Source organism: Tenrec ecaudatus, chromosome 5, assembly GCF_050624435.1.
Source record: "Tenrec ecaudatus isolate mTenEca1 chromosome 5, mTenEca1.hap1, whole genome shotgun sequence".
In the NCBI taxonomy this organism is placed as follows: domain Eukaryota; kingdom Metazoa; phylum Chordata; class Mammalia; order Afrosoricida; family Tenrecidae; genus Tenrec; species Tenrec ecaudatus.
The window spans coordinates 15,179,001-15,463,128 of NC_134534.1; the positions used below are offsets into that span (position 1 = coordinate 15,179,001).

Genomic DNA, 284,128 nt, shown 5'->3' on the forward strand with positions numbered 1-284,128 from the left:
CTTCTGGTTTGCAGCCACCGCTGTTTCTGCCCCTGAAGACGCCCCTTCTTTCTTGCTCGCTCTCACTCACTCAACTCACTGCTGACTCATAGCGGCCTTAGAGGTCAGGGTCGAATTGCTCTATGAGTTTCTGAGATGGGAACTCTTTTCAGGAGTAGAAACTCCCATCATCTCCCATGGAGCAGCTGGTGGTTTTGAACTACTGACTTTCGGTTAGCAGCCCAACTTATAACCACACCACCCGAGCGCTACACACGTTTAAAGAGGCTTCTGATCACATTCTCTCCACTGTGTCTGCGTCACTATCCAGCTCAGCCCTGACTTACAACGGATTCCATCGGGTGGCTCCACCGTCAGTCAGTTCAATGATAAATTGCCCACCTCCTTTTATTTTCTCGGTTTTCACGATGGCCTTTTACTGTCAGCATTTTATTGTCAGTCTCTTGACAATCCTCCTCTTTATTTGTCTTGGGGCTTGGAAACATTACCTCTAAACTTCAAGATACGAGGGTAAGTCAAAAAGTATTGCCAATCGGGTCCCAGTTTACACTGCAGGGCCTCAGCCAAATGAGAGCTGCTTAAGCGTGTTTCGGTGGTTCGCGGATGGAGGCAGCCAAGCGCTCTCAGCCTCGTCTTGGTCTCAGTCGGGCGACTTCAAAGGCAAAAAGGTTCAATACAAACAGTGGCTTCTGAAGGGATCTGCTGGACCAGTTAATTTCAAGACAGAGAGGTCAGCTCAGAGGTCATGGTGATGGTGTGTGTGTGTGTGTGTGTGTGTGTGTGTGTGTGTTGGGGGTGTGGGGGGGTGGGTGGGAATTCCAAAGGGGTCATCCTGATAGATTTTTTTCAAAGTATACAGGTTGATCATGGAGGCATATAAGGATGAAGTTTTTTAAAAACTGGAAAACTCCTAAAGACTGAGAAGGCTGTACCAAGGATTGCCGCGCCCCTCCCCCGCCCATCATAACAATGCACTTGCTCATTCTTCAAGCGTAGCAAGGGCTATCCTAGGAGAATATCAGTGGGAGACCTTCCTCCATCCTCCTACAGCTCTTGTCTTACCCCTTCAGACTTCTTCTGTCCCTTAAAACCAAAGAACGTTGAAAAGGAACACCATCAGAGTGACGTGTTGATGCCAAACTGCTGTTCTGGAGTGGCGTGCATGGAAGAGCAGCGAATTCTTCAGGGATGGTGTGTTCGACTGGGTTGACCAGGGACACTTATATGTATAGGTAAGAAAGTGCTTTCCATCAAAGAGTAATGGTGTATCCAGAAAACTTCCCAGCCCAGTCCAAACCTAGTCCATAAGTCTGATATTAGCATATAAGTCCTACACTAGTCCGTAAGTCTCTCTTCAGACTCATGCAGCCACATGCAACGAGGCAGTATGCAGGAAGATCCCAGGTCAGGGGGAGCCAAGTCTTGTGGGTCCAAAGGCGCTGGAAGCATCACAGGGCTGACACAGGTCTCGGTCTCATGGCTCGCTCAGGTCTGAGCATGGCTCCCCATGGCTTGTCAACAGGAACATGAAGCAAAGAGAGTGTGGCCGCCTCCAGAGGGAAAGAGGAACTTCCCAGACTCCTCATGAGAAGGCCACACCCACAAGGAGGCATCATCAGGCTGTGACCTGATTGACAGGCTAGACTCCACCCCTACACTTATTTATCAAGTTGACATTAAATTATGTAACTACCACATATGGGTTAGAGAGATGGAAACACTGCTTTCAGATGTGTAGAAACCTAGATGATTTGTCAAGAAACAATCATTTCATATTTTGATCACAAAATTCACTGCCATCCAGTTGATTCTGACTCATAATGACCTTACAGAACAAAGAAGACCTGTCTCTGTGGGTTTCTGAGAACTTTATATCGAAGAGCAATTGTATATTGAGAAAACATCCCTGCACAGTCCAGATCAATTCCATAAATCTGATATTAACCCATATGTCTGATATACCAATCTATAAATTCCTCTTCAGACTCACACAACACGTAAAATGACACCGAACGCAGGAAGATCACAGGCCAATGGATAGAAGTCTTGTGGATCCAGTGGCGGTGGAAGCATCTCAGTGCTGGTGTGGGTCTTCACGTGGTTCCTCCAGCTCCAGCACTCTGGCCCCATCAGCATAGCTTCATGTGGCTTGTCAACAGGAATGTCTCGCAGGGAGACAAGCAGAGTATGTTTGCCCTCCAGTGAGCTTTTTATCTCCTTAGCGCCTCCAAACGAGGTAATCAAGCTTTGACCTGATTTACAGGCTAAACTCCACCCCTTCCTCAAGTTAACAGGAGATGATGTCACTGCCACATGCCCCCACAGAACTGAAAGAGCAAAGCTCCAGAAAGGTCATGTGTGAGGTGGTTTTGAACTGCCGACCTGACAGATCACAGCCCAACATGCACCCACTACACTACCAGGGCTTCTCATACGAGGATGGAATTAAATATATATGTCACATTAGACACTGCTGGAGCCCAAACCCCAGATATTTCAATTATTCTGGGGGATAGGGTTTGGGCATGGGTAGTTTTTTGTTTTGTTTTGAAATTTGCTAAGTCTGGTCCAGAACACTTTTATATCTATCTGTCGGTGAATCTAATCTAATCTAATCTAATCTAATCTAATCTATCCTATTAGATGAAGCTAAGGGCTCTGGTGGTGTAGTGGTACACACTGGGCTGTGATCTGCATGGTTGGCAGTTCAAAACCATTAGCAGCTCAGAGGGAGAAAGACTGGGCTTTCGACTTCCATAAACCGTTACATTTCAGAAACCCACAGGGAGTCGCTATGAGTCAGTAATGACTCCATGGCAGTGAGTTTGGTTGGTTTATTGAATGAAGAGTCCTGGTGGAGTAGTGGTTATGAGTTGGGCTCATAACTAATTGCAAGGTCAGCAGTTCAAAACCACCAGCCTACTCCATGGAGACAGATGAAGCTTTCTCCTCTTATAAAAAGTAGAACCTTACAGGGGCAGTTCTACTCTGTCCTTTGGGTTCTCTATGAGTCAGCATCAACTTGATGGCAGCGAGTTCGGTTTTTGGAGAGGTCCCACCCAACTGCCATCAAGTCAATTCTGACTCATAGTGACCCTGTAGATCAGAGTGGAACTGCTCTATAGGTTGGAAACCTATAGAGTAGTCTGTCTCCCAAGGAGTGGGTGGTGGGTTTGAACCACAAACCTCGGCCGTTAGCAGTCCAATGCCTAACCCAATGTGCTGCTGGGAATCCTTTTTGCATTTCTTCTCTTTCTTCCCACACTCACCCCTTTGCTCTCTCTCCCTTATTCCCTCCCTCACTTCCTCTCCCTTTTTGCAGTTTCAGCCCACAGCATCCCTTGGGAAATTTTAAACTCCCGCAGGTGATTATAATTAGCAGCAAAGTGTGAGGCCAGACAGGGTCCTCAGGGCAGCAGAGTTAAGAAGCACCAGGTCCATGACGAGAACTCAGGTGTGTGTGATACTGCCAGGTGACAGGCCCTTTATAGGCACTTCATGCTCAGAACAGTCCTGTCAAATACACCAGCTGCTGCTGAGTTGCTTCTGACTCATGGCAACCCCATGAGGTTGAGTAGAACTGTGCTACATGGCTGCTTTTCGCCAGGCCTCTTCTCAGGTCCCTGGTGGACCTGAACTGCCAACTTTTCTGCTAGCAGCGGAGCGCATTAACTGTACCAGCTAGGGATTCCCAAGAGGAAATCTAGGCTGCCTCCAGAGATGACGTAATCTACTAGAGGTCACAGAGCTGGGAGATGGTGATGTGGAGTTTGACCCCGTGTTCAGAGGCCGGTCTCGAGAAGGAGAGTAATGTGAGTGGACCGAGGAGGAATTCTTTATTCCCGGAACTGCAGTGGTTGCAATTCCTCTCCCAGAGACTCATTCCTTTGGGTTCCTCCTCCCCTAGAGCTATTAAAAAACTCAAACGCAAGCAAGCAAATCCCGCCTCCACCATCACCACCAAGTAAAGACCCCTGGGAGGCATTGCAGGTTAATCAGATCTTGATGCTTAGCCACTGAATGCCTGGTGTTTTGAAGGGAGGGAGGTCTGAAAGGATGCCCAAACACTGGGAAAGGATGGACGGGCAGTCCCTGAGCTACAAACAGACTTGTTTTCCTAAGTGCGTCTTTGAGCTGAATTTGTAGGTAAGTTGGCACAGATGCATATGATGCTTACTTAGCTTTGAAGCCTTTTAAATTATTTACATGCTGCAGGTGCAGCAGGGGAAGGTGATGGAGATGGAGATGTTAGGGTGGGTTGCAAGTAGGCGTTAGCTTAATCTTTTCCATCCACTGCCATCAAGTTGACTCAGACACACAGCGACCTTGTAGTACACAGAATTCCTGGTCCCTCGGGGATCTGAGGCTGTGAATCTTTTGGGGAGCAGAAGAGCTCATCTTTATTTTGAAAAGCCGCTGGAGGGGTTAGAACCACTGGCCGTGGAGCAGCAGCCTAACTCCACCCCACCGCACCGATCTTTTCAAAGAGAAGGCAAATTTATATAACCTCAAGGGCAAGTCAGTTGTCTAAGTCAGACGTTTGTAACCCAGGGACTTACTATGATTTCAGGGTGCAGATCTAATCTAATATTGTCATCCTCCTGCTGAACGCCCTCCCAGTAACCAGGCTCACCCAAGTTTTCTTTAAACCAAGCACCTCCCCCTCTCTGGGCACTTCTGGTTTTGTGGAACTCTCTGGAAGTCAAGAGTACAAATCTGTTCAGTAGGCTTTTCGTTCTTTTAAAATGGTGGTAAAATATACATAACAAAACATTTACTAATTCAACAAGTTGGGGTAATACCCCGAACAGCCCTATGAGGTGGATGCTATCATATCTGAAATTTACAGATGAGGAAACTGAGGCCCAGCTGCTTAAGTAACTTATCCAAATAGGTTCCACTCACTGCTGTGGAGTCAGTGCCGACTCCTGGCAATCCTATAGGACATCATTGTAGCATTGCCCTGTGGGTTTCCAAGGCTGGAAAGGACCTGTGGGGTAGTGAAGGATGCATGGAGCAGTGTAGATTCAACACCAGCAGTTCAAAACCACCAGGAACAAGGTGCTTTTCTTTGCTCATGTAAAGATTTACAGTCTCAGAAACTCTGAATAAATCAGAATTGACTCAACACTAGTGAAGTTTAGTTTTCGTTTGGAAATCTGGAGCAAAAAGTCTCTGCTTTCTCCTGTGAAGTGGCTGGTGGGCTACAACTATGCAGCTCACTACACTGTCAGGGAGGTAGACTCACTCCAAAAGGCAGATACCCCTACCAGAAATGTGCGAGAGGAGTGGAGGGGGTGGACAGAGGGGCCCAAGAGATCTGCCACTGTGATGGCAGCTTCATAAAACCCACCCACTGCCACCGCCTGACCCTACACACCCAAACCAGCTCACTGCCATGAGTCCATTCAACACAGAGCCGCCCTGTAAGGAAGAACTGCCAGTAGACAGACTCATCTTTCTCCCACTGAACAGCTGGTAGCTTCAAATTGTTGACCTTGTGTCTAGCAGTCCAATGTGTGTAACCTGATATGCCACCAGGTCTGCTTTTCTGGGAGAATAATAATAAAAAAAACCCCAACAAAAAACAAAATCAAGCTCACTGCCATTGAGTCAATTCAGACTCACAGGTACCCTATCAGCAGGGTAGAATTACCCCTGCGAATTTCTGAGACAGGGATCTTAAATTTGGCTTTAGAGACTGTCTATCTGTCTTAAGTGGGTTGCCTCATCCCACTGTTTCCCTGGGGCTGCTGGTGGCTCTGAACTGCCTATCTTGCAGTTAGCTGCTCATCGCCGTAGCCACACGCCAAGGAAGCCTTTCCATTTACGCAATTTTCCCAGCCAGGCCTTTTCCTATGCTGTGTGCCTCAGACACGAGTCTATAGCAGATCGTGTCTGGCTTACTCATCCTCCCCACCATCGTCCTGCCGAGTTCATGCTTAAAACGGCCAGCTCACGGGTCAAGGAGACAAGCCAGCCTGAAGGGCCTAGGTTTCAAGGTCTTTTAAAAGTTGCTCATTTGATTCGGCCCCCTCCTTTGCCCATTTGGCATTTGTTCATCTGAGTGACCCTGGCTGTGCAGCTGGGAGGTGGGTCCAGAGCAACCTGGCACCTTTGAGTTCTTTCCAGGTTAAACCTTCCAACAGGGCTCTTTGCCCGAGTCCTCGGTGGGCCTCAAGATCGGCAGCAAACCCCACAACCCAAGGACAACGCACAGAAGCTCTAGGCCGGTTCCGTTGATTTGGAAACTGCAGCTCAATCCACTTTGCCAGCCTGCTGCCACTTCGGATCGCGCTCTCAGCGCACCGCGGGAGACGCGCTCGCCCCCGCCCCCGGACTTGCGAATGACCCAGTTGGCTATTTGCAACCGTGACTTGCAGTCCTGACTTCGCCAAGCCAGTCTCTTCTCCCAAGGCTGCAGTAGCAGCTGCTTTCCCGCGCTCGCTCCTGGGCGCTCCTCACACGCCTGGCACCACGCTAGGCGTGTCTCGGGGCAAGCGTGCCGGCCCGGAGATCGGCGGGGACCCCCCCCCCCAACGTCCCGGGGACTCGGAGCCATCGCAGGGTGGGCCCTCGCGGCGGGGCTCCGGGGAGCGTAGGAAGGAGGCGCGGGGCGTCCTCGGTGGGGGCGGAACCCTGTCCGCGCCACCGGCCGGCTCCTCTCGGCGTAGGGCGCCCCGCGCCTCCCCGGCGCGCGCCCTCCGCCCCGCCCGCAGCCCGGAGCTCGCGCACGTCCGTCGGCGCGCGCGCGCGGCCCCGCGAACGTCCCGGGAGTGCGGCCAGCGCGCGCGTCCCCGCGAACGTCCCCGGGAGTGCGGCCAGCGCGCGCGTCCCCGCGAACGTCCCCGGGAGTGCGGCCGTCGCGTGCGCGCGCGGGGCCGGCGCGCAGGAGTGAAAAGGAGGCGGCGGCCGCGCGGGAGCAACAGATCCGGGCGCCGCGAGCACAGCCGCTCTGCTGCTATGCGATTTTTTTAACCCCCAGCGCAGCCCACCGCCTTTGAAACGCTTGCGTTTTTCGATGGCGCTGCCCGCGGGCCGGCGGGCGGGTTTCTCTTGCTCGAGATGGGCTCTGCCATTCCTGTCGGGGGCACGCGTGGTGGCCTGATTGGCAGTCTGCCTCCGGCCTTGGCGAAGCCAGGAGCCGAGCGCTGCAAGTAGCCCGGGCAGCGTCGAGAGCGGCGTCGTTCGGGGCCCCGGACAGACCGTCCGGTGAACTCGGCGCTCTCCGCCCGACCCCCTGCGAGCCCGAGGTGGGTCGCTCGGGGCGAAATCCCGCCCGGGTGAGCGAGCCCGGCTCCGCGCGCAGTCCAGGCGGCCCGAGCGAGCGTGCTCCCTGCCCGCGCCGGGAAAATGGAGGCTGTGATTGAGAAGGAATGCGGCGCGCTCGGAGGCCTCTTCCAGACCATCATCAGCGACATGAAGGTAGGACGCCGGGGGCGCGGCTGCGGCGGTGGCCGGCGCGCTGACCTCCCCGCGCTGCGTCGCCCCCACCGGGGCGCCCGCCCGCCCGCCTGCCCGCCACCTGCGGGAGCCAGTGTCACCTGCTCACTCTGGGCGCTGCTCCCGTCTCTGCTGGGTCCCCGGACGGGCGGCTTCCCCGGGGGGCGTCCGAAGCCCCCCTGCCAGCTTTCTGCTCATTGTCCCAGGGGACAGCCCCAATTTCAGACCCCAGGGGTCCAGGGCCCAGCCTCAAGTTTTCCATTGTCTGCCCCGGACTGCGTGTCTGCGACCCACGGAGGCTTGATGCCCGGAGCGGACACCTGATTCCCCCAGGGATCGGGTGGCGGCGCTTGGGGCGGCAGTGGTGCAGGGGGAGGCTCTGCCCGCCTAGGACTCCCCCATCCCCAGGCTTGGGAGACTAGGCAGTAGGTCTCCCCCCACTCTCTCTCCGTGGCTTCCAGGTCTACCTGAGGGGGATCGGAACAAATTAGCGTGTTCCAAAGCTGGTGAGGGTGTGCACGGCCTTCCCGAGGGCGCGGAGCAGAAGTTCCCCGGGTAGTCTTGCAGGGACACGGCCTTTCCTGAGCTGAGCCTCCCAGGACTGGAGGTTGAGGACCCCCTGGTGAACTGTAAGCCCCCCTCCCCCACATGCTACATACACAGACACACCTCCAGGTTTTCTCTAGAAAAGAGTGTGTGTGTATGTGTGTGTGTGTGTGTGTTAAGGGCGGGGGAACAACACCCTGGCTTTTTCCTGCAAAGGGTGGGACTGACCCACTATGTGGATTTTCTGGTGCATAGAGGCAGATCAGGGCCCTGTTAACTCATCCAAAGGAAATCCAACCAGCAGTAAGCTGGCTGGAGGTGGGAATGGGGGCTGGTGGGGGTAGTGTTTTTTTTGTTGTTTATTCTTTCTGTGTGTATTTAAGGAGCTTCTCTTTGGCTCTGGCTCAGCCCCAGTTTGCCTCCACAGATCCGGGGAGGTGGTGGTGGATTAAAAGCCCGACTTCCAGAAGGAGTGGGCAGCGTTGGCGAGCTGGAGGAGATAGGGTGTGGACAGGCCCTCTTCAGCCCCGGCTTTTGTCTGCCGAAGTCCAAGGTCTGCTTCAGAGATGGATTTAGGGCAGGAATGCACAGCTGTCAGGGCTGCTTCCCCTTTTTCCCACCCAACTGCCACCTCACCCAGGGTGAACTTTTCCAAGGTGCCTCCACCCCAGGCTCATCCGTGCTGAGAACCTCCTGCAAGCCTCCTGCCTGCCTTTTGTCAGGAATTGACATTCAGGCAGCCTAGCCTGCAGCTGAGACCTGCTTGCCCAGGAATGCCTCTAATCCAGCCCCCATGGAATTAGATGGATTATTCCCGCCTCACAGGCAGCCCCCTTCGTGCCTTGGTCCCCCAGCACATATGGAATTATTGAAGTGCTCTTTTAAAGACAGAGATGGATGGCCCCACCACGGACTCTAGGGCATTATTTATTGTTCACTTAAATTCTACACGCTGTGTAATCAGACAAGATTTGGTTTGAGGCGCACATGGTTGAGTCTAATTACCAGGGGAGGAATTGGAGACTTGTTGGTAAAGTGTGTGTGTGTGTGTGTGTGTGTGTGTGTGTGTGTGTGTGTGTTGAGGAGGGAAATGGCCGATTCTAGACCTTCCCTTGCAGCAAGGAACCCAGGGCCTCCAGAGGCCCTGCACCCACCCCCAGTCTGAGAGCGTTCACATCTGGAGTTTTCTCTCTCTTTGTTCTTGCTACCCAGAATCTAGGCTCCGTTGTTCCCATTCAACCACTTTGAATCCAAAACCCTTTTGAAGGGACCTTGCCCAAGGTGAGGGGCTGGAGGGTGGGTGTCTGCTTGCCACCTGCCAGCCCTTGGCCGCCCTGGTAGGAAATGCTGGCTGGGGGATTGGTGGCTCTGAGGTGTTCTTTACCCTCTGTGAGGTTCTAGTTACAGGTAAAGACTTTTTTTTCTTTCAATCACAGCTTTATTGAGATCTATTTCATATATATCATGTAATTCACCCATTTAAAGTAACAAGAGGTTTTTCATATATTAATAGAGTCCTGCAGTTCACAGCGATCTAATTTCATTTTGGAACACTTTTATCACTCCAGAAAGATAGCCCAGATCCATTCAGTTTCACTTCTCATTCCTCCCCAAAGACTTCTTCTTTTTAAATCATTTGATTGGGGGTCCCCAAAGACTTCTTCTAATCTAATACCCTTTTAGTGTGTGTCTGGCTTGTGTGGCCCCTGAGGTCTTTCCTTTGAGTTCTGGAGTTGATTCTCCATCCTGTGGGGAGGTGTCCCTTGTTGTAGATTGGTTGGTTTGGGCAGGAAAAAAATTTAAGAGCAACACAGCAGAGGATGGAGCTGTTCCCTGGGCTGATGTTCAGATTTTGGGGGGAGCTAGGTAAGATGAAGTCTGGTTCCCAAGAGTGGTGATTCTAAAGGTAGTGGCTGAATCTTTCCCTGGTGTTTTCACCTTCAACAGTTCCTGGCGTAGATGGCAGTGGTGTTCAAAGGGCACTTCCTGGATCTTCGGTGTATAGGCTAGGCAGCGGATACTATGCATATGGATGAAGCAGTGCAAGTGGCTCTTAATATCTGACGTCAGCAAGCTTGCGAATGGCCTGCTTAGCCTTGTTTTCTGTCCTGTGAATGCCCCTGATGGGATTTAAATGCCTTGGGTCCCTTATCTGTGTGTGTGTGTGTGTGTGTGTGTGTGTGTGTACAAGCCTAATTTGGGAAACCCATTTGGAAATGCCATCCTGACAGGAATTTTTGGTGTGCTTGTTAGTAGATGGGGTGGTGTGGCCTGGGGTGAAAAAATAGAAAAACATGGTTTCATTCTTAGCCTTTGCCTCCTTACAATGTATGGCGGTGTAATTAGCAGCACAGGAAGGGAGTCGACGTTTCCTCTTTGGAGGCAAAAAAAGAGAAGGAAAAAACAAAAACAAAAACCCAAAGGGATTTCAAGGCCCAACCTTGTCCGCTTTTCCAAAGCACCGAATCTCAAGACACGTCACAACCTGGGAGAATTCGCTCTGCTTTCTCCAAATGATACTTCTAGCTAAGGCCTCTGTGTCAGGGTGTGTGTTTTGTGCTCTTTTCTGTGGTTGGGGTGTGTGTGCAGGGTGCAGGAGAAACCCTCATTTGTCTTTCTGGAGGCAAGGGACAGCTGCGAAAGAACTTAGTGATCCCGTGAGGAGGAGGCAGCCTGGTGTTTTTTTCCTGTCTTGACCCTGCTTGGTGGTGGTCACTAATGAGCGGCTGTGTGTAAAATCACTTAGCAGTGTCCTGCCAGGAAACCAACCGCTCCCCTTGTCCAGGCTCATTGGTCCTGGAGAAAGGAGAACTGAGATGCTCATGTGGCTGATGAGAAGGGCCCAGGGCTGGTTTGCCCAGGGAACCAGCCAACAACCACACACAGCAACCTCCTCACTGTTAATGAGTCAATTCTGAGTCATAGTTAGCAGCAAAGTGGTTAACTACTCTGCCACTAGGGCTCCTGAGGGCCCCCCAAAGCAAAAAAAGCCGAGAAAACAAAACCTCACTGCCTTGGAGGCATTGCTGACTCAAAGTGGCCCCGGAGGACAGAGTAGAATTGCCCCTCTGGGTTTCTGAGACTGCAACTCTTGACGGGAGTAGAAAGCCTCCTCTTTCTCCCAGGCAATTCCGGCTGGTGGTTTCGAACTGCTAGTCTTGAGATTAACAGCCCAATGTGCAACCCACCATGGTTCCAGGGCTCTTTCACCCAGGGAGGTTTCACCCAGAAATGACCGTTTTGAAGGCCAGCGGACTGACTTCGGATGTGTGGACAATGCTGACTGCCCTTGAGGAGGTTCTGGACCCTTCAGAAATGGGCTTCTCCGAACTCAACTCACAACGCTCAGTCGGTTCCGACTCGTGGTGACCCTGTAGATCCGGGCAGACCTTCCCTGTGAGCTTCCGAGACTAACTCTTGATGGGGTTGGAAAGCCTTACCTTTCTCCCAAGAGGTGGCCGTGGATGCTGCGAACAGCGCATTGTGCCCTGGCCTTGGCTTTATTTTAGGAAGTAATTTCTTGTTGGTGTTGACAACATGCATAAGAAAACCTATCCCAGTTCAGCAATCCCGACATGTGCAGTTGGGGGAGGTGGATCGCGTTCGTTGGCCTGGGCCATCTGTCTCCCCCTCCTTTTCTGAGTTGCTCCCCCCATGGACGCAGACCTGCTGGCTCAGCCTGTCCACACTTCCGAGTTGCTCTTGTTCTCACAGATTGGTCTCCAGAAGAGCATGGTGCTCCGGTGCACCAGTGCTTGTACGTCACAGGGCTGGCATAGAGTAATTGGCATGGTGGCTGATGGACTTTTAAGACCAGGGCGGGTTCTCCGCTGCCCTGCTTGGGGGTGGTTCACCCTGTAATCATTAACTTGGCTTCAAAGAAAAGTGGTGGTGGCGGGGAGTTTGGAGCGCGATGCTAAAATCAAATATTGTCCTCACCGGTGTTGCTCAAGAATCAGCATGACAGGAGCTGATCGGGGCGGATGCAGGGGACCTTTGCACCAGGTACAGAGAGAGTGTGCACGGGTTATATAATGTGACGGGCTGAAAAAACACCAGGCCACACCTTGAATTCTCCACCCCGCCTGCCTCTCGCTTGAGAGAGGGGTGTCTTGTTACCAGCACCTGCGCCCAGCAGAATAGGGGCCTTATTCAGCTCCTCCCCACCGCCCGCCACTTCTCCAGGCCACCAGTCTCCTCTCTCCCCAGCTGGGCCTAAAATTAGAATGGTAAAGGGGACTTCTTGAATTCCATGGAAATCTTTTGTGGTTCCAAGGCACGTCATGATATTTTCCCTCACTTATCATAAGGTCAAGAATGTGGGTAGCGGGTCCAAAGGCAGGGTAGTGATTTCAGGCTTGTGTTTTTTTCCCCCTCCACTGCTTTGGCCTGGGTTTCCCCATCAGCTGAGAGGCCCCCTGACCTGTGTTTGTTGAGGGCCTACTACGTGGAGCCTACTGTGTGGCCTGTCAGCTTGTCCTCCTGTGTGGCAAACAGGTGGCTGTGGGGTGGCACCTGTGTCAGCAGTCATGTCAAAGGCGAGCAGCGTTGTCCATGGTAGACAGGCCTCCACGGCGCTTCCAGACTCAGACGGACTAGGAAGAAAAGTTTGGTGAGCCCTCTGGGTCACAACAGAATATTCTCAGAGCGAGTGCCGGAAGCTGAGACCCCGGTGGACCTGAGCAGACCACTGATTATGAAGACGCCCCAGGACTAGACAGTGTTCTGTTTCATTGTTCAGAGGGTGGCCATGAGTCAGACCGACTTGAAGGGCGTCCAGCAGCAAGCTGTGTAGAGGGTCTTGGGCTAGGCCGTGAGCCCCCATTGGTGCATCACCCCAGCCCTAGGGAGAGCGCTTTGTCCAGTGGGCGGTACAGAGACCCTCAATGCAGTCCTGGCCTGCAGTCCAGCTCGGGGAAGGGTGACAGTCTCGGCAAGGCTTGCCCTTTGGCTTCTAAAAAAATGCTTCCTCTTAAAGATAGCGGATGCCCAGCAAGGCCGCTCCCGTCAGTTGCCGTCCAGGAAATGGTCTGCTCTCTGTAAGTGGTGACAGGGACGTAAAGGCACAGATCTTGCAAAGTCCAGCTGGGCCTCCCGTTGGCTTTTCTCGCAGCAAATGGCCGTGTTTGGCCAGTCTTTTATGACTTCCTCTGTTGAGGCCCGTGGGAGAAGAAGGTAAAGAAAAGATGTCATGGAATTGGCAGCAGGGAACGATCCACAGTGGGCCCTTGCTTCCCAGGGTTTGGGAAGTCTTAAGCGCAGACCGGACTTTTTCGTGTTTTGTTCTTCTTGTTGCTGCAAATCTGGTTTTCCTGGTTTGAAACGAAGTCCTTTGGGGCTGGGCATGTGTTCTGTAGGGAAACCCTTCCCACGTGATCTTTAGCAAAATGGGTGGGAACTTGGCGGCGAGCCTCCCACTGGGAGGAAGACCCCGATGTGCAGCGTTTAGGTTGCATGGTTTGGTGTGGCTCAGCACTCCCTCCTAGATTAACGCGAGGTTGAACCCTGCACCGGTTGGGCGGCAGACACCAAGGTCTGAGTGGCAACTTCAGCAAGTTAAAATACAGGCCGCCCGGTGCCACTTGGATGCGAGCTAAACAGCGAGGATTTCTGGGTGCACGCAGGCGTCCGCCCGTCCCACAGAGACCGAGTCTTGCTGCCCGCTGGCCTCGTGGCTCACCTTTTGCATCTCGCCTGTGCGTTTAGCTGGCTCATCAGAGATTGTTAAAATTCTCGGAAGGTGAAGACGTTGAAACTATTGATCGGAGATGCTTTCTCTATGACTTTCTTGGAGGCTTCTCCCATCCAGCCACCCAGGGATGGGCGAGCGCTGGCAGGATCCCTTCAGGAGGGAGACCACGGAGATGTTCAGATTGGGCGTGGAAAAGTGAGCTCATTTCAGGTTCCCCATTACTTCTCGGAACTGCCTGCAGGACACTTTCCCCTAAAACCTGCACCTCTGGAGAAAACAAAGAAAGAACCTCTCCCCAAGCCAGACAAAAACCAAAGGACGCATTTCGTGGTTTAGGACGGAGGACAAGTATTTGGGGCCCCTTAGAGAGTCCCGGCTGATGCCGTGAGCAGTTTAACGCTGATGTGCAGATGGCATGGATGATGTGGCCTTATTAAGTAGCAAACCAGAGAGACAAATGGGGCCAAATTAATTGGCTGAGCATTAAGGGAGCCCATTGTGTTTCATTGCCCAGCCCGCCTTTGGATTAGCTGGAAATCGCAGAAGATTTCATCTGAGTGTGTGCTATGCACATACAAAACCAAACAAAATACCTCACCGCCGTCAAGTCAATGCTGACTCATAGCAACTCGATCAACAGGGTAGAACGCCTTGTGAGTTTCTGAGACTAACTTTTCACGGGAACAGAAAGCCCCGTCTTTCTCCTGAGGAGCGGCTGGTGGTTTTGAATCGATAACCTTGTCCTTGTCACTCCAACTGGTTTCCACTGTGCCCCCGGGCTCCTGTGCACACCATACATCCAAATAATAAAACCCACGCGGCCTAGCGATCCCTTCCAGAACAGCCCCCTCTCACCCCCCTCCTTCCCGTTAGTTGTCAGTGTTTCCCACCTCTCAGAGGTTGCCGTGGGGGCCTACTGTGTGCTAGGCATTGTGCCTATTGTGCACGACTTCATGTTGTCCTCACATCTGCGCCCGCTTTACAGATGAGAAAACTGAGACTAGGGAGAGGTTCAGGAATTAGTGTAAGGCCACGGCCGGGTGGAGGTGCTATTCAGATCTTAAGCCAGACAGGAAAAGACACTTAGAAACGATGACCTTGGCTGACTTGACCCTAAAGCCATCTTGGTCAACCCAAGCCAAGGCCACTGCTGTTAAGTCCATCCTGGCTCAGAGACCCCACTGGACAGAGTCGCACTGCCCCCGTGGGTTTCTAAGACTGCTTGTCTCCCGATGAATGGCTGGCAGGTTAGAAGTATCGACTTTGGGTGGGGCTAGAGGCTGAACACTTAACCACATGCTTAAAATGGGGTGGGGGATTTTTTTCTAGTGGCTCCCATTTCACCTGCCTGTGCCCTACAGGAAACTAAAGGGAGGGCTTGGGATGTCTCTGGGCCTGCCGCTGAGCTGGCATGAGGGGGAGCTTGAACTGAGATGCTCTGGGGATTGCTATGGGGAGCCACCTCCTATCTGGCGACCACTTTGGTGGGAACCATTTAGTTCACCTTGTATCAACCTGTCAGGTATTCCTGGTCTCAGGCGTCTCCAGCAGACAACGTGTGCTCCCTGAGTTAAAGGTTATTGTGCCAACCTGGCTGGTTAATTGAAGCGGGGAGAGATAAATGACTCGGTGAGCCACCCCCCCTTTCTAGTTCTCGGGTCTCTTGCTTTGTGATGGTTGGACCAGGATGCAGCTGCCTTAGCCAATTGTTTGCTTCAGCTGGCAAGGCTCATTATCTGTAAGACATCCCCAAGGTCCATGCAGATGGACCTACCCCGATGCAGCCCTGGGTGCTGGAGCAGCCGTGTGGAGACCCCTGCCAGCACGAGATGCTTACACACTCACTGACTTGGCTTTCCTCCTGCAGTCGGCATCATTGGGTGTGTTTTGTGAGATGGAGGAGGTCTTTGTGGATTGGTGTTGGACATATGGGTTAGTGGGTTCATGTTGGACTTGTGGGCTTGGGCAGCACTGGGTTGGGATATTTCCTTGATGTGCACTTACCCTTTATATAAAACTCTCTCTTATACATGCGTTTCTGTGGATTTGTTTCTCTAAAGTACCCAGACTCACACACACACTCCCTCTTCCACCAGCCCCCTGGAGTTAGTTGCAGGGGGAGCAACCTCTTCAGGTCAGATGCCTGACCCTGTCACCCTTGGCATCTGCCCAAGGATCCATAGGCAGCACATGCCGCCTGCCCTGTGAAGGCCCCAGGGCTGCCCTTAGAGGTCCACAGCGTCCACTGGACCCCCAGGCTGCGCTACCCAAGAACCTCCCCCTGACCGCCCAGTTAAATGACTTAAACCAGTTCATCCAAAGTTCAAATGACTCCTCAAAGAGAGCCGCCTTACCTTGAACTTGTTTTGTGTCCAGGTCTGGGGCCCTTGTAAACGAGCTTTCTGGAGTTAATTATGTCCCCGTGGTAGCCCTCCATGTTGGGTTGAGTCGGTCGAGAGCCATTGCGAGTCAGTGTTTGGAGAAGTCGATGGGGTCGCCCCCTACCCCACTCAAGAAAGAAAAAAAAGCCTTCCTTCCTGCCCTGCCAATTCTTGGCCTATCTGGCCAGGGTCATGGTTTCTAAGTGTCTTTTCTTTTCCTGTCTAGCTTAAGTGGGTGAAGGGGAAAAAACAGAAGAGAAATCAATTGAGTGCCTTTTGAGCCCCGTGTCTTTTTGTTTGCTCTCTCCCTCAGAGACTTTGGACTGCAATAAAAGCATTAGCTCGCTCAGCACCAGCGCCTCTCTGGAGTGAGCCGTGGTGGTGGGCTAGCGGCAGGCTTGGCCTGGGCCGCTGGTGGTCTGCAGGGCCAAGAAAGGAGTGGCCAGAGGAGTTTGGGTTTGGGGGACTCACTGTGCATGAGGGTTCTTTAAAGCACCCTAGATGATTTTAGTGTGCAGCCAGGGTTGGGAACCACTGAGCTCTCTGGCTCTCTGCTCCTCGGTCCCCAGTTTGAGCCCCATCAAAGTGTTTCCTCCCCAAAAGCCCTTGAGGAAGTTGCGGTTTTTATAGGAATGTCGGAGAATGCTGTCCAGTATGGGTTTCTGCAATGATGGGCATTGGCTAATATGTTAGCCCCAGTCACATGTGACCACTGAACACTTGAAATGTGTCTTGTGCCACCGAGGAACTGCATATTTAATTTTATTCGCTTGTAATTAATTTAAGGAGAGCAGAGAGGTTAAGCTCTTGGCTGCTACCCGGAAGGACGGCATGTTGAACCCACCGGCTGTCCTGAGGGAGACAGACATGGCCGTCTGTAAAGATTCACGGCCTGGAATCCCTGTGGGCCAGATAGACTCTGCCTTACAGGGTCCAGATGAGTCAGAATTCAACTCAACAGCAATGGGATGATTAATTTACACTTCAGTTGCCCCTTGTGGCCAGTGGCTACCTCACTGCAGGGCGCGGATCTGGATACAAATGCTTTCTAAGTACGAAGAATACAAAGGGAACAGACAGAGTTGCTGTGCCAGAAGGAGCTGGCTAGACGTTTGATCAAGAACTGATGCTCTTGAAGGAAGAAGTCTAAGCTGCACTAAAGATGATGGCCACCCCCAAAGAAGAAGACCCAAACACAAAGCCCCCGAGGCTCCATGGACTGATGGGACACCAATCGAGATGTGCCAACAAACCAAGGCCGTGCTGGGAATGCTCCCGTGTCTATGCCAGGACAATGGACGGATAGCTTGGCCAGCCAGCTGGAAGCTATCCATCTCTGTAGCCATTCCAAAGAAAGGTGATTCAAGGGAATGTGGAAATGACTGAATAGCATCATTAATGTCCCATGCAGGTAAAATTCTGCTGAAGATCACTGAAAAGTGGTTGCAGCAGTACTTGCCAGGGAACTGCCAGGAATTCAAGTTGGCTTCACAAGAGGACGTGGAACAAAGGGCATCATTGCTGACGGCAGGTGGATCTTGGCTGGAAGTAGAGAACATGAGAATGACGAGGTCACTTGGAGAGTAAGGCAGGCGCACCCGACCCAAGCCAAAGTCCATGCGTGTGAAATCTGGACTATGTTTGCTTTTGGTTGGGGCTTTTGTTTTGAATAAGTAAGGCTGAATAAAGACCGATGCCTTTGAATTATTCCATTGACAAAGAACAGTGAGTATACCAATGAGTCCAGAAGAACAAACTTAGCCGTGTTGGAGGAAGTACACGCAGAATTCTCCTTCCAAGAAGGATGGTGAGACTTTGTCGCACGTACCTTGGACATGGAAACGGGAGGGACTAGTTTTTAGAGAAGGCCATCCTGCTAGGTCGAGGGACAGCAGTGAAGGAGGAGGCCTTCAAGAAAGTGACTTGGCCCAGTGGCTGCAACAGTGGGCGCACACAGCAACAACGATGGTGGGGGTGACGCAGTTTCCTTCTATTGTAAAGAGGGCACAGGCAGACTCTAGCGTCTAACAACAGCAAGTAAAAGGAGTGCTTGCTTTGTAGCACAGCTTCCTGACCAGCTCACAAACCCTTCCTGTAAGAACTGTCTTGGTACAGAGGTTAAGTGTGCTCAACCACCAATGGAAAGTTTGGCAGTTAGAACCCACAGAAGAAAGAGCTGCTCTTGTTAAAGATGATAACTTAGAAATCTTTATGGGACAGTTCCACCCTGTCACTCCTGAGCTCACCATGGTTAGAAAATCGATGGCCCACCCAGTGACAGCATCCCCCCTGTTGAAATTCAGAGTCAGTCCCTACTGACTTTGTTGTGAAATGGATCTGATTTGAGTCCCTGGGAGATTTCGGAGCCGCAGTGTCCTTTTCTGTGAATTGGGTTGTAGTCCAGGGCCTACCTCAGAGGGCTTCTCTTGTGACCCTGACCTTGTGATTCTGATTTGGACCCTGTTTACAAAGAGCTATGAGCAGGGCATGGTGCCCGGGTCATCTGGTGGGAGCCATCGTTGTCATCCTGCCTTGTAGATTTGGGAGTGAAGTGTTTCTCAAGGTGGAAAATTCGCATAGCAATGTCTCCACCTCTTAGAGCAGAGGCTCCCCCACCCTTTAAGGAGCCAGACTTGGAGCTTGTGGGGAAGAAGCAGGAAGTAAAGACATTGAGCAGTCTCCTTGCTGAGCAAATTACCCCTGAGGTCATTGTAACCTCAGCTGGCTGGCAAGAGCTGTCTGCATTGGGTTCTCTCTTTGCAAACCCACTGTCTGGACAGAATGGTCCTTGGTTAGGGTCCCCAGGACTGTTGCTTTCATGCTGGGGAATGGATGGGCAGGGAAGCCTTTGAGAGATGTTAAGGGATGGGGTGCGGGGGACAGGGTGAGAGGTTGTTGTGTAAGACTGTCTTTCCCAGTCTGTCTCTATTGAGTCTCTCTTCTTCTTTCTTCTTCTTTTCCACTTACCCCCACCCCCCACAGGGAAGGGTGAGGAGACCAGGAAAGATACCCTGATTAGCCTGTAGCAGCAGTAACTGACCCTCTGCTTGATTCAGCCAGTTTGGGGTTTTGCCTCCTTGCTGAGCCTGGCATGCCAGTCCCCTGAGACTTGGCCCTACTAGGTCATCAGTTCAAACCCACCAGCCGCCCCCTGTGGGAGGAAGGCAGATCTTTCAACTCCTGTAAAGAGTTACAATCTCAGAAACTCACAGGGGCAGTTCTGTGCTGTCCTGTAGGGTTGCAGTGAGTCAGCATGGACTCGATGGCAGTGAGCTTTGGGTGGCCCATAGGAACCCTGGTGGTGCAGTGGTTAAGCACTTGGCTGCTAAGTGGTTGTTTGACCTGGCCCGCCACTCTAGGGGTAGAAGATGGGGCAGTCTGCGTCTGTACAGATGACAGTCGGGGGAGCCCTATGGGATAGTTAGTTCTGCTCTGCCCTGTAAGGTCACTGTGAGTCAGAATGGACTCAGTGACAGTGAGTTTGGTGTTTGGTTTGGGGTGACCCACTATGTGTCCCCAACTCTCAAATGCCGCCCTCCCCTTGGCCTCCTGGAGCATATCCCATGCCCCTCAGTCATTGTGTATCTGGCTGGGAGGACTCTCCGCCACTGCTGCTGACCCTGACCCCAGAGAGTGAGTCATTCTCGAACCTTCCTTCACCTGTCAGACCCTGGGGTGGGGGCATGTTCACTCTCTGGCCTGTCTCTGCTGCTGACGGGGCCTTCATCCAGTCGATTCGCGTTCCTGGGAACCCCACATGTGCGCAATGGCGCTTTCCCGGCCGAGACCTTCCGAAAGCAGGTCACCAGCTGTCTCTCGAGGCACCCCTGGGTGGGTTAGAACTGCCAACCTCATGGCTAGTCATCAGGCGCTAAACTCCACCCCCTCACCCCTAAGTCTCAAATTGACAACAGATTTTGTAACGGCCACAGACGGCCAGCCTCGCGAAGGAGCAGACTGGCTGGGATTCCGTGTGCTCGCTGCCAGGGTTGAGGTGAGCACGAGATGGTGTGGGCGGGCCCGATTCCCACTTGGGGTGAAAAGACGGAGTTAGGGAAAGCTTAGAAGAGAACGTTCCTTTACTTCTTCAGCGAGCATTTCTACGGCATTACCCATGGGCCAAGGTCGGAGCTCTGGCAGCGGGACTGTTACGTGTTCAGCTGTTGGCAGGTCAGATGCACCCAGTAGCTCTGTGGAAGAAAGACCTGTCTCTCTGCTGCCATCATGGCGACCCAGAAACCCCTGTGGGGCAGTCTGTTGCCTGAAGTTGCTATGAGTCCAAATGGACCCAGTGGCATCCAACCACCACCACCTTTGTACGGGGCACCGGTCTAAACCTGCTACAGTTTAGTCGCTCCTTCCCCTGAGAACCCAGTAAGGTAGTAACGGTTATCACCCCAGTTTTACAGCTGGAGAAACAAGCAGGGAGGGGTGAGCCATTGCAGGGATGTGAGCCCAGGTGGTCTGGCAACAGGGTGCATGTTCTTATCCACCAGGGTGGGTGGGGCTGTGCCTCACACCATACAGTTCAGGAGTCCCTTCTCAGATTCTTCAGTGGGTGTGTTTTCTTGATATCTTTACATGGAAAGTTCTGCCTAGACCTTTAGAACTCAGGGTGAGCCAGAGAAAATACATTAAACTCAAAGCTTCCCTCCACGCCTCTTCAAGAAACTCAAGGAGTCTCACGTTGGGTTCTTTTCCCTAATGTTCTCTATTTTAGCTCCCCACTGCAATGGCTACACGGAACTCACACAATTCCCGGCCACAGGGCTCATAAGGAAGGAAGTTAGCAGGTTGTAATACCGGTGAGAAGTGCTCAGGACAGGGTTGTTTATCAGGACATGTTACAGAGTTCTTTCAGGTCTGCTAGTAAATGTCCAAAGGGGCATGCCACTCTGCTAGAAGCAGTCAGCTCAAGCTCCCCAGGTCAGCAAGCTCAACTTCCTAAATTAAGTGCCGAGACACCCCACTCCACAAGCCAGCCTCCAGCCCAACAGCATCTGCTTTACATGCTCTGTGGGCAGGTCAGTCCATCACTGTGTTCCACGCTCCGGCTCCCAGTTCTGCTGCTGCTCCTCTGATGTCACAGCTGCCTTCTGGATCCAGGGGGCTCTGGGTGCGGGGGCCAGAGGACAGGTTGCTCCTGACCCTTGCTGGTCATGCTTCTCAAGAGGGCTCATTTTTACATAGCAGGATTACATTCCAGGGAATTCTGTTCACAATGACTCACAGGTGAATCCTATCTGTGTCCTCCCTGCACCTTCTTAGTTAGACCCAGGCAGGAAAACATGATTTGGTGGGAGTTAGGGACTTTGTCCCTGCATGTGTCATTTAAAGAAGTCTGGGAGGACCCTCCATGAGCTGGACGGACACCCGGGCTGCACCCGTGGGCTCCAACACCGCGCCAGCTGTGTGGGTGGGATGGGCCCTGGCAGTACTTCATTCTCTTGTACACGGTGTCTCTCGGAGTCGGGACCAGCTCAATGGTACCTAACAACAACATGACCCAGTTAAGGTGCTCTGGTGGCACCGCGCTTAAGCACTCAGCTTCGAACCAGAAGGTTGGGGGTTCAGACCCACCCCGCAGCTCTGTGGGAGAAAGAGCCTGACGGTCAGCCTGGAACGCCAATGGGGCCGGTCCTACTCTGTCACCCGGGGTCCCTGAGCGTGGGGACTGACTTGACGGGCTTGCGGCTCTCCCAGTGGGTGCCTCCACCTTGCCATCCGAGGGACAGGGACGTGTGGGTTGTGAGACGGAGGGTCTGGCACCGTCGGCTAAGGTGGCAGCTGTAGAGCACACCCTTGTTTTGTGCCAGAACCCCACTCCCCCAGGGCCGCCTCTCTCCACAGGAAGCTGGGGGCAGAGTTGTAGGAGGGGGCTGGAAATGCTTGCTTTGGGATTAGTTCCCAGGGAGGCCTCAGCTTCACTTCAGAGGCCAGGCTGGCCAGCACCCGGACTCCTGCAGCCATTAAGGAAGTCTTGGCTTTAATGGGCCCCCGCTTTGTTTTGAAGTGACTGTTTACCGAAGCTTCAAAGCCATGGCATCTTAGGCAGGATGCGATCATGGGCCAGAATAATTGGATGAGCTGCACCCCTCCACACCCCCAAAAGGAAGCAGGGAGCAGGGCCAGGAGTAGCTGGTGGCCTAGCTCTCCGCATCTGAGCTCATGCATCGGCTTCTTGAGCGGCCAGTGGAGGCCCCAAGGTCCTCTTGAAATCAGAAGTAGACCAGGAGCCATGGTCCCTGGGAACCTGGCCTCTTTGATGTTGTGCCTGCTCTAATTAGGAGCACCCTAATTAAGTCACTAAGGAGGCAACTTTTCCCTTAAAAAAAAAAAAAACACTGTTTTGAGAACATTTCATGAGGGATTACGTCTCAGAGATTATGTAAGGAATATAAAGTTCATGGAAGCAAAATCAGAAACTTGAACTAGGGGAGAAGGAAGTTGCCTCTAACCGGTTGATTCCAGAAGGGGGGCCAAGGGGTCGCGTCCATTTGCTCTCAGGAGCACATGGATCATGAAGCCGAGCCACACGGCTCAGGGTGTGTCTGAAATGGGCCCCCTTACCCTGCGTGTGATTGGTTGTAAGCCATGGCAGCTTCCATGGCTGGGCAGCTAGGGGCGGGGTGCACCCATAACTGATCTGATGATTGACAGCAACTGGAGGTCTAGGTTCTGGGGAAGCCTTGGGGCCCCAGCAGTGAGCTGACACAAAGCCCTGCCCTCCTTGGTAGGGAGAGGGCCAGGCAGACTGAGGAAGTCAGCTCCCGGAGTAGGCTAGTGGGGATGCATGCCTGGGGATCACCAACCTGGGCAGGGCTGCTGGATTTACATAGGGCGGGGAGGGCAGGCCCACGGAGAAGGTGACCTCTGAGCAACAATGGAGGAAGCGTGTGGCTATCGGGAGAAGAACAATCCAGAACAGGCACGGGCCAGAGAGCCAGGATGGAGCCCGTTCCTTACTGATTGGTGTCCCGGCTGCTTCTAGTTTTTCATGAATTGCAAGCCAACCAACAAACCTCTGGCTGTCAAGTCAGTTCTGACCCATGACTCCCCAGAACTGTGCTCCCTGGGGTTTTTCAGTGGCTGGATTTCTTTTTCTGAGAAGTAGATTGCCAGGTCTTTCTTGCGAGGTGTCACTGGGTGGACTTGAACCACCAACCTATGGTTTAGCTGAGCATGTTCAGTGTGCGCCACCTGGGGAATCAAAGTAGGAAGCAACATTGCCATAAACAAGTCTTTGTAGGGAGATCAGGAGCCTCATTGGCATAGTGGGTTACATGTTGGGCTGCCAGCCCCAAGGCCAGCAGTTGGAAACTGCCTCATGCTCTGTAGGAGAGCCCATAAAAGTGGCAGCCTTGGAAACCCAGGGGCAGCTCCACCCGGTCCTGTAGGGTTGCTAAGAATATGCATCGTCTTGGTGGCAGTGCGTTTAGGTTTTGGCTAGTAGGTAGATAGTGATCTACTTGGATGGTCATCCTTCCCACCCACCCCCAAAGTATTTCTCATAAAACTTTGGAGGCCCACTGCCAAATGCCTTCCGGGACACCTGTGTCCATTCACATTCTCACATGTGAGCGCCTGTCACCAGACTGGCCTTCTGAAGGAGCTGGATGTGGCCATTCAGGGCCTCGATGACCGCTGAGGCCACAGCTTCCACGGGCTCAGAGGGACCCGTGATGTCCCATCTGGAACCACGGTTCTCAAATCCTGCTGCATGTGTTTCTAGCAAGCACATGTGCCTTCTAGGGAGTATGCTGACATGCGACGCCTGGGGCCTATTCTCAGACACGTGGCTGGTGTAGGACTGGGCTGGGGCTCAGGATCGGCAGTTTTAGCAAACATTTCCATGATGGTAGCAGTGAGATTGCACCATGAACAGGTGGAAGAGGAGGTGGCTCTCGGCGTCCCAGGGCCCCCCAAGAGCTTCCTCTGCAGCTCGTGAAACCAGTAGGAAGCATCTGCCTGCTTATGCCAGACAGAGAACAGGATCGCTCCCGGGCCTAGCATGCACTGCCTGTTGGCCCACACCGCCTTCCCTTTGCTAGTTCTGCCTTCCCTTTGCTAGTTCTGCCTTCCCTTTGCTAGTTCTGCGTTCGCAGGGCTTTCCTCTCCCTTCCCTTCTTGGCCAGGAACATTTCCATTTATCTCGTAAGACCCGAGGTTTAGCCTCCTCTTGGAAGCTGGCAGCAGCTCCACCTCCCAGTGCTTTGCAGGTAATTTTGGAATCGAGGGTGCACACATCCGCTTTCCTGCTGGACTGCCAGCCTGGACCCTCCGGCGTCGTACCTATCTTTCTGTGACCTCTGTCTAGCTCAGTGCCTGTCCGTAGTAGGTGCTTATTAAGTTTCTGAGTCGGCGCTATTGACATTGTGTGCTGACTCATTAATGCTGTGCTGTAGTGGAGTGCTGATGAGTCAAGTTCAACTCATACTGGGATCACATGACAGAGCAGGAATGCCCCGAGCGTTTCCTTAGCAGACTGATCACCGGGTCTTTTCCCACCCCCGAAGAATTCCTGGGTCAGTTTGACCACCAAGCTTTAAGTTAGCACCTTCGGTTACCAGCCCAACCAGTAACCAGGGTTCCTTCGTTAAAGCACTCGTCACCAGCAATGACTGAGTTCTCTGTGTTATTCAGTGACATGTGTAAGCACTTGTATTATTTCATTTACTCTCATAACCACCCTCCGAGGGAGGGACGACGATTAGCATTCTTTAGTCTCTCAGGACAGGACGGGAGGGACCGGATAGTTAAGTAACTCGCCCAAGCTCTCACCCAGCAAGTAGGTGGGGAGTTGGGCAGCCTGACTCCAGAGCCATGCCCACAACCCCCTGGCCATGCTGCCATTCATAGCCCCCTCACCAGGCAAGGAAGATGGCATACTTAAAAAAAACCACACACAACAAATGACCTGCATAGCTGTTCCCCTCTGGGTGACACTGGAGGGCTTTCTCCTGTCACTGGCCATCAGGGCATCCTTGTAGCATCTGTGCTAGATGTGTGGTCACAACAGAGGTGCCGTCGTTCCTTCCAAGGGGGAAGTGGCAGCTGTGAAGCTTGCACAGTATGGTCAGGCCAGTGGGTGCCCCCGGGGTGAGTGGACAAGCTCCATGCTCTCAGGAGTTTGCAACATAAAGGGGAGTGCGTGGTGCGTACAATTTGTGCTCTGCTTGTAAGTGAAAGATTGGCATCAGGAAGAAGAGCCCGGTGACCCGGACCCATCGCCCCAAACTTGATTCTGCCTCACCATGACCATGTGAGCCAAGACCGTGACCTTGCCACATCTTTCCCCCACAGAACAGAGCGGTGAGTTCCAACCATGGCCCTTTAGGTTAGCAGCTGAGAGCTTCGCCACCGTGCCACGCAGACTCCTTTCAGAAGGTCACAGCCGTCACAGAGCCCTGTGGAGCCACAGCCAACACGATTTCCTCCGTAGAAAAGCCTGGAGGTTCCACACCAAAGTCACTGGAACCAATAGAAGGAAGGATTCGGCAAAGTGCCTGGATACAAGATTAACACACAGACATCAGCCGGGCTCTTGGACACCACTAAGGAGGAAAATATGTAGCTATAAACCTAACCAGGAACATAAAGCTATAAAGCAGAACTGCAAGAAACGGACAGCAGTCCACAGAAATGGAAAAACATTCCTTATTTGTGGATTGGAAGACTGAATGTTGTCAAAATGTCAACACTACCAAAAGCAGTACATAAGATATAAAGCAATCCCAGTGCCAATCCCAACAGTGTTCTTTAATGAAATGGAAATCCTGATTTCCAGTGGCATGTGAAACGACTCTCTTGTCACCAAGTCCAGTTCAACTCATACGGACCCTCTAGGACAGTAGAACTGCCCTTTGTGTTTCTAAGACTAACTCTTGATGAGAGAAGAGGAGCGGTTGGTGGTTTTGAACTGCTAGCCTCGTGGTTAGCAGCTCATCTTGAAGCTCTAAATAACTAAAGCAATATGGAATGAAAACTAAGTAGAGGCCTCAAACTACCTGGTCTCAAAACTTAGTAGACAGTAGACAGTCACAGTAATTAAAACAGCCTGATATTGATAGACTCGTGTACCAATGGACTAGAATTCTGAACCCAGTCATAAATCCATCCACCTGTGAGCCACTGATTGCAGACAAAGGGTCAGAATACATTTCATAGGAAAGAAATAATCTCCTAACAAATATTGCTGGCAAAACTAGATATCCATATGCAGAAAAACTAATCAGGATCCATACCTCACACCTTACACACAAACTAACTCAGAACGGATCAAAGACCTAAATGTCAAAGCTAAAACTATAAGAAGTTTCCTGGAAGATAATACAGGTTCACACGATGGGACCTGCTGTCCAGCATGAATGGACTATCGAACAAAACAAACTATACGAATGGCAGAATGTAGGTGGGGTAACTGGGACCGCCTAAAAATTAGATGCTGTGCTTATTGAAAGACTTTTCCAAAATAGTGAAACAGAGAACCTGTAGACTGAAACAAACAAAAGCAGCAAACTGTAGACAAAGACATAGATAAGGGTCTAATCTATAAAGTATATAGAACATGTCAACATTTCAACACCAAAAGAGGTTTATAGGATGAATCTCAACCAAACACCAAACCTATTACCCTCAATTTTAAAAAAATGGGCAGAGGTTATGACCAGACAGATTCAGATAGCCAGCGAATGCATGTTAAGATGTTCATCATCACTAGCCGTTAGAGACCTGCAACTCGGGACTGCAATCCGATACTAATCTGCCCCTGCAAAAATGGCAGTGATCAATGAAAACAACAGCAAATGCTGGCAATGTTGTGTGAGGGAGAGGGGTGCCCGGAATTCTTTTACATCGCCTGTGTGATTATAAAATGGTACAACCACTGCAGAAAATAGTATGGTCCTTATTTAAAAAGATAGCAGTACAAATACTGGATGATCCAGCAAGAAGAGCAGGCGTGTGCATATGTCTGGCCATTGCAGTATTATTCACAATAGCAAAATGATGGAAGCAGCCTAAGTATCCCCTCATGGGGTGACTGTCGTGCATATATACACCGGAATACTAGGCAACTCCAAAGACTAATGAGGAGTCTGGGAGCATCTGATAACCTGGATGAGTTTGGAGGACATTGTGCTGAGTGAAGTAAGTCAATCGTAAAGAAACATTTTGTATGGGCCCACTGTTGTATACAAGTTTTCTGATGGTTAGCAAGACTGGGAGGAAGAAGAGAAGCCCTTTCTAGATGAGTAGACACGCATTATTTTTGGCAATGGGAAAGGCAAGAACAAATATGGGTGAGGTCAGTACAACCAAGTAAGGACCACGGTAAACTAAGACACTAAGAAGTACAGGAGGAAAAAGGAACGATTTTGGTTATATAACATATATATAATATCCACAGTCTCGCAACAACAGTGAAAACACAACCGAAAGCCCTGTGCATTACAGTACCACTGCGTGAACACGGGGCTGCCATGAACTGACATCGGCTCGATGGCAGTGGGCTTGGTATATTTGGTTTTATGGGATGAACGAACCACTTCGAAAGAAAATCTTTGGGGATCGACTTTGAGGAGTCGGCCATTGGCAACTCCATGGAGTCCAAGAGTTTCCATGAGTTACTCAACTCAACAGCAACTGGTTGACAGGGTGCATCCCAACCTGACACCAGACGTATTCTCTATCCTCGTTGATTCTGACTCATAAAGACCTGATGGTACCGTAGAGGTGCCCTGTATCGGTCTCTACGCTGTGATCTTCGTGGCAGCTGACTCGCCTTTTTTCCATGGGTTCAAACTGCGGACCTTCCACTTAGCAGTGAAGTGCTTCACCACTCTGCCACCAGGGCTCCTTAGGACGAAGGAGGTGCTCATCCAGGGCATGAAAACCGCGTGAGTGTGGGTGTGGTGTGGTGTGTGCAGGGTGCTGGAGGAATTGGCCCAAAGAGGAACTAATCCCTAAAATACAGAAGCAGCTTGGAGATAAGTGGAGGAGAAGTGGGTGGGGAAAGGCACCGCGATGTGGAATGATGTTGATTCTAAACATTTCTGTAGGCCAGCTCACCCAGTGCCTGCTGAGGCTCATTTAGCTCATCTGGGCATTATCAACAGGCATCAACCGGTGACGCAATTGCAGTAGACCCTGTTGTGATGAGAGATAGGTTATCTGGGGTGATGGTTCTAATTCTGGGTTTTCGTTGTTCGGTGTCCATGAGTTGGTTCTGACTCTTAGTGACTTTAGATGTATACCCTGTCAAAGAGCTAATTGCTGCTTGAACCACTGTCAGTCCATCTCCTGGAAGGTCTTCCTCTTTTTCTCGGACTTTCTTCCGCTTTACCAAGGGTGGTGTCCTAGCCAGGGACTGGTCTCTTCTGACAACCTGTCCAAAGTATGAGACCAAGTCTCACTATCCTTGACTCTCAGGAGTGGACTAGCCGCAGTTCTCCTCCAGGGCAGGCCGGCTGTTCTCTGACTGTCCGTGATACTTAGAATATCCTTCACCAACCCCTAATCCAAGTGCATCTGTTCTTTGGTCTTCCTGTCCGTTGTCCAGCTTTTCCATGTTGGGACAGGGAATTAAGGACACATAAACATTGCTAATGATTGTCTAGGGAGAGCGGTTGAATGCCAGCTTCCCGTGTTTGGTGGTGATACAGTGAGCCCCAGATTTCCAGGGGAGCTCTTGTGCATCTGTTAAGTGCCTGGTTACAAACCCCAAGTTTGATGGTTCGAGCCTGTTCACCCACCCACCGACTGCACGGGATAGACTTGGTGATCTAGGGGCCCTTCTAAGGCAGTTCTGCTCTGCCCCTCGGAGTTGCTCCTTCCCACCGCCACCAGGTCTGAAGACATGAAGTATCAACCACCGTTGTGTAGAACTGCCTCAGGTGCCTCCACCTGGAAACCCACGTCCGCTTGAGCCGGCATCTGGCCAAGACCATGGGTCCTTGCATCACCTGTGCTAAAGGGAGAAAGGGCTCATGACCCGATCGCACGCTGGCCTCAGGTTACTAGGCTCTGCCTTTGCTGAACTGACGACTAATCAGAGCCCTTCGGAACTATTCTCTGCCAACGAAACCCCGTGAAGGCTCCACAGGAAGCGATGGCTGTTCCTCAGGATGAAGACCTTTGCATCTCATGTCCCCTCTCCTGCAGCAACTTTGTTTACTCCCAAATCAAATCTTGGTGAAAATCTTTGTAATTCAACTCCGGAAGCTATCAGTTAACAGGGCCTCAGCAAGTCATAGGTGAGACCAGGGGACAGTTTCTTTTGAACAAGGACCAGGAGAGCTTTGAGCAGTTGATGGAAGAAACCGGGGTGGGGACAGGCCCATCAGTGACCTGGGCGGGTGATTTGGTCTCCCTTTGTGTGTTGTCAAGCCCTATGGAATGTGAGGTGGTTGTTAATGATGCCATGAAGTGCAAGGGACTTCCAGACGGGAGGCTTTCAATTCTGGAAGCTTGCTTCTCCTGAGGCAGGATGTGAGGGAATGAGGTAGTCATTTCCCGCCACTTGTTTGGTGGGAGGGACCACTGGAATTAATAAAACCAAACCAAACTCACTGCCACCTAGTTGGTTCCGACTCATAGCAACCCTATAAGATGGGGCAGAACTGCCCACGGTGGGTTTCCAAGACTGTAACTCTTTGTGGGAGGAGAAAGCCTCATCTTTCTCCCATGGAGTGGCTGGTGGTTTTGAACTGCTGACTTTCTGGTTAGCAGCCCAACCTGTAACCACACCACCAGGGCTCTTTGGGACTGTAAAGGGAAATTTGAAAGATGATAAAAATATCAAAGGGCCGGGAGAATTAGTGGAGGGGCAAAGGGAGTTCCGAGAAGGAAGAGATGGAGGAAAGTTCCAATTTCACAGAAATGTAGAGCACACACAATCTATTTTTGTAAAAAAAAAAAAAAAAAGAAAAGCAGAAACCTAGTTGCAGCTGCAGAACCCCCAGGGCTGCCCAGGGTGACCTTGTCATCAGGTGGCCAATGCTGACTCCCAGAACCGTTAGTGCCAGGAGTGTCGTATCACACTGCCCGGCACCGGGACCCCGCGAGACGCCCAAGGGCTTGCAGGCCAGTGGGACTGAGGAGGTGCATTTTCAACTGCAGTGCCTTGTAATTAGCCTGGATGCTAACTAGCCATGGGTGACTAATGGTAGCCGTGACTTGGGTGCTGCTGGGGCCCTGGTGGCACAAGGGTCAGGTGCTTGGTTAGAACATAACGAGGGGCATTCTGGGAGGAGAGACTTGGCCGAGTGCTGACGCAAAGATGACTACCCTAGGACCCCCCAGGAGAAGTCCTGCCCTGTCCTTCCTGTAGGGTCGCTGACTGGGAATCAGCTGGACGCCACAGACAACCAGGAAGGCTCAGCCCCCAGTGCCCTGCTGTGCAGTCCGTGAGATGCCATGGTAACCTTGGAGGATAGACTGGAGTCCTGCTCCCAGGGTTTCCAAAGCACATGGCCTCATCTGTCTCCAGCTGAGGGTCAAGGTCGGGTTGATGAAACCACCCATCCTCAGCCCCAGCCCAACTCTTCACCCACCCCACCACCATCAGGCTCTTTAACAAGTGTCACACACTCTAAAATAAAGCCAAAACGGAGCACAGTTTTGGATGGTATGGTTAATGTACCGGCTCCCATCTCTTTTATTTCCGGCTGGGACCTACTCGTATGTCAGAAAGCAGACAGTTTGGAACAGTCAGCTAGTGATGCAGGGCGGGGCGGGCAGAGCGCGAAGCCAGCCCTTGGCTTAATTAGTGCGTTACCTTACAAACGAGCCGCTTGAGGGGAGGATGGGTGGTGGAGCATCCTTTGTGGCCCAGCCGTCCTCTGAGCGGGCATCTTGATTGCTGTCGAGGATGGGCAAGTGGGTGAGGGTGGGCGTGCAAGGCAGCAACCATTGATTATCCCCAAGGCTGTCATCCACTTGATGGGCAGGGATAATTAGTGGATTAGGCAAGCCCCACCAGAGAATAAAAGCCCCAGAATGGTCTTGACGAGGGCGGGGCTTACCCAGTGCCTTTCATCTCGCAGGATAGGGTGGGGAAGGGTGGCTTTGGGGACATAGCGGGGACAGGCATTCATGTGCCTCAGAGGAGCAATGTGCCCAGAGGAGCGGAGGTCAGAGGTGCCAGGCTCCTCTGGAAGCTTCCATGCTTGTCATTTCCCCGGGGAGGGGTGTTGAAGGGAAAGGAGAGTCCCTTTAATCATTGTGCATCCGCAGGCGTGGGGAGGGGATGTGGTGACAGGGCCGCAGCGGCAGCCACTAGAGATGTTTCTGGGCAGTGCTCTACTCTCTTGGCTAGAGGCAGAAACCTTCCAGAATCCCCAGAGGGTGACTTCAAATCACCAGCAGTTGAACCTCGGAAGGACAGCCCCTGAAACTCTGTCCGGCATCATTCTACACAGATGGTTTCCCTCTGTCTTGTCCGTTGTTTTCCCAGGGTTGAGAGCTGACCACTTCTAGGGAGACACTGGAGTGAGTGTTCCTCGGGCCTTGGTCATTGTGACCAGTAGGTCCGGTGTGGCTGGGGAGGTCCGGCTCCCGTCCAGTCCCCCAAGGCTTCCAGATCATTGGTAGGTGTTGGTCAGCCTCACGGAGGTGTGCTGTCCTTAACCTGAGCTTCCATGTCGGCAGACATCCTGCCTCTCCGTCAGTTGGTCTTTCCCGATCTGAGACGAAGGCTTCCTTCCAAGGCCTACCAGGCCAAGGCCCGGATCTCTTCACTCGCGTCTGCTGCCTGTGAAAACTGGGCGTGGCAGAGGACGCCTGGAGGAGAATTGATCGTCCTGGTGGTGGTGGTGGTGGTGGTGGTGGTGGTGGTGGTGCAGTCCCAAGAACAAATGCATCTGCTCCCACAGGACCCTTATGGCCAGTAGGTTTCCGTCAGCTGGGTGAGCCCCGTGCTGCAGCTCATTGCTGGGCTGGGTGGCTGGGTCTGGCCCTCTTGCTGTTGTCACTCCCCCAGATCGGGATAGCGTTTAAGCTGCAAAACCAGACCGAGCTGGGCTCAGTTTTCAGCCTGGACCACTTGAGTAGAACCCTCTGGGCCTCTGCTTCCACAGCCATAAAGCCATAACAGCACCTGCCTCATTGGATCGTTGTGAGCATAAGCTCAGACCGTGTACAGCTGTGTCCCTCAGTGTGGTCTGTGCACCAGCAGCCGCAGCCGCCAGACCGCCCTTCCCAGACTAGACCTGCAGCACCCCAGGCCCCACCTCTGCCCAACTGTGAACCAGACCCTGCATTTTGACCTGGCCCCCAGGGGACGGACAGGTGAATTAACGTTTGAGAAGCACTGGTGGAGGTAGGTGTCTGGCCCATAGCAACTGTTTAGAAAACAGTGATACTTCCTGATGAAGATGATGGCCATGAAGAAGGGTTGAGTTCTGGTCGACCCTAACCACTGGTGAGCCAGCCTATGGGTAGGACAAAAGCTGGGCCCCCAACTCTCTAGCCTACCTCCCCCACTCTGACTTTGTTCTTGACTATGCGCTTCCTCCTCCGTGAGCACCCTGCCCAGCCACAGCCACAGCCAGGGCCTCCTCCTCCTCTGAGCAGCAGCTTGGTGTCCAGTTCCCCCAGCTGTCCCTTGAGGTTCTGCTGCCCAGCGGGCCGGGCTGGGAGAAGCGGTTGTTGCATTATTGATGGTGAACCGTTCGCCAGCCGTGCCCGATGGCTTACACACAGCCTGTTCTTCTGCGTCCTGTCCGTTCTGCAGGGCCTTTATTTAATGGAAAAACCAAACCAGAACCCCAAGCCAGCATGGCTGAAGCCTGGCGTCTGTGTCCTGCCTGGGCCTCTCTGGTCCTGGGGAAACAGGAAGGAGAAGAGTTCTCGGGAGACTTGGCGCTACTTCCTGAGGCCTAGGTGGGAGGGCGGGGGTGGGAAAGCCAGCTTGCATAGTTTTGGTGGCCACCAGATTCTTGAGGTGTGGAGGAAGAGGATTTAGGAGGCTTTCCTCCTGAGAAATTAGAAAGGACAGCTCCTCCCGGCTCCCAGAGGGATCAGGCTGCTGCCGGCCATGTAACTCATTAACCAGGCTCTCCTCCTGTCACATGGCTGGGTTGAGATTTGTGTCACCTGCCTGTGGAATGAAGGCCGCCCGGTGATCCTCTGCTGGCCTAATTGGGTTAAACTTGGGACCTCTCCTTTGAAGGCCACCCACGGACACTTTGTCCAAGCTGCCCGCTTCCTGCCTCCCCCCCCCCCCCCCCCCCGCTGTCTTCACACCTGTTGTGTCTCAATGGAAATGCTTTCTTTTCTAACACCCACCCCCCATCGCCCACAGTTTGGGGTGGGGATGCTCAGGCGGTAGATGAGGACTTGACTTGAGAAGCAAAGAGCTCAGCCCCAGCTGGGAGGGTCGATGAGGAGGACGTCAACACTCTACAAGAAGTGTCATGCCCCCTGGGTCTTGAGGGCTATGTAGGAGTTTTCCAGCTTGTGGCACACGCCCGCCCCCCTGAGAGGATTTGAAGAGATGGTCCCTGTAGTGTGGGGAGCCCCGTGAGGGCCCTTCTTGGCGGCTGCTGAGGTTTGGATTAGAGCGAGTCTTCCTGGAAGCCCGTCTCTCTCGCTGTAGGAAATGGGACTGGCCATACATCGCAGGTCAGGGAGGCCTCTTTAGATGCTTGCCAAACAGAATGACTTTCTCTTCCTGGTTCTGCGGTAGGAGAGCTTTCCCTTTCTCCCAGAACCTGGTGTGTCTTGAGTTCTCTCTCCCACAATCTGCCAAACCCATTATGGCTTCTACTCAGAGCGGCCCCAGGGGGTTGTCAGTGCTGTAATCTTTATAGGACCAGAAAGCCTCATCTTCCTCCCACAGATGCCTGCTGGCTTTGAACCTCTGATCTTGAGGTTGGCAGCCGGATGCTTAACCCACAGCCCCATTAGGGCACCCTTAAGGGACTCCTCAGAGCCTGCGATTGCTCTGGGGAAGGTCTTCCTCTGACTGCTGCTCCCTTAGGATTTGGCAGGACCAGGGTTCTGGAAGGAGTTCTTTTATGTTTTATGGGTTGGGTCTGGGGGGGGGAAAGGGGTGGAATCTCCGTGTTCTCTGGTGGGCTTTGGAATGGGGCCTAATGGGACGTTGTCTCTCTCTCTGGGAATACCTTTTCACTCAGGGTTTCCTCCGCGCCACCAGGACTTTGGTGGAGGTGGGCAGACACAGACAAGGAAACCCAGGGGCTGGATGGGAATTGCTTTCCAAAATGGCTCTACACTCATAAAATGTCTTGGTTTGCAGGTTTCCTTTGGAATCTGAGTATGGTACCCTCTATAGATCTTTCGGTCTAGGAAAACATAGGGCCTTTAACCCTCTCAGTTACTATTTAATCTTTCTACCGCTACCTTCTCCTTCTTCTTGCGCCTCCTCAAAGCACCTGAAGGTTTGTAGTAAAACTACTTTCAGGTGGGCCAAGACTTTTCTTTTTTTTTTCTTGAAAGAAACTTAAAAATAGATCTGGAACAAGCCAGCGTTGCCTTGCCCTTAAATATTAATAACATTTACACACGCCTTTTTATTTCTCAACAAGGAGGTTTTTTGTCTTCTGTTCTTAGAAGTCAATTCTATTTTTTTTTAATCAATCAAATTATATATTGCCTCAAACAGGTGGGCCTGACACTCTTTGATAGGCTGTCAAATATCTTTAACTCAGAAGATTGCTGCTGCTGGCTGAGTGGGTGTCTGTGGGCTGAGAGCTGGGTGGCGTGCCCCTAGATTAGCAAGGGGACCCTCTCTTGGTTGCTAATTTGGTGAAAGACTGAACTGAGGCACCAGGTGGGAGCAGGTCTGTAGGTTTAAAGAAGTTTGGGCAGGTGCTGTTTCCAGGCACGTGTATCTCGGGCTGCGCCACCAGCATCCTCAGGCGGCAGAGAAACCGCCTGTTTGGTCCTCTATGCCCAGCTGCCCCCGCCTGTTTTGGGAATACCTTATCCAGAAAAACCAAGTCATGTGGAGTCAGTTCTGACTCATACAGAGCCTGTGTGTGTTGGAGTGGAACTCTGCTCCCTAGGAGTTTTCAATGGCTGGCTTTTTTTTTTTTTTGGTCATTGGTGCTGCTGTTCTAGTTTTTTTTTTTTTAGGCAGATTAGATTGCTAGGCGTGTCTGGGTGCATTTGAACTGCCAGCCTCTCTAGTAGCAGAAACTTAACCTTTTATGCCACCCAGGCACTGAAGGCAACTAATAAACCAAATTCCAAACCTGTTGCCGTCAAGTTGATTCTTGTGATACTACTGGGTGGAGTAGTAGAACTGCCCCGTGGGTTTCCTGAGCCTACAGGATGGAGTAGAACTGCCTGTTGGGTTTTCAGGGCTGCTGTCTTTCTGAAAGCAATCTGCCACATCTTTTTCATGCAGAGAAGCTAGTGAGTTTGAACCACCAACCTTTCGGTAGCAGCCAAACACTTAACCACCATGCCACCACTGCTCTTTGGTCAATTAATAAAACCAAACTCACTGCCACCGAGTCACTGCCGACTCAGACCAAGAACAGGGGAGAACTGTCCCTGTGGGTTTCCGAGATTGTACCTCTTTCCAAGAGTAGAAAACGCCATCGTTCTCTCAAGGAGTGGCTGGCGGTTTCAAACTGCTGACTTTGGGGTTATCAGCCCAACATGTAACCATTATGCTACTATGGTCTCCTTTAGTCAACTAATGGTGAGGCATAAAAAGCTCCCCATGTCAGCTGGCTCTGCACCTATGATGAACTGCCCCTGAGTTGACTGTGGGCTCACGGTGACCTGTACAATGGAGCTGGGAATGAAGGGCTGCCTGCCCTGCATCTTTCCGGGGTCAGTTCAGGATGGGACTCTTGTGATCCATGGGGTTTTCCTTGGTTAATTTCAGAAGCTCCCCAGGCCTTTTCCCCTGGTCTGCCTTACCCTGCTGTTCCCCATCATAGCATCGCACAAAGCATGACCTGCATGGGAGTGTTAGCTACCCACGGGCTAGAATTGCATTGGCCAGGCATTGAACCGGGCCTCCTGCGTGGAAAGCAAGAATCCTGCTGAATCACTCAGCACCTGCAGCACTTTGGATCAGCCATGCCGGCTGTTTATTGAGTACTCACAGTGGACAGGCAGTGTGAGCCTCGTGTCTGTCTGGTCCTTGCAGAGCACGAGTGACTTGTTGAATGTCATAGAGCCAACGGTAGAGCGAGGATACAAGCCAAGCCCTTGGACGCAGCGATTTTTTTTTTTTTGCTAACTGCTATCCTTCATTCGTTCACGGCTTAGTAATTGGTATTGTTGATTATAGCAATGGCATTTTCATCATTCTATGATTTATATATTTATTGTACTTCCCCTGTTACCATTGCCGTCTCTAGTCCGGTGGCGTCTGGGCTAGAATTGGGTGGGCAGTGCCTCCGAGTTGTCTCAAGCTTTTCAAAGAGTTCCTTACAGTAGCGTGAACCAGGGCGGGAAAGATGGCGAGGGCAGGAGGCGCGTGGTTGAAATGTCGAGTTCATAAGCATGCTAACTACCATCCAGCTGGACAGACTTCTCGAATGGCCAGCCAGGGACCCAGTTTCAGCTCTTATCTCTTTAATTACTTGGCTGTAGATGTAGAAGGGCCGTTCATATCAGGGCTTGACAAGAACGTAGTTAATAGGCTGGGTGTGATCCCTGGAATTGCTGCTATGTCATGGGGCTATCATGGTAGCCCGAGGTGTTGCGGACCCCAGATCCAGCCGGTTGCTGCTGTGGAGTTTATGCGAAACCATGGTGACCCACATGGGCCAGACGAGAGCTACCTGCACTGGAAGGACTGACTGTCTGGGAAGGGAGTCACTGAGCTTTTCTTCCACTGTGCCACCGCGTGGGTTCGAGCCGCTGCTCTTTTTCTCCTTCTTAAGAAATCGCGCGGCTAACTGTTTGTGCCACCCAGGGACCGTGAGGGCTGGCAAGACTCATTTCATAGATGAGTTTTGCTCGAGGGTTGAAGGAAACCCCCAGGTCACCCACACAGGATGGTGACCACGTGACTCAGCAGTATAGTGACAAGACCTGCGTATAGGTCGGGTGGTTGATTAGCGGGTCAGCTGGCACGTAGCGTCCATGGGGAGTGGACAGCCACTTGGCGGAGTCAACTCGGAGGCCTGTGCGTGGGCCGGCTGGCTGGCATCGACGGCACACATGCAGAATGGACAGCCGCCTTGGAGTGGCATGTGGGAAGCAGATGGCAAGGCTCAGGCGTATTGTAAACTCAGGGCCCTGTTGTTGCCAGAACCTCTAATTCGATCTTAAATTTTTTTAATGTAATGACTTTATTGTTTTCATAAAAATGAGACACGATCCTTATGAAAGAGGGAGGGAACACACAATGCCAGGCAAGCACAAAGAAGGCAGAGCTGTGCTCCGTCCAAAGCTTCGCTTCCAGAAGGAACCCATTTTAATATGCGGTAGGCGCCGCTCACCCGGCGCCTCCGTGCATCTTTTCAGATTGAATAGATAGCAAGAGAAAACGTAAACGGACGATTTGGTAACAGTGTGTTCCGACCGTGCATAGGATTTTCAAATTGAAAACGTAATTCATTTTATTTTAGCAGAGGAAAATGCTACTGAAGTACTCATACCTCCCAAGAAAGCGGGTGGCGGTGGGGGTAGGGAGGGCAGCTCTCTTCTGTCACATGGGGTCCCTGTGAGGTACATTCCTCTGGCAGTGGCGCTGAACTGCTGTGCACTCCGTGGAGGCAGGCCAGGGTGCGGTCACACACCATCTGAAGCCGTGGCAGGCGGGCCCATGACAAAGCACTCCCGGCCCAGAAGGTCAGCCGTGCTGAGGCTGCGGAGCTCCGGGAGGTTAGAGGGAAGGGGCGGTGGAAGCCCTGCTCGGCAGTTTCGATTGCCCTTGGGATGGTTTCTAAGAGGGAGCATGTAGTCTTTTTACTTTGTCAAGGTTTGCAATGCGACAACCCCCAAGTGTTGGGCCTCAGCTTTGTGTTTCAATGGCTCAGTGCCTCACCCATTGCCATCTACTTGTCCCTGACTGGCAGTGGGGCAGGTTAGAGTACCTCCTAGGATGTTCTAGGTTGGGAGCCTTGAGGAGCGAGTGCAGCGGTTCTCAACTTGTGGGTCTCGACCCCTTTGGGGGTTGAATGACCCTTTCACAGGGCTCACCCGATTCATCACAGTAGCAAAATGACAGTGATGGAGTAGCAACAAAAATAATTTTACGGTTGGAGGGGGGTCACCACCACATGAACTGTATTAAAGTGTTGCGGCATTAGTAAAGTTGAGAACCACTGCTCTTAACAGGTTTCTCACTGCATTGCTAACCATGAGGTCAGCAGTTTGAAACTACCAGCCACTCCAAGGGAGAGAGATGAGGCTTTCTACTCTCCTAAAGAGCTAGAGTCTCGGAAATGCTACTTACAGTCTCAGAAACACACAAGCTCAATTCTACTTGGTCCTATATTCAACAGCAGCCAGTGTATTGATTTATTTTGTTTTATTTTTGTGAATATCTATAGACGCAGATTGCCACATCTTTCTCCCTCTGAGCGGCTGGTGGGTTCGAACTACTGACCTTCTAGCTAGTAGCTGAGCGCTTCACCATTGCCAAGCTCCACTTCTCCGATCATGATTTCCCCTTCTCTGGATTTGTTTCGAGTCAACTCTTGGTTGGTTGGCTGCTGGATCTGAATGGCGGTTCAGTGTTGGTGGGAAGGCGTGTTGTCAGATGGACCCCTGGTTTGACCAGGTCAGATTTGTACCTGCACTTTGGCGTTTGGATCTGAGCATGCTGCTTACACGGAGAGCAGAGGCACAGCGGAGAGCCTCTAGGGCCCAGTGGGGATGGAAAGCAGTGCCCGTGTAGAGATGGATCTGCTGGTAGGTAGGCGCAGGGGATAAGCATGTTCACTACCCTTCTTGCCATTGCTGGCTGTCATCGAGGGAGCCCCAACTCAGGATGCCCACGCACAACAGGATGAGATGCATACCAGCCTCAGGAGGGGGTGCAGAGAAGACCCTTGTGGTCCACAGGGGCTTTTGGGGTGGCAGATTTTCAGAAGTCAGTCGCTAGGTCTTCTAGTCCATCTTACTCTGGAAGCTTAGCTGAACCGTGTTCAATATCATAGCAGCCTGCAAGCAAGCCTCCAGGAACACCTGGCGGTGACCGTTTATGACGGGCATTGGCTGAGAATCCAACCCAGGTCCCGGGATGGAAGGCAAGAACGCTGCTGCTAAACTACCAATGCCCTGGCTATCCTTTGTTCTTTGAAGAGACGTCCCCTGCAAGGCAGGACTGGTTGTACCCCAGGGGTCTTCGGAAGGTTGGGACTAGGATCACATGGACATAAAGGTCTGGGTGACTGTTAGAGACTGCCAGGCAGGGTGACAGGCACCTTATTAGCTAAAGAATGCTGGCAGGCTGGGCACCCACCTGCTGCCATGTTGTATGTAGATGTTGATTCACGGCATCAACTGAGTGGCTATATTTAGACAATGTTCCAACCTTGAGCTTCTAATAAGCATTGTTCCTAGAAGGAAGCCTGGTCCCTCTGCTTGCGGCCTCCCTGCTCCTGGGGACAAGGGTGAGAACATGTGGGACCCTGTGGCATCAGAGCCTTGGATGTTCTGTACCCCGTGCGTTTGGACCCAACGTCTCTCGAGCGAGAAGGTGGCCGAGCAGTGTGTGTGCTTTGGCCACACTAGCTCCTGTCGGTGCCCGCAGTGTTGGTAGGATTTCACGGGTGGAACACATTCTCTACACAGTCACTGAGCCAATCAACTTACATCTAATCTGGGCAGCGTGTCACTGACACTGCAAACGAAGACGTACACAGGCTGTGTCCTGTGCGGTTGGAATTGGGTGTTCGGTGGATGCCTTCATCATATGTCGGTCACAGCGGGACTTAACGGCTGCCTTTGTTCTGTTGCAGGGGAGCTACCCAGTTTGGGAAGACTTCATAAACAAAGCGGGAAAACTGCAGTCCCAGCTCCGGTAAGTACAGGCTGGTCCCCGACAGGGGAGGGGAAAAAAGAAGCCTCATCCTTAGACAATGGATGAAGTGGGGCAGGCCCAGGATGCGAGACTGGATTCTTCTGGAAGTGCTACCTGGAAAGAAGGATGTAGTGGTGGATGGTTTTAAACTGGGCATCGACACTTACTAACCGCTGGTCCTGGCCCCTGTTGCTGTCTGCACTATTGGGTGGCTATTTGAGCCTCAAATGAGGTAATGAAGAGCCACGTTTAGGTATCACTCTGTACCAGACAGACACATGTTCATTTATTGAAATCTCACAACCCTGAGAGGTGAGTATGGTTAGTATCCCATTTTACTGAAGGGGACAGTGAGCCACAAAGAAGCTAAATAACGTACCCAAACTCTCAACAGCTAGTACATGGCACGGGGGGATTTGAACTCGGGCAGTTTGGCTCTGGATTCCATGTTCTTCCCCGTTCTGTTTACTGCCTCTCCATGTAAAGAGCGCTGGTTATGGTATAGTTTCGTTTATATGACATGTCTAGAGGAGGCAAACTATGCAGACCGCTGTGGATTCGAGGTCGGCTGCGGATAGGAATAGGATGGGGGATAGCTACCAGGGGGTAGGAAACATTCTGAAATTGGAATGTGGTCATGATCGTACGACCCTGTGCATTTCCTAAAAGTCACTGGCTTGTGCACCCAAACGGGTGAGTATTATGGTCTGCAAATTGTACCTCCACGAAGCTGCTAAAGGACACTGATGGGTAAAGCCTGCGATGCTCTGCTCTCCAGGCCTTTGTTACTGCGTCTTATTCTTGTTCGTGTGTCCTTCGCTGTGGAGTACGGAATGTTCCAGCAGCTTCCTGGGGAAGCCATTCTCTCAACCCGCAAACTCACTGTCATCGCGTCGAGGCCGACGCATAGTGACCCTGTGGGGCAGGGTAGAATTGCCCCTGTGGGTTTCCAAAACTAGCTCTTTATGGAGTTAGAAAGTCCCATCTTTCCTCCCGAGGAGCAGCTGGTGGCTTCAAACTGCTGACCCTGCCCTCGCAACCCACTTTAACAAGCTCTTATTTTGATGGTCTTAGTTCAGGACATCTTCGGTGGGGTGGAGGGTCGTGCCGGTGTGTGGGTGGAAGGATGGAGGAGTTTGTCCAAGGTCGGAGCCAGGAGGGTTTTCTAGACTGAAAAGTCATGTGGATGGCAGAGAGGGACAAGGGACAGATGGCCTGACCTTGAGCCTCTATCTTTGGATACCCGGGCTTACGTTAGCCAGAGGACCAGCGGGTCCTTGCTCCCTTAGAGATTGCCAACGAAGCCCACTGCCACCGAGTGAAATCTAGCTCTAGTCGTCGTTGTTGTTAGTGCCATCAGGTGCGTTCCGACTCATAGTGGCCCTCGTACGACAGAGCAGAACACTGCCTGACTGTGCCAGGCTCATAGCCACACTGCCTGACTGTGTGCCAGGCTCACAGCCACACTGCCTGACTGTGCCAGGCTCACAGCCGCTCTTTTGCTTGAGCCCATTGTTTAGACACCGCGTCAGTCCATCTTGTTGAGGGTCTCCCTCTGTCACCACCCCTCGACTTTATCAGGCATGATATAAAACCTGAGCCCTTCCGACGCATGGCAGTCCTGTATACACTTTCCAAAACTAAATCTTTACGGGAGCAAACTGCCTTCTCTTTCTCCTGAAGTGCACTGGTGAGTTTGAACTGCTGATCTTGTCGTTTGTAGCCCGTGCCTAACCTTTAGCCTCACTAAGCCTCCCCTTATCGATTAGAGGAGTTTTCCTGGGAGAGTGGACCTTACCTTTCCCATACCTGTAATTTCATTGGGAGGGGGGGGGTCTGTTACAGGTAGAATTACGTCTTCCCAAAAGATAATGCTACATTCCTAACCCCCTGTCCCACTTGGACAGCACAGTTTGAACACAAGTTCTTTCGCGTATAATCAGGCTAGGTTGAGGCTGCCAGGGTGGACTCCAATTTACGACAGGTAGTGTTTTTATAAGAAGAGCAGAGACCCACAAGGAGACTGCCTTGCGACAGGCAGGTCGACATTGGAGTGATGCAGCCACACATGAAAGAATGGCCACGGATCACTGGCAAAGCCACAAGCTAAGACAACGGCATGCCAGCGTCCTTGCCAGGGCCTTCAAAGAGAGGATGGCTCTGCCTGTCCGTCTAGCTTTCAGACTTCTTGCCTCTGGAAACTGAGAAACCAAAGTTGCCCTGCGGCTTAAAGCCACCCTTGCTGTGTGTGGTGATTTGTCCCTGCCATCCCGGGAGACAGATTCCGGGCCCAAGGCTGCTCAAAAACTGAACTTGCTCAGGGATTTCTCCAGTAGCAAGTAGGGACTCCAGGCGGCCGGTGGTTTCTAGAATGCAGCTGCCTTGTCCATTTGTCCAGTCCCTTACCTTTGCCATGCTTGACAGAGTGCCCTTGCTTGTTGCTGGACCACACCCAACCTCCTCTGAGCAGAATGCAAGGCCCTTGCTTATCTGAGGCAGCCATGAAAGCCATGCGTGCCACGGCTGGGTTCTGACCCAGTGGCAATCCCTGGAGGGTCAGCGGACAGCTGTGCTGGCTGGTTTGTCAAAGTAGCTCACTAGACCGCATTTCCCAGGCCAGGTGGCCCTGAACCTTCCTCTTGGTGTAGCAAAGAGCATTCATTATTTGTACCACACAGGCTTCTCAAGGCTTTTACCAAGCTCCCTGATTTAACCACGTCAAAGGAGCCCTGGTCACAATGGTTAGGTACTCAACTGCCAGCCCAAAGATTGATAGTGCTAAGCCACCCATTGGCTCCCTGGCAGAAAGGCCTGGTGATCTGTTTCCATAGAGACCACAGCCAAGAAAAACCCATGGGGAAGCTTTGGGGTCACAGTGAGTCGGAATTGACTCCGTGGCACCCACCACTACCAACTCCCTCCCCCACTCCCCCTCTGCCATGGCCGTTTACTTCACACAGCTTCTCCATACTGTCTCCTGGAGGACGGGCAAACCTGCCGGTCCATTTCCCTCCCACCTTTTCCTCTTTGGCCTCATGGAATGGCAGGCTTTCAGGATGGGCTAAGAACTCCGTTCTCCTTCTTGCACAAATGAGATGTGGAACCTCAATAAAATGGACTGGCTAGCTGTCTTCATACACAGACGAAGTACAACTTGAAGGAATCTTTGCTCATTGGTACAAAGTATACTTGTATTTCTAACAACATCTAGGTCTGCGGACGCAGGGAGCTTTTGGACTCGTATTTTGTCAAGTGATAAAACGATAATGCGCCAGCTTCATCAGGCCCTCACGCACAGCCCCACGATCTGTAGTAAAGGAGGGACAAAGGAAAATTGTGGAAAAGGCTAAGAAGTCTTAGAGTATCTCAGCCAAGGAATAGTACTAGTTCCAGCTCTGTCTGAAAGGTTGATCTCGAAGGTCAAGTTGATATTGAAGGTCAGGTAGCATTTTGTAGTCTCGATTCTTCCCTCTCAAAAGATGCTTGACCTAGATGAATTCTCTCCAAGACCCCGTCCCCCACCCATGTATCTTCCCAAGGGGCCGTCAAAAAGGTTGGTGGAAAACTGAAGTCAGGAAGGTTGCCAGATCTTCCATGGACTTTCGAAGCCCCCTCATATGTTGTTTTCCTACTCTGGAAGGAATGTCCACTCTCGCATTTCAGTTTCTTCTGAGCGATGCTTCTCCTTTGGGTAGCAACACCTGTCTCCTTTCCCATGGTCAAAATGGTGCTACGTGGAAACAACCCAGTGAACTGGCGTGGGGTGAGCAAGTGGTGTTTGCTGAATTAGCAGAGCCAGCCGGACAGACCCTCTGGGGTGGAGCCCTCCTCTCAGGAGGACAACTTGCTTCCTAAGGAAAAATGGGGCCAGGAAGCTGTCCAAACTCAGTTGAGTTATTTCTCCAGAAGTTTGCATTCTGTCCCTTAGCAGAGGCCCTCAGCCCTCTTGCCTCCGCTGCTGCAGTGAATTTGCTAGTGTGAGACATTCCTCATGCTTTTGTTATCTGTTTGCATTTTTAGGACAACAGTAGTAGCAGCAGCTGCCTTCCTGGACGCCTTTCAGAAAGTGGCTGACATGGCTACCAACACACGTGGTAAGCAGATGGAGGGAGGGCGAATCCAGCATGTGGGCTCCTACCCTGGTGTAGGTTTGCAAGAAGCTACGGCGTCGTTGCCAGAGCTGAGCTGACTCATACTTTAATTTTATTTTAACTCTGTGGGATTCCACACACGAGACCTGGCCCACAGTTCTCGAGGTAAGGCGGCACGGGCAACTGAGAGTGGGAGCCAAAGGAGAGGGCGCGCTGATTCTGCCCGAGCCGGCTGGCTGCCTTTTCCCATCACTTTCCGGGCAACACCGCCCCCATTCCATCGCTGAGATAACAGAGGTTTCGGGCTCTTTATGAGTACATCTCCATAAAAAGATAGTGTAAGAATTGCAAGTCTCTTCTTAGTAGCTCTGTGACACCTTGTTTTTTTTTTTGGTGGGTTTTGGGCGCTTCTAATGACCCTCCTCACAGGAGAGTCCTGGCGTTTTCCTTACTTCTCTGTGGATTGGGGAACCGGCTTCCCATCATACGGGAACCCTTTTGCAGGAAGAATGGCCTTCCATTGTGTTGTTTCCCTCACTTGACACCAGCCAAGCAACCCCTTGGGGCAGAGCCTTTGACGTCTTCCTGCCTAAATCTTGCCGCCACGCCCCCAGCTCACCCCGCCAGTAACATCTCCAGCACAGTGGAACCCTACAGCGTGTCCAATGCAGAAACGAACAAAGGGATATGGTCTGAAAACTGTCGCATGGATCGCACAAAAGAATATTCCTGTGACAGATAGGGAGAATGCAGTGAATCCCCTGGCGCCGCCCCCCGCCCCCTCACCCCCCCCTCCCCCCCCCCGTCCCCCCTCTAGTACAACATTTGCCATTGACTTAGAGGCCTTTCCTGTTCAAAAGGGGTGTCTTCCTTTTCACTCCCAAACAGAGGCTCCCCTGCCTCCGACTTGGTCTTATTTTTCCAGATCTCCTTACTATTACTGCCAGCCCCTGGTATCCCCTGATTGCTGCCAGCCACGTGCCTGTTGTCTGCGTTGTCATGGGGACTTTGGGAGATGGGGCTGGGTGGTGGCGGCAGGGAGTGGGCAGGGCGAGCATCCTCCTAGTCACACGAGAATTTAGTTCCTTTGAGTCACTTGAAGGACATCGGGGTGAGTTTCAGTAGGCACCCAGTTATCACCGGTGCTCAGTGACGTACTGAGGGAGGAGTCTACAGAGAGGACGTCCCTCCAAACTGGTGCACTTCTTCCATCACCACCTGAAGGGCACTTCCAACTGCTTTCCCCACACATAACAGCTGGTTTTCCTCCTTCAATCCACGGGAGCTTCCAGGCCTTCAAGGAAGATGGTGCCTTCTTTATTCTGATGCAATTAAGGACGTGTAAGAATTAAGATCCACCGCTGCTCCTCCCAGGGATTGGTTCGAGAAACTCAGAAACTGCTATTATTTCAGACACTGTGTTGGGACCACAAAAATGAACACCTTATTCTTGTGGCCGTGGAGAAGTTTGCCATTGAGTGGGCGAGAAGAGGCCTCAATGAAGAGTTTCCATATGGAAATGAAATGTGTGGGATGGTGGTGTTGGTAGAGCCAAGTGCTGGGGGAATATGGGAGAATGAGCAATTAACATGGCTCGGGGAATCTGGGAAGCTGTCCCAGGGGAGGGATTATTTTGCATTTCCAAGATGCCAATGGTGTTCTGAAAGTTTCGGAGGAGAATGTGATGGTGATAGAAGAGCTGTTTTCTCATCATCTACTTTATCAGCTTCATGTGGGTCTTAACCAGTAACTTTTCTGTTAGATCATTTTTCTAATCGGTGACATAGCTTATACAGTGAAACCTCAGAGTCAGAATGCCACAAGATTAGCTTGCTTTTCCAGTTCTTCGAAGTTTTCTGTCTTTGACAAGGTGTGTGCTCTTACTGTTTTTAAGAACTTTTTTTTTTTACTGTGCTTTAGGCAAAAGTTTACAGAACAAATTAGTTTTCCATTCAACAGTTTATGTCCATTTTGTGTCATGGCCCCAAATCCTGGATTCAACAGTGCTCTTCCTGCTTCCTCCCTGGGTCCCCTGTCTCCATCATTTTTGTTTTTTTTCTGGCTCCTTTCTAGCCTTCTGAGGTTTGTTTTGGGTCAGCCTCTGCCCATTGGCTCTCCTGTGGATGCTAGCTCCTCCCTGGTGTTAGTGCTTGGTTTATAAGCCTGTCAGCTGTTTTACTGAGAATTGGTCCCCTGGGATGGAGTCAGTTCAGGCTTGAAGGGTGTCCAAGGGTCACAGTCTTGGGGATTCCACTAGTCTCTAATAAGTCTGGTATTTTTTATGTGTTTGGATTTTGTTCTACTCTTTTTTTACCTTCCATTCTCCTACTGAAACTCCAGTCGGAGTGGTTTGGCAGTGGTAGCTGGGCCCCATCTAGTTCTTCCGGTCTGAGGGTTAGTGGAGACTGTGGCTTGTGGGCCTTGCTTTCTTTATTGACCATTCCAGGGTGAAATCGCCAAGTTTTCTTTCTTGACAGGTTTCTACTTTACCAGGTCCTGACTTTTCCTTGTTTTTTTTAACTGAAATATATGTTCATTTGAGAAACTTTGCAAAATATAAGCAGAAAGCCAAGCACTGGCTAATACTTATGTTTTATGGTGTTTTCTTCTACTTCCACCGTATCTGGAATTGGACTTGCTAACCATATCAGTGTGTCTCTAGGATAAGAAATCTGCTATCAGAGGAGCTGATACCAAGAGGCTCAAGCAGAAAGAAAATGTTTTGGAAATGGTGATGGCAACATATGTACAAGTACACTTCATACAATTGATGTATGGAATGTTATGGGAGCTGTAAGAGTCCCCAATGAAATAATTTTTTTTTAATCTGCTGTGGAGCCAATACTGACTCATGACCCTGTAGAACAGGGTAGAGCTGTCCCATATGGTTTCAAGGCTTAGAGAAGATTTCAGCCGTGGAAACCCCGTGGGACCTTAGGATCGCTGTCAGTCCCACATTTGGTTGATTTTGCACCTCAGGATGCATATAAACTTTGTCTTTAGTATGAACCTGCACTTGCTGTTGCCATATTGTTGGTCATGGAGAATCGCCCTTTCTCCTGCCCAGCAGCTGGTACATTCCAACAGCTGCCCTTTGGGTTCGCAGCTGAACCTTGTAGCCGTTCTGCCACCAGAGCGCATTGTCTCTCAAACACCGATCAGAATGTTGGTGGAAAATTTGCTCTGCTATAGTAAAGAGTTTAGATGTCTAGGACTGCATTTGTGATTCGCAGCATGCTTCTACACTGTAGCTGTCATGATTGGCTGACCCTGAGCGTCAGGAGAAAGGTACCCCCTGATTGCCCACCACACCTGCGGCAGGAACCTGGGTGTTTGGAGAAGGTGACCCCCCCCAGAGGGGGTTCTGGTGGGAAACTTGAGGGCCTGGAAGTTCTCATGGATTGAAGGAAGGAAAAACAAAGCAATGATTTGTGGGAAAAGAAACTGGAATTGCAGTCTGTGGTGGCGATGGAGGAAGAGGAGGGGTTCCCAGGTGATGTATTTGACAGAAGACAAATAATGTCACAGTGAACGGGCCCCTGTTTGATGCATTTAAAACTGTTTGCTTTCAGGTCAGCTTCAATGGTGCCTGGACACTTTCTGTTTAGAATCCTTATGCACTTGTGGGAAATAGTTGTTGTTGTTTTTTTGAGCTGTGGGTGTGTGAGAGATAGAAAGGAGGTTTGTTTTATAGAAGTATAAGATAAAGGCGAAGGGGGAGGGAAAAAAGGAAAACGAGCTGATTCCAGGAACCCAAGTGGAAGGCAAATTTTGAGAATGACGAGGGCAACGAATGTATAAGGGTGCTTTACTCGATGGATGTATGTATGGATTGTGATAAGAGTTGTATGAGCCCTAATAAAATATTTATTAAATTAAAAAAAAGATAAAGGTGACCCCGTTTCCCCCACCATGTTGTTAATTCCTATTTTCAAAGAGATAAAAGGTAGCATTTTTGAAAGGCAAACAGTGAAGGGTGCAAAGACCAGCCTTGTCCCGTCCCAGGATACCTTCAGGGACTGGGTTTAGTGTTTGGGGGGCTTTTTATTTTTAACACAGAGAGAAAACACGTTGGGAAGTATTTCAAAAAGCCAATTGCATAATAATATGCCGAGTCGATAGGGAGGCAAATACACAAGTCTGATCTTTTCCGAAAGGTAGCCTATAGCAGCGTTGTTCCTGTGTTTGTGCTCCGTGCAGAGAGCTCAGCCTGGTCGCCACTTTTGGATAAGCCTTGCTTGGCTGACCACAAAGGCTGGGTTTGAACTCCCCACGAGCTCAGAGAGAGAAAGAGGAGGCTCTCTGCACCCGTGAAAACGTACAGCTGTGAGGCGGAATTGACTCTACAGCAGTGGGGTTGGGTTTGGGATTTGGTTTTCCGTGTCCGTACCTATGGATCCCACTTTATTCTATCAAATGGCCAAGCGAGACGTCACTGTCTGGCTATGCACACTGCAGCCAGTGGTCTATTGATAAATGTTCAGATGCTCGGTCAGTGCCCCTTGATACATCCTTTGGTGATTTACAACTCATCTATTTTTAGTGGTGTGTGAGTCACCGAGGAGCTGAGGAATCTCACTGAAAATACTTCAAGATGTGTTGATCAGCGAGTATCAGGGGGCTTAGGTAGGTGTGGTGGTTATAAGTTCAGCTGCTGGTCTTGAGGTCAGCAGTTTGAAACCACCAGCTATTCCACAGTAGAAAGACTGGACCCTCCTGTGAAGAGTTATGGTCTCGGCCACTCACGGGCAGTTCAACCTGTCCTAGAGGGTCACTGTGGCGGCATCAACGCAGTGGCAGAGAGCTTGATTTGTTGGAAGGTTCTCACAACCTGTCCTCTAACACAGTGTGAGACGACATCTCCCGGTACAGGAAAAGTAGCCTTTGTTCGGGATCTTCTTTTTGCAAGAAATACCTCCCCCCCACCCCCCACCCCTAGAAATGATCAAAGGAAATTACAGTTATTTTTATCGTGTCCCTTTTGGGGAAGCATCCAGAACTTTAAGCTCACGGGTCTCTGGCTTCCAGAATATTAGCATTTTTTAGTGTTTCCGAAAGGAAACAGTTCCAAAAGGTCTTTGTCCTTTCCAGCAAATAGTTTGCACCAACTATTCATAACATTTAATGATGTGCAGGAAAATAATTTCACCTGAACCTTATAAACTGTCACTACAGAAGCCAAATTAACCCAGCCATTTAATGCAAATTGTTAAATAGAATATAGAAATATGTTGGACCTTTACTTCATTTTCAGATACAATTCTTCATTGTGGTAATGTGCACAGACCACAGTTTGCCATTCTGACCAGTTTCAGGTGCACAGTGTGGTGACATTCATGACACCACATGCTGCTTCTTGCGAAGTCATACACGGCTATTAGGAGGCTACTTGGGTGAATCATGCAACTGTGGTGGACTTGGCAAGCTCGTGAGCACTTGGCACGGTTCCATGTTTGCACTTTGGGATGAATATGAACTTTGGCTTTAATGTGAAAGTGCCCGCTTCGATGCTATTGTTGTGTTGGCCATGAAGACCCAGCCTGCCGTCATCGAATCCAAGAACCTGTGAGCTGGGAAGAGCTTGAGGGTTTTTTTTTCCCCCCTAGTTGGGTCCAGTTGATTCTGACTCATGGTGACGTCATGTGTTGCAGAATAGATCTACTTTTCAAGCCTGTGGCCTTTCAGCAGCAGGTCTCTCTCCCGAGGCACCTCTGAGTGGATTGGAACCGCCAGCCTGTTGGATAGTGGTCAACCCTGTCATCGAGTTCAGGGTGTGCAGCGTCTTCTAGGTAATTGTCCCTCTCGCCGGAGGGCAGGCAGCAGTATTGGGCTGAGGAAGCACTGTGTCAGAGGCCTGGAGCAGTGTGACTTTCACTTCCGCCCGCCTCTGTGTGCCTCGCGGCTTACTTTCACAGCCTCGAGAAACTGTCTCAGGGATGTTTGGGCGATGCTACGCTAAGCGCAAGGTAAGGAATTTGAAATTAGGAGGAAGGAAGGAAATGGAGCCCAGGTGGACTAGATCCTCTTTAGTGTCCCCAAACCTCAATGGGCCACTTTTCAAAGTGTGTACGGTTTTAATGTTGGAAACAATGTTGTGATGTGCCCTTCGGCCAATGTGAGCTCGCCGCACAACTCCAGTTGCATCTCCGGGCTAGCTAGCACTGCCCTGTAGAGTTTCTAGGCTGTCCATCTCTTTTCTTCCTGGGCTGTCAGTCCTCACGGGAGCAGATTGCTAGGTCCTGAGGAGCCACTGCCGGCTTTTCAGGGAGTGAGGACACTACCAGGGCTCCTGGAAAAGACTGATCCCAAATCCCAAACCAAACCCCCAGCCACCGAGTTGATTCCAACTCATAGTGACCCTCTAGGAAGGGATAGAACTGCTCCCTAGGGATTCCGAGGCCGCACATCTTTTCTGGGGGCAGAGAACCTCATCGTTCTCCTTGTGACAGCTGGTGGATTTGAACTGCTGACCTTGTGGTTAACAGCCCAACATGTAACCCCCTATGCCACCGAGGCTTCTACATTTTCTCTTAAATTTCCTTAATATGGAATTCATTATATTTTAGGGGTTTTGTTTGTTTCAGGTCCCCACCTCCTGCCTATAGGATCAGAGCATATTGGGGTGAGGAGCCTTGGGGTGTCACAGGCTTTCTAGGGAATTCTGTGTTCCAGCCAGTTGTGTGCTGTCACCTTAGACTTCTGTCTTCTCGTCATTGCACCTGCCTGTCCAGTGACCTCTCCCACATGCCGGCAGCACTGCCCACCAGGATCATGCTGCTCCCCACAGCCCTGGGAGCCTCTGATCCCTTCCTGAGTGCACGTGTGCATTCCAGCTCTGGAATGTCCTCCCAAGCCCACCGCCCCCAGATCGCTGCTGCTCGTCTTCCAAGTTGTTGTGTGTGTGTGTCGGGGGGGGGAGGTGTCAAGTTGGCTCTGACGTTTGGGAGCCCCCAGGGACAGAAAAGAGCTGTCTGCTAGGGTTTTCTTGGCTTCAGTCTGTACGAAAACAGGTCTTTCTCCTGCGGAGGCACGGGGTGGGTTTGAACTGCCAACCTTTTGGTTGGTCGCTGTGCATCTAGCTGTTAGGCCACCAGGTGTGTCTTCAGTCTAGATTGCCAAAACCAAACGGAACCCGTTCCCACTAATCATGTCGGCTCCTAGTGTTAGAACAGAGACGTTTTTTCACTTTTTGGGGGACAGGAGAAGTCTCTCTGGAAAGTGGGATTGAGACTGTTGATATGTGAGGCAGCCTAGCACTCTACTGTCACCCCACAGTATAAAAGCCACCCCACTTAGTAGCCCTCCGGGACACTAGGGATGGAAGGTTGCCATTTCTAGGGACAGGATGTGGTGGGTTGGGGTCTTGGCCAGATCCAAGTTGGGGGTTCTGAATTCCAGTCTGGGTGACTTCGTATTGCTTTGTGGTTGAGAGAGGCAGCCCCTCCACACCACACCCCATCTCACCCCACCTCCTGCGCTGCCCTCAGCGACGGGGAGCAGGCCTCATCTCTTTGAGGGAGGATCTGCCTGGAAGTGTTTCTGGGCTACAGCCAGACTGGCTCTGCTTGCCCCACGTTTTATTCTAGTCCGGTGGTTTAGCTGGGGCTCCAGCAGCCCTTTGCTCTGAGCTTGGTGTTATTTTCAGTCCTGAACTGCCCTTAATTAGTAGTTACAGCCTGATGGGTTCTACCTGGGAAGCTTATTTGGTTTCAAATTGGAAAATAAAAATAGAGAGTTATTAAAGAGGTCCTTCTCTTATGCCTGAAATTGAATTTTTTTAAATACCCCCTTAAAGGAATGTGGCCAAATTCATGTATTTGGTTAGAGATTTAAGAAAACAAACCAAGCACAATTCTGCCTTCTCCCACGGTGGCTGCTGAGCATACTCAGACCGTGTATTCTAAGGCCACGTCTGGCTTCCGATGGGTTTGGGGTTGTTGTCCTTTGGTTCCTCGCAGGCAGAGACCTGGGGAGGGTTTGAGAAACACTTAGCCAATTTGTTCTTAAGAATCCAGCTGATTGGCTTTAAAGAGTTTAGGGTAAGGGATAGCAGGCGCATTTTCAGTGTTATTCCCACTGGGAACTGGATGAGAAAACATCCCCTGGACACCCTGCAGAGGCTGTCTGGAAAGCTAGGTGGGATCATTGCGTCTGGAGTCTGTACATAGCTGTCACTGCGGGACTTCGGTTCTGGTTTCTTTGTGCCCCGATTGTGCAGTGGGTTAAGCATTGGCTTGCCTACCTACTGGGAAAGACACGCGGCCTCCCAGCAGCAAGCCGTCCTTGCTTTGTGCTGTGTCTGTGAACATTAGACGTTTGTGTGATTTGTGGTTTTAGCGTTGTTGGTATGATATGGTAGGTTAATTTGGGGGTCTGGCAACTTGCAAAAGTGTTTCCCATATAAAGTAGAAATTGCTTTGAAGACTAATGTACACCTGAGCCAAGCCGTGGGATTTTTTCAGTCCCCTCATATGCTTGTGAACGTTGGACAATGAATAAAGCAGGCTGAAGAGGAATCGAAGCATTTGAATTCCGGTGCTGGTGACTGCCCAAAGAACAAGCAGTCTGTCTTAGAAGGTGTGCAGCCGGAATGCCCCATGCAGGCAAGGATGGCAAGACCTCCTCTCTCATTCTTCGTTCTTCGGACCTGTTGTCAGGAGAGGTCAGTCCCAGAGAAGGTCGTCATGCTTCATAAAGTAGAGGGGCAGCAGAAAAGGGGAAGGCCCCGAGGAGCTGGATTGACACGGTGGCTGCAACCATGGGCTCAAGTATGGGAACTTGAGGCGAGGTGCAGAGGTCACGACTGACTGGCTGGTACCGAACAGCACCCCAGATGCGAGTGGTGAGAAGTGTGTGTATACCGTGTGCTGTGTGGGCCTCTGAAAGGTTTCATAGTCATGTCTTTCTTCCAGAGAGCAGGGGGGTCCTGTGTGTCCTTTTCATACCAGAGGGCCCCCGGGCTCTCAGTCCCCTGGGGGGTGCCTGCTGTTACTGTGCTTGGCTGCAAACCAAACGACTAGAGCTTGGGGGCTGCCCTGAGATGCTTCGGCAGAAAGCCACTGAAAACACTGGGGCCACCTCTACTCAGACCGGGGACCACCAGGAGTGGGAGCAACTTGGAGGCAGTTGCTAGGCCCCCAAGGTGCTGTCAGTGGGAAGATCTGTAAGTGGGAGTCTTGCTCCGGAGGCACTGAGCCAGTGGAGAGTGGGAGGGTGTGGGCAGGTAGGTGGGGTGCTAGGAGGAGACACATGGGAAAAGAATGATCGCTCCCAGCAGTGCATGCTCCCCCCCACCCCCCAAGCACGTTGGCTCACCCCTTTTGTGACCCTGCATTCCATTCAGGGAGGGCCTGCTCTGAAGAGGCGAATCGTGGTTCTGGGAGGGGACCCTGACTCTCCAAGTGTGAGATACAGATTTACAGCAGTAAGAGGGGCTTCCACAAATGTGTGGGAGAATCCCATTAAGTTTGAATTTCCTTTTCCAAGTGCATTGTAGAGCCCCCCCCCGCCCCCTATTAAAATCCCTGGGGAGGAAGATTATGGAAAGTGTCTGAGAAGGGTCCTTCTGGTGGGGGTGGCAGAACTTGGGAAACTGCTTTGTGAGGAAGGCAGCCTTTTGCATAGATTCTCATCAACCTAGGGGGAGAGGGCAGGAAGATACTGTCTGAAATGATAAGGGTCTTGGCAGAACCCGCTCCCTATCACGGGCCAGAGAAGTCAGCTGGCATTTAACCGTCACTGCTCACGGGCAGCCAGGGCCTGCTTGACCCTCTGCGCAGCTTGTTCACCCTGGAAGACCGTGTTTTAAGCTGCCTGTGAATATGAGACACAACTGCTGGGCCGGGTCGTGTCACACAGCCCCTTACGATGGGACTTTCCAGCGGTAATCCTCCCATGCGCGTTTGTTAGGACCGGAACTCAAACGGGCCGGGGCAGGTTCTTCCTAAAATAACAGCGGGACTCATTCTGTCTCTAGGCTGATGCCTGCACAGAGCTGATCTTTGCCACGGTAACTGGCCCTTCCACAAGTCGTGGGGAAATTCCATGATCTCCTGATACCAGTTTTCCGTGAAATTTTTTAAGCCTCCTTGGTGAAAACTGAGCCTGATGGCTTACCTGAAGTTTGGCGGTTTGGGCCAACCCAGAGGTGCCTGGTGATCTATCAAACACAATCAGCCTTGGATAACCCCGGAGCCCACTTCTGCTCTGACATCACGTGCAGCCATCGGTTGGAATTGGCGTGATGGCCACTGTATGTAATACATACATACGTGTGTATTCCTGTATTAAATAACAGCGAAGGCCGCAATCTTATATGAAGTATGAACAAAAGTCCTGTAGAAGTTACGGCTGTTTATAATAACGCGAAATCTAGCTAGCACTGGTGTGCTTAGTACGTAAACGCTAAAGATCAGTTGTGAGGCAGGGGCAGGACCAGGCAGTGTTTTGCTGTGCTGTGTGTGGGGTCTCTGTGACCCCATGGCTGGCGCCCACAGCCACAGTGAGTCCCAGTGGATGCAGTAGCAGTGGGGCTGGTTTGGGGTTATCCTTATGCAGGTGGCTCCTGGTGCAGTTCCCCTCAGCCCTAAGCCTGTTCCCACAGTTCAGGGGACCACGTGCTTGTCCCAGTTCAGTAGCATTTCCCCTTGGGGGGCTGGGGCTTGAGGCGTTTTCCCAGCTGATGCTCAGATTCTCTGTCAGGTGTGCAGTTTCCCACTTAACCTGGGTGAATTATGAGGTGGCAGGGGCGGCCGGGGCAGAGGCGGAGAAGGTCCAAGCGTGGCGAGGATGCGTGTTTTCACGGGTGACTGAAGCGAGCTGTGTATGCCCCGCTGTTTGTGTTGTTAGGCCGTTTGCATAATGGGCTGATGAACTCAGCGCTTCCATCCCTCCCGCCTAAAGGCTTGGCTTCGCTTTGTACACAAGCCGGCGAGACTCCTCCTCCCCGCCCCCTCCCCTTTCTCCCCCTCATTCTTTCTCCTCTCCCACACTTTTGCTTCCGTTATATCAACTTTTGTGCTTTTTGCCTTAGTGACCAATTCTCCCCCAAACAGGCCTTGAAACCTCTTAGGGTAAGGCGGCGATTGATATCCCCAAGAGAATGTGTTGTTTTCCTGCGGACGTTGCTGTCTCTTGGCAGCTCTTTGTCACAGAGCTGTGCCCTTGGTTGGGCCTGCCGGGTCCCAGATAAAAATAACCCTGTGGAATGTAACTGTGAACTTGGAGGCACTTGAAGTTGTCCAACTAGCATTTTCTTAGGATGGGTAGGTTCTGGCGGCTGGCACGGCTGTCTCTTTTCTGCTCCCCAGATGAAGTCCCAACCAGGCTCAGAACGAGAAGATGGCTTTGAACTAAAACATTTTCGGGTCCAGGGTTCACGTGAATTCTATAGGGAACACGTGATCTTGGGAAGTCACCCACAGAACAGACAGACTGAAGATGAGCCAGCCACATGCCAGTTTTCCCATCACGAGAACCTACCAGGGAATCCTCTTGGGGATGTAGATCATAAAGACATTGGAGTTTCACACCTCCCTCTTAGAAATCTACAAGGAGAATTTTCTAGGGAGCTTTTGCTTTTAAACCCAGCTCTCTAGCCTTCCACAGCCAAGCTACTAGCACAGAGTTCACCTTACAGGACCCCACAGCCTTTTCAGTGTTAGCGAGGAAACAGTCTCCTAGTGAGGGGAAGCCACTTCCAGGACCTCCTGAAGAGGGGACTGAGTCCGGGGTGCTCTGGCATCACGGTTTTATGTAAAGTCACACCATTAACCAGTTCCCTCTGCCTTCCAGTCTCATGGTGAGAATGTTCAAGTCGCAAATGACAAGTGGGGAAAGGCCCTGTCCGGCTCCGTTGGATCTTGCTTGGTAGAGAGCCATGTTCGCTCTTTTGTTTACTAGGACTCCTTGGCTATCAGGTTTTCCACAGCAGTCGTCTGCCCGCCACCATTACGGCCCCACCTTCTTCTGCAGAAGATGTTTGCATGCTCTTGTTGCCCCGTGGGGAGCAAGGGTTGATTTGCTTACATCTGAATCATTTGTTTCATCTGACGTCCGCATCTGTGTCTGTCTAAGTAGGCACCCAGTCATTTGCATCATCGTGGTTTTTGCATCTGGATTTACGTTGTTGTTAGGCGACGTGAAGTGGGCTCTGACTCATGGGGACTCTGAACGCAGAAGGACACGCCGGCTGGTCCTGCGCCGTCCTTACAGTCGCTCCTGTGCCAGAGAGCTGCATATAGGATATCTCTCTCTCTGTATCTTTATAGATATATCTATCTATCTATAGTCATTGTTAGGTGCCATCAAGTCTGTTCTGACTCATGGCCATCCCATGCTCAACAGAACGAAACACTGTCCGGTCCTGCACCGTCATCTCAATTGTTGTTAGGTTCACGTCCATCGTTGCAGCCACTGTGTCAATCCGTTTTGTCCAGGGTCATCTAGGAGGGGCTTCAAAAGTTCTTGGAAAACAGGATTATTGTTTAATTCCATTTAATTACCTATTGATTGCATTTTTCCACACACCGTTTGAAGCCACCTCCCATATGTGTGTATGTACACGTACACTATGCACACACGTGTTATTGTTTTTAATTCGCAAATGTTTAGACCACCACGCATCTCTGTATTTCTGGTAACAGATCCTGCTGTGGAAATCTGCAGCATTTCCTGCTGCGTGTGCCAGGGCCCAGGGACCCTGGTTTCCATGGAAACAAATATGCAGGCACTGGGTGGTACTTTCTTTTAGAGCTTCATTGGTGCGCGTTTCACAGTGCAAGACGAGGCTGCTGCTTCCGCCTTTAAAATGGGGGACACGGGGGAGGAAAAGCTGATTGATTGCCAATGCAATAATAAGGGGGGAAAATCGCTGTTTCCACTAAAGCAGGAAGTGGCTTTCATACATACCCCTTTGATGTGTTTCTCAGAAGGAGGGCCAGGCACAGTTCCCCAAAGATGGCCAAAGGGATCTGATCGCGCACAAAAGAACTGCAGAGGAGGCGGTGAGCTCAGCTCATGCTCCTGCGCTGGCAGCCCACGGGCTTCTCTTCGGAGTGATGAGAATTCAGGGCTGACCCCAGTGGTGGTAGTAACCCGTGGACTTGCCAGAACCCATGTGCTTGGCTAGAAGGCAGACAAAAGATCTCTGACTCAACACGCGCCTGCCTGCCTCTCCAGAGCCTTCTTCCTCAAGCCCCTTGCTCTGAGCATCCGGGATGGACGGCACGCCCCAATCCCAGCCTTTGGCATCACACGATTGCCATCTGCACTGGTTTAAAGGCTGATGCTAATGCTGAGCGAGACTTCATTTGGATGATGGGATTTCAATCCAAGTGCAAGATGTCTTGCTTGCTCTGTAATGAAAGGAGCCGGAGCTGTGTAAACGCACCACCTGACCTCCCTGTTGGGGTGCTGATGGTCTCCTGGGTCACCAGCCGCAGCTGGGCCTGTCGTATGCTGGCCTGGAGCAATGGTGGGATCCAAATACTTTAACAACCGGTTCGCTGCCCTTATGACTGCTTTAAGTAGCAAAAAGACGGTATCCCGAAAGGTAGCTTATTATTTCATACAGTAAAAAGTTACATAAGAACAATAAAAGAGGTGCAAAAACTAGATTGTGTTATAAGAATTTTAAAATACTAATGAAAAAATACTAAGTAATACCTGATCAAAAGCCAATAAAACTGTTATTTAATATTTACATATTCCTTCTTGATTGGCATCCTCACTTGGAATAGTCCTCACTTTTACCTGAGAACCATTGGCTGTGTGATTTGTCCTGAATCACCCTTTCACTGCCTCCTTTAGAGGCCAATTAGACAATAGTCATTGTGTTGCATGTATTAGAAACAGGCGACTTCTCTTAACATACGAGGTTCATTTTTGAAAAACCCTCTTCTGCTTCTGCTGAACATACAGCACGTGTTGTGACTACATTTTTAGCTCTTTGAGTACTTTCAGGAATGACATAATCCACTCCTAATGTCTCGTGGGAATGTGGGGCGGAAGACAAAGCTGAAATGAATGACAGCGTGTGACCCTCTGGTTCGGCACTTTTTCTCTTTACCGTTCGTTTATTGAAGTAACAGACGCAAATGGATATAAATTTAGTATTTCATCAAAAGTGTGACGAGTTTTATCTTTTTTGTACCCGTGGATGAGTTGAACATTACCTCGACTTTTCAGAATACACTGTTGAGCCGATGAGCGTGAGAGAGCCAGGAATGTCGATGTTTGGTTTCCACAGTGGGTTAGCGAGCACCCTGGTTACAGGTGCCATTGTAACAACCGGTTTGCCAAACTCAGAAAATTAGGTATGTTTCTGCTGAGCCGGTTTGAACCGGCTGAATCCCACCACTGCCTGGGAGGTGCCAAGCCCTGGGTTCCCACGGCCATTATCTAGACTCGTGGCGAGTTGGATTTGAACCAACAACAACAAAACAAGCAAACTAGCTGCCATCAAGTCGCTTCCGATCCATGACGATCGCATGATTTTTCAAAGGTAGATCACCGTGTTTTTTCCCGAGGCACCGCTGAGCGGACTCAGACCCTCCAACCTTTGGTTAGTAGCCAAGCCACCGAGCCCCACGGTGGATGCCTTAATGGACTGAAGTGCTTTGTTGGATGGGCCGCTGTCTGGTGTTTGTTTCCCATATGTGTTTGCATAAAGCAGTGCAGAGGTTGTTTGCAAGCTGTGACACCTGGAGCCTTTGCCTGTAACAACAGGTGCATCTTAGTCCCTCCTGGGCTGCACGCATAGCTCGCCAGCCCTCCGAGCCACTCAGCTAGCTCTCCAGTTGAGGAGGGTGACAGGAAACTCTTTTGCAAATAGGGAAACCGCCTTTGAAGTGGGCTGGTTAAAATGCTACCGCCCTTTGAAGTGCAGAGCTTGGGGTGTGCACCGGTCCATGTGGCCTTCTTTCCGCCCCGGGGATCAGTCCTATGAAGCCACCTAGGATTTTAGACCAGGGTTTCTTAACCCTGGGGCTGCTGAGGCCAGATAACTCTCTGCTGGGGGGCTGTTCTGTGTGTTGGGGTGCGGTGTTTATCAGCATCCCTGGCCTCTACCTCCTAATTGCCAGTCCTCTTTACCAGCTGTGCCAACCAAAGTACGTATGTGCATGTCTCCAGATGCTGCTAATTTCCGGTCGGGGGCAAATCACCTGAGTTGGAGCATGATGGAATAAGCCCGCTAGGGTTTGTGTTTGGCAGTTTAGTGGGACAATGCATATGAGGCCACTGCGAACAGTTTGAAGTTTGATTTGAAATGGCTTGTAGGCAGTCATGAGTTCAGAGATTGGGCAGTGTCGTCTCATCCGAGGCCTGACCACTGGGTCAACTGTCCAAGACTCTGAAGAGTCCATGGCTTAGCCCGAGGCTGTTTTCCTGGTGCATATAGCCACACTATCCCCCCAAAGGACAAGCCTAGAAAGTGGCTGCAGGTGAGCAGCGTGCTTGGGGCCTGTCATGTCACTCAAGCTGGGCTGCTGCATGGCTGAGGTTGAGTGACCAGGCTGGGTAGCCACTGGACCCGCCAGGAGATGGCTCTACACCCAGATCTGGCATTCCCGGTGGAGGTGCTCTGGGTGGGTTACACAAGCCGACATCCTCCGTGTAGCATCTGTGAAGTGACAGGTTGGCCGCACCTGTTTGTCAGGGCACCCGAGACTCCAGTGTCTGAGGTTGTGAAAGCGGGTTCTCGATGGTGAAGCCTCAGATAGCCGTGTGGTTAGGGATGACTCGTGTGTCACTGGACTGCTGGGGTCCCTGTCACCATCAGACCCTGTGGCTCCACAGGTCCCAGAGAGATGCCACACGACCCTTGAGTCAATCTTGGCCCCAGCTAGACCTCTTCTCCACCCCGCTCCCGCCACTGCTTCCCCCTGCGCCTCATCCCATTAGGTGCCTCCCACATTGTCACCTCAGGACTACTGATACGCTCAATTCCCTTTGATTCTGTGGGCTTCAGGATTTTGACTTCTATTAGAATTCAGTAATTTGTTCATATTGTTATAAATAAATGTTGACCTATTATAAAGGTGAATGTGCCCTGGTAGCACTGTTGAGGGAGCGTGGGCCTGCTAGACACAGGTTAGCGGTTCAAACCTGCAGACTGCTCCTCAAGAGTACCCTGAGGCTATGTGGCCCCGTTGTGATTCAAAGCCTTGGAAACCCTACTGAAGGTCGCTATGGGATGGGCTCCACTCGATGGCTGTGGGCTTGGTGTGGTTTATTGTAAATATTATATATGCCATGCCCAGAATGGTTAGCCTGTTATTTTGTTTCTTCTTAGATTAGGGGTACCCTACTGGCACCCTAATGGCATTTTCACTGTTTGGGTTGTCTCGCCCGGCTTAGGCAATATTGAGTATATACCAGGGACCTGCAAAAGGTTCCTGGGGGAAATTCCATTATCTTTAGATTCCATTTTCCCAGGAGCTTTTTGAAGTTCCCTCTTATCCCTTTCCCTTGCCTTTGCGAGCATGTGGCTTCTCCTCTCTCACAAACCTTGTCTTATCCTTCGAGACTTTTCTCCGGCCACCCCTCCTCCAGGACCCTTCTCTCCGCCCTGAAGGGTGTTTGGACCGGGATCTGGACTCTCCAGACCTGCATGGTCTCTTTATAGCCCGTGAGCTTGTTTAAGGCAAGGACTCTCTACCAGCCACTGATAAAGTCCGCCACCACCTCTATCAAGCTGCGGGATCTTTCCGTCACCCCAGACGGAAACCCAGACACACGTCCCTTTCAGCAGTTACCTAGAGACCTGCTTCCTGTAGTCCCTGGCAACCACCCTGGTTGTATTTACGATTTAGTCATCACTCTCCCCTGAACCTCTTTCTTTTTTAATTAACCGTTTTATGGGGGACTTTTACAGCTCTTATCACAATCCGCACATCAAATGTATTAAGCACATTTGTACATATGCTGCCATCATCGTTTTCTACACATTTTCTTTCTGCTTGAGCCCTTGGTATCAGCTCCTCTTTTTTCCCCTCCCTCCCCCACCCTTGTGAACCTTGATAAAAGATAGAGTATTATTATTTTCATATCTCACCCCATCCACTGTCTCCCTTCACCACATTTCTGTTGTGTGTCACCCTGGGGGTGGAGGTGGGTAATACGTCGATAGTTGCATTCGGCTCCCTGTTTCTCCCCTGGCCCCCCACACCTTCCCCCTACCCTCATGGTACTCCCTTTATTGTTCCTGAGGGGTCCTGGATTCTGTGTGTTGAGAGCTCATATCTGTACATGCCCTGGTCTAGCCGGGTTTGTAAGGTAGAACTGGGGTCGTGATAGTGGAGGGGGAAGAAGCGTTAAAGAAGTAGAGGAACGTGTGTTCTGTCTGTGCTGTGCTGCACCCTGGCTGATCGGTCTTTCCTGTGACCCTTCTGTGAGGGAATGTCCAGTTGTCTGCAGATGGGCTTTGGGTCTCCACTCTGATCCTCTTCATTTGCATTGGTATATTTGTTTGTTTGGGGTCCCCTTAACCACTCAACCAGAGCACAGCATACATCTGAATCAGAAACACAACCCCATACAAAGCCAAACCAAACCAGCGGCCATTGACCCAGCTCCGACTCTAGGGGTAAAATAGTGTTGAATGAATGAAATGAGCTCTACTTTTGCTATCTGAGCGAAATATCGGGTGAAAAGTTCTCGTTAGAAGACTTTTCTCTGAAATGCTTTTGTGTACAGGGTTTGATTTCTCAACTGGTGTCTCCCATAGTCTTAAACCACAGCAGCGGTTCCTGGGGCCACCTTCCCGTGACACTTCAGCCTCCATAATGGTGGCCTTGGTTCTGTACTTGACCGTATCTGGTGTTCTTGAAGAGTTATCGAGTCAATCTGATGACCATTTTGGAGGCGGTTGGAGAAGAATGGAAATCCACCGCCTCTTGTAGCTGCTGACATCTCTAACCCAAGCTCTTCCTTGAAATATGGCAGCCTTGTTCTTCCTTTCCGCGGATCCTTGAGACTTACAAAACCCTGTTCTCTGTTGGTCTATCATTTATAAAATTGTGTTGCATTTGGCGTGGGGAGAATTTACTTAAGCGTCGTTAAGCCTTCAGATTTTCCTTTTGGCGTAGACAAAAGCGTCATTAATTATGAATATGAATTCCCTTTTCAAAATGACAAGATTGAACATTTCCTCACGCCAGTAGCCCAGCTGTCTCATTCGGATGCTCCACAAAGACTCTGTCGAGCTGTTCTTGTTGTTTAATGGGGGGAGTAGCCGATCCTGAAAGGGAAAGAAGCGGAAAAAGATGCGGAGTCATTGAGGGCTCATTTGTCTCGGAAAAGAGAGAGATTTTTTATTTTCCTCTGGCCATTTTCACTCATGTTCATGCCTTTGTGGTTTCAAAGTTTGGGCCAGGGCACCAAACTCCTCACCCCTCCATCCTCTGGCTCACAAGGAGCCCTGGTGCCTTAGTGGTTTGGCGTTGGGCTGCCAACTGCAAGGTCAGCAGTTTCAAACGTCCAGCCTCTCCGTGGGGGGAAGACAGGGCTTCCTGCTCCCCTAAAGAGTTACCATCTCAGACACTCTCAGGGATAGTTCTACCTTGCCCAATTTGGGGGTGGGGGGTCGATATGAGTCGGCATGGGCTCGTCGGCAGTGAGTTTGAGATCTAGAACCTTTCAGCTGGATGACAGCAAGTGTCCCTGTTGCTAAAGGGGATGATGGGGAGCGGGGGAGATTCAGTGGCCCCTGGGTGCTGAGCCTTCTCCGTGGTCACTAACCTCACTGTGGTCTCAAGAGGTAGCAACCCGAGTCTGATGCCAGAGCCTGGAGGCGGCTAGCTGCCACATCACAGGCCTCCGGCCTGGGCTGTCTGCTCGGCATCCATTGGTGGTTTCCGGGAGTTCATTTATGGGGCTTGCACTGACCTCGTATCTTTGGTATTTGCTGGCAGTGGGGGTGGTCTAGCTACAGCAGCTGGCTGCTTCCTCTTGGAAAGGCTGTGGTGTTCTTCTCTGCACGGTCCTTCTAAGACTCTTGCCTCTTCTTTCCATCTGGGGCTTTTGGATTCTTTCTCTCAGGGTATGAAAGAAGCCAGTGTGGCCGGCATACCCTAGCAAATAGAGAGCCCAGTGCCTGCCATATAGATGCTTGTTGGGGGCCACCAGGTTGATTTCTAACCCAGCAACTCTATAGGACAGAGTAGAACTGCCCCTTTGGGTTTCCAAGGCTGTGACACAGTGATTACGCAGTGGACTGCTAACTGCAAGGTCAGCGGTTCAAAACCACCAGCTGCTCCTCGGGAGGAAGATGGAGCTTTCTACTCCTGTAAAGAGTGGTGGTCTTGGAAACCACAGGACAGTTCTTCTCTGGGGGTCAGCATGGACTCGATGGCGAGAGTGTTTACACAAGCCGGTGGTCAGATCCCTTCTCCCATAGGGCCACTGGTGGTGCTGCTTCACCGTCCTGTCCCAGGCTCCTGGTGTGTATGGAATCTTTTCTCCTCCTCCTTTTTCTTGGCTCTCTTTAAATGGGAGCATGTGCTATGACACATCAACAGGTCAGGCTTAAATCCCATGGTGTAAGATGGACCGGACAGTTCACCTCTTAGGGAAAATGGCAGATCAAGGTGCTCTGAAGAAGTCCTAGGTCAGGGGTAGAGTGGCCGGGGTGACCATCTGTAAGTTTCAAAAGCAAGACTCAGAGCTCTGCTGTCATGGTGGACGTAGTGGATGTGAGTTGGGCTGTTCAACACCAGGTTGGCAGTTCAAACCCACCAGCCGCTCCTTGGGAGAAAGATGAGACTTTTTGTTCCTGTAAAGATTTACAGCTTCAGAAACCCACAGACAAAGTTCTGTCCCATCCTATGAAGTTGCTAAGAGTGAAATGGACTCAGTGGCAGTGTGGATTTTTTGTGTTTTCTTTCTTTTCTTTTTTTGGTTTTAAGTATCAGTATTTCAGATCTCCACAGTGGGCTTCAGAAACCCCTTGTTCTTTTCTTCGATTGTGGTTAGTCCACCCCATTCAGCTCGCAATTCGGTCCGACAGCGCTGTTTTCCGTTATGTGCTCTTTTTGCACCACAAGGAGGATATCTGTTCTTCAAGTTCCCATTCCATGTTGTCCCCAAGCCTTGCGGTCAGGGCTGCCATGAACTGGCCTTGCAGTTAGTCACCGGCTCGGGTGGCTGACCTCTGTCCTTTGCACCCCACCCCGTGGCCTGGCCCCTCCCTTCCTGACTCCAGACTTCCTTCTTCCCCTCCGCGAGCCCCCTGAACCTTACCCTGAAGAACAGGAGCCTGCAGCCAGCATCTTCCCCTTCCGGGTGCTCCCAAGATTGTGCCTCTCTCTGGGCGCTGCCTGTGGCTGTTAGATGCTGTTGAGCTGACTTCTGGGCCCACCGGTGTCTTTGGCTGAGGTGACCCCCTGCACAAGGGGAGCATGACCCTTAGAGTTTCCATTGACTAATCCGCGTAATCTGTCTTAGTCTGGAAGCTCTGCTGACACCTGCCCAGCGTCGCCACAGCACACACGCCTCCACTGTCTGACGGTGGTGATGGAGCTTGAGCTGCCCAGACTGGGTATCGAACTCAGGTCTCCTGGAGGGAAGGCAAGAACTCCACCACGGAACTACCGCAGCCTCCCCTACTCAGGGGCTCCTTGCTCCGAGGGAGAGGATGCTTTGAAGGGCAGCTGTATTCAGTCTGGAGTCCAACCCTTCTGCGAACCGCTGGCTCCCCCAGAGAGGCTTTCTTTAGCAGCTAGAGCTGAAGGCAGCCTTAGGGAGACTTCTGGAGCTTTGGTGAGGGGTGTTGAAGGAGGGGGCATGTTTATGAACCGTCCCAACCCTGATCGAGCCACATAAAAATGACCATAAACATTACTCTGGTGGGAATGGAGCCCTTTTCTGAGACTTCAGTTACTTGCTGGTGAAGAACCTTTCAGTGGGCTGTGCCTGTTTTAAACGCAGGCGGACTTGGACAAGGTGCTGTAAACCCTTTGTACCTTGGTTCTCACCTGTAAATTGGATGTGATCCGGACACCCATGTAGGATTGAGGGGGAAAGAAATGACAATGTGGGGCAGGGAATGTATGGATGAGCTTTATACAATTGATGTATGTATATGTATGGATTGTGGTATGAGTTGTATGAGTCCCTAATAAAATGTAAAAGAAGAAAAGAGAAAAAAATGATTAGGGCAAAGACTGTACAGATGTGCTTTATACAATTGATGTATGTATATATATGAACTGTGAAAAGAATTGTATCAGCCCCAATAAATTGTTAAAATTTAAAAAAAAAAAAAAAAGAAATGACAATGTGTAGAAAGAGCATCACCCTCACTGCCGTCGAGCCGATGCCGCCTCGGAGTGATCTACAGGATAGGGTAGAACTGCCCCTGTAAGACTAGAGCTCTTCACTGGAGTAGAAAGCCCTGTCTTTCTCCCTCGGAGAGGCTGGTGGTTTTGAACTGCTGACCCTGTGGAATCCCGTCCAATGCGTAACCCTTAAACTCTACCAGGGCCCCTCTGTAAAGAGCACAGTAGCCTTCAAACATTAGCTGTGATCACGAATAAGGAAAACAACTGTTCACGGTGCCTAGTTACCGTGCTGCGCACTATGTCAGTGCTTCGCATAGATCGCACGAGGTCATCTTTAAACGGTCCCTGGGCGGCACGCGCCACAACCAGTACCTTGACCAACAGCAGGAAAACTGGTGGTGGGAAGCCTCTCAGAGGCATCTGGAAGACAGGACCGGCCACCCGCTTCTCAAAGGCCATGTCCTTGAGAGCCCCTTGAGCAGTTCTACTCTGCATGGGTGGGGTCACCCTGAGTCCCAGCTGATGGCAACTGGCAGCAGTATTGACACGCCGTCATCACCCGTTCCTGTCGTTGGAGCCATTGTGGTGGTGGCTCTGACTCAGAGCGACGCGTGTCCGACAGAAGGAAATAACGCCTGGCCCCTCACCATCCTCACCATTGTTATGTTTCAGTCTATTCTGCAGCCACTGTGTCAATCCTTTACATTGGGGAGAGGAGGAGGGGCTGCCCCTCCACTTTACCAAGCAAGCTGCCCTTCTCCAGGGACTGGTCTCTCCTGACAACATGTCCAAAGTAGGTGAGATGAAGTCTCCCCACCCTCGCTTCTAAGGAGCTCTCTGACCGGACTCCTTTCAGGACAGATTTGTTTGTCTGGCCGTGGGTGGCTCGTCCACTCTCCTGCGCCAGCAGTCCAGCCCAGATGCATCTGATCCTCTTCAGGAGGCTTGGCAACCTTGTTCCCCCAACCAGCCCACGAGCAGCCTATGGATCCTGACAGTTGAAGCCACACTGAATAGGGAGATGTTGCTAAGCGGCCTTAGTACACTGACCGGGTCACCATCAAGTCAGGGGACAGCTAACCCTGGCAACTGAGTTTCCCACTTTGTTTCCATGGAATCAAGCTTAATAACTGCCACCTGTGGGTAACAGCGACTGGGTTGGGCAGCGTGGTTTTAGAAGAGGCTGGAAACCGGGGAGTGCTAGAAATGGGGTTGTTAAGGGTTGCAGGATGAATTTGACTTGCAGATGGCTACTCCGCAGCCTGTGCTTTGGCAAAAGTTCTAAGGAGCCTCCAGAACCCTCGCGCCTCTGGGCCTCGCTCCCAGACAGTGTACTCTTATCAGTCTGCAGCGGGGCCTGGCCAGCAGTGTCTGTCAATCTCCCAGGGTGATTCCAAGGGCAGCCAAGGCCGGGAGCCCCTGGCGAAGACTGAGGGGTGGAGGGTCACAGCACAAGAGCCTGGTGAACTCCCAAGTGCTAAGAAACCACTTTCCACTTGCCATTCAGTTAACGCCCCAGGACCCCATGTGTATCAGATCAGAACTGCGCTCTTCGAAGTCATTTTTTGCCGCCCCCCCCCACTTTGATGGTACTTCTGGGTGGATTTGAACCTCCACTCTTTTGGTTTGCAGCTGACTGTATTAACCGCAGGGATTTGAACCCATTCTAAGGGGTCCAGTCACGGCCGCCATCTTTGAGTGAGGCACCGCTGCCCACTTCTTGTTGCTGTGTTGTTAGCTGCCACCAAGCCGATTCTAACTCATAGCAACCCTGGTGTAGCAGAACGAAACTCCTCCCGGTCCTGTGACAGCCTCACAATTGCTGTCACACCTGGTTCCTGCTGGTAAAGATTTGAGTGCCATGTAACACACACGCATGCTCCATCACCCATGGTTGGACCGTTTCAGATGGGTCAAACGTGCTGGTAAACCCTGTGTACCACCTGGACTCCACTCAGTGCACCCTTGCTTTCAGATCCTCTGCGCATGAAACGAAAGTAGTTGCAGGGACAAGGAGCTCTGGTGGTGAAGTGGATTATGCCTTGGGCTGCTAGCTGCAAAGTCAGCAGTTCAAAACCACCAACTGTCCCATGGGAGAACGATGAGGCTTTCTACCCCCGTAAAGATTTACTGTCTCAGAAAACTCACAGAGGCAGTTCTACTCTGTTCTGTAGAATCAACTTGACCATAGCCCATTGGGAGGTGGTGGTGTTGTTGAGTGGCAGAGATGAAGTAAGGCCTGTTGTTAAATGAGGACAGACCTGTGTCGAGATGCAGGCACTGGGCTCCGCCTACTCACAAATTAAAGGACTTGCCTTCCCAACCATCCTTGCCTCGTCCGAGATTTGAACCTGGCCTTGGCGGATCCACAAATTAACACGTGCCATCGGTGATGGACTTTTGGATGGATAGTCTCGATTGGGAGGGTTTATACCTTTGATCCTGAAGCTACGCTCTAGAGAGAAGTGGTGAATTCCTGGCCGGCTTTGCAGGTTGAGCTCCATCTGTATGGCTCCAGAGCCCAGACTACCCTCGGATTTCCAGGTCGAAGCGGAACTGCAGGTAGAGAAGACAGGGGAGGGAGGGCCGTGCGGTTTCCAGCGACGTCCAGCGCGCACATGCATTTGTAATGAAGAAAGCGTATGGGTTCCTGGGGCCCGGTCTGTGGTGGAGGGCTGCTAGGCAGTTCGAATGAGAGGCTGCATTAGCGCTGCGAGGCCTGTGCTCAAGTGTCGGGTTATTTGGAGAAAGCGCTTTTAGGTTCTTACGCACTGGAGGATTTGAGAGGTTGGGCAGTTTTCCAGGGTCACAGAGCTTTGGGGCAGCAGCACCAGGCTAGTACAGTCGAAGATTCTTTCTACGCGACCACACTCACGCAGTGCCATCAATACGTGTCCTCGACCCTCGCTGAAATCGTCTCCTAAATACATGCCCTGGATCAAAGGGAGGAGGGCTCAGTGAGATGTTTGGGGGAGGATGTATCCCCAAATCTATCCTCTCCCTGTGGTGGTGGTGGGGTGGTTAGTTGCCTTCCACTGGGCTCCTTGGACCTTTGATTAACAGGAAGGAATGTTTCCCAGGCCCATGCCTCCTCACCATAGCATCCACCATGTCGACCATCTCAGTGAGGCTTTGCCTTTTAAGCCTCCGCTTGACGAAGCATGATGTTCTCCAGGGACTGGTCCCTCCTGAGAATGGGTCCGAAGCATGTGAGACGAAGCCTCAGGGGCCTTCAGGCTGTTTGTTCTCGGGCAGTGATGACATGCTCCGCTTTCCCTCCAGTGCCGGGATTCTGAGGTGCCAGGTCTTCCTTGTGCGGTGTCCAGTGTCCCTACATATAAGGCCATTGAGAACACATGGCTTGGGTCGGATGCACGTCCACACCGAAAGCTCATGGTTATCTCAGCGTTTTAGGAGGGGAGCTGGATTGCGATGCCCCTTCTGTCCAGTAGCCCGAGCGTAACAGGAGACATCCAGTGAGCACGTACCCATCTAATCCAAGAAACGGAAATAGCCCCTAGTCTTGTTCATGGAAACCCCGGAACCGCTTCCCACACCCCAAAAAGGCTGGATGAAGGGAGTGCAGGCCAAACATCTCAGAAAGACACGAGAGTCGCAACCAGAGACCCTGATTTTATACAAACACCGCGCCCCGCCGTGCTTGTTTGCCCTTGAGGTGCTGATGTGAAATGGCCACGCAAGTTTTAAAAGCATGTTGCTGCCCAAAACACGAGCATCATGTGCTCTCAGAATTGCCCCGCCCAGGGGCGTGGCCGGCAGGGAACCAGTAAAAGCGGCCCATCATTTGCATTCGGACCGCTCGTGTGCCGGGTCCAGCAGTTCCCACAATCACAAATTGGTTTTCAAATGGACGGTACAAACAGTTAAATAGTAAGTCAAGAGCCGTGTTTCGTGACGTGCAAGCACAGCGTGAAGTTCAAACTTAAGTTTTGACTGTGTCTGCCTTTGTGCTGTCATGACAGAGGTGAGGCCAAAACGCCCCCAAAAGAGCCCTGTACAGAAAGGGGGTGCCAATCCCTGTCCTTGGAGGACAGGGTCGTGATGGTAAACATGTTCTCCCTCACCTACCCCCTGCCTTTCCTGCACACCCCACTCGCAGAAGGAATTTTAAGGTGTTTTTTCTTCTTCTCCTGATTTGCATATCCCTGGATTGAAAGTCTTGATAGAGAAAGTGAAAAAAGAAGCCAACAGACCAGTGGTAGTGGCGTGGGCTAGCAGGAGGACGTGGTGTCGATTCAGCAAGAGAATTCTTCCGCTTGTCCTTCCCTTCCCGAAATGTTGTGTCCCCTTCCCCTTTGCACCCGCTCGGGAACACAGCCTGGACGACGTGCCCCTTGCACCGACTCCATGATCTGTTCCGGGAAGAGGACTTGAGGTGACTCAGTGAGCCGTGGCCAAGCTCTGTGGATTCCTGTGTTTTGCGTCTGTGTGGTGTTTGGCCACACTGTTCCCAGGCTTGTGGGGCGGGGTTGTTTTCTAAGGTGAGGTCGTGGTGTGCCCGATCAGTGACCCTATTGTGATTGGCCTCACTTTCTATTGAATCTGAAAACAATCTCAGGGAACTGGACCTTTCCCCCCTCAGTAGTTCCAGAGTCCGGGTGCCCTGCAGTGAAGGAAGGTCTCTATGTTGGGTCGGCTCGGGCACTCTTGGAACCCCCATGTATTTCAGAATAGAACTGCACTCCACAGGTCGTGACCTTTAGGATCCGATTTCCAGACCTTTCTTCCCAGGCACCTCTGGGTGGGTTTGAACCGCCAACCTTTGGTGTGTAGCTAACTTAACTGATTGTGCTCCCCAGGGATACCCGGGTCTCTGTTTCATGGAGGCGATGGGTTAAACGACTGTACTAGCCTTTCTGCTGATGTCTCCAAATAGCTGGTCTTAGTCTAGACGCTGTGCTGAAACCTGCCTACTCCGAGTGACCCCGCTGGTCTTTGACACGCCAGTGACATAGCTTCTTGTAGCGTCATAGCAACACAACAAGCTCACACGGCTCGGCAAGCTCGGAGTCGGGTGAAGGTGTGTTTTATAGCGCTGGGGAAATAGTAGGGATGAAAGCAGAAAAGCCACCTACAATTAAATCCTCGGCCCACGCCCAAGGAGACCACACACATTTTCAGGGTGAACGCCCGTCTTGAAGAAAGCAGCCCCCCAGAGGGAGGGCTGCGCCCAGGGAAAGCTGGTCACAAGCACAGGCCTGACCCAGATGTGGACCCGCCAAGGGCCGGACGAGCAGGCCCGGGTTCTGGAATCCTGTGCGCAAGTCCCCCGGGAGGCTGGAGGGAGGAGAGGGCTGATCAGCGCTTCCACACGGAGCTATTTCGAGCGCCATGACTTCATTCTTGTTGTTCTGAAGCAGCACAGATGGGCCGCATCAATTGGTGTTACTACCAGCAGATAAGGAGACCCAGATTCGAAGCAGCGTGCGCCTGGTGTCTCTGGGAGGACTCCGTGTTGAGCGGGGGAATGCTCAAGATTCACTTAAATATACAAAGACGCCTAAGAGTGAGCGCAGTAATTCCACATTTCATAAAACCCAACGCCAGATTCAGGTCCAAAGGTGGTTAGGTAGTGAAGCCTTTTGTTTTGTCAGTGCAAACGATTCCAGTTGCTTCTGGACCCAGCAAGGTCCATTCCAAAGAGGGGAAACGTTGGGCTGGGTGGTGGGGAAGGGTCACCTGGGACCCCATACCATTTCTCATTAGGCAATGTCCCTCCGTCCCTCGAGGGCAGAAGGCTGCTCCCTTCCAAACTGCATAATGAGCCAGATTGTAGAAGGCCCAGCCCTGCAATAGGTTATGTTATTTAAGCACTCTCAGACTTCTTATCTCTGTTTACAAGAGAGGCAGCCCGCCCAGAAGAGGTGGAGAATAACCAGGTCAGAACATCATGGCTGATGAGACTCGGCAGTGTTGGTGGCACAGTGGTGAGGTGCTTGGCTGCTAACCGGGAGGTTGATGGTTTATTACCTGCCCAGCAAAACTCAGGGAGAAAAAACCTGGTCCCAAAAAGATGGTGGTCATGTCAACAACGACCCAACCACAGAGTCAACTGGAGCCAGGGTTGACCTGTTAGCTCAGTGGTGGGCGCTATCGAGAAATGTTCTTTTATTTTTTAAAATCATTTTATTGGGGCTCGTACAACTCTTATCACAATCCATACATACAGCCATTGTGTCAAGCACATTTGTACATTTGTTGCTATCATCATTCTCAAACATTTGCTTTCTACTCGAGCCCTTGATATCAGCTTCTAATTTTTCCCCTCTCTCCCTGCCACCCCTTCCCTCATGAACCCTTGATAATTTATAAATTATTATTGTTTTGTTATATCTTACACTGTCCTACGTCTCCCTTCACCCACTTTTCTGCTGTCCATCCCCCAGGGAGGAGGTTATTTGTAGATTCCTGTAATCGGTTCCCCCTTTCCACCCTACCTTCCCTCCACCCTCCCAGTATCGCCACTCTCACCACTGGTCCTGAAGGGATCATCCATCCTGGATCCCCTGTGTTTCCAGGTCCTATCTGTACCAGTGTACATCCTCTGGTCTAGCCAGATTTGTGAAGTAGAACTGAGATCATGATAGTGGGTGGTGTGGAAGCATTTAAGAACCAGAGGAAAGTTGTATGTTTCATCGTTGCTATACTGCACCCTGACTGGCTCATCTCCTCCCCACACCCCTTTTGTAAGGGGATGTCCAATTACCTACAGATGGGCTTTGGATCCTTAATCTGCACTCCCCTCATTCACAATGATATGATTTTTTGTTCTTTGATGCCTGATACCTGATCCTTTCAACACCTCATGATCACACAGTCTGGTGCGCTTCTTCCCTGTGGGCTTTGTTGCTTCTAAGCGTTGTTCTTAACATAAAGAGACAGACTTGAAGATTCATGCAGAGTCCTGAGCCTTCAATAGTAACACCAGTTTTTCAGTCTCCCCTGTCTCTCACCCTGTCAGTAAACAGCACCCGGAAATCATGAATACAGAGCTATGAAAAGCCCCAGGAGCCAACCTCACCCAGCCTTGACCTTGAGCAAGTCCCATCACCTCTGTAAAATCTGCTCCTCATTCTTCCCCCACTGCAGGGTTGAGGTAAGGGTTGAAGATCAAGTACATTAAGGACCAACAACTCCTGGCAGTGTGGGCAGTATATCATACACGATGGCATTTGTACAGGTTACATCTGTTTAAAGTTACCTGTGGTGCACGCACATCCACACGCACGTAAAATAAATATATCAGAAAGTTTCCTGTTTCAGTCATTTGTAAGTGTACCACTCAGTAGCATGGTTACACTTGCAATGCTCTGTGGTTATCACTCTATGTGTCTCCAAAGTTTGTTTTGTAAAATCTCCCCCAGAGAACCTCCCACCCGTTAACATTGACTCCCATTCCCGACTTCCACTGTCACGGCGTGCCTTCAAGTCAGTGCTAGCTCATGACCCTGCAGGTCCAGGGAGAACTATCCATGGGTTTCCGAGACGGAACCTGTATGGAAGCCGACTGCCAGGCCTTTTTCTCGCAAGGAATTCCTGGTGGGTGCCAGCCACCCACTGATCTTACCATGGGCACGTAACCATTTGTACTACCAGGGCCAGTCCTTAGTAACCATTCACAACTCTGTCTCTCTGCAGTTTTCTGTCCTAGAACTTTCATCTAAGGAGGATCGTACAGTGTTCGTCCTTAAGTCACTCAGCATGGTGTTTCCAAAGTTCACCAACTCGTAGCTTTTTTCAGAATGTCCTTTCTCTCTGCATTGGAAGGTAGTGTCACCATAGTACTTGAACACCACGTTTGGGCTCTTCGTCCGTTGATGGACACTTTTTGTGAATAGTGCTGTGGGGAGCCCCGAGTTCCCAGGAGATGACTTGGAGTCTTCAGAGGGAGGCCCATGAAGTCCCCCCTTCCCCTACCTTTCATCTGTACTCGTGTTTTACCCCTGTAGAGACCGGGTGAATTGGTTTTAGTCTATAATTATGATATTATGAGCTAGGATTTCTTTTTATTGCTGTTGTTGCCTCCAGTGCTCACTTCCCCCAGTACAGGCATCCAGATGGTGATGATGGTGGTGTGGAAACTCGTTGTAAGCCCCACCCTCCTGTCCAATAATATGTTCATCATAAGCCCATTTCCCAGCTTTTATTCTCTCAAATGCATTGCATTTACAGAGTGTATGCACACGCTTGCATTTAAATTGACAGCTTCTTGTTGGTTTCGGAAACTCCTTTCCAAGTATCTGACTGTATTCGTTACCAGGCCCCATGTGGTGGCATGGTGCCCCAGTCCAATGCCCTCATCCCCTCCACCACTCTCACCCCTTGTCGGCTGTGTTCAGCCCTCCTGGCTACATCGCGTTGCATCCTGAGATTCCTGTGCCTGCTGTCTCCTCTGGCTAGAGTGCTCTTCTCCAGACCTTTAGGTGGGTCTCCTTCACATGGCCACCCAGCAGGGTCCCCTGGGCCTACACCGGCTAACACATCGCCATTCTCATCCCTTCACATTGGAAAAGGCCCGTCTTGCCTGGAATGTTCCAAGTCCCCCACATCTATCCCTGTTCACTTTCTCTTCCACTCTTGTCTTTTCTTCACGGCATGTAGATCACCTGACACTTTCGTTAGCATGACATCTTTTGTCTCTTCCCTTCCCTTCCCATTAGAATGTAAGCTCCAGAAGGCCAGGCCTTGGTGTGCTGGTCTCTCTGCCCACCGTGGGAACCCTGGCAAGGCTGTGATTCAAACGCACCAGCTGCTCGTGGGAAGGACGATGGGACTGTCTGCTCCGGAGAATTGATACGGCCTGTGTTGCCGTAATTCCTATGTCACGATCAGTCCATGTTGAGGGAGTTCCCTGCTATGCGAGTGGATGCAGGTGGGATTACGTCCTGACTTTAGCAGTAGGTGTCTGAGCCAAGTCAAGACCTTTGTTTCCTTGGGGGGTATGATCTGCCGAAAGAGGAAAAAACCCTCATCTCTGTCAAAGTCATTCCTTTATGAATAAGGACCACCTTGTATACAGAGAAATCCAGGACCACGGGAGGTGAGCACGTTTGAGATATCTGCCTGAAGTGGTGGAGGCTGAGACCAGAGACACTAAGGACTGAGGCACAGAGACTGTGCGACAGAGCCTGAGACCAGAGGCCAAGACAAGGGAATCATGAGCAGAGCAGGGGAGCAGCGCCGAGGCTGTGAGGCAGTGACAGGCGGGCTTCCCGGCCCACAGAGGCAAGGGGCCAAGGGACCACTGAACTGAAAGCCTGAGTGCCACAGAGGGACCGGCTGTGGTTGAGACCAGTGACTGTCTTTACTGCTTACTGAGCCTGACCTTTGGAAACCTGTTAACTCCCCTAGGAAGGCCCCATCTACTGTCTGTGAGTTCTGAGTGGCCATGGCAATGAATGATCGAACCCAGCATAGATAGAGTGGCGTGGGAGGGCCGGGATAAGGGAAGAAGGATGGAGCATGTGGGTGTGTCTGACCCCTGCCTCAGGGCAACAGGGGGAAGCCTGAAGAGATAAGACATGGTCCCCGTGCATGCCATGCCGTTGACACAGCTGCTGAAATTGATTCCGTGCCAGTGGGCCTGGGTCTTGCCTTATCGGAGGAGAAAGGAAACCTAGAGGCACAGTGGGTTAAAATGGGCTGCCAATCACAAAGTCAGCAGTTTAAGCCCACCCACTGCTCCGAGGGAGAACGATGAGACTGTCTGCTCCCATAAAGATGTACCGTCTCGGAAACCCTAAGGAGCAGTTCTTCTCTGTCATGCAGGGCTGCTGTGAGTTGGAATTGACTCGACAGCAGCGGGTTTCATTTGGTTTTGGTATCTCCAGTGAGAATCTTGGATGACAAACCTGGCTAACATGCTGACCAAGGTCAGAGGTTCAAGTCCACCCAGAGGAAAGACCTGCTATTCTCCTTCAGAAAAACCAGCTATCGGAGACCCTCTCGTGCCCAGTGGTACTGTGACAAGTAATGGGGTCACCACGAATCAGCAGCAACTCCAAGGCAACTGAGTTGGGCATCCACAGTGTGTGGTGTTCTGTAAATATTTATTGAATGGATGAATGAATAGGTTTAAAAATAGTCTGCGCTTACAGACACATCCTTCTGCAGAGGTGATAATTGAATGCTATCAGTAGAGCAGGAGCAAGGCGTTCCCTCCATCTGCCTGTATGTGCTGGTGTATGTATGACTAGTGTTCCAGCTATTTACGTACTTTCTTTCTAAGTCCTGAGCAAAAAGGGAAAGACTGAACTTCCCTAGTGACATGGGGCCAGCGGGTTTTAGCTCGTGAGCCGAAGAAAGGCCATTGCTTGCCTTGTGTCCCTGAGTCTCGGAATGTCAGTAAAAATCAGCAGAAACCACGTAGCTTATTGTCACCGAGTTGCTTCTGCCAGGGGCCATTTGCAGAACTGTAGCATGCCAGCAAACAAAGGGACAAGCAAGAAGCAGAACTGCCTGGAATGTATTTGCTTAACCAGCTTCCCCCTCCCCTTCTCTGAGCAAGCTGAATTTCAGAAGAAGGAATAGGTCTCCTTTTAGATGGCTATCCATTTGGTGCTCGTGAACTGGGTTCCACATTGGGCTGCTAAACACCGGGTCAGCAGTTTGAACCCCACAACTGTTTCACAGGACAAAGATGAGGCTTTGTGCTCTCTAAAGAGTTACAGTCTCAGAAACCCAGAGGGGCAGTTCTCCTCTGTCCTATAGGGCAGCTATGAATCCAAACTGGCTCGGTGGCAGTGACCTTTGAGCTTGACCATTTAAAAAGCTGGGCTGTGTGACCATCTAGCTCAGGGCATGCAAACCTCAGGAGCAAGAAGCATTGTGTGCACCCCACCATTGGCATCATTTGTCCCCGTCTCTCAGCATGGAGCGATGGTGACACCTACGCAGTTTCTCAGGCAGTGTTGTCGACTAATTGTTTGTTTAATTAGAAAATGAATAAGTATTTAGAGGGAAAACAGAAGCCAAGACTGTTGGGTTGAAACCTCCTCTAATTGTACCATGTTGTCATGATCTCCCAAGCATCGTACACTGGGTGTTCAGGGAGGGTCTGGCTTGGTGGCTTGATTCACTGAAGGACTCGCTGCTTCTAGAATTTCCAGTGAAGCAAAATGAAATCCAGGGGCAGGACACCCACCTGGACCCCAGGGTTTTTAAAGCCTGATCCAATCAAGACGTCTGTCTACACCATGAGCTTTGTGCTCAGTTGAACGGCTCTGACTTGGAACATGCTCCATGGGGACACCATTGAAAGCACACCATTGTAGGGAACGGGCCCCACGGGCCCCAGAAGCGTGACTTTCTCCTCCCGGGAACGAAGCATCTCAGCCCTCAATACTGACTTGTGGCCTTCTCAGCATAAAAGTGTGTGTCAGGTGAGATTCTGCAAAAAACAGAGTGTGGGAGTTGGGTCCATGAATCATTTCCAGAATGGTCCTCAGAGCTGAATGACTGGCCACACCAGCTGAGAACCGAATCTCCAGTGCGGCTTTAGGCAGCCTATCTCTTGGCATGCTGGTCTTCTGGTCACATTCAGAGTTATATTATTGCCCCGTCCCTCCTCCCCCCAATAGAATCTGCCATGTGGTTGAAAGAGCAGCAGCACGTGTGTTAAGTTGATCCTGTTGGCTTGTTTGCCACCCTGAAATGAAATGGCTGCTGGGAACTTTTTAGCTGGCCGAAACCCCCGGAGCAAGACATCCATTTACAGACTCACTTGGGGGATGGCAGAGAGAGGGTCTTTAAGCACAGAGAGGATGCGGAATGAGCCCTGGTGTAATCCGACCTGTGGGAATCCGGCTCCCTGTCTCTTGGATCCAGCCCTGGTGGTGATACCTTCTGTTCGTGTGTTATTATGGTCCGTGAAGACTTGTAGGTTTAGGGCCAGAAGAAAACACACCTGACAAGATGCTGCACGTGGAGTGTTCGTGTGTTTAAGAAAACCAAAGGGAAGCGCAGAAACACAGTATTGGCAGACTGTCCTGTGGCTGCCCTCTGGCAGGCGTCTTGTTTTTACAGTTTGTCCAAATCATAGACCCTCCTCCTGCCTCAGTTTCCTCACTTGCTGAAATGATTGTAGTTCCTGTCTTGCAGGATTGTTCTGAGGAGTGGGAGGAAGCCTCTCATTCCTGAAAAGTCTGGCAACCAGTCAAGTCCGCGGGCTTCCTCTCGTTTCAGAAGGATCCTCAGCCCAAGAAGAAGAAACGGATGCGGAATATGTGTGTCTCCCTTAGAGAACTTGTCAGTTGCTGTGTGGCGGGAACGCTTCACACTGGCAGGCTCAGCTGGATTGTGTTTTATTTAAGATAATTTATGGGATTACCTGATACACAAACAGTGGCAAACATCTGTTAACTGGCCCTTTCATGGGTTTGTAAATCATGGTAGCTTTTGCATTTGGATAGGGGGCAAAAAAGCAGGTCTTTCCAGACAGCCCAGCAAACTGGGAGAATTAATTGAGAAAACAGCTTGGTTCTTACCTTGCCTCCCGCCCAGCTTCCCTCTGGTTTACTGAGCCTGGTTGGCTTCCCACACATAAGGAGAGCAGACACTGGCATGGAATATGCCTCTAACATGCTTTAAAGTCTTTAACTACAAAGGAAGGAGGAAATTACATTCACTCTGCTATGGGAAAATTTGTTTTCTCCCTTATTTTAGATTTCTTGGCAGCAAAGGTTGAACAAAGCAATACCAGTTTTTCAGATGGGCCTAAAAAAAAAAGACGGGCCGAAGACTTCAGCTAGCCATAACTTCTACCTTTTAAAGTACCTGGTCCACGGAGATGTTTCCCTTTCCGTCTTTTTGTTGGTGATGAAGCCATCTTCACATTATGGCCGAGGCTCAGGAATCTGAAGTGTGTGAGTGTGAATTGCCACAGTAAGCCTTCATTTTCCTTGTTGGTGATTGACATTAGTCTTGTTTGTGCGCGTCTTAAGCGTGCTGTAAGACCACAGACGGGCTGTCGTGATGGGAAGGTCATTCAGGCAGTGGCTTGTGAATTGTGGAATATTTGATTATGTAAGATTTCATCTCTTCAAAACAAAAATAACTTGGAACTGGGTTAAGTGTAGCCTAATTGAAGTACTTGGGGAATTTGCTTTAATGAGTAGATAAGGCATATTTATAGTTAGCATGCCAAGTGCTTTTACATTAATGGATAATTCTGGAATTATAAATAGACCATGGCCTTGATTTAGGGCCTGTTTGTATACCAAGCACAGTGCTCTCAACCAAATAAAACTCATTGCCCTCGAGTTGACGCTGGCTCACACTGACCCTGCAGGACAGAGTACAACTGCCCCATGAGACTCACTCTTCACGGGAGTAGAAAGCCTAATTTTTCTCCTCCTGAGTGGCTTGTGACTTTGAACTGCTGACCTTGAAGTTAGCAGTCCAATGCATAACCACTTCACCGCCTGAGCTCCACAAGCTAGGAGCTCACATATGTCACATTTGACTTCCGCGCTCCAGCCCTGTGAGCGTGTCTTTCTCCCCTGTGTTAGGCAGAGAAGTTCAAGGATTTGCATAAGATTACACACCCAGGAAATGGCAGGACTGACCTTCGAGCCCAGAGTTTGGGGCTCTGGTGTCCCTGTTACTCCAGGACAACTCAACGTGAGTTTGCTCTCTTAAACGTTGAAGACATCTTCTGAGACTCTGCTACGTTCAGTAGTGTTGCTTACAAAAATGGAGTCTCTGAATACATGCAGACCCTGGTCCCAGCCGATGGCTCAGCGTGAACCGAGAGCCTGAACTGATGAGGTTTGGGGGTTTGTCTTGCTGACAGTCTTACCCCACAAAACTCCCTCCTCGGTTGTTGCGCATCCTGCTATGGCTGCGCTCTCGGCCGGTGACCTTCGAGTTCACCCCACCTTCTTGGGGGCTCTCTCCACCTCTGGCTCCAGGGAAACCGCCCTTACTGGTCTTCGTGAGTCTTCTTTTCTGAGTGTTCTGTTCTGCCCCCAGATACATGTAACACTGCAACCGTTGCCTCAAGACACCAGAAGCCAGGTCCACCCCAGGCCTCATTCCTCTCTAAGCCCAGGCCCCCTGCAGGGAGCACCCTGTGGCTGCTTGCATGCACAGTTGAAACCAGAGGTGGAAATATGGCCACCCCGAATTCCAGCCTGCTCCTGAATGCTCTCTTGTTTTTATTGAGCTGTCAGGTGAGAATTCTGCCCTGGGAGTGGTCCTTGCCCCTGAAGTGGTCTTTTCCATCTCCTAAGGTGGCCGTAACAAAGTGCCCCGAAGGGAATGGCTTTCAAGAGCAGACATCTATTTCCTCCCGGCCCGGGTGTTGGCAGAGCCAGGTGAGCTCTGTGTCCACCCTGGGGAAAGTTCGGCCTGCTCTCCTGCAGCCTCCTTTGACTTGAATGTGTGTCTTCACCTGGACTCTTCCCACCCTCTGGAGGGGGCTCCCGAAGTTCTTAGGAAAGCCCCATGATCTTGTCATTCCATTTGCCCAGAACAATTCTGAATCCCCTTTGCATATCTTCTCCCCGTTTAGAAGACAGAGTTCTGGAGGGAAGGGGCCTGGTGGCCCCAGGAAACACTAGGCTGCTACCCGACAGTCCGTGCCAGGAACCCACCGCCCTCTCTGTGAGACAGAGACAGGCCGCCGACTTCAGAAGATGCCCAGCCTCGGACACCCTGTTAGGCAATTCTGCTCTGTCCTGTAGGGTCACTGTCAGTCGGAATTGACTTATTGGCAATGGGCTTGGTGTGGTGTTTGGCATTTCAGAAGGGACTAGGACAAGGGCCCACTTGTTCCAGTATGATTTATAAAATCATCATGGATTAGTGTAAACTCATTTCCCCAGACAAGTTTATACTCTGAGGTCTGGTTTAGAACTCTTTCATATCTTTTGGGGAGGACACAATTTAGCCCCTAAAACTATGACTCTTGGTTCTTATTCCCTCTCTTGTTTCTCGCTCCTTTCTCTGCTCCAGCAGCAGCAGCAGCAGCAGCATGCTGTCGTTTTCCCCTCCTGCTTCCGTGGCTGACTCGCATGCAGGGATGGCTGCTTTCCCTGCGTTTCAGCTCTGACCACCTCACTTCAGTGACTCCCGCGGCCACATCCGGAGCCCAGACCCTGCCCGCTGTCTTCTCTGTAGCCCACCGGGCTCAGCCCCCCTCCCCCTTCCACTCTGCCCCCTGACCGGACACTGGCAGGTTCCCTTTTAGGGCCCCAGTGAGGAAATTAGCTACACAGCCCTCGTGGTGGTGTCGGCTATGCGTTAGGCTGCTAGCCAACGGCAAGGCCAGCAGTTTGAAACCACCAACCGCTCTTTGGGAAAAAGATGAGACTGGCCGTCCTAGGAAACCCTTGGGGCAGTCTGCTCGGTCCTGAGGGTCACTGTGAATGGACTGGATGTCTGTGGGTGGGGTGGCCACCTAGTGTGCCCTTGCCCGATTTTCCATTCCGTTGCAGGGGGGCTGTGGGTCCAGTTATGACTCCTTCTGAAGACCCTGCTAGGCCTTTCTCAGGACCACCATGCGCCCCAGGCCTCCTTGCCTGTGCTTCGGCCATTTCCTTACACCCACATATCTTGGTTTTCTGTGCCCCGTTGATCCGTTTCTCTGTTGCACCGTCCTGCCAGCATCCCCTTGCCCTCGGTCATGCACACAGGCCATTGCTGGGGCATCTGCTTAGCGTTTGTGTTAGGGCAGTCGAGTGCGGGGCACATCACAGCGCCTTGCAGGTGTCACAGTCGGGCACGTGCTCAGTTCGTTCATCCCACAGATGGCTCTCCAGCTCTCCTGAGCAAGCCACGGTGCTCTGCGTGCGGGATATGCTCCGCGACACCCCCGTTTGGTGGAGAAAGTGTATAGCTAGGCAGGTCGTGGTAACTCTGGACTCTGAGAATAGGGAGGGGTAATTGAGCGGTTTTTGGGTGGTTGTTGCCATGAGGGAGTTAGTGGTTAAGTAGCTCAGCTGCTACAGAACGGTTGGCTGTTCAGACTCAGGCTCCACGGAAGAAACACCTGGGGTTATGCACTCTCATACAGATGGTGGCATGGAAACCCGTGCAGGACTGTTCTGCCAGAAGGGACACTGAGTCAGAGTCTGCTCAAGGGTACCTAACTACAGCAGGGCCCAAAGACCACCTTCTCTGTATGGGGCATCTCTGAACCCTGCAACAGATCCGAGAGCTGGGTCCCAGGGTGCCTCCGTGTGACAGACGGAGACACGGGGAGGTTTAGCAGTCTGCTAATGTCCTGACGTTCTCCTCAGTGGTTGAGTGGGACTTGAACTTCCACTCTGTCTCCAGAAGTCAGGCTTCCCTTGCTAGGCATCTAAGACCAGCTGGCTGAGCCGGGGCCCTGGAGGACGGGAGAGGGGAGAGAGAAGAAGGGGTAACAGGGAGAGCAGGCAGGACTCGGCGATGCGCCTACAGGGCAGCAAGTGCGCAGGGAGGAGCTGTCACCTTCTGTGAGACTGAGCGGAAGTGTGTGCACCCAGGCCCGTGGGGCTAAGGCAAGAAAAGAACTCACTGTGTGTTGCACAGAGATAACCCCCCAGAAATATTCACTGAGCAGATCGTTGAATTGAGCAGAGACATGGTTAAAGAAATCCAGAGAGAGAAAGGCCATAAGCATTGTGGCACTATTTTTCTTAGTGTTTTGCTTGTTTGTTTTGTTTTAATTTTGGGAGGTGGTGCTGCCCCTTGGATACATACCAGGGATGCTCCAAAGAGTGGGTGGAGATGATTCCATTCCATTTTCCCATGCCCTGTTTTTGATAGCCCCCTTGTACATGTTCAACGGGGTCAAGTGCTGAAAGAAGCCCAAGAGGTCACCTGGTGAGGGGGAGTTCCTTACCTTCTCCAGGCTCAGTTTCCTCAAGAACGAAGACTTCTCAGTGAAGCCGTGTCACAAAGGAAAAGATCTTGCCTTGCCCCTTCAGGGGTAAGGGGGAAAGAGGATTGACCCACCACAGAGACAGCCCAGAGCCCATGAGATAGGGTAGTCTGCCCTCATCTGGGGTCATGGAAAGATTACATGAGATGATATGTTTTTGGTGCTTGGAATCGTACCTGACACCTGAAAGGGCTCAATGTCATGATGGTGGCTGATGACGGTGATGGTGAAAATGGTCAAAATGGGGGTGGTGATGAGGATGGTGATGGTGGTCGTGATGATGGTGATGATATTAAGAAGGCGACAAGTGTGAAGGGATGCAGCGGTTGGGGTAAGAGATGAAAAATAATACTATATAATTGATTAAGGTTTCATAGGGGTGGTAGGGTTGGGGAGGGAGGGATAAGAGAGGAGCCGATGTCAAAGGGCTCAAGTAGAAATAATGTCTTGAAGATGATGATGGCGACACATGTACAAGTTCGCTTGCTAGAATTGATTTATGGATTGGTGTAGTATCTGTAAGAGCCCCCAATAAGTGCTGTAATATATATATGCAAAAAGGCAACAAGCATGGTGTTTGAGGCGCAAGTAACTAGTGACTCGATATAAGCAAAAGCTACCAATAAAGTCTTCGAGTTACAGCTTCTGCAGATGTCAGACTAGACGAGACAACTGACCTCTCAGTCCCTTCTCTTTGACCAGGGAGAATCCTCGTTGCCTATAATTCCATCTGACCACAGATTGCAGGCGTGCATTGCTTTTAGGCATCACACGGTCCAGTGGGACAGGCCCCCTTCAAACCCGAGGGGAAGCACAGGGCTCAATTTCAGAGCCTGCCCTCTAATCTCCTGGCCGGTAAATGCTGATCTCCACACTCCTCAGAATAGAGACGTGCTGCAACTTTAAATGGCTGGGTTCAGACCTGGGTGCCTGGCTGCTACCACATTAAAGGGCAGCGAGTGGGAGGCCGAGTGGGAGGCAGGTCTTGCTGAAGCGGGCCGCTGCCCCCAGAGGCCCCTCTGGGAAGAGAGGGCCAGGCTGTCACTTTAATGAGGGCCATCGAGTTGGCAACTCCAGGACGACTGGTGGGTTCAGGCCAAGGTTCTTAGCCCTGCAACCACTCCTGGGAAAATCCCCGCAGAACTGTGGGTGGCACCCCGTGGATTCCATCAGGGCACCTCCACGGGCCGTCTGCTCCTTTCTTCCCCACCTACACTTTACCTGTTGGCCACACAACATTCCATGTCCTTTTGGAAAATGATAAAATCAACTTAAAATAAAAACAGAAATGTGTTAGGCTTTCTGATATAAACCCTTTCCTCAAGGCCTGGAGGTTCTCAGTGGTGAACTTCTTAAGACTAAACTCATTCCATCGCCTTCTTTGGAGATGGTGTGTGGCTGGGCTGGTGTCCACGGCTCACTGGTGGGGACCTCTTGTGTGTCTATTGGGCCCTGGAGAATGATAAGACCCTGTGGGCTGAGAATTGGGGAGTGGGATCCAGGTTAATGGTATATGTGTGGCTGTGTGTGCTTCTGTGTGTTGTGTATGTTTGTGTATGTGTGTGTGGTGTGGCTGCATGATTGGATGCTTATATGACAATACATTTTGATGTTATTTGCATGACAGTGAAAAGATAGTGTGTTATACATATGTGTGGTATGGCGGTATGATAGGATGTTTGTGTGTGATTGTGTTGTGGTTTTGTGTGTACTATGTACGTGTGCACGTGTGGCATGACTATATGATTGGATCTTTATGGTTATATGGTTGTGTATGTGCATGGTGTGTGGGGGGTATGGCTGTATGATGGGGTGTTTGTGTATGGCTGTGTTTGTGTGTTTCCATGGTTGTAGTATGATTGTGTGTGTGTGTTGTGAAGTGGCTGTATGATGGGATATGTGTGTCTAACTGTGTGTTATGTTTGTGTGTTGAACTGTGTTCTCTATGCCTCGGAGGCACCAGTTCTTCACCCACCTTTTGCTCCTGTGGGGGGGATCTTGAAGCTCATCCTTTCAAGGAGGTGCAGTATCCCAGAGAGGACCCGGAGGGAGAGGATGGGAGAGCGAGGACCCAGAGCAGCCCCGCATCCAGAGTTAAGGATGGTCCTCAGCAGATGCCCTGAGACTGCTTGGTACAGACTGCTTGGTGTGACTTCTTGATCCTCTTGCTAAGCTGGAGCCGAAGGCTCAGTGTGGATGCCCATGAGAGGCGCTGACACCAGGCAGGTTGAGGGAGACTGAAGACTGGCCAGGGACCTCCTTTTGTGCGGAGGGAGTGGGTCCGTGGTGTGTGCTCTTGTGTGGGAGACCCTGCTGAGGTAGTGGGTTCATGCTGCCTTCTTCCAGGATGAGAGAAAGAGAGAGAGAGACAGAGAACTTCCTGAATATCAAGATATGCTTTCTAGATGGTAGAAATGGCAAACGTTTTATGCTAATCCATTTACCACATTAACAACAATAAATTAGAAAACACGGGCATTCCGTCTCATTATTAACTTACAAGCCCTGGTTTCGTGCCCCACCTAGCAGCTCGGCAGGGAAAGACTTGGTGAACTGCTCCCATACGGGGTCAGCCAAGAATTCCTGTGGGGCAGCTAGCTGCCCGCTGTCCTATCAGGTCGCTGGTCGAACCCACTGGTAGGCACCCAACGACCGCAATTATACGCTTGTGTCATGGCCCGGTCCCGCTGTTACCGCGACCTCCTTCCTGTGCTAGTGCGCCTGCGGTACAGCCCGGTTCTAATTGCTCAAATTACTGTTTGTGCTTTTTTGAAACCTAACTCCGGGCGGCCGGCTGCTTTTTCATCTCCCACAATTGAGCCCCGCGTGGAGACGGGCATTGAGAGTTATTTTCTGAAATGCACACGTGTGCTGTCTTGAGGTCCGAGCTTGTCTTTGGAGCGGCTGTGCGGCATTTGATCTACCTGCTTGGAGTGGCCGTCCCCAGCCGCACGTAAAGAGGTACCTGCTAGTCTTCTGTGGAGAGAGATGAGGCTCTCCCCCTGGAAGAGTCCGTGTGGGAAACCCACAGGGGCGGTTCTACCCGCCCTTCAGGGTCACGACGAGTCAGCAGCGGTGGATGGCAGGAGTTTGGTGTTTGGAGTCTTCTGTGGCCTCTGTTTTCTGGTCCCATGGGGAATCCGAGTCACAGCCCAGAAGACAGTCAGGAGGAGAACCGATGAGCCCTGGCTCTGGTGGATTCGAACCCTCAACCCTTTTGTTAGCAACTGATCACCTTGCCATGAGGGAACCTTGTTGTAACGTGTTCTCGTGAGCGGGTCCACTCCTTTCTTTGAAGTCTCCGTGTCCCGTTGGTGCATGAACTCAGCTCACTTTGTCACCCTCCCCCCCCCCCTTTCCGTGCACCCAGCAGGCCTCTGAGTGCAGGCACTGAGCTGGATGCCGCTGATGGACGGGAAGATGTGTGAGCAAGCCCTGTCTTTAGGAACTCTGGGCTTCTCCTTGACAGGGAAACCAGCCCCCAGAAAAGGTGAGCCCGGGGGTAGCAAGGGAGTCTGTAGGCAAGCGCGGAGGATGCCCAGGTGAGCATGTGGTGGGTGACCCAGGTGTTGCCCCTCAACGTACACAGGGAGACAGTGAGCAGGCATTTCCCATGATGCCTGGACACTCAGTGCTTGTCTGTTTCCTCCCAAGAATTTCTGTGGACTTATTTTTAACCCGTGGGGCCCCCGTGGTTTTGTTATATTGACAGTTCGTTTCCTGAGCCAGATCATCATTCCCAGCCTTTAATCTCCTGAGCAGTGACTGTCAGGTGCCTGTGCTGGAAGCAGCCGAGTGTGAACGCCGAGGCTCAGGATCCAGATGCCTCGCTCTTTAGAAAGGGCAGCTTCCTCACTAGGGACAGGAAATGGGGTGTCACGGCCATGACCATCCTTGGGACGGAGGCGCGGGGATCGGGTAGGAGTCAGGGAGGTAGCTCAGTAAGCAGGAGTTCTCAGGCACACGGCACTGGGACCGTGGGAGTAAAGTGGTCATCGACGTGGCTGTGGTCAGCTACGGTTAGGTAGCCCCAAACTCACGGCCACCCCAGGCACCCCGACACCATCCCCATGACTGGCATGGCCACTGTGTGTTTTCAGTGCCTTCTAATCTAGGGTGCCCCTCTGCCACACTCTACCCAGTAGCACTCTCTGTGACCCACAGCGTGTCCGTTGGCAAGTCGGCTGGCAGGACTTTCTTCTTACACCTTCGTGGTCTGGACATGCCGCTGAAACCTGCCCAGGTCGTCCAGAGCGGTACACAAGCCTCTCCTCGCAGATGGGCGATGACCGTGCACGGGAACCTAACCCAGGCCTCCCCTTGGGGAAAGAACTCTACCGCTGAGCTGCCGCTTCCTTCTCGCTAATGGAGAGAGATTACACAGCAGTTTAAAGTGCCCCGAATGCCATAGTGACCTTCTGAATAAGCATGATGGCAGTTTTCACTGTCAGTTGACCAGTTCATGTCCGAGCATTCATGTAGAACTTCATGCGTATTACTGATTCTGGCTACACCCTAGCTTCTGCACGAGTGTGACATGTGATGTGAAGGAATTGTTTATCAGTTCAGTTAGTAATCTGTGAGCGTTTACTGAGTTACAAGTGGCTGGGGTTTGCTCAGGTCCATGTGAAAGAACGCCAAGATAAAGCTTGCTGTAACTTGGAAGAAGGCCTGGTGGCGTAGTGGATGAGACATTGGGCTAGTAACCACAAGGCCAGTAGTTCAAAACTACCAGCAATCTCTTGGAAGAAAGACGAGGCTTTCTACTCCCGTAAAGATTTTCGGTATTGGAAACCCACAGAGGCAGTTTTACCCTGTCCTGTAGGGTTCTTTTACTTGGAATCGACTTGATGACAGTGAGGGAGTGAGTGAGTGAGTGAGTGAGTGAGTGAGTGAGTGAGTGAGTGAGTGATAACTTGAACCTGGGTCATCCATGCAGTGGCTATGTCACGTGCGTGTGTGTGTTTCTGAGCTGAGAGTGTCCTGTTTTATGCAGTGAGGTTGGTTCCATTTGGACCAGGGGTAGGAGCTGTGTCCACCTGCTCTTCTGTGGCTGACTTGCAGCGGTGGTGGTCTGGGGATGGCCACCATAGCCCGCAGACCATTGCCCTCTGCTTTTGCTCCGTGCAGAGGGAACTCGCTGCCACCTGTGACTAACGAGTGACCTCCTTTTTTTAAAGCTGTCTGCCTGTAAGGGCACAGGTGCAGAGCAGAAGAAATGCGTATTTCTGTTCTCATTTTCATGGCTTCGCCTTTAAAAGACCTTTCATGGAGGGCGATTTTAAGCACACAGGAAAGGAGACCGACTGGCATGATGGGGGCCCACGTACCTCCGACCCGGCTTCAGCAGCATCAGCTTTCCACTCCTCATCTCGTTTTCAGACGCGCCGGCCCGGTGTTTGTGTGCGGCTGTGTTGTGGAGCAAAACGCAGGCTTGGCATTCTTTCCCTCGGGCACATTTCAGCACGCACCTCTAGCAGGTTAGAAGTTAAAAGGAAAGCAACGGACTGGCCCGCAACACTTCTGGGACCTTAACAAGATTAATGTTCATTCCTTATTTGTGTTCCATTTTCTCCAGTGGACTCATGGCCGTGAACTCAGATGATGAGCATTTGAATCAGAATCCAGCCCTCGCCTGCGCTCTGCTGACAGTGTTCCTTCAGGTTCTGTTAATGAACAATAATAGCCTGTTCACGCCTTTTCCCCCCCTCCAATCTATTCATTTCACAGTCTGGGTTTTGTGTTCCTTTGTCCGGTAGCCTGCTGGGCTGGCTGGCTGGGTCTTCCCAGGAGGCCCCTGGCTAGGACCAGCAGGTCACACGTGACTTTGGACTTGGAGGTGGGGGATTAGCTGGACTTGGATTTAAATCTTCACGCTGAGTGGTCAGTTCTTTGGAAGTTGGAAGCTTTCATCTCCACCTTTGACTTCAAATATAATAACGAAAGCATATTTTTTTCACTGCATTTTTGGTGCACGCTCACACAGCCAGTTAGGTCCCCACGTAGGTTCCTATGCATATTCTCCAGCGACATTGGTTACCCTTTGACACTGGGTCACTATTCTCATTATTTCCCTTCTGGTGGTTCTGTTTGGATTCATCTACTGTCCCTAGCTGTCCCTTATTAGGTGTCTAATGGATTTCAAGCATCGTTATGCTTAAAGCTTTTGGCACTGGAAGACCAGACTGTCCTGAAACTGTCTAACATTTTGCCTTTGAGCAAGTATTTAGAAGCCCCACAGGGATGCTGAGAAAGTAAGCTACCTAAAGGGCTGTTCCTGGTAGCTCTCACGTTTGCCAGTAGGTGCTTCGTGTTATGCTTATCAAAGCTGAATCATACATGGATTAGCTAATGGTGGCGGGCACTGCCCTCCCTTTGGTAGTCAGTAACCCAGCTCTCAGGAGCTTACCCAGCTGGCTTGGGGCCTCTTGCTGAGGGTGACTGAGCTGCGTGCATTTCACGATGTCTCGACTCCCGGTGTTTTGGGCATAGAAGGTGCTTCACCTGGCTTCATGTGAACCTTCAAGCCTCGGTACTTTATGACACGTTTGTTTTTCCGAAAGGTTCCCTGGAACCCTGCTTTGTTGTTTCTCGTGACCTGTGGGGACTTCTGCGTGTGCCTGACGTTTGTGGGCTGTGGCCTCACCGTGAAGGGTGGCAGACTCCGTGAGGGGAGGAAGGGGCACATCGCCCTCTGCTAGCTTTCTCAGAACAGCGCCGTGTTTTCGTTGCGCATGGTGTGCTTCTGTGAAAGGAAGACTGGGTTAGAGAAGAGGGCCAAGCAGTTAAAAATAGGTGCCTGATTCACGTGGCCACGATCCTCATCCTCGGGGTCTGGTTGGCAACTGTGTCCGGGAACACTTCAGGCCTGGGGAACTTGACCTTACAGCACCTGCAGGTTCCTCTAGGTGGTACCTGTGCTTCATGACCCTCATGTGGGGCAGCGCAGGAAGCTACTCCAGAAGCACCCGCCAGGACTGGCGCTGGACTGTGGATAACCTGAGGCACTGCCGCCCTGTCCACGGGTCTGTGACAGGGAAGCGGCCGTTCCCTACAACCGGGGCAGCCAGCGGCTTCCTGTGGCCTTTGAGGGGATTGGTGCCCCACGGTCCCTAAAGTCTTGAGCATTCTTCGAGGGCAAGTTGCTTGGGGGGGTTGTGTTGCCTGTAGCCCTCCCCCAGCGTAATCACTGAAGGTCACGTGTGCTGTAGACCCTCCCTAGGCGGAAGTGGACACAGTTCCAGGCATACCCATTCTGCCGCTCGGCGGCCCCACCTGTGTCAGGCTGTAACTGTCGCACGGACTCTGAGTGTCTCTGGGGGACTGAGACGGAGGTCGCCTTGCATGGACCGTTTGCACTGTTGTTTTTCGCTCAAGGGAAATGCGAGGAAAGCCCATTTTTGCTTTCTTTGAAGTTCACACGTAGGCTCTTTCCCTGATAAGCATTCATGGATGCGAGAGCACATGAATTTAGAGGAGACAGCACGTATACGGCTCCCATGTGTGTCAAAAAGGTATCAGCCAACCGCTTCTGTTTCGAGATGGCAGACCGGGTCGTCCAGAGCACTTGGGCATCACTCCAAACTGACGTCTTTCTGAGCGCATCCTAACCTGTCGTCCTCCCACGGAGGGCGGCAGGAACTGGCTCAGGCTTTCCCAGGATGTCGGTCATTTTGAACTCCATCCGATGCCTCTCCCATCTGCCTGATCCCCAAGTGACATTCAGGCATGGCCAGTATAAGAGGCCCCAGGCATCCGCAGTATAAGATTCTCAGGCATTCCCAATAGATGCTCGCCCACAAGTTTGTTCTGGGAATAAAATTGGGCTCCGTGCAGTTAATTCCCCTTGAAAGTGACCTTGAAGTGGACAGCTCACCTGAGATGCAGGTGGCCAAGGTGAAGAGCGGAGGCTTCGCTGTGGTCAGGCCACAGAGTGACGGAGATGCGGAGTGAGGGTCTTGGGATAGTCCTGCAAGTTTGAGTGCAGATAAGTCTTGGACTTTGGGAGCTCCAGAAGCTCACTGTCGGCAGATGGGCCCGCTGGGGGTGGGAGGTTGGGAGTAGCTGTGTCTATAATAGAGTCGAGAAGATACTTCAGATCTTGGGCTTTGCTCATACTTGCCAGGCATGCTTAGCTGTGTCTGTGCCTTCCGAGATCTCGGAAAGCTGGGACTGACTGTGGAGAAAGCACAGACACGGTCTGAAAGCAGGCACTGTCCACGGGCAGCAGCGACCCATAAATCACAAGTGCCCAGACTCCCTTGGCCCACCACCTTCTTTTACTCCACGTCCCCACCCCTACCCCCAGCAGTGAAAACCTTTTGTAGTCTAGCCCACCATCCAGGATCAAGTGTAGGTACCTGCTTTTACAGTCCTGGTGGAGTCGTGGTTATGCATTGGCCTGTGATCCACGTGTTGAAGTCAGGTCGAATCCACCAGCAGCTCCTCGGGAGAAAGCCTGGGCTTTCTACTCCTGTCAGCAGTCACAGGCTGGGAAACCACATGGGGTCCCTGTGAGTCAGCACTGACTTGATGGCAGTGAGGGTTTTTAAAAATCTGATTTTGCAGTCTTCCTGGGTCATTCCAGCTTCTTCCAGGGGCAAGATCACCCACTTTGGGTAACACTAGTGTAGCTCTCTGGGTAGGGTGTGTGTGTATTTAGCTAGAGAGAGAGAGAAGCAACGTGTTAGAGTGCAGGGTTGCCTCTGCCGTCAGTGAAGTCACATGAGTTTTCTGGGAACCTGTTTCCTCATCTGTAAAGATGGTCCATGAACTCCATCTCTGAAGCCCCTTTGTGCCTGTTACCACGGAAATTGTGAGGTTCTCAGGCATGGCAGTCTTTTACTGATAAAGGAAAGCACTATCTTCATAGGAAGGAACTGCTTTTCCTGAGTATTGTGGCAGCAACACACTCCCTGGGGTGTCCAGATTGTAGCAGATAACGGTATAGAACTGCCCTGCCCCCTACTGTATGGGGCACGTGTGGCTGTGAGCGCTTACATGTGACCGGCCTGGACTGACACGCGACGGCACCATGAAATGCACACCCCATTTCTGAGACTAGTGTGATAAGAAGAAGGGAAGGTATTTTGTTTTTAACTCTGATGTTGGCTTGGTGTTGAACTGGCAACATTCTGGCTCTCTTAGGTGCCGTGTAATTGGTTCTGAATGAAACACTGCCCGGCCCTGCACCATCCTCCCAATGATGCCCGAGCCCATTGGTGCAGCCACTGTGTCGATAGACCTTGCTGAAGGTCTTCCTCTATTTTTTCTGTAATGTCCTTTCCCGGGGACTGGTGCAGTGGGTACGCATTGGACTGCTGACCACAGGCTGGCAGTTCGAAACCACCAGCTGCTCTGTGGGAGAGAGACAAGGCTTTCTACTCGTGTACAGAGTTACAGTCTCAGAAACCCACAGGCAGGGCCACTCTGCCTTGGCATCAGCTCGATGGCAGTGAGTGGTCTCCTTGCGATAACATGCCCAGAGGACGGGACCAAGTCTTGCCACGCTCACTCCTTAAGTGCACGCTGGTTGTTCTTCTTCTAAGACGGATTTGTTCCTCCTATATTGATTTAAATGAAACATTATTAAGACTGATGAAACAGTGTCTCTTTATGTTAATGGGGCCCCTGGAGCTTACTCTCTAATCACACGAGTGGCTTGTATGGGTGGCTTTTGGATTGTTGCTCATCGCTGACGTAGAGGAGACCCTTCTGCGTGAGGAGAGAGTTAGAGTAAGCACTCCACGGCCCACGCTGTCACTAATGACTTTGGGATTCAGAGGGGACTGAAGACGTGCCAGGGGAAGGGACTCCCCAGGTGCTTGAAATGGAAGGGTCCCTGGGAGGGGGGCCCTGACTTTCTGACCCAACTGAGTTTTGAAGTGGAGGAGTAGAAATCGTTTGAGGAAAAGAAAATGAACAGTCCTGACTTCGAGTCAGGCACTCCTCTGGTTGCCCCACTAGGAATGTCCCACTCTTGTCCCTGGACAGCCTTGGGGGGCGGGTTCTGGGAAAGAGCCACACGGGAGTTTCCGGTGAGAAGGAAGTGTGCGGCAGCCCCGAGGTAGAGACGGGGGAAGCCTTGCAAATGATCTGTCTGGTCTCGAGGGATCTGGGAATAGCAAGTTCTCCGTGAGGGAGGAATGGAGGGTTTTTCCTTGTGGGTATCAGCTGGCTGCTATCCCTGTGACTACACGTGTTCTCTATCTGCTCTGTGGCTTCAGGGAGGGGCCCTTCAGCAGGCAGGAGGCCTCAGAAGTCTTTATTTAGAGGACAAAACTCAGGAGGGTGTGTGCTTTTTACAAAAACACACCGTTTCATTGTGAGCTCTTACAGATAGCTTACCATGTCCCACCATTCAGTCGCATCAGGCAGTATGGTACAATTGCTACCACCATTAGTTTCAAAACATGTTCTTTCTTCTTCAGCTCTTTGATATCAGCTCCCCTTTGCCCCCCCCACCCTACCCCACCCCCACAGGAACCCTATTCTTTCATTGCTTTTTTTGCCGTGTCTTACACTATCTGTTCACAGATAGCTCTGGTGTTCAGTCCCTCCGAGTGGGGTTATACAGTCGTCACAGCTATTGGCTCCCCAGCAAACTATGGAGCACTTCGAGAAGGGTTTGTAGAGCAGTTCCCAGCCCTGGTGATCTAGGGTCACAGTGGCCACCTGGGCTGCGCCCTAGGTCAGCCAGTCTCCTTGTGAAGCCCCTCCTCCAGGGCCCCCACCATGCTCACGCTCTCTTTTCAGACCCCCGTGTGTGGCCGGCTGGCACTGTCGGCTCACTCTGTGCCACGTTATCAGCCCAAGCGTGATGTCTTCGTGAAGAAGCTCTTGTTTCCCGATGGCTGACCACTGGCATCTGAGGGGTGGCCTGCCTTTGCTCAGAATATAAAACTATGTGCATGCCGGTTTGGGGAGTGGCTGCAATAACCAACCAACCAAAACCAAGAAAACAAACCCACTGACGCTGGGCAGGTCTGACTCGGTGACCCTCCAGCAGGGTCCTCAACCTTCCTCATGCCGCGACCCTTTCATACCGTTCCTCATGTTGTGGTGACCGACCCCCAACCATAAAGTTATTTTCCTTGCTACTTCATAATTGTAATTTAGCTACTGTGATGAATTGGGCATCTCCCCACTCCCCAAAGGGTCGCGGCCCACAGGTTGAGAAGCACTGCCCTATGGATAGAGTAGAACTGCCTCTTTGGGTTTCCAGACTGCAAATCCTTAGGGAAGCAGGCGCCTCATGTTTCTCTAGTGGGTTTGAACTGCCAACCTTTTGGTTGTCAGCCGAGCGCTGTAACCACTGCGCCACCAGGGCTCCCTCCCGCGAGAGGGCACACATGTCTGCTTGCAACCTCAGTTCATGGTGGGCACAGGCCCACCAGCTCCTCCGTGGGCTTTTGGCCCACCTCTTTCCTTCTGTTCTGATCAGGCTTTGAAAGGGCCGGCCGGGGCTCATCTGGGCTGATTTCAGAGCCTCGTGGTCCACTCCCATCATGCCCAGAAGGAGGGACGCCTCCTCAGCCCTGCAGCTAAATGGTGCTGCCCTTCCTGATCCTGACACCCGAGGTTGGCCCGGGACCCCTCCTTTCTTCCCTTGAGTTCGCTGACCCCGCGGTGCCGTCACGAGCTGGGTTGGATTGTCCCCGAGAGCCAGAAGTGACCTCAGAGCTCTTGGTTTTCTTCAGATCTCGGCGAGAGGAGTTCTGGATCTGAACATCCCGGCCTGGCGCCTTCATCCCAGGCTCCTGTGCTGTCAGAGAGCTGTCTGCATAGCCATCCTTCCGGGTACTCGTGGAATTGCCTCATGCTTGCTACTCGCCAGCCCTAGAAACAGGAAGAACGGAGACACGAAGTACAAATGCCCTAGTATTTAAATTTTAGTTAAAGTATAGTAGTGGGTATATTAGGAATAGCAACACTTCAACACACACACACCCCGTTGTGGGCACCAAAAAAACAACAAAATCAAACCAGGTGCCGTGGAGTTGTGTCTTATCGCATACGTTCAGAGCAGAAATTATGCTCCAAGGGTTTTCATCGGCTGTGACTTTTCAGGAGTCGACCGATAGGTCCATTAGGTAGCTCGTACATTGCTTTCTTTAAAAATAAATACTTTACCGTGTTTCTGACAGAAGTTTGCACAGCCAAGTCAGTCCCCATTTAATGACTGCTGTACATATTGTTGTATAGAAATGGTTGACTTGGAGCCTGGTTTGCTGGTGCTTTAATCCACATGCTATCGGTGTGATGGGTTGCATGTCGAGCATCTAGCCGCGAGGTCCGCAGTTGGAACCCACCAGCTGCTCCATGGGAGAAAGATGAGGCTTTCTGCTCCCGTAAAATTCTAACAGCCTGGAAAACACAGAGGGGGCAGTTCTGCTGTCCTGTCAGGTTGCTGCATGTCAGATTTGACCCGACGGCAGGGAGTTTTCAAAATACATCCTGTCCAGTGAGAGTGGTTCTATTTCTCACAGTGTGTCCACATTCTCGTCACTTCCATTCTAGCTCCTCTACTCCCCCTCCCCTCACGTGCTCATCTTGGCAGTAGCATAATTGTTGCCCATTTGGTCTTAAAGAGATGATTCATTTTTTTAAAAAGAGCTTAGGACTCATGGGTCCTAGTGATTGCTCTATGGGCCACTCTGTTCTTTGGCTGGAAAGTGACCTCTGGGCATAGTTTCAGTTGTAAATACACAGGGCATCTCGGGATGACTGGCTAGGGTCTCCCCTGGTGAGAACTTTTTAAAGAACTGATGGGAGCGTCTACATTGACTCTCCGTTTCTATCCAGGACCATCGAGTGTCTGTCCTCAGTCAGAATGGTCAGTAGTGGTGGTCAGGGATTTAAGGTGATCACTTTAATCATAGGTGCCCCAAATTACTTGGCCCACTGCTGCCTTTTCAGAACAACAAACACTCAGCAACCCCACTGGCAATTAAAAACTTCTGTACTCCAGCCCATAATCCAGGGTAAAGTGTAGGTATCTGCTTTTGTAGCCCCTCCTGGATTGTTCTAGTCCCCCCCCCCCAAAAAAAAAAGGCATGGTATCTCCCACTTTGGGAAATACTGGTCTAAATACTTTATAGTGGGGAACCAAAAAACCCAAACTCACTGCCCTCGGTTGATTCCAACTCACTGTGACCCTAGAGGACAGATTAGAACTGCCCTGTGGTTTCCAAGACTGTAGATTCTGAAGGCAGTAGAAGCCTTGTCTTTCTCCCTTGGAGTGGCTGGTTGGATTTGAACTGCTGACTTTGCATTTAGCAGGCAGTGGGTAACCCACCACCCACCAGTGGGGAGAAGGGCAGAAACAGAGCGGAAGCCACTGAAGGCCATTTGCATCCGTAGCTCTTGATAGTGCCCGGCTCTTCACAGTCGGATGAGAGCCAGTGCTGCGTCTGCCCCCAGAGAGCTCCAGCCTTTGCCGCAGCTCTTGGGTGAGGGCTGGGAAGCCACTGCGGGCTTCGTCCCCTGGAGAGCCTGGCTGATGCTTAGCGGGAATTTTGTATTCCGGGCACTCCTGGTAAAGCATGTAAGTCAGAGGCTGGGGCTTCCCAGTGAAAATACCATATAGTGCTTCAACGGAGAAACAGAGATTTGTGGGCAGGAGTTTAAAAGGTGAGGTGAGGCGGGGGAAGCCCTTTACTCTGATCACCTGAGCTTCACGCATGTGATACTGTAGGGGTGCAGATTGTGGCCGCTCTCCGATCTGCACCCTGTGGGATCTTGGGGAGACGAACAATGTCTCTTCTTCCCGATGTTTGCTGTGTCGAGAAGGCATGGAAACAGGTATCCTTTTAATGTGGCTTCGCTACCTGTCACGCCACATCCACGCACAGTCCAAAAGCATCCAGGGGCACTTTCCCTATTTTAAAATAAACACATTGTTTTTAGAGAATGTGAACAACACGGAACAATGATACTCTGTTAACCTATACAAATTACTTATAATTTCTCTACCCAGAAATACCCGACAGAATTGCTTGTTGTAGCTCTTCTCGTATTTCTCCCTAGACATGATACGTTTCTTTCTCCAAAAATGGCATGGGTGAATGGGTATCGGGTTTTTAAATGTATTTACATAGGATGTATCAAACTCCAGGCCAGGGCTCATTTTATAGGTAACAGTTTGGAGTGAAGCTGTTAGCTCTTAAACGACCAGGTTGTGAGCATTTCCCCTAACTGTAGAAGCACAGCTCCTCAGAGCACATGGCTGTTTCATGCCAGCCCCTCCCCCGAAGTGTTGGTCATGGACTTGATTTTGAGTGTTCCCGTGTCACACGTGACAAGGCGGGAGGCAATCCTGGGCAGCTTTGTGCATATCCTAGTTTCCCTGGGAACAACCCTCAAGCGGAGTGGCTGAGTCGGGGCTACCCGCATTTCCAGTGCTCTTGCTCCACGTGGTCAAATGTGTCTTTGGGAGGACGTCTCCAGTCTCCCTGCTCCCTGGCTTGTGCGCGTGTCTTGTTAACAACATTAGGAGGGTACATTTTTATCTTTTTCTGGTTGGTTGATGGTCCACTCTGCCTACCTGTGAGGTTGTATTTAGTTAGGTAGAAAGAAGAAGAAGAGCAGCTCCTTTGGATTAAGGAGTTGCTTTACTGTATGCAGGCTGATCCAAGTCTGCTTTTTGCCTGTCATCCTCAAAACAGTTGTCTATAACGGGCCCCATTGTTCCCACTTCAGAGATGAGGAAGCCAAGGCTTGGCCAAACAGAGACTGTCGATTGTCTTCCTGAGCATGAAAGAAAGGGCGCTGTCTTTAGAAACTTTTTGTTTTTAGTCATTTTATTGAGGGCTCATCCAGCTCTTATCACCACCCATCCATCCATCCTGCCAGCACATCTGTACATTTGTTGCCATCATCATTTTCAAAACATTTTCCTTCTACTTGAGCCCTTGGTATCAGCTCCACATTTTTTCCCTCCCTCTCCCACCACCCCTGCCTCATGAACTCTTAATAATTTCCTGGATTCCCTGTGTTTCCAACTCTTATCTGTACCTGTGTACGTGCTCCAATCTAGCTAGGTTTATAAGGTAGAATTGGAGCCATGGTATGGGGTGGCGGGGGTGGGGAGGAAGCATTAAAGAACTAGAGAAAAGTTTCACGGTGCTACACTGCACCCTGACGGGCTCGTCTCTCCCTTGCGACCCTTGTGTAAGGGGATGTCCCAAAAGATGGGCTGTGGCTTTGAAATTCTTCCTTGAAATTGGGCAGGTCAGTGCTTTTGGTAGCAGCCAGGGCTTCAAGTTAGTTTAAAACGGCTGTATCATGACTAGTGGACACAAGGGCAGCGTCCCCGCTGCACAGCGACCAACTCCCTTGTGTGGTGGGGCTTCACCCAAGAAAGAAACAGGAAGCTGTTTGCCATTCGAAGATGGTGGCCAAGCGTACCTCTTTAAATGTGCGTCAACTGCCACCTGAGATTGGCCCATAGCTGCCTGTTTTCCTCTCCAAACCACACCGCCATCAAGTAGATTCCAGCTCACCGCGCCCTCACAGGACGGAATGGAACTGCCCTGTGCCTTGTGGCTGTAAGTCTTTGTGGGAATAGAAAGCCTCATCTCGCTCCCTGAGAGGGGCTGGTGGGTTTGAACTGCCCACCTTGCAGTTAGCAACTTATCATGTAGCCCACTCGCCTCCAGGGCCAAAGTCTGCTCCTGGTTTCCAGATTTAGGTTTACCTGAATCTTTTCAAACCAGCCAGAGGCCCTGCTCCCAACTGACGAGATGCCTGGGGAGCTAGGAGTTATGAAAGTGAGCATGGCTGCCCCTTGAAGGAAGATGACAGAACAGAGACGGTTTTGAGAGAGAAAAACAAAACATGGTCTTTGGGCTGCTCTTAAAAATGGAGCTGTGTTTCTTCCGGAGAATAATGTCCCCTCTTGGGGTTTGGGGTGTGCCTGTTTAGCACTGAGAGCGTCTGTAAACAAAAAATCGACAGTGCATGGACGCTGGTACCCGGCAGTTGATTCATTAGCAAAACACAAAAACGAAAAACCTCAAGATGTGCTGAGCTCAAGGCGCGTGGCTTCCCCTGCTCTCTGCTCATGGCACACCCAGGCCCGAGAGCCTGCGTACGCTGCACCTGCTTCCTTGCAGATCAGTCATCTTTTCAGTTAACTGCGCGTTTTATGAAACAAAACCACGTGGTTGCCATTCTGAAACCGTTTCCCTTTTAAGTTCTGTAAACTCACTGCTTATTGGAAGCGAAAAGTAAATAATTCACCCTTTTCCTGGACTGAACGCTCTGCCTCTCTCCTTTGTCACCAACTACAGCTGTGAGGAGGGGAAGGAGAAAGAACCCGGGAGCCAAGCCTTTTGTTTAATGTCTGGGACAGATAAAGCCTTAATTCTCCCCTGCTTGTCTCTCTTCTCTTTACCCCTGCTCCATACGCTCCACACCCAATGGTAAAATGAGACCTTGTGGAAACTCGGGCTTGGGATGCAGTCCTGTGAGATAATTATTTCAACTGCTTGAGCCAAGCAAGTCATTCAACTAAAGGATTTCAAATGCCCTGCCACCAAGGCAAAAAGGAGCCCTGGTGGTATAGTGGTTATGGAGTTGGGCCGCTAACCACAAGGCCAGCAGTTTGAAACCACCAGCCAGCTCTGAGGGAGAAAGAGGAGGCTTTCTACTTGTGTAAAGAGTAGCAGTCTTAGAACTCAATAGGGGCAGTTTACCCTGTCATGTAAGGTCACTATGAATCAAAATGTATCCGATGGCAGTGGGTTACTACCAAGCAGGTTATCTGTCTATCCGAACTTACATCCATGCACCCATGCATTCCACCCATGCATCCACCCATGCATCCACCCATGCATCCATCCATCCATCCATCCACCCATCCATCCATCTACCCACCCACCCACCTATCCATCCATCCATCCATCCATCCATCCATCCACATCCCTACCCCCTCCACCGGCTTCAGAGATTTCTATTTAATTTTTTATCATTTTATTGGGAGCTCTTACTGATATTACAACAGTCCAGAATTCAATTAGATCACGCATAATTGTACAATTGCTACCACCATCAGTTTCAAAACATTTTCTTTCTTCTTGAACTCTTTGATACCAGCTCTTCTTTATACCCTCCCACCCTCACCCTACCCCCAGGAACCCAGAGCTTTCCATTTCAAAGCATGTTGCAAGGAGTTATGGGAAATAGAGATTACCAACCAGGCAGAGAAGGAGCTCATGTTTATGAAACATGTTTCTATGTTACGAGTTCTGTGCTACATACTTTCTGTATACAGTCCAGTGTTCCTATCCTATCTGTAGGTCCTGCATTCAGAGTCAACCATGAAAATATGTAGGGGGTGGGAATGGAGTTAAGTGGTCCAAGCGTCTCTCGAAGGCGAAGAGGGCAATTGTAAAGTGCTGGTCACATGGCATTTGCATGTGTTAGGTATTCCAAGTCATGTAGAGATGATTTGAAGGATACAGGAGGATGTGGGTGGGTTATATGCAGGTTCGGCTGCGTTTTATATAAGGGACTTGAGAATATGTAGAGTTGAGGGTCCCCAGAAGCCAGTGCTCTGACAGCAAGGCATCTTATGTAATTCTTGAAGGACCATGCTCTCGTCAGCACACGTCACAGCCCAAGGGACTGAGACTCAGGCCCCGTGACTTGCTCAGGCCACAGAGCTCTGAGTCCTCCTGCTCCATTCCTTGTCGGCTTCCTGATGGAACCCCAGGTTTCCCCCCACAAGCGTCCAGGCCTGTGTGCCAGAAGCGCTCCTGACTGGTCCCCCTAGTCAACCTGCTGGCTCGAGTGACTGCTGTGCCCGTGTCCATGGACAGTGATCTGAAAGAGGTGCCAGGTGACCGGGACTGCTCTCACCTGTCTCCTACCGCTCCTGCCCCCTCCAGGTGAGGGCCATGCTTACTGCTCAGGTGTGTTGTTCCCCCCAAATATGGTGGGGGTTTTTTCTTCCTACTTTCACTTTTATAATTTGTGAATTACTACATATACCAATGACATTTGGGTTCTGAAAGGAGAGGTTGTTTCTCTCAAAACAGAAGTGTGTGTTTTGGAAAGGCACAAAGAGCATTAAAAAGGATGTGACAATCTAGAAGCATCTTGAACCTCGATGACTGTGTCCGGCTGGGTTGTCGAGAGAAACAAAGCCAGCGATACTCATATCTGTATGAGGAAGAGCTTTCTATCAAGGAGTGATTTTATCTCTAGAAAGCATCTCAGCCCCATCCAGCTCAAGTCCATGGGTCCCATGCCAGTCCGCGCCCTCTTCAGGCGCATGCAGATGAAGGCCAAGGATGCAGGCAGACCACGGCCAGTGGGCGTAGAGTCACGTGGAAACATGGCAGGACACTGACAACTCTCGGGTTGGCTCCCAGCGTCAGCAGCCCACATGGGCCCGCCCCGGAGGCCGCCCCTCAGAGTCCCAGCAAGCGGGAAGGCAACTGGCCAGAGAGAGGGAAAGAGAATTTCTTACAGAAACTTTTTTTCAAATCATTTTATTGGGGGCTCGTACAATTCTTATCACAATCCATACATCCATCCATTTGTCCATTTGTTGCCATCATCATTCTCAAAGCATTTGCCTTCTTCTTAAGCACTTAATATCAGCTCCTTTTCCCCCCTCCCTCCCCACTCCCCCACCCTTATGAACCCTTCATCATTCATAAATTATTATTATTTTGTCATGTTACACTGTCCGACATCTCCCCCCAACCTCTCCTCATCGGTTCCCCCTTTCTACCCTACCTTCCATCCACCCTCCAGGCTTCGCCACTCTCAACACTGATCCTGAAGGGGTCACCTGTCCTGGATTCCCTATGCAGAAACTCTTTCTTAAATAATAGACACCCCCCCCCCCAAGAGCATCATCATGATTGCTAGCCACAGCAGCAGAAAACATTGTGATAGTTCAGACTCTGACTCCCAAGTTTCTGCACACCCAGACAGGAACATTTGAACACCCCACAGAATAGAAGTCCTGCCCAGTGAATGCTGCTGCAAAGCTGTGTGGCTGTTGATAGACCACGCTCTCGCAGCACGTTGGGGGCTGTGATTCTGTGCTCTCTCATGGAGGCAGGCTTTCCTGGATCTCTGCTCGCCCACGCCGTGTTAACCGAGCCCCTTGCCAACACATGCAGGTGAAAAGCAGAGGGTGCTTTTTGGTGGAGACATAGAGTTATGACTTGCCAGTTCAGTCTTTTGATGAATTCAAATCATCCTTTCCAGTTAATGAAAATCCTTTATCTCATGGGGATTGCTGTCTCAGTCCTAGGATTTTATATATATAATATTCTCTCTCTCTCTCTCTCTCCTATATACCTGGTTTGCATGTAACATTTCAGCACCAGCTACATGGCACTAAGAAAAGCGTCTGCCTCTGTTACCTGTTCTTTTGTGACCTCGGGGTCCTGTTACCCTCCCTCTCCCCCTCCCCCTGCCCCTGCCCCTAGTGCCCTTGCTGATGTGGTGGGGGTTCATCTGAAGACTCCTAGGTGATTAAATGTGAAGCATTTAAACTTTCTGGGGACATTGTGACTGTAGGCTTGAATGGTGGTCATTAGGTCCAGGGCCTGTTGCTGTTCTTCTTTGGAGATCCAAGGAGGCCAGGATGTGAGGGAGCAGGTGTCTGCTTAGCCCACACAGCCCTACAAATCTCCACCCAGGAAGGAAATTTGGGAATGGAATGTCCCTAGAGCCTTCCTCTTCTGTTTAGGATGGGGCTTTTTGTGTCTGGTGGTTTCAGGAGCCCTGGTGGGACTGGGACTGGATATGCATTGGCCGGTTAACTCTAAGAACAGTGGTTCAAACTAAGAACAGTGGTTCAAACTCACCATCTGCTCTTTGAAAGAAAGATGAGGCAATTTGCTTCCATAAGTATTTGCATCCTCATTATCCTGATACAGGTTTCTATGCGTCAAAAGTGGCCTGATGGCAGTAGGTCTTGGGGTTACGAAGGCTTGAATTTCCTTTGAAGCTCTACTGCTGTGTTAGGCCGGGTTGACTAGAGAAACAAATCCAGAACCTCATGTGTATAAGAAAGAGCTTTATATCAAAGAGTAATTAAGAAAACATTCCAGGCCAGATCAAGTCCTTAAGTCCGATACTAGTCCATAAATCCCTCTTCAGACTCACACACCACATGTAATGATGCCGAATGCAGGCAGGTCATAGGCCAGTAGGTATAAAGCCTCCAGGATCCAGTGGCGATAGAAGCCCATCCAGGGCTTTCTCAGCTCTCCCCCTGGCTTTATGCGGCTTGTAGGCAGGAAGGTGAAAGCAGAGGGAGAGAGGGGCTGGGCCTCCAGCGAGCCATTGATCTCCTTCACCCTCCAATCAAGCTACGACCTGATTGACAGGCTAAACTCCGCCCACATTTTTCTGTGGGAGCCATGTTGGCCTAAAACAACCTAACTGTTAAATACTAAGGCTGGGTCCATTGGGGGAGTTGTTTTGACTGCTAGCCCCCCCCTCGTCTTTACCTTCTTGGCGTCGCCATCTCCATGAGTTGAGGAGAGAGACCCTGTGCCATTGAGAAGCAGCGGTCAAGATTTTCTCAACCATTTGTAGCAATGAAGCTTGGCATTTCCTTGTCGATGGTGAAGGAGCCCTGGTGCTGCAGTGGTTACGCATTGGGTGCTAACCAAAGACCAGCACTTTGGAACCACCAGCCTCGCCATGGAAGACAGACAGGGCTTTCTACTCCCCTAACGAGTGACTGCCTCAGAAACTCACAGGGGCAGTTCTACCCAGTCCTCTGCGTCGTTATGCGTCGGCCTCGACTCGATGGCAGTGAGGTTGGTTTGATTTTTGGTTAGTCTATGATAAGAGGAAAGCTTTTTTTTAAAAAAAACATTTTATTAGGGGCTCATACAACTCTTATCACAATCCATGCATATACATACATCAATTGTATAAAGTACATCTGTACATTCTTTGCCCTAATCATTTTCTTTTTTTTTCTTTTCTCTTTTTACATTTTATTAGGGCCTCATACAACTCTTATCACAATTCACACATATACATACATCAATTGTATAAAGCACATTTGTACATTCTTTGCCCTAATCACTCGCAAAGCATTTGCTCTCCACTTAAGCCCTCTGCATCAGGTCCTCTTTTTTTCCCCTCCCTCCCCGCTCCCCCCTCCCCCATGAGCCCTTGATAATCCACAGATTGTTATTTTGTCATATCTTTCCCTATCTTGACTCTCCCTTCCCCCCTTCTCTGCGGTCCATCTCCCAGGGAAGAGGTCACATGTGGATCCTTTTAATCAGTTTCCTCTTTCCAACCCACTCACCCGCCACTCTCCCAGCATCGCCCCTCACACCCCTGGTCCTGAAGGTATCGTCCACCCTGGATTCCCTGAGGAAAGAATTGTTAATAATACCTTTATTGGAATTATTGTCAAAGACTCGTCTCTCTAAGTCAGTGGAAAACACTGCCCTAAACAGATAGCGGTTGATCACGTTTAGGAGGAGGAAGAAGCCCCACACGGAAAACCTCGCAGGTATTTCTTAGGTTCCTTGACATTTGGGAAGCCTGATCTGACTCTGAACTGGGATTGGTTCGCACCCCACTCCGACCCTGCCCCCAAACCTGCTCTATTTGTGTATCTGTATTGACTCTCCGCAGTTTGCTCCCGCCCAGTGACCTCCCATAGTCAGCCAACAAGCCTGTGCCATCGAGTTGACTCCAAGTCATAGACACCCGATAGGGCAAGAACTGCCCCCATGGCTTTCCGAGACTGTCTGTCATTATGGGAGCAGAAAACCTCATATTTCTTCCTTGGAGCAGTTGGTGGTTTCGAATGGCTGACCTGCTGGTTAGCAGCTCAAATCATCATAACCCACGATAGCACCAACCTTAGCAACCCCTATAGGGCGCTCCATTCTGTCTTGGGCTGCTGGGAATGGAAACTCAGCTCCATGGCCCAGACTGCAGCAGCCATGTGAGCGCCTGTGTTCTCCGAGGGCAGGCTCCCTGATTTATCTTCATGTCCCATAGCAACCGTCCTGACTGGGCCTAGCACACTTTTGCATGGAAGGGAAGAGCGGGGCAAGTGTACACATTCCAAACATGGCCATGAAAGCCCGGGCTGCTGCCTTGAAGGACAGAACACCCCTCCCTGAGCAGCCAGCAGAGGGCCTGCTCCAAGGTCCAGCTGTGACACAGCACCTACCACCCTCCCTCCGGGGCTGTGAAGGGAGCCGGCCACCTGTTTCCGCAGGCCCCAGCACGAAGCCACCGCCGGCAGAGGCCAGGCTCTGCAAATGACCTCAGCCCGCTTCCTCCTACATTTCTGCAAGTGTTTCCTTTCCAGCTTCCTGATACCAGGTCTACTCTGCTACGCTCCGCCCTGGAAAGAAAAGGAAGGGGTCCCTTGGGGTTGTCATGCCCCTCCCATCCCTGCCTACTCCACGTAACTGTCCCTCCTCCCTTTGCGGAGATTCTTCAGCATCACCCCAACCCTCCCTGACTCTGGCACCTCCTTCCTTTCACAGCCTGCTGGCTCGCCTTGCCCGGTGAATTCCGACTCACAGCGACCACAAGGCACACTGCCCGTCTTTTCTCCCGTGGAGCAGCTGCTGGGTTTGAACCACCAATTGGTCCCTGGCAAGCTGGCGCTTAACCCTCTGCACCGCCAGGCCTCCTATCTGCTCGGAAAGGAGGTTTTTAAGTTAGGTTTTGGTGTCGGAAAACCTACAGCACGCGCTGTAGCCTACGGAACCTCTACCACTTCCACAATTTCTCTGCGAACAATTCTGTGACGTTAGTTACATTTCTCTCCAGTTGCACCCACTTCCGTGACAGTTTTTCCCAAACTCTGACCATCATTAACACCCCCCACCCCCACTGTCCCTCTACCCTTGGCTGCTCATTGGTCCTTTGAGTTACTGCTGACAACTGGATCACGTAAAAGCGTAATGTATCATACTTCCTGGAGACACTTCTCTAATGAGACAAAACTGGTATTTGGTTCAAAGATTACGCCAGGACATTGTTTCGGTCCAAGGTGTAAAGCTTTCTTCGGGGTAGAGGTTTCAGGGAAACTACTCAGTAGCTGCAGAAAGTCTGTAGTCTGCTCTAGTTTGGGATTCTGTGTCTCCTGCTTGATCGGGCCTCTTCTATCGCCTCTGTGCAGTAGCGATAGCGGGGTACCACCTGGCTCTTCAGGTCTCATTGCAGTTACTTGTGGAGGCAATTGGACTCGCAGTCACTTTCTTCTGCATAATCAAATTCTCCTGGTTCCTGAGAGGAAAGAGTGAATTGGTACGCACACCCATGCTGAGACATAGCCGTTTGAATCAGGACTCTTTCCTTTGAGGGTTCAGGATGTCTCATCGGAACCGGAAACTAGGAACAAACACATCTGCTTCGGCAAACCGTCTTGGCACTGTGCTCAGATGCATGGCCTTCGTGAGGGGCTGGGCTTCTCCTGGGGTGGTTGTGATATTGAGCGAGGGGGTGTGTCACACACACACACACACACACACACACACACACACACAGAGCTAATCCCTTCCCTAGCAGTTTCCCAATGCAGAGGAACATTCCATGCTGAGTTAGGGCAGAGGTTCTCAACCTGTGGGGGTCGAATGACCCTTTCACAGGGTCACCCAATTCATCACAATAGCATAATGACAGTGATGAAGTAGCAACAAAAATAATTTTATGGTTAAGGGGTCACCACCACATGAGAAATTGTATGAAAGGGTCGCAGTGTGAGGAAGGTTGAGAACCACTGGGTTAGAGTTTTATGATTTTGGATTTGGACTAATTTCAGTCTGGCCTGACAGAGGACGGAAGGGGAGAGTCCATTCCTACTGGCTCACCGCCCACAGCACATGCTGACTCTCAGTTTCTCTCACGAGGGCTGAGGCTACCATGGGACCAAAAGCCAGTGCCCAAATGTGGAGCAGTGACCTTCCCAGGATGCCCAGCTATGGGCAGGCTGCCCAGGGGCGGTGTCTGGTAGTTGGTGGGGAATATTGGAGACGTGGGCTCTGCATATATGCTTTTAGTGGGAGTCTGCACGGACATGGGCTGCCTGCCACCTCGGGATCACGAGGCCTGGGCCATCTCGGCCAGATGAACCAGGAGGGCTGGCGGGCAAGTCAAGCTTCATCCCACACAGCTGTCAGGATAATCGTGTCACACTCAACTGCTTTTTGGAAAACTTTCTGGAGCTAAGCTGCCCGAAGCCTCTGTGGCATTTTCCTGCCTGCTGTTGTTTGGATTCTCAAAACAAACATTAGGAAAACACTGGGGTTCAGTCACGGGGAGCTGAGGCCGAGGTCGGGGCCCTTTGGACTGTGTCCTAAGGGGGCTGTCACCCACGTGGCAATTCATGGTGCCACCCTCCCACCCACGCTCACTGGACTTGTACAGAGTCCTTCGTGATGTTTATTATCAATTTTAATCTTGGAGAACCAGTGATAAGTAGTATTTCCTAGATTAAATGGACACTGACAACAACGTCAGCCGTTCGAAACCACCCGCCGCTCAGCGGGAGAAAGATGAGGCTTTCTACTCCCAGAAAGTGTTACAGTCTTGGAATCCCACAGGGGCAGTTCTGCTCTGCCCTTTCGGTTACTATGAGTCGGCATCGACTGCGTGGCAGTTTATTATGATTATTGTTTGCTTTAAAGAGGACTTTATTTTTCCTTTTGTGAAATCATTGGCTATTACCTTCACTCTAGCGCAGAAGCCAGCCGCCCCCGGTCTTGGTGTCTAGTCTACCAGATTTCAGCCCTACTGCAAGGACAGCGCTGAACGGCTCTCTAGAGGTCCTGGGACTATCAATCTTGACGGGGAAAGGCAGCCTCGTCTTTCTCCCCCGGAGAGGCGGGTGATTTTGCAGTGCCAGCTTTGTGCTGAGCTGCCCCGTGGTTAATGCACTGCGCCCCTGGGGCTCCTTGCAGCCTAGGAAGCACTTCTCAGACTCCCTGTGCACACCACGGACCAGTGAGAGCCACCGACGCCCTGGTCTGTGTGCAATTGCAGAGCTGAGTCTGCAGCTTTGGGTGTGCCCAGAGGGGGGGGGGGTGCTGATCCTGTTGTTTGGGGGACCCCGCTTTGAACAGGAAAGATGTAGGCTGGACAGACTAGGGAGCTGCAAAAAATCTCATTAAAAATTAGACTGAAAAGATCATGGATAATAGATAAGCCCGAGACTGAGTGGGAGATCAATGTAGACCCAAGTTTAAAATCGTGAAAAGGACCAGGCTTGCTGGTCAGCGAGAGACTGGTGGGACCCCTTCCAAATGATGGCCCTTAGTCACCCTTCAGGTCTGGGACCGGACTCACCCCCAGGCTCCATTTCAGCCAAACACCCGATAGTTCTACAAGGGCAACAATTACACAAGGGAGGTATGCACACCTCATTCTCATCAGCCACTGAAGATCAAGAGAAACGTCTGCCCAAGGACCAAGTTCAGGTGGAATCAGAAACAGTACGAACCAGAGGGGGGAGTGATGGCCCGTTGAGGGGACTGCAGGGTCTGACATGAAGCAAGTGTGTCTGGATTGGTCGTGGTGGGGTTTCCATTCACGGTTTGAAGTTTGCTAGTTCCTAGCTGATGTGGAAAATCACCTTTTAGGCCAAGGACATTTGAGAGGCCCCTGCTCCAGTCAGCTGACCGTGAAAGTCAGACTCCCCCACCCCACACACTTGTGTCACAGCCTTTGTTGACAGGTGCGTCATGGTGACAGATGAAGGTCACATCGTTGTGAATGTTTGCCCACTGCGGTTTATAGGCTGCAGACCCGCAGCAGGGAGACGTGGTGGACTGCCTCATCTTAAATCTCTCTTGCTCGCGAGCGGGCGGGCGCTCTCATTTTATTTTCAGACCGTGTTGTTGGCATGTAACTTACAAGTCGTCCAATTCGATGGTTGACTCATATTAGACATTATGCAGTCATCGCCACAATCAATTTTAGGACATTTTCTTCTTTCTTATGCTCATCGTTACTAGCTCCCCGCTTCCCCCAACCTCCCCTGCCGTGCCCCAAGGAGCCACTAATCTGACGACTGCCTGCAGATTTGTCTGTCTGTGGTTTCATGTGCAGAGGAACATAGCAACCAGATAGCCAACAGCAGAACACACGTACACGGAGAAAACCCCTAGTCAAAAAGAAAGTAGACTCGTTCTCATTTTAAATCAGGTCTAGCTTCTGGATTGCCCAGCTCCTTGGTTTCCTCTGTCGTTTTGCTCAGTAGATCATTCCATACGTGGATTGGGATCTGGAGCCCAGCTTAAAATGCCAGAGGAGGGGTTATACCGATTAACTATCTCTGGCGCCCCTCCCTCCTCTGTGAGCGTACATAAAGCCAAAGTAGACAGACAAAGTCAACCACCGACACGCCCCAGATCCCGGGTCTGTTACCCCATTGGCTACCAGAGGAGTCCTCGCTCTGCTGCCTGGCTTTTGGAGGACCCTGGGTCCATTGTGTACATGGTGGAGAATCACCAAGACCAGGCTGGGATTAGATGTGCCCTCGGAGGATGGCCAAGGGAAGGACCCCGAAAGTGGTGCGAGCGGTAGAACTGGGGAAGGTCCACTGAGGGTTGTGATCAGCACTGAATAGTGGTTTGAGGGGAGGAAGTGGCGAGCTGGAGCTAGAGACGTGTTAACCTCCACGGTGCTAAGCCTGGTGTTGAGGGGAGAGGCAGGAAGGAGTGAGCGGGACTGGAGGTTGGGTGTGTGCTCAGCCAGCTCACGAAGGCCAGGGATGTGAAGGGACAGCAGAGTTAGGAGGCAACACCAAAGAGACGCCATCAAGGAGGGGCCTGACCTGTGCAGAGGGTGGGGACCCTACTGCGTGGATGTCACTTTGGCTTGTAAGTGGGCAGGCTCTTCAGGGGCTGGTTGGGTGCCGCGATTGTGAAATTGTGTGCTGTGTTTGCCAGCTGGGTGGGGGGAGGGAAGGACATTCTGTGCCAGTGGGCAGGTTTTCGGGACAAGGTAGTGACCTTTGTCTTGCTATTCCCAGCGGTGGAATCAGGAGAGCTGGCCTGTTCCTGGCCCAGCTTCCCACATGCCCCTAACCTTTGGCCTCCACCGCGCACGTTAAACTCTTGAGTGATGTCTTGAGGTGGTAGGAGGTGACTAAATATTTACATGCCAACATTAGTCATGCTTTCCCCTGTGTTATACAAGTGTATCTTTGGCTTCCAGTGGGGTTGGTAGGTTTGTCTCTGATGACACCGTGCTCAATTGTGTGTTTAAGGACACACGGGTGGGCGGCACTGCATTGTCCCATGAGGACTCTGGGACCAAAGGTCCCTAGAATGACGATGAACCCCCAGTAGAGGTGGGGGCTGGCATCTTGGATTGAAGATGGCAGAGCCAGCACCCAAATGTGTGCCCTAGATTACTTACAGCTTGTCATTTCTCACAGCCACCTTCTAAGTAGGTGCCTCCGTGGCCCAGGCACAGCCGGGCAAAGTAGCTCCCTCCTGCCATGTGCTGTCAGTAGTGCGGCGCTGGGAATGGGAACCAGCAATTTCCCAACTCCAAAGCCTAGTTGCTCCTCGTGTTACCAAACTCCATGGACACAAACACATGGAGATGAACTTGTTTTGTCAACTTTCGCCCAAACCAGACACACACGTACACACAAAGGCAGGGAATGAAGGTTCTTTATCCTGGTTATTTTTAGAAAACAACTCTCCGCATGAGACGGCATTTGACAACAGAGACGGGAAATAGTAGCCAAGAACCTTAGGTGGCAGTGAATTTGTCTTAACAATGGAGGGACCACTCAGAAAGGAGGATGGAGATGGCCCACACAACCGGCAGCTGAACTGGTGTTCGCCATAACAACATACTCACTGTGGGAAACCACAGCCAGGATGCGGGAGAGAAGGTCCACGCCACGTTGCAGAAATTGTAATCTGCACCACTGTGCCGTTTGTATAAGCCTCAGTGAAATGGGAACCCAATTTTCTGTGTCCGCTCTCACCCAAAGCACAATAAAGCGTAATTCAGAAAGCAACGCAGCAACAACACACAGCCTCCTGCAGACTAGCACTTCCCCAACGTAAAAGTGCGTACCAATTGCCAGTCTCCTTAGCTTGACTGCCTCGCAGACCCCAGGGGGGCAGTTCCACCTGCTCTGTCCTTTGTTCGCTGTGAATCCAAATGGACTGGAGGGCAATGGGATTGGTTTTGGGGGGATGGGGAGGCCTGATCAGCATGTGGGTGCAGACCCCCCCCTGCTGGTCTAGCAGTGTGAGCCTGGCCCTCACTTTCTATGTTTGTAAGTCAAAAGAATGATCGATCGCTCGATATAGTGGAGCGGCAGTGGACAAGAGGAAGGCCCTGGGCGAGATAGATGGAGACAGTGGCTGTGACTACAGGCTCGCACATAAGAACAATTGTGCGCTTGGCGCAGGCCTGGGTGGTGTTTCATCCTGTTCTCCAGGGTGGTCTCTGCGAGGGGGAACCAACTCAGCTCAGCTCAACTCAACTCAACTCAACTCAACTCAACTCAACTCAACTCAACTCAACGGCTGCTTCCCCTTCCTTAGAACAGCTGTGAGATCTTATAGAATGCTTTATCCTCCCTGCTTTTTTTTAAAATAGGAGCAGAGGGGTCACACACACACACACACACACACAAAACTCCACCCCCCCATTTATCCCTACCGTGTGGCGTTGACCCCATGTGGTTGGCACTGGCTGTCTGGTGGCAAGTCTGCTGACAAGTGGTTTGCCAAGAGAAGTGGTGGCTTCACATATAATCCAACGGCAGCAGATGGTTTAGAGCAAGGGGCCGTGGGTGGGGTCAGTGGCCTCTTTGAGTGGAGGGCGGGTGGGGGGCTGGTAAGTAGGTCACTGGTGAAGGTGATCTCTTTCTGGGGGGTGGATGGCGGCATTGGAGGAGGGCTTCTTTCCTCTGCCCATCAATTCCAGGATGTTTATGAAATGTTAGTTTTAAGCGATTTTTAAAAGGAAGCCTGTTCCCAAGAGCAGATGAAGTACTGCAGGAAGGAAAGGCTCAGACAAGGCTAAGAAAGGGGGAGTGGAGGCCATTCAGTAGGCCATTCTCAGAGGGGTGAGTGACAACCTCTGGGCAGCAGGCTCCCGGGGAGGAGGCGCTGTGTGGGTCTGCGCCCTCGGTTCATGAGTGCTACAGTTGGGGGCTGAAGCCCTTCCCACAAGCTCCTCAGAAGAGAGGTGTGGCAGTCCAATTCTGGGAAACCCAGTGCGCCTGCCAAAGCACAGCAGAAAGTTACAAAGGGAGCGCCGGGGAGTGCCGGTCCACCCTGAGCCCTGTGCGTTCCTGCTGCTTGGCTGGGCAGGGGCCTCGCCTGCCTGGCCTGAAGGTTCAGATGGAGCTATAGTGGGCAAGGGATGGAGGATCCCCTGAAACCAATCTTAAGCCAAAACCGAACTCTGCCAACGAGTCAATTCTGGCTCTGAGTGCCCCTCTGGACAGAGCAGAACCGCCGCTGTGGGCTTCTGAAGTTTTTCTGTTGAGTGGGCTCAGTAGAAGGAAAGTGACAGACTGTGTGGCCCATGCAAGACGAGGCTTTCTGCTCCTGAAAAGATGCAAATCTCTACAGGCGCAGAAAGTCTCCCCTTTTCCCCTCCAAGTGGCTGGTGGATTCAAACCACCCCCCTTCTGCATGCCAGCCCAGCCTGTGACCCCCTCCCCCACCAGGGACCCAATAACAGGTTGTAAATGCCAGCCTGAGGCTGTGTCTGCGCCCTACTGCCTGTTGGCATCTTGAGTAGGGTGCTATGGCGGTGTCTCCTTGGGAGAGAATGCTGGGGCTGAGTTCGGGGGGGGCGGGGGGGCGAGTGTGCAGGCAGTGAGGGAAAGGCCCCTGGCCCTCCAGCCTCCAGGGCGCTGAGCTGCTGGCCCTTCCTCAGTGATCTGCTCTGCACTGCCGCCACAGCTGCCTCCATCTGTAGGGATTGCCTAGAGGAAGTGCCTGTGGTTTTCTTTCCCCAGCACAGCTGCGACAGCTCAGACTGATCCCGGGGGGCTTCTACAGGCCTACCTTACTTCCCACTCCTGGGGCACCCCTGCTCCGGGGTCCCTGGGGTGTCCACCCAACCCCACAAGGTGAGCGCCCTCTAGTCCAGCCCTGCTTCTCCCTGAATACTGCCTGAGGTCCTCCTCCACGTTCCTGGTCCTAAGACCTCCGCCCTCCTTGTCTATGGCCCTCGTTTGGGAGCAAGAATTAATAAGAAGGCATTTGGAATCAGATATACACGCAGTTTGAATCCTGGCCTATGCCAGCCTTGGAGAAGGCAACTAACCTCCTGGGGGTGAGGGGGCGGGGGGCCTTTTCCTGTGTGAAAGGGAGAGCCCCGTAGGTGGAGAAAGCCCAGTGTGGGGCTACGGGCTGTCATGTTGGTTGGTGACGGTGAGCCGTAGGAGGAGTCTGCCCTCATTTCTCGCTGGTCAGCAGCCCTCGTGGTTGGGCTGTGTGGTGCAGCACTTACGCTCTGGGCTGCTAACAGAAAGGCCAGCTTCGCAGCCCAGCAGCCAGGCAGTAGGAAAAAGAGGGGGCGCCTCGCTCCCATAGACATTTTTAAAAACCAAAAGTCACGGCCATTGAATCGTTTCAGACTCTTAACAGCTCTCTAAATGGTCCTGTGGCTTTCTGAGATGGTAATTCTTTACAGGAGCACAAAGCCGCCTCTTTCCCGGTGTAACCACTGAAACGCGGGCCCATTGCCCCGTGAGGAGTCAGCCTTGCGAGGCAGCTCCACTCCCACAGTGAGAGTCACTGCGTGGGAATTGGCTTGATCGCCCTGGGTTTCGTTTGGGTTTTAGTCTGCCCATATCCTTTCAGTGCCGACTATGTAACGACAGGAACCAATTTTAAATCTCAGGACATGACACCAGGTTTTCAGGCAGCTCAAAGACAGGGTCAGAAGTCAGGGGTCAGAGGTCAGGGGTGCAGGGCACAGGGGGAGGGATGGTGAGTACAGCCCTGCTTCCTCTGTTGATCTGAATGGCTGCAGAGACCTTGCTGTTACTGGTTGCCCTCCGTGGACTCTGACCCATGGCCACCCCGTGTGCAGAGAAGAACTGCTCCACAGTCTTTACAAGGCTGGGGCCTTTGGGAAGCAGTTGGGCAGGCCTCTCTTCCGAGGCACCTCTGAGTGGATCCAACCCCACCAACCTTTCATCTCTTCGTGGAGTGCTTAACGTTTGTGACATCGGGACCTCCATTTACTTCCTCTTCTGGGAGCCCCGAGGTGGCCTCCTCGTGAGGCCCTGGAATGTGTTCCTCATGGGAACTCTGTCGGGAACCACGTGGCTGCTTCTGGTGTGCAGCCTCCAGTCCCCTCTAGGCCTCTGCCACGGAGCATGTGAGGGAAGTCACCTCACGTGGCTGGCCCCTCCACCCTCGAGCGACCAGGGGAGGGCCCAGGCACATGGCATGCTCTCTCCACCATGACCTCTGCAGGCTGGGCAAGGAGTGGCTGCTGACTCATCCCATACAGCGGCCGGGAGAGACCGCGGAGGCCGGCTCCAGCTGCTAGGCAGCTTGCATCAAGCCCTGCAGGCCCACCAGGGAGGTGTGAGTCCTCCCTGCCAGCTATCCCCAACTCAGTGCACAGGGGGCCCTCTGGACTCAGTCCTTGCTGGGCACTGGTCATTCCTCGCCACTCACCCCTGGGAGCAGGCCTATCTCCCTGCCTCCTTCCAGGGCCAGGGTGGGTCCTAGTTAAATGGAGTGTCACTCCCAGCTTCACGGCGGAGGTGATTAATCTCGGGGACTAGTGTTGCTCAGGGTCTTTGTGACTGGGACCACTTTGACCAGGGCCTCCTTTTCTAGCTCAAGTGTCTCAGTGGAAATGGCAGCTCTAAAGCCATCAGTGTGCTGGGGTGGATCCAGAACCTTCCAGGGAGAGGATGGATGAGATAGGCAGGCACACTGTAGTGAGATAGCATGCTCTTCCCGGGAGCCTCCTGGACCTCCCCTTATGTTCCTGCCCCTCGGATCCAGCGTGGTCTTGCTCCTCCTCGAGCCCTGGGCTCACCGTCCTCATCCTTCTTACCAGCCTGGCGTCATGGTGCAGAGGCTTGGTCATGCCGGGGTTTGAGTTGCAGTTCCATTCCCCAGCACACTCCACGTCGTATCATTCTGCACACAGTAGGTGCTCGTTATGTTTAGCAGAATCACAGAAAACCGAAAACGCATCCTGTAGCCTGCCGGGAGCCGGAGCCGGGGAAGCTGGTCCCCTGCATAAGGACAGCCCTGGCGTCCTGGTGCCTGGGGTGGGTGCATGGCCATGCTCTGAGGGCTTGCTCATGAACAGGGATGCGTTGCCTTCCTGTTTTTCAGCAGTGCTGGGGAGCCTGTTCAGCAAGAAGTAAAAGGAACGAGATGTGTACGGCAGGCAGCCCTCTTCGAAGCCGCTTTCACAGCGATTCTCAACGCTACAGTGTGTGTGTGTGTGTGTGTCTGTCTGTCTGTCTTGGGGAGGGGAGAGGAGGGGAGGGAGGAAGGGAGCCTACTAACTGGCCTGCTTTCTCAGCACCAAGATGGGGCCAGATCTGGGGGCAGGAGAGCCTCGCAGGCAGATGGTCCTTTCCAGCTGAACTTGGCCATGAAAGCCGCCTGTGTTCGAGAACTGAAAGTCTGTGTCTGAATGTGCTGATCTGTCGAAAGTTTCAGCTTTCGTTATCTTTAAGTCCACAACCAGGCACCCACTTCTCTGGGTTGTCATCAGGGCGGGGGCGGGGGGCAAAGCTTGCTAGACTCCACCTGAAGATTAGAAAGCTTCTACTACTTGCCCCTAAACCTTTGTTCTTGTGTAGGGCTTGACATTATATGGGGTTTTGCCGCTTTTTTTTGCCCCATAACTCCCCTCCACCCCCCTTGATAGATTTCAGAAGATTCTTTCTAGAATCTTGCCGGGTGAATGGGAGTCCCGCTTTACAGATGGGCACACTGAGGCTCAGCAAGATCAGAAAGTGTGATTCACAAAGAGGTGCCTTTCACACGGCGCCTTGTCAGCCCCTCTCCCACCCCATGGCCCGGACCAGGGAGGAATTCATATCCCTGGAAAGAGAAGGTTTGCATTTTGGCATCGGAAATCCACACAGCCTCAGGGCCACCTGCTTGTACCGGGTCTGTAGCTGGGGAGTGGGGGCTTGTTGGTAGTGCAGACCAAGGATGGCCAGAGTCAGGAAGCTCCCAGGCGTGTGCCAGACATCTGCCATTTGTGACGCAGAGAGCTAGGACTGGCCCGGCGGGCCCACCTCTTTGGGGTGCCTTCCATTCTCCCCCTCCCAGCCGTCTGCTGGTCTCCATTCATCTGAGCAGACGTGCCACTCACTGCTGCCAGTGTGCCGGCAGAGAGTGGCTGGTGGGCGGTCCCCGTGGCTCCTTGGCCTCAGCCAAACCAGGCTGCCTCCTCCTCCTTTCCACATAGCACTCCCTCGTGCGGGAGTGGGGCTTACAGGGGTGTCACTTCCCAAACCATCTGTGATGCATCTTCTGGCCTCTTCCATCAGGCGAGAGCCTGCTCCCTGCCCCTTGGACCCATGCCGCCCATCCGTCCTCACACAGCCTACCTGGAGAATCTTCAAATGTGCCCCTGCTTGCCATCTGATGACTGTAGGCTAACGTGGTTGATCAGCAGTGCAAACCCACCAGCAGTTCCGAGGGAGAACGTTGGCTCCCGTAGAGATGGACATCCTCGGGGATCCCCTCTGGGGTCTCGATGAGTTGGGGTTTGGTGTGGGTGGGTGAACTCAAAAGCTTCAGCCCCTCTCGTTCCTCCTTGCAGGCCTTTCTTGACTGTGCACACCAGCGCGGACTGCCCTGCTCTATTGGGGCAGCAGGGACCCCGCTCCCCTTTGTGTGGCCCTGCTCTCACCAGCACTTACGAGCCCGGCAAGGCGCAGTGGTTAAGCTCTCAGCTACGAACCCAACGTTTGGGAGCAGAACCTTGCCCTGCAGGCCCTGAAAGGTTTCCAGACCTGGCTCTGAGAAGCCTGTCCTGCCCTCTTGTAGCCCCTCTCCATCGTGGGGCGGGCTTGCATGGGGAGGGGGGCTTAACCCCTTTGCCTTCACGCCTCAGCCCATGGCCAGGGCCAATAAAGCCACCACAGATAGGACCTCGGACAAAACCTGAGACCATTAATTATTGAATTGTATTAGTATCCTGCGAGGATACAGTGACTTACTTGCCTTTTTATCTGGCCCTTAAAGATTAGATCCCCATTAAACGTTTAAAGGTCAGAGCCATGGTGATGGGCAGCTCTGTCACGTTTCCTTTGTAGGTTGGGGGTGTGTGGGTGAGGGAGGTGCGTGGAAGGGGGGATCGCACTAGGAGGTTCCGTGCGGGTGGACGGGCTGTGGGTCCGTGTTGACAGCTGGGCTCGCCTTCAGGAGGCACACTGGGAGGGTCCGGGGGCCACAGAAGCAGGGGCCTACCCTTTATCCTAGAGAATGGGCTAGAGGGCACATTTTTCCATTGCCAGAGGAGTGCTGAGTAATGTTTCTTCTTTATTCCCTGAAGAAAAGGGCCTAGGCCAAGCAAGTTTGGGAACCTGTAGCCCCTTGTGCTGAGGAATCTGTTATGTTTGTTTGGGTTCTGTCTCTTGTCCTCGGGAGACACAGAGACTGCCTGCTCCCATGAAGAGTGGCCCGGGGCAGTTCTGCCCGGTTCTACAGGGTCACTGTGAGCCGCATGCACTTGGCGGCAGCGAGTTCTTGGTTGGGTTGCAGGAAGGACGCAGGTTTCGGATGTGTCCCTGCTTCATGCTCCTTCCCCAGGGTGTCATTGCCTTATCTACCAGGCAGCCCCCCTGCCCGCAACACTACAGTGCAGCTCAGAAGAAAGGCCTAGCCACTTGGGTAAAACTCAGCCCCCTTGGACTCTGCCATGGAGCACCTGGGACTGGTAGTTGTAAGCAGGCATGGTCTTCCAAGTGGCTGAGGGAGACCACTCCCAGGTTTGCCAGCAATTCCTTCCTCCTCTCATCAGCCAGCAAGTGTGCTCGAGCGTGCTGCTCTGTGCCAGCACTGTGCAATCAGACAAAAGCTGCAGATGTGAGCATCTTTGTCACGGGGAGGGGGAGGGGGGCTTCCGGTGCTACTTCTGGTTTAGAGGTGTTCTCATGTAATATGAGTTTCAGGGGCTCATCCACCCTGCATGACTCTGGGAAGTCTGGAACCCTGTAGAATTCCAAATTGTGTCCTGTATTTTCCCTCTTTTTAGCAGGATTCTTCAGTAATGATAGCCGGCTACCCCAGAAAAATGAAGGTAGATAAGCCAGCCCGGGTCCCGGCAGGGGGAATGGCGTGTGCAGAACCGAGAGGAGGCTGAAGCAAGAGTTACAATTTTGTTTTCTGTTACTATTCTCAGGTGCCAGTTCCAAAGAACGTTTCACAACCCTGTCTTTTCCGTCTGTTAACATTAATAAATATGAATATTTCATATTCATAAATATGAATCCCCTCCCATGAACTAGGTATGGTGAAAACTTGAGAAAAACGTACTTGGTAAACATCTGTCCAAATCATTTAGAGCAAAGCATGTACTCCTTCCAGCCTCCAGCCGAGCTCATCGGAACCCTCTGCTGCCGAGTCGATCCTGACTCATGGTGACCCGCGCGTGACAGAGGCGAGCTGCCCCACAGGCTGCCTGTCACCTCTCTGTAAGCAGATTGCCAGGACTTTCCTCTGCTGTCCATGGGGGTGATGGTGGAGCTGTGGATCACCAGCCTGGAGGTTAGTTGTCAAGCACAAATGGTTGGTGCCCGCTGGTCGCCATCCTTTCCCAGCTATCGTGCCATGAGGTGTTAAACAGACCTGTCGTCGTCCAAGGGCCTTGAAGGTGTGCAGAAACCAGCGTGAAGCCTGAGATCCTGCCGCATCCGGTCCCCTGCGCTTTGGTCCTCAGAGCCGCACCTCTAGCACGATTGTTAGCAATGCTGTCGATGCACGTTTATAGCGGCTGGGATATCATCGGAGCCTGTGTGTTGGTTTCCCTGTCCTTCCTTTGTCCCCGGGGCTGGGAAGGCTCTTCCAGCCCGGAGTTGGTGGGGAGCAGCCCGATGCAGTGCACATCCAAGGAGCCCCCATTGCTGGAGTGGGGTGGGCTTGAGTCCCCTTTGCCATCCTCTGTCCTGGCCACAAGGTGTAATGCAGCCCGTGTGGTTTTAGCAGCAGGCTGACCACGTTTATCCTGACCCGCTGCCCATGCGTTTCTTTTGCCAACTATGGATGCAGTGGGAGAGCGTTGGCACGAGTGCACCCTGGCCCGTCGCGGCCGTCTCTGGAGCTCTGTTGTGTGAGTACGAGGCACCATGCAGTGGCAGCTGGCTCTTCGCACGAACAAAGGCCAGAAACTGTGTGTGTTTGGGACACTTGTTCACCTGCTTGTGGAAAATGGCTTTGTGGACAGTGGCGGCAGCTTTCCTTGGCGTCCGCTGAGGCCTGGGCCAGCAGCCTGAGGGGTTTGGGTTTTAGACGTGGTGCGGGATGCTCATGGGAAATTCCAGATCCAATCTAGAGCCCAGCACCCGTGCATGTTGGCAGTGTGACCCCGGACAGGTGCCTTGCCCTCTCTGTGCAAAGACAGCTGTAGGCTAGTGCTATAGGTCGTGTTTAGGAAGCAGTCTGTCTGCAAGAAGGGCTTTCAGCTAGGCTTTCCGTAAGACAGAGAGAGCAGACATTGTCTACATGAAGAACCCCCTGCCCCGCAACGGAGATGAGGTGAGGGCTGCCTTGCTAAGCCAGCATTTGGGATTTCCCCGTTGGCTAGCCCCGTTTCCTTCTCTGTGATGGGCTTATATGCTCACCACGTACAATCGTCATGAAAATCAGAAGCAAGGCCTGTAAACCACCTGGCACGAGATTACTGCTCCTGGGGAAATGGAACGGAATGGAATGTGGTAGTGAATTTGCCAAGTGACTTCCTTGGGTCTCTGAGCTCGTGGGAACTTGGAGACACTCTGATATGCCATTTGCTGCGAGAAGGGAGAATGGGCAAATCTTCCGTGTTGGAAGATGCGCAGCCAGAATGTTCCTTGTAAGCGAGGGTTGTTGGGTGGGACCAGTCCCTGAGAAGGAGGGTCAGTGTAATCGAGGAGGACCTTCCGCAAGATGGGCTGGCACCGTGGCTGCGACCGGGAGCTCCAGCGCAGGAAGCAGGGAGATTGACACGGGCCCTGGAGGTGCTTGTTCTGTTGCACTAGGGTCACTGTGATCGGAAGTGACTCCATGACACCGAATAACAACCACTATGACGTGAAGGAGCCCTGGGGGCAGGCGTTTGCGCATGCGCGTGCATGTAGTGGTTAGCCCATCAGCTGCTAACCCAAAGGCTGGCAGTTTGGGTCCACGAAGTTGATTGCACTGGAGAAAGATGGGGGACCTGCTTCAGAGACAATCACAACCTAGAAAACCTCCTGGGGCCGTTCTCCCCAGTCATGTGGGGCTGCTGGCGCTAAAGTAGACGGTTCTGCACCTATCCCCACTGCCTGAAGCCCTGGAGTGTTGGACCTGGGGGCCAGCTCTAGCATAGCCTGGGGGTGCTTAAGGGGTGAGGCATGGCACCCCTGCATGCTTTGTTGCCCAAGAAAGCTCCTGGGGAGCTCTCTGGCTCAGGTGAGATCCTTTCTGAAGTTACCCTGGCTGGTGGCTTTATCAGGCCCACCTGCTTCTGTGGTTCTCTCCTGGGAACTGGATGAGCTGGACTCCAGGTGCAAATAGTCCACAAGCTCAGCTGCCATCCGGAAGGCTCCTCGGACGAAAGCCCTGGCGATCCACTTCTGACCAGTCAGCCACTGAAAGCCCAGGAGCTCAGCTCTGCATTCATTCTCATTCTCTCTCTCTCTCTCTCTCTCTCTCTCTCTCTCTCTCTCTCTCTCTCTCTCTCTCTCTCTCTCTCTCTCTCTCTCTCTCTCGCACGCACACACATGGCTCACCTCCCGTTGAGAGTTGGCTCGATGGCAACTGGTTTGGTTTGGGGGCAATTTTGAGAATTTACTTTGTGAGAAAAATGAGGCCACATGGATTTAAGGGACATCATAATGGATTGGGGCTGGAATGGCTGCTTTGGGCCAAATGGGAGTGGGTGGGAGGTAGAATTCTTTCTGAGTGCTTGGCTCCCTGGGAATGGAGGAAGGAGGTGAGGCTCTTGCCCCTGGAGGCATGGTTTCCTTAGCTCCTGGTCTTTCTGGTGACCATGATGTCCTATCTTAAGGCAGGAGGATCTGGACCACAGAGACAGGCCCTGTCCTGCCTGGGGTCACTTTCCACCAGTATTCTAGGGACAAATTCTCCGGGAAACAGACTTTTCAGTCTGACACACTTGAGTGTGGCAGTCATGCGGGCCTTGCTCTCCCTCTGGTGCAATGCCTACCTGATCCCGCCTGGACACACATTCGAGTTTGTCACGCAGGCAGATACCCTGGGCATTCTGCTCCTGAGTGTGGGGTCAGGCCCAGCCCTCTGATGGTTTATGAATCCATCCTTGTTTGCACCGAGGAACTTGGATTTGAAATGGAAAAGCAAGCGAGCTTTCAGCAGCAGAGCTGAATCTCGCCCCATTCATTGCTCAAGGGGCGATTTGAGCTGGATCTATTTCTAGATCCGATCTTGTCTACCAATGTGCTGGGCTGTAAAAGCGGAAATTACTTCAGCCTCAGAAAGGCACGTGTTGGAGGGGCGCCTGGTGGGTTCTGTGGGCCCATCGGAGACTCTCGCCCAGGAGCCTTGCTGCACCCCACTCCTGAGAGGACATCCGGGGTCCAGCTGCCGGACCCCAGACCACTGCCACCACACCCCCCAGAATAGAGTCTGTCTGTTAACCCCTGCTTCCTCTTGCAGCCTCCCACTCACACTGTGGGCTGGCTGCTTAGCCAGAAGGTGGCTTGTAGCCTGCAAGGCAGGCTGAGAAAAAAGCTTCCACGGCGGGGCCAAAGCGTCCCTCTCTTAAAGAGAGGCTTTGCCTCAGCCCAGAGTGCTTACGTGTTGGGCTGCTAACCAAAAGGTCAGCAGTTTGAAACCCCCCGCCGCTCCTTGGGAGAAAGGTGAAGCTTTCTACTCCCATAAAGAGTCCGTCTTGGCAGTGCAAGATATGACAAATAGTAATTTATAAATTATCAAGGGCTCATGAGGGAGGGGGGAGCAGGGAGGGAAGGGGGAAAATGAGGAGCTGATGCCACAGGCTTAGGTGGAGAGCAAATGTTTTGAGAATGATGAGGGCAACAAAGGTACAAATGTGCTTTACCAAATTGATGGATGTATGGATTATGATAAGAGTTATATAAGCCCCCGATAAAATGATGAAAACAAAACAAAAGAGTCAGTCTCGGAACCCCAGAGGGCAGTCTTATGAGTCCAGATCGACTCGATGGCGGTGGTCTTGGTTTTGGGAGAATGGTCAGAGGTTTGTGGCAAAGGGCGTGACAAGAGTCGCCACGTCATCCTCTCTCTGCAAACTGCCACCGTGGCCCCTGAGAGGCTCTGTGTGCCTTTCCAGTTTGGCGCTTGTGGTCCTTTAGGAGGGAAGGCACTCTTCCCGGTCCGACCAGGAGCTGGGGTTGTGTTCTGGGGGGCTCTGCATGCACCCCTCTGTCTAGACCTCCCTGTGCCGCAGCCCTTTGACGCTGTGCGGCCGCCTCTCTGCGTTCTGCTTTCTTACTAGACCGTGAGCCCCCTTCCAGCCACCGCTCAAGTCGTGTCTGCGCCCTATTTGCTCTGTCAGCTGGCGCTCACGGGAGTCCTGGAGCCCCAGCGTTTATCTGTGGGTCTGCCCTGTACTCCCTACACCAGCAGTGCCAATGCCACCGGGGAGCTGGTGCCAAACATGGGCCCGCCGAGCCCCAGAATCTGCATTTGAGCCAAGTCCTAGGTGATTCTGGTGCCTAGTAATGTGAGAAAACCGATAAACCCACAGCTGTCGAGGTGCTTCTGACCCTGTAGGACAGGGTGGAACTGCCCCTGCAGGTCAGTCACTGAGGCTGTCAGTTTTTATGGGAGCAGAAATCCTCATCTTTCTCCCGTGGAACAGCTGGTGGAATTGAACTGCTGACCTTGCTGTTAGCAGCCCACTGTGCCCCAGGGGCTCCGTCCTGCCTGGGAAGCCTGATACCTAGCTCATAGGCGCTTTTCATCTTCTCATCGCACAGAGATAGGTGCTTCCGTCGCATAAACATGCACCGAGGAGAAATCCAATTGAGAACGTGGCTGCGTTCTTTTCCTGAGCTTTGCGTACTTTCAGTTCCTGCATTCACGTCAGCAGTATGGGCCTGCGCTGTGCTGGGCACTAACGTGCCTGGGGAGCTGCCGTCATGACCGACCGTTTCCCTTGTGCTCTGGGCCACACACTCCTTATTTCACGTAACGTCTTGGTGACACACGGTCCTCGTTCTCAGCCCAGGGAAACTGGTCGAATCCCACAGTGGCGGTCGAGTTGATTTCAACTCACAGCAAGCCCTGGTGTGTCAGAGTAGGACTGTACGTGGCTGGTTTTTGTGTTATTTTCAAACCGTTTCGTTGGCCCTTGATCTACATATCACACAAATCGGTATTTCAGTCATATACAGTCAATTTTAAAATATTTTCTTCCCCACCCCGACCCCGGCTGGTTTTTCAGAAGCAGTGTGCCAGGCCTTTCTTCTGAGGTACTTGTGGAAACCACCCATCAGTAGCTGAGCCTGTTAGCCCAGGGGCTCTCAAGTGCTTGATGAATGCTGCAGGACGAGTCTAGGGGGACAGCAAGGCCATCATGGGGCCTGTGGAGCCGGCATCCCCGAGCTGGGCTGGGTCCAGGATGACCACTATCGGGGGGGAGAGGGAGTCACCCTCACGATGGCAGCCCCCTGGGTGGTTGACCGAGGGAGGTTTAGGGAGGGGACTGAATTGAACTCATTCAGAGCCATAAGAGCAAAGCCCATGCCTGAGTTTCCTCCTCTTCCTCCTCCACGTAAGTGCTCAGCTAACCCAAGGGCTGGTGGCTCGAGCCCACCCAGCGGCTCCAAAGGAGAAAGCAGTCTGCTCTCATAGGCAGCTGTCTGCTGTGGTAAAGACGCGCCTCAGAAACCCCCTGGGGTCTTCTGTTCTGCGATGTGGGGTCTCCGGAAGTCGACATCGACTTGATAACACCTACCGATAGCTCTTAGGATGGTGACACCTGCCGGGCCGGTCTTAATTGCTGATCATCCATGCCCCTGGCAGGCTCCTGGTGGGGGTCGGACGGTGGCATTCATTAGCCCTGGGCAGGCTGTGAGAAGCTGCAGCGTGTGGAGCGGGGTGTGGGACGGTGGAGGAGAAACTGACTCGTGATGCCATCACATTGATGTGGTGGTTCTTTTACTGCCGGAAACCAGCTCATTTTGCAGCCTTGGCTTAATGAGAAGCTATCTCACCTCCAGCAGCCTCCCAGCCAACTCCTAATGGGAACGAGCAAGCACTCTCCGCTGGGTGGCTTAGCTGCTGGGTGCTCCAGCCAACCGGCACCTCAGCAGCAGACCCTCCTGGCACATTTGCATAGACTGTGTCTGGTCCCACAGATCTGCTCTGTGTTGGGGAACCAGAGGTTGCTCAGTGGGAGGAAAGTGTGTCCTGGAGCCCTGGGGTTGGGGGTGCTCTCACCTCTGAAAGAGAAAGGAGGGGCACGAGGTCCCTGCAGACTGAAGAGGCCCAGGCCTCTCCTGGGGAACAAAGAGGAGGGTGCCCACCCTAACAGTATGTCCTGAGGTCCTGAGTACGAATGCTGTCAGCCAGCTTCACCACTAGCCGCCACGAGGCACCACTAACCACCACGAGAAAAACCTGGCAGTCGATCTTCAGCCGTAAAGATTACAGCCAAGAGGAGATGAGCCAGTCAGGGTGCAGTGTAGTAACGATGAAACATACAACTTTCCTTTAGTTTCTAAATGTTTCCTCCCCACCCACTATAATAATCCCAATTCTACTTTACAAATCTTGCTAGACCAGAGGATGCACACTGGTACAGATAGGAACTGGAGGCACAGGGAATCCAGGGCGGATGATTCCTTCAGGACCAGTGGTGTGAGTGGCAATCCTGGGAGGGTAGAGGGAGGGTGGGGTGGAAAAGGGGAACCGATTACAAGGGTCTACATATAACCTCCTCCCTGGGGGACAGACAACAGAAAAGGGGGTGAAGGGAGACATCGCACAGTGCAAGATATGACAAAATGATCATTTATAAATTATCAAGGTTTCATGAGGGAGGGAAGAGCAGGGAGGGAGGGGATAAAATAAGGAGCCGATACCAAGGCCTCAAGTAGAAAGCAAATGTTTTGAGAGTGATGATGGCAACAAATGTACAAATGTGCTTGACACAATGGATGGATGTATGGTTTGTGGTAAGAGTTGTATGAGCCCCAATAAAGTGATTTTAAAAAGAGAGAGATTACAGCCAAGAAAAGCCTTCGGAGCACCGTTCTCCTCTGATACACATGGAGGGGGGGGAGAGACGCAGAGTCTGAGGCAACCAGGTCCGTTTGTTTAGGGACATGGGGCTGATCTCTGGTGCAGGAAGGAGCCCTCGCCTCAGTTTCTCTTCCGGAACTACCCCGAGCAGATGAAGAGATCATCTGTGTTCTTATCTGCACTGCCCTGAAGGTTTTCTACAGACTCCTCCCTCCACTTGCGAGAAGTGCCCCGTGTCATTTGTACCAGGGACTCCCCGTATCTGCCGAGAGGGTTTAGGGATACCGTGCTATGGCCTGGGGGACACAGCGGCCGATTGTCTGAGTGGTTCTGAATGGACGTCCCATGGAGAATGTTTCTTCAGTGCACAGGGTACAGTGTTAGCATGGCAAGCAATAGCCGACTGGCCCCTGTTTTGAAGACATGGCTTCATTGACTATTTTTACTGGCGTCCCTCCCACCCCCCCACACATACACATTGGTTATGCATTGGGCTGCTAACCTCAAGACCAGCAGTTCAAAACCACTAGCAGCTCTGAGGGAGAAAGATGAGGCTTTTCTACTCCCATAAAGAGTTATAGTCTCAGAAAACACACAGGGGCAGTTTTACCCTATCCTCTAGGGCAGTGGTTCTCAACCTCCCTGATGCCACGACCCTTTGATATAGTTACTCATGTTGTGATGACTCTCCAATCATAAAAGTATTTTTGTTGCTACTTCATAACTAATTTTTCTACTGTTATGAATCGGGCGACCCCTGTGAAAGGGTCGTTCAAAACACACACACACACACACACACACACACACACACACACACACAAAAGGGGTCATGACCCACAGGTTGAGGCCCACTGCTCTAGGGTCACGGAGTTGGAATTGGATGAGTAAGAGTGAGCAGGATTTTGGGTTTGAGACGAAGACAGAGAGGCTTAGGGGGCGAGGAACATGACCAACTCTTGTGAAGACCTGGGGGAGTTGAGATTTGAACCCACGCCTGACTTGGGCCTCTGGGTCTTCCAGGGACTGTGATGTAGGGTTGGGCTCTTTGGAACCCTGGCCTGAGACAGTCCGGTGGTGTCCTGGAGACAGGCAGGGGGCAACATGCTCCTCACTCAGGTGGGGGTGGGTGGGATGGTGGAGTACTTTGTGGAGAACAAGCCAGCGGAGAAGCATGCTGCAGGCAGACTTGAAGTAGACAGTGCCCCTAGGAGCATTTCATCCCCCACCTTCCTTCTGCCCACCAGGGGCCACAGTAAGCCCAGTTCCCTGTCCCACAGATCCCTGCGCCCAAATTGCTTACTGTGGGTTACAAGCGACCATGTAGTGTGTACTTCGTTGGTTTTTTTAAAAGGGAAACATTCATAGCCATAGCCAGTCATCTCACCTGGAACTTCTGCCACCTGTTCCTTTACTTTGAACCCTTTTTGTGGCCCCCATCTGCCTGGATGAAGTCATCTGCCTCTCTGCTGAGCTTGACCTTGTTGCCAAGTCCTGACATGCTCCCTGGTCCTCGTGGTCGTGGAAGAGTGCTCTGTGTCTGAGACAGAATGCGGCGGCAGCATCTGCTTGCTTGTTAAGGTGGACCCTGGAGGGCCGGAGGGAGATTGGCCTGGATTGTTTAATCCACTGCATGGCCCTCATTCTTTTGAATTTGTGAAAAAAAGAAGAAAAAAGGCATTCTACTCAGTCTTGTTTTCTGAATCCACTGTGATTAGTCTGCCTTTGAATGCTTTTGTGTGTGCTGAATGCAATTCAGGATTAATCAGGTGGCCTGGTACTGCCAAGAGACGAAAATTGCTTCTGCCACCAGGCTCCCTCACCTGTCTGCCTGTCTGTATGTCTCGCTCACACACAGGCACATGTGCTCTTTAAATACACACACACACACACACATTAAATGCAGAGGCATTCAGATGCTGCTGGTCGGTCTTCTCTGTGCTTGCCTGGCATTAGAAAAATCCCGCATGCCAAGTTGTCTACCTGAAAGGTCACTCTCCGCTTTGTGACATGGGGTAACAGGCTCCTAATAGAAAGCAGCACCTCACAGGCTGTAAATGATACCTTTCATCTATACAAGTGCAAAGTGTCCATTTCCTGTGTCCAGCTGCAGCACAGTCAGGGGCGCCCACTTCTTCAGTAATGAGAACACGTCTCTTCCTACCTGTCCCTCCATCCTTTGTCCTCTGCCTTGTGGTCAGGACCTACCCCAACACACATACACCACCCCTTCTGCTGATCTGGAGCCCCCTCTGTGACACAGTAAATGAGACCAGCCTGCAGAAACTAGTGCCCACTCAACCCTCAGGGGTGGGGACAGCGGCTCAAACACTCTTAGGACAGACGGGTTGCTCGGTCAGGGATTTGCTGGGTTGCCTAGCAGCCTATCCGAGCCCGTGAGCCCTGGGCACCAGAACCCTCCCTGGCACAAGCTCTGTGTTCTGGGCATGCGCTTCCTCCCAGGTGCTGTTCACTTCAGACCCGTTTCTGTGGAGACAGCCCCATCAAGGAGCGCATTCTAGGTCCAATGGATGCAAATCTATTTCGTCGATGTTGCCAGGCCTCGTAGACTTAGAAGGCAGGTAATAGGCCACAAGGTACATTGGTGGGCTCTTTCCTGCGGTCCACCCGCAGCAGGTCATGCCTGTCACAGGCCTGGGCAGCGGCTCTTTCCAGTACACACGGAGCCACGAGAGGGGGCCACCCTGTCTGCAGCTGACCCCTTCAACAAACGGGATAGCTTGTCCGTTTCAACAAGCGCCCCATCGAGTGTTCTAGATCGATTGCTGTGGAAGCACTGTCTCACTCCAGCCATTTTCAGTTAGCAGCCTAGTGCTGCCTGGCGTGCCACCTGGACTCCCCTCGACAGCGGGTCACAGTCTTCCCGCCTGCCTTATTCTTACACGAGGAATAAGAGGCTGCCTGGGGTACCAGCCTCCGCTCAGGGTGACTTGACACATGCATGTGGGGCTCTTGGCAGGTCACAGGTGGCAGGGCATCCCAGGCACCTGTCACCTCTCAGCGTCGCTGGGTTTGGGTGATTTCAAGACCTCACAGCAGCTGCCTGGCCACCCTGTTCTGGTTCTGTCCGGCCGCCATGGTAAGAGCCACGCCGTCCACTTAGCAGGAATGAACTCCGGCTCGTGGTCCCCCCGTGGGTATCACCACAGAACTGTCCCACAGGGTTTCTAGTGGCTGGTGATTCAAAAGTAGAGGGCCAGGGCTTTATTCCGAGTGCTTCCGTGTAGACCCTACCCTTCGACCTTTTGGTTAGCTGCTGGGTGTGTGTTCTGCGCCAGAGAGGGGGAGGTCCTTCCCCTCTTCGTACCCACCCTGCCTGTCCTCCTGGAGTCTCTGAGGTCAGCCTCCTGCCTTCTCCAGACGTGCAGTGCAGGGGGAAGGGACAGCGCAGTCCAACGGTGCTTTAAAGCAGGTCTCTCCCCGCCTCTTGCCCCCTACCCCAAGGGCTCCTTCAGCTGTGCGGTTCTCTAACCCCCGGACACGGGAGCTTTTTAGCAAGTGGCTTTAAGGAATCTTGGGGCTTACTGTTGAGAATCCCTGTTGTCAGGTCCCTTGTCCCTCTTTACATTCAGCCGAGTGATTGTTGTCATGGCAACAGCTCTGTGGCCTGCAAAGCCTTTTCTAAGAGCGTGTAAGGGGGCCTGGGCTTCCTGAGATTGTTGGTAATTATCTGCCAAAAAAATATGCTCTGCATATTGTGAGCATTTTAATGGGCCCCTGTTCCATCCTAATGGGGGCTTGTGAGGTCCAGAGCCGCGCATCTCAAGAGGAGTGGGTCTTTGTTCACCATCTGGGCCCCCTCCCCTTTCTCTCTCAGCCTCACAGGGAAGAAGACTCTCCTTCCACTTGTCACATGTGCTGCCTTGCACGTAGTAGGCATTCACGGTTTAACCCTGTTTGCAAGGCAGGCTGATCACCCGCGCGTGGATCTGAAGTGTCTTCCTTAGCTTCTCCTTTACCTGCCCCCTCGCCCCTTGAGGATCTTGAATCTCAAAACAGGCGGGCCTCCTTCTGAGCCCACAGCTTTGGGGGGCCAGTCCTGTAGTCCCTGTGTCCACTCCCACCCCCACCCCCTTGTGGGCTAAGTAGATGCATGGCAGGGCGTCTAATTCTTACAGAGAACTTACCGCCCTCTCCTGGGAGCTCGGAGTGAGCACCACTGTCCAAACGCTTTGAGAATCGCTTTGCTTAACTCTCTCTGGGTTTTTCGTGTGTGTGTGTGTGTGTGTGTGTGTGTGTGTTTACGTCAGGCGTCCTCAAACTACGGCCCTCGGATCACATGCAGCCTGCCGAGGACATTTATTCGGCCCGCTGGGTGTTTTTGCCCCGTTTGTTTTTTTTACTTCAAAATAAAATATGTGCCATATGCATAGGAATTTGTTCGTAGTTTTTTTTTAAAAAACTACAGTCCGGCCTTCCAGCGGGTCTGGCCCCTGTTTACATAGTTTGAGGACCCCGGCTTACCTTCTCACGTACGTATGCACACGTGCACAGAAATACCTACTGAATTTCTATCCTAGGCCACCAGACCTGGGAGCCTCGGAATTGGGGGGTGGGGCACTCAGATAGGATGGTCACCCACAGGGTGGTGCACAAGCTACTGGTGGGCACTGACTCGGAGGCATGAAGCCCAGGACAAACGATAGGGCAGCGGGGCCCGCGTGTGCCCGGAAAGCTTGGGAGAAAGGCCTGGTGACCGACTTCTGAAAGTTAGCCAAAGCTGGCCGGACGGGATCACAACCCAATGGTGAGCCACCCAGGTTGGGAGGCACCCCTGGGGCGGGGGTGGGCATCAGGAAGATGGCGCGGGGCCTGACGACACTGCCCTTGTTGGACATAGGATTGCCATGAGTCAGAGCAGTGGGAAGCTGGTAGGGGTGGGATGAGGGTACACATGGACCCCCTGAATCGCCCAGTGTCCTCCTTTCCCTCCCCTCCTTCGCTCCTGCTATCCTATCCCCCTGTCGATGGAGTCTTCAGAGTTGCCGCTGTAGCCTCCTCCAAGCAGAAGAGAGGCTCTCGCCCAGCACACCTGTCTGGACCAAAGGCCACATAGTATCCCAGGGATGAGACAGGAGGCCGAGGGTGAACAGGGCCCTCCTGCTGCCCCAAGCTCCAACACACGGAGCCTTGCCCCAGGGGTGCCTGCTGCACCCAGGTTCTTGGTTCTCCAGGCCCTGGGCTGCCCTCTCCTTGTTTTCAGGTGGGCAGCTGGCTCAAGGAAGTCTGGCTCAGGACAGGGGCTAAGTCAAGGGCAGTCAAGAGTCCTCAGCCGGACTCTGCTCCTGCAGGTGTCCTCAGTGACTTGGATTTCCCTGGTGACCAGTAGAAGCAGAGTGGGGGCGGGGGTGGAAGACTGGTAGAAGGGGCTCAAGGCCTCCCTTTCAGGGCCCTGGTACAGGACAGCCTTTTGGGAGAGATGAATGCTGAGCCATTCCTCTGCCGCTCTAAAGCACAGGGCACCTTGTAGCTGGCCCCCAGTTCTGCTTCTCTGCCCTCAGGGCTGCTTCTCATGTTCAGGCATTTGGTGCCGGAGGCCTAGTAGGAAACTGGGTCCACACCTGAAGAATGCCCATAAGCCAAGGCCACCAGGCCCCCTGGGTACCCTGGAGCTGCTCAGTCCTGCTTCTAATGGCCCGTGAGGCGGAGGCAGACCCTCAAGGTGGGAGTTCAGGGGACAGATGTGGGGTGTCTCCTGCTGACGCCCAGCCACCCCAGCACTTCCCATCCAGCCTCCATTCCATTGGAAGCCACAGTCCGGAAAGCCTTGTGCATCCTTGCTCCCAGTCGGCCTTCCCCGCAGGGGCATCAGCCACCCTGCTTGCCTCACTGGTCCAGCAGCAACAAAGGAAGGAGGGCACAGCTCCTGCCTACCAGCGAGCATCTCCATGTTCACCATCCTGGGCTGCCAGGTGGTGGGGGATTGATTGCGTGGGGCTCTGTTGCCTCTGCTACGTGAGAGAGCCAGGCCAAGATGGGCTGGGAGAAGGAGGGCTATGGGCGGGCACCGCACGTCTCCCTACCTGGCCTGGCGTTCTGCAAGCTCCCCACATCAGCTGTCCCCCACACACCAGCAGGGGTTTCCGTTTCGGAGGTGGACCGGAACGGGTGTGAACAGGACATGCCACACGCTCTGCTCTCCCCGAGGTTGTCAGGAGGGTCGCTGTCACAGAAAGGAAGCGGCGCTTCCTCCGGGGGTGGGGGTGGGGGGCATGAATGGTTTATTTTTGAACATCTTTCAAGTTGTTGTTATTTTCCCTCCTCTCCCCACTTCTGTCGTCAGGAGCCTTGGGACATAGAGACAGCTCTTTCCTTCTGTATGAAGTGCTACTCTCGTCCATCAAAAAACAAACCCACGTGCCCTCAAGTTGACTCCAAAGTTGTGTGTCAGGGTGGGGCTGTGCTCCGTCCAGCCTGGTTTCTGGGTTTTCCGAAGCAGATCTCCAGGCCTTTCTTCCGAGGCTCCTCGGAGTGGACTTGAACCCCCACCCTTCCTGGTAGCATGCAAACCTGTCGACTGTGTGCACCCTTCTCTCCTCCTTGCGTTGCCTTGAAACCTAGTTGAGTATTTGTGGCAGCAACTTCTAGGTGCTCTCTCTCCGCCATCGAGTCGATGCTGACTCACAGCCCCCACCCCTGTGGGTTTCCGAGACTCACTCCTTAGGGGATCTAGATCACACTTACGTTTTTCAAACAAAGAAGTAATTTGAATAGTTTAACAACACGTTCAGGGCTAGTATAAGGAATCTGGACGTTGTTCAGTGATTTGAGCGGCAGGAGCCCTGGTGAGGTGAGGGTTTCATGTGGGGCTGCGAATCCTGAGGTCAGCAGTTCAAAACTACCAGCTGCTCTGCGGAAGAAAGGTGAGGCTCCCGTAGAGTTACAGCCTCAGAAACCCACGTGTCCTGTAGGGTCCCACTGCAGGCTCTACAGGGCACAATTCCACCCGGACACGCCTGGGTGGGGGTGGGGGTGGGGGTGTCATCGTGGGTTGGCATGGACACGGTGGTGGTGAGAGCCCTCTAATGAGCGGGGAAGGGAGTGGCTGATAGGCATGACCCGTGGGCTGGGTGGTAACTTGTCAGATCAGGAGCGGGTATTTCCGTCTTCCTTTCCCTGTAGTCGAACAGATGTGGTGGCACCGTCCACGCCCTGTGCCCGAAGACAAAAATAAAACGCTGATGAAGCCAGAGAAGCAGATCATTCGGCGCTCCTCCCATCCTGAGCACCTCCTTTGACCTTTAATGAAAACGACAGTCTCCCTGACTGGAGCCAGCTGCTTCCAGGAGCCCAGCTGAAGAACCAGGAGGAGAACCCGCAGCTGGGCCAGGTGCTTCCTGCTAGTGCCAGACCGGAGCCGAGTGCTTCTGAGTACCCCGGGGCCGCTGGCGTGTGCCTTCCCCAGCTCTGAGGCCGCCACAAAAGCCGGCCGGTTCCTGTCCTGGAGATGAGATGGCGAGTCCGTGGGCTCCAGGAGGGCAGGGGCCCGTCCGCCGCCTGGCTGTGTGACAGTAACCGGACCATTTCCTAAATGCCCGCAGGTGCTACCAGTTCAGCTTCAATGTGGGAGGAAATGGCCTCTCCCCTACCCCCGAGCTCAGTGAGCTCAGGATCCTGGAAATGCCAGGTGTCTTTTCACCTTGGCGGCGGCTGAAGGGCTGCCAGGCTGCATCGCAGAAGTTGCCCCAGCAGGCGTCAGCTGCGCGCTGGCAGGGCCGGCCGGGCACGCGGCTGGGTCCGCCATCTGCCGCCCGAGGAGATGCCCGAGGTCGGCCCGCCACGCAGCTCACGCAGTCTGCAGAGACGTGCCCGGGGAGGCTGGTCCTTCACATCCCTAAGGAGAGCCCCACGGGGAATTGCAAATGCTCCGGGATGGCATTTGGCGGCCAGAAACCCCACCAAGAGGATGGAGAAACCGGATGTGATCCAGCCACGCGAGCTCAGCCATGAAGGACACCGGAGTCCCCGCGCCGCCGGCTCTAGCGGCGGTGGCCACCACACGCCATCCAACGGCATCTTCTTCTAAAGCCACTTGCCTCCATCCACCCTACGGCTTAAACATCCCGTCTAGCGAAGACTCACACTCAACCGACAAAGTCCCGTGTAATGCACAACTACTTCAGGAGAGGCCCCACAACTGGGGCGTCCAGGTTTGGACAGACCTCCAAAACACCGTGCTGAGTGAGAGTCAATCAACATGCAAGAAGACAAATGGTGAACGAGTCCCTGTATCGGGAGCCTCAGCACAGAGAGCGGCATGCATGCCTGGTTCCCGGGGGCGCGGGGCAGCGAGGAAGGGGTGCAGGCATTACTGAAGGGTACCGGGTTTCCGACAGGGTGGTTCACGGGACACATCTAGCAAGCGATGAGTACCTGAATTGTGTCCACGCAAACCGTTGGAGCCGCTAATGCTTTCTTACGCCTGTTTCCCTGCACGCAAAGGTTCCTGAGTGTGAGCTGAGTTCTGTCCATCAGAAAGGAGGCCCCACCTGGTCCTCTAGGCTCACCTAGCCCCGGCCTAGGCTCCTCCAGTGGGGACTGTTGGGGCCCCAGAGCACAGGTACCACTGTCTGGAGACAGCGTTGACTGGTGTCTGCGGGAAGGGTGTTTTCCATATCTGTCTGCGTGGGTCCTCCTCGTGCCCTAAAGATGTCCATGAACGGGTTTTGTTCTGGTTGGGACTTTACCTCCTGGTCAGGAATATCTCCAGCTCGCTAGAAGGTCGGCAAAAGCAGGGCGTGGGTCTTGGCTCTGACACCGACGGGTTCTGTGAGCTTCCGTTTTGCCCTGTGTAAGATGGGGCAAGGATGCCTTCTCACAGGTTTGCTGTCACAATTTGTCCCCAGTGCCACTTTATAGCAACACCCCCCCCCCCCCGCCCTAGCCAGTGTCATGGACAGGGCCTGGTGTTCTAATTCCAGAGCTACAAGATAATAAATCCGTGCTGTTTGAAGCCGCTGAGTTTAGGAATGTTCTCTTATAGCACCCGTAAACAGATTGTGACTCCTGACAAGTCCTCGGGTCGTGTGGTCTGTTAAGCATTCCACTACTGGTAACAAGGTGGTGGGTTCAAACCCACCCAGAGGCCTTCTGAAGAAACACCTGGCGCTCGACTTCTGAAAGGTCACAGGCTGAAACGGTGATGGAGCCGCTAAACTCTGACACACACGGGTCGGCCGGGATTGACCGACGGTAACAGGAGAAAGTGAATTCACCTTCGCTTCTGTGGGCTGGGTTTGAACCGCTCAACCTTTTCCAAGAGGGTATCCCCAAACCCACTGCCACCACGTGAGTGTGTGCTGACGGATAGTGACTCTCTGGAATTTACGAGCGTGTAAATCTCTACGGGAGCAGACAGCCACAGATCGCCTGGTGGGTTTGAACAACCAACCTCGTGATTTGGCAGCCTGATGTTTAACCTACGGCACCACCAGGGCTTCTTAAGATGATGAGCTGCCGTACTTGTAGTTGAGCGCTTAATTGTGTGCGCCACCCAGGGGTCTGCGGAAACGCGTGGGGCGTTCGAGCCAGAGTCTGGCCCATCTGAGCCCGAGCGGTTTTCCGGAATGTTGAATGTCTGCCTGTGAGTGCTCGAGGGAGGGTAGACGTAGCCAGCTCGTGGTGATGGGCTTTCGGGTCCAGACTGTCCTCTGACTGTCCTTGTGAAGGAGCCCTGGCGGCAGAGTGGATGAGCAGCAGGCTGCTAACTGCAGGGGGGGGGGGGGGAGCACAAGGGTGCTGTGTGCCCCGTGAAGATTCCCGCAAGAGTCGGGGTAAACCCAATGGCAGCGAGTTGTGTTTTGTTTTTCGGTCCTCACGGGCAAGGGTTTGCTCTCATCCCAAATGGTCTCCTCGGGTTAAGCCCCTAAGATTTGCATCTCTGGGGCAGAAGGGCGGGTAATTTGAAGGCTTTCTTGAGAACTCACTGCCATTGAATTGATTCTGACCCATAGTGACGGACTCCCTTATAGGACAGTCGAACTGCCCCCTAGGGTTTCCAAAGCTTGTAGATCTTTACAGAAGCTCACTCCCTCACTTTTATCCCCAGAAGCTGTGGGCTTGAACTGCTGACCTCTCGGTTTGTTGGGAAACAGACCACTGCACCGCCAGGTCCCTTAAGATAGAGAGGGACTTTGAGACGTGGCCAGATTTTCCTGCAGGACTGCAGTTGTGCACTCCTATCAGCCGTGAATGAGGATGCTGGCTTCCTTATGTGGCGAGGTTATGAAGTTTTAATCAAATGAAGGCCCAGGAAAAGGCAGCTATATTTCCCCGGGGGATAAAGTGTTCTTCATCCTTGCTTACAAGCAATAAAAGCTTTGAGAGAACCCGAGAGCCCAGAGGGCTAGTGGATACTGAGGGGACAGTGCCCTCTGCTGGCTGTGCCGCGTGAACTGCGGTCGCTGGGGCTACTGGGAGACTCAGTCGGGGGTCCAGGAGCTACTGGACAAGGTTTTGAAGACACTGATGGTTTAAAACAGCCTCGGGTGCCATTTAATTCTCGCCTACAGCCTTTCAGAGCAGTTCAGCTCAGCAGGGATGTGTGCTTGCCTCTAAGGAACACTGGTACTGCTAGACACGTTTGGAGGAAGCCCTGGTGGTGGCATGGGTTGCATACTGGGCGGCTCACCACGAGGGCAGCAGTTCGAACTCACCAGCCGGTCTACTGGAGAAAGATGAGGCTTTTTGCTCCCATAAAGATTTGCAGCCTTGGCACCCACAAGGGAAGTTCTACTCTGTCCTGTGAGGTCACTATGAGTCGGATTCAAACTTAATGACCGTGAGTTTGGGTTTTCGGGGGTGGGGTGGGGTGTTGTTAAAGATGGGTGCTTTGAGTCCAGCTAGGTCGAGAGGCCAGGTGGTGTGTTTCTAAAAGGTCACAGCCACGGAAAACCCTTTGGAGACAGTTACTCAGGCCCTGGGAGCCTTGGTGTCATAGCGGTTATACATTGGGCTGCTAACCGCAAGGTCAGCAGTTCAAAACCACCAGCTACTGTGGGGGTGAAAGACAAGGCTGTCTCCTCCCATAAAGAGTTACCGTCTCGGAAGCCATCGCGGGCAGCTCTGCCCTGTCCTGAGTGGTTGCTGTGAGTTGGAATCAACTCCGTGGCAGTGACTTTGGGTGAACTCAAGCGTACCTGTTCTGCTTTGGCTTCGTCTTTTGGGCGGGAGGGAACGGCAATGTGGGGTGACCACAATGGAGACGGGGTGGGGTGCTCCTGGCTTGTTTTGGATCGAGGCCCGGGATGCTGGTCACCACTGAACCGAGCCCAGGACGGCCCCCTGCCCCCAGCCCCCCAGCACAGGCTCCACCAGGCGTGGGTTGAGCTTGGAGACCCCTGACGCAGTGGAGGGGTTGGGTTTTCCCGAGGAGACTCTCGGATCGGACTACATAAAGAAACCGTCTCTGTAGCAATGTGTCGCCTGCGCCACTGTTGCAGGAACCTGTGCCGGACGCAGCGCGTGGCGTTTCTGGAAGAGAGGGCAGAGAGGGTGCTGGTAGGAGGGGCTTTGCTTTCTGCGAACTCCGCTTGGTTCAACCTGCCTCGCATTCCTGTGGCTTTCCCTTGAAGGCCTCGTCTGTGAAAATAGTTCTTCACTGGACACTTCCCCCGGGTTTCACACGCTCCGGGTGTTCGGGCCGTTTATCACTATGCCTGGTCTGCCAGGGCAGAATTACCATCTGTGGTTGCGATTTACCGTCTGTCCGCCCATCTCTGCCCCAAAATGAATGCTGATTGAAGCATTGTTTCTAAAAAGGAGAAGGACACGTCTAGATTGATCCCAGAAAAGGGTGTGTGCAGAGGGAAGTGTGGTGAGAATTCTGGGAAATCCAGCCGCACCCCAGCTGACTTCAGCGCCCAGCTGAGCCCAAGCAGGGCGTGCGGCTCATGCTGCCCAGGCCCGTCTCCAAAATGTCTGTGACTTGCTCTGCCGCCTTTGCGGGTCTCCGAACTACCTGCATCCTGAAGTAATTCGCTGAGCTAGTTCTGCCAGCTGCTCTCGATGATTTACTTTGCTGGAGATGGAGAGAAAAAGATCTGCAGCATTTCCTGACACACCAGATATTATTTTGATCACACCAAAGGCTTGTTAGGAGGCGTGGGGGCGGGGGGATCTGCATGTGTATCATGTTCGACATTTATAAAAAATCAGAATAGGACTATGTGGGTGTCATGCAGTAAGTTTGCCTTTCATTATGGTGGTATGTGCATATATATGACACCACCTGTAGGTGTATGTATTTATATGTGCACAGATTTACAAGTATATATGTTTGCATAGGTGTGTGTGTAAATATATCAGTTAGACCTGAGTTCTGATTTAAAATATCATTCACCCCTCCCCCCGCAGGGTCCCTGGGGGTCAGGAATTCGGAAGCCGCTGGCTGGGGTGTCTCAGCATGGTGGCATCTGGCTGGTTTTGCTGCTCTCCCGTGGAGGGTTAAATACCCTTGATAGCGACTTGTCTCTCAACCCTGTCTCTCTCACTTTCCAGGGGGCACCCGGGAGATCGGCTCCGCGCTGACCAGGATGTGTATGCGGCACCGAAGTATCGAGGCCAAGCTGAGACAGTTTTCCAGGTGAGCAGCTCAATGCCCAGACAATAGCGTGGAGCTGGAAGAAGCAGCCTCAGTATCCTGCCCCCCTCACTCCCTTCACTGTGCTCAGTCACTGAAGCAGGGCATTGCTGGGGACACAGCCAGAACCAGCGGCCGGGCCCCCACCCTCCGTCAGGCTCAGGAGCTGAGCTGGCCCCCAGCCCCTGAGGATCCATCTGTCCTGGCGGCTTTCATGTGACCAGAATGGCTCGGAGCAGCGATGGCCGACCCGGGGGTGTGGGGACCCCAGTGTCCAAAGGAAACAGTGACACGGGCCCTGGTTCCCAGCAGACCGGCCCAACCCAGCAGTGTCGCACAGTCCAACTTCCAACTTTGTGCCGAGCAGGTTGCCTACGTGCCTTCTTGGCAGGGCTTCCAGCAGACGCAGCAGAGCGTGGTAGGGAGCAGTCTCTGCACACGTGGGTTCTAATCCCACCCATCCTGCTGTGTAATCTTGGGCCCGCTGGCTCAGATGGTAAGCACTCGGCTGCTAGATGAAAAGTCGGCAGATTGAGCCCACCCAGCAGCTCCCCGGGGAAACAGACAGTGATCTGCTCCTGTAGATTGTTGCTTTTGCTGTGATGTTTGTTACTGTTGTGTTGTTGGTAAGGGCCCTTGAGTCAGTCATGGCAACAACGAAACACTGCCCCAACCTGGACTGCCCTCAGTCCTGAGGACGTGTGAGCTAATCCATTAGTGTAGCCACCATGCCAGTCCACCTCATTGGGCTCATCTTCTTTTTCACTGGCAATCCAGAAACCCCTGTGGGCAGTTCTGCTCTGTCCAGAAGGCCGGTCGCTTTGCGCCTAGAGGGACTGGGTGACATCCAGCAGCAGCAGCTGTCTGGGGCAGAGACCTGGGGCCTGGAGGCTGGGGACTCTGCTCCCCGCTTGGAAGGATTCGTAGAGGAAGGACTGACGTGCCCACAGAGCATGTGGTCACAGGAGCCGACAGGCTGCTGCTTCCCCTGCGCTCACGTGTGTAAGGTGCTGTGTGGCCCTCAGGCTGCTGCACACGTGTGCTCCATAGGGTGCCTTCACCTTCATGGATTCAGAAGCTTGAATACCGTCTCTCCCTTCTTTTCTTTCTAAGCCTCTCCACTGTGTGTGTGTGTGCGTGTGTGCGTGTGTGTGTGTGTGTGTGTGTGTGTGTGACAACCAAGGCTTCACACTATTTCTTCCTGGTTCAGCCGTGGGGGGGCAGAATAAAACCAGCACAAGGACCAGAAATTGTACAATGTGGGCCAACCAGAGGACCTACGTGTAGCAGACACCCTGCTAGAAACATCGTCGCCCTCGTAGGAAACAAGGCCAGCATGGGTGCCTTGCATAACACCCGACTCTCTTGACCGGCAGAGTTGGAAACAGCGGTGCCCCTCTCCAAAACGGTGGCGACCGTGCTGCTTTGAGTGTGTGCTGCAGTCCGCAGCCCCGCAGTCATCCACTCTCCCCTCAAGGCTCCTGAAGGCTCACTGTGCCTCTCCTGAGTTGCCCGTATCAGGACTTTGATCTGTAACGTTTCCATTCCAGTTACCGTTCTGCGTCACCCAATTTGGGTCTCTTCCATCTTCACTTTGTTGGCCATGACCGAACCAGTTCGCACCAGTTCAGAGGCTCATAATCCTGGATGTACATCAGAATCTTGTGGGCCTCTTTTTTGGTGTGGGGTGGTCTTTTTAAAATAGAGTCAGGCTGGAACCTTACCCTCAAGGCTTCTGCTGGGCTTCCGAGGGTGACCTCGGCATCTTTCTGTCCGTCAGGCGCTGCACACGGTTTCTACTGTGCAGCCAGGGTGTGACTCGGTGGTCTGTAACTTTTGTTTGTTAGATGGGGACTGAAATATAAGCAGGAACATGGGACGTGAGGTCGCTCCAAACAGTTCCACTTCCACCTTCTTAACAGCCATCGGAAGTCGCTCTCAGGACAAGGTGCTGCAGGAGCTAGATGGTGGGGGTTGGACACGAACCTCTCACCTGCTCATTGTGTATTTCCTGCTTCAGGTCATTGGGACTTAGGTACACTTTCATACCCGATGTGAATCCTGACAGTAAAATAATATGCACGGATGACGAAGTCTCACTTCCCCTCTTCCTTCCTTCCCCTGCAAGTGCTTTGATTGACTGTCTGATCAACCCCCTTCAAGAACAGATGGAAGAATGGAAGAAAGTGGCGAACCAGCTGGATAAAGACCACGCAAAAGGTACTGGGCAGGTGTAACTCAGGCTGCAACTCTGGGGGTTGCTGCCTTGTGCCGTGTCTGGGTGTATTGATCTCCAGGCCACATTCGGTGCGGGAAGACAAGAGGTCAGAAGCGATCCCGTAGCAAAGCCCAGTTCTGTTTGGACCTTGAAGCATCTCTCAGCAGCCTCAGTCAGGTGGTTCATGGTGTTGATTGTGATCTGTAGAATTAGGCGCGGATCGTAATAGAAAACTTAGGTGCCAAAGATTCTTACGTAAGACATTGCAGCTCATGTTGAAAAACCCAACCTGTAATGGTACAAGCTGTCCTGGTATTACCTGCCCAGACCTGGCTCTTCTCTTGGCATATTGCCTCTGGCAGCTGAGACCATCCCTGCTGGGGCTCGTTGAGGCAACTGTTGAGGACCTTGATGGTATCTTTCATTAATTGCAATGCCTGGCCAGCATCCTCCCCTTGTGGGTTCTTCTCAGTGAGATTCTGTGGAGATGAGCCTTGGGGGAAGTGAATGATGTTGACAATCTTTCCTGATGCTTGAAATGATGGTTGCAAATTTTCGTGGCTGAAAATTTGAATAAAAATACATCGGCAAATGAGTCATTTTTATTAACATACCCCCTGCTTCCCAGAACCGATATTTGTGGGTTTCATAGAAAAAGAAAAGGACTGCTGTGCATTTTTCCTATTTCTTTCCTTTTTTGTTGTTGTTTATTAGTTTGAGAGTAACTTTGTTTGTCACCAAAGACTCCCAAGTTCATTTCAATTTTACTTTCTCTCTTTTTTTTAAGGAACTTAAAAAAATTCTTTTGCAAAATATCATCAGACCTTACCACACTGTATTCTAGTAAAGTTGTTGATGGCATATCATAATTTATGCTTTCTGCAATACTGGTACAGGAGCCTTGGTGGTGCAGTGGTTCTGTGTTGGGCTGTGATCCACAAGGTCGGCAGTTCGAAACCACCAGTTGCTCCTCAGGAGAAACACGGGGCTTTCTACTCCTGCAAACAGTTACCGTGTTGGAGACGCACAGAGGCAGTTCTGCCCTGCGCTGTGGGGTCTCTGTGCGTCGACATTGACTGGAGGGCAGTGAGTTTGAGTTGGCAGTGCCTGCTGCTAAAACAGTTTCTGTTGACGAGAGTAACCGGATTGTTCAATATTCTCATTTCTCTTAGAGTATAAAAAGGCACGCCAAGAGATAAAAAAGAAATCCTCAGACACGCTGAAGCTACAGAAGAAAGCAAAAAAAGGTAACTTTTAAACACACACACACACACACACACACACACACACACACATCTTACTGTGGTGTGGGTCAAAGACCACAGAGCAAATTAGTGTCCCTTCCAACCGTGGTATGCATCTTGTTTCACGACGTCAGCTGCCCCCCCCCCTCGGTCTCAAAACCCCCCCCCCACTGTCTCCCTGGGCTCCTCATGCCCGTCGTCTTCCTGCTGTCCCGCCTTCTGAGCGCTGTTTTCGGACAGACGCTGCGATTCGGCTTTGTGGGTGCATTGTTCTGAGGAGGAGGTTCCCCCAGAGCTTGCTTCCTCACTGTGCAGGCTGAAAGGGGATCCCTGCGGATAGGCGCAGTGCCCCGTCTGAGGCCCGTGCTCTAAGGTTCTACCAGTCTCTATCAGACCGGTCAGTCTGCTCCTTCATGACTTTGTTCCACGTTTTTGTCCTGTTTGTCCAAGACCCTCCATTATGATGCGGATCAGAGTGGTCGGTGATGGCAGGGAGCAGGGCACCATCTCGCTCTGGCCTCCAGGTAGCAGGGGCAGTGGCTCGTTCAGCCTGTAAGACTAATTGGTTGCTTGAGTCCTCTGGTTTTCTTTCCTCGTCTTTGCTCCAGACAAGGAGAGACCAGTAGTTCTGTTGTAGATGGCCGCTCACAAGCTTTTAAGGTTCCAGTCGCTACTCACCAAAGTAGGACGTACGATATTGTCTCTATAAGATACCGTCTGCCGGTTGACCTAGGGGTCCCCTGAGACTATGGGCCCAAAACCAAGCCCAGTCCCTCAAGGATTTTTGGTTATGACTCAGACGTGTTTATAGCTTTGCTTCTGGATGTGCTGCTGTACACAAAGACTCGTTTATAACACACATAAGTACATGTGTAGGAACATCCTGTGTCCAACCAGTATAGACCTTTGGGGCATTCCTCCATCCACCCATGCCACACCTGCACAGCTTGCACATCAACCCAAGTTGCCACACTTAAGTCTTGTTTGTGTTGACCGTGACCCCAGGATTGTACACATAAGAGGATTTCCCTCTGTTGTCTTTACTCTTGCACGCCTTGTTGCACAATGTCACCCCCCCCTCCCCGTGTCTTCCTCTGCCGGGATCACGCTGTCTCACTCCCCCCCCCCCCCCCCGAGTGCTTGATGCCCGTCTCTTCCCTCAGTGTGTCTGCGCTCTAGTTAATGAGTCCGCCCCTCTCCTCCTCCTGGCCCTGGTAATTTTCCAGGAATGTGTTCCTGTGGGTAAACGTCGTCTTGGGTTTCGTCATCGTGATCTCAGACAATGTTTGCCCTTTCGGTGTCGGCTGCTCCCACTCAGCACAGTGGTCCCCGCGTTCTGAAGGTTCTGTGGGTTCTTCGTTGTTCTCTAACCCTGGGTATTACTTCACCACGTGCACGAATGTGCCTCAGTTTACCTACTCCTCTGGTATATGGGGTTGTGCCTTTGTGCTGTTGTGGACAATGCTGCAGTGAGCGTGGGTGTGCATGTATCTGGGTAGCGCTTTATGTCTCCAGGGCACTGACTGAGTTGCGGGATTGCTGGAGCCTATGGTATCTCCAGCCCTAACTTTTTAAAGCACCACCGCACTGGTTTTCACAGTGGTTGCACCATATTATAATCCCGCCAGCAGTGTTTTGAGCGTTCTGATATCTTCAGACCTTTGCCAGCACTTGTTTGCCAGGTTGGTTTGATTTTAAGTCTTCTGCAAAATTTAGAGATTAGTCCCTTATCAGACACGCTGCCACTTTCCTCCCAGCCTGTAGGTTGTTTTCCCAGTGTTTTCAGAGACATCTTTTGATGCACATAATTGTTTAAGTTTTAGAAGGTCCTAGTCACCCAGTTCATCTTCTGCGGTTTGTGAGTGCTTACATATGTTTGATAGATTGTTTCTGCCGTCGATTAGAGCTCCTCAGCGTACCCCTGGTTTCCCTCTCATGGTCTTTACAGTGTAGTGTTAGGTTTTAGGGTTAGATCTTTGGTCCCTCTTAGTTTTTATATGGCATGATGTGTGGACCTTGTTTTGCTTTTCTCCAAATGGAGATCCGGTTCTGCCAGTGCCATTTGCTAAAGAAACTCTCCTCCCCATCCAATGGATTCCAACCCTTTGCCAGATACCACCTGTCCATAGGTAGATGTAGTTAATTCCAGATACCATGAGCATTTCTTATGCAGTTGACCTCGGTTCAGCAGATCCCCCTTCTTGACTTTCCTACTGTTGCCAGGGTTTTAGGGTGTGTCGTTGTGGTGGGCACTGTCTCTCAGTGTGGTGATGCCATCCCATAGCCTCCAGGCTCCCTGCTGGGAAGGCGGGCAGCCTGGTTAGTTCGCCTTTGTAGGTAACAACTGTGCTCCCCAGCTATTCTCAGGATTCAGTGTCTTTGGCAAGTTTGATTATAATAGGCCTTGGTGATTTTGGGGGGGGATCTAGCCTATTTGGGATTCATTGAACTTCTTGGATGGATATTTTCTCTTTCATATTAGCAAATTTTCTGCCAGCAAATCTTCAACAACTTTCTCTGTTGTTTTTTTAACCCTTCTTCTTGTTTTGGCTTTCCGGTGACATATAAATCATACTTTTTTGATCTTGTTCCATTTACCTCTTAGACTTCTTTTTCCTGATGGCACTTCTGATTGATATAAAGGATCCGCCCTCTAACTCACTGATTTTGTCTTCTCAAATCCATTCCATTTCACTCGGCTGTCTTTCCAGTGTGTTTCAGTGTTAATCTTCTGGGCTTGTCCTTGCTGTTTTTGTATCATTTTTATATGCCTAATTAGTTTATTGTGTGTGGTCTTCTCTCGTTTTCCTGAGTTCTTGAGAGTTTTGTCTTGGTTTTCTTTGATTCTATTATTTCTCGGGCTTTGTCCCTGTTTTCCTAATTTGTTGGAAGATGATAGATAGGATTCCTTTGAATCCTATCGGGTAGTTTCAGTGCCGTTGTTCTCAGGGAAGTTGTCTGGCCCTGCATTTTGGTCACTGGCTCGGGCTTTCCTGTTCTGTGTTTCGTTGTGTGATTGGGAGTCGTCTATTGTCTGAGACATTGTGGTGCCATTGTGTTTATGTTGATTGTATGTTATGTAGCTTCACCCTGTTTTTCATTTGTTTTGCTCTGATATGTCTAGATGGACAGGGTGGGTGTGCTACTCTGGCCACTCGTTTGCATCCCTGGGGTGCTCACCCCTGTTTCCACTTGGGTGTGGGTAGGACATGGGTATGGAGCTTGGCTGCTCATATGGACCAACTGAGGCCGGGCTGGGCACGTGTCGGCTGTGTCTGCCATCGATCCAAAGGTGCAGGAGTGGGTGTGGCATTCACCAAGTGGGTAGGGTGGAGGGTGTGGCTAGGAGTAGGGACATGGTCACCACCTCCTTTTGGGAGGGAGTGGGGTGGCAGGCAGCCATCTCTTACCATCTCCCACACGGGGGGATGGGAGTAGTGGCCCGGGTTGTGTGCAGTTACACGCTTATCCCCGCCTTGTCAGGCAGGGGCAGGTTGCACAGTGTATGAGCCAAGGGTGGAGAGAGTGGCAAGCGGGTGCACACGGAGTCATGGCCAGGTGTCACTGCCTTCCTGCAGGCCGGCACGTGTGCCTGTGATAACATGGTACCACCTCTCATCAGATGTGGGGAGGGAGGGGAAAACTCTGTTGAACTTCTTCTTCCAGCCAGTGTTGGATCCCATCTGTCAGGCCTTCATGATAGAGGGTTGGCGTGGTGGGTGTGTCTGCCTAGGACACCGTCTCTCTCAGCCCCTCTCCCCAAAAAGGTATCTGTCAAACTGCCCCTAATGCTTCGAGCCCGTGAGCCCGTGCTCAGTTGGCCTTGGAAGCAGGTCTTCATAGACATCCTTCCACCTGACAGTCCCGGGAACAGATAGTGGCAAATAGCTTCGATCAGAATCAAAGTTCTGGAGGCACGGAGTGTGTGTCAATGTGAGGGCCCTTGCAGAGCCGTGCTGGCCCCCTCCCCCCATTTGTCTCCAGAGTGTGACAGCTTCCGGGGCTATTGTGCGCTATAATGAAACCTATAAATTTCTTGGAAGCCTTCACACGAAGCATAAAAGCCTTTATGCAAATGTTCTGTAGTAATTATTACAGAAATTATGTCATTTTCGCTTCCAGCTCTCACAGCCTATAATCTCTAAACCCTTTATTATGCCTCGTGAGAGTGTGCGAAGGGGCCGCTATAGGGGACTTTCCGTGACATTCATGGGGGGGCAGCTCACTGGCTCACAGGTGAGGAGGAGCGGGCCGAGCAACGGGCCCTCCTCCATGCCCCCCCCCCCCCTTTATCATCACGCAGGCTCTCTGATCGTCAGATCCGAAACCCACCTTTGCGCCGCTCGCTCGTGTGGGCTGGGAGTTGGGCGAGAAAAGCCCACCACGTCCACTTTGCCAACGGCCTTCAGGGTTTCCTCCAACTCGGCATGTCAGGCCTGAAGACAAGCCCTGACTTCCAGATGATTCTTCTCCTCGGCGCCGAGCTCTGGACTCGCCCGCTTCGCACCGATGAGATGGGCGGTGTCAGCAGCTTGGTGGGCAGCAGGAGGGCCCCAGGACTCGCCTGCCCCCCCCCTCGAGTTTCGGGTTTGCTTGAGACACCCACCTCTTTAGGCGGAGATGCCCTGGACCCAGTTTTCTGGGCCGGTTCGATTCGGAATGAAAGTTAGATCCAGCTGGAGAGATGGAAGGGTTCTGTGGGAGGGGCATGGGGACAGGAGTACGTGTGGGAGCTTTGGCCGTTCTGAAAAATGTGCCCCCAGCCTTCCCCCCACCCCCAGTTCTTGAAAACAACAACAACCACCATGGGGCCATTTTAAAAGCTAGATAAAAAACACCAAATGTTCACCCAGGGTTGGCTGCTCCGTCAGAATTAGCTTGGGGTGGTTCATTTGGATCTGGTCTAACGAGGGCACCTGAGAGCCAGTGTTTGCTAATTACTCAGTTCATGGCCAGTAGCATTTTAGGGAGTGAGTCCAGAGGAAAACATTGATAAATCAAAGTTGCTTTCATACTTCAGCAAAAGTTGGGGCCCAGTGAATAGGCAGGCTGGTAGGCAGCCTCAGAAAGCCCAGGGGCAAGTGGAATGGAAAGACCATGGGAGCTTGGCACGTACCTCTCGAAGCCCCTTCGCGTTCTGAGTTTCGCTCCAGCCCCCTGGCACACAGGAAGGATTGGTGGGCTCCGAGGAATGGTCCAGGGCTGACACCCAGGGCAGGTTTGGGAGCTTGGTGGAAAATAGAAAGTAAAAAAAAAAAGTCCTTAAATCCCCCGTAGCTTCTGGAGGCCTTAGAGCCTGGACTGGATGATAATCCTTTGATCGGGATTCTGCAAGGAGGCTGAGCCGGTCCTGCTGTGTCACTTAAAGTCACAGGCATGGCCCAATTAGTAGAATTGGACCTGCGGGTGGAGCGGGGTAGATTGGGCGCAGTGACTCCTGGACGGAGTGCCTGGCAATTAGACATGCCCAGCACTGGTGCGAGCTGCCTGGACGAGTCACACGCTCCCGTCAAGGTTCCCGAAAGAAAGATCTGGGCCTGAGAATGCTGGACCCTGTGATGTGAGCAGGTGTGTCTGGCCCCAGGATTCAAATAATTGGCATGTAGCTCTGAGATTTCTCAGGGCGCTTGGGCCTGGAGGCTGAGCGAATGGAGGCCGTGATTAAGGTATCCTCAAATGTCCATCTCTGCAGAGCAGCAGCAGCAGCCACACACCCGGCGCTCCAGGCACTTGCTGTTGTGTCCTTTCCCGTATGGCGGCCGTGATGGCATATGTTTGTCTGCAGGCCAAATCAGACCAGTGGTCTGGAGTTGCTGATGAGTTCCTAGGGGCACCCACTGTCTTCAACCTATAGGACAGAGCAGGGCTGGCCCTTTGGGTTTCCAAGGCTGTCCGTCTTTACAGGAGACAGCCTTGTCCTCCTTCAGAGTGACCGTGGACTTGAACCACCACCTTGTACTTAACCCCACTGTACCACCAGTACAGCCAGAATACCACATTTTCTTTGCTTTATCAAAAATGCCCCTACAATGGACTGAGTGCATTGTTGGGCCAGGTGCTCACATCTGTGGGTTTCTGGGGTGAGTGTGGGCTTCTTGGGGTGCTGTGGAGTCGGTGCGCCCACTGGGTTCTTGTTGAGAAGGCTTTCTTAGCAGGCTCATGACCCGCATGGATTGGAAATCCTCTAGTCATTGAACTTGTTAGTATTTGGGATCTGATCGCTGGTGGTTTTTCCAAAACCCCTTTGGTGTAGTTAGTTGCTGTCAAGTCGATTCAAGCTCATGGTGATCTCTTGGTGCAGAGCAGAACCAAGTCATAGCGTTCCCAATGACCGTGACCTTCTGGAAGCAGATTCCCAGCCCTGTCTTCTGAGGCATCTCTAGCAGACTGCTAACTTTTTGGGTTTGAACTGCCAACCTTTTGGCTTGTGTTCAAGCACTTAACCCTATACACCGCGCAGGGATACTTAAAATCCCTGTGGAACCATTTGCTTCATCGGCTTCAAGTAGTAGCTTCCTAGACCTCTGTTGAGGATCCCAGGTGGCATTAATGAATTTCAGGTTGGAGGGCTGACCACAAGATTAGCTGACCATTCCGTAGGAGAACGATGACACTTTCTGGTCCTGTAAAGAGGTGAGGTACCGCCTCGGAAAGCCACGGGAACAACTCTGCCCCAGAGGATCTCCGTGAGTCAGAATGGACTCAACGGTGGTGACTGGTGTAGCATTTATAGCTCAGTTCAAAGAAGTATGGCCAGAAATCTGCTTAGAAATGAGGATGCCTGAGACTTCATTTCAGGGGAGACCTGTCGCTGGGGAAAGTGAAGGGGCCGCGAAGCAGAGGTAGGTCCTCAGAAATGGGCTGACGCGGTGGCTGCAACAACAGGCTCAGACGTAACAACTGTGAGGACGGTGCAGGACCGAGCAGGGCTTCCCCCTGTTGTGCGTGGGCTCTCTCTCAGTCCGAACCAGCACCATGGCCCCTGACAGCAACAGACCTCGGATTGGCGTGGCTTCCCGGAGGCACGGCCCTGTTAAGTGTGGATGCGTGCTTCGGCTGCGTCGTTTATTGTCTTGATAGAGCTTGATCTGACCTATGCATCTAAGCAGCCACTTCCTGTTAAATGTCTTTGGGGCAGGTGATCAAGCAGCTCTCTGCCACACCTTTGTCATAAAAACGGTGTCACCTTTGATCTAAATATTCTTCTGGTTCCTCTTCTCAAAAGGCCAAAGCCCTCGTGGGCTGAGCCCCATCCTCAGCGAAGCCAGATGAGCTGGGAGGTAATTTCGTCAGTAGCTCATTTACTTTGCTTCTTACTTGGTAAATATCATTTTTAACACCCTGCTTTCTTTAATTCTCTTTTTAATGACACTATGAGGGAGGTCATTTGTGATCCAAAGGGATTTGAATATTTTCATCAAAAGCACTTCCTAATGGTTTGTGTTTTATTGGCTTTCATCCCAGGACATTTGAGAGGATCCTGTAATGTGCTCTGGTTATGTGTGTCTGTGGCTATTTTTGTTGAAGCTGTGTTTACTGGGCACCTATTAGGAATGGACAGACAAGTAGGCCAGGAGCTGGGCTGGAGAGATGGTGGTGACCTCAGAGAAGGTCTGGTGTAGTGCACACGGCACAAGGCCAAGCACTCAGGAAAAAGCCGCCAAGAAGCAGAGGCTGAGGGTGGGCAGAGGCAACAAGAACCAGCAAAGACAACAAGAAGCTGTGGAAGTGATGTGGAGCCAGCCCAGTGGCCCTGGGCTCTGAGTGGCTTCTCTGGGCTCTCTCTCTGCTGCATTGTGTCAGCTCTGGGAGGTCCCGGTGTCGACCAAAATCTAACCGTGGGAAAGTCAAAGAGGCTCAGTAGTGGGAGTGATACCAACATTCACCATCTTACTGCACTAAGTCAGCAGTCTTTTTTTCTCATCTTAATTAACTCCCACAGTACTACTAATTACAATTCAAAAATTAACTATGGTAAAGTTTTCTGCTCTGATCCGTAACTATTCAAAGTTTACCAGGGAGCGAGTTTGAGAGAGAGATGTGAAACATTTTAATATGCGAACCCTTGACCCTGACATTGAAGGAGTTGAATTCATCATCTTTCAGGAGAGGCTTCAAAGCTAATGTTTTAACCAGACTTGTGGAGTTCCGTATCTAGTATTATATTTACTAGTATTCTAAAATTTAAATCCTTCAATTATTTGGGTTGGGTGATTGTTTTGTTGTTGTTGTTTATCTTCTACTCTTTCCTTGAGGTTTTCCCAGACAAGTTTCCATTTATGATAAATGACACTCGAAAGGCTTTCCTGCGAAAACATTGCCATTGTCTTCTTCTGGGTATAAAAGCATCATTTCTCTTTTAAAAATCTTGCTACATACCTTTTTTGCCAAGAGACCAGAAGAACCAGATGGTGCTCACCTACCATGACTGGACATTGTGATCAAAGATTACTGATCGAAAGGGGGAAATGTAAAATAGAATTTCAAATGCTCACTGAATCCAGGCTTTTTAGAGCAATAGACGCTGCATGAAGCACTAAGACTACCGCCCTGAAACAATCTTGAAACCGTAATACAAAAATATCCCTGAAGTCTTCTTAAAGCCAAACCACACTTTAGCTTGCCTAGGAAGGAATGCCTGGCTTGAGCAATTTGCTCTTTTAAGAACTATCCACACAGGATCGAAAGGAGCCCTGGTGGCGTGGTGGTTATGCATTGGGCTGCTCCCCACAAGGTCGGCTGTTCAAAACAGCCAGATGCCCCTTGGGCAAAAGACAGGGGTTTCTACCCCTGAAAGGAGTTAAGAGTCAAGGAAACCCACAGGGCGTCCTACCCTGTATCCCGCAGGGCTGCTGTGAGTTGGGAACCACTCAATGGGGGTCAGGTTGGCACAGCCACTCAGGATCACAGAGGCGCCTGGAGCTTGTGCGAATGGGGGGAGCACCGGGAGGACCCAGAGGGGAAGGATGCACTGGAGGAGCGCAGCCAGTGTCGTGGGGAAGCGGTTGAATCAGGTGTGTCTATTTTCAGCAACAGCAGCAACAAAATAACCCCGTTAAAAACCAGAACCTTGCTACATTCTCTAGGAACCATAACTACTGCCTGGGAAGAGCCCTGTTTCGAAGGGACTCCCTGGCCTTGTCAGCAAGGCAGGTGAGGGGAGCTCGGAGGGGGCAGCTCCCGGTGGTGGGGGTGGGTTCCGTCGCCGTAGCAGGAAACCCACCAGCCACGGACTGTGGCGCGTGGGGGAGAAAGGTAAGGCCGCTGCTCGGCTGCAGGTTTAATTTTGTTATTTTCCTTTTTGTGCCAAATGTGTCTCCTGCCCCTTCTCTCCGTGCACCCCCGCCAGTGGACGTTGTCGGTAAGTCTGCTAGCCGGTCTCCCTGGTGGCCGGTCGGTCATGGCATGGTTCCTGCGGTGGGCTTTCCATTCTGGTCCAGACCTTTGCTGGTGGCTGCGTCCCTCTCCCAGCTTGGGACAATCAACTGTGCCTACATAATTCCCAATGACTTTGAGAAAATTGTGTGTGTGTGTGGGGGGGGTCGGTGTTATGTTAATTGTGTGCCTTCTTGGGTGCTTGGCCGTTTAAAACGTTAGCGCAGCACGCTAAGGGCCTTCGCATAATCTCAATTCAGTGTGTGACTCACGGAAAGAAGAAATACGGAGCGCTTGCCCTCTCTGTAGGCGGTACACTAAGACATCATAAGTACGTGTGTGCCTGTCTGTCTGGATCCCAGACAAAGCACCCTACACCACCCTGATGGGCTTATCAAATAATTCCCTAATCGGATCTGCCTTGGTAATAGGCTTGCAAAATAGCTTGGCCTTTGTCTCCCCAGTTAGTACCACAGAGTTCTGTTCAAAACTAATCAATTCATTAAAAGACAAAGCAAAAAGAACGCCAAAGTATTTCTTACTTCAGCAGAGTTTCAGAATGACCTGATTTAAGTGGTGTCAGAATCTACTGATTCGGTGCTCACAATCACTCTTCTTGGCTCAATGTGGAATCTCGTCCTGGGGCTTGATTTTGCCACTGGCACGCCAGGTCCCATGGCTTCTGCCTCGCGGTTCTCTGGGTCTCGGGAGGGGCTGCAGCCTGTGAAATGTCTCCGTGGGTTTCTTTGCCTGAAACGTACCCAGGTGTCCCCGAGGCACCTGCGCTGAGCAGCATCTCAGAGCTTGGACTTGGATTCTGCCGACAACGAAGCCCACGCGCCGCCCAGGTCTCTTGGTCAGACAGGGTTGGGTGTCTTGGGGTTGGGAGCACAGTTCTGTGTCTGCTTCTCCGTCGCGGTGGACGACTTGCAGAAAGTGAGTCGCGGCTGAAACCTTATACCACAAACCACAGTGTTTCCCGGAAGTCCGCTCTGTCCCCACGAGGAAGGTGGGCCTGCCTGGCGGGTGCTCTCTCACACGTGGATGGAAAACCGCATCTCACCACGTGAGATGGGCATCCTAGGCAGCAGTGACCAGGCACGCGGTGGGGTGGGAGGGATGGGAGGGCTGATCTGGAAAAGGACAGCCAGGGCTGGTACATAATTTGGAGAATGGGAACCGTGTCACCGGTTTGTTTGTGTGGACACTGTTGGCACAGTGTATCCTTGGCCATGTGTATTTTCACCATAAACCTAAAAGTTAGTAGTTGGCACACATCCATCACCACTAGGGCCGTGGACCCGATAGCATGGGTGGAGCTGCCCCTGGGGTTTCCCAGGCTCTAAGTGTGCACGGGAACAGGTAGCCTCATCTTCCTCCCCCAGGGGGACTAGTGGGTGTGGATCGCGGAGCGTGCGGTTGGCAGCTCACTGGGTACCTCACTACGCCCAGGGCCTGCCCTCTGTTCCCTTGGGTCCCGGGAAGCATCAGGTGTGAGCAGACCGTGGGGGACACGAAAGGAAGCAAGTGTAGTGGGGTACTGCTGGCCAGCCTGCAACTCTGCGCGCTCTCAGCTACATGAGGGGCAGGGGAGAACGAGTGGGCTTCACTCCATCCCAGTGGAATTTCATCTTCTGGATTAAGCATTGGGCTGCTAACCCCAAGAACAACGGTTCAAACCCACCAGCCGCTCCTCAGGAGAAAGACGAGGCTGACTCTTCCTCGAGGTCCAGCTCGCCCATCCCTCGGGGCCGGCGGCTCGAGCTGGTGCCATCTGTCTCCTCGTCAGCATTCTCCTCAGAGGGCTGCAGCAGAGCCCCACGGAGCCAGGCCACTGCCATTCAGACACTCACTCGTTCGCCCATCCATCAGTCAGGAGACAGGCCCACAGGCCGCCTCGGTGCTGGACGGCTGCAAGCGGCTACCGATCTAGAAATAGGGTGTTCATTCACTCATCTAGGGAGCAGTGCTGGGCAACTCTGGGGGTGGAGGAGAAGGGAGAGACTGGGTTTTTCTGGAGGTGCTTGGGGTTCCAAAGAGGAGACTCAGAGGCCAAGCTAAGCACTGCTTGTGGAGAAGTGGGGGTGCATCTCACAAAAGGAGGAGAGGCTGTGGCCAGGGCTGTGGAGAGCTGGTCAGTGTGACCAGAGGCCCACTTGGCTTCACCTCTCTTTTTCACTTAACAACAAAGAATGGGAAACACAAACTACCTTTCGGTGTTACTCCTTAGCATTTTGAGTCCCCCTGGTATTGTCCCTGGCTGCTGGGCCTGCGACTGTGGACAGTGCAGGCCGGCATGCTTTTATGGACTTTTCTGCATGAGAGTAGCCGCAAGCAATGTGGTTTGATGCTTCCTGGAATCCCCCAGGTGGCGTGTGCTATGGGGGTGTCAGCCCACACTAACAGGGTCCCCAGAGGGAAGGGCATGTTTTTCCCATGCTGCCGAAAGACACGGCTGGATTTCAAGATTCTGCCGCTCGGTGGATAAAGAGCCCTGGAGCATAGTAGCTGAGCCGATGGAGCCTGCCCTGGGCTACCCCAAAGGAAGGCCTGGTCATCTGATACTGCAGAGTCCAGCGAGCAGTCCCTGCGGGGCAGTCTGCTCTGTCACCAGGGTCCCTGTGCATCGAGACTGACTCCGTGGCACCCAGCAACCCCCACCTAGGGGTGCTGCATGGCTCTTCCAGCTTCTCGGAGCAGAACTAGAGAGAGGGGAGCTCGCAGCTGTGAGCAGAGACCCCTGACCTTGTCGTTAGAAGCCTGACTTAGTCTTCCCTTCAGTGTCTCCTTCTTACGTAAGTCCTGCTTACAGATGCTTACCACATACATTTAGAATACGAAGGCAAGGAGCCCCGGTGGTATAGTGGTTACAAGTTGGGCTGCTAATTGCGTGGTCAGCAGTTCAAAGCCACCAGCCACTCCTCAGTTTGGAAAAGACAAGGCTATCTACTCCCGTAAACAGTTACAGTCTCAGAAACGCACGGGGCAGTTCTATCCTGTCCTGTCGTGTGGCCACCACGCCATAGCAGTGATTTTCCCCCCATAATATTTTTCTTCATAATATTAAGCAAGAGGAGAAGACTTGCATAGTCTCACCCACTCTTCTGTGCTAAAAGAGTTTAACTTCAAATTCTCATCTCTGGCCTCCTGTTCTGGCCCAGTTCCGCATGTAGATCCCAAAGCCTATTGAATGTCAGGGCGCCGTCCACTGGGAGAGGCCTCCTCATTGCACAGGGCAGCTCGAAAACCCAGTGAGCAGAAGCCGCGGGTCCTGGAACCTGGCCGGGAAAGAATACTGACGACTCGGGGATTTGGGTTCTGCAGAAAAGGCCACCGAGCCTCTCTGCTGAGGAATTTTATCTGGAAAGGCCATTTAAGGCTCCCTCCCTCCTGCCTGGCGGGCCTGGAATGCGCTGGTTCTGCACTGCCGGCCTTTCAGGGCATGCTGGGTGCAGCCAGGGGACACACTCCCAGTGTGTTGTTCCAGCGTGGCCGCCTTCATTCCACAAATACCTGAGCATCTGCCTCCAGGCAAGTGTGCAGGCCAAGAGGGGCTGCTGAGCAGAAAGCCATCCTCTATCAGACCGCTCGGAAACCAAAGGGAAATGAGAGCGACAGAGGTGCTACACAGGGCGCCTGTAGGGAGCAGCTGAGCTCACTCGGGGCCTCCTAGCAGGCACACACAACTCATATTCCCAGCTGCTGGCAAATTCCAAGTCCCCTAGAAGCGCTTCCAAAGAAAGGCCTGGTGATCAGCTTCTCAGAAGCCAGCCTCGAAAACCCTGGGGAGTCAGAGTTGACTTGAGAACATGTGGTCTGGGCTTTCTTTCTTACATACTTTTAAATCTCAGCCAGAGCCGTCAAGGAGGCCTTGTCCGCAGGAGCAGGGATGAAGGATGAGCAGGAAGATGTGTAGATACAGGGGTAGGGAGGGTGGTGTTCGTGAGGGTGGGCTCAAAGGGGGGGAATTAGAATGGAGGAGTGGAGGAGTGAACCGGGATTAGAGCTGGGTGGGTTGCTCGGAAAGTGGAGTCGAGGTAGACCGCTGTCTTGCTTGCTCTGTAGGATGGGCAGTGAGAACGGGGCCCTGGCTGTCGGGAGAACAGTAGGTGCTGTTGAGAAGGAGCCATGGTCCCTGCATTGAGCCGCCCACCATCGGGGGCTGGTCCGAGTGCAGTCAGGGTGGCTAGGGGCTGCTTCCAACTGTCCAGGTGGAAGATCCCGGAGGAGCCCTGCAGGTGGCGATAGCCAAGGTAAAGCAGGGTAGAGCCCTATCTGTGCTCAGTCTGAGCAGACTCCGTGACCCTTAGAAAGGCCTGGTGGGAAGGAGAACATACTTTTGCCCCCTAACCCAGCACAGATACCCCTGTGACCTGTGGACATGAGCATCTTGCAAGTGTTGTTAGTCCCGGACTCATGCCTACCCCCCGCCCCCTTGCACATCCCAGTCCTGTTGTCAGTTGCAGATGGGACCGTTGTGCTTCATGGAGTTTTCAGTTGGCTGATTTCCAGCTGTCAGTTGCCAGGCCTTTCTTCCTAGTCTCTTAGTCGGGATGCTCCTTTGAAACTTGTTCACGGCTGTCAACACGCAAGCCTCCGCTGACGGACAGGAGGTTGCCCATGGGAGGGGGGTGGGGTGCACTGGCCAAGGCTCAGGCTAACTTTCCTGCTTCAAAGGCAAGACCTGAAGCCACAGCCTACAGCCAGGCATCCAACTGGACGCGGGATAGTTTCTGCCACAGTCTGCTTTTTAGGAATGGAATTACAGATTGTGTTAGTAAAATTAAGAACTAAACATTGTGCTTACAGGTTATGATAGATCCTGAACGGAAATGTTCTCACTCTAACGATAATTATAGCCGTCTCCGCAGATTATACTTGTTTTAGAATCCTGCCGTTTGGAAGTCCTTCCGTTGTAGCGGAGTGTGTATTTAAAGTAACTTTGCTGTGATTGTGGCATTAACTTAAACACACATTTCCCAAATTAGATAACACTTAGTTCTATTTGCTTTGCTTTGCTTTCCTATGTAGATATGTTTTTAATGTCAGAGTTATTAATTACACTGTGCCTAAAAATTGTGAAGAGCAAGATAAAGATTTTTTTCCCTCCAGCATCAGATATTATAAGACCCATTACTGGCAAGGCAGTTCCCGCCCGTGGCAACTCCGTGTGCATCAGAGTACAACTGAGTTCCCTGGGGTTTTCCGTGGCTGGTTTTTCAGCAGGTGACTGTCAGGCCTTTCTTCTGAGACACCTCTGAGTGGACTTGAACCTCCAGCCTTTTGCATGATGGAGATATTAACATATGCACCTCCCAGGGTTCCCTTATTTGAAAGTTTCTGCGATGATAGAAATCGGGCTGCTAGCTGCGAGGTTGGCAGTTCAAACTCAGCAGCCATTCAGTGAGAGAGAGGTGAGACTGTTGGGTTCCATAAATGATGGACAGCTTCGGAAACCCTGTGGAAGGCCCCATGGCTTGGTGTTGACACCGGCAATGGGTTTGGCTTGGGTGTGGAATCAAAGCACACCCACGGTTTTTTCAACTATTCTCACTTAACTCACACACTTTCCCTCCTGTCCTTCTCTGCCAAATTCAGAGCTTCTGACTTGGCCTGTGGGTCCCCATGTGTTGCCAGTTAGCTGGTCTCAGAGAGAAACTCAAAGAAGGGCCCCAGACCAGCCCTGATCCCCGTGGCCTCACCAACCGTGACCTGCGATGGGCCGGGCTGTTCCGTGGGTTGCATTGAGAAGGGCGTGGTCACATCCTCACTCAGACGATGCAGGTTCAGGAGCACAAGACACTGTTCCAAAATGTTGTCACAATATGGTTTTAAGTCGATCACCAGGCTGTTCTTCCTCATCACCTTGACATAGAGAAGGAGAAAGTCCACACTTAGATGAGCACTGATCAGGGTGGGGCGCCCCAGCCCTCCCCTTGCAGTGGGGACCCTCTAGAGGGAGCAGCTGGTGGATCCTGGGGAGAAAGGAGGGATGACTTGAGCTTACTGCCCCTGGATCACAGACTCATCAGAGAATGCAGGAGGCCTGTGATCCAGTGCAAGGACCAAAGAATAGGGAAGACAGCCGATGGAGGAACCAGCCTGTGGGACCCCCCCAAACTGGGGGTGGTTGTGCCTCACACGACTGGCGTGAGGGATCCGGAACTTGCATCCTAGGCCTCCCTGGAAGGCATTCATGGGATTTAATAAGGCACGATTCTCCCTTTATCGGAAACCTTCAAGCTTAACCTGCGCCTCGGAAGTGACCTTTCCATAGGAAAATCCAACTCCCTTGTCTTCTAGGCGTTCATTCAGCCAGCTCCCCCCTCTTGCTCCAGGCTAAGCTTCCTCATCGGCTTGCAAGGGGAAATGTGGACGGGTCCTTCTACTCTAGCCCTTTTCTCCTGCATCCTGGGACATGTTGCATTTAAAGTTCTCTTTCTCGTAGGTCAGATGGTAGAGAGTAACGGGGGAGGCCTTTCCTGGAAGGCATGGTGGGATTCACTCATTCAGCATTCATTCATTCATTTGAGGAAAGGGCATTCAGCAGTAGAGGGAATTGGGTGTGGTGGGGTGGGGGTGGGATGGAGGGTAGTCCACCTGGCTGTGTTCCTCTCCCTATATGACCCTGCACAGGTCCTTCAAGTTCCACAGAAGTGTAGGTCAGCGTGGCTCGACTCAGCCCCCCAGGTCCCTCCCCACTCTAACCCTCAGAATACAAAACTCGGAGATGGACACATGCGGAACACATCTGCTATGCAGGGAAACCAGCAAGAGCCAGAACGCGAGGACACGGACAGCCTCGATCTTCCGGGCCTCGCAACCTTTCCGCCTTTGTGGGTGCATTTCCGGTCGCTGTTTCCATTTGAGTTGTCCTTCTTGGCCAGGAATACGCCTTCCTTGGGTTCGGCGCCCTCAGGTTTTGCTGTACATGCTCTGTGATAATGTCTTTCTCGGGGGCTGAGAAGGGTCCCTTTCTAGTCTGGGTGGTGGGCAGAGACTGTGGAAGCCCGGCAGCTGGCATCCTCATGCGGTCGCCATCCTTCCCCGCTGCCGATCGGTGTGCAGGAGCTCAGACTCGGCTCCTCAGCCTGCCTGCCTTCCCAAGGGCATTTCCCAGGCAGCAGCAGCCTCTGTCTGGGCGCCGTCTCCGTGCTCGCTACTCCACCCTGCAGATGTGTTGTAGATTCTAGAAATGGTTGCTTCCATTTAACTGAGCTCTGGGAATGTGGGTAGGAATTCCCCAATGGCTCGAGCGGGTAGGCACTCAGCTGTTAACCAAAAGGTTGGCAGTTCAGGTCCCACAGGGGTGCCTTGGAAGCAAGGCCTGGTCACCTGCTTCTGAACCAGCTTCCAAAGCCACTGGTTTTGAGTGGGTGCAGGCTGAGCACTGTCAGATATGGCCCAGGCCCGGCACAGACTCAGCTTCGGTTTATCACCAGTGGGGAAGGGGCTGGGGCTGGGGCTGTGTCGTGTCTGCACGTGCTTACCGGAAGAGCGTCAGGGATCTCCGTGGGGCTTAGCCTCACTGCCAAGGGCTGCAGGGCCCAATGTCTGCCACTTTTTTGGTGTTTTTTTTTAAAGTCATTTTATTGGGGGTTCTTACAGCTCTTACAACATTCCATAGGTCAATTGTATCAAGATACTTGTACGTGTGTTGCCTTGAGCAGTTCCACAACATTTTCTTCTTGAGCCCTTGGGATCAGCTCCTCTTTTCCCCTGGAAAATTCTTGTTCTTGGTGCTGGAAATTTCACCCAAACACCAGCTCTGCAGCTGAGGCAGGCTGCACAAAGCCAAAGCCTTTGAGCTCCCCTGGCTCATGAGTCGCCGCCACCGGGCCTGGCTGGCAACTGTGGGGTTGCAAGGCATGCGAGGCGGCAGGTGTGGTCGGTCCCCCAGAAAAAGGCTTTGCCCTGCTTCAGGATAAATGTGGAACTGGCAGGTCCCGGAGAGCTGCCACCCGGGGCCCTTTCTGGGCATAAGTACTCCGTCCTTTTCAGTCCCGGCACTTGTGGTTTCGACCCCGGCCAGGAACCCAGGAGCCTCGTTTCCTTGAGAAGCGGGTCCCAGCCAGCTCCCTGAGGGCTTTGTTCCTTCTGCAGGGAGAGGGGACATCCAGCCGCAGTTAGACAGCGCCCTGCAGGATGTCAATGACAAGTACCTGCTGCTGGAGGAGACGGAGAAGCAGGCTGTGCGGAAGGCCCTGATTGAGGAGCGGGGCCGGTTCTGCACCTTCGTCTCCATGCTGCGGCCTGTGATCGTGAGTCGGGCTGGGGGGAATGGGGGGCACTTCCTCCTCATTGGCACCCCGTCACCGGGTGTAGGGCACCACCACCTAGAGCCCCTTCTGGAGGCCACCTTGAGGCAGCGGTGCCTGCCTGGCCCACCCTTGGTCCATAGTTCCGGATATCAGTTTCCCTACTGGTTGTCTCTTCCCTAGTCAGAACGGGGCGTGAGGTGTCCCCCAAGGGTGGGCCAGATGTGTCAGCCTCACCTGGCTACAGGCAGGCATAAGAGCAAGCCTGCCCCATGAATTGAAGACCCACTGACCCGGGGGAGTGCTGAGTGGCCGGGCGGCGAGCATGGGACTGACTGGTTGAGCCCTTGCGCGTGCTGTCCTGCATGCTCCGAGCACTGCTGCTGGCCCTCTGGGGGTTGATAAGTACGCACAAAGCTCAGGCCCCGCCAAGTGTCCAAACGTGTGCGGCCCCGCCGCGTGGCGCTCACCAGTGGCCGTCCGGCCTGGACCTGGGCTTTGGGAAAGTGAATGGAGCCATTCTCCCTCCTCGGCCCAGCTCCCTTCCCACTTACCATGGCACAGGAAACGAGGAAGAGGGGACAGGTCCCCTCTGGAACACACATGTGCTGCCACAAAGAGCTGCTTCCACATCTGGACCCACAGCGCCCCAATCTCATATCCCTGGAAGCGTTGACGGGGTAGGGCGTGGGCAGCGCTCAGACCAGGGCAGGTCTGCTGTCCGTCCCCAGATCCTGCAGGAGAGGCATGCATGTCCTCTGCCTATTTGCCACTGAGCCGGGCACTCGAGGCCCTCCAAGCTCTGTCCATGTCCCCCTGTCTGTCCATGTGCTACACGTGGGGTGTCTGTCCTGGAGAGGGGAAAGGGTTCCGCCGGGCCCTGAGGGGTGCTGGTTAGAAATAGGACCGTGAAGCCACGGCTGCGGACGTGAACTTGCTCTGACGCCCCTCTCCCCTCAGGAGGAAGAGATCTCCATGCTGGGGGAGGTCACTCACCTTCAGACCATCTCGGAAGATCTGAAGAGCCTGACCATGGATCCGCACAAGCTGCCCTCCTCCAGCGAGCAGGTAGGCGTCGTGAGCCGCCCCCACGGGGAAACGGTGGTCCAACGCCTGGGGGTCTTCCCAGCCCGGCCACGCTGTCATTTCTCCTGAGGTCCCCAGGCCCTGTGGATTTTAACGTGGGGCCGTCCTATTCGCTGGCAGTTGCCTGGCCCCTCCGGTGGGCCAGGCCTGGCTCTCTGGGCTTTCTTTCCTACCTGGTCCCCCCCACCCCCCGTGGCTCGCCGTTAGTATTCTGTTTTGTGGAGGAGGGTGCTGAGGTGTGAGGAGGCTAAGTGACAGAACGCAGCTCACCTAGCTGGTGGCGGTGGTGGCACCGGACCTGGAACCAAGCAGTCGAGTTCCACAGTCCGTGGCCTCCACCTGACACCCCTTCTGGAAACCCACCCCCGCCAGAGGTGCTGGGTCGGGTCTTCCTTGTCAACTGGGCTCACTCACTAGGTCCCTCCCACTCAATGGTGGTGGTGGGAGGGATGGCGCCTGTGGTACCACACAAAGGGGCCGTGTCTGTGCTTCATTCGCGGGGCCACAGCACGTGGGAGGAGACCTGGCTGAGGGAACATCCGGGGACTCTCGTGCTGGGGGTCTGCCCTTCGAGGATGAGCCCGAGTGCCCCCTCACGGAGCCCGTTGGAGGGGAGCCAGCGCTGGGGGCATGTCTCTTCCATTCGGTGCAGTTCTTTGATTGGACCCCGCACCAGTGCGTGCCGTAACAGCTCGGTGTGGTGAGCACCTGTGTGGATGTAGAGTCGGGGAGCTTTGTGTCCGGTCAGGGAGACAGACATAGACAAAGCCGGGAGGGGATCAGCTTGCCCTTGATCCTGCCAGGATTCCACCCCTTGGTGAGACCCCTCACAAACTGCCGTTGGTTATCGACTGGTTCAGATGTAAGAACCACAAACCCTTGGAGCCTTTGTGATTCGAGGAGATGGCTCCCCTTGAGTTCCAGCATTGGGGATAAGTCAGTTTGGGGCTAAATTGTTCACCCATCCCTGTAAATCAATCTCTCTCTCTCTCTCTCTGACTGCTATTTCATAGTTCCCCATGAATTGTGTTTGGGGACCTATCTCAGAAAAAGGATATGACATTGATGGATTGACAGCATGGTGTTTTAATTTTGGGTTTTTTCATCTTTACCCCTCACCTCCAGGTGATGGCAGTCTTGCAGCTGTGACAGGTGGTAAGGTTTGACAGATAAGACTTTCCTTTAGCAAGCGGAAAACATGTTCCCCTGCTCACCCTTGGCTCACCCGAGCGACTCTGTCTGTCTGTAGGTGATTTTGGACCTGAAAGGCTCCGATTACAGTTGGTCGTATCAGACGCCCCCATCGTCCCCCAGCACTGCCATGTCCCGAAAGTCCAGCGTCTGCAGGTAAGCAGAGCTGCGGTCCACTCGACAGCCCGACAGGCCCACAGCCAGGCCTTCATCTCCCAGCTTGACGCCGGAAGTAGGGCGGGGAGCAGCCGGAAGCTGCCACCCTGACTTCAGTTGCCCGTAGTCTCTGAGTTCATGTCAGATCCGTGAGCTGACCTCAGTGGCCTTTAGCCTCGAGGACTGCACTTGGTGCTCTCCCCATTGCTCGGGGCATGGTTCACCAGCTAAGAAACTTGGGCTGGGAGGCGGATCTCCTGTGTCCCCAAGCGAGGCTCCGGCGAACTAAGGAGAGGGGAACGCACCCAGTCTGGTCTCATCGCTGGCAGACCGAATGAAGACTGTAGCAGCCATGGCCCAAGCTCTCGTTGCCCGAGACTGCCAACTCCCCTCCGTTTTCACAGAGTGGACGCGTTGTGGGACCAGGGAGCTTTGTCACCTCGGGACCCCCACATTGGGGCCCTGTATGGTGTTCTTACGATGTTTACACCACCGCCTCAGCACCAGCACCCTGTAGACAGTGCCTTCCGCCTCGGTCTCGGTTCCCTAGTGCCACTCTGCCGGAAAGGCCGTGCGCGGATGGCATTCACAGACATTTATTCACTCACGGTTTAGGAGGCTGAGAGTCCAGATTTGGGGTCCCAGCTCTACGCTGGTACTGGCCGAGGGGGCGCTGTAGCAGCCTGGCTGCGACCCTGACCCGGGGAAGACCAGGCAGGCTTGGTGCCGAGGTCGATTCTCAGTCCACCCCCCTCCCCCAGGCCCTCTGTCTGTCAGAGTAGGTGATGTTCCAGGTGCCACTGAGCGGCCCCCAGCTCACAGCGGGACACAGTGCTGCCTGGCTTTGCGCCACTCCCAGATGCCTCCGTCAGGCCCACAGGGGTAGGACGGCAGGTTTGCGAAAGCAGCAGGCCAGGCCAGGCCTTTCTTCTCAGTCTGGAAGTTCCACTGGCGCCTGGGCGGCCTCATCAGAGGGACAACCAAGCCTCCACCTGCAAGAGGCTGCACGGCGGGGCCGGGGGCTGGGATGTGCATTCCGGTCGCTTGCACCATAGGGGAGAGTTTTACCTCTGAGCACCATGTTGGAATGTTCCAAAGAAAATCCCACTGCCATTGAGTTGATGCCCTGTGTAGGACAGCACCCGCTTTGGTTTGCTGAGGCTCTGCATCTCTACAGGAGCAGACAGCCTCGTCTTTCCCCCGCAGAGTGGCTGCTGGGAGTGAACCATGCTGTGAGCAGTCTGATGAGTGTTCAGCCCACAGCGATCCCAGGGCTCCACTGGAGCATTCCAGCCCCCAGACCTCCATCAAGTCAATCTCAGCTCACGGCAACCCTGTGGCTTCAGAGGCTGTGCGTCTCTGGGAGCAGCCTGCCTCACTCTTTTCCCTTTGGACGGGTCCAGCGTCTAGCCCCCAGGTCCCCTGATCGGAACACGCAAGCCAAAACAGAAGAAACAAACTCACTACCATCAGGGCGATTCCAACACAGAGCGACCCCACCACCTAATTCTAGTGCCGAGCCGTCTCAGGCCCCAGGGCCACTTGATGGGCTGTCCGAACTCACTGCCCTCGAGTCCATGCCGACTCATGGGGAACCCTGTAGGACCGGGTGGAGACTGTAACTCTTTATGGGAGTAGATAGCCTCGTCTTTCTCCTGTGGAGCAGCTGGTGGTTTCAAACTGCTGACCTGGTGGTTAGCAGCCCAGTGTGTAACCACTTTACGCCAGTGCTCTCTGCAGGATTAGCCGTCCATGTTTGCACCTGCACCCCAAAGCAGTAGCTGGCTGGGGTGACCACAGAGCTCACCTACGGGAGCCACTTGCACCTGGGAGCAGGTCACAGTGAAGTTCGAGTGGGTGTTCCTGCAGGCACCGAGCAGATAAGGCCTGCCCCATTTGCCTGCACCCCTCGTACACATCCTGTGGGGACACAGCAGTCGGGCATCTGTTGGCTGTCGATCTCAGAACTGACTAGAGAATGACAGTCGCTCTCCCAAGCCTGCCCCCTGATGCCGTGGGGGGGCTATGTCCTGGCCACTGCTTCTCCCCATCCTCTCCTTCCTCTGGAAACAAGGGCCCTCATTTGAGAAGTCGCCCCTGGGCTGCAGCATTTTGACTCCGTGCCAGCTGCACCTTCCATCTGGGGCCACTTGGGTTCTGTCACCTCTAACGGCCTCCCGTAGGCTCAGCCACCGCCCAGTGATGAGAGCCTTTTGCTCACGGCCCTTCGAGCTGGAGTGGATTGAAGACATCCCTGGTGGGAGGCCATGCTTCTCCCCCATGTGGGCAGGGAGCTGGGAGCCTTGCGTGCTCTTCCCCGTGTGCCCCCTTGCTGACTCCGCTGCTCCCGTCTCCCTGCCCACCCCTCTGCTCGCCCCTGACAGCAGCCTGAACAGCGTCAACAGCAGCGACTCTCGGTCCAGCGGCTCCCACTCGCATTCCCCCAGCTCCCATTACCGCTACCGCAGCTGCAACCTGCCCCAGCAGGCGCCCGTGCGGCTGTCCAGTGTGTCCTCCCACGACTCAGGGTTCATCTCCCAGGACGCCTTCCAGTCCAAGTCGCCGTCCCCCATGCCACCGGAGGCCCCCAACCAGGTAAGAGGCCCTTGGCTCCAGGTGAGGCCACCACACCTGTGGGACCCTGAGCGCCATCAATGAATGGCTGGACTCAGTAAAGGTCCGTGGCTGGGAAAGACCCCTGGCCGTCTCATCGGAGAAAGTGCTGGTTCCGTGGCTCAGCCCAGGTAGGTGGTTCTCCCAAAGCCCACGTGAGAGCAGACGCTGGGTGGGACACCCTGCCCGTGGTCAGTAGGCAGACTCACAGAGGCCAGCTCTCTGGTGGGGCGTGGAACGGACATGAACAGGCAGCCCTCCAGTGGCTGACTGCTGTGGAATATCACTTCAGACCCTGGCTGGCTCCCTTAGGAAGCTGGGTTGAGCATGAGGAGGAGCCAGCGGACTCTAAGCCAGGCAGAGCCAGCAGGACTTTGGTTTCAGGAGTTTGAGTCTCTTTGGCAGGGTGAAGTTTGGGTGGTGCTGGGCCCAGCCCAGCCGGTCTAGGTGGAGCGGAAGGATGGGCAGATAGGTCTCGGAAGAGGCTTCACCTGCATCATCTCTGTGCTGCCTGCACTGTTCCCATGACTGCAGTGCCACAGGGTCAGCCTGGGGCCTGACGGCACAGCGGAGGCGAGAAAACATCTGGGTGCCCCGTGGGCATCTCCTGGGTGTACAGTATCTTTGAGCCCCGAGCCCCCATGTCTATTTAGAGTCTAATCAAAAAACCTGTAGACTCAGGCGGCCCTGGGCTTGCCTTGTTCACCTAGCAATCCCACTTCCTGAGTACAATCCCGAGTATTCTTTGAGCCAGGCTTCCACGCCCACCACCCCATCTCCCTCCTGGCAGCCATGGGCACACATGGCCCCTTGTGCTGAGCCATGGGAGGCGTGGAGATGGACGCCATGTGCCCAAGGGGCCTGTAGAAGGAGCACCCAGAGGTGGTGGTTCTGGCTGCAGGCTCAGGGCCTAGCTGGAAAGCTCCCCTGGAGACTGAATTGAGGAGCAGGTCCCATAGAGGCAGCAGATTACATGTCTCAGCAGCGTTGACCAAAGGGCGGGGTCTGCTGTCAGCTGCTGGCGAACCTGGAGCCTGGCTGTGTTTTCGGTCTTCCAGGCCCTGCTGCTGCCTCTCCAGCTTCCCTGCCGGAGCCCCGGGGAGCCAGGAGCTGTGCCTCGTGTGTTAATGTGCTTGTCCCAGCTGCGGCACGCAACCCCACCCACCTCCACTTGTGTCTTGCGAGCCAGCCGAGCAAGTGCGGGGTCGGAGCAAGAATGGGAGCTTGCCTTTCCTCCAAGGCGCCTCTAACACGCAGCCTAATCCTGTGTGTGTTTAGTCAACTGACAAATTAACCTGGCGCTGTGTGCTGATACTCCGTGTGTGTGTGTGTGGGTGGGTGGGTGTCAGCTGGAAGCTGCGTGGCTGCCTCTGCCCATGTGGAAGGAAGCAGGGGTGGGCGGCACGTGGGAGACTGACTTAAAGTTGGAAGCCGGGCCCTGAGAAATGCTGGGCTGGAAGCACTGGGGTGACTACTCAGCTCAGGACTGCAGCTGCACACTGCGATGCATGCAGTCTGGGCTTTAGGTGCGCACGACAGCTGCTAATCCTCCTGAGGGGAGGAGCCCAGCACCCCACTGCCCTGGGGTCGTTTCTGACACCTAGCCTGACGCCTGAGGACAGAGTAGGACTGCCCCAGAGGTTCCCAGGTTGTCCTCTTTATGGCTCAGCTCTGCCTCATCTTTTCTGCACCGAGCGATTGATGAGTTTGAACCACTGGCCTTCCAGCGGCACCAACAGGACTCCAGAAGTTACGTGGAAGCCTCAGGGAAGTTGTACAAGGGGCACAGGCCAGAGGTCAGCCATCCTGTAGGCACCTCAGATCCACAGGGACAGGGCCTCTTGGCTTCTCCACTGGGTGACACGCTCTGAATGAGGCCACCGCGTCCCCCTGCCTTCACTCTTCCAATTGTGCCTGGGGGTGGCGCCCAGTAGGCACGTGCCCAATAGCTGTTGACCTCACGCGAGGCATGAAGTTTTGTAGGATAGCCGAGCGGGGTGCTGTCCAGCTGATGAAGACTCATGGCAACCCCACGTGACAGTCGAGTACTGCCTCCAGAAGGCTCCGGCCTGGGAGCCTCGCAGGGGTAGATGACCAGCGCTCTCTGCAGTGGAACTGCTGAGACTGGTGGGGACTGGAGGCTGCAGGAAGCTCCCACGAGATGTTCTCCCCATCCCCCACCCCAGACTTTCTCTAAGGTTTCCTACAACCACCCTGGGGGCGGGGAGGGGCACTACACTGCCCCAACCCCAAACATCTCTCTAAGCAGACCAAAAAACTAAAAAAAATGTTCTCTGAAGTCCAGTGACATGGGGGCTGCACAGGACCAAGGGAGAGTGCAGGGGTGGGGGCCAGGATGGGCACTGTCCTCTGGCAGTGTTGGCACATGGGCAGTGCGAATGGTAACACACTTCAGCGTTAACAGAAAGGTCCGTAGTTTGCGTCCACCTGGAGGTGCCTTGGAGAAAAGGCCCAGGGATCCGAAAAATCAGCCCGGGAGGCACATTCGACTCTGACACACGAGCGGTTGCTTGAGTGACGACTGAACCCGCAGCTGCGACTGGGGCCCCCCTAGGCGCGGGCTGTGAAGAGGGGCCAGGCAGTGCTGGCGGCTGGTGAGCCAGCCTCTGGTCTGTTCCCTGGGGGGCTGCCGCCTCTGTGTGGGTCTCCTGCGGGGAGAATGACAGGCCCTAACCCTCTGCTTCTCTTGTCCTTCCCTCCTCCATGTATCTGTCTGTCTCTCTGTGCGTGCCCTCCCATCCCACCCCCACTCTTCCGTTTGTCTCCACGATGGTGGTCTGGTGGCTTGCGGCTCGGTTTCTGGTGGCCCCTCGTGTGGTCATGTTCCCCCCCACCCCCACCCCCCTGCAGAACTCGTCCAGCTCGGCGTCCTCCGAAGCCTCGGAGACCTGCCAGTCAGTCAGCGAGTGCAGCTCCCCCACCTCAGTCAGCTCAGGCTCCACCATGGGCGCCTGGGCGGCCCCAGAGAAGGTGACCACCGGCCACACGGCACCCCTGCCCCACCCGCCACCCCCCAGCAAAGCCCGGGAACCCGGACATTAAGCTGAGAGCAGGCTTTCCCTTGGACAAGGACGAGGAAGGGGGCGGGGAGCCGGTGGGGGGGGGGGGAGCGCGAAGGCTTCTTCCTAGAACAGGCATCGTTGGATCACCCACCTGCCTCCTTCCCTCCCCACCCCACCCACCTCCTCATGACCACCCCCTCGAACATGGCATTTCATCGCGTCCGTGCGCGGTTGTGTGCTTGGCTGCTTTTTCGTTTGTGACCCCCCCATTCCCATCACCAGCTCTGCTCCCCACCCAGATTTGGAATCGGCCCCCCAAACCGTGACGCTTTGGGGAGCCCAGAATGGCGAGGGTGTCCGAGGCGCTTAGCCTACGTCTGAGAGGAGCGCCTCAGTAGTTCCAGAATCTGTTTAACCCGTAGAGAAAGCCCGAGACCCAGCGTGAGTGATAGCCAGATGGTTCCAGACTTGCACCGCGTGCCGGGCTTCTTTGTCCACGGCCCTGCATGGCCACGCCCGAGCCGCAGAGCCCGGTCCTGTGTGGTCCTCACAGATCCCCAGGTGTCCCCCTCCCCGAATGTCAATGCCATCTTGTGTCTCCACACTCATCCTGTTTATTAATTTTGTTCCCTTTTTCCCTCCCTTTTTGTTTGTTTCCAGTTGTCTAACGGGTTTTATCACTATAGTTTATCAAGTGAGCCTCATGTGGGGCCCAGGGGTGCAGGTCCTTTCCCTCATTGCCTGCCTGCCTCCCGCCTGCTCCCTCGGGTCACCTCTGTCCACCTTCCAGACTACGCTCATTATTACACCATTGGGCCCGGCATGTTCCCGTCATCTCAGATCCCTAGCTGGAAGGTTTGTGTCTCTCCTCCCTGCTCCCCCTCCCCTGCCCCTCTTCTGTCCCACCAGCCTCACCCCGATTCTCCCCCACCCCTTCTTTCCCTCTCTGCCTTCTTCCCCCTAACACCTTTCCTGATGTAAATTCCCACCTCGGGCCACCATGGCGCAGGGATAGAGCCCCCCTGCAGCTGAGGTTGGGAGGCCCCGTGTGGGCAGTGGCAGTGGCCCCTGTGAGATGTGGCGTGGAAGGACAGGCATCCCAGTGGAAGACTCAAGATGAACTCTGCTGGGGGTACCCCTCCTGGGGCTGCCCTCCTCCACCACCTCACAGACTTTTAACCAAGAAGCCCTTTTCTGGGCTCTGGTAGCCGACTCTTGGCCGGAGCATGTTTTAGATTGCTGCATTTTATCTTAAAAGCACACGCAGATGGTGCTTAGTCCTCGTGCTTGCTTTGTCTGAAAAGCAAAGTTCTTAAATTACTTCCTGGCAAGTTCAGTTGATGCTCTTGGAGGAGCATACTCTGAGAGACAGGCCCATTCTGCCAGCATTTTGAAGAGGTGGCAGCTTCCTCCCTGAGCCAGAGGGACCCCAAGTGCATTGTGCCCGCCATAGGGAGGAGGCTGGTGTTCTTTTACTGTCCCCTGGTGGCCACTCCTGGAAAGTGAGGTTACTTGGGCTGCTAAGGGAGAGCCAGCCTGGTCTCCTTCACAAGTTGGTCTCCACTGGCTGGTGCCCTTCGTCCATGTTGGTGAGCTGTCCACCGGGAGCTCTTCACAGGCTTCCAGTCTGGTTGTCCAGGCTCCCAACCTTCGGGCTGATAAGAGGCACCCAGCGGCCTGAGGGCTGTCCACCTCCTCTTGCAGAACTGAGCGAGGGCAGAGGGTAGGGGCTACAGGCTCGCCCCACCCTGGGCTTCCCCTGGGGGACCAGCTGTTCTCTGGGAGCTGTGGGCCTCTGAAAGGCAGAGGCCCCAGCTCCTCCTGGCTGCCCTGACCCCCCTGTTCTGCTTAGGACTGGGCCAAGCCGGGGCCCTACGACCAGCCTCTGGTGAACACGCTGCAGCGCCGCAAAGAGAAGCGGGAGCCGGAGCCCAGCGGAGGGGGACCCACTCCCATGGGCGGGGCGCCTGCAGCCGCCGAGGAGGCTCAGAGGCCCAGGAGCATGACCGTGTCGGCTGCCACCAGGGTGACGCTCTTGTTCTCTACAGCTGGGTGGACCCAGTTAGGGCAACGCAGGTGGCACTGTGGGCGAGGTGCTGGGACACTGGTTCAGACCCACCAGCGGCTCTGGGACGAAGATGAGGCTATCTGCTCCCATCATGCTCCTGGGAGAAATGGGAGGCTGATGCTGCCGTGAACATGCACAGCCTGCAAGCCCTGAGATCGTTGCTCCCAGTGGAATCGACTTGGTGGCCGTGGGTTTGGATCTTTCTGTGGTTCAGTGAGGCTTATGGTTGCAGGGACTGGTTCCCATCCCCTGCTCTGTAGCATTTACAAGGCCCCCGAGGAGCAGGAGTTGGAAGCATAGAATTGTCTAGAGCCTGAGCCGGACAGCCTAGGGTGTCCGTAGCCCCCAGTCCCCCCAGAGGTGTAATGTGGATGGGAACAGGGTGATGGGGTCCCATCAGATGAGGTGTGGGAAAGCTCAGGGGGGGGCATGCCGGGGGTTCACGGCTCTGGTTTGCCTGCCTTGCAGCCTGGCGAGGAGCTGGAGGCCTGTGAGGAGCTGGCCCTGGCCCTGACCAGGAGCCTGCAGCTGGACACTCAGAGGAGCAGCCGGGACTCGCTGCAGTGCTCCAGTGGCTACAGCACCCAGACCACCACACCCTGCTGCTCTGAGGACACCATCCCCTCCCAAGGTAGGGGCCCCTTGGGGCCCATCACAGGCATATTGGGGTGGGGAGCTCCCTGCAAAGAGGAGACGGAGCCAGCAGTGGATCTTTACATTTGTGTGTACTCATCTTTATTCATTTTACAATTTATTTTTGAAATAACTTTTTTAAGTTGTCATCTTGGCCAAAAGATCTGTTAGTCATCTGCCAGTTCAGCGGTTTTTCTGAGTTACAGGTTTGGTGACGTGGGCCAGTCACCATGCTGTGTAGCCACCACACTGCCCTTGTCCCCGCTGTGCCATCACAATTCACAGGAACCCAGGGCCCCTACACAGGCTGTTTCCTGCCAGCGGGTCGTCCGCCACCGGGCCCCTAGCGTAGGGCGGACCGTACACTTGCTTTCGCTGTTCGGGGTGCTGGGTAGCTGATGGGTAGTTGTCAGGTGGCGACGCCTGGCCCTTAGCAACCTCTCCCGGTTCCCGCCATCAGGATGCCTTAGGTCCAGGGTGTGCGCTGAGAGTTTCCGGTGTTTAGCACTTTGTATTAAGCCCGTTGTATTGATTGTCCTTTTTAATCTCCATAGCCACTTATGGGAGATAGTTTTACCCTGGTGTGACAGATGGAGAAGTAGGCTCAGTAACCTGCCCCAATTCAAAGCAGAGCTGGAGGTGGATCCTAAGGTCTGTCAGAATCCAAAGCCTTGTGCGCTTGCCTCTCCCACGCAAGCCTGCTCCCTGCACCTCTTCTCTCTCTCTCTCTCTCTGAAGCCTCACAGATGACACAGATCTGACAAGTGACCAAACTCTTGGTAATTCATCCAAAATGTCTGGAGGCTGTGCCCACGGGGAAGTGGAGTGGTTATTGGCATCTGGCCAGTCGCTCCCAGGGATGCGGCTAACTGTCCTGCGGGACACGCACAGGACAGCCCCACAGTGAGGAGTTCTCCTCCAGCGGAGGGACCACCTCTCGGCTTACCCTGTCTCCACGACAGTCTGCACTGCTGTGGGACACCAGGCCACTGGGCCATTTCTCTTCCTCCCCACCACGTTAAGGACCAGCACACTGGTCTGGCTGAGGCCATATCTCCTGTGGCCTTCTGGGTGGAGGGCACATGGAATCAACCTTCTTACTGCGTCCCTCTCCTCAGTTTCAGATTACGATTACTTCTCGGTCAGCGGCGAGCAGGAGGCCGAGCAGCCAGAATTTGACAAGTCCTCCACCATCCCCAGGAACAGCGACATTAGCCAGTCCTACCGGCGGATGTTCCAGACCAAACGCCCAGCCTCTACTGCTGGCCTTCCCACCACCCTCGGGCCGGCCATGGTCACCCCAGGGGTTGCAACCATCCGACGGACCCCTTCCACCAAGCCTTCTGTCCGCCGGGGGACCATCGGGGCGGGGCCCATCCCCATCAAGACGCCCGTGATCCCGGTGAAGACCCCGACTGTCCCTGACTTCCGAGGGCTGCTGCCAGCCCCTCCGGATGGGCTGGAGGAGCGCGGGGAACACAGCCCCATATCTCCACCCCCGGTCGGAGAGGGCCCCCAGGGAGCCGCCAGCACGCCCACCTCCATGTGGAGTGGCCAGGCCTCTGTGAACCCCCTGCTTCCGGGCCCCAAACCGAGCATCCCTGAGGAGCACAGGCAGGCCATCCCAGAAAGCGAGGCCGAAGAGCAGGAGCGGGAGCCCGGCAGTGCTGCTGCCTCCCCGGGCCAGACCCCAGAGAGGGGGCCTGCAGACCTGAGCCCCCAAGATGGGCCGCAAGGGGAAGACATGCTGAACGCCATCCGGCGGGGCGTGAAGCTGAAGAAGACCACCACCAACGACCGTTCGGCCCCTCGCTTCTCCTAGGCGCCCCCCCCCCCACCATGCTGCCCGCCACCAGGAAGGAACTGTCCCATCACCACCACCTAACTCGTCTCGATCCATTCCACTCTCTCACCCCATGGAAGATTTTGTAGGCCACCCAGAAGACAGGCTTGTGGAGAGGCCGCAGCTCACTGCTGCAGGTCACAAGTGAAAGGCAGCCTAGTTAGGACCTAACCCCGCCCTCTGCTTTGTACACACTCACGTCTCCTTTCTTCTGCATATCCAAATCTGCGTCTCCCTTTTGATTTTCCTGAAGGTGCCAAATTCCATTTAACTTTTTTATAAACGTCTTTGTAAAATTTTAAAATGCATCAGGTGGGGGGTGGGGGGGCGGGGGGCCGGGAGCCTGGGGCAGGGGAACCACCAGTAGTTAACTTCAGCAAAGGGATTACTACACACCTTTCTTCTCTTGATAATTCTTTGTTCCCACACCCCACTCCCTTTCCCTTCTTTTCCTGCAAGCTTTTGTAAGTGCATCGTAGTCCTCTGGCTTAGAAACAAATTCAAGTTATTTTGATGTACAGAGTAGAGAGGGGAAGACGGCCCTCATTTCACTGCACTCTGTTCTGGATGGGAGGAGAGGAGAGGCAGGAGGAAGCCCGGGCGAGCAATATTCTATTCTGAGTGACCTGCACCTGCTAGACGGCTGGGGGGAGGGGGGAGGGCCATAGCCACATAGCCGATCCTGTTCCATTTAAGATTAGCCCTGTAGGTTGAGTTTCTCGTAGCTTCATGGTCAATGCATCCGAGTAAGCCATACAGGATGGCAGTGTTTGTTTCCGTAGGGTGTTAAGGACTTTCTCCAATCCCTCTCGACTGCACACAGCACCCCTCCAGCCCAGCATGCTGCCGCCACCGGGTAGAGGTAGAGCCCCCGACGACCCCAGCCCTCACTGGTGTCGCCTCCTCGCCTTCACTGAATCCAATACATCCCCACACGTAAGGCAGTTTCAAAAGAAAGAAACGTGAAAGCATTTTAAAATGACAGCAGGGAGTTCTTGGACAGAGCAAAATGCCTTGACTTACTGAACCTCGTGTCCAGCAGGCTGGGCACCCGGAAAAGCGCACATACCATGAACAAACGAGTGGATTGAACGAGGGTGATCAGCTTGGAGTCTAGCAACTTGCCAGTGTGCTTACCAATCTGGGGCTTTTCTTCTTTTCAATCAATGGCAATTAGTCGGCTTCATCGCTGGGAATCTGACCACTCGTAACGATCCCTTTTGGTTTGGTTTACTCTTGTTTTTATCCTTTTGTATTCTAGGTAATAATGCTTTGGGGGGATGGATTTCTGTCCTCTTTTTCAAGTCAAAGTTTGGTTTGTTATCACGGGAGCGCCACTCCGGAAGCCAACAGAGATTGGCAGGCAGGAAGGGAACCCAGCCCTGCAGAACTGGCTGTTTCCAAATGAGGGAAAGCTGCTTCGAAGAAGTGGGGCCATTACAAGTGCCAGCTGTGAGGGCGGCACCCGGAGGGCTGGAGCCCGTGGCCCCAGAGGACCTGCAAATGTCTGTTGGCTGGGCCCTTCACCTGCGGAATCGTATGCTTTGAGACACGCCTGTATAGTCACTGTTCTATATATTAACATTTAAACACTTGTGCTTACTCAAGGACGTTTTGTTAAAACAGAGGCATGATTCTTAGAAACGACTTCAAGCTTTTTTTTTTCCCCTTGGAAAACAAGCTCCTTTTAGAGAATATAAGCAACAGGAGGGCCATGGTTCAGCCCACTGGCCCTGACTGGCTGCGGGCAGCTGATGCGCTGTGCACATGATGCTCCAGATGGTCCCACCGGCCCATGGCCAGGTCACCACAACAGATACCTGCGGGGTTTCCCCCCTTAGGAACCCATGGCTGTACCTGTCCTTTGGGGTACAGCTCCTCACTTGTTTAGTTTTCAAACATTAGCATCTGAGTTTCACGCAAACGTTGCCAAGTTCAACGTAGGAAGAATGTGAGGAAACACCCTTGGGTAGTTGTTTGTTTTGCCGTAAAAGCAATCAATCGTTTCTCACGGTTCATTCCCGTGGTTTAGTTGCTAGTTTGTACGGAGAGTTGACCTCTCCCCTGTGCCGGTTTTGGGGTTATTTTTTGTTTGTTTTATTCTAAACTTGTATAAATAACAATTGTGTACCTTGTCTCCCTTCTACATTGTAACACTTGCTTCAGCCTACATTATAAATAAAGAACCACTAGGAGAAAAGGAAAAAATAAAAAGTCCTGTCGTCCAAGTCTTGTTGAAATTGAACTTGGCGAGCAGACAGGAGGAGGTTACTATTCTGGTGATGGTATTCAGCCCTGAGAGGCCGGGTGCCCCGCTTGACCCGACTCCGAACCCAGTTCCACTGGGCCAGCCTGCACACAGGCGGGCGGTATGTTAGCAGAGTTTGAGAAAGCACATTCATTACCTGTGAAAGAAGCATCCACAGCCACACCATAGCTCTGCCCTTCCCCCAGCTTTACATCCGCACACATGCAGGACACAGGTGGAGAAGCAAAGGGGGGCGTTGCTTCTAAAACATCAGGGCCACAGAACTGCTCCCTGTCAGCTGGGAGCTTCTCACCTTGGCCCAGCCGGCACTGCCCTGGCACGTCTGTTGGATGTGTGCTGCCTCGTGAGTCGCCCTTTGAGAACCACGATCAAGATCAATCCAAATACGTACCACAGAGGTAACAAGGGCACCTGGGAGAGCGGAACCTGTCAGAACAGGAAAGCCCAGATGCAAGAGCAAAGGCTGCACCCTGTCCAGACAAGGGCAATCCAGCCGGCCGGGCGGTCTCGGCTCTCCCAGGTTTCCCTGCATTTTAAACCTTCAGTGTGCACATCCTTTGGTTATGTCCTCTGCTTTGTGTTCCCACCAAAGAGCTTGGTGACCTTGGCGAGTCTGCTCTGCGCCCCGCTGCTCGCTCTCTCGATTGCATTTACTGGGAAGGAGCCCCTGCCCCGCCCGACTGCATTCCACGGGGCTTCTTCCCATGCCCAAGGGTGGGGGGTGACACATGTCCTCAGACCAACGACACCAGCTGACCTGTAGTCAATTTATTAGGAAGTGTGGAGACCGGCTATGTCTATTCACTCGCAAACGCCAACAGCGCAGCGCCGCGCCGCCTGCCTCTCACATGGGTCGCTCACGGGGCCTCGTCACAATGTGCCACCACAACGGAGGCAAATCACCCGACTTCCGAGCTGGGGGCAAAGCTTCGGTCTTGGGGCCCCCAGGTGGGGTTTCTGCCTGCAGCTGCTTCACCTGGAAGAGCGGAGAGAGAGACAATGACACACGGTTTGCTTACAGGGAAGGGGGCTGGCCTGATGAAAGGGTGTTTTTTTTTAAACCCATGTTTACATCCAAACTTATCTCAAAAGGTTTTCCCAATTCTTAAAACAGCAATGCTGAAACATCCTCTTGCCCCTCCTTTTATTAAAGCAAAACTGGCAACAGCCATTCAGCTCTACTTCTCATGACCCCAACTGTCCTCCCCAAACCTTCCATTCAGACTGGGGATGCTGATTTTAAAAGGGCCCCAATATTGCAACTGAGACAAGATGTGAAATCACATTTCAAATTTATACAGTGTACTTCCTGGTGGTGTGTACATATGTACACACACACACACACACACACACACACACACACGATGCCATCGAGTTGATTCCAACTCATCAGCCCTATAGGGCAGGGTGGAACTGCCCCAGTGGGTTTCCAAGGCTCTTCACGGGAGCAGAGCCTCATTCTCGCGCAGAGCAGTGGGTGGATGACTTGTTAGCAGCCCAGCTTGTACCCCATTACACCACCAGGGTTCCTACGGGGGCGGGTGCCCAGCAGTAGCGGCTAGTTCTAGATCCCCATGGGGAATCCTGGGGGAGGCGTTTGGAGGACTCAATTCTGCGCAGTGGCTGCCCCAGGCCTCCACGTGCGCAAGCGCAGTTACCGTGGGGCCTACTGCGTTGGAAGCTGTACCCAATCGCCTCAGGCTTCTACATGCTGGCAACGTTTGCATCGACCACTCCCCTCCTTGGCTGCGGTGACTCTCCTTCCTCTCTGCCAAGGCCAGGACTTCCAACCCCACACACCGTGGGCCTCGTCACCAAACCAGCACTTCTTTCAAACTCATGAAACCAAACATCCCACCATCCAACCACCACCTCCCCGTCCAGTTCACTTGCTTTAATGCTCCCTTGAAATGAATTCTTAAAATTCAGAAAACCAATCCTGATCCTCGACCTTCTCTCTCCCTACCGGTGGTCTCCTGTCTTCAACTCCCTTCTTTATCAGCTGAGATTCATTCCATTGTGACCGTCACTCTGTATTAGCTTCAAATCCCTTCCACTCTCCCTGGACAAGACACTACACCATTCGCCTTCAACCTGCATCTTAGAATTGCTGAAGGAGACACTGGGTTTCCAACGGACAATGTGCCACCCCGACCGCCCCGACACTCCTATTCCCCAGAAAGCCCGCCCGACCCCCCGTGTTTCCCAACGGGTCGCACCCAACTCCTTGGCTTCTCGTAATTGACTTAAGCAGAAGCCACCACACTGAAGGCTGGCATCTAACTTTGTTAGGGGTGGGGTGGGGTGCGGGGCGGAGAGTGTCTGATCTCGAGGAAGGGCCTCAGCAGAAGTTCGCGCCCTTTCAATGTGGAGATGCGTGAGCAGCCTCACCTCGCGCTCCCAGCTCTCCCTGCGCAGTTTCTTCCACTGCTCCCTCTTGGCAAAGTAATCCGGGTACATGGCCTTCTCGGAGGGGTGCCAGTCATCTAGGCACCACTCGGGGACCTGCCAGGAAAAGAAACCGCTGTGTCATTCACTGACAGGGCCTGCTCATGAGACTGCATGGGTAGGGGCTGCGTACAACTGAACCAAACACCACCCAGGCCTGCACCGCCCTCGCAATTCCTCTAAGATTGGACGCCATTGTGCAGCCACTGTGCCCATCCATCTTGCCAAGGGTCTTCCTCTTCTTCCCTGACACTACTTTGCCAAGCACAATGTCCTTCTCCAGGACGTGCGCACATGACCTGCACTCTGGCCATCCTTGCTACTCAGGAGCATTCCGGCTGTACTTCTGCTGCAGACAGTCCACGGCATAGTCGGTGTTCTTGGCCAACACCACATGAAGGGCGTCGAGAAATTCCATGACCTTTCCATTTCATATTTCCACGAACACTGTCATAACTCAGGCATCGGTGCTTCAGTCTTCCTCATTTCTCATCCAGCACAGGAGGCCACTGGAAAGACCACAGCTGGGCTCCTGGGCACTATAGTCCCTAACGTGGCATCTCAGCCTTTAGTACTTTAAGATCTTGTAGAGTTTTGTCAAATGGGATACATCACTCCATTTCTTGACTGCCGCTCCCAGAAGTGTTGATTATGGGACCAAGTAAAACGAGTCTTCATTCACCAACTGTACGTGCTTCAAGGCCGCCTCGCTTTCTGCAAGCAGGTCGTGCCATCTGCGTATCACAGGTGATTAATAAGCCTTCATCCAGTCCTGATGCTGCACCTGCCTCACAGTCCAACTCTCAGTCAGATTATTTGCTCAGCTCATAGATTGAATAAAATGGTGAAAGGCTACAACCAGATGTATCCTTTCCTCATTCTATCAGGAGATAGAAGGCAAGAGTCAAGGTGTACTGTAATAACCACGGCAAATATCAGGCTGTTTCTGACATGAAGCAACTAACATAACGGGAGAGAAGACTAAACAACAAGGTCAGTCCTGACTACCCAGGAGGACGCTCTCCACAGACCCGGCACCACCCGCACCGGCCAATGCTCAGGTCCCAAACCGAGTTATTTGCAAGGCATTTAGGACTATGCTTTCCCCACACTGCAAGACGTTGGCGCTTCATCCATCAAGTCTTCATGACATCCCAGAGAATGTGAAGAAAACACACATGACCCAGTAGCTACACCTGTCAGCAGAGAAATTCCCCAAAATGGGAAGTCGTGTGTAAGGCCAAAGTTGGGGATCGTGGACACCAAGTCGGCCCCCCAGACGGCACAGGTGCCACTGACATCCTCACCTACCTTGTAGCACTCATATCGCTCGTAAGAGGTGCCCCCTGGGGAGTCGGGGAAGATGTAGGGCTGCGGGTGCTGATAGTGCCAGAACTCCTCCTCGGCAGCTCTCAGCAGCTGCGTGGCCTTGATCATGTCCTTTTCATTCTTGTGCTCCTCAAACCGGGCTCTCATCAAACAAGCGAAGTACCGGTACTTATCCCTTCAAGCAAAATGACGTTGGCCTTTAGAGGGGGATCTACTTGATCAGGCAGTATGACCTGCTGGCAGGAGGCTGGATGTGGGGGAACTCTAGCCACTTTCCCAAATGTAGACAGTGGACTAGGCCTGGTATGATGAGTTTTACGGCAGGCCCCCAAAATCAGCAGATGCCCCGACGGCCTGGTTAACATTAGCCTTCGCCTAGCCACTTTCTCCGCTCTCCTCCTGAAAGGGTACAATGCTTGAAGCTAAACATGAAAAGGGCAAAAGGTATAGCTTGTAGGGCAATTCCACTACCATTAAATGATAACTTCCTGCATTTCCCCTATCTTGACCTACGCGTTGTTGGGCTGCTAGCCACAAGGTCAGCAGTTCGAAACCCTTAGCCACTCCATAAGAGAAAGATGAGGCTCTGTAATCTGGGGCAAATTGCTTAACCCTCTAGGACAGTGGTTCTCAACCTTCCTCATGCCACAACCCTTTAATACAGTTCCTCATGTTGTGGTGGGGACCCCCCCCCCACCATACAATTATTTTCGTTGCTACACCATAACTGTAATTTTGTTACTGTTATGAATGGAGCAACCCCTGTGAAAGGGTCGTTTGACCCCTAAAGGAGTCGAGACCCACGGGTAGAGAACCGCTGCTCTAGATCCTGAGTTCCTCCTCAGTACAGCAGTTAACAACATCATCTCTAGTTTATGGTTACCGTAAAGAGTCGGCGAGTTAAAACATAAAACCTTCAGATGACTGACTTGAGAAAGTTCAATGTCAGTCAGTAATAAGCATATTACTGCTCTGGAGAGAGAATTACAAAAGGCAGTGCCTAGTGCCTGGCATGAAAGAATACTGACAGAGTGGCAAAGAGAGGTTTAAACTCAGTGACTCCACTCCTAGCAATGCCACTCGCTGCGACAAAGAATTTGGGGGCAGAATCAACGTGGGTGATGGTCGTGTGCCCTCAAGTGGCTTTTCCAACTCCCAGTGATCCTACAGGGCAGAGGAGGACCGCCCCGTAGGGCTTCCCCTCATCTTTCCCGAGGCAAGGAGGTTCTATTTGGTTAGCAATCCCGTGCTTCACCAATGGAGTGAAAATCCTATGAATTGGCCCGTGCAGACTTTAGAAGGGCTGAGCTGCAGAGATGTGCAAGTGACCTAACAAACAAGTGGAAACACAGACCAACAATGAGCATCAGTGGCAACTCAAGCCCTGGCACTTGAGCTAGCTCGCCCAATGTGGAATCATGGAAAATAAACAGCAAGGGGAGGGTAAATGGAGGACACACATAATGGCTGAGAAAGGCTGTCAGTGGGACTAAAAATTAAAAACAAACACAAAGTAGATGTCGTTAGTCGCCGCCGAGCAGGGTCGAACTGCACCATAGGGTTCTCAAGGCTGTGAGGTTCACCAGGCTGCAGGTCGTCTCAGGAGAGCCTCTGGGTGGATTCGATCTACCAACCTTTCAGCCCCTGGTCAAAACCCTTACCCTTTTGCACCACTCGGGGGTCCTCTGTCATGGCGTCTGCTGTCCTAGTGGCTACTTCTACCACTTCCTCCATGATTCTGGGCTCAACAGCCCCTGCGGTTAACTCAGCGGAAAGCCTAGGTCCCTGTGTTCTCCACATTCTCTGTTCGTCCGGCCGCCTTCCCCCACGATTCTAAGCACTGCTGCAGCTTGGAATCCAGCACAGAACCCGGATCACAAAATTCCGCAATAAGGAATGAGTGAGGGGAGCCTTGAAGAGGGGGGAGGGGGGAAGCTAGCGGTCCTACAACACTGCCCCTGGCCATCTGCCGGCCTAGCAAAGACAAACTGACAAATTCCCACTCATCCCAAATATGCCATCGGGGGATGGAGACCCGCCTTGCAGCGCACCTCGTCAGGAGCCTCTCTCGGCTCTACTGGGCCCGTGTGCTAAGACTACTCTCGGACGGAGAGGGAGAGGGGCAGAGAGGTCAACTCGTCCTCGGGCTCGCAGGTCGCGGAACCCGGGTCTTTGGGGAGAGCTACGCAGATCCAAGCTACTCCGTCCCCGAAGTCCTTGGCCGCCGACCCCCGGGCCTCGCAGCGTCCACAGGACCCCTTCCCCGGCCAGGGGCACTTCGCCCACCTGTGGATGACCCAGGACTCGAGGTGGCGCAGCGCCCGCTTGTAGAGCCGCAACACCTTCTGCTGGTGGGTCAGGTACGGACCCGCGGCCACGAACGCCATGACGGCCCGCTCACCTTCAGCGGCCGCGAAGGCTTCTGGGAAGCCCGGCGCCTGCAGCCGGGGGCGGGGCGGGGCGAGGCGGCCGGAAGGGCGGCCGGCCTCTACTTCCGCTTCCGCCGGGGAGGAGCCAGGCCCGCAGCCATGAGTCGCTTCAAGTTTATCGGTAAGACGCGTGGTTTCCCGGTCCCGGCGTCGCCCTTCGCGTCCGGAGCGGCTAGGATTCGCGCTCCCGGGCGTCTTCGGCGCCGGAAGGGCCTCGGCAGAAGAGGGCGCGGGAGGCCGGCTTTGGACCGCGGTGCTGGTGTCAGGGGCGTTTTCTACCGAGCAAGGGCCGTGTCTGCTCCCCTAAAGATTTACAGCCCTGGGAACCCTGACTAGGGTCGCTAGGAGCCCGAATCTACGGGAAGGCAGAGGATAGGTGTGTTTGTGAACATTCACAAGCGGTACAATTATGATCTAGGCTCATTTCTACTTGTGCCCGAAAGTCAGCAGGGAGCTGCTCCGGTGCACCTGCCCGCCCCCCGTCTTTGTAGCGGAGATGACGGGCTGCGAGGGCCCGTCCACTCTGTTAATTCGCACCGTGTCCGAGGTATTAAAAACCTCAGTGTGAGCCTGACGCCAGCCCAGGAGCACAAGGAGCAAGGCCAGGCCCTTCCTGCCCTGGCTTCGTCACCGCGGGGAGAAACTGGAGGACGCCCGCCCCAACAAGAACCCCATGCCCAACGCCATCGAGGCAGTTCGAGCTCATAAGCACCCTACAGGCCAGAATCGAACTCCTTAGGGTTTCTGAAGCTGTAAATCTGTACAGAAGCAGCCTGCTCATCTGACTCCCAGGAGCCGCAGGTGGGCACACTGCCCAGCCCCCTTCACAGCAGCAGCCAAGCTGGGCTGTGCCATCAGGGACACCAGGTGATCAGCATGAGAGTGTCAGCTTCCCACCGAGCCCTCTCTACATTTCCTTTCTTGTAGTCGACATTGTTTGACATTCCACCTGTAACTTACAAACTCTCCTGCCATAAAGATGCTTTTAGCTCTAACCATTACTTACCGAAACCTAGACTGCAGGACAGTGAAAAGGTGGAAACCCCTAGACAGGAAGGAGGAAGCCCTGGTGGCATGGACTGCTAACCAAAAGGTCAGCTGTCCAACAGGCCGCACCATGGGCAAAGAGCTTCCGTTCTTAACGCGGTTCGTGACTGCAGGGTTGGTCTGCTGTGGAATCGACTGAGTGGCATCGGGTTGTGTTTGGGTACAAGAAGAAATGAAACGCACAACCCAGGCAAGCAACAGTGAGAAAGCAAACACATGATGGCCGGCCCTGCAGAGACATCGCTCCCGATCCCTCGAGTGCTCCCTGACCTGCAGGCATACACTCCAGAACAGCCCACGGAACAGACTCGCCAACCTGCTGGTTCCCAGCACCACCTCGACCCTTTCTCTTCAGCAGATTTCGACCCTTTCTCTTCAGCAGATTTTCGTCGTCCTCAATGCCAAGATGACACTCGTTATTTTCTGATGCTTTACGGCTGATCGTTTTAAAACTGGTGTCCACCCTCAGTGCCGTCCATCTGGTTGTTCTTTAAGCATTTGACTTCGCATCCGAGTTGACAGGCTTTTTCCTTAAAGGGCCAGACAATAAAGATTTTCGACTCTTCAGTGATTATTTTACCATGCTGTCATCCAACATGGAGCCCTGGTGGTGTAGGCTGCGATCCCCCAAGGTCAGCAGTTCAAAACCACCAGCCATTCCACAAAAGAAACGGGCTTTCTACTCCCATAAACAGTTACCGTCTCAGAAATACCCTGTCTTGTAGGGTTGTTGAGTCAGTGTCGGCTTGATGGCAGCGAGTTTGGTTTTCGGTTTTTATTTTTGGTCATACAACTGGCCATAGATGCTATTCAAGTGGGTGGCAATGGCTGGGTTCTCAGAAAACTTTAACCCGCTATGAGGGCAACTCCTGGTGAACCCATTTGGTTTCTGGATAGATCTGTGCGCCATAGGGTTATTCCTGGCCAGGTTTTTGTAAGTCACTTACTAGCCCCGTCTTTCTCCTAAGGTATTGTCCCTGTGGACCAGGACCTCTAAACTTTGGTTGGCAGTGAAACTAGGAATGCAATGTGAATAATTTATCATTTTAACTCTCAAGTGTCGTGAAGCATTGTTCTTAAAAAAAAAAAAAAACCTTTGGAAACATAAAAGTCGGCCCGTAAGGCCTGTTTGTCAGCCCTGTGATCTAGAACATTCTTTCCAGAAATTCGTTATCTCCTGTAAAGTGTGCTCTGTGGTGTGTCACCTAGCTCCTTTCTCAACTGCCTGTGTTTCCTGTCATCTTGGAAGCTGAGTTCTGAAAGCTAGGCTCTTCTAAAACCACTGTAAATTCCCTCTTTGCTGTCCCTTTGGACACCTAGCTCACAAGTGACATGGGTAGACACGATCACTGAGTCCCAGCAGTGAGTGAGGCTCAGGAGTTTGGGAGCTGGGTCTTTCATTTTATGGCAAACAGTTTTCCATTCTCTTGTTTTATTTTGGAAAAAAACAACAAACTCTTTAGTACTCAAAGTTGCTTTTATCAGAAAACAAGTAATCCTCTCAAAGCCAGGTATTGCAAGGGGAAAACAAATACAACCTGAATGAGGAAGTAAAGCACGTGTCACTGAATGGAAGAAACCTGCAATTAAGATTACTTCCTCAATCAGAAGTAATTTTCTGCTGCTTACCTCCACTGCCCCCCATCTTCCACAGCATTCCACTGACTTTGACTGAACCTATATAGAAATAGTTTTTCATATTCAAAAGCCAAAACCAAACTTGTTACCGTCAAGCCAATTTCAATTCATACCAACCCTATAGGATACAGACCTGCCCCTGTAGATTTCCAAGACTAATTCTTTATGGGAGTAGAAAGCCTCGTCTTTCTCCCAAAGAGTGGCTGTTGGTTTGGGACTGCTGACCTGGGGGTTAACAGCATAATGCTTACCTCACTACTGTACCAGGGCTTCTGATTTTCACAAAGTATTGGTTTATCTTGTGTTTATTGCCAGTTAGATACTTCGAATAGGAATTTCAAAGACAGCTATCCTTTATCACAGATCAGAATGCTTTGAGAGAGTTCAGTAAACTGTATTTTGATTGGCTTTATTGTTGTTCCATCAAACATGACTCTTCTGCACACAGGAGATGAGCTCAGCTGAGTTCACTCCCCTTTGACATGCAGTCTTGGATCTGCAGTGTTAACCCCTGAAGGCGCGCATGACAGTGTAGCTCGAGTTGAGTTGCTGCTATCCTAAGCCAGGAGCTGGCTGGTCAATACCTTTTAACTTTCAAAACATTTTCACATGTGTTTTCTGATTCTAAGCACCCTTCCTCCTAGAAGAGGAGATTCTTCAGTGAAGAATGAACCTTCAAGGAGCCTAGTCATTTGCCAAAGGTCATTCAACTAATAAGCAAAATGAGCCATGAATTCTGAGACTCCCAAGCCCATTCTCTGAATTCTTCTGTAGATAACAGTGCTTCCCCCATCTTAGGGTTTGTTTGGGGTCTTGCCCACAAATTAGATGCCTTTAATTGATCAGTTTGAACTTTTCTATGACCCCTTATACTGACTAGTAGGTCATCTTGACTCTGCAGGTGTTTGCCGGTGAAGGGATGTGGGAGTGGAGTGGGGTATGTCCCAGAGGCCTTGTAGTACCGGAGAGGAGGAACTTGAGGAAACCGAGAGAAGTCATGTGGGCTAAAGGAAGACCAGGTTTTTAAAATTCCCCACCACTGAGTCAATACCAATACCTTACTGAGCAGGGTAGGCCTGCCCTGGCAGTTTCCGAGACTGTAACTGTTTACATGAGTAGAAGGCCCTACCTCGGGGAGGCTGGACGTTCACAGTTCACAGTCCAGCTCGTAACCACTACACCACTGGGGCTCCTGAAGAGCAGCTGCTTAGAACAGCAACTTGCCCCCTGCTCCTCAAAGGCTAGAAGTGGCTCTGAGACCTGGCCCGTGAGGCCTGCACTCCCAGCCAACCGCATGCCAGGATGAAAGGCCCAGAGCTATGCCTGAGAAGAGGTTTTATCACCAAACGGAAGAAATTGGTGGCTGGGCCAGTGCAGGCTCTCCTAAAGCCCAGGACTTGCTGGAGCCCAAAGCCGATGAGGACCATTAACTCTTTGGTAACCCACATAGGAGCACCATATCCCACCTCTGTGGTTTCTTGGGAATGGGTGCTGCCATTGGGGTAGGAACTTGGGTACCTAGGTGACCTAGAAAGTAGCGTATCAGGCACGTGTTGAAGTAACCTTTATATGAAATTTCTGTCTCTCGGCTCTTGCGTGGCAGAGAAAGCTGCTCAGGTGTTCCTGCGAAGGTGCAGGGTGTTCCGGGTTAGGTAACAGTCAAATGACTACCGTTACCATGCCACATCCCTCCTGCACTACACCACGAGAAGCTGTCAGGACGTAGTGTCCCAGGGTGTTATCAAAATCCAGCACACCCAACAAAGATTTCAGAACATCGTGTGATTCAGCCTGCATTGCAAAAGCAAAGCAAAAATTTAGCTCCCAAGTTGCAAACAAACCAATCACATGGTAATGAAGGGATTGTGGCCATGGTGTGAGACACAAGGCCTGAGGAGTTGGCCCTTCAGGAAGACCTTTGTCGGGAATTGGGAGGCCAGCAGCATCGCCCTCAGGGTGGGCACCCTGCCAGGGTGGGTTGAGGCAAGGACAGGTGGCCTGAAGCTAAGCCCTAGCACTAATCTCCCCTTGGCTTACAAAGGTAGGGTCGGTCCTATTGGGGTGGGAAGGCTGCTCAAAAGACTCATCAGGGTCTCTGAAGATCTGTTGGATTGGGGAACTTCTCTGTCAACAACAGCAGGAAATTCGGTTAAAACCATTTACACTGGTTAGAAGGGTGCTATTTTGCATATGTTGGGTGAAATAAAGTCCTGAAATGGTAAAGCTTCAAAGCTAGGATTACAACAGCTGCTTTGTTACCTTGTTTATTCTTCACTTTGCCTTGTCACCTTATTTCCTGGGAATGTTCCAGTCTCGCAGCTCTGAGAGGGGAGAAGGGCCAGTGGAAGTGCGCCCTTTCTGGGGGGCCGGTGGCCCCGGGGTTGGGTGACAGTGGGCTGACAGATGGGCAGGGGCTGTTTCGGACAGGAAGGCCTCTGGCCCTCTGGGTGCGCTCTCTATCTGCCTCCTCCAGTGACCTTCCCAGGAGAGAAAGTAGGTCTCTATTCAGATCTACTGACCTTGTCCAGCAGTATGCCTTCCTCTTGCTGTTTCAAATGCTGGGAAATACCCACACCCCCCTGGCTATCGGGATTACAGGACTTCCCCACACCCACCCAGCTTTACTGAGAGAAAGTGGGAAAAATAAACCAGCTTGGTCTAACTGAAGCTTGGCAGGAATCATTTAGGGTCTCTTGCTAGGTAAATGCCCATGCCCCTCACCTCACCCATCCCAATTCTAATAGTGCTCAAAGCTAAAGGGCATGTGTTAGATACGAAAGACCTTGTTGCCCAGGGCCTGCCCAGCCTGGTTCCTAGTTCAGTATTCTTGTTCCTCATATTCTACAGCAGAATCTACCAAGTGCTAGGGATCTCTAGTGGCGTAATGCTTATGCATTGGGCTGCTAACCACAAGGTCAGCAGTTCAAAACCACTAGCCTCTCCATGAGAGCAAAATGAGGCTTTCTACTCCCATAAAAGAGTTATAGTCCTCCCCCCTACTATGATGGCCCCAATTCTACCTTACAAATCTGGCTAGACTAGAGCATGTACACAGGTACAGATAAGAGCTGGAAACACAGGGAATCCAGGATAGATAAACCCATCAGGACCAATATTGAGAGTAGCCATACCAGAAGGGGAGGGGGAAGGGAGATAGGGGGAGCCAATCACAATGATCTACCTGTAATCTCCCAGGGGTTGGACAACAGAAAAGTGGGTGAAGGGAGCCATCAGTCCATGTAAGACATGAAAAAATAGTGATTTTTAAATTATCCAGGGCTCACGAGGGAAGGAGGGAATAAATGAGCTGATACCAAGGACTCAAGTAGAAAGAAAATGTTTTGAAAATGATAGCAACAAATGTATGTGATTGACTCATGGACGGATATATGGGTTGTGATAACAATTGTATGAGCCCCCAATAAAATGATTTTTTTTTAATCTATAGTCCCAGAAACCCACCAGGAAGTTCTAGCCTGTCCTGTGAGGTCATTATGAGTTGGAATTGACGCAATGACAGTGAGTTTGGGTTTTGAGTTTAGGGAGAAAGGCCTAGTGGCATAATGGGCAGTGCATGGAACCCCTAACCACAGGTCAGCACCTCAAACCCACCAGCTAATCCACGGGAGAATGGTGAGTCTGTCTGCGCCCATAAAGCTTGAAGGTCCTGGAAAAACCCAAGGAAGGAAGACAATTTTACTCTGCCCTGTAGGGTCCCTTTGAGTTGGAATTGATTCAGTGGCAGTGAGTGCAGTTTTGATTTATGCCTCTAGGGGGCAGATCTACTCTTAGGTAACCTACCCACTGCCGCTGAGTTGATTCTGACTCCTAAGACCCTGTAGGGCAGAGGGTTTCCCAGGCTATCCGCCTCTCTCTTCTGTGGAGCAGTTGGGGTTTGAACTGCTTACCTTGTAGATATCAGCCCACTGAGAAACCCATGAAGCTGCTTTGTCACATCACTGCCATCAAGTCGACTCGACTCAATTTTACTGCCATCAAGTTGATGCCAACTCATAGCAACCCTATATAGCTAGGACAGGGTCGAACTATGCCTGTGGGTTTCTGAAACTAACTTTAAGGGGGTAAAAAGCCTGCCTTCTCCAACAGAGAAACTGGTGGCTTCAAACTTATCATCTTGTTAAGTAACCAATTAAACCACTTTATCACATTATTCACTGCCATCAAGTTGATGCCGACTCAAAAGACAGGAGAGAACAGTCCCTGTTGAGTTTCTGAGACTAACTTTTTAAGAGTAGAAAGCCCGTCTCTCCCGTAGAGCAGCTGGTGGTTTTGAACTACCAGCTTTGTAGTTAGCAGCCTAAGGACAACTTGGCCTCTACTCACTAGCTCTCAGTAGCACCCCTCATAGCTTCTCAGTTGTGACCACCAAAAATGTTTCCCAGCACAAACGTCAGGGCGGGGGACCGAGGAGGACGGAGGTTCTGCAGAATCACTGGAGAGCACTGCTTATAGGCACGACGACACTCCGTCCAATACCTGTATGTAGACTGTCCCTCCATGTATGCCCATGCAGTCAATGAGTACAGACTGTATGTACTGAGAGTGCCAACCAGGTTGGGCTATGCCTGGGAGAGGACTGGCTTTTGTCAATGGCCATTTGCAGATTCCATTTAGACCAGATCCCTAGAGGGCAGGACCAGGTGCTGGCTCCTCATCCTCCATTTGCTCCCTAACTCCCTACAGAGCACTGGCACAGAGTTGCTCTTTAGGGGAGTAACTGGGGAATACAGACATGTCCCTGGGCAGCTCCCCTTTGGTCTCTTCATTGCAAATCAGCTCTGGGCAGTTTCCAATGGGACGCCCTAGCTCCACCTGCCCCCTTCCAATCTTTTTCCACAAAGCTGCCCTGACAACAGCGTCCAGGTGCCCATCTTCTTCCTCTGGTGTAAAAACCCTTGGGACTTCTTGTTGCGTGGAGTATTTTATAGACTAGAGCAGCGGTTCTCAACCTGTTGGGCGAGTCGGTTGGGGGTCGAACGACCCTTTCCCAGGGGTCGCCCGATTCATAACAGTAGCAACATTGCAGTGATGAAGTAGCAAGGAAACTAATGGTGGTGGTTGGGGGTCGCCACAACATGAGAAAGGAAAGGGTGGCGGCATGAGGAAGGTTGAGAACCACTGGACTAGAGTCTAGCTTAGCCGGATACTGGCGAGGCCACGCCTCAGCTTTGCCCTTGTGCCACTTTGGTCTGTCAGTCTGCAGTCTCCCCTCCCCCTGTCTCACATAGAGTAGCCAACTCCTTTTTTACTTCAGAGGGCAGTGCTTCTGGGCCAGCGGCCCCCTAGGTCTGGTACCCTGTTTCCTCACTATCTGATACTCGGCCTGCCTGAGCCGCTGGGGGGAGTGTCTGGAGAGCAGCAATTGGATCTGTGCCCCTCTCTGTCCCAGGCAGTATCCAGCACTGCAGTGTGGAAATGGCTGCTGGATATTGTTCGCCTGATGCAGGGAGCAAATAGTAGCTGATTTTATTTAAAGGAGAGGTTTCCGATTGAGGCCCGTAATGGCTAAATCATTGGCTTTATTTTACGTTCCACAGACATTGGTGTCAACTTGACAGATCCCATGTTCAGAGGGATTTACAGGGGAGTTCAAAAGCATCCCGGTAAGTTTTGGGTTTTATTTTCTCATGGTGAGTCCTTCTATAAAGACACATTTTGTACCTCAAAAAGGAGATTTTTCTTTTTTACACAAGCATCAGTCACTTCCCATAACTGAAATATTCAAGTACTCAGGCCCTTGGGTAAGATATAAACTATAATTAAAGTGAAACACGTGCAAGCTGCCATCCGCAGTCATGCACATTTATCAAGCGTCTGTTCTATGAGGGTGTTCAAGAAGCCGGATCTGTAGAAGCTTTTTTGGTTGGGGGGGTGGGGGTGTCATAAAGTACGTGGAAATTTCCCTTATCTTTAAATTTCATTTTTTCACAAATTATTTTTAAGCCCCCTTAACATAATGTAATCATATAAGGAAGAAAGGTCTGGTAACCTTCCATAAATCAGCCAACAAACCCCTCTGGATCACCAGCCTGCTGTTTCATTCTGCTCTGCTGAGGTCACCGTGAGTCAGGCCGCCTCAGGGACAGCTGACAACACACCACAGGCACCAGGGACAGATAATCATCGGTGTGTAATTCATCTTTTTAAGCACCTGAACAGCGGCGCATGCCATCCAAGAATCCTTGGCAGTTGAACGTTGTCATGTATGTGTTTTTAAACATATGGGACCGCACTAGCAATGGGACCGAGGAGGGTTGAGGTCCATACCTGTGCCTTCCGGAGTCTGCGCTCCCCACTTTCCCTCCTAGAGGCCAACTGTATATGCTGATGGCAATTCCTCAGGGATTCTGTAGAGCTCAGCCCAAACACAATACTTGTTTTTAGCAAGTTCATTTAAATGGCCCACCCTGCCGACTGTGGATAAGTGACGCAGCACAAAGTGCTGGTGGCAGGAAGCGCTTCAAGAAACTCGTCTGAATATTGTCTGAGCAAATGAACTACATTTGCTCCTGTGTAAATGCAAACAGGATGGGTTTTGTGGTTGTGGGGATGATGAAATTGTCTGTGTCAGAAACTGGTGTGTCTTCAGAGAATTCACCTCTGAGTACAGGGCAGGTTCCCTGCCACTGGAAAGGAGAAAGTAGATAAGAACTTCCTTGTCTTACTTGAAAAACTTAACTTTGGTATGTCATTTCGAATTTAGAGGACACCTGCAGGTCACTTAGCTAGTAGAATCTGTGAGAGATAAATTTTGTTCTGCTTCTCTGGCCATTGCAGCACTTAACAGATTTCTTGCCTGTGACTGTGTGTTCATCCGCAATTTGAACTCTGCCCTGCAGGGGAAAGTGGCTTTCCACTCCCCTGGAGAGGCAGTCTCGGGAACCCATGGGGCGAGCTCTGCCCTCCCCTCTAGGGTCACTATGTCGCAATCGACTGGATGGCAGTGAGTTTGGAGTTTTAGTTTTGTTTGCTTAAGGTTTTATTGTGATAAGTATTAGTACCACTTCAGTTTATCCAGCAACACTAATGTCCTATTTAATAGAAGTTAAAGTTGACATATTGTATCTAGAAGAAATTTTCTAGCTACTTTAGAAGGAAGAGTAATTTAATTCCAATTGTGATACTTAAAGCTAAAGTAAATGAATTTTTATGATGTCACTGTTTAGTATTGATGCCCATTTATTTCGGGTGGTGGCTTGGAGCTTAATGACAATTGAGCTCCTTAGAAACAGTGTTCTTTTTTTGGTGACAAACAGCCCACAGGTTATGCGGGAGATCCGGCCCCAGTTGTGTCTTGAAGTGGAATTGTAGGCGGAGTAGGATCCACTCGGGCTGCTCAAAGGTGGGGACAGGCTGCACTCCTTTGGGTGTGAGTCACTCTCCACAGGCCTCACGTATCAGGCTCCAGAAAGGGCTCATTGTGCTTTTCCCAGAATTTGGCCCAGAATTGCTCCCATTCCAATTATCACCCAAACTGCCCAAATTCTGGCTGCTCCCGCTTTGCTTCATCATCAGTGATAAACCGGTTTGAACCCTGCTTACAGGGCCAGTGGGTGTCATCCATTCCTCACCCAGGGACTGCCAGCGGCCTAACAGTGACTGTGGGCTTGAGCGAAAATAAAAATAATAATTACTCGATAGAAGCAGTGCTTATAGAAAAATAACATTAGCTTAGATGTACAGAGAAGAGTTTCCGCGGCTTTTTAGAGGCATCACAGAATTATTCATAGCGTCTCTAGTAAAAAGAAAGTCTTTTCAACTAAAACAGTAACACCAGTTTCAAATTCAAGGCTAGTGCCTTCAACTGCATTAAGCTAATTTCTGTCCCTAAAACTTCCTGACCCCTGTCACTCACCCCCTGTATTGGACAGGGTTCTCTAGAGAGACAAACCAGATTGCTAGTAATTATATATAAATATATTTATAAAGATAGATATATAATTCAAGAAATCAACCATTAAATAATATACAGATAGATAATACAAGAAATTAACAGTTAAATTATAAAGCAGTTAGACACTAGCAGTCCTTCAAGTTTTGAGAGCTGCCAGTTGCCAGTCCCCTTCTGTAGAGAGAACTGGACTATATATACCCAGGCAGCAAACAGCAAGGCAGGTCCCCAACTGTCATCAACTGTCGGTCCCCAGCTCCAGAGATGAACATTCCAATTGTGTGGGCTTAAAGGGACCTCAACTGACAGCGACACAGTCCACCGGCTAGGCATCCCACAGGTAGTGTACCCCTTTAAACTGAGGCACAGAACAACCAAGGTGAGGCTCACCGAGCCATTTATCCCTCTGCCCTTCAGTTAATCCTACTTGTGTTTATCGGTCAGGCTGGCACAATAAACTATAGCACCCCCCTTGGTCATCAAAATAAAATTTACAATGAAACAAGTTTGCTTTATATTGTGCCTCCCTCCCTTCTTGGAAAATTACTGCTACTTCTATGCTTGTTACATAGGGGACTTCAGACAGTGTCACCTGACCCGAATGTGATCCATGTGATTGTCCCTCTGTGTGCTCTTATTTTAAGAAGGCCTTGTTAAATGTGTGACTGAATCTACACTCACATGCTTTCTGACTGTGGACCCTTCCTTACAGATGACTTACAGGCTGTCACTGAGAGAGCTGCCCAGATTGGCATTAAAAAGGTAATGTTTGCTTTGGGTTACTCTGGAGCGTTTTTGCATCCCAAATAGAAAATCTCACAAAAGTTCTACAGAACCGAAGAGAAAGAGCCAATGCCACAGCTGGCCCCCTTGAGTGTGTGCTGTCTACGTGGAGTATTAGCAAGCTAACAAAAATGAGGGAGCCCTGGCAGTGTAGTGAGTTCTGTGTTGGGCTGCTAACCTTAAAGTCAGCAGTTAAAAGCACCAGCTTCCCCTCGGAGAGAGACAGGGCTCTCTCCTCCTGTAAAGAACTCCAGTCTTGGGAACGCTCGGGCACTTCTGCTCTGTCCTAGAGGGTTGCTATGAGTTGGCATCAACTTTGATGGCTGTGGGTTTGGGTTTGGAATGGAAATGCTGGAACCCTGGTAGTGTGGTGAGTTACGTGCGGGGCTGCTAACCCCACAGTCAGCAGTTTGAAACCACCAGCCGCTCAGTGGGAAAAAGACGTGGCTTTCTATTCCCATAAAGAGTTCCCGTCTTGGAAACCCACAGGGGTAGTTCCACCCCATAGGGTTGCCGTGAGTCAAAATCCACCTGATGGCAGTGAGTGTGTGTGTGTGTGTGTGTGTGTGAGTGTGTGTGTGTGTGTGTGTTAGTTAAAGGAAATACCAAAATATTCTGATCACAAAGACCTGTTCACAGACTTCCTAAGTAGTTCTTCTGACAATGAGAAATGTGGTAAATGACAACACATCTGTGATGTGGGCCACAAGGTTGCCTAGGAGGCATTAGTGGTAAGTAATAGGATTTGCTTTACTTTAGCAGTTAGAATTAAACAGTGGTCCAAGAGTCTCTCCTTAAGCTTTTCATAGTATGGGTATACCATCAGGTTATCCCTGGTCCTGTTACTGTTTCTGAAGGCTGATCTCTCGGCTCTCATCAAACTTAATTATACAGATGAACATACTCAAGTCTAACAAGATTACTGAGGGAAACAAAGACCATGCTGGTACACAGAGCAAACAGTACAGACGTAGAGGACAGTTCTCTGTTTCATCAGATTTTGTTCACATCGGTCTACTTACTCTTTGGGGTGGGACGTCCACCCCTCTCTTTCATGGTCTGTCTCCTGGGTCAAGGAGATTGACTGCACGGGGATCTCAGTACAAAAGGAAAGCTCCATTTCCTGGTTCTCTCTGCTGCTAATTAGATACTCTGATCCTATTTCTGAGATGCCTGATTTTATACCCTGCAAGATGGCGATCTCAATTAACCCTGTTGACAGTCACTAACAACGGAATGATGTCCCCTCATGATCTCCCCGCACCTGCTTACCTAGATCCATCAGGAAAACAGAGGTGGTTTTGTGGGAGCAGCAAAGGCTGTGTCTACAAGAAGTGTATGAAGTAACTCACTGCATTACACTAGGAAAGTTCCTACTACTTTGACAAAGTTCTAAGCAAATCAATATTAGTTCAATATCAAATTCTTTAAAGATATATATGTATTTCCTTTAAATTCGTAGTCTTTTAAGATAGCGAGCTACCCACTGGGTTCTGGTCTCCAAATCAAATTCACAGCCATCAAATCGATACAAACTCCTGACGACCCCAGAGGACAGGGCAGAACCGCCCCTGGGAGGTTCTGAGACGGTCACTCTTCACAGGAGTGCAAAGCCCATCTCTCCCTCGCGACGGTACTGCATTATTAGTCCGGAGTAATCATGAGGAGAGTCACATTGATTTCACAGTATGTTGTCATCCCCTGCTGTGCAGTCGTCCCTCAGGCCCCAGCGGGCACCACAGTCCCAGGAGTGTTTGTGTGTAGCCTGCTCGTGCCCCCTGTACTTTACATCACCTCTACATTACTCCCAACACTGAAGACAGTGCAGATGCTCCGTAACAGCATCTTACCAACACCCTCTTTGCCTTTGAGGAGCCCTGGTGGCGTAGTGGTTACATGTTGGGCTGTGATCCACAAGGTAAGCTGTTTGGAACCACCAGAGGGGAGAAAGATGAGGCTTTCGACTCCATTACAGACTTACCCAGAAATCCACTTGGTGGCATGAGTTTTGATTTTTTTTAGCCTTCGAGGGATTGTTTGGATTACTTCATGGCTCTCAGGTCATCCCCGCCGATCTTCCCTATGTGGGTGCTCGTTTCGGGGATGCAGAACCAGAGGCTACTGGGAGCCAACCGGAGTCTCTAACTTAGAGAGTGATGGTGAAGGTTAAAAATCACACACACACACACACACACACACATGCGCGCGCGCGCGCGCGCGCGCGCGCGCGCAAAGCCCTTGGCACTGTGTGTGGCATACAGTAACCAGCTTTCCAGGATGGAAGCTGTGGAGGAAGCCGCTGCTGCCACTGTGCTAAACGGGGAAACCCACCCAGGAGCCGTGCTGTCACTTTTTCCACCACCGGACAAAGTTTGAGAGAACAGATGGAGGCGGCTGGATGAGGAGGTGCTTCACATCTATCTGTACAGTATCTGGATGGTACCTACTGAACGAGGGAGGGCTAGTAGACAAGGTTTCTGCAGTAGTTTTGTTCACATCTTGTAAGACCCTTTTTCGGGTCTCGATTGTTAATAATCGTGAAATTGACCACCAGAGTTCCAATTAAGAGAGTTTTTATTCTTCTGGCCAGAGACTGCCTCAGCCCAACGCAGGGCTTGAGAGAGCAGCCCCTTCCCCTCGTGGAGTTGGGTACTTATACTTTCACAGTTCTACACAAAGGCAATTGATGGAGCTACAATTTTACACAAGGCTGAATTAAGCAGTTACAACCCAGTCTTCAGTTCACTTTCCCCACATTCCTCAGTTGTCACCTGCAGCCTAATCTCTGGGATGCCTGAAGCACTGCAGGGTGTCAGGTGTCATGCAGAAGGAAGCGTTCTGTTTTGTAGCAAGACTTGCCCTTCATTTGGCAATTTGCAAGCCAGTGTTTACGGAAGCAAGATGGCATTAGTTAGGCCTTGAAATGTTTACAGAGGAGATAAAGCATTAGTTAGGCTTGGATTGAATTCTCAATCTAATAGGCTACATTTTACACATGACTGAAGATTTAATTATGTCTACAAGTTTGCTGAATGGCTCAGCACAGTACAGGCCTAATGCTAACCCCCGGGTCTTTAACAGCCTTTCATGGCACAGGCTCTCTGCCCTGAGTGAGCTCAAGGCCTAAAAGGAAAGGCAGACATGTAAACCCATTTCCCCAGGAGTGACAGGTCAGTGTACTGGGGTGAGTACTGACAGGGGGAAGCTGATCTTTGACTTTCAAAGGAAGGGAGGTGAGTGAGCGTCAGGGAAAGGGGGCCTTCTGGCAGAGGGCCGGCGGGAAGGCAGGTCTGGGGAGCTGGGGATGTGCCTGACTGACTTTGTTTCTCCCGGTTGCAGCTCATGATTACAGGTGGAAGCCTGCAAGACAGTAAAGATGCCCTGCATTTGGCACAGACAAATGGTACCCTCATATTACTTTTACCCCAAACAATGTGAATTCAGTTATTTTGAAGAAGTCTTTCTGAGAACTGCTTCAGGTATTCCACAGTGGCTCGCGACTATGGAAATAACAGGAAAGTGGACTGATTTCAATGGGGCATGATGGAGATGCAAAAGTTCCAAGTACCAGTTGGCATATTAAAACTCTCACAACCAAGTGCCTCACAGCCTTTGGTGCCTGGCTTTGAAAGTATAGGGTCATGGCTCTGTGGGGCAGACGGCTCAGTTCATGAACCTCAGGTTGCTTTGAGGGCTTCATTCTGCCTCCTAGTTGGTAATGTGGTGCCTGGGGTTTTTAAAGCTTGCAAACAGCCCCCCAGGGCAGAGAAATGGGTCTCTCCCACACTGTGAGCAATAGAGGTAGGAGTCGAGCCCAGGTGAGAGGAGGAAATAGAATGTGTGGCTCATAGCCTCCAAGAGCAGCTGCCCGCTTTGTCAGGGGACCAGACCTGGGTGGGGCTGGCCCACCACTCCTGACTCTTCTGATCCGAGATTCCATGCTGAATCCTGATCAAAAGGCGGAAAATGCAGAGCAGAATTTCACATGTGCATGAACTTCCTGGAGCCATGGGACCCTTAAACCAGTATCCTGAGATCATTTTCAAACTTTAAACCCAGCTCTTTCCTAAGAGTAGCAAAGGTCTGCCTGGAGCATTGTGCTCCTGTCAGACTGTCTCTATGGAATCAAATGGAGAGAGTCCAAAGGAGCCCTGGGAACAGGGTTTATGATCATGAGGGAGGGCTCAGGAAGTGGGGGAGGGTGGATGCGCAACTGGAAGAATCTCATCTGTCCATGAGGTGACCATGTAGAACCTTGAATCGCAGTGTGCTATTGATATTCGCAACCAAACAATGAAACATTTAAAATTTTCTTTTTATAATCTTAAAAAAAAACCAGAGTGCTTTCTCGTAGTCCTGAAAGCACCTGTTTACACTTCCCGACTGAAAGCCTGAGCATGTGGCTTCTGCTGCAGGTCTCAGGGAGCCTGGCGACTCCGGCGCAAGTCTCGTCTGCTTCCATGTTTTGATCCCTGCAAGCAAAGCTGCCATAGCCTGACATTGCTGTGATCTTCACAATGACCCCTCCTCTCATCGTACTCTCTAGGGGGGATTCTCTGTGACTGCCAGCTTCTTTTAATCCAGGCATCGTGCCGAGAAGTTGACAGTGAGTGGAAAGAGTAAAAGTGGGCGATGGCATTACAAGGCACCGTGTTATTCGCCATCCTGCAAGGCTCCGCAAGTGGCAAGTCTGGGAAAGAGTTGGGTTAGTTTTATCAGTACATTAAGGCAATGTTTGTATTCAGCTTTACTAAGATATTCCCAAAACTCTTAAATTATTAATGGGAGTACAACCGCAGGACTGATGTAAATCAAGTTTGAATGGTTTTGTTAAAAATTAACCAGTTGGAGTATTTTAATGTGCTCCAATTATTGCATGTTAAATATACATGGGGACAAAGCCTGTACTGTGAAAGTAACCCCAAAACGTTCTTCTGGGTTAGAGATGTTTTTCAGCACAGTTGGATGCCATCCGACCCGCTGTGGGGAATTTGAGAAGAACGACCCTGCTCTTTACTTACAGGACTTGCTGGAGCTTGCTGAAGGCAGTAAGGGGAAAGTGGTCGCCATTGGGGAGTGCGGGCTAGGTAAGTACCAGCCTAGCCACTTAGGGTGCCCTCCTTCGAGGTGATTGTTGTGGTCTCTGGAAGTCACAAGTAATTGCTGGTTCTTTTTGTCTTTTAAAGATTTTGACCGACTGCAGTTTTGTCCCAAAGAGACTCAGCTCAAGTAAGGAAATTTATTGACTATTAAACTTACTGCAAATCCTGGGAGTGGTTTTGTTAATAGCGTTTATCACTTGAGAATGTATGTCGTCGCTTAAGTATCAAGGTAACCACTGCCACGCAGTCGATCCCGACTCAGACTTATAGTGAGAGTGCCCAAAGCTATTAGTCTTTATGGCAGCAGGTCACCTCATCTTTCTCCCCCAGAGAAAATGGGTTTGAACCTGTGACTTTGAGGTTAGCGGCCCAGCGCTTACCCGACAGCCCCACCAGGGTGCAAATATACTGAGACTTGCGTGACTTCCAGCTCGGTGACTGAGCGGCCGTGCAGCTGCCCCACAGCCTTTGCTCGGCTGTGGCCTTTACAAGACCCATCGGCAGGTCCCGCTGGCTCAGAGCTGCCGTGTGGGTTCCAACCACCAGCCTCTGGGCTCGTTGCCCAGTGTTTAGCCCCTGTGCCACCATAAGGATGGAAGCATATGCCTCTTCCATGACTGCTGAGCCATAAGCAATGGGTTCCACAGGATAGAAACGTTTTGTTCTTTTTGTTTAAAAAAATAATTCTCAGATATTTGTGGGGGATACAATTTAAGAGCATTGGTGCTAGGGATTGATGTGTGTCCCACATTCCCATCCCCCATAGCGCATGCTGTAAACCCTCACCTCCATGCCTGGTCATCCAGTCTTTGGGGGGAACGAATTCTGTGCTACACGTTCATGAAGCAAGCTTCCTGTAGGACACACCTGGAGTCAATCTCGTGTAAAATATAAAAGCAAATACACAAGAGAAGAGAGCTGAGGGTGAGGGTAGGGAGAGATGCCCAACCACATGAGGCTTGCCTAGAAGTTGTTTGAAGAGACCATGGGCTTCCTCCAGAGCTGTGGGGAGGTGGGAAAGCACATTTTTCAGAAAGCTGACATTCTGATTTTGGACTTCCAAAACAAAGAAATTGCCATTTGATAAACCCATCCTCTTGGGGTATTCTGTGGCAGCCCTAAATAAGGAAGACCAAAAAGATGGATGGATGGATGGATTGATGGATGGATGGATAGAAAGAGATAGCCAAACGATCGATAGATAGATAGATAGATAGATAGATAGATAGATAGATAGATAGATAGATAGATAGATAGATAGCCAAACTAAACTCACTGCCATTGAGTCCATTCTAACATAAAGTGATCCTTAGGAGAGGGTACAAGTGCCCTTGTGAGTCTCTAAAGCTGTAACTTCGTTGGAGTAGAAAGCCTTGTTTTTATCCTGCGGAACAGCTAGTGGATTCCAACTACTGACCTTGCAGGTAGCAGCCTAACATGTAACCACTACACGACCAGGGCTGCTAATTAAGAAAAAAGGATATTAAAAATAGCCTGCAGGACCAGTCACCAAACCTACGAAAGCACATTACTGAGCTGAGCGTTTGATTCCCTGGGCTCCCTGGGAATCCTCCCAAAGGATGCATGCTGAGAGCAGTGGCTTCTGGGAACGAGCACTAAGAACTCTCAGGCCCCCTCCCTCCCATCGCTTCAATAGGGGCAGCTGTCATTGTGTCCTGGGCAATGGTACCCTGGAAAAGGAAAGTGGCTTAATTTAAAACAGGAGCAGTTTGTTGAATTTATGAAACAATGCCTAATTACCAAACTGATAAAGCATTAGAATTCGTTTGTAAAGGTGAATTATGTAATTCATTCAACAAATATTTATTGAGTACTGTGTGCCAGAAACTGCTGAGAACTGAGCATATAAAAACAGGAATAAGGTAACAGTTTGTGGTTTTATGTCAGATCTTGATTAAACTCTTGGTTTAGTGGCCTGAAGGGATTTTTCCAGATTATACAATGCCTTCTCCCCCTTCTCCCCTCCCACCATCGGTGAAGTCTGGTGTGTGCAGCAGCTGGAAGTCACTGCAGAGAGGAGCTCATTTACTGACAGTGTGTCTGACACTGGCTCCGGAATTCCAGGGGTGTGAAGGGCCATGAATAAGTGACATAAAGTGAGCCAGACTAGCGTTTTCTAGACCGGTGTGGTTTCTTTCAGCCTTCTGCCATTACCCAACTGCTAACCAAAAGGTTGGCCAAGTGCATCCAAGCGTGAACTCTGGGAGGAAGATGTGGCATCTTCTTCCATAGATTACATCACAGATTTGGGGACCCTTTGAAGCTCTTCTCTTCTGCCCCCTAGGTGCCGCTGAGTGGGGATGACTGGACGGTGATAGAGTTAAATTCCCAGAAACCCCAAAGGGGCAGTTGTACTTGTCCTATCTGGGTCACTATGAGGCAGACGTGGCTCAAGTTGAGGCACAGTGGGCTATGCACATTGGACTGTTAACGACAAGGGCAGCTGTTCAAGCCCACTAGCTGCTCCTCAGGAGAAAGAGGAGGTTGCCTGTTCCTGTACAGAGTCACCGTGGCTGCACAGTGGGCTCAGCACACCGGCTACTGTGAGGAGGGCCAGGAAAAGGCAGCATTTGGCTGTGCCACATGGGTCTACTGACCAGCTGGACAGCGCCTAACAACAGCAACAACAAATACCAGTAACAAAGACTTGCGTTTATTCTTGGAAGGAATTCTGAGTCCCCTGGTGGTGCTGCCGGGTAAACACTGAACTGCCAACAAGGTCTGCAGCTCCACGGGAGAGAGTTAAGACGATCGCTCCTACCAAGATTCACAGCCTGTAGAACCCTACAAGGGGCCACAAAGAGTTGGAATTGATTCGATGGCATTAGGGGCTGGGGGATCCGGGAGTGTGTGTTAGAACAGCGCAGCATCAGTAACTTCGTTCTAGTAGCAGTGCATGGAAACTTGGCTGCAAGCTGGGATGAGCACTAGCTTCTCGGCGAGTTGAAGCCCGCTGCCGGACTTGGCCAGAGACAGTAGCATGTTTTAGGCCTTCACCGTGTGCTGAAAGACCTCTAAGGGCAATTACTTACTTAGAACAGCAGCTCACAACCTGTGGATCTCGACCCCTTTGGGGGTCGAATGACCCTTTCACAGGGGTTGCCGATTCATAACAGTAGCAAAATTACAGTAAAGTAGCAACGAAAATAATTTGATGGCTGGAGGGGGGGGTCAACACAACATGAACTTGTATTAAAGGGTCGCAGGATTAGGAAGGTTGAGATCCACTGACTTAGAACAGCTCGTCATTCTAGCCTTCAACCCTGTACTCCTTACTTCAAGAGTCCTGCCTCAGTGCAACGGTGTGGGACAGAGAAGGGCCCCCTTCAGGGTTTCCGAGACGGTAGCTCATCACTGGGACACCAGCCCCATGCTCCCTCAGAGCGGCTGGTCGGTTGCAACAACCCAGCTTGTGGCCAGCTGCCCAATGCGTCCCCCACGGTGTCCCCAGGGCTGCCCATTTGACCAGAAGACATTGTGGGAAAGTGACCCGTCATTTCGGAAGATCGTTTCCAGAAGCCTCAGGTTTTTGCCCCTTCCCAGAAAAGCCGGGGCCCTTTCCAGACAGACGGCAGGTGTTGCAAACGTCCTCGGCCCGGCTGGTGTGCCATCCTGTGTACTGGGCGTTCGTGTACACACTCATGAGACAGTTCTCTCCCGTGCAAAAGTGAAACTAACGAGGAAACGTTTGTTGTACGATGCAGGTATTTTGAAAAACAATTTGAACTGTCGGAACAAACCAAATTACCAATGTTTCTTCATTGCCGAAACTCACATGCCGAGTTTTTGGGTGAGTGGAAACGACCTGCTGGCTTAGAACTGAAAAGCCAAACAGAAGTCAAACTGTCGGCTAAACATTCTTTTCCTTCGTCATCCACAGACATCATGAAAAGAAACCGGGATCGGTGCGTCACTGGGGTGGTGAGTGCAGCTGTGGCTCGTTTCGGGGTGATGCCCCCCAAGCACGGTAGTTGTTTATCCACTCAAGTTGGCTCGCTGGAAGGCTGTGTGCATTTGACTGGTGTAAATGTGGACCAGGGTGGCGAAAACATGAAACCACATGGTGTTTTTTGTTTGATAGTTCCTTTGCTCGAAGTGCAAGAATGAGAATGAAATTTTGTTTTCAGAAAGAACCCCATCCATTTGATCTGTGACGCTGTTTTCTGCCTCTCCCGTGAGTCACTGTTAATGCTCTTCAGTCTGCATCTAGCAGGACGTGAAGTGGTTTGGAGAGACTGTGAAGCCATTGCACTTGTGTTCCAGGTGTCTAGTCTGTAATTCCCATCCTGCTCTGCGCATTGCGCCCCCAGGGCCAGTCCAACCATTCATCCTGAGGGATCCCCCACAAAGATGACTCACCCGCCCGCCCTTAATTCAGGGCCCCAGAGCAGCGGTTTTCATCTTTGGGGGATCGTGGATCCTCAGAAAATCTGCCTCGAAGAAAGCCGCAGACACAGCTATTGTTGTATGGGTACACGGTGTCAGGAGACATGCGGTGACCCCTTATGAAAGAGCTCATCTCCACGCATGCCCACGAGAACGCACTGCCATTGAGTCACTCCGACTCACGACTGCCCTGTGGAGCTCCAGGACTGCACCTCGGTGCAGGGCACAAGGCCTCCGTCTCTGAGGAGCTGCTGGTGGTTTTGCTGACCTTGCGGCTAGAGCGCCTCTGTGCCTGCTGAGAGGAGCAGGACAGCACTGTGCACACGGCTGTTTCCTCTGGGTCCTCTCGCAGTAGGTTCTCCCCGAGGCTTGGCCCGTTTCATACTCCTTGAAACCAGTCTGTCTGCTGCATCGCTGCGTGGCACCTTTTTATCTGCAGTTCACTGCCCGGGAAGACACCCTGTAGAAACTGCCCTTTGGAACTGAGAGCAGCTTTCATGAATGCCCTGGGATGACCAGCGGCCCTTGCTTTCACCTCCAGACTCCGCCTCTCAGCTCTCTGGCTGGATTTCTAAGTGGGAGTTGGCTTACAGGAGTCGAGAGCCCAGTAGAACCTGTGGAATAGAATCTATGAAAGTCAGAACCTCTGTATGGTGGAAACCTGTCAGAGGAGGAAAACTGGCAGTTGCCACTCTAAGGAATGATAGGAAAGTGGTGAGGCCGTACCTGGCCCAATACAGGGAAGTGCCCAGACCCAGAGAGACAAAGCCGTCCCTTTGAGTTCCGGCTCACACAGGGTTCACTGTATAAACACGTTTCTTACTGTAGCAGGAACAAAAGCGGCTGACATGTTTAACTTTTCCATATAAGTATAGAAGATTGAAACTTTCAGATAAAGTCTTGATAGCTCATTATCTCAAGTGGTTTGTGAACAATCGCATTTCAAGTTACTGCGAGGCTAATGGCGGCTCCGTGGTCTCGTCACCTAGAAGTGATGTAGGGAGAATAAGGCTTCTTGCTAGAGGGTTCTGGAAAGCATGTCACCCGTAACGTAGTCAGACTCTGCAGGCAGTGTCAATACTGTGTCATTCTTTTTTTCAGGTGACTTAATTTCAAAGGAAAGTGGTGGGGTTTTTTTTTTATTGTTTTGAAATCATAATGCATCCAAAGTCTGTCTTAATCCCTGTCTTGAAGGAGCGCCTTGTGCCTGCTGAGGCGGCACTGATCCTTCAGAAACCGCCCTTTGGAACGGAGAGCAGCTGTCATGAGTGCCCTGGAATGACCAGCGGCCCTTGTTTTAACCTTCAGACTCACGGAGCAACTTCCAGAGTGCTGGTGGTTGGTGCAGCTGCCCTGGGCTGCTAACCGCAAGGTCAGCCAACCACCAGCTGCTTTTCAGGAGGACGGGCATTCTATTCCTGGCAAGCGTTGCAGTCTCAAAACCCCACAGGGGCACTTCTACCCTGTCCCATAGGGTCGCTGTGAGTCAGCGTGGACTCAGTGGCAGGCAGAACTTTTCCTTCTGCTTTGGCCTAAGAGTATGACCGCAGGCCTGTCTGCCTTGAGGAGAGGGCCGCCTAGTGCCAGCACTGCGGAGAGGGAATCTTCATCTCACTGTCACTGGGGATGAGGACAAGCTGTCACTGTCAGATCTGACTTGACAACAGAAGTTGTAAGGGTCACCACATCTGAAATCTGTGGCCCTAAATATCGTGTATCTTTGCTAAGAAAGACAAATGGTACTGAGGTTGAGACAGTAATCGTATAATGATCTACTTCTACTTGTGTGTCCCTCAGGTGCATTCATTTGATGGTACCAAGGAAGCAGCGGCCGCTTTCATGGACTTGGGTCTTTACATAGGGTTTAACGGTTGGTACGTTCTTAGGTTGATGTTTTTTGTTTGTTTTTTTGTTTTTTAACTTACATTAAGCAGATTTCTTGGAATTGTTTTACAGCGAACTGCTGGTAAAAATTTCAGTCTATTTCATTAAATCTGTGAGTCAGTTACAATGATCCATGCTTGGGAATTTCATTGACGTAAGAAATCAAACAGTCCGTGCCTGCTACAAGTTAAAACTTGAAAGTCCGAGGCCACCCCGAGTTCCCTGTGCGGAGAGGTCAGCAGCAGCCTTCTCGGAAAGTCGGCTTCATTCTCAGGCCCTCCTGCTCCTTTAAAGCACAGCTGGGGCGTCTTTTTTCTGCCACTTGGATATTTATAACGTCATCCTCAGGCCAACCTGGTCCAGCAGCTCATGTCCTCACTGCTGCTGTCCTGGGGGGAACAGCCTCTCTGGGGAAGACGATGTTAGCTGGTAGTGATGATTTCTTGGGCCTTTGACAGCCTGCAAGCTGGACATTCCCCACCCCTGCATCAGAGCAAAAGTTCTCAAACTTATTTGGCCTATGGCCCTCTTTGCAGAAAAAAAATATTACTCAGCCATTCAAAACATTTGTACTCTAGCCCTAAGCCAGGACAAAATGCTTGGCTTGTTCCAGCACCCCAGAAGGGTGGTATCAGTGCTTTCAGACATAGGTGTTTACAGCATCACAGGTACAAATACAAACATACATATACACAAACACATAGACCAGTGGAGGCTGATGGCAGGGCGAGTCTCTATGATGGCATAGCCCTCTTAGCCATGACAGCCAACCGGGAAACTGAGGCGCAGAGTTAGAAGCAGGGCTAGAGTCACTTGTGGGTGTTGTCATGGCTACAAAAGCCTGGGTCCACTTGGACGTTTCGCTGGAACGCCAAAGGAAACCTGCTCAGCACAGCCAGCCCCTGCCCTGCTTCAATGACTGAACCTTCCCACCTGGCACTCGCCACACGCTGTCCATGTAGCTCAGTGAACACATGGCAAAGTCATGGAAGGCTTGTTTACCCTCAGTGCTTCATCCCCTGAAAAGTACTTTTCTGAGTACAGTTTTGACCGAAATCTCCTTAGTAAATACAGTACACGGAATTGGCTGTCAGGGACTCTCGACTTATTTAAATAGTCTAAGACCTCTTTAAAGGTATTGAAAAGCAAGGATGTTACTTTGAGGACTAAAGTGCACCGGACTATTTTCAACTTCCTCGTATGCATGTGAGTTAGGCATTGAATAAGGAAGACCTAAGAGCAATCAGTGCATTTGAATTGTGATGCCGGCGAAGAATATTGAAAGAACAGAGGTGTCTTAGAAAAAGTACAGCCAGAATGCTCCTTGGTTGGCAAGAATTCATCCCATGTACTTTGATGAAGTTATCGGAGAGACCAGTCCCTGGAGAAGGGCATCATGGTAGGTAAAGGGGCAGTGAAAAAGAGGGAGACCCTCAAGAAGACGGGTTCACACGGTGGCTGTGACCACGGGCTCCAACATGCGAACAGGTGTGAGGATGGCCAGGGCCCAGGCAGTGCTTCGCTCCGTCCGTCGTGCCCAGGGTCACTGGAAAGTCCAAGCCCACTCGGCCCGACACTACCGACAAGCTGGGTTCCTATTTTGAATGATTAATTCCTACAGTAACACGCAAGGGAATAGATGTATGTGCTGCACCTGTGGGGTTGCCAGCAATGTCAGTGGACTCGGCAGCAGGAGGGGGTTGGAGTAGAGACTTGGTATCTCCTTCACAGAGCTAGCTGCCTGCTGGACTCAGGTGTGTGCCATGTTTTCATTCTGGGCACAGACTACTCAGGAAGTCGTTTCGGAGACTCACTCCATCCTTAAAGAGCGGCTGGGGGGTTTGAACTGCCAACCGACTTTATGGCTAGCAGCCCAGTGCCACTCATGCTTGCGCCTGCTCACTGGGCACCTGAGTGTAAACCCAACCACCGAAGAGCATTTCAAGGCTGTCATCCCATTGCCAACAAGTTTTAAAGTCAAGGGGCAGAGTTCATTTTTTCTACCGGGACAGGACACCAAAGCAAGAGTGCTAATACAAATTCTATCCAGAGTAAACTGGTTGTGAGACCAATAATTACTTTGTCTCATGAACTGAAAATGAAAGTTAAAGAAAGATAATCTCCCATGGGGTGAGGGCGGGGTTGGGCATGGGGGTTGGAAGATGAACGAGTGGCTTATTGGACCAATTCAGCTGGAAAATCACAGGGAGAAGAAAAGCAAAGTCCTCTCTCCCCAGAGTTTAAGGGCGGGGGGGGGGACATTGTAAATTGGGAGAATACAATTGCCCAGATGATGGGAAAATATTTTTGGTCAGGTTGAGCATCAGTGTCAGGACATCAATAATAATGGAAATGCCCAAACTCCCAAGGTGAGAGCAGAGGAGGGATCCCCCCGCGGAGGAAGACTCAAAGAGGCACATGCATCTCCTTGTGAAACCAGTCTAGCAGTAACGGGGCTTTGCATCCTTCGTGAAGGCTACAGGCTTTGAGTGTCCCATGCTGAGCCCCGCACACTAGTGCATCCCTGCATTATTGGGTTAGATTTGACTTAGAAAATAAAGCTCTCGGAGAGTCGGCTGAGACACATGCAGAGTCTCAGCTTCTGAAAGACGGGATCGGAGCAGATCTCCGTGAAGAGTACCCAGGTACCATCCCGAGAGGATAAGGAGGTATGACACACTGCCACGCAGTAACTTGGGTGATGTGCAAGGCAGTAAACAAAGAGGGTCAAGATGATGAGGGAGGGCAGGGCAGGACACTGGGAGGAGCTTAAGAGTTAAAAGCCACAGGTAAAAACCGCCCCGGCACAGGCCTGTGTGAGAAGCATGGTAATCCTTGAGCAGATCTGGGCTGAGGGTGTGGTGGAGGAGTGAAAGTACACCCCTAAAGATGTACAGCTTAAACAAAAAGGAAGTAAACTGCCAGAGTGGCCCAAGTTTTTCATTGTAAGCCTAATTTTATAATATGGAAATTGTTGATTTTTGTAATTTAGAATAAAAAATAATTTTGTTATTAATGTCACTTATATGCATACTTGTATCAATGTAATATATATAATTTTTTTTACTAGCTCACTGAAAACTGAGGCTAATTTAGAAGTTTTGAAGTCAATACCTAGTGAAAAACTAATGATTGAGACTGGTAAGTTTCATGTTTCTAGAGTTTTAATTTTCATTCAGTTAAGCCACACACCCCCCTGCCCCAAAAGTTAAGAGACTATCTGACCTCAAGGGAACTGTTAAAAACTCAGTAACAGCTTATTTCTACAACAATGAATTCTTCTCCGAAGCTGCTTTCAATAGGAGGTTAAGTATTTATACAAGTGAAACTTTAACTTTAGAAGTTTGACTAAGGGTAAAAACTTAAAAAGTGGATGTCAGAATATAAGAATCTAAATTTAGTTGTGAATATTTATTCAGTTTTGACAGTATCATAACTCAAGGTTTTTCAAAAACATTCCATTAGAATTTTTATGCAATGTCTATGATTTAATTCTACACAATTTTTTGTCGAGTATGCTTGTAAAATAGGTAATTAAGTACTTTGTTAAATAGATAATAATCACATTAATTTCATTACATTCAGTAGAGGCAATGTCATCAAATGTGAATACTTGTTACGTTGGCATTTTGTTTAGGTTTGTGTTGTCATTTTTTTGGGTCATTTTTCTAAAACATGCCAGCATCCAATGTTACCAGGAAAAATAATATTTTAAAAATGAAGTATTTTTGTACAATCCAAGATTTCTGCTTTTCCCAGAACTGTTTTGTTATATAATTTTGCCCTTTTTGTTGCTGAATAGTGGCTTGTGTGGTGGCTCAAGTTTTAGAAGCTACATATTTTCAGTTTGAAATGTTCATTAAAAAAATCAATGATTTGAGGATGTAGGAGGCATGGTAGGGCATGACCAAGGGTAATGTAACCGAGAGGAATTACTAAAACCCTAATGAAGGCTGAACATGATAGTGGGACAAGAGGAAAGTAAATGGAAATATAGGAAAGAGCTAGCAAGTAAAGGGCATTTATAGAGGTCTCAATAAATGCATGTATATAAGTAAATGTATTTCTATATGAGGATGTGGAAATAGATCTATGTGCATATATGTATAGATTTAGTATTAAGGTAGCAGATGGATGTTGGGTCTCCACTCAAGTACCCCCTCACTGCAAGAATACATTGTTCTATTAAACTGGCATTCCATGATGCTCACCTTCCCGACACAATCACTGAAGCCAAGGCGGGGTGCATAAGCAAATGTGAAGAAAGCTGATGGTGACCAGCTATCAAAAGATAAAGCGTCTGGGGTCTTAAAGCCTTGAAGGTAAACAAGTGGCCATCTAGCTCAGAAGCAACAAAGCCCACATGGAAGAAGCACACCAGCCTGTGTGATCATGGAGGTGTCGATGGGATCAGGTATCAGGCATCATCAGAACAAAAAACCATTATCATTGTGAATGAGGGAGAATGCTGAGTGGGGACCCAAAGCCCATCTGTAGACAATTGGACATCCCATTATAGAAGGGTCGCAGGGAGATGAGCCAGTCAGGGTGCAGTGTAGCAACAATGATGAAACACAACTTTCCTCTCATTTCTAAATGCTTCCTTCCCACCCCTATCATCCCAATTCTAACTTAAAAATCCGGCTAGACCAGAGGATGTACACTGGTACAGATAGGAACTGGAAACACAGGGAATCCAGGGTGGATGATCCCTTCAGGACCAGTGGTGAGAGTGGCAATACTGGGAGGGTGGAGGGACAGTGGGGTGGAAAGGGGGGACCGATTACAACAATCTACATATAACCTCCTCCCTGCGGAACGGACAACAAACAGAGAAATGGGGGAAGGCAGATGTCGGACAGTGCAATATATTACAAAATAATAATTTATAAATTATCTAGGGTTCATGAGGGAGAGGTGAGTGGGGAGGGAGGGGAGAAATCAGGAGCTGATACCAGGGACTTAAGTGAAGAACAAATGTTTTAAGAATGATGAGGGCAATGAATGTACAGATGTGCTTGACACAATTGATGTATGTATGGATTGTGATAAGTTGTATGAATCCCTAATAAAATGATTTTTAAAATCACTATTTAACAAGATAAACCTTTAAAAAGATCTCTTTCCTCGCTTAACTCTAGATGCACCTTGGTGTGGAGTCAAAGGTACACACGCAGGATCAAAGTATATAAAAACATCATTTCCCACCAAAAAGAAGTGGGAAAACGGGCACTGCTTGAAGGACAGAAATGAGCCTTGCCACATCATGTAAGTCTTCTGCTTTCATGGTCTTCAAAAACACTCATAACCTTTGAAACCTTCAAATGCCAGCCACAAAATGAACCTGAAGGGACAGGAAGTTGTAGTAAGTTTCGTGAAACCTAACTGTAGCTCAGGTCAGAGACCAAGAGTTTCCTGCAGTGACTTGGAAGAACTTGCCCCGAATTGCTCCAAGTCCACTGACTTCTGATGTTTTGTTGAAGAGAAGTAGGTATAGGCTGCCTACAGCCTCACTATGTCTGGCGTAATCTCGGTGTTTACAGCACGTGGCCTAGATGGGAGACCTTTGTGAACCGGCATTTTATTTTACAATTGTAAGTGACAGGACAATGTGGAAAGCTTGCTGTAAGCTTCTGAGTGAGAGTATGAGTAGTCAGTAAGAAGATTCCTTTTTCTAACCACTAAACAAAAAATAGAACCTTACCGAATTTTGGTTTTATAAAACAGCCAGAGGCAAATTGTAGTTGCAACGGTAGCACACGTGCAAAGAAGACTGCTGCTCGTCCGACAAAACCAAACCCAGCTCACTGCCACCAGTAGGTCTGTCTCGTAGTGAGGCGATGGGACCGAGCAGCACTGTCTCTTTGGGTTTCCAAGCCTGGAAAATCTTTACAGGAACAGGAAGAGTCTTAACTTTCTCTGGACTGATTCAGACATTTGAGCATATTTATAACAGATTAATAAAAGTTAATGTTCGGTTACTCAGACTAGAGTTAATTCCTTCTATATGCATCTTTTTAAAGTTGTTTTTTTTGCTTCTTTTTTGAGGGCTTTTAAAACAGGATATTAGGTAAGCCAGGTATAAAAATCAGTGGACAGAAAAGTGCAGGCGTGTTTCTAGAAATACATTTCTGAAAAGATCATTTCCTTTATTAACTGCTGGTTTTGACAGACTTTAAAACGGAATGTTTGAAAACTCGGTATTTTTAAACTCTGGAATATCTCATACTTTTCATGAAATGTAGACTCAGGACAAAGTATTTAGGATTCTTTGGAGACCAGAAACGGGTATTTTGCCAGAAGCCAACCAAGAGGAAGTAGTTGACAAAAGTGAATCCCAACTCCCTTCTATAAACTGCCTCAGTCTCAGATACTGCTGCTTTGAGCTGTTTTCAAGGTGTTTTTGATTGCAGACTGGTCAGAACCAGAGGTCTGCTTACCAGCTGTCATCCTAAATATCAACTCCTTCACAGAACAGGTGGGGCGTGGGAATGCGAGCACGGGCAAAGTGACATTTAAACGGTTTCAGACTCACACCAGCCTCTTGTCCAGTGCTGATTACCAAATAGCAGTAGCAAATTCTGATTCTGTCACTGCCATTCTTATCAGCCTCTACCCCAGGAAGAGTGGTACGCTGTCATCTGTGCAGGGGCCTTCACTCCCTTTTCCAGGAGGAATTCCAAGACATCCTGGAGTTCCTGCCAACTCAGGAAAGGGCAGGGGTTACGAAGGTCACCCAGCACCATCAAGCTGGCCCTGCCCTCATTGACCCGCCAGCTGATTCAGCTCTGTGAATCAGAGAAGGCGCCTGGTCTCAGGAGAAAAGAAACCCGTCAGGTAGTGGCCGAGGCAGGCGCTGGTGCTGCGCTAGAAGTGGGAGGACACCCCCAGAGGGGACCCAGAGCACCACGGGGGGAGTTGGAGAGCTTCAACGAGGTGACATTTCACTGGTCCCTAAGCCTGGCTGGGAGTCGGGCCAAGGACAGTCACCCTGAGCCTGGCTGACTCCTGGCGGGGCTTGGGGCACAATGAGGCCAGTGTGGCTGAAAGTAGGCTGCAGGGTAAGTGGAGAAGGTGAGGCAGGGAAGGCAGCAAAGCTGGATGGTCAGGGCTTCTGCTTGCCAAGCTGGTTTATTGGATCCAGAGGACTGGAACCAGTTTCTTTCTTATAAGCTATAACTGGCCTCTGGATGTTGGCAGGGCTGGGACAGAGAGGTGTGATGGGAATCATAGGTCTTGTGCAGTCCAGGGCATGAGGGGACAGAACTGGATCCCTGGGCCTAGTATAAAACTGCCACGTTAAAAGAAACCACGGACACTCTGCTGGCAGCTCTCTAGGCTACTGAATACGCATGGAAATGCGTTCAGTACAAAAAGTTAGTCTAAGAATCGCATGAACTTTGTATTCTCAGACTTAGTATAACAGAATATTTCACTACACTCCAAGACACTTGGTTAGCCATGGGTGGGTGCTGGTGCATTGAGGGGATGCAGGGAAGGAGGGAAAACTGTATAGTTTCATGGAAATCCAAGGATCTGCTCTCTAAACTTTCACCCAGCTCCCAAAAAGTTGGAAAAATAACAAGCAAACTGAGCAGCGTGGGTTGGAGCCAGGTTCCCTGCACTTACTCAGGGAACTGATTAGTAGTGTTCCAATATAAAAGGCAATCAACTTGCTTTTAGCATGTTTTGACTGTCAACAAAGGCTTAATATAGTCTGTTCATTTCGTGTGTTAAATGGGCTTTTGTGCCACCATTTGGAAAACAAGGAGCTTTGGTGGCACAGTGGTGAAGCACCCACACCCACACCCACACCCCAGGAGAGGGTGGCAGTCTGCTTCCTGAAAGATGACAGCCCCGGGACACCTTGTGTTCCACAGGGTGCTAGAATCGGAACCCACCCAGTGGCCACAGGGTGTTTTGATTTGTTCTAGAACAGGAAATAAGTTCTAGTTCATCTTGAGCCTCCTGTGCTTCATGCAGGTGTACACATACAGGATACCCAGGAAGGGGACAAAAAGCTGAAGCCATACAATACTTAAATGTTGAATTCCACTTCCATAACATGTAGAAAATAGTGTAAAAAAAAAAGTCTGTCTATAATATTGCTGGGGAAAACTTCTGGTTGTCATTCTAAACAGAAACCGAGAGGTAGACCCTGGTGGTCCCTGCCTCTCCCCGAAATCCATTGTTCAAAGCCAGTCTCTTCCTTTGGGGGTCACTGTGCCAGTGATCATAGGGCCACTTCCTGTCTCTAGAGGACACCGGTGGTGCAATGAGGTAAGTGTTGGGGCTGCTGACCAGAGGATAGCCCTCAGAAAGACCAGGTTGCCTGCTCCCATAAAAACGTACAGCCTCAGAATCCCTTGAGGCAGCTCTGCTTCGCTCGGAGTTGGGATCCCTTGGCCAGCCGAAATAGGGCAAAGACCTCATTCTCTAGGGAAAGGGTCCTCAAACTTTGTAAACAGGGGGCCAGTTCACTGTCCCTCAGACCTGCTGAAGGGCCGGCCTATAGTTTTTTTAAAAAATGAGCAAATTCCTATGCACACTGCAATTTATATTTTGAGGTAAATAAACAAATGGAGCATAAATACCCGGCGGGCCGCATAAATGTCCTTGGTGGGCAGCATGTGACCCGCGGGCCATAGTTTGAGGACGCCTGCCCTAGGGAGTAGCTATCACACTTTGCTGTCTTACAACATATACATATATAAATTACACCAAAACAAAACAGTACTTACCTTTACCATGTACTTATTTTTCAATTTTTAGAACGCCCATTTAAAAGGACTCATTTCCATTGAATTAAGCTCATAATCTGCATGTTATACAAACAAATGGCTGGTTTTATCATTTACTTGGACCTAGTTCTTGGCTCAGGTTATATGCAAAACAGCCCCAGAAATTCCTAATTACTTTAAATAGTCTACCAGTGGTAAGTAAAGATTCTGAGATACTGATCTATATTTCTGATGAAAATTTTGACTACCAAGCCTTGCTTATTGTGTTAAAGGTATATGGGGAACAGTGATAACAGACCTTTTAAAGCAAGCCCTCAGAATTCTGAATGCCTGGTTTTGTTTGTTTTAGTCAAATCCTGGAGATCATGTCAGCAGTAAGAGATGAGGACCCACTGGAGTTAGCCAATACTCTGTATAACAACACCATGAAGATATTCTTCCCTGATATGTAATCAGCATGTCTTCCCTTTTCCATCTTGTGTGTGTAAAACTTCCTGAAAGCTTCAATAAAGGACTATATTATCTGGAAGCAGTTTAAAGACATATTCTGTATCATCACACTCTCTCCTCATTTACATCCAGAAAACCAGATCAGGATTTTTTTTTCCCCCTAGCACTTAAAAATGCCCTAGTTTAAAACAATGAAAATCCTCCACTGTTTTCACTTTGTAATCATTTCAAAAGTCTCAAAGGACAATTTTATGTCAACACTGCAAACACTGATGGATCAGCAAATACACGGCTTGCAGTTAGTACATTCTGGTTGGTACCAAAGTTTAGTTGATATAAGCCTATTACTCAACTCTTCCATGGCCTCTGAGTCCACAGAACTCGGCTGCTCCCCGGTTGCAAGCAGGCTCCTAGGGATTCTGGTAGAATACGTTTCCCTTAGGCTGGAAGCCTATATGCAGCCTGTATGGTCTGGCCCCACTTATCCCACCTCCTTGACCTCAGTGTGGTTTTACCCTGACTTGCAGTTTCACCTACAGAAAGACTCGGGTCTGGGTGGGATGCAGCAGAGGCTCTGAGGAAGCTCTGGCACAGCTGGCGCACCATACTATCATCACCGCTATTAAAAAGCTATCTGTTCAAATGCCGTCATAAAAACATGTGAAAACACTTTATTCTATGTACAATAATGTACACAATTTTAAATAGGTCACCAAAGAGACCAGAAGTAATTAAAGAGGTATATTTACAGTAGCACATCACAGTAAACGGAAACCCATTCACAGATTCAGCATAGATACTGCTTTTGTGCTTAGTACAAACTGAAGTGAAGCATGTGACTCCATTTTGGATGAACTGAATTTTAAATAAATACCTCAATGATTAGTAACTGCTATTTTAATCAGTCCGTGTCATCATTCACCAGTTCTTCGGCAGCTGGGCCCACGTGCTGGCTCCCTCCATCCCGTCCTGTCTCAACACTATCATCACAGTCTGTCCTGTCAGCGGCGTTCAGTCCCCTGTCTGGTCCGGCGGCAGCAGCTTCAAGGATCACGTCCTCTGGGTTTTCGTCGGGTACTAGAAATCCATTGTTGTTAGATGCCTCTGGGCTGTCCTTGACCTCTTCTTCAATGTACACTTTTTGATGGCACATTGGACAAGTGTCTTGGATGTACAACCATTTCCGAAGGCAAAGCGCATGGAAATAATGGTTACATGGTGTGATCCGGGCAGACGTTGTGAACTCATGATAGCAAATTGCACACACATCGTCTATTTCTTGTAAGCGGCTCCCTTTTATTTCAGGGAGTGAATTAATTTTCTTAACAGCAGTCCTACGATTCATAAATGTCCTCCAGCCATTTTTTGCTTGCAAGTAGATGTTAAAATAGGCGTGTAGGCACATCATACAAGCCCGAATTTTACTTCCCGACTCAAACATCATGGTGTAAGCCCCATTTCCAAACATCACCACTCCGAATATAAACTCGATAATGTTGCCTGTGGAACGAACATAGTAGACGTAATCATCGAGTTTTTCCCAGAGGACGTTATAGTAGCCGTCGATCATGAACAAGGTGTACACAGTGAGGGAGACGATGACTTTTAGGCATAGTTCCACACAAAAGGCTGTGACTGCAAACAACCATGTGTTGAGTGCATAGTGATGCCAGAGGACGTAGCTGAGTAGAATGGGAAGAACAAACAGGGAAGCAGAGACCAACAGCACAGGGAAGTGTCTGCGGACCGATGACACGTGTGAGGCACTGAGCGACATGAGCACGGGGTCTGTCATCCCGTGGATGAAGTGCAGGACTGCAGTTAATAAAAGGCACATGTTTCTGCTTAAGCGAATAAGTCTCTCTTCCGGCCTCAGCCCACTTAGGCCAGTCTGAAGAGCCAAGATGAAAAATAAGACTGGAGCCACCAAGCCCAGCCGCCTGTCGTCCTCCTCAGTGGAGCCGATGAAGGCCAGTATCCCCAGTCCCACGTAATGGGCTACCAAGGAGATGACGGCACTCATGCCCAATACAGTCAGTGTGGAATCGCAGCCACTGATGATCAGACTGCACACAAGGTCCCAGAAATCCTCCCAGGACAGGAAGATGGAGTCGGAGTCATTGGCAAGCCTTAAAATGTACATCAGCACCGTCGCCTGCGCTGTGATCCTCGTGAGCCAAAACACTCGCAGTATATCCGGGAAGCGAATCCTCTTCCAGGTGTCCTCCACCAGTAATTGTAGCCCGTAAATGCGGTACATGTGCCTCACTAAGAGAAAGACGTAGCGTGCGGAATGATAAAACCACTTCAGTTTCACTGCCAACACAAACACTGTATTTAATGTGAGAATCAAGGAAGAAATAAAAACTAGTGTCTCTCTGATGTGTACTGGGAGCTCGGTGATCAAACCTATGACAGGAACCAGGAGATCCAAAATAATTAACTGTGAATAGACGGAATGGATCTGGAGCAGTGATATGTATCCAATCCCAAATGTTAGCTGTAGAACGATCAGTGCCATCCAGAGGGAGGGGCCTTTGAGAGGAAGGAACGTCACTTCGAAAGCAGACTTGCCGTAGGCACCAGAAAAGTCCATGTGCAGAGCAGCATAGTAATTCACCAACACTGAAGTGGCCGCGAGGAGGAAGGCAGAACTGTACATGTAAAACTTGAAAAGTGATCGCTGGGACAAGGTGAGAACAATACTGGATACAAAGATCCCTACGGAGAGAGAAGAGAAGCATTACGATGAAACATTCCAAATGGGCACATTCTCTTAGTATTTCTAAAGTTCTGAACTTTCGACACAATTGACACACAACACAGGTTATGCCTAAAAACAAATGGATTTCGTCAGCATTCAATAAGGCAGACAAACAAAACATATTATTTTTTTAAACTTCATCCTTGTTTTCAAAATTCCAGAGTGATGCCAGGAGTACTGGAATATGCCCAGATGCCAAATTACTAGGAAAAGATGTTCAAGGAGTTAGTAATTATTCATAGGTCTTTTTAACAAGTTAAAAACTTTTTGAAAGAATGCATCTTAAAGAATTTCATGATGGATTAAAGTATTTTAAATGACTCCAGCAGCAAAAATGGAAGGACTAAAGAAAACCAAAATACATTAAAATGTAAAGAACGTTTGAAGTCTTTTTAGAGAGTTCTTTAGGAAATCAAGTTTGGATTCTATGTTCCCATTCTTCCTTTCCCTTGCGCGGTGAACTCACACGGCGATGGTCTTTCTGCTCAGGCAGTGTCAGCATTCCTGGGGGCCACATTCACTAGTTTTTCTTCCTGTGTGTACTTTACTTCAGATTTCAGAAGTGCCCCTAATTGCCTTTTCTTCTGCATATTAATGAAATCTTTTTCCTTATATAGTCAACCCTTTTTATTCTTCAAATTACAAAATTCAGAATGCCATCCACATTTTAGAAATGAGAATACATCCACCCCACCCCCTGCCTCCTCACTCCTGCTCCACCAGCGGGAACAGTTCAAGACCAGGCCACACCGGCCATCCTCGCTCTGGCAAAAGGAGCACTTAGGGAGATTACCCAGGGTTTCAGCCACAGGAATGGCAACCAAACACATTCACAGGTTTAGCCCTCAAACGCACTGCCCTGCCGCCATTGTGTCGATTCTGACAGCAACCCTCTAGGGCAGGCATCCTCAAACTGCGGCCCGCGGGCCACATGCTGCCCACCGAGGACATCTATCCATTTATCCAGCCCACCAGGTGTTTTTGCCCCGTTTGGTTTTTTACTTCAAAATGTGCAGTGTGCAAAGGAATTTGTTCATAGTTTTTTTTTTTAATTATAGTCCGGCCCTCCAACAGGTCTAAGGAACAGTGAATGGCCCCTGTTTACAAAGTTAGAGGACCCCTGCTCTAGGGCAGGGTAAGACCGCCCCAGCGGGCCTCCCAGACTATAAGTCTCAAAGTCTTATCTTTTCCCTGCAGGAGGGGGAGGGGCTGGTGGTTTTGACTGGTGACCTTTGGGAGTGCTAAACTCAAAATTTCTTACAAAGTTTCTTCCAATTCTTTCCACTATAAAACCCACTCTTCCTGGGAAGGTGGGTGAGGGGAGATGCCAGGCAGTGTGAGATAAAATAATAATTTATAAACTATTAAGGGTTCAGGGGGGAGGAGGGAGCAAGGAGGGAGGGGGAGAAAGAAAGGAAAACGAGCTGATTCCAGGAACCCAAGTGGAAGGCGAATTTTGAGAATGACGAGGGCAACGAATGTATAAGGGTGCTTTACTCAATTGATGTATGTATGGATTATGATAAGAGTTGTATGAGCCCCAATAAAAAGATGAAAAAAAACACACTCTTCCTGGTGATTTCTAATTTTCAACTACAAATATTAGTCTCTAAGTGTTATCCCTCACCCCACACCCTCAAATTTTACCAATCTTTGCCTCTAAAAACTCTTCTTATCCAAATCCACTTGTAAGCCTCAGGCAAATGGCCCTTCTTCACTTCTCTGATGTAAACCCTAAAATTACTATGCACCCAGAATTTCTTATCCTGACCTTCAAAGCACCCAACTTGCTCTAGAGGATCCTTCCAGGCACGCCAGGCTACAGACCTCAAAAGCACACCCCTTCCTTACCACGTCGTGACCAGTAAGAGCAGCGCTCCTCTTGGGCTGGAAATGGTGGTCCCCCCAACTTTCCCAATCCTCAAACTGTTTAACTCTGACCCATCTTAGAGACCAGCTTTCTCTGATAGTGACTGTTACTTCAGCATACCCATGGAACTTAGGGAAGCACCAACGCTCTATACAGCCTGGTTTTGCGGGTATCTGGGCGTTGTTAAGTGCCAGGAGTTGGTTCCAACTGGTAGTAACAATACGCACCACAGATGCAAACTGGTAGTAACAATACGCACCACAGATGCAAACTCGTAGTACCAATACGCACCACCCTCACTATCGTTGCTATGTTTAAGGCCAGCGCAGCAGCCACGGTGTCCACTCATCTCAGCGCTTCCTCTTTTTCCCTCACTATATTTACTTTACCCCACCTCTCCAGGGGGCCAGTCCCCTCTGACAAAACCTTCTAAGTGTTAAAGACAAATCTTAGGATCTTCCCTCCTGAGAAGCATTCTGGCTGATCCTCTTCCAAGACAGACTTGTTCTTTTTGGGAGCCCATGTTATATGCAATAGTCCTGCCCCAAACCATAATCCAACAACATCCATTCTTCTTCAATAAGCACAGAGCCTTCCCGATCGCGTCCAGCTTTTGCACGTATATAAGTTGACTGCAAATACCATAGATTGAGTCAGACAGCCTCAGTTGTCACAATATCTTTGCTTTAAAAAAATCTTTAAAGAGGTTTTTTTGCAGATCTGCCTTATATAACACCTTGTCACTTGCTATCTTGACTGCTCCTTCTATGGGCTCAATGATTACGGAACCAAGTAAAATGAAATCTTTGACAACTTCAATAATTTTGTGTTTATCCTGATGATGCTCACTGGTCCTCTGTTTTCTTTACACTGCAGTGCAATCTGAAGGTTGCAGTCCTTGATCTTCATCAGTAAGATCTTCATCAAGTCCTCTAAGGTTTCAGCAAGCAAAGCAGTGTTAACTATATTTCCTCCAATCTTGATGCAAGCCCTTCTTTCGACAGTCTAGCTTCTAGGGTTCTTTGCTCAGCACTCAGGCGGAATCACTGTGGTGAAAGGGTACAATCCAATGCAGGTCTTCCCTAATTTTAAACAATTAACTCTCCCCTCATTCTGTTTGAAGGACTGCCTCCTGGTCTATGTCCACATTCTGCATGAACACAAGTGTTCTACATTTGCAATTCTTTGCTACGTTAGTTATACAATAAAATACAGGTAAACACTTTCTGGTATTTTCTGCTTTCAGCCAAGCTTCGGCTGACATCAGCAATATTCTTCAGTCCACATTCTCTTCTGAATCAGCTTGAACTTCTGATGGTTCCCCATCAATGTACTGCTAAGTCCATTTTGATTCTTGTCGGCAAAACTTTCCTTGTGTGTGACATTAATGATACTTTTTGATAATTTCCACTTTCGACAGTATCACCTTTCTATGGAATGAGCATAAATATGGACTTCTTCCATTCACCAGGCCAGGTAGCTGTTCTCCAAACTTCTTGGTATAGACAAGTGAGTGCTTCCCGCATTGCATCCATTTGCTCAAACATGTCAAGAGGTATTTCTGGGGCCTTGTGTTTTGGACATGACTTCAGTAGAGCCCTGGCCTTCTGCCTCTGATGCCATCGGTTCTTGATCAGTCTGAAATGGCCGCACACTGATCAGTTCTTTCTGGTACAGATTCCACCTTCTTTTGATGCTTCCTACATCATTCAATATTTTAACCTAACTCTCACGGCCATGGAATCAATGCTGACTCATAGACCCTACAAGACAAGGTAGAACTGCCCTTTGAGTTTCCAAGACAGTAACTGTTTACAGGAGTAGAAAGCCCCCATCTTTCTCCTGAGGAGCTGCTAGTGGTTTAGGACTTATAGTGCTTTACAACTGCCAACCTTGCAGGTGGCAGCCCAACTTGTAACCACGACATCACCAGGACTCCTTAGAACCCTTCAATACTGCTCCTCGAGGCTTGAATTTTTTTCCCTTGAATTTAGCATGAAAAATGTTCAACACATTTTTCCTGGCCTTTTACCTCCAGGTCTTCGTACCTTTCATTGTAATACTTTCCTTTGTCTTCTCAAGCTCTCACTGCCGTCAGCCAATACAGCACATCAAAGGAAAAGAACCAAACGAGCAGCTCTAGGGAGGCAGCAAGTGCGTGATCAAATCCAATACCCTTCATGAAAAACCCAAAAGAAGACTGGAACAGAAGAGAAGATCTTCAATATGATTCGAGGCTTACGAGGGGGCTCTGTGAGGAAACAGAAGGAAAAGCCAACTGCTAACATAATACTTAATGGAGAAAGACAAGTCAGAAACAGAAAGAATGCCTGCTCTCGCCACTTCTATTCAATTCCACATATGAAGTCCTAACTAGAGCAATAAGACATAAAATAAAAAGGTCTCTAGATTGGAAAAGAAGAAATAAATATCTCTAGTCTCAAATGATATGATCCCATAAATAGAAAACCCCAGAGTCTACAAGAAAACTTCTTGAATGAGTATAGGAATGTAACCAATCTGAATGGAAAACAAGACCATTTACAATTCCTAGGAATTAAGTATAACCAGGGATGTAAAGGACAGATACAATTAAAACTAATAAAGCATTGCTGAAAGAGATCAAGATATAAATAAATGGAAGATGTTTCGTGTTCATGGAGATGCCATTACTAACCAACCAATGCAATCTATAGATTCAGCCCAATTCCAAGAACCTTCTTCACAAAATTGAAGAACAAAAACAAAAGCACCAACCCTCAACGTTATATGGACTAGCAAGAGTTCCTGAATCATAAAGCAATGTTGAAAGAACAAAGCAGAATTCGCACTTCCTTCCTCATTTTAAACGGATCATACAGTAATCAAAACAGTCTAGTCTTGGTACGAGACACAGACAAATTGAATAAATTAAAAATCCAAAAATAAGCCCACACATTTATGCTCAACTCAACAAGGATGCTAAGTCCATTCTGTGGACAAAGTATTTCTTCAGTGTGGCTCCATCCTTTACAACATACACAAAAACTGGGTTAAAACTGGGTTAATGACCTAAAGTGTGCAAACTAAAACTATAAAATTCTTAAAAGAACAAAGCTGGGGCACTGGCTTTCAACAACAGATTCTCGAACATTAAAACAAAAGCACAAACAGCAAAAGACTAGATAAATAAATAAATAGGATCTTATAATTGTTTTGTTCATGATAAAAAAATGGAAAAGGCAAGCAACCAACTGGGAGAATATCTTCAGAAACCATACAACCAACAAGACATGAATAACCAATATATAAATATATATATTTTATAAACTCAGTGAAGAGCAACTCAGAAAAGGTGGGTGAAAATGGTTGCACAACTCAAAGACTATCAACTCACTATACTGTACACGTGACAACTGTTGAGTTGCTGAAAGAAAGCCCTATAGAACAGTGTTACTCTTCACACAGGGGGTTCCCCACGTCAGAATCAACAGCATCTAGCAACTGTAATTAATTCTAATGGAAGTCCCTCACCACCCTCCCTCTCAAAGGTTGATTTTACTCAGTGACAAATGATTTGTCTCAGAAATACTTCTAGAGAAAAATGTACCACAATTGTGAAGTGGGAGGAAAAACTACAACCAAGTCTAGATGTGACTTGGCAAGTAATAATCTGATAGTACCGCATATACTTGAGTATAAGCCAACCCAACCCAAGTATTAGCCAAAACACCTAATTTTACCCAAAAAACTGCATTAAAAATGTGCTGAAAAACTTGGCTAATGCATGAGTATATATGGTACTCCTGATTAAACAAATTATACCCCAAGATGTAAAAATGAATATTTCAAGAACAGCATAAAATAGTATCAATTCCTATTCAAAGATTATACATCTGAGCATGAGGTCCTTGAAGTTTTCTCTTACTCGTGTTTCCTGTCTATGAAAAAGGCACCCCACATCTAATTCTAAAATATGGAAGGAATCGGCTCACATTTTACTTCCCAAAAAGTCAACTTCCCAATTAATAATAACTTTGTCAAGTAGCTTTCTTTCTTTCTTACGGCTTTTAGATGTAATCTCTACCAAAGTTCTGCTGGATTTTCACCACTTAAGAGACATAAAACTCTTCACTATTCATTCGCCCAGCAGGCCTAACGAAGGTAAACCGAGGAATATCATTTCTCATAGGGATTGAAGTATGACCTACATAGAGAAGTAAGGCTGTATTTCAATAAATGCTGCTTCACAAAGAAAAATCACCGTGGGACATTGGAGAAGAGAATTAACTGAAATCACAGCTCAGTGAACTCAGACCTACCCGAAGGCTCTCAAGATAGGAAGTCAGGCAGGCACCAATTACATATGAATTCAATTCAGGAAATGTTCAGAGGCTTTTCCATTTGGATTATCAAACATAAACAACCAAAGAATGAGGGCGTGCGGGGGGGGGGGTGTTGCAGGGTGACCTATTAGGCATGTTATACAACCAAGTTTTAACTCTCTATTTGTAAATTCTACTTAATAGATTTAACTCTTAAGACTTAAGGGAAAAAATTACCATAAAACCACACTCATAACTCGTTATACATTAAAACAACCTAAAGAAGGCTGTGGAAAACCATCTCAGTACCCACATGAGCAAGACATGAAGACAGGTACTCCCAGGGGAGAGTGTGCAAGGTATTCAAGGACCAGAGTATCTGGAAAGGCACACTTGCAGGTATCACTGATGGATCACCACCACCGCTTCGTCCCGTATCCCCCAAGCACACCACTGCCATCCAGTTGACTGCACCTCAAAGCAACCCAACAGAGGGCTGCCAAGGCTTGGAAGAGCTTGCCTGGTGCAGTCAGCCTCTGCTTTCTCCCTGTGTAGCAGGGAATGGTTTCTACCAACCTGCCAATTGTGTACATAAACTGCTAATTTATTAGTAAAACTAAGCTTATGCTTTTAAACAAAAATTTTAACAACTTTGTAAAAGTATGATGTGAATGTTAAAAAAAAAAAAAGCAAACCCTAGAGAAGGTAGGCAGTGAATCAGGTTTCTCTCATGGCGGCCTTCCTCATATTACTGACATCACACAGGTGACACCGATTTTAGGTCTTGTGGCCATCCTGACCAACTGCATAAATACACACATCCTGTTTCCTCTTACCCAAAGAGGGCCTCTAAAGAACTTATTTTTGCCTTTTAAATATGTGCATGTCTCAGATAACATAAGAAAGCACATCTTTTGATTTATACTGGCGTAATGGATTCTGCACTAACCACAGGTCTGTGGTTCAAACCCACCAGCTGCCCCACAGGAAAAGGAGGAGGCTTTTTCGTCCTATAGTTAGTCCTGGAACCCCCAGGGCTGCCCGATGGGCTCGCTCACTATGTGCCAGAATCAGCTCCACAGCACCGAGGGAGAGGGTAAGAATGCGTGTACTGATCATTCAGGTTTCCTTCTCTGTGAACTCATCGGTTCATATCACGTCCATTTGCCTACAGTGTTGCCTTTATTCCCTACTGAACAGAAGGTCTTTAAATGTCCCGAAATAAATTTGTTCCATTAACACAAGGAACTCTCCTCTCCCAGTTTGTAGCTGGTCTCGTCACCTTCTTGATGCCACCTTTTGCCTAACAAAGGTTTTTAAATTCCGTATCACTGAAGTACCAATCTTTGTGTTGTACATTTTCTTTTAAATAACTTTCTCCTCAGAAAAAAATTTAATTCCCCTATATTTTCTTCTAATATGTTTTATTTTTTCACAATTAGGTATTAGCCCACTAGAATTCATGCTTATACGTCAGTGTGAGGAAGGGATCCAGTGTCATGTTTCCCTTAAGAAGAACTACACGGCCACTAATGGAGTGATACATACGTACTTCAATGTACTGCAGTCTCCCACTGCAGCAGGAGGACTCCCGGGGTGCTCAACCAGAGGAACGTGTGGAAGATCTGGACTTTTTGTCAGTTGTTACAACTTGAGGGAAGGGGTCAATGAGGAGATGCTACTAACATCTAGTGGGTACAGGGCAGCACCCTGCTAACATCGTACAAGGCAAAGGGCAGCCCTCCCTCAGCAGAGGCGTTGTGGTTGTAGTTGCTATTAGGTGCTGTCAAGGTGGTTCAGACTTCTAGTGACCCTACAGGGCAGGAGACAACTTCCCCTTTAGGTTTCCAGAACTTTCGATCTTTACAGAAGTAGGCAGACCACACCTTCTCCTGCAGAGGAGCTGGTGGATTTAAGCTGCTGACCTTGTGGTTAGCCCACAATGCCCAGCGTTTACCTACCCAAATGGTTAACACTATTGTGCGAAGGAAGCCTGGAACCTCCCTCTGCCAGTCACAATCACTCCTGCTTTTACCTCACGGGACTCCTCAGCACTTTCCACAGGACCATGAATAACTACCATGTTGATCAATAACTTTATAGGATGGCTAGACCACAATACAAAAAAAAGTTCTTTAATAGACATTTAAATTATTAACAGTTTATGTATCCTTGCCCATATTTTTTGTACAATTCTATCTCTATGCCAAATTCTAGAACTGGAAATGTTGAGTCAAGGTATGTGGTCAATTTCACTCAATAGAATTTTAGCCTACTGAAATAAATTTAACTCTTCCCTCCCTCATGATTTTAGGGCCTTGCTACCCACAGAGTATGCAATCTGGACCCGCCAGCCATTCCCAGAGAGGAGGAGGCTTCCTACTCCTGCATGGAGTCACAGTCTCAGAAACCCACAGAGGCAGTTCATCTCTGTCCTGCAGGGCCACCATTAGTCCAAGCCGGGGCCAATGCCGCATCTCTACCCTTCCCGGAGAAGGCTTGGATGTTGCTCAGATGCTAAATAGTTGCAGCAGAGATTCTAGAAAAAGAACAGCAAGAAAGTTCTGGCGATTTACTTCTCAAAATCAGCCTACAATAACAGAAGTAACTTCTATACATTCTAAGATTTGGATTTCCGAAATGAAATACTTTATTTTCTGAGCTGTTGAAATTCTAAAATTAGTATGGTATTAAAAGAAAGTGGCATCACTTTTTTCGGGGGTGGGGGCAGGGTGTGTGAAACTACTACATAGAAAACGGATAATTAAAAATGTGTACTTTACTGTTAAAAGGGAAAAGGTGAGACTGACAAGTTTTGAAGTTTATATACAATAGTACTGTGAAGTCTACAATTAAATGATTACATAAAAGTTGCTCAGATTACTATTAAAAAATCCTGGTGAACGGGGGAAAATGCAGAAGAGAATTTCGGATTCTCATGAACTCTAGAGTCATGGCAGGGAGGATCAAAGGGCAAATTAAAATAAAAAACTGTTGCCCTTAGATAATCTTTAAATCTTTAATCAAAAATATCCCTGAAGTCTTCTTAAAAAACAAAGGAATAAAGAATGCCAGCCTTGGACACTGTGCAGATTCAATGGACGCCATCAGGGCTAGCGGAAGGAAGAGGAGGTGGGAATAAGACTGTGCTGTGTCACTGAGCTGAACGTGTAGACAGAAACTGTTCAGCTGGTGTGTGTCCTGCTTTGGCAAGTCTCAACCGCCCCCGCCACCAAGTATACAAAAGTTCCATCGTGTGCAGTTCTACTCTGACACACATGGCCTTGCCATGAGGCAGGAACTGGCTGGGCTACAACTGGTGTTTAACGTTGGGGAGACGAAATGCACTCCGTCTTTGGAAGTAATTGAATGAGTTAGCTCACATCTCTAAACCTCAGCTCAATTTTCTCATTTGAAAATAAGGGGTCAAAAAGCTATTCTGAATATTTTTAATTAATTTTAGTCAAATATTGGCTAAATCAGATTCAAACCATCACCAAGGGGAGAAGTGGAGGGAGGTTAATTTCAACTACCCAGTACTACCTTTAATACATGAATCATCTGTCACTTTGAATAACATTAGATGCCCCAATGAATGAGTCTCAAAATTTTAAGATGTTTGTTTTGTTTGGGGTGAATTTACATAAAAAGCAGGAAAGACATAAAAAAACAAACAGGGCTACAGAAGAAACCCTGAAATGTGCTCTTTAATGTACAGTAATTGAAGCAAATAGAAGAAATTATCAAAGGCGCTGAACAGTTTCAATGGGCAGATAAAAAAGGTGGCTCAAGAACAGCTGCTAAACAACCCAAAGCAAAGAACACTTTTGGCATTTCTCAAGCTGAAAGAACTGAAGAAAAATGCAAGTCGTGAGTTGCAACACCGAGCAATTCTGTTAGCAAATACACTGAACAACAAAGGAAGCATCAAAAGACTGAAGGAATACACTGAGTCACTGGACCAGAACAAGCATTTCAGGAGGCAGTTTATGACCAAGAACTAATGGCACTGCAGGAAGAGAGTCTGAGGATCACTGAAGGCAGGAATGAAAAGCAAGGCTCCAGGAACTGATAAAGACTGAGATGTCTCAACAAACAGATGCAATGCTGGGATCAAAACTCGCCTATGCCAAGAAATTGGAAAATAGCTACAACCGAAATAGGACAAATGACTAGAAATATCTTATTTGTGCACATTTCAAAAAAAGGTGGATCTGCAGCATGAGGTAATTATTGAACAATATCATTAATCTCACATGCAAGTATCATTTTGAAGATACATTCAAGGTCGCAGCAGGATATCAACAAGGGGACTGCCAGAAATTCAAGCTGCATTCAGAAGGTGGCACAGAATGGGGGATATCATTGATGATAATTAGATAAATCTTGGCTTAAAGGACAGGATACCAGAAAGCTGTTTCCCCATGTTTTACTATGAGAAAGGCAGTCAACTATGTGGATCCTAACAAGCCATGGATGGCAGTGCAAAGAATGGGAATTCCGGAACACTTCATCAAGGGTCACTGTGAATCGAAATCGACTTGATGACAGAGTTGGTTTTCATTGTGCTCACGTGTGCAGTCCTTCCAGTGGTTTAAAATCAGGTAAGGTGTGGTTCAGGAGTATATCCTTTCACCACACTTATTCAACCTGTATGCTAAGCATACAACCTGAGGAGCTTAGACTGTGAAAATCTCTTATCAGGCTTAGAAGACTCATTAAAAACCTGTGATATGCAGATGATACAACCTTGTTTGCTGAAAGTTTAGAAGACTTGAAGTACTTACTGATTAAGATCCAAGACTACAGCCTTCAGAATGCATTATACTAAAGAAAACAAAAACTCTCACAATTGGACCAATAAGCAACATCATGGTAAAGGCAAAATATAATTGAAATCATCAAAGACTTGGATCTACAAAAGCAATATCCATGGGAGCAGCACTCAAGAAATCCAAAGAGTGAGCAAACAAGGCCAGAGATGGGGAACAACTGGGGAATTAAAATCAACAATGAGGAGGACATAGAGATCCTGCGGTTGTGGGAGCAGCAGAAATCTTATAGAGGAAGTACTAAGAGGCGGAAGTAGGGCGAGTGTGATGGTGGGGCAGGAGGAAAGTAAAAGGAAACAGAGGAACGACCTAGGAAGTAAAGCTATGGACAGAGGTATAAACATCAGTGTGTACATATGTAAATACCTTAATTCATAAAAATAGAGGTATTGGCCTATGTACATGTATGTATATGGCAATACACTGAGGTAGTGGACGGTTTTGGGGCCTCTGTTCATATACAATCCCTCAATGCGAGAACACTTTGTTCTAAAAACCTGGCATTCTGGGATGCTCACCTTGCCAGCACAATCGCTGAAGACAAAATGGGTGCATTAAGCCAATGTGGTAAAGAAAGTTGATGTGGATGATGCCTGACTATTAAAAGATATAGCATCTGGGGTCTTAAAGGCTTTAAGTTAAACAAGCAGCCATCTAGCTGAGAAGCAACAAGCCCACATGGAAGCACATCAGCCTGTGTGATCATGAGGCGTCCATGGGTCCAAGTAGAAGACATTGGAAGATCCATAACAAACAAGCAAACAAACTTTTGAGAACAAGGAGCATCGAAGGAAAGGCCCAAAGCCCATCTGCAGACAATGGGACATCCCCCCAAAGGAGTCACAGGGAAGGGATGAGTCAAACCAGGGCGTAGTACAGCACTGATGAAGCACACACTATTCCTCTGCTTCCTTGAAGCACACACTATTCCTCAGGCGCAGTACAGCACTGATGAAGCACATACTATTCCTCTGCTTCCTTGAAGCACACACTATTCCTCTGCTTCCTTCCTTACCTCCATTACCATGACCCCAGTGCTGCCTCTCACTCCAGACTAGACCAGAGCATGTGCACAGGTAGAGATAAGAGATAAGAGCTCAGGGCACATGGAATCCAGGAACAGAATGGGACTAGTGATACCAGAAAGGTAGGGTGAAGGGGGGATAGGAGAGGGGAGGAATGAGAATCCAACTGCAATGTTTGACACGAAACCACACACCCCTCCAGGGGACAAACAACAAAAACCATGGGGGAGAGGAGACAGGTTGAAAAACAGAAACCATGGGGGAGAGGTGACAGCAGTTGGTGTAAGATATGAAAATAGTAACAATTTATAATTTATCAAGGGGTTACTGGGGGGAGGGGAAGACCTGATATCAAGGGCTCAATTGAAAGTAAATGTCTATAAAAGAATGATGGCAACAGATGTACAAATATGCTTGATACAGTTCATGTTGGATTGTTATGAGTTGTAAGAGCCCCCAATAAAATGATCTTTTAATTAAAAAAATAAATTAATCCAAAGAGGTATTGTACTGGGCAAATCTACTGCAAAAGGCCTCTTCTTAAGAGTGTCACTTTAAGGACTAAGGTTTAAGCATTTGGTTCCACAGGCCCCACCCAAGCCACACTATTTCCTATCACCTTATATGCATGCAAAAGCTGGACGGTGAGTAAGACCAAAAAAGCACTGATGCCGATGGATTATGGTGCTGGTCAAGAATAGCTCCAGGTACCACGGGACTGCAGAGTACAGAGGAGAATCTGTTGGGGGCGTAGTAGTACTTACAAGGAAGGATGGTGAGACTTCCTCTCGTTGGCTTTGAATATGCTGTCAGAGGGACTGCTTCCTGGAGAAGAGCATTGTGCTGGGTGAGGTAGAGGGAAGGTAAAAAAGAGGAAGCCCCTCAATCCGAGAGACTGACACAGTGGATGCAACAAGGACGTGAGGGTGGTGGTGCAGGACTTGTACATGGCGCGGGTGTGAATCAGGACTGACTCAAAGGCACACAGCTCCACAAAGGTTAGGTGCCTTCGGGACAACAGAAGGAACACTGCTCAGCCCTGGGTTATCCTCAAAGTGGTGGGTTTGGAAAAAATGATTTGCATTTCTCATCAAGTCTGACCCAGAGAATAGTGGGGGGGGGTCTAATTTGTCAAAAACAGGACCATGTATTGACATTTTGCTGATGTCTTCAAAAGACCAAATTATGTGAACAAAAGTATGCCTTAATTGAAGCATTTAAGTATTTTTAACAGCTATCACGCTTATGAATAGCTAACAATAGTCCTTACAAGTCCAAGGTGCTGTTGTAAGGGATTTATATCTACCTCATTTAATTGCCTCAACATCCCTAAGTGACAGATACATACCATCACTGACCATCTCTTAAAAGGGCGCAGAGCAATTAAATAACTTGCCAGAGGTCCCTTCTTTTTGAAAATGTCAATGTAAACTTTCATAATTTGAGAAAAATATTAAGAGTAGATAGGGAAAATGAGATGTTCATGGTTCTCAAACTGCAAATCACTTCAGTAAATAGGTCCTCTTCCCTCTCCCTCACCTGAACTCTCTCCAGCTGCACCTCATTAAAGCACCTGGTCCCACAGGTGTTCGCTGAGGCTCTGGAGTTTGTATGCTGTAAGAGCATGCAAGGCAGTTGCTACATTCTTTGCAAAATGAGTATGCGGAATCCTGTTTTTCATTTTTGGGCCACAGTAGTAGTGGAAGCCCATTTTGGAAAGGGCAAGTAAAAATGGTTGTGACTGACCAGCGGTGGTTTACAAAGAAGTCTTGTGCTAAGAAAAGAGAACAACCCTCCTCCCCATTTGCTCAGCCAGAGGTTCCCAGACTATACTGTCTCTTTAAAAATAAAACTGAAAACGCTTTGCTTTGTGTCCTCTCAGACATACATATGCATATACATTTTAGATATTCTTATGAGAAAAGATGGTTTTTAAATGTGCCAAGTTGTGTGTGTGCATATACACAGATATATGTATGTATATATGCGGTGTGATTGGTAAGCAATACAGTAGTCAACCTGTCCCCATTTTTTTTTCTAATATGGGACCAATGCTATCCTCACTGTACATTTCCCCTTCTGATAATGATGCTCTGACACTTTTAGGTAGAAACACTGACCACCTTCCATTCATTCCATTGAATCTTTTTTTTTCTTTTACCTCCTTTCTTTGTCAATCTTGAGGAAAATACAAACAAACAAAACAAAAGAGCCCCAGGGAGGTGCCAAAGATCCCCTTGATCAGAAAAATCAGAATAAATATTTTATTAAAGAAGAGAGAAAAAAAGAAAAAAGAGAGCGAAAAGAAAACCACACTCATCTTTAATTTTCAGATAGTTCGCACAGGCCTGACTCAGGATGTGGCCAGTAGGTCAAAATTTTCAAGTACGGGACCAACAACAGATTTGCATTTTGATGTCTTCAAAAGGCCATTACACCTGTAACGGATGAGCAGTGCTAGTCCCATCTGTATGTGAACTCTGTGGCTGGACTGAGGAGGCACATCAACCATACTTGAGCTCAAAAGCCTTAAAGCCCAGCCTCTGGCAACCACTCCCAGGCTGTGTACCAAGACCAAAACGCTTAACCTCTAAAATGGGAGCAGCAGCCACTGAGAGAGGGCTGTTTGAGGGTGAGCTTAGGTGACAGCAGGGAAAACGCACTGCAAGTAAAAAGTTAACCATACAAACACATAAAAGGTGGGCTGCGAGAACAAAATCCAGCATTTCGGTAGCTGCATTAAAAAAAAAAATCAACAGATGGCTTCTCACTCAGGAAGGATCCTCACCCACCGCCCAGCGGGGGGCACCGCTCGAAAAGCACTGATCTCCTAAAAACTTATCACAATTACCTCATCAACAACACTGGCCAAGTTTCAATTACTTTTTTTTTTTAAGTCCTTTTCCGAATAAAAGCTCCTCACTCTGGAGGTAGAAATGAAGATAGCGATGGCGAGTGGAGCCTACACTGCTCTAACGCCCTTCTTGTAAAACGCACACGAAAACCTCATTCAGGGGTCTCTGGGGGTCCATCTCTTCACTTTCTAGGCCCGTTTGTGTCATATTCCCCAACACATTCTCGTTTGCTCAAGGAAAATTTCGGGGCTCGTGATAAGTCACTCTTTTCCTCCTGCAAATTTTTGGGAAGGGTTTCAAGGTCTGACATTCGACCCCCCCTCTCCCCCCAAGTCTCCTTCGCTCGGAAATGCCAATCCCGGCGACACCTCTGGACCCTACGAGTCCTGTGGAGGCAGATGAAATGCCGGCGAAGGCGTCCGCCTTTGGGACAGGGGGAAACTGAGGCCCGCATCTTCGCACCGGGAAGTCCAAGGTCACAGACGGCGAAAAGAGGGCAAGCCGAGTGGACGTTCTTCCAAGGCTGTCACAGAGGACGCGGGGAGCCGGCAAGGACGCCCCAGAGAAACAGCAGCGGGCAGCGCGTGCTCGCACCTCGTCACTCAGCCACAACCCCGAGGGGGGGCTGGCTCCGCCCGCCGCTCCCGGACGGGGATCCCCCACAGAGACGCCGCTGGGAGGACACTCCCTCACAAACGCCCGCCACCCCCACCCCCCGCCCCCCAGGACCGTCCCGGAGCCCCTCACCGAGGAGCCGCAGCAAGATCTGGATCAGGATGCAGAACCCGCCTTGGCTGGAATCGTAGTAGGAGTTGAGGATGGCGTCGATGATGTAGAGGCAGGGCACCCGGAGCGCCACCTCGAGCGCCGCCCAGACCTGCTGAGGGGCCATCCGCACCTGCTGCTGCGAGGGCCCCACCGCCGCCATGAGCCGCTGCCGCTGCCGCACCGGGGCTGGGCCGCGCCGGGCAGGGCCGCGCGGGGCCGGGCCCGGGACGGCGGCCGGGGGCGGGGGCTGGACGGGCGGCTCCGCCCCCGCCCGCCCTCCTCGCTGGGCTCCCTGGCCGCCCGCCCCGCCGCCCGCTCGGGCCGTGCAGCTGGAGCAGGCGGCGGCGGCGGCTCGGGCGGCGGCGGCGGCGGCTCCCCGGGAGGCCTCTGGGTGTCGCTGGCTACGGTCTGGCTCCTCCTCCCTCCAGCGCCTCCCCCGCCCGCGGAGCCACCATCTTGACCTCGCCTTCCGGCCTGTGCGGTTGCTGCTGTTACGAGGCCTGAAGGCGGCCCCCGCGGTCACGCGAGACCGCGGCCCCCGCGCCTGCGGCCACGTCATAATCCGGCGCAGGGACGCTGGCCCGCGCCGTCCTCACGCAGAGCGTAGCCCACGTCTCAAAGCGTTGCCATGGTTTCCGCCTGCGACTTCCGCCCGCCGGGCCGATTCCCGGTTATGGCGCCGAGCCGCGTTACACGTGCGCGTCTGCAGCCGTGTCCTCCCGCTCAGGCGCCTGACGTGCCAGGCGTCCCCTTTATTAGCTGTTGGACTCGCCACCGCCGCCGCCCCTGACCCTTTACTCATCCGCTCACTGCTCTCGACTGTCCCCACTGTGGGAGAGGGTAGAACGGCTTCTGAGACTAATTCTTTACGGGAGTAGAACGCCTCTCCTTTTTCGAACTGCTCACGTGAACCAGCACGTAACCCACTTAGCCACCCGCGCTCCCGGGAACCCTTTCCTAGCAGACGCCCACAGACAGCTCTGAGCTGCCGCGGGAAGCGCCAAAGGACCCTAGAGATGGGTTGACCCCGGCCGCAACCGTCGGCAACAATTGTGAAGACCCGGCAATGTTGGGTTGTGTTGTACATGGAGATCACTGAGTCAGAACCGACTGGACAGCATCCCACAACAACATGAGGTAAGCACACCTAAATCATCCCTTTCTTCCTGCTCAGGGCAGATGAGTCCATTCTTTACTCGTGTTTACCCGCCTGTCCCTGTAATTAACATGCTCTCCCATTAAGGTTTCAATTAGGTCAGAGTCTGCACTGAAGACCAATCGGCCACCTCAGATGAAAGGGGAGAACATTTGAAACCGGAAGTCAGTCTCAAAGTTCTGCAGGATGGGCGTGGTTAACCTCTGTCCATCCCCGTAACAGGAGGACAGGTAGATTGCTAGCAAAAGCATGAGGCCTCTCCCTAAGCCGTTTTCAGATCAAGGTTTCTATAGAATGATCCCATCCTCGGATTTCATGTGTTTACGTTTCTTTGATCGGATAGCCATCTTTGTAGTACTTGCTCCACAGTAGGAACTCTGCCGAGGGCTTTACATTTTGCTTAAATGTTTACATTCGCCCTCTTTTAGTAGGTGTTATCCCTTTTTACGGAGGAAGAAACTGAAACTTACATAAGTTATCGATATCATGGAGGTAGAAAGTGGACGGCTAGTGTGTATGAACACAGCCAGTAAGAGTCACAGCAGGATCTGAACCCAGGATTCCTTGAAGCTCAAAACTTGAGGTTTCAAATTCCATCCTCTCTGCACCCACAGTTCATCTGCAACCAATTCCCACCCATCTGTGGTTGTTACATCATGTCTTGTCAACTGGCAGATACTAAAAGTGTAGGAGTGGTATTCAACCTGTCAATCAGGGCAGAGCCTGATGGTGCCTCCTTGTGGGCGTAGCCTTCTCATAATGAGGGGCCTGGAAACCTCCCCTTCTCTCTCTGCCTTCCTGCTGGCGGACCCTGATTGCAGCCAGAGCCCTGTGATAGATCCACCGCCAAAACACCCACAGAACTCTGCACCCACCAGCCTGTGATCTTCCTGCATCCTGCATTGTTGCCGGTGGCTGCGTGAGTCTGAAGAGGGACTTAAGGACTAGGTTTGGAGTTAGGTACTTGAGTTGGACTGGGCTGGGATGTTTTCTCAATAAATACTTATTGAAATAAAGCTTTCTTATACACATATGAGTGTCTCTGGATTTGTTTCTCTAGTCAGTCCAGTCTAACACACCAACCATTCTCCATCTCTCTTGTACCCATCTGTCTCTTTGATGTTGTCTCTGTCCCTAGCTGAAGATCCTACTGTAGTTTGGCTTATTGCAGTATGCTCATTATTACCACCAATATTTGTTAATCCAGTCTGTTTACCATTGCCAGGGTAATTTTCCTAAAGTGCACATCGAGGGAATAGCTGTGTAGTTATGACAAATCCCCAAAGGGATGCAAAGTTGGTCAGGGGGGAGGACTAATGAAAACTTAGATAGAGAACCCAGAGATGTCAATTAGCTATTCAACCCACCTGTTATTCGGCCTTAGTTATAATTTAGAGAGGCAGAAAATGGGAGGAAAGGGAGAGGGGAGGAGAAAAGAGAGAGCGCTGTGCTATTATGGACAAAGGGCCCACAATAATTAATCTAAAACAGGAGTAAGTTAGAGGAAACTAGAAGTGCATGCTATTATATCATGACCATGCCAAAAGAGCTCATGGATTTTATTTACATTTTTTTATTCTAAAAGTTTAACAGAAAAAAAAAAAGAAAAAAAAAGTTTAACAGTACACAGTAAATAAAAGGGTTAAAAAACAAACACATTGGCTCATATTAATTCTTTAACTGTTTCTGATCTTCATTAGATGCACATATTTAAATAAGGAAAGCATGTGAAATGTAGACTAAATTCCATCACAGGCCAAGAGCTCTCCGAAGTGGTGGTGCAGTCAGCCGGGCGTTCTTCACTTAATCAAACATAACTCCAGGCAAGGGCCTGATGACTCTAGGTCAGGTCAGGTTTTCACCCTCCAGAAGATGAAGCTCCTGGGAGAGTATGCAAAAAAGCAAGACCTTTAAATGTATACCTTAAAACAAAAGGTCTATTAATGGGATCGTCTGTGGAATACTTAGGAATTTTTAATATAAAAGAGTTTCAAAGAAATGGCTTCGATTCACAGTATTTTCTACACTGATTTAAATGAACCTAGGGTACATTTCTATTGATGCTACCCAGAACACACACACACAAACTTTATATACATCGATTATTTTGTTCAAAACTATCCATCTGTTCACATGACTTTATGATTTTTATTATCCTTCAATAGAGTTGACTCACAACAACTCCACAAGTGTTACACAGTGGGGCCGAGTCCCATAGGATTTTCTCGGCTATAATCTACAAGCAGATCAGGACTTTTCTTTTATCTCTACTACTAGATGGATTCACACCTGCAGCAGCCTATTTCCAGATGATCCTATACAGAGAAAATCCCAAAGATTGTACAAAAAGAGCTTCAGGAACTAATAGGATTCAGAAAAGTGGCAAGGCACAGGGTCAACATGTAAAAATCAGCCAGCCCAAAAATAAAAATAAGCCAAATTCTTGTTTAAAAAGCAAAAACCCTCTGGAAAGGAAATATCTTTTGTAATAGGCACCAATCAGACAGACTATCTAGGAATAACCCTAATCAGAGATATGAGAGACTTAATAAAAGAAAACTACAAAACAGGACTGAAAGAAATCAGAAGATACCTAGATAGATGAGAAAAAATCCCATGCTCATGGATAAGAGACTTAACGTTGTGAAAGTCATTATTACCCAAGGACAGGGATCTGCTGCTCTCTAGCCATCTGCAGGTCTTTTGGTATGCACATGTGGCTCTGATGTAAAATTGAAAACATTTAAAGAATATGCAGATAATGGTCATTGTTTGTAAAATATGACTCAGATGATTTTTAAATTGTTGTGAGGGACAAGATTGACTCTTCCAACTCAAAATGATCTGATCCCTGCTCAAGAAAATCCCATGCTCGTGGATAGGAAGACTTAATATTGTGAAAATTCTGGGAGATGATTACCTACAGTGTTCTACAGTGCATTCCTGATCCAGATTCTGAGCCTTGGTGGCATGCATAGTGGTTATATGTTCGGCTGCTAACTGCAAGGTATGCAGTTCAAACTCACCAGCTGCTGCTCCACTCAAGATGAGGCTTCCTACTTCCCTAAAAAGGTGGTTCTTGGAAACCCAAAAGGACAGTTCTCCCCTGACCTCCAGGGTCACTGTGAATCAGCATTGTCTCAGTGAGTTGGGTTGGGGTTTAGAAGTCTGAAGAGAGATGGGCATAGTAATCACCAACTTTATATGGAAAGGAGAGACCTAGTAAGCAAAGCATTCATAAGGGACAAAGTAGGAGTCCTCATGCTTCCCAACCTAACAATCTACTAGCACAGTAATCAAAAACTGGTACTGCTACAATGATCCACACAGACCAATGGGGCAGAATTGAGAACCACAAGTAAAGCCACTTACCTATAGACAGCTGATTTTTGGCAAAGAACTGAAATCTATTAAGTGAGGAAGAGTCTTGCATAAGTCAAAACCACCTGGCTGAGACTTTTATCTTCTGGGTGCTCGCTATTGCAATGCCTGAATAAAATCAATCTATTCAGTTTTTTAAAACGGTTGTTTAAGATACATGTAGCATAAAGTTTTCCATTGTAACCATATCAGATGTAGTCTCTGAACACCAATTATTTCCAATATCATACAACCTTTACCATCACCTACTTATAAAACTCTTTTCCTCATACTTCTCCCCCTTTTGTCCTTGAAATACTAAACTCCGAAGTCACTGCCATTGAGCAAATTCTGATTCATGACCTAGCGGACAGGGTAGAACTGCCACTGGAAGTTTCTGAGACTGTAATTGCTTACAGTGTGGGTTAACCACTATGCCACCAGAGCGCCTTTTTGAAAAGCCCTATTTCGTTAATTTTTAAGATACGTATTTAAGATGATTCATTACTCCAAACTTACCACTTGCTTTGTTGGAAAATTGGAATTGTCATTGTGTCAGTAAATGAAATCCAATAAAGTGGTGGCATAGTACAGCGGTTCTCAACCTATGGGTTGCAACCCGTTGGGGGTCGAATGACCCTTTCACAGGGGTCACACGATTCATAACAGTAGCAAAATTACAGTCATGAAGTAGCAACAAAAATAATTTTATGGTTGGAGGGGTCACCAAAACATGAGGAACTATTAAAGGGTGGCCGCATTAGGAAGGCTGAGAACCACTGGCATAGGAGGTTACAATCATAAGATCAGCAGTTCGAAACCATCTGCTGCTCCATGGGAGAAGAGGCTTTCTACTCCCATAAAGTGTTACTCTTGGTGAAGAAAGCTGATGGTGCCCGCTATCAAACGATATAGCATCTGAGGTCTTAAAGGCCTGAAGATAAACAAGCAGCCCTCTAGCTGAGAAACAACAAAGCCCACATGGAGGAAGCACACCAGCCTACCCCGACAGGTTCACTGAACACAAAGCAGGTGCATAAGCAAATGCAGTGAAGAAAGCTGATGGTGCCCAGCTATCAAAAGATATAGAATCTGGGGTCCAATAGACTGGAAGATATACAAGTGGCCATCTAACTGAGGTACAACAAAGCCCACATGGAAGAAGCACACCAGCTTGTGAGATCACAAGGAGTCGAAGGGATCAGCTATCAGGCATCAAAAATAGCATTGTGAATGAGGGAAAGTGAGGAGTGGGGACCCAGGGCCCTTCTGTGGGAAATTGGACATCCTCTTGCAGAATGGCTGTGGGGAGGAGACAAGCCAGTCAGGGTGTAGTGTAGCAATGATGAAACATACAATTTTCCTCTAGTTCTTGAATGCTTCCTCCCTCCCACTATCATGATCCCAATTCTACCTTACAAATCCGGCTGTACTGGAGAAGGTACACTGGTACAGATAGGAACTGGAGACACAGGGAATCCAGGATAGATGAACCCCTCAGGACCAGTGGTGATAGTGGCGATACCGGGAGGGTGGAGGGAAGGTGAGGGAGAAAGGGGGAATGGATTACAAGGATCTACATATAACTTCCTCCCTGAAGGACAGACAGCAAAGTGGGTCAAGGAAGATGTTGGATGGTATAAGATGACAAAATAATAATTTATAAATTATCAAGCGTTCCTGGGGAAGGGGAGAGAGGGGCAAAATGAGGAGCTGATAACCAGGGCTCAAGTAGAAAGCAAATGTTTTGAGAATGATGAGGGAAACAAATGTACAAAAGTGCTTGACACATGGATGTATGTATGGATTGTGATAAGAGTTGTATGAGCCCCCAATAAGTTAAAAAAAAAAAGATTAAAATCCTGTTACATATGAAAAAAAAGTTAAACTCTCAGAAACTCACCAGGCAGTTCTATCCTGCCCTATAAGGCTGCTATGAGTTGAAACCAATTCAGTGGCAGTGAGTTTGGAGTTTTTAAATAAAAATAACATCCAAGTAGGCCATAGAATTCATTACAAAAAGTACATTTAGAGAGAACTTGACTAGATGAGCTCTGGTATATAAGGGTTATGTCTTGGTCTGTGACCTGCAAGGTCAGCAGTTCAAAACCACCAGCTGGCTCCTTGAGAAGTTGGGGCTTTCTGCTCCGGTAAAGAGCTAGTCTCAGAAAGCCACTCTGTAGGGTCGCCATAGGTCATCAAAATGGACTCAATGGCTGTACGTTTGTTTGGTACCCATATATTCAAGGTTTGTCAGTTTAGTTGTACAAGCATTGCTACACAGATACCCATGAATGTGGTGCACAGAGAGGGCAAAGTTTTGAGAACTTCTTGTGCATTCATAGCAATACACTTTAGGGGAATGAGTCACAGAGCCTGGGGTTTTTATGTAAACCAATGTTTTCATTTTTCTTGAGTATATACTTGGAAGTGGAACTGCTGAGGCAGGTAGTGACTCAAATATTTTGAGGAACTAGCAAATGTTTCCTAAGTGGCTGTGCCATTATAGTTTCACCAGAATGTGTCTGCTGGATGGGATTTTCACTACAGTTTGAGAAACATCTAGTTACAACCACTTAAAACAGTGCTTTCATTTGAAGATGACTAGTTCTACCTTGCAGGGTGAAGTGGCTGGTCCCTCAAGGCTGTTGAGAATGACCTTTTCTCTCTGTCAGATGCATGGCTGAGTAGGAGGGTCTGAATTTCCTATTTGTTGTTCATTACTTAGTAAACATTTTGTTTATGTAATTCAAATGTACATAGTGTACTTGTGTAGTCTTGTGTGCACGTAATTTATATAGACCATGGTGTTACTAAATAGGACTCAAAGTTGAGAAAGTTTTTGGGAAAAAAAGTATTTTTTAATCACAGCATGTCCATCAGGTGGGAGCAGTAGCTGGCAGCTAGCACTGAAGCTTCGATGGGAAGAGTCTTTAGGGCTTCTACGAATTCCTGGACTGAGGCAACAAGGACTCTGGGGCCCTCTTGAACCATCCTGTCTCTTCCTTGGTTCCATTAGATGCCTCTTCCTGTCCAGGCCAATCTGTTCTCCAGCAAATCCTCTGAGAAAACTGCAATGGAAATGAATACACTTGAGGAGAGGAAGGACGTGGGGCACTTGTTTCCTTCCATTCATACCTTAAGTCCTCAGCTCAGGCATCCGTTCCCACCTCCCCAACCCAGGTTCCCAAAGGTGAATCTCTCCGTATGTGGCATAAGCAACCACGCTGATTTCTATCCCAGCACGGAATACACAATACTGACATTGCCCATGTGTTCATGTCACCAGGCAGTGATCTAAGGATCACCAGTGAGGACAGGGCTCAGCTTTAGTCTCCTCTATGTCCCTGGTTCCCCAGCAGAGACAAAGTGCAGTGTGTCCTCATTGATCAGTGACTAACTTTTCAGGAAAAGGAGAGTACTCTCTAAGTAAACCAGATACATCTCACCCCCTCGGCGACATGAGGAAGGGCTGAAGTATTCATTTCAGGCTAGTCACTACTAGGACGGCTTTACATGCAGTAACATGTAACTCTGACATCTACTGACAGGAGACGCACAAAGCTCATCTCCGTTGTGCAGATGAAGAAACTAAAGCTTGAGTTTCATGACATGCCAAACATAAGTCACGAAGGTGGAAAACAGGAGGAATCAAATCAGGTAGAGCTGAAATGCTATGAAGGCAGAACCACTCCAAGACACTCCTGGGCTCATAGGACAACTGGAGCTCAACCCCGGTCATGCAAATGACTGCAGCTGTCCACAGACAGGGCAGGAAGGCCACGCCCCCTAGCTCCAGCCTCCTCCTCTTCCTTGTTGCTTCTCTACAGCCTTCCTCCCACACTGGCCCCAGCCACAGCTTGGCTCTTCACCTTTTTGAGTTTGAGCGAGAGGTGTGGACATACGAGTGAGGTGGCAAATACAGGACGGCAGTCTGCAGGAAAGAAATGAAACACAAAAGTCCCCTTTGGTGATGAGACCACCCAAGCGCTAACATTTACTGAAGGCTGACTGTGCAAGACACCGCAAACCATGGGGTGGCAGACATTCTCATTAAAAACCTGCCTTTCTCACTGCTTCCAAATGGATCTAATAACAACGCTGCAAATGTTTTCTCAACATTCAAACTCCTGCACCCGTCATTCTCCCCGACTAGCATCTGTTTGGCGTGACTGGCTCCATCACGAATGTGAAAAAGTTGAATCGACAAATGCTGTTATACACTCCAAACTCACTGCCAGCGAGTTGATGCTGACTCAAAGTGACCCTGTAGGACACAGAACTGTCCCTGTGGGTTTAAGACTGGAAATCTCGACCAGAGTTGAAAGCTGCTTTATCATTCTCCCATGTGTTACATATACGGGGGGGGGGGGGGGGGGGGTTGTTAAAAAGTTCCTGGAGACATGGCATGAAAAGATAATGAAAATTTCCCAAATTTTCCTCATTTAGGGAAAAAAATTCTTAGCCAGTTTTCAAGAGCTACTATAAGCACCACTTCTCTGAAGACTCAACTACCCTTCCCTCCCTTTACCACAAGGCACTAATTTAAGAGTTTGATTTGAGCTTGTGCTATTTCTGTTGCTAGGTTGAAAGCTGTAGCTACGGTACCTTTACATTCCTGGCAGCTAATGGGATCTAGTAAGCACTTAAATCAATACTTACTGAGCAATTGGAACAGCAGCAATGCTGTTCTACTGCCACTGCTGCTGGAGGCCTGGCAGCCCTGCTCAGCCCCAGGCCACCAAATGCCAGGTACAGTTGTGATAAAGTCTTCAAGAAGCACACACACCACTGACTTCAGAAAGCACCCAAACAAAGCTGGGTGAGTCGCAACAATGACCCAGTCCAACGGCAAACCATCGTGGAAGCCAATGGTCAGCCAGAAAATATGCAGTCTTCCAAACACTGCAGCAAACCTCCTGTTCCCGCTAGCTGCCTTTGCTGGTTCAGATGCTGTCAGTCAGGGAAAGGAAAGAAGGAAGTTCGGGGCCTATAAAAGAAACCTAAGATTTTAATTAGAACTTCATTAACTGCTTGCAATTGGCATCAGGCACACAAGTTTCTGGGAGGGCGGTGGTGGTGGTGGGGAATGGGATGTCTGGAGATTCCCTATGATTTAATGTGATTATTCACTTTTCTTCCACAAGAACCCTGAACTAGAAGATATCCCTCCCCCCCTCACTCATCTGTTGTTACTTGAGTCCAACTCCCGGGGACCCCACACGTGCAGAATGTACTGGGCTCCACGGGGTTCTCAAGGCTGTGTGATCTCTTAGGAGATCACCAGGCCTATCTTCCAAAGCACCTCTGGGTGGGTTTGAACCATCAACCTTTCAGTTGGTAGCTGCACCTTTAACCCTTTGTGCCGCCCTGGGATTGAAGCTAAAATGGGGGAGTAGACTCCTACAGTGAAGTCGGCTTTGTCCTCTTATCTCCCTAACTGAGCCATGACACTGAAGCAGCATTGACTGCTAATGGGCTCTATTTGGATGCAACTGCTAAAAGGACAAGTCATCTTGGAAGAAGTACAGCGAGAGTGCTCCTTAGAGGCAAGGATGGTCCCACCTACTTTGGACATGTTGTCAGGAGAGAGCATGTTGTCAGGACATGTCGTTGGAGAAGGACACCATGCTTGGACAAGTGGCAGGGCGGCATACAGTAGGACAGCCTGAGATAAGCTACATGGACACAGTGCCTGCAACAATGGCTCAGGCATTTTGAGGATAGCACGGGAGGGTCACTATGGGTCGGGACTGACTTGACACCCAATAACAGCTTAGTTCTATTAGTTTACTCAAATCTCTCCATTCCTCAAACCACATGCCCAGACCAGCGCCTCCTCGATGGCCACCCTGCTTTCCTCCCAGCCTCCCTCCAGTTTATTCCCCAGTGTAAGCTTTTGGACACAGCACTCCATCTTTCGCCCTAACATATCAGCTGCCCCACTGCTCACCACCTGGCAGACAGATGAGACAGTCAAACCCTCACTTTGGAAATGAGGAAGTCCCAAGGCCCAAAGGACAGGTAAGCCATGCGCTCAAGGCCAGCGAAAACCGGGGATTGCACAGATGGGCCTTGTTACACTGAGCTGTGCTGCTCCTCCCACACCAGCTGGCAGCTCCTTCTCCAGTGGAAGACATGAAAAGACCAGGATCTGTCTAGAACCTGCTGTCAGGGCCCCAGGAGGGTAAACGGATCACCAGGGGGCACTGGGGTGTGAACCCACCCAAGCTGATGCAGTAATGGTCACTCACGGTGGAGCCCGCTGTCGGAGGATCCACCTCCTCTAACCAACCAGTGGGCAGGGGCGGCACTCCAGGTCCAGGACAAGGTGATCTACGTGAGGGGCGTAGGATTTCACTGGGTGGATGTGCAGGACTTGAGTCTTCCACGGTCTCCCGTGCACCTGCTGGAGAAGAGCCGCAATTCGAGTTTTGGCAGATTCGGCCCACCTTTGCCATTCAGGCTTGGCGGAACCTGTCAGGATTTTTCTTCCAGAATCCCTAGTCGGTCCATTTTCCTCATGCTTGGTGATCATTTGCTCCTCTTCCACCCCACTGCTTCCAGGGGCCTGGCGAGTGTTCAACGGGAAAGATTCCACGTTTTGGTGGATATGCAAAATGCCCCCAACATCCTGTCTTAGAACTTGGCAGGCGACCAGCCAGCCTGCTTCGGAGCTGGGAATCAGCCCCAGGTTCACTCTGTCGGCGATGTTGGAGAGCTTCAGCTTCCTGTTATCCCCAAAGTGTATTTGGCAGCGATCTGCTACTCCATTGAGTTCAAGGTTCGTTTTCAGCGCAGCCGCAGCGTGGGGGTTCCACTCACAGGCATGGACGAAGGCAGCCCCCGCGTGCACTAGAAACGGCAGAGTAAAGTAGCCGATCCCGGCATAGAGATCCACCAGCACTTCCCCAGCGCAGGGCAGCGAGGCCACTCGCAGCTTCTCGGGGATGTTTCCGAAGGAGAACATGCACCGAGTCACGTCAAACGTGTAGCGGATGCCATTATCCACGTGCTCTACCCAGCCGTGGTCGCCCAGGAGCAAAGTCACTGCTGGAGTTCGGGTGCCATCCCGCGACACCCGCCCGCGTCTGGCTAAACGCTGGACGCCAAGGGCCGCGGCCACCGTCTCCCAGAGCTCTGGTTCTAAATCTTTCCACGGCTTGGCTTGGAAGCAGCCCTCACTCAGCAACAAGAGGTTGCCGTGTCGTTGCCAAGATCGGGGCAAATCTGTCTCCAATTCGGCCGACCACGCGACGCCCCGACTCTCCACCCAGCGACGCAGCTCCAGGCACAGCCTTTGGGCAGGGGGACACCCGCGGGCCTTCTTGGAAGGCGCTGGATGCAGGAGCTGTGTCAACACACAGGTGCTGCCTGGGGCCACGCGAGTCCTCAGCTCCAGCAGGAGCCGCTCCGAGAGCGCCTCGCCCAGCACCGGGAGCGCCACGGCGCCCCCAGGCAGCTTTTCCACGCGGTGCCGTCCGTCCAGGAGCTGCTGCTGCTCCAGGAAGTCCCTGTACCGCTGGACAAACCGAGGCTCAGTGGCCACCGCAGCGACAGCACCGGGCTTCCCACCGTCCGGCTCCATGTTGCTGCTAACACCCCATCCTCTCGGGCCACCTCGAGTAACAGCCGGCTCATCCAACCCGCCCCGTCCAACCGCCGCTGCCGCACAAGAGCGCCAGCCCAGCCCCCACACGCCCCCGGCAGCGGAACCGGAAGTACGTAAGCGAATGGGCCGGAAGTACCTGAACTGACGCGACGGATGTGAGCGGCATCGCCGTGATGAAACCGCTGTCGCCATTTTCGTTGTGGTCGACCGCGACTTGCTTTGCTATGAGTTGCAATCAACTCGGAGTGTGAGTGAGTGAGTGAGTGAGTGAGTGAGTGAGTGAGTGAGTGAGTGAGTGAGTGAGTGAGTGAGTGAGTGAGTGAGTGAGTGAGTGAGTGAGTGAGTGAGTGAGTGAGTGAGTGAGTTGGAGCGAATGAGTGGAGCGGAGTGGAATGGAGTGAGTGGAGTGGAATTGAGTGAGTGGAATGGAGTGAGTGGAGTGGAGTGAATGAATAGATGAGTGAGTCAGTGAGTGAGTGGAATGGAGTGAGTGAATGGAATGGAATGGAGTGAGTGGAGTGAAGTGGAATGGAGTGAGTGGAGTGAGTGGAATTGAGTGAGTGAGTGGAGTGAATGAATAGGGTGAGTGAGTCAGTGAGTGAGTGGAGTGAGTGAATGGAGTGGAATGGAATGGAGTGAGGGGAGTGAAGTGGAATGGAGTGAGTGGAGTGGAGTGAATGGGTGGAGTGAGTGAGTGAGTACCCAAGAATTCTGTGGTCCAAAATAATTCACAGTAGCCGGTATTCTCAGAAACTATGCACACACTAGCGTTGCGATTGAACGATGGGCTGAGTTGGTTTGTGGTGTCTTAGATAGATGATAGATAGATGATAGAAGAGCGAGATGTAAACTATTTTTACTAGTAAAAACCAAACCAAATCAAACTCACTGCCAGTGAGTCAATCCTGACTCAAAGCGACCCTATAGGACAGAGTAGAACCACCCCACCCTTTTGAGTTTCTGAGACTCTTTTAAAAATCATTTTATTGGGGGCTCATCCAACTCTTATCACAATCCATACATCCATTGTATCAAGTACATTGTACATTTGTTGCTATCATCATTTTCAAAATATTTTCTTTATACTTGAGCCCTTGGTATCAGCTTCTCATTTTCTCCTCCCTCCCTCACCCTCCCTCTCTCATAAACCCTTGATAATTTAGAAATTATTATTTTTTCATGTCTTACACTGACCAATGTTTCCTTTCACCCACTTTTCTGTTGTCTGTTCCCCTGGGAGGGGGTTATATGTAAATCGTGGTGAGGGGTTCTCTCTTCCCCTTCCCCTACTGGTCTCGCTACTCTCATTGTTGGTCCTGAGGGGTTTATCTGTCCTGGATTCCCTGTGTTTCCAGCTCTTATCTGTACCTATGTACATGTTCTGGTCTAGCAGGATTTGTAAGGTAGAATTGGGGTCATGATGATGGGGAGGGGGAGGAAACATTAAAGAACTAGAGGAAAGATGCATTTTTCAACAGTGCTATACTGCACCCTGACTGGCTTGTCTCTTCCTTGTGACCCTTCTGTAAGGGGATGTCCAATTGTCAGCAGATGGGCTTTGGGTCTCCACTACACACTCTCTCTTATTCACAATGATATGATTTTTTGTTCTGGGTCTTTGATGCCTGATACCTGATCCCATCGACACCTCATGATCACACAGGTTGGTGTGAGTCTTCCATGTGGGCTCTGTTGCTTCTCACTAGATGGTCACTTGTTTATCTTCAATTCTTTAAGGCCCCAGGCACTATATCTTTTGATAGCTTTCTTCATATTTGCTTATGCACCCACTTTATCTTCAGCGATTGTGTCAGGAAAGTGAGCATCATGGAATGCCAGGTTATTAGAACACAATGTTCTTGCATTGAGGGAGTACTTGAGTAGACGCCCAATGTGAGACTAAGTCTTTATGGAACTAGAAAGCCCTAGCGTTCTCCTGACTAGTAAAATGTAGTCACTAACAAGAGGATTTAAGCAACATTGAAATAAGATTGATTGTTAGATGCCAGATACTAAACACCTATTAAAATCATAGATCTAAAGAGAAATGCTAACCACAGGCCAGTAGTTCAAACCCACCAATCACTTTGTAGAAGAAAGAAGGGGCCATTTGCTTCCTAAAGGTTGATGGCCTCACTGTGTGTTGGAGAAGGCTGGATATGTGTGGCCTGGGTTGGGGGTGGGGAGTGGGTGTTTCACTAGTTTTGCTTCTTTGAAGCCCAGCCTAAGACACCTACCACTTTCTGCCCACCGGGGCATCTCAAGTACTTTATCACAACTCTTCCCAGATATGTTCTTCCTCACATAGTTTTCCAGTTTATCCTTTAGACCTCAGCCCAGTCAGAATATCCTAAGGCAAAGCTTTCTCTAACCTCCCGCCCAACCCCCAAGAAGTCAAACTACTACCTGGGGTTCCCGGAGCACCATGCCTTCCCATAGAGCACTCGCCAGCCATGCCTTTTCATTTCTTTGAATGATTGATTAATAGCTATCTTTCCCCAAGTGCATTAGGCTTGAAGGGCAAAAGCCTGGAACTTGGCTCCCCCTTCCTATTGTATTTACACTGATTACCACACATGGTGCAAAAAAAGCAAACTCACTGTTAATGCCACTCACAACGACCTGTTGGGGGCAGAGTAGAACTGTCCTGTGACTTTCTGAGACTAACTCTTTCCTGGAGTGGAAAGCTCGTTCTTCTCCCGAGGAGTCGCTGGTGGCTTAGAACTGCTGACCTTGCAGTTATCAGCCCATTACGCCACCAGGGCTTCTCGCACACCTGGAGGGTCATCATAAAATGTTTGTAGAATGAACAAATGATGTCTATGAGTGATGGAAGGAGGACAAAACTTGAAGGAAAAACTTTATTTCCACAATATGTCCACTAGATGGCAGCAATCTCCAGCACCAGGGCAGTTGAAGGCTGGAAGGAAATTCCTTGGGTGTCGGATGCAGGGCAGTTCTTCATTTGTCTTCATTATTGCTGCTGTGGTCAGGCGCCTTCGGGCTGGTTCTAACTTATATCGACCCTAGGAACGACAGAATGAAATACTTCCCCGTCCTATGTTTGTGCTTACTGTTGCAGTCACTGTATTCTTACAGGAACAGAGCAGAGCTGCCCCTGTGAGTTTCTGAGACTGGAGTTGTTTAGGGAGTAGTAAGGCCCATCTTTCTTCTCTTGAAGCTGCTGGTGGTTTTGAACTGCTGATCTTGCGACTCAAAGCCCAACACTTAACCACTACACCACCAGGGCTCCTCCCTTGAGGGTCTGCCACCTCTTTGTCACTAATCCTGTCCTCCACCAAGCCTGAGTCCTGTTCTAGAGACTGCTCTCTCTCGACATGTTACAAAGAAGCTGAGATGAAGCCCTGTCATGCTCAATTCTAAACAGCATTCTGGCTGCACTTCTTCCAAGGCAGATTTCTTTGTTCTTCAGCCATTCCACGGAACTTTCAATAGTCTTTGTCATCGCCATCGTTCAAAGGCATGAATTCTGGTCTGGACACCCCTTCCTGGCGTGGCTAATCCAGGACATTTGGCAGCAAGTAATGGAAACCTTGACACTCAACAGCTAAATGAGTTTGTCATGTCAAACAAAGTCAGGACGGTTGTAGCTGCTCAAGGAATCCTGGGTAACCAGGCTCCTCCTCTCAGCCTTGGCGGGACCCTCCCAATTTCAAGATGGTCACTGCCGTGGAAACTTTGAGTGTGTATTTAAGCAGGAAGAACAGGGCCCAGCGAAAGGAAACAAAAGCCCTCCCTTTTGAATGTGTACCTACCTCTCCAGGATGCAAAGGGCTCACATAGCCACCCCTGACCACTGATGCAGCTGGGAATGAATTCACTTCACTCTCTGACTTCCCATCATAGAGGATCACGCGAGACAGACACACAGGATCATCAGCCATGAAGTGACTTTTCTCTAGGAGAGATCATTGGTTCCCAAACTTTTTTGGCTTACCGCCCCCTTTTTCTGAAAAATAAAACTACTATCACCCCCTGGCAATGAAAAACCTTTGTACTCTAGTCCGTAGTCCAGGATAAGGTGTAGGTATCTGCTTTTGCATCCTCCCTAGATCATTCTGTCGGGAGTGCTGGTGACATAGTGGGTACACATTGGGCTGCTACCTGCAAGGTCAGTAGTTCTAAACCACCAGCTGCTCAGTGGGAGAAAGGTCCAGAGCGCCACCCCCCCACCCCCCACCCCCAGCAGAATCTCCCACTTTGGGAGAAATTGGGTGTTTTGAAACAAAGAAGGTAGATGTATGCACAGAGAACGCATTATGCAAACAGTTTAATAGTCCCTTTTCCCTAAGAAGGAGGAGCTGCCCCAATGGTGCAGTGCATTGTGTGTTGGACTGCTAACTGAAAGGTCAGCGGTTCAAACCCACCAGCCACTTCTCTGGAGAAAGGTGAGGTAGTGTGCTTCTGTCAATATTTACAGCCCTGCTGAGGATCCTTGTCTTCAGGAAGTTTTCCCAGACTACACTTTCTTTTGCCTTCCATCCGTCTAGGCTGTTGAATAACAAAGCAAGAACAAATTCAACTCTTCTCAATAGTGGCTTTGGGGGAGAAATCATAAACACGTACCAAGTGCGTACCATGGGCCCAGCTTTGACACCACTGCTTTATATAATTAACTCCCCCAATGTAGCAACCATACATGAGCCCGCTGTTTGCACACCCAGGGGAAGTCAGCAGCGGGGGTGGCTGTCACCAGGTCAGTGTGGTTGTCTTTTGGGAACTCGGAGCTCCCACAGCAAAGTCTTTATATTTCATGCTATCATGAATCATCGTTTGAAGTAAAGATATTGAAGAAGAGATGTCCAGCTGGGTGGTGGTCAATTAATATCCACCACCAGGCTGGCTGGTTCCTGAGTGAATTTGTAACCACTCCCGTGTGCTGCAGCACACCTGGGAAACACGGCCTTTTCAGGGTCTTTCAAATAATGCAATGCATCCCATGAGTATGTAAGGTAGCCCCGGTGGACGGGGAAGAACAGTTTTCTTGTTTCTTCTTTGCCTCATATCTTTAATTTCTGTGTCTGTATCTGTGTGCTATACATAGACATAGATATACACATAGACATAGGTACATAGGTATATTATACCAAACACACTGCCATCGAGTCAATGCCGACTCATAGCAACCCTGTAGGACAGGGTACAACTGCCCCAGCATGTTTCCAAGACGAATTCTTCATGGGAGTAGAAAGCCTCATTTTCTCTGGAGGAGAAACTGGTGGTTTTGAACTACTGACCTTAGGGTTAGCAGCCCAGTGCATCATAACCATGATGCCACCAGGGCACTAGATGGATGGTTTGATTGATAGATAGATAGATAGATAGATAGATAGATAGATAGATAGATAGATAGATAGATAGATAAACACTGTAAGAGCCCTGGTAATGTAGTGATTATGCATTGGTCTGTGGGCGGCAAGGTCATCGGTTCCAAACCAGCAATCACACTCTTCGGTACAAAGACAGGGCTCTCTACTTACGCAGAGTCCTAGTCTTGGAAACGGACAGGGGTTAAGTTTCCTATAGGGTCGCTATGAGTTTAGATCTTATGAGATGAAATACATTATGTCTCAGGACTGTGGCTCTTTTTCAAATTTTATAACTAGGACACAGATCGTTTAGAGCGCACTGGAGGGACAAAGAGTGCCAGGGACTAGCCCGGGGTCAGTGATGACCAGAGCCCGGTTGCCATGGAGTCAACCCCAACTCCTGAGGATGCCAGGTGTGTGAGGATGGAACTGCACTCCCCTGGGGTTTTCAGTCTTTCTTCCAGGGGACCTCTGGGAGGACTTGGACCTCCAGCCTTTTGGTTAGTGACTATGCCTTCACCAAAGATGTGCACCACCCAGGGACCCTGGGGAAACCAGCAGAGGGGTGACCATCAGCAGGCCAGTGAGGTTGTTCTTGGAGAACTCAGAGTTCCCAATGGGAAGCCTTCATATTATGAGTTTTTAAGGGTCAGGTGTTCAAACCCAAGGAAGAGTGGCCCAAGGACATGTCACACCTGTTGTTGTTAGATGCTGTCCAGTCGGTTGCGACCCATTGTGACCCTATGCACAACAGAACAACACTGCCAGTCTTGCGCTGTCCTCACAATATGTGAGCCCATCATTGTAGCCACCATGTCAATCCATCTCGTCGAGAATCTTCCTCTCTTCCACTTCCCTCCACTTTACCCAGAACGAAGTCCTTCTCCAGGGACTGGTCTCGGCTGACACCATGTCTGAAGTATGTAAGACGAAGTCTCGCCATCCTTGGCTGAAAGGAGCGCTCTGGCCGCACTTCCTCTAAGCGAGATGGATTCGTTCTTTCAGCCCTCCATCCGTGGCGCTCTTCAGAATTTCCTCGCCAGCCCTGCATTTCAAACACGTCCGTTCTTCTTTGGTCTTCCTCATTCAAGGTCTAACTTTCACCTGGCTATGAAGCCAAGGATGAGACCATGGCAGGGGCAGGCGCAGGCAGGGGCTGCCGGCCCTGGTTTGACTGTCAAATGGGTGCTGCACCTCCCTCCCTCCCCTGCAACAGGCTCTCCTTTCTCTGGAGAGCCTTCGCCAAACCGTAAACCTCCAGCCTGCTTTGGTAGCAGAAAGGATTAATGATTAATACAACAAAGTCCCCTGAAGGATAAGGGGAACCTAAACAATTTATTTAAATTAAAGCCTCAAATGGGCCTCTGTCCTTGCTTCTGAGTATGCAAATTGATACTCCTGGTTTCTAGGCCTTAATAACAACTTATGCAAACTGCTGAGCCCCTAGGGCAGGGGTCCTCAAACTTTTTAAACAGGCGGCCAGTTCACTGTCCCTCAGACCTTTGGAGGGCCAGACTACAGTTTTTAAAAAAACTATGAATAAATTTCTATGCACACTGGACAAGTCGGCTGCTAAGCAGGACAGGCAGTGGCGGCAAAAACACCGGCCAGGCCTGATAAATGTCCTCGGAGGGCCTCACCTAGTCCTCGGTCTATAGTTTGAGGACCCCTGTCCTAGGGAGTTCTACCCACTTAGCTAACTACCCCCTTTCTCATCCCCACCCCTGATTGTTGTTTTTTTCTCAGAGTGGGTGGGAGAGGATGGGAACCATCTCTCTGGGGGCTTCAGGACACTCTCTGTTGTTGTTGGTGGTGGTTTGTGCATTGCCTGTCAAGGAGCCCTGGTGATGCAGTGGTTGCTCCCCCCCCCCCACCAGCATAATGACCCCAGTTCTACCTTACAAATGGGGAATCCAGGACAGATAAACCCCTCAGGACCAATAATGAGGGGAAGGGGAAGGTGGGGGGAGGAAGGAGGAACCAATCACAATGATCTACATATAACCCCCTCCCAGGGGGACAGACAACAGAAAAGTTGGTGAAAGGAGACGGCAGTTGGTGTAAGACATGAAAAATTTTAATAAATTATCAAGGGTTCATGAGGGAGGGAGGGTGGGGAAGGGGGGACTGGAAGAGCCCTCAACTAAATTATTTTTTAATGTTAAAGAGCAGATATCACTTTGAGGACTGCAGTGAGCGTGATCTAAGCCATGCTTTCCCAGTTGCCTCATGTGCACGCAACAGCTGAACAAGAACTGAGGAAGACCGGAGGAGAGTTTTCTTTGAGTTGGGTTGTCGCCAAAGAATATTGAACGTACCAACAACTGCCAAAAGAGGAGCCAGTCTATCTTGGAAGAAGTACAACCAGAACGCTCCTTAGAAGTGAGGATGCCTTTCTTACTTTGGACATGTTGTCGGAGGTGACCGTCCCTGGAGAAGAACACCGTGCTTGGTAGAGGGCCCAGGATCACAAGAAAGACCTTCAGTGAGATGGATTGACAGAGTGGCTGCCACGGTGGGTTGAATACAGCAACCATTGGAAGGACAGGGCAGTGTTTCATTCAGTGACATAGAGTCACTGGGTTGGAATCAATTCAATGGCATCTAACAACAAGCTCCTCAAAACAAAACCAAAAACAGCTCACTGTCACCGAGTCCATTCTGGCTCCTAGTGAGCCTACAGGACAGGATAGAACTGCCCCTGTGAGCTTCCAAGACAGTAACTCTTTATGGGGATGCAAAGCCTTGTCTTTGAAATCCCGTGGGGCTGGCTGGTGAGTTTGAACTGCTGATCTTGCAGTGAGCAGCCCAATGCTTAACCATGACACCACTGGGGCTCCTAACAAGTTCCTAGTCCCTGTAAATATAGGACCTGATCAAAGGGACTGGCCTGATATGACTGAGGATCTTGAGATGGTGAGGCAATCTAGGGTTCTCCTGGTAGGCCCGATGCAAATGAGAAAGTTGAAAAAGAGTCAGAATTAGTGGGAGGAGCTGTAGATAGAAGCCAAGGGCCAGGAGTCAAAAGCCTCTAGAAGCTGAAAAAGGCAAGGAAATGAATCCACCCTTAAAGCTTCCATAAAGAATACAGCCCTGCCAACACCATGATTTTAAATTTCTGACCTCCAGAACTATAAGAGAAAAAAAATGATGAAATAGTAAGCCCCTAGAAAGAAGAGGCTATCTATCCCTTAAAGAGTCAGTCTCAAAAAAAAAAAAAAAGAGTCAGTCTCAGAAACCCACAGGATCAAGTTCTGCCCTGTCCTCTAGGGTCACGATGAGTAGGAATCGACTCAAGAGCAATACATTGAATTTTTAAAAAAATTTTTTTTAGTGAGTTGAGCTTGTGATGAATAATTTGTTATCGCAGCAATAGAAAGCTGATACAGACCCTAAGCTAATACTTTAACTTTTGAAACTCTATTTCTGTGTGTACTTGTAATGTGAATAATGCAGTTCTACAATAACCTTCTGCCACTGAGTCTTTTCTGACTCAGAGAGGCCCTATGACTGTCTCTTCTTTCTTCTGCAGAATAGCTATTGAGTTTCAACTGTTTACCTGACATCACCCCCAGGGCCCCTTAGTAGTTCAAGAGTATGTGTATACGCAGTGTGAAAATAAATTAATATATATACAAACATCCATACCGGGAGTCTTTTCAAACTTTATGAAGGTGCACGTATAGTGAGAAATCGTAACTGCAAGCTGCTATTCCATTCTAGCCTAAGGCATGACCATCTGCAGATTCAAAATCGCAAAGCAGCTGGGAATATTTTCCCCTCATTTATGATTGTTTTTCATGATTTCATTCATTAATGATAGTCATATTAAAATGGCTCAGAGAAGTGAAAATAACGTAAGCCAGGCTCTATTCTAGTCCGTTCAGCTGGTTAGCAAACTGTTTGAGCATGGACTTGGCCTTATAACCCTATAATGGCTTCGTGAAAAGCTAGTGTAGGGCCACACAACTCCATTTGCATTGAAAACCTGTTTGATTTATGCCCAAGTATGTTACAGTTGTTTGGAAATATTGTTGACCGCAAAACATTTCATCAGTGACAATTAAATAGAGTGAAGAATTTTTTTTTCACCCAGCATTTATTATTTAATAGTTTTAATTTTTTTTACTAAGTGTCAGTGTGAGCTTGTTATCTCGCTCTTTTTTTTTTTTAATAAGAATTCCTTTTGGGGGGCCATGTCCTGGCAAACATGATTACATTTTCATCTCAGCCTTGTTTGAATTTAAGGGGAGGGGGGAATAGTGAAAATCGCCATATGTAAAGTGATTATTCTGTAATCAAAATAGTTTTTAAATTTTTAAATGTTGATATCTAGTTGAGGCAGAGTGAAAGATAATAGTACTAACAAAAAGGATAAGCTTATAATACTCATGATCAGGAAAGTGTTATTTTAAATACAATGCGTATTTCTACTTATCCAGTTTTCACACCCAACCCATTGCCATCAGTTGATTCTGACTCAGCAAGTCAACACAAAACAGAGCTGCTCTGCTAGGTGTCCAGGGCTGCAAATCCACTTTTGACCCTGGGAGGACCGCGAGGACATTGCGCTGAATGAAACTAGTCAATCACAAAAGACCGAATACTGAATGGGACCACGATGATAAAAAGTCAAGCGAAGGCTTTCTACCTAAAAGAAACATTCTTTCCTGGCTCCTCTGGCGACAGCGATGTTCCCCAAAGTCAGCTACTGCTCCCTGGGGACGTTGGAACCATCCAGGGGGAGCGGCAAAGCCAGATGCCTACACTGTATCCTGAGTTATGGGCTAGAGAACAAAGCTTTTCATTGCCAAAGAGGGTGCTAATTTTTTTTTTCCGCAAAAAAGGCGACGATATGCCAAGTAAGTTTGGTAGGCAAGTGCTAGCGTAGGGGCAGGAGAAAGCAGTGTACACGAAGTGTGAGGTTAAGAAAAAAGGAGGCTGACATGACACTGGGAGATCTGCAAGCATTAACGGCACTGGAAGCAAGTGTTGTTCTTATTTATACACAGACTCCTGTGGTCGTGGTGATCTACGAGTAGATGCTTGGATGGACACATGGGCTAAACACATGTAGGAGGGAGAGGGAGAGTATACTCAGGACTATACAGCTAGGTTTGACCGAAGATTTTCATATCCACGTACTTACCTTTTTGTAAGTATATCCATGAATGTGGTAGAGTCTAGAGGTGGTAAAATGTCTGTTTCTTAGAACAATACGCCGTGAGGGACTAAGTTCATCTAAGGTGCTCTGCCTGTCTGGAGGAAAGAAGAGAGATGGCAATGGAAACAATTATTGTATTTGCCTTTGTTGCAAATGTACCTAAGAATGTGATGGGCAAAGCTTGGAAAAATCCTTAGACAGAACCAAACGCCTGGAGGGAATGTGTCGCTGGCCCTAGGGTCATAGCCTCAGGGTACACGAAGGTCAACTGGCCTAACATCACTCACAAAGACAATATTCTACATTTTATTTTTTTTCAGAAGTTTTGATTTAATATAGCTCCATTCCATCTCTTCTCTGTGTGCTATCATCATGCAGATTATACTTTTATACATTAAAACTTAGAACTATTATGATATCAAGCTATCTTTTAAATTACTTAGGCCAAGAAAAGAGGTATAAAAGTTCATTTATACTCTTTTATATTGATTCATGTTGTTATCCTCAACAGTACTCTTTTTTTTTAAATCATTTTATTGGGGGCTCATACAGCTCTTATTACAATCCATACATCCATCCATGGTGTCAAGCACTTTGTACATTCGTTGCCCTCATCATTCTCAAAACATTCTCTCTCCACTTAAGCCCTTGGTATCAGCTATATTCTACATTTTAACTTGGTGAGTAGAGACTAGGGTCTCAGACGCTTGTGATCGGTGCATCTACTGGTCCCTCCCTGCCTAGACGGAAGAATAGTGATGAAACTTGAAAGACAGGGGAGCGATCAGTCCAATAGACTAAAGTACCATGCAAGCATCAGTCTCCATGACCCTGAGACCAGAAGAACTAGATGGTGCCCAGCTACCACTACCAAATCCTCTCAACCGAATTGAATGAGAAGGTCCTGGATATAGTGGAGAAAAATGTGGAACACAACTCAAGATCATGAAAGAGACAGATTGACTGGTTGGAGAGAGACTGGTGGGGTTCTCCAGACTACGGCTCTTTGTCAGCCTGCAGGTCTGGAACTGAACCCACCTCTGTGTTAGAATTCTGAAGTATTTAAGATCAAAAGGTCAGCATTTACCCAAGGACAAAGCTCAGCGGGCTAGATGAGAGGCAGGCATGGAGACAGGACACAAGAGAAGGAAGTAGGGTATGTGCTGACACATTGGGGATATTTTAATAGAAGAGCTGAAACAAAATGTGCATGAATCATTGAACGTAACCTTATGATCTGCTTTCCACACCTTCACCTAATTCACAACTTATCAAGCAATACTCACTGCCAAGGAGTCAATGCTGACTCTTAGAACCCCCTGTGGGTTCCTGAGCCAGTCACTGTTGACAGAAGTAGAAAGCACAGTCTCTCCTGTGGAGCTGCTGGTGGTTTGGAACTGCCAACCATGCAGATTGCAGTTTAACACATAACCACTACACCATCAGGGAGCTTTTAATTCGCAATAAAACATTTAAAAAAGAAAAATCAAACAAACACAATTTTAATTCGCAATAAAACGTTTAAAAAAGAAAAATCAAGCAAACACAATTTCCCCTGCCTACAGCCAATACAGTTAGTGTGGTCCAATGGTAAGCATTGCTCAAAGGTTAGATAGAGATTTCAGCTTATTTTTCACTCTGTTTCATCACTCGCTATAATTTGTATTTAAAGCACAGAGTGGGTTTCCATGGTAACCTTTTATTTATCCAGATAGGCTTTCACACTGGCTTTGGGAAGTAAAGGGATGAAAACCAGCAGACAGGTAGTTTTGACTACATTTCTATTTACAAACAGAGACTTCTGCTGGAAACAACAGGCAATGATGAGATTCATTTCTTAAATTCTCTACTATGGCCTGTACGTGCAAACACCCTTCGTTGAACATTTTTATGGGGGAAAGTTTCAACGGCAGTAAACGCACAATGAACACGAGACCCCCATCACCGGGTTCCAGCAGTTGCATGATTTGGCCATTTTTATTTCATCTCACTTTTCCCCTTTTCATTTTTCTTGAGCACGTTAAACCACATCCCAATCAGTATTTATTCCAGAACACATCTACAATCAATTATTTTTACATTAGCTCTTGGGTTTGATGAAAGCTGCCAAGAATGATGCCTACGTAGAAGAAGGGAGTTCGGAGAAGCACTGAGCTGGGTGAGACTCGCCAACATGCTGAGTGCCCACTTCAAGGAGAAGACAGAGAACTTATCAGGGCGTGGGGCTCCTGACCAAGCTTAGATACGAATACTTTACAGAAATGACCAAATTTAATCAGAGTGAACTCCCTAACATGCCTGTCTGGTCATCCCATTGGCCTGATTATTATGCTTCAATGACTGCCCATCAGTTTTAGAATAAAGCTAGAATTCCTTGGCACTGCATTTGAGGACCCTATGCTACATACCATGTTGATTTCTCTTATCCAAGATCTGCCCCCTCTCTGGATGCACACTGGGAGCGGGCCATGAGAAACGACCTCTGCGCGGCCCCCTTCCTATGTGCACGTCATCCACCTGCCGCGTCCTCTGTCCAGGAAGCACAAGCAGCTTGATTCTGTCACCCTTTCACAGGGGGCTCAGATTCCAGCACCACCTCTGACTTCCTCCCCTTCTCTCCAGTGCAGCCTCGGCTCATGTGATACTCAGGGATTGCTTTTTTATACACCCATGATATAGCTTATCCAGCTCCCTTGTCGTTCCTGTTGTTTACTGGACTGCCTTCTCTATCAGACTGAGACCCTGGGGGTGGGGCCTCCATCACCTTTCTCTTACAAGAGATTAGAGGAGAGAGAAGTAAGCAGAGCGGAGGGAGCTCAGTACCACTTAGGAAAAAGCAAGACCTTCAGTCCCAGGAACTCTACATGGAGAACCTCCTAGACTGAGGGGAAGATGGATGCCAAGACACACGGAGATCTCCAAGAAACACCAGGCCCACCGATGTTGACAGGAGACACAGGTCCCTGCCGAACTCGCAGAAAGAGAAGGCTTCCTGAGAGGCGGTCTCCTGAATTTGAACTTCTAGCCTCCTAAGCTATTAAAGCCATTGAACTGTGGTATTTCTAGCAGAGCAGCATTATATAATAGCGTTTCCCCAGAAAAGACACTCCCATCTCCCACTAATCAACTTTGCTCTCTGTGCATTGCCAAGTCTAAGTACTTCATAGAAGTGGAGTTACCCTTTTGTGTCTGATCACCATGTTTTAAAGTTTACCCATGTGATAGTTTGAACCAGAACTTTATTTCTCTTTGTGTCAGAATAACAGTTCATTGCATTTGTATCATGTTTCATTTTGTTTCCGCATCCCTCTAATGGTAGACACTTTGGTTGCTTCCACCTTTTGGCTCTTACGAATCACGCTATGATGAACATCAGTGTGTAAATATCAAAATCTGTGGCTTTGCCAGTCCTTTTTAGCTTCGTTTAGCACTAAATTTATTAGCATATTTTTATTTAATTTATAAGTTTCTATGCTCCTATAGCAATACTTTTTTACTTACTCTCATATTCATGTTAAATATAGTTACCTGTAATTTGTATGGTTGATAAATAAAACCCACCAGTGTATGAATATTAATGCCATAAATCCAGTTTTTAATTCATTGTTTTCCATTTTATAAAGAAAAAAGTATATCTGTTGTATAACGCTAGACTATTGTTGCTGAATTTGCTTTCAAAAGGACCCATCATACTTGGAAATTAGGACTGTGCCCTGATTTTGTAAATAAAGTTTCTGTAAATCAAGTGCCTCCCAGGAAGAAGCTAATTAGAAGCATCATTTCACTGATGGTGACAATCTCCACTATTTGTTGGTTTAAATCAGGACGGCCTCCATTTGTCATGCTCAGTGTTGCCTCTTAGAAGCAGAACTGCTTGAGCTGCACTTACGTGAATTGGATCGGTTTTATTTTTCCTGGCAGAGATCACCCAAGTCAATATTTCAGAGAGCAACAATTCTCAGGAAGAAAACGCTGTCATTTCAGCAACCCAATGACATAATAATAGTAGAGCTAGACCAGGAGCGAATCGACTGAATCTGCTAAGGGTGATTTCTAGTTTTCCCTTGACCTCTACTGACTCTGTGATCCCCCTCCCATGCTTTGGGAAGTTCCAGAGGGTGTGTAGGTGGGTCACACTGCAAACTCCAAGCAGCAATTTGTTCACTTCTATATGCCCTTGGCAATCTCACTAGCTACCCTCTCCCCAAACTCATAAACCACTCTCTTTCTGCACAACTCCTATTCACACCTGCCAAGGCAGCGCTTCTCCAGGATGATCCTTGGATCACTTGAGGCTCCTGCTAGGGACGCAGGTTCTTTAGGGGAGTCAAGTACTGGAACTGTGCGGAGAAAGAATATTAGAAATATACATGACCAATTGCCATTGACTCATTTCTGACTCCACACGAACCTGTGTGTGCAGAGTTGAAGTGTGCTTTAGGATTCTGATCACCTTTCTTCCCAGGAACCTCTGAATAGGTACCATCTATCAACAATTAAGCTGAACACTTCACCCTTTGTTCCATTCTGGGACTCCTTAGAAATCTGCATTGAGTCTCTTTAAGTATTTAGCCTAATACAACTAGTGTGTTTGTTCAGGTGACATTCCACAAGGTGTGACAGAGAACAGTTCCTAGAAACTGGATGATGAATGGACATTTGTAAAATAATGAAGTACTGAGAGATACTGCGCTTCAGGACAGTCAGAGGTGAGATACTCATTAAATTCTCTAGAATTCAGCTGAGACCTCAGAAAGGCATGCTCCAGGAGTTGAGTTACCTTGGCCTTAGATTAATGATTGCTCTAGACCACAATAACAAAGCCTCAAAATGAACAAATCCACCAACAAATTTCTACTTGCCAGGACAAAATCCAACACTCTTTTTTTAAAAAACATTTTATTAGGGGCTCATACAACTCTTATCACAATCCACACATATACATACATCAATTGTATAAAGCACATCCGTACATTCTTTGCCCTAATAACTCTCCAAGCATTTGCTCTCCACTTAAGCCCTCTGCATCAGGTCCTCTTTTTTTCCCCCTCCCTCCCCAACACTCTTTTAAGGAAGACAACAAAATGCAGACTAGCAACAACATAATACCCGCAGTGTCCATTATACAATGGACATTAAATTTGCTAGAGATGTGAAAAAGCAAACATGTGAGCCATAAACAATAAGGAAAACAGTAGTCAGTAGAAATTAAGAGAGATAACAGATGTAAATAAAGAATTCATAATAGCTACTATATGTCTGGGATTTTAAAGTCTTTGTCTTAAAACAAGCAACCCTCTAAGTGAGGTGTCAGTTAAGTCCACACAGAAGGAGCACACCCGTGAGAGTGATCCAAGGATTGTAGGAAATAAAATCCAAGGTCAGAGGAGGGAATTGCATTGGAGCTTAAATGCTGAGCACCTGGCTTGCTGAAGGCTATGAATGTCAGTGAAAGCCCATCATCTGGTTGCAGAGTCCCCAAGGGGATCAGGCCTCCTATGAATTCCCATTGACCACAGACTAGGGATGGGAATAGTCTTGCCTTCAGACTTTCTACATTGGAAAGTAGATTACTACAGATTTCATTAGTTAAATGTTCAGGTATTGCCATTTGTTTTCCTTTTTGATCCATATTTTATTTGTTCTAGTTTCTGTTATCTTCTGCTTTCTCCTGGGTGGAGGTATTTCTGTGTTTTATTTTGTTGTCATTGTTGGATTTTTTGGAATGGCTCTAAGGGAAATCCAGGATGGGTAAATCTAGACACAGTATCTAGATTAAAGGTTCTTTAAGATTATGGCAGGGGCAGTTAAGGAGTAATGGGGAGCTAGTAATAATGAGTACAAGAATCAAGAAAATGTTTTAAAATTGATTGTGCTGGTAATTGCACAACTCTTTTTAATAGATTTCAACCATTGATTGCATGATACATGAATTATATGTAAATAAAAGCATTTTAAAGATAACATAAAATAGCTATTATAAATGTGATTATTAAAGATTTAAAGAAAAAGATGAAAATATAGTATCTAGTGGTTCAAATGTATATAATTAGGGTCACAAAAGTAAAAGAGACTTACAGGTAGACAAATATTTGAAGAAATAATAGCAGAAATTTAACAAAGTAGAAGAAAAATAGTCACTGACAGATACAAGAACCATAACAAGCCCCAAGCAGAATAAACACAACGGAATAAAATTAAAATTCATATTAAAATAATTATTCAATGAGCTCTAAATTAAACAGCTCTATTTTAAATAACCCATGGATCACAGGAGAAATCCAAAGCAAAACTAGAGAATCTTTCCCCTGAATAATAATGACGATATAACATATCAAAATTCTGAAGAACAAGTAGATCTACCTTGGAAGAAATACAGCCAGAGTACTCCTTAGAAATAAGAATGACGAGACTCTGTCTGACCTACTGTGGACCTTGTCAGAAGGGACCTGTCCTGTAGAAGAACACTGGGCTCAGTAAAGCAGAGGATCAGCCACGGAGAAGAAGGCTCTCCACAAGTGGACTGTCACAGTGGCCGCTACAACAGGACCAAACATAACAATTGTGCAAATGACCCAGGACCGGGTGGTGTTTTGTTCACAAGGTCACTGTGAGTTGGAACTGGCTTGACGACACCTAAGGACAACAACTCAGATTTTAGAAGAAGGAAAGTTCTCATTTTACATGCTTGCGTATATGAATGAAGAAGAAAAGTTTCAGATAACATTATTTAAATTTCTAATTTAGGAAGCTATGATTGTGACCACCGTCATTGTGTCAATTCCAACTCATAGCAACCCTACAGGACCAGGTAGAAGTGGCCAGGGCTTTACATTTTTACGAAAGCCTCATCTTTTCCGAGTAGAGTGAATTATGCATTCAGAGTTAGTAAGAACAAAACCAAACCCACTGCCACGCAGTCAATTCTGACTCATAGTGACCCCGGAGAAGAGTCTAGAACTGCCCCTGTTAGTTTCCTGGACTGTCACTCTTCATGGGAATAGAAAGCCTGTTTGTCTCCCGTGGAGTGGCTGGTGGTTTCAAACTGCTGACTTTGTGGTCATACGTATCACCCACCAGAGCTCCTTTCTAGAGCCAGTAAAGGAAGAGCAAGTTAAACGCAAAATAAGAAAGCAATAAAGATGGAAGTAAAAATAAATAATATTGGGAAAAAATAATAGAGAATATCATTAAAACCAAAAGTTTATCCTTAGAAACGTTAATAAACTCAACTTCTAGCATGACTGAAAAAGAACAGACACTATTACCAATGAAAGACACCCTTCCAGATTCTAGAGACACTAAAAAGATCCCAAGAAAATAGTATGAATGGTTTTATGCTACAGGTCCAATAGCTTAGATGAAGTGAATAAAATTCTTGAAACCCTCACATTGAAATTATTGACCAAAGGATAATGAAATCATATGATGTGAATCTCATATAGAAACTGTGTTTGTAAAGAAAACATTTCCACAAAGAAAAATTTGGGCCTCCATAGCTTCACTAGAAAATTCTATCAAATATTTAAGAAAAACAAAATTACAACCTAACAAAATTTTATTCAGAAAAGAAAGGAAATAGGAAAACTTGTCCTAACTCATTTTATTAGAACAGATACCAGAACAAGATCCCTGATACTAAAACAAGGCAAGGACATTACAAAAAAACTGAAGGAAACTTAGATATCAATATTCCTCATACACTTAGATAAAGAAGCACTTAAAAATTGTTAGCAAACCAAAGTCTGCTGTATGTCAAAAGGGCATCTTTATCAAGGAGGGTTTCATCCTCGTAATAAAAATCGGGTTCATTGTTCAAAATTCAGTGAACAAAAAGTATGCATATTACAGAAGGAGAATGTGATGTGAAGAAATAAAGTCAATGACAAAATCCAGTGCTTCTTCGTGATAAAAACTCTCAATAAATTTAGAAATAGAAAGAAAAGATGACTTTGTGAAAATGTTTGAGTCTTGTCACGTGTTAAAGTATATATGATAATGTCCCAAAACCGCAGCAGACTTTATGTATTAAGAGCTCCTGTGGCGTTCATGTACTAGCTTGGAAACATAATACATTCTATACTTTATGTAAACTTGTATGACTACGTAGTGGAGCATGAGTTGAGTTGTTAGCAGTAAGGGCAGCAGTTCGAACCCCCCAGCATCTCAGTGGGAGAAAGATGAGGTTGTCTGCCCCCATAAGATTTACAGCTTCAGAAACCCAAAGAGGAATGGACTGGGTGGCAGTGAGTCTGTTTGGGAGCGCTGTAAAGAGCTTTGTTGGTGCGGGTCAGTAGTCCTGGCACTGCTAACCACAAGGTCGGTGGCTCTAACCTACTACTTGCTTTCTCCATGAAAGAAGGGCGAGATTATCTGCTCCCCCAAAGATTTACAGCCTCAGAACCCCTAAGTAGGGTTACTATGCGTTGGAAAGATTGTGTGGAGGGCTACAAATTAAGCTGCTAACTACAAGATCAGCAGTTTGAACCCACCAGTCATTCCTCAGGAGAAAGAGGAGTCTTGCTGCTCTTGGACAGATTTTAAAATCTCAGAAACCCAAATAGGCTGTTCTACTCTCTTATAGTTGTCCTTATGAGTTGGAACCAACTTGATGGCAGTGAATTTGGGTTTTTCGGGGGTGAGTGGATTCAACTCAATGGTGGAAGTAGGATATAGGTTATCAAAAGAATTGTGTTCTTTCAAAGTATGTGCCCAATTCCTGACCCTTTGTAGCCGGCAATGTGATCCAGTCTGCAGGTAAAGGTTTTCTCTTCTCATATTGGCGAGGTTACACCAGTGTAGGGTGGGTCTTTGTCCTGAGATGTAAAATAACCAGAATAGACTCAGAGGTACACACAGAGATGGATACCAAGGAGCCAACTCCAAGGACTGCCCTCAGGCACCCCCAGGGTCACGATGAGTTGGAATAGACTCAATGGCAGTGAGTTTGAGGGTTTTTTTGTTTGGTTTGGGGTTTGTTTTTTAGCCCTCAAGGAAAATATAGAAAAATAGGACTTTGATAACATACTGCCATTGAGTACACTCTGACCTCTTAGTGACCCTACAGGACAGAAGAGAACTTTCCCCTCCGGGTGGCCCAGAGGATCCATCTATGGGAGCAGAAAGCCTCGTCTTTCTCCCAAGCTGCAGCTAGTGGCTTTGGACTGCTGAACTGTGACTAGCAGCCCCAGTGCAACCACATTGCCATAGATTCCTCAGATTCGGTAAGCACTCGCTAATGCAATCGGTCACTTAAAACATCTTCAGACCTTCCTGCCAGTCCAACAGGGGACGACAGGGTCATGATTTCAAAGGTGTGGAACTCTAACAGTGAATGGCTGGTTTAGAGCCTGGCCATATAAAGTTCAGTTAAGTACAATGTAATCATCAGGACAATAAAATTTACTGCATGAAGTTTCTAAAGGAAACCTTATCTTTGTATGCTTACCTTAATGACCTAGTCCTCAAGTACAGATTGAACTTTTGTACCAAAAGCTACCCAAAGGAAAGGCACTCTGTGATAAACAGAAACAGTAAATTGTACACCCAGAGTGCTTCAGAAACAACTAGTCAAAACCGAAACGAAGTTTTAAATATTTCAAGGTCAAAGTCAGATGAAGCAATTGGTAGTAGATATTTTAGCAGTAGCCACAATGAAGATTGAACCATACTGGTCGGGCTTGGGAAAAAATGACATAATGTCATACCCTGATTATTACTTTAACATTCATTTTTAAAACCTTAACGATACGGATTTAGGGAGACCGGCCATGGAAACTAACATTTTATTGGTGTGTCCTGTAAACCTGGAGCTGTGTGATTCTAAACTGCCTCCTTCCATTCTCGCAGCAGCCGCTAGTGTGGCTTTAATATCCCTACGGTATCGATGGAGGAGCCATGGGAGCACAGCAGTTCAGCGCTTGGCTGCTACCTGAAAGGTTGGTGACTACAAGCCCCCAGCAGTTCAGTGGGAGAAGGAGCAGTGGCCGCTTGGTGACGATGACAAAGAAGACAATCCTATGGGGCAGTCCTGCTCCATCACCAGGTGGTTATGGTTAGGAATTGACTCGATGGCCCCCGACAGCAGGGTTTTACAGATGAAACTCCACGTGGCACAGGCTACTCTCCGCTCCGGAAGTAAAGGCTGGTGGTGCAACGCTCTCAGCTAAGACCTAGCCATCTGCTTCTGTTACCTTGGCAGCCAAGAACACACTGGGGAGCAGTTCTGCTCTGTAACTCAGGGGTCGCCCGGGTGGGAATTGACTCCACAACAATAACATTTCAGAGACGGGGAAGCCGAGGGAAATCATTTTCTCTGGGTCACATAGTTAGTACAGAGTTGAGATTTTTAAATGCATAAAACAAAATACATAGAATTCCAAAGGAAATAAGTTACAGTGGATGATCATGCACTGGTATCCGCGGCAGACAGAACAATAACCCCATAGATAACCCGACCCTACAGCAAAACTTTTGTAGGGACATGGGAAGAGTATGCCAGCTTACCCTGATGGGTTCAGCCTAACCACAAAGGTTAAAAGGGAGATTCGACTTCACAAAAGATGGGGGCGAAGGGGGAGTGACTATGGCAGAAAGATGAGCGTGACTGGACCACACACCAAGGAACAGTGCCGGTTGCCATGCACTGGATGAGGCAAGAAGGGGGCTCTTTTCTAGCGTCCACACAGAGAGGCAGGCTTTGAGTTAACCCTTTAAGACCTTCTTGGAACTTCTGGCCTCCAAATTGAAAGCACCAAAACATTTATTCCGCACCTGATGGGTGTCCGGCCTTATTTCTCACTTAATAGCCTTGTTTCTGAACACGAATGTGAGACACGCGGAGACGAGGCTCAAAAACTGGATCCAACCCAACATGCTCCATAACTGGCACGGAAGCCCAAGGACTTTGGGAAAGAAAGCGTAATGTCACTAACAGAGCTGAGAGCATCCTGCTTGTGGGGAAGGAGTCTGGCTTTCTAGTTTAGCTCCTTTGCCTCTGGCAGAGCTTCCTCACTTTGAATTGTGGGCCCCTCATTGCAGGGCCCGGCATGCGTACTGAAGGCGTACCTGATCACCTAAAATGCTCTTGGGGTGTAGCGATGAGCAACCACACCTGAGGTGGCGATTGGGTGGAATCCCTAGAGGAGGCCGGGAAATGCTCACGGGCAGTGGGACGTCGCCCTGAACGAAGTGCATAGCTTTCCAAACGGATTTGGCCGACAGCCCCCTGGTCAGGGAAAATAAAAATGACTCAGCACTCCCCTGGCAATTAAAAACGTTTGTATTATAGCTCCTGATCAAGTGTAGGCTCTGCTGTATGTGGAAGCCCTCCCTGGAATGTCCCAGCTCCCCTCGGGGGGCAGGATCACCCACGTTGGAAAAGTTGGCTCTAGAGGAATAGTTGTGTGCGCATGCTTGCTGTGGCTGTTCGGTGCCACCGGCTTGGTTCCTATCCGTGCACCACAGGGAGAGCCGCTGCTGTGCTGTCCTGTGCCATCCTCCTCATCGTGCTTACCTCCGAGCCCACTGTTGTCGCCACGGGGCCGGCCATCGTGTAGAGGGTCGTCCTCATCTGCTGCCCCTCTGCCAAGCATACTAGCCTTCTCCAGGGGCTGGGGTCTTTTGACAACACGTTCAAAGTCTCTGCAATCAAGTCTCGCCATCCTTGCTTCGAAGACGCCTTCTGGAAGTACTTCTTCCAAAACAGACGTATTTGTTCTTCTGGCAGCCCAGGGTACGTTCAGTATTCTTTGCCAACACCACATTTCAAATGGTCTTCCTTAGTCCATGTCCAATTTTCACACGCATAGGAGACAACTGAAAATACGATGGCTTCAGTCAGGCACACCATAGTCCTCAAAGTAACCCCCTTGTTTTTCAACCATTTAAAGAGGCCTCGTGCTGCACATCTACCCAATACAGTGCGTTACTTGATCTCTTGACTGCTGCTCCCATGTGAATCCGAGCAAGACAGAATCCTTAACAACTTCAACCTTTTCTCTATTTATCACGATGTTACATATTGGTCCAGTTGTGAGGATTTGGGTCTTCTTGAATTGAGTTGTCATCCACACTGAAGGTTGCAGTCCTTGATCTTCATCAGCAAGTGCTTCAAGACGTCCTCACTTTCAGCAGGCAAGGTTGTGTCTTCTGCATATCCCAGGTTGTTCATAAGCCTTCCTCCAATCCTGATGCCACGTTCTTGCTCATATAAGGCGGTTTCTCTAATGATTTGTTCCGCACACAGATGGAATCGGTATGGTGAGAAACTACAGCCCCGATGCACCCCTTTCCTGGCTTTAAGCCATGCTGCAGTCCCTTGTTCTGCTTGCACATCTGCCTCTTGTGCATGTATGAGTTCTGCATGAGCGCTATGAAGTATTCTGGAGTTCCTAGTCCTTTCAAGGCTACTCAGAGTTTCTTATGATCCACAGAGTCGAATGCCTTTGCACCTTTATTAGCATAACCCAAACTCTTTCCTCATAAGCCCCACCCTTTATAACGAATAAATATGAGACTTCCCCCACCCAAATGCTTGCAAAAATGCCTTTGTAAGTTTCCTTTGCGGGTCAGGGGAACATTTGCTGAAACCACTGGAGCCAACGCTGCTTCCATTTCTACTTCATGACGTAAAAATACACGCTGACGCTTCCTCAGTTCGTTCTTAAGTGAAGTAAGCAAGGCTCCTTGAGTCCTCCCAGGAACCCGCACCCTCCCCACCCCAGGAGAGCAACAGAAGCACGAACAAACAAAGAGAACCCCAACTCACCGCCACAGGACAGGATGGAAGTGCTCTTATGGGCTTCCAAAAGTGTAGCTCTTTATGGGAGTAGAATGCCTCGTCCTGCTCATGCTGCGTGACTGGTGGTTTTGAACTTCAGACCTTGCAGCTCAAAGCAGAATCACTGTGCCACCAGGCTCCTAACAGAAGCACAAAGTACTGGTGGGTGGGAGTAAGGGGGATCCCACGTCTAGGAGTCAAGAGCGCTGAGTATAGTCCTGAATGTGCCACTTCCGATGTGCCTTTGACATCAGGTGACTCATCTCTGTGAGAGAAACAGCAAAATGGCGTCTTCGGTTTCCTCTTGGAAGAACAGTCGCCCAAAGCCAGCAGCCCCGGCTTCTACCCGTGGCTTTGCCATTGCATGACCTTGAATACGTCATTGAGCTGCTACGTATCACTCTTTTCGCATGAGAAATAAAAGTCGGATTATGGAATCTTCAATGGGGCAAAATCAGGCAGGTCACTTCGCTCCAACAATTCACTTATGTGCATAATCTTCACTGGAAAATATTATCTATTTTAATGGTTCTTGGAAGTCTTTTTATGAAGTCAGTCCTGCCTTTCCGCCTGTGATTCAGATAATTGTAATATTGATGGAGTTTATTGAAATGCTTGGCACACACACAAAAAATTCCTCCACTCCTTCACGGAAGTTGAATACAACCTTGAATCTATACAGCAGCTTGACTGCGTCATCATCTTCTGCTTTGCTGAATTTACAGAAACTCTCTCTCCAGTGCTATGATGGCCTATCTAATATGTGGCCAGGCCAGGAAGAAAAGTCTAGAACTCACACTTCTTCAAAAATGCAATCATGACAAAATAATAATAATTTATAAATTATCAAAGGTTCATGAGGGAAGGGGAAGCGGGGAGGGAGGGGAAAATGAGGACCTGATGCCAGGGGCTCAAGTGGAGAGCAAATGTTTTGAGAACAATGCTGGCAACAAATGTACCAATGTGCTTGACATAATGGATGGATGGGTGGATTGTGATAAGAGTTGTACGAGCCCCAAATAAAATGATTTTTTTTAAACGCATGGGAACACAAGAAGTTATCTGTGAGGAAAGGGAAGAAGTGCTGCCCAGAAACAGCTTCTTGGAATTTTGCAGCTGATTTTCCCACAGAGGTGGTCCCAGTCATGGGAACAGGATACATGATGACAGCACTGGATTCAAGGGAGGGAGGAGGGGCTTAGACGTTTTTGGATTGACCTAACAAGTTACTCTCAAAAAGAACAATTTCTTTGGACAAAGCCCTGCTTGCAACGATTTACATCGTTGGTACGTTATCGAGGAATATTTCCCAGCTGCTCACTCTGAAAAGAGAGCACTCATCTTAGCCTTCTCCTGCTTGATGACAAAGGTATGTATACATGCATACATACATGCATACACACATGCATGTATACATATGTACATGCATACGTGCATGCATACATACATACATATATTATTGGGGGCTCGTACAGCTCTTATCATGATCCATCCATTGTGTCAAGCACATTTGTACCTTTGTTGCCATCACCATTCTCAAACAAAGGTTGATATTTTGACTACTCAGGGAATACTATCACATACGGGGCACAATTGCAAGCCCCAAGGCAATTGCTCTTTTTTTCCTTTTTTAAAAAAAAATAATTGCCTTTTCGTTGGTGGTTAAAATACACACAGTAAAACACAGTTTCTCCAGGTGTAATTCAGTCACTCTGATGATGACACTGTGAGGTGGGCAACCATTCTCACCCTCCTTTCCTGACTCGTTCCTTCTCCATCAGCTTCCACTCCCAGCCCCCTAAGGCTCCTGCCTATCCTGCCCAGTTCCGGTGGTCCATTGGATCTCCTTGTAGAGAGATCTTTAGGGAGCTCTGGTGGCAGAGTGGTTACGTGTTGGGCTGCTAGCCTCAAGGTCAGCAGCCACTCCTTGGGAGAAGGATTGGGCCTTATATGGCTGTAAAGAGTTACAGTCTCAGAAACTCACAGAACAGTTCTGTCCTGCCCTGCAGGGTCGCTGTAAGTTGGCACTGATTTGATGGTTTGGAATCTTTTGTTAGCTAGATTTTAAAAGAGCATATGTTCAAAGCAGATGTTCTTTATTATGCTAAACTAAACGATAATTTGGTTTTAAGCAAATTGGGTGGGGGGAGTTGCTTAAGATTTAAAGATCATCTTAGTACAATGGTTTTAGGGATTCCTCCAGCCTCCATGGCTCCAGAAAGTCTAGGTTCTATAAAAATTTGAAGCTCTGCTTACCCCTTTTGATCAGGAGTCTTCCAAAGAACCTTGGGCTAAATGTCCAGTAGTGGAAACTGGGTAACTGGTCACCATCCAGTTCTGGTCTCGCGAACGTGGAAGTGGTTTTTTGGCCACCCACTCATTTTCTCCTACTATTCTCAATTCTCCTCCTCTTTTTTTTTTCCTCCAGTCAAATACAGACCAATTGTTATACTCTGGATGCCTGCTTGCAAGCTTTTAAGGACGTAGACTCTTCATAGATAGTTTGTTTTTAAAGTTAAAAAGGTTATTTTTTGTCCTCAAAATTATTTTGATATTTGGGGATCTTCCAATTTGATTATGCAAACAGTATAGGCTAAGCAAATAATGTTGGTACAGAGATAACCACTGAACTTGATCATGCACCTGCAATCAATCCACTTTGGAGTCAGGCACTGGTCCCGGTCTGGGCTGCTGTGGGGTAGATTAGGCAGACAAGGGTCACAGTTTCAGGTGATAATATATTCTAGTCTGGCGAGTCTCCATTAACAAGTGAAGAGCAAAAATCATAATACCCAGGCAAGGTCATTTCAGGTCATGATAAATGTCACAGCGAACATAAAGATGAGGTGACAGAGTACATGGGGGTGGGGACTACCTTTGAGAGAGAGTACAGAAATGACCTCGCTCATGAGCTGACATCCGGGTTGAATGAGAATGATACACAGGTGCCTGCAAGGCAAGGATCTGGGAGTAAGAATAATAGGTGTCTGTCCTGCTGCAATGTGCTTGGGAGAGCGTGGGGTGAGGTCAAGTGAACAGGTGGGCAGAGACCAGCTCCGACACAGGAGATGTATGATGCAAAGAGCCCAGGTTTTATTCTAAGCTTGCATTTATAAACTTTTACTGTATAATAGAATTACAAGTCTTCTGAAGTTGGAAGGACTTCTAGAGATTACTTGCTAAGGTTTTACTTAATTATGAACACATACACACTCTAAATCTCGCAGGAAGAAGATGTGTAGTCCAGGCAGAGGAAGGACCTGTCCTGGCTTGGACCCCAGGATCAGTGATCTTTCTGTTCCAGTTCATGCCTTGCCATTTTAGGCTGGTCCACATAGGGAAGAATTTAGAGCCGACATTGGAGTCTGTTTGAAAAATGGGTCTGAAATCACAAGAAGGTCTGTTAATAAGAATGCTCTAGTTTCCAACAACCTTTAAATCCAATTAGTGTAAGTCCTTGCTAATAACCTGGGAGACGTTAATACTAAACTGAGCTGCCAATTGGACCCATAAACATTACTGCTTTTCAGTAAATGCTTAAACCCGTTGTCCCAAACATTTAATCTTGGAGTATAACCTTGGAATAATCCATTTTATTATAGCAGGACCCTGTGTTCATTTAGGAGCCCTGGTGGTGTAGTGGATTATACATTGGCCTCTTAACTTCAAGGTCAGTAATTTGAGCCCACCAGCTGCTCTACTAGAGAAAGATGAGGTTTCTGCCCCTATAGATTTACAGCCTGGAAAACCCCAAGGGGAAGTTCTACTATGTTCTCTCTGTAGGATCACTATGAAAAAGAATTTCCTTGATGGCAATGACTGACTTTGGATTTATTTTATCTGATCTTTTTGAAAACAAGCAAATTGATTAACCTGCGCTTCTCTTCAAACACTCTCAATTTGGACCACTTGGGATTCTATGTCGTTGGTGGCTAAGAGATTTTATTTGAACAGTTAATTGCATTTGGGTTTCTTCTTTCATGAGGAAAATATTGAATGAGCGCACAGTATGTGTCTAATCTAAGTCCAAGAACACAGTCATGGGAAGACAATGCGTGCCCAGACCTTCACGAGGCCTCTGCTCTTTTCCATTAGGTTTATCAGTTAGAGTTATCGAGAATAGCCATAGCCAGAAAGCCAACAGTACTGTAAGGGTGCCTCCCTAGCTTGGTAGTGCTACCCTAACAACAACTTGCGCAAGTGGGTGATTTTAAAAACCAGAGATTAATTTTTTATATATAGTCCACAAAGCTAGAAGTCTGATTTCACTGTGTGGCCCTAGAAGGAAGTCCTTCTTTGTCTGTTTCAGCTTCTGTTGCTTCCAGTGCCTGGGCGTATAGACACGTTACAGAGGGAGCAAGATCTATAGAAAATGTAAAGACGGTGTGTAGGAGCCTTGGTCGTGGACCTAGTAGGTTCCGCTTTGGGCTGCTCACCAAAGATCATCAGTTTGAACCCACCAGCTGCTCCTTGGAAGAAAGAGGAAGCTTTGTATCTCATAAAGAGTTACAGTCTCAGAAACTCCCGGGGCAGTGCCCTTCTGTCATACAGGGTTGCCGTGAGGCAGAATCGCCTTGATGGCACAGCGTTTTCGAGTTTTTGCTAGGTCTCTGGCATGAGCAGCTGGGGTGAAAGGCTGCCATGCTCGTCAATGAAACGGAGAGCACGGAGGCACTTGGAAGTGCTATTTAGTATGTTTACAGAGTTACACACCATTGCCACCATCTACTTGTAGACAAATCGCATCATTCCAAACACAAGCCTCACATCCACAAGCATTCACTTCCCCACTCCACGATGTCCACTAGTCTACTCTGTCTCAATGACAGAGCTTCAAAAACTCGTGGAAAATTCAATTATCTTTAAACTCCATTTACTTTTACTTATTTTTTTTAACTCCATTTTTCCATGATCTTTTGGAAGGCCTCTCATGTACACATATGTGCTTATTCTGAACACTTATCTGCTGGGGGGTTTGTGTGGACAGTATTATATGTACCTGGGACTAATTTGGGGGTGATTGGAGTAGAATCAGAAGGCGTCTGCTTGTTTCTTTTTGCCTATGTTGGAAATGCATATTACACAGCCAGGACAGTTGAGATGTCCAGTCACTGGTCGATAGAGGAATCTAGACACATTCGTGTGGAGATGGACAAATGGACACTTGGGCGTCATTGCCAGACAGATGACAGCAGTAGCTGTAGGGCTGCATGAGATCCCATAGGATGGAAGGAGAGAGTAACTTTGAGTGAAGACTTAGAAGGAACAGCTACTGAAATGGGCAGGGAAAAAGCAAAGTACCTTCTGAGGTATCAAAAAAAGGAAGCTTCTAGAATGAAGTAGTTCATTACTTCATGAAACTTTGAGATCTGGAGGAATTTCAGAATAGATTAATATATACATTGGATTTGTCAACATGGATTTTATTAATGATTGTAATGCATAAAAACAGCGTTGGGCCAGTAGTGTGGGCAGAAGCCCAGCTGAGCCAATTAAGCCGTCAGTGGCAGGGAGGAAGTACAGACAGGGGGCTGCCCAGGAGCACCTTGCTAGACATTTCACCCTGAGGGGAAACAGAAAAGAGGTTGAAGTTGTACATTCGTGTGTTGAAGAGAAGGTTATTTTTTATTGATTTTTTTTAAGAAGGAGAAAGGAAAATGTTTTTGTACCGGTAGAAATTAGCTAATAGAAAGAAACTGAAAATACAAGAACTGGTTAATTCTGTAGGGTTGCTAAGAGTTAGCATCAACTTGACAGCAGTGAGTTTCATTTTTTGGGGGGTGGGTGGGGGTGGGGCTAATTCTAGTGGTCTCCTTGAGAAATAAAGTCCTAAAGAGCAAGCCTCTGATAAAACCCTTCTCTAGTAACAAGAGAAAGTCCAAAGGTCCGTTAGGAAGTTCTCTAGCCCTGTTCTACTACAGTCTGGGATACCTGCTGGATATTTAGGCTTGGCCAGCGCTGCCCTTATGCCAAATAAGACAGCTAGAGAGAGATGGGTGCAAGTAAATTAAGAGTATTTAAAAGGGAGCGATTCTAATGGCTAGATCATGGCATTTACGTGGGGCTCAAAACCGAAGGGCAGCTGTGAGAGGAGGCTTGATGAGTAATAGAAAAGTGACAGAGTCAACGGATTCAAGACCCCAATAAACCACATGGAAGAAGCACACCGGCCTGTGCAATCGTGAGGTGTCGATGGGATCAGGTATCAGGCATCAAAGAACAAAAAATCATATCATTGTGAATGAGGGGGAGTGCCCATCTGTAGGCAACTGGACATCCCCTTACAGAAGGGTCTCGGGGAGGAGATGAGCCAGTCAGGGTGCAAGGTAGCAACAATGAAACATACAACTTTCCTCTAGTTCTTTAATGCTTCCTCCCCCCAACTATCATGATCCCAATTTTACCTTACAAATTCGGCTAGACCAGAGGATGTATACTGATACAGATAAGAATGGGAAACAAAGGGAATCCAGGACAGATAAAGCCCTCAGGACCAATAATGAGAGTAGCCATACCAGGAGGTTAAGGGTAAGGGGATAGAAAGGGGGGACCTGATCACAAGTATCTACATATAACCCCCTCCCTGGGGGACAGACAACAGAAAAGTGGGTGAAGGGAGATGTCGGACAGTGTAAGACATAACAAAATAATAATTTATAAATTATCAAAGGTGATGGGGGGCGGGGGAGCACCAAGGGAGAGGAAATAATGAGGAGCAGATACCAAAGGCTCAAGTATAAAACAAATGTTTTGAGAATGAGTATGGCAACAAATGTTCAGATGTGCTTGACACAATGCATGCATGTACGGATTCTGATAAGAGTTGTACGAGCCCCCAATAAGATAATTAAAAGAAAAAAAGATCCCAAGAAACCAAAACGCACTGCCATCGAGTCCATGCTGACTCGTAGTGACCCTATAGGACAGGCTAAAACTACCCCTGGGCGTTTTCGAGACTGTAACTCTTTATGGGAGTAGAAAACCCCATCCCAATAGAGTCAGACAATTGTACGGAAACAGAAGTAAGGATAAGTGCTCAGAAGGCTGAAATCATGGGATTTTAAGGTGTTAAAGTTATTCCAGATGACCAGCCAGCTGTGCCTATAGATGGGGCTAAAGTGAGAGCGAGTAACACATCATAGAAGGAGGAGGTCCTGGGACCTAAAGGTCAATGCATTTAACACACAGTTATGCAAATAGATTATCAATCAATAGTTATGAGGGAAAAACATCTTAAATAAATTAATCCTGAGTGATGAAATAAGTTCCTTTATGTGCCTTTTTGTGTCAGTTCTCTCGGGAATAAAGCTGAAAAGGTTTTTCTCTTCAATCCTTTGTCCTAGTTTCTTCCCAGGAGGATTTGTTGCATATCCCTTGCTAATCTGTAAACAACCTGGTTTGATACTTTTTGTCAAGCCTGATATTTTTTGGTTGGTCCAACTTTTTGGTTGGTCTGTGCTTTGTAGCACTGTGCAAATGAAGAGATTATAGCCTACTGTGCAAATAAAGTACTTGACAGCCCACTGAGAGGGGGTTGGTCAGTTTGTGACACCGGTGGAGGACCCTGCCTCGAAATGGACAAGGGGTTGTAACTATGAGCGGCTAACTCCACAAAGGTTTTTGTTTTAGACAGAAGTGTGGAGACACAAAGCAGGGAGAAGTGGAAAGGAGAAAAGGCAAGAAGAGAGAAGCAGAGGAGAGAAAGGAGACAAGGAATCTCCTGAAAGAACTGGACCGTGGATCAAAGACCGTAACACTGAAGACAGCCACAGGCCTGGGATGGCCCTGTGGCAGGGTCAAGAGGAGCATATCCTGAAGAGGAGGCCTGTCTTTGGAAGGTTAAGTTTTGCTGAGAGAACTGGCATGTATGAAGAAGGGAGCCTTTTGCCTAGATGCCTCCTGTGTCAGTCTGGGTAGTCTAGAGAAACAAATTCATAGACACGCGTATGTGTGTAAGAGAGAACTTTATATCAAAGAATAAGTGTACATTAAGAAAACATCCCAGCTTAATCTAGGTCAAGTCTGTAAATCCAACATTAGTCCATATGTCCGTCGTACCAGTCTATAAATTCTTCAGAATCATGCAACCTAAGCAATGGTGCTGAATGCAGGAAGATCACAGGCCAGGAAAGGCTTGTGGATCCAGTGGCAGTGGAAGCATTTCAACGCTGGTAGGGGTCTCCACATGACTCCTCCAGCTACAGGACTCTAGGATAGCTCCATGTGGCTTGTCAGCAGGAAGACGAAGCAGAGAGTCTGTCTGTATCTGTCCTCTAGTCAGCTATTTATCTCCGTTGAGCCTCCAAATGAGGTCATCAAGCTGCAACCTGATTGACACCCCTTCGCTAGTTGATAGATTATGTAACTGCCACACTTCCTAGTCCTGATCCTGTTTTGTAGGCTGCTGATGCTCATCCTGAGTTGCACCTTGCTACTTCCTTAGTAAACTACTTACCTGTAGTCATGGTCTGTGAGCTCTAGGTGGCTCTTGCCATGGACTGTTGAACCCAGCAGAGAAGAGAGCATCTTGGGAGAGCTGGAGTCAGAGCTGATCAAAGGGTTAAAAAGTGAGGTATATCTGACCTCCACCTCAAGGGACTCAGCCTTGGACCGATCTTGACTTGGGTTATCCTCTCTGAAGTTATGCAGGATGATGCGATGCTGCGACCACTGCCTCTGCTTGGCATTTGCCTAACATTCACTGTGTTTGGGCTGGATTTAAGGGACCCTGCATGTAGTAGGTTAGCTTAAATAACTTTTCCTCAGATGATACATTCCCCAATTCTTAAGAGCAACGGGACATGAAGAAATCACTGGGCATAGTTAAGAGGGGAAATAATGAGGGGGAAATTAAAACGAGATTAGTGAAGTCATTAAACATGGAGCTAGTCAGCCAATAGATAATTGATGGAAGCTGCTGCTAAAGCTATCAAGAAGAAAAATAACTTTTGGTTTTGAAGAACCTTGAAACTCACCGAAAGACATGATTGTGGTGCCTCTTGCATTGCTCAGCTCAGCCTTATCCAGCCCACCTGTGCTTGAACTTGGATGGGCCTTTGCGGAAAAAAGGACTGGACTCTGGAGTCACTCGCGAACTCCTAGTGACTCCTGTCCTATTTGCTGTGTGACCTTGGGCAAGGCACTTAACCTGTCTTTACCTCCACTTTCTCATCTATAATATGAGGAACCTTGACAGAAAGGAGCCCAGGGTTGCAGTGGGTTACCCATTGGGAGCTAACGGCATGGCCAGCAGTTTGAACCTACTGATTGCTCTAGGGGAGAAACATGAGGCTCAGAAACCCACAGGGACAGTTCTACTCCGTCTTATTTGGTTACTAAGAGTCAGAATTGACTTGGTGGCAGTGAGTTTTTGTTTTTGTTTTTAATCTGATAGGGTTATTAGTAGGTACCGTGGTGGTGTAGTGGTTACATGTTGGGCTGTGATCTGTATGGTCAACAGTTTGAAACCACCTGTTACTCCTTGGGCAAAAGACTGGGATCTCTCTCTCTCTCTCTCTCTCTCTCTCTCTCTCTCTCTCTCTCTCTCTCTCTCTCTCTCTCTTCCTTAATCCTTTTATTGGGGGCTCGTACAACTCTTATCACAATCCATACATGCATCCATTGTGTCAAGCACATTTGTACATATGTTGCCATCTTCATTCTCCAAACCTTTTCTTTCTACTGGGGCCCTTGGTATCAGCTTCTCATTTCTTTTCCCTCCTTCCCCCACCCTCCCTCATGAACCCTTGATCATTTATAAATTATTATTTTTTTCATGTCTTACACTGACCGATGTCTCCCCTTACCCACTTTTCTGTTGTCCATCCCCCTGGGAGGGGGCTATAGATAGATCATTGTGACTGGTTCCCACTTTCTCCCCGGAACTTTCCCTTCCCCTCCTGGTATCACTACTATCAATATTCGTTCTAAGGGGGTTAATCTGTCCTGGATTCCCTATGTTTCCAGCCCTTATCTGTGCCCATGTACATCCTCTGGTCTAGCCAGATTTGTAAGGTAGAGTTGGGGTCATGATAGTGGCGGGGGGAGGAAGCAGTAAAGAACTAGAGGAAAGTTGATGTTTCATTGGTGCTGTACTGCACCCTGACTAAGACTGGTCTTTCTACTCTTGTAAACAGTTCGTCTTGGAAAACCCCAGGGGGCCCCTATAACAGTATCAACTTGATGGCAGTAGAGTTTGGTCTGGGTTTTGGAGGGTTATTAATGAAGGTAAAGAGAGTCTAACTTAAGGACTTAGCACAGTCCTTGGACCATGGTAAGCACTCAATAATGGTAAGCTATAATTATTATTATCTATAAACCAGAGATAATGAAGTTACCTTGTACGGTTAATAGGACTTAATAAGGTGAAGTAATACAAAGTCCACAGCACAGTATTTGCCATGTGATGAACCCTGAATAAGATACAGAAAATGAAAAAGATTTCTTCAAAATTAAAAATCTGCCAGTCAAAATGAAGAAGGTAGTGAAATGATTGGAAGATGAGATTGAGGGGAGGGGGTAGGGATCACTTAAAAGTAGATGATGAAATGAAAAAAAGAAAGAAAAACAACAACAACCAGAAAAGTAGATAATCAATAATGTTAAAAAGTAAAATAGAAGGTAAGTGCTTAAACTAGAAAATTAGGTCAGATGATACAGGAGAATTACAGATGAGAATACAGTTGTGAAAATGAAAGGGAAAATTGTCAATGAGATAATTGAGGATAGTTCCCACAAGTGAAGGTCATTTGTTACCAGAATAAGAGAGTCTATTGAGGACTCAAAATACCAGGTGGACCAAAAATAGGCCCCTTCTGAAAATTGTCAGCGTGACATTTCAGATCACTAGGACATGATTCTAAAAGTTTCAGGCAGCAGACTTGGATGGTGGGAGGGTGGGGAAGGACAAGTGTTGTTGAGAAGCAGTACAAATATAAAAGGTTCACCTCAGACATCTGAACAGCAACACTGGAAGCCAGAAGACAATGGAACAGCATCTTCAAAATTCTGAGCGAAACTGTTTTCAACCTAGATTCTAGATCCAACAATATGAGCATAGATGATAACATTTTCAGATATAAAAGTCTAAAAAGATTAGTTTCCGTCTGGAAGATGCTATCCATCAAAGTGAAGGAATAAACCAAGAGATCTAGGAAATGGGATCAGAACTCAGGTATCCAAAAGGGACTGACGTTCAAATATAGATATTTACTCGATCTAAACTCTATTCAAACGCTGTAACTGAGTGCTCAATGTTACTATGTTTATGAAAACATCTTTGATCCTCTAAGCAAAAATAAATTTGTTCCTCTGAAATCGCAGATTGTTTTTCTATCCCGGCGTTTACTTTGCTCTCTATTCATAATGATTATGATAATAATTAAGTATTTATTGAACATCTATAATGAATCAAGTTTGCTCAGCACTTTCTATGCATGGGCTCGCTGAATGCATGTGGTTTACAGTGTTAAGACGTAGATACCGGGGAGGGAGGGACAAAAATAAAGAGCTGATGCCAGGGGCTTAAATGGAGAGCAAATGTTCTGAGAATGATGAGGGCAATGAATGTACAGATGTGCTTTACACAATGGATGCATGTATGGATTGTGATAAGAGTTGTATGAGCTCCTAATAAAACGATTTAAAATAAAAAAGACGTAGACGCTGGAGCTGCTGGCAAGCAGAGGCTGTTCTAGTCATCAGTGTCTCTCCAGCGTCAAGCACTGTGTCCGGCAGGTAGCAAGTATTCAGCAAATAATTTAGTGCATTGGTGAATGAATCATGTTTGTATCTTTAGTATCTTCCTGCATAGTATTTTAAGCATGGTCATGTGCTCACTGGCATGAATTTTTTAAAATACTTTTATTGGGGGCTCTGAAGTCACGGCACGCTCACATGGAGAACCTTGTTTCTCTGTATCAGGCAAAACAAGCATCATGGAGCCCAAACAGATCTTTTCTCTTGATGAAAGAGATAGCAGGGGTCAAGGAAGTCAGAAAAGTAACAAACGGAGACAAGTCGGAGCTGTATTCATTTTAAAGAAGCCTTTCCATGCCCTTAACATGTTATTAGCTTTTGCTGCAAAACAGCAGCTCCTCAAACACACTGACTTAACACAAACATATGTATTTCTCTGCCATGCAAAATCTGTTGTGAATTAGGGCAGTGCTTCAGAGCAGCTGACACCTCCACGATCTATCAGGCTTCTTCAGTTTCAAACCACTTGCACTTCATTGTGGTAGGTGAGGAGAGAGCTGGGGAGTTTGCAAAGGCAATTAAGTGCATGCATCTGGGTGTGACACAGGACAGGTCTCCATTTCACTGGGCAGACAAGACACACGGTCAACCCTAACTTCAAGAGGGCTGGGTAAAAGCCATCCTGAGAACTGGATATTGCTGAACAGTAAGAAGGCCTAACATAGAAAAATTAGACTTTAAATGAAACGTTTGGCTTCAAATAAAGGATACTTTGACTTCCGTACCCCCATTGTTTAGGTTGGTGACTGGTACTCAAAGTAGCTGTCCGTCTCTGTAGCATTCAGATGTGTTACGGCGTGATGTGATAAGAAAGCCAGAAAACGATTCATCAATATCTTATTCTCCTTCTAAGACAGAGACGCACACCCAGAATTCTCCCACCGATCCTCTTGCTGGGATCAAGGATGGACACTTCAAAAATTGTTCTTACAGCATCTAAATATTTGTAAACCTCCCTAAGAATTTGAGTTTAAAGTTTAAAGAGAAGGCACTTCCTGGTCCTCTTGTTTGCCTTGAACAATCTGCCTGCCAAACCTCAAACACTAAGGAGAGTGTGGAAGGGGGAAAAGTTATAAAATATTACCCCAAGAGTCAAGTATGTGTGTATTTTCATGTGTTTGTGCGTGTGCACTCTTTTTCTTTTTTAAAAACAGTTTTATTGGTATATAATTCACATACCATACAAATCAATGATTTAAATATATTAAAGATAGGTGTGCAATTACCACCACAATCAATTTTAGAACATTCTGTTCATTCTTGAACCCATTATTATTCACTCCCTATTAATCCCCAGCCCCCCCTGCCGTAATCCTGAGGAACTATTAATCTAGTTACTGTCTCTATGGATTACCTATCTTGGATTTCATTGAAAGAAAATCATACCAAGAAAGCCCAGTAACAATAACAAAAATAAAACACAGGAAAACTTTGATCAAAAAGAGAGCAAAATATAATATAAAGTAAAACAAATTAAAAATGGGTCAAAAAGGAAAACAAATGATATGTTAAATATTAACCTAATTATGTCTGTAGAAATCCACTTTCCAATGTACTCTCTCTGATAGCAAGACTATTCGAATCCCTGGTCAATAGTCTGAGGGAATTCAATGGAGACTTAATCCCAAGGGGTCTCTGCAAATTGGATCTTGGGCTTCCAGTGTCAGCCATCTCCTTCTGCAAACTGGGGGTTCACAATTTAAGTTCTGATATCATTCCTTCCTTTGGATTTGGATTTCAGTGTTTACAATCCTTGGATCACACAGGCTGTTGTGCTTCTTGCATGTGGTCTTAGCTGACCCCTCACGTAGATGACTCCTTGTTTGGAAACACGCCTTTAAAACCCCAGATGCTATTCTTTCAATATTAAATACTTTTATTGGGGACTTTTACATCTCCCATCACAATCCATACAATCATCCATTGTGTCAAGCACATTTGTACATGTGCTGCCATCATCATTTTCAAAGCATTTTCTTTCTACTTGAACCTTTGATATCAGCTCCTCATTTTCCCCCTCCCTCCCCCACCCATCCTCTCTCATGAACCCTTGATAAACTATAGATTATTTTCATATATTAAATCATCCTCTGTCGCCCTTCACCCACTTTTCTGTTGCTCCTCCCCCTGGAAGAGGGATGTATGTTGATCCATGTGGTCATTCCCCACTCCCATCCCCTGGCCCCCTACCTTCCCCTTATCATCCTGGTATCTCTATTCTCCTTGTTGGACCTAAGGGGTTTATCTATCCTGCATTCCCTGTGCTGCAGGCTCTTATGTGTAGCAGTGTGCATGCTCTGGTCTAATCCGATTTGTAAGGTAGACTTGGGGTCATGATAGTGGGGGAAAGAAGCATTAAGGAACCAGAGGAAAGTTGTGTGTTTCATGGGTGCTATACTGCACCCTGAGTGACTCATCTCTCCCTTGTGACCCTTCTGTGAGGGGCTGTCCAATTGTCTACGGATGGGCTTTGGGTCTCCGCTCCACGCCCCTCTCCTCCAGCACGTGCACTTCTTATGTTGGATGCGGGGCAGTCGCAGTCTTGTTGCTGCTAGATGTGGTAGACAGGTACGCATGAGCCTCGCGGGATATGGAATCCGCTGGTGGAGGGTTTAGCCACAATTGATAGTTCCTTTCTTCAGCTTTCCAGCCTGTTCCTTGAGATGGAGCCTGGTGGTCTAGTGGGTTATGCGATGGACCGGCGACTGCAAGATCTGTCGTGCAAAATCACAGCCGCTCCGCAGGAGAATGATGGGACGTTCTAGTCCCGTGAACATTTACAGGCTCAGCAAACCCACCGGGCTTTCTGTCCTATAGCGTTGCTATGAGTCAGGATCAACTCAATGGCAGTGAGTTTGTGTTTGGGTCCTTGAGATGTGATTTCTTGCCCTGTGATGTACAGTTTTCAATATGAAGATTAACTCTCTAGAAAGGAAGTGCTGCAGAGGTGGTGGTGAGAGGCAGTGCTGGACCATCAGTGTGGGCGCAAAGAACTCAAAAGAGGGCGTTGTCGGTTTAGTACTTATTTAGGATTTCTCAGCTGCTTTCCACACCCGAGGCATTCTGTCGTCCTTTCTTTAAAGGATTCACTTTTCTTAACATTGCACATTCTCCTTATTATAAACAATTCAAGCAACAGAGGCAAACGAAAGTGAGAAAAGACAAATCAATATCCCAAACAATCCAGGATTACATCAGGTAAACATTATTCCAAGCCAATGTGCTGATTGACATACACAGGAGGACAGCACCCACCACTTGCCTATGGTTTTCCTCCTACCTCCCTGGCTGCTCTTCTCCCAAAAGCTCAGGGATGGAGCCTGACCTCCCTCCCCTCATCTCTGGGTTAATTTCATCCCACTGGGAACCTAGCCAATCCCAGAGTTTTAAATGATATCTACGTGCTTATGGCTCCCTACGGTTGGACTCCAGCCTTTTATTTTGGACCCGGGCAACTATATTGCAGGGTGTTGGGGAATAAAGGAGTTCCTAGACCCTAGTTGGATTCTTCTTTCAGTTCTAAAGTTATATGAATCCCAGACAACTTCTAGACATAAGGGTATTGCTTGACCATTAACACTAATTTTCTAATATTAATACTTCATACAATCTACCATTTGCTGAGCTTCTCTTACAAGTTAGGCATTGTGTCAAGCGTTTTTCATAAATCATCTCATTTGATCGTCACGAGGTAGGTTGATTTTTAAGGGGAAAAAAAACCAAAGTTTAGGGAGAGAAAAACATTAATCCCAAATTCAGAAGTACCCACACTCTTTTTAATGCTAAATTGCTCCATTAACATTTCAATATCGATTTTAGCATCAACTTGGCTACTTCAATACACACACACACACACACACACATCACCCTCCTGCCCCCCAGCTGGGATTTTTACTGAGACTGATGAATGTAGAGATTAATTTCAGGAATGATTATCTTATACTATTAAGCCCCTCAAACTTGAGTTGTTATTTCGATCCACATGTTCAGGGAGGCCTGGTGGTGCAGTGGGTAAGTGCTTAGCTACTAGCCACAAGGTCAGTGGTTCAAATCCATTAGCCACTCTGGGGGAGTAGGCTTCTCTCAAGTACATCCTTGGGAATCCTACCTATTGGGCAGTTCTACTCTCCTATAAGGTCATTATGAGTCGGAATTGACTTGATGACAGTGGGTTTGTTTTTTTGACTTTGGATTTGTGTTCTTTAACTGCTAAGGCATCATGATTTTCTTTATGAAGCTGTAATTTTGCTTGCCATGACCCTGAAGACCAGGCTCTTGCATACAGGTGGACAGAAGGCAGGATTCAAGGTCCCACTTATCAAAGCGAGGTTTGCAAGAATTTTTGAGTAGACATTAATAGCTGAGTATATAATATATTGCAAATGGCAGAAAGGGAAGCGCCTGAGGTCTGCCAGCCCCTCTGATGCCAGCACCTTTGAAGGATATTTACATGATGCAGCCTCCCCGTGGACTGATGAGTCAGCAGCAACTCGCCAAGGCGAGGAGACTGTCAAGGGAAGGGGCTGTCTGAAGCACAGGCGTGGCTCAACCCCAGCCAAGTTTGCATGCTGGGCCCTGCCTGCCTCCTTTATTTCCATATCCTCTCTAATCTGCTGACACCATCGACCCCTTCCAACATCCTCACAGGTCCTCAGAACCTCTCTCTGTCTCCCACATCTGGTCTTATCCTGGCCTATACTTCATGCCTCCATGAAGGAATAGTACACATTCTGTGGTGGAGTGAAATTCTTCATATGACTCTTCTACAAAAAGTCTCTGTAACACCCACAACATTATTGGGAGGGGCTATGCAAATTATATTAGTATGTGTAATACGAATAGAGGGGATTGATCAGTTTTTGTTCCCATGCCTCTTGCCTATCAGGATGAGCCATCTTTGAAGGAGTACCAGAGAGAAACCCCAAGGATCTTGAAAGAGCATGGTCAAGATCTTTGTCTGAAGTAGTGCAGGCTGCCCAGAACAGAAGTGTCAGAGACTGGCTTGGGGACTCCAGAGCACACCTGGACGATGGGGATAGTGAGTAACAAGGTGCAAGGAGCGCAGGACCACTTTCTGTTTTAAGCCATGTTTGTCTATCCTCTCTTTCTGCGGTAGCAATCTTCTTTGCACAGTGTGGTCGTGAGACCCAAGTGGAGAGGCTGTTCACAGGCTGAAGGGGACTGGACCCCACTTGGCACTCTCTCACTTGTGGAAGCAATGCAGCCACCAGCGTGCCTAGTCATTAGCTCACTGAGAAGCTGTCAGTTTCATCAGCTTTTCTCGTCTTTGAGTATATGGAGTCATAATGGGTGTCAACAGTAAGCAGTCAATTTGGGCATGGCAGAGTTGCCAGTAAGGAGCCCTGGTGGTGTAGTGGTTCTGCACTGGGCTGTGGACCGCAAGGTCCATTGTTTGAAACCACTAACAGCTCTGCTGGGATGTTTTACTCCTGTACAGAGTTTCAGTCTCGGAAACTCACAGGGGCAGTTTTGTTCTGTCCTACAGCGTTGCTAGGAGTCGGCATGGACTGGATCACAGTGGTTTGGGTTACATCTGTCAGAGGTACTACGAGCCATGTCTTATCCAGCCTTATTTAAGTAGCATTCTCATTGACCCCACCCTTTAAAAAAATCCGTTTTCAGCATAAAACTTATTTTTTCTGGGTATCATTAATAACTTGCCTCTACACCTTCTTATTTTCTACAGCAGAATGAAATATTTTATAATACCACACCAAATTCATTATAGCAAGGCCCAATGAGCAAGTGCGTATCATCAGGTCAGTTTGCTAATGTTCCATTCATTGGTCAAAGCAAGGTCCATGGGCACGCCCACAGTCAGTGTTGGAGGGGACTACCCAAGGGAGTGGGTACCAGAACGCATGACTCAGTGCCATTATTACAACAATGCACTGCTAACGCAAAGCTGGGAAACGGTTGATCCAGATATCAAATGTCCCCAGCCTGTCTCTAGAGCCCACCCACTAAACTGGAGGCAGTTGGGAATGGGTTCTTACTGGGGAGCTCTTCAGATTGCACTTCCCAGCTCTCAACCCAATCCAATGCACCACACTCCCTGGCGTGCAGAGGGCTTGGGGACAGAACAATCCTCAACACTTGAGACTGATAAAGCCCTGCAGGAGTCTCACATTTCCTGGAGGGGTTGGTGGGGTCTGAAAGATGAGGACATGGTCCCAGCACACAGAGGGTTTGCATTTCCCACAGAGGGCCTTCCTGATCATCTCGTATTATACCACGGAGCCATTGTCCTGAAACAAAACACAAAATCCAAACCCCCTCACAATGACATTTCATGTCTATGGTAGAGCAGTGGTTCTCTAACTTGTCTGTGCCTCAGAATCTACTGGTGAGCTTGCAAGAACAGATGGCTGGGCCCTACTCATAGGGTTTTTGATTCAGGTGGAGACGTGGGTGGGGCCCCTGAATTTGAATTTCAAACTTCTACCCAGTGAAGCAGAGGCTCCCTCCCCCTCTCACCCCCCACCCCACCCCCGGTGGTAGTGCTGGGGAATAGACTTTGAGAACCAGTTCAGAGGAGGTTTCACTGACAACATTTCTTCTACTATTTACTGTTTATGTATCAGAGAGTTTCAAAAAGTTCGTGGAGAAATAGAAAGCATAAGAGATTTTTCCCACGAACTTTTTGAGGTCTCCTTCATATTTACATCAACAATGGCTTCAAACAGCAATGATGGTGACGTTAGTGTAGTTTTTCTTCTGTTGTACGGGGGGGGGGGGGTGGTGGTGTAACTGTAAGTGGGAAACAGCACTTCACAACATAGTTACATATTTATAACATATCTGCTATGTAAGAGGTTCTAGGCTGGGAACTGCACTGGACACGGATAGGGTTTTTAGATCTTGCTTGCAAATTTCACTGATCCCCTGGAAGTGGATCTCATCTCTAAGACGCCTAAAGTGATTAGCCGGGATTAGATAAGAGCTCTCCTTCCTTAGAAAGAAGGGACCATTTCAGGGAGCAGGGGAGCTGGGCCTTGGAAGGCAGATCCGTGGAAATCATCAGCAAGAATAGAATTCTGTCTCCCTTGGCAGAGAGAGAACAAATGCCAACTAAGCATGACGGACAGGTCCGTGAGAGCCGCGC

At 49.9% G+C, this 284,128-nt stretch overlaps 5 protein-coding genes across 17 annotated transcripts; 2 read left to right on the plus strand and 3 right to left on the minus strand.

Annotated features, from left to right (window-relative positions):
- Nucleotides 1-6,893: 6,893 nt before the first annotated feature.
- On the plus strand, nt 6,894-173,202 carry MTSS1 (MTSS I-BAR domain containing 1). 4 transcript variants are annotated; one of them, XM_075549281.1, is made up of 15 exons: nt 6,894-7,425; nt 39,963-40,024; nt 44,045-44,118; nt 137,196-137,280; nt 139,406-139,497; nt 140,668-140,742; nt 158,218-158,375; nt 159,333-159,440; nt 160,708-160,805; nt 163,190-163,400; nt 166,290-166,409; nt 167,102-167,296; nt 168,294-168,467; nt 168,978-169,140; nt 170,261-173,202. In XM_075549281.1, the coding sequence occupies exons 1-15, from the start codon at nt 7,354-7,356 to the stop codon at nt 170,962-170,964; spliced, it is 2,391 nt and encodes a 796-aa protein (XP_075405396.1). In that variant the 5' UTR covers nt 6,894-7,353; the 3' UTR covers nt 170,965-173,202. The 4 variants fall into 4 exon arrangements, with proteins under 4 accessions (XP_075405396.1, XP_075405397.1, XP_075405399.1 ...); XM_075549282.1 differs by lacking the exon at nt 166,290-166,409; XM_075549284.1 differs by lacking the exons at nt 166,290-166,409; nt 167,102-167,296.
- An 805-nt stretch (nt 173,203-174,007) lies between these two features.
- On the minus strand, nt 174,008-179,476 carry NDUFB9 (NADH:ubiquinone oxidoreductase subunit B9). The gene is made up of 4 exons (XM_075549286.1): nt 179,318-179,476; nt 177,014-177,206; nt 175,646-175,759; nt 174,008-174,230 (listed from the first exon to the last, which is right to left on the minus strand). Exons 1-4 carry the CDS (start codon nt 179,416-179,418, stop codon nt 174,099-174,101), a joined length of 540 nt encoding a protein of 179 aa, XP_075405401.1. The 5' UTR covers nt 179,419-179,476; the 3' UTR covers nt 174,008-174,098.
- Nucleotides 179,477-179,531: 55 nt separating this feature from the next.
- TATDN1 (TatD DNase domain containing 1) lies at nt 179,532-211,503 on the plus strand. 4 transcript variants are annotated; one of them, XM_075549288.1, is made up of 12 exons: nt 179,532-179,581; nt 187,704-187,769; nt 190,770-190,819; nt 194,180-194,243; nt 195,784-195,927; nt 196,027-196,069; nt 199,668-199,753; nt 199,844-199,884; nt 202,147-202,223; nt 205,304-205,374; nt 207,375-207,501; nt 211,324-211,503. In XM_075549288.1, the coding sequence occupies exons 1-12, from the start codon at nt 179,560-179,562 to the stop codon at nt 211,424-211,426; spliced, it is 894 nt and encodes a 297-aa protein (XP_075405403.1). In that variant the 5' UTR covers nt 179,532-179,559; the 3' UTR covers nt 211,427-211,503. The 4 variants fall into 4 exon arrangements, with proteins under 4 accessions (XP_075405403.1, XP_075405404.1, XP_075405406.1 ...); XM_075549289.1 differs by lacking the exon at nt 194,180-194,243 and having other exon boundaries at nt 195,864-195,927; XM_075549291.1 differs by lacking the exon at nt 179,532-179,581 and having other exon boundaries at nt 195,864-195,927.
- A 569-nt stretch (nt 211,504-212,072) lies between these two features.
- On the minus strand, nt 212,073-230,348 carry RNF139 (ring finger protein 139). The gene is made up of 2 exons (XM_075549287.1): nt 229,822-230,348; nt 212,073-214,145 (listed from the first exon to the last, which is right to left on the minus strand). The coding sequence occupies exons 1-2, from the start codon at nt 230,000-230,002 to the stop codon at nt 212,326-212,328; spliced, it is 2,001 nt and encodes a 666-aa protein (XP_075405402.1). The 5' UTR covers nt 230,003-230,348; the 3' UTR covers nt 212,073-212,325.
- Nucleotides 230,349-232,643: 2,295 nt separating this feature from the next.
- Nucleotides 232,644-242,085, minus strand: TYW2 (tRNA wybutosine-synthesizing protein 2). Of its 7 annotated transcripts, none has more exons than XR_012784481.1 (4): nt 240,613-242,085; nt 239,021-239,348; nt 238,231-238,292; nt 232,644-237,429 (listed from the first exon to the last, which is right to left on the minus strand). XR_012784481.1 is itself a non-coding variant. In XM_075549292.1 (2 exons), exon 1 carries the CDS (start codon nt 241,944-241,946, stop codon nt 240,645-240,647), a length of 1,302 nt encoding a protein of 433 aa, XP_075405407.1. In that variant the 5' UTR covers nt 241,947-242,084; the 3' UTR covers nt 232,644-237,429; nt 240,613-240,644. The 7 variants fall into 7 exon arrangements, 2 of the variants coding, with proteins under 2 accessions (XP_075405407.1, XP_075405408.1); XR_012784483.1 differs by having other exon boundaries at nt 239,021-239,361; XR_012784482.1 differs by having other exon boundaries at nt 240,585-242,085.
- Nucleotides 242,086-284,128: the final 42,043 nt, after the last annotated feature.

Coding starts and splice junctions, on each gene's coding strand:
- MTSS1 (XM_075549281.1), top strand. CDS start 7,354: ATGGAGGCTGTGATTGAGAAGGAATGCGGCGCGCTCGGAGGCCTCTTC. Junction 167,297..168,293: donor CTCAGATCCCTAGCTGGAAG/GTTTGTGTCTCT, acceptor TGTTCTGCTTAG/GACTGGGCCAAGCCGGGGCC. Junction 169,141..170,260: donor GGACACCATCCCCTCCCAAG/GTAGGGGCCCCT, acceptor CCCTCTCCTCAG/TTTCAGATTACGATTACTTC.
- RNF139 (XM_075549287.1), bottom strand. CDS start 230,002: ATGGCGGCGGTGGGGCCCTCGCAGCAGCAGGTGCGGATGGCCCCTCAG. Junction 214,146..229,821: donor GATCTTGCTGCGGCTCCTCG/GTGAGGGGCTCC, acceptor CTCTCTCCGTAG/GGATCTTTGTATCCAGTATT.
- TYW2 (XM_075549292.1), bottom strand. CDS start 241,946: ATGGAGCCGGACGGTGGGAAGCCCGGTGCTGTCGCTGCGGTGGCCACT.
- TATDN1 (XM_075549288.1), top strand. CDS start 179,560: ATGAGTCGCTTCAAGTTTATCG. Junction 195,928..196,026: donor CATTGGGGAGTGCGGGCTAG/GTAAGTACCAGC, acceptor TGTCTTTTAAAG/ATTTTGACCGACTGCAGTTT. Junction 199,754..199,843: donor CTCACATGCCGAGTTTTTGG/GTGAGTGGAAAC, acceptor CGTCATCCACAG/ACATCATGAAAAGAAACCGG.
- NDUFB9 (XM_075549286.1), bottom strand. CDS start 179,418: ATGGCGTTCGTGGCCGCGGGTCCGTACCTGACCCACCAGCAGAAGGTG. Junction 175,760..177,013: donor AGCGATATGAGTGCTACAAG/GTAGGTGAGGAT, acceptor TTTTCCTGGCAG/GTCCCCGAGTGGTGCCTAGA. Junction 174,231..175,645: donor GGGAGAGCTGGGAGCGCGAG/GTGAGGCTGCTC, acceptor CCGCTCTTCCAG/GTGAAGCAGCTGCAGGCAGA.